At 38.9% G+C, this 220,276-nt stretch overlaps 3 protein-coding genes and 1 long non-coding RNA gene across 6 annotated transcripts; 1 reads left to right on the forward strand and 3 right to left on the reverse strand.

The window, feature by feature from the left end:
- The first annotated feature begins 557 nt into the window (after window positions 1-557).
- LOC121901499 (ecto-NOX disulfide-thiol exchanger 2-like) lies at window positions 558-195,873 on the forward strand. Of its 3 annotated transcripts, none has more exons than XM_042418301.1 (16): window positions 558-722; window positions 56,664-56,810; window positions 117,274-117,405; window positions 136,070-136,186; window positions 137,230-137,385; window positions 145,215-145,421; window positions 149,181-149,414; window positions 153,494-153,706; window positions 163,479-163,585; window positions 167,471-167,591; window positions 172,172-172,359; window positions 179,797-179,898; window positions 184,103-184,159; window positions 184,987-185,092; window positions 190,420-190,505; window positions 195,176-195,873. In XM_042418301.1, the coding sequence occupies exons 1-16, from the start codon at window positions 701-703 to the stop codon at window positions 195,305-195,307; spliced, it is 2,127 nt and encodes a 708-aa protein (XP_042274235.1). In that variant the 5' UTR covers window positions 558-700; the 3' UTR covers window positions 195,308-195,873. The 3 variants fall into 3 exon arrangements, with proteins under 3 accessions (XP_042274235.1, XP_042274236.1, XP_042274237.1); XM_042418302.1 differs by having other exon boundaries at window positions 184,987-185,138; window positions 195,176-195,262; XM_042418303.1 differs by lacking the exon at window positions 136,070-136,186.
- LOC121901501 lies at window positions 12,786-22,927 on the reverse strand. The gene is made up of 2 exons (XR_006097294.1): window positions 22,609-22,927; window positions 12,786-13,068 (listed from the first exon to the last, which is right to left on the reverse strand). It is a non-coding gene; the product is annotated as an uncharacterized LOC121901501 (long non-coding RNA).
- On the reverse strand, window positions 74,524-77,725 carry LOC121901500 (E3 ubiquitin-protein ligase TRIM21-like). Its single transcript, XM_042418304.1, has 2 exons — window positions 77,648-77,725; window positions 74,524-77,522 (listed from the first exon to the last, which is right to left on the reverse strand). Exons 1-2 carry the CDS (start codon window positions 77,654-77,656, stop codon window positions 75,885-75,887), a joined length of 1,647 nt encoding a protein of 548 aa, XP_042274238.1. The 5' UTR covers window positions 77,657-77,725; the 3' UTR covers window positions 74,524-75,884.
- A 911-nt stretch (window positions 195,874-196,784) lies between the features above and the next one.
- Window positions 196,785-215,740, reverse strand: LOC121901498 (sodium bicarbonate transporter-like protein 11). Its single transcript, XM_042418299.1, has 20 exons — window positions 215,553-215,740; window positions 210,488-210,538; window positions 209,583-209,678; window positions 208,878-208,921; window positions 208,259-208,478; window positions 208,007-208,088; window positions 207,698-207,821; window positions 207,131-207,340; window positions 205,785-205,869; window positions 205,519-205,644; window positions 205,230-205,343; window positions 204,612-204,744; window positions 204,206-204,279; window positions 203,191-203,470; window positions 200,954-201,060; window positions 200,437-200,602; window positions 200,108-200,281; window positions 199,400-199,595; window positions 198,876-199,045; window positions 196,785-197,655 (listed from the first exon to the last, which is right to left on the reverse strand). The coding sequence occupies exons 1-20, from the start codon at window positions 215,596-215,598 to the stop codon at window positions 197,589-197,591; spliced, it is 2,565 nt and encodes an 854-aa protein (XP_042274233.1). The 5' UTR covers window positions 215,599-215,740; the 3' UTR covers window positions 196,785-197,588.
- Between the last annotated feature and the right edge of the window lie 4,536 nt (window positions 215,741-220,276).

The raw sequence follows: 220,276 nt of genomic DNA on the forward strand, positions 1-220,276 counted from the left end.
GCACACCTGAAATTTTACACCCCCTATTATTTGTAACACGGGAAAACAAGGTGCACCTACCTTCAAAGTAAAAGCGCAAAATGTACCTAAAGCAAAAGACAGTATTCAGGACAGGTGTACATAGCGACACTCTTTTATGATTTTAAAAGGTCTATTCTTCTACTTTATCTTTTAAATCAAATTTGCGTTGAAATCTTAAAGTACACCGCAGTATTTGCTCATTAGTGATGTATTTTGAAAGTCTTAACCGGAAGTTCTTTTAATCTGGATGGTAGCTTGATTCTAGCATAGCGCGTGCTGAGAGACAGGTGACAAACCCTCACCGTTGCCAATATTGTTTTTCCTAGGATGGCGAAGTCATGACCCTCCCTACTCCCCTACTCTGATTGGCTTACTCCCATATTATTAGTCTAACCCTAACCAATCTCACTCCTCATGCCTAAACCTAACCAATCCAACCAACGAAGGTAACGAGTATTAGCCAATGAGAGGCAGAGTAGGGCGGGTCATGACTTCGCCGTCCTAGGAAAAACAAATTGGCTCATGACTGGCTGGCTAGCAGACACAGAGAGCGGTGGATTTTTTTTTTAATCTTACCGCAGCAAACCGGCCAAGAAACTCCTCCACTTCAAGGATTTATAACCAACTGAAAGACTTTTCCTCGGTGGGATTGTTTCGTCTCAAAAGCTGAGACAGAGCAATGTTTCTCCTGCAGTACACCGGTAGGCTGGTCTGACTGACATCCTCAGCTTTCACACGTTATACACATGATAATATTAATATGAAAATAATCTTAAAAGTGTCTCAGTTTCCAGTAAATTATAAGTTCATAAATTTGCTTAATGGCATTTTCCCCCGTTGATAATACTGTGATCGTGTAAAAGTCAATATTCATTTCTAATATGGTGATATTGTAGCTTAATTTTAACATCCACACATTTCTTGGTGTTTTAACATTCATTATTGTTGTAATGTAACATGATGGACAGTATATGAACCAGCTGTTCCCTTATAACACCTATAATAAGTTACTTTGTGTTTGCCTTAATATCTATCTATCTATCTATCTATCTATCTATCTATCTATCTATCTATCTATCTATATATACATATATATATGTGTGTGTGTGTGTATATATATATATATATATATATATATATATATATACACACACACATCTGTGGTGAAGGCTGTGTTTAAACTTGCCCTGTGAAGTTTCTATCCCTGTAAAACTTTATTATGGGATTACTTTACTGCTTTGTATAATGAAATGCATCTTGCTCATTTGACTTTCTAATGTCGTTTCTCCCTTTTTCCATCCTGTGAGCAATGGAGAACTTGGGGAAGTGTGAACTAACTGTTGAAAAATCATTTGATTTGGCTTGGATACGGATAAACAAAGTTGACCTTATCAGAGTTCCCAGACTTAAATCTGATATGTGCAGGGCAGGGGATCCCAAAGTTTCCTTTCATTGAGACCACTGACTCCCATATGATAAAAACCCATTTAAAGGGATTTCCAGTATATTCTCAGACAGTACCAACGTTTCTGTATTTTGCGCTTATGACCCTCTTGCAGTGAATGGTAGCATCAAACTATTCTTGATTTCTTTCTGGGGAGGAACTATGAGTTCATTTTGGAAACTACTGGGCTCAGCTCTTAAAGGCTTTCTGAATTAAAGTCATTGAGAGTGTTAAGTGGAGTGCCGCTGACTTTGTATTTTCCCTCCATTTATTCCCTTATTTCTCTGTGATCCTTTAACTGCAGTAAAATAAAACAGTTCACTATAGTCAATGAGCCATTGGGGGGATCATACAATCCAAGAACTTCCCACTTAAAAGGCTTACATTAGTCAGCTTTGTTTGAACACGTTGTTCACCGTTTTAGCTGCCTCCACTTTATAGTGCTGTGATTTATTTAGAACTTACTCCAGGTCTCTCACACCCAGTGTAATGATGGATAAGTGCTCATAATTGGATGATTAGTTTCCCCCAGTAACTAGCCAGCTAAGTGCTGAGCATATGCAAGCAAATCTTTTCTGAAGGAGCATCTCTGTAGACAGCTATGCAGTTTAGCCATACAGTGGACTTGTCCAAAGCCCTTATTTTTGAGGACATAGTGTAATACTGTATTTAGATAAGAAATTTTTCATTATGGCATAGAGCTGCCACAATTAGTTGATTAATTGATTAGTTGATTGGCAGAAAGTAATTTGTGGTTATTAAAAATTCCAAACATTTGCTGGTTGCAGCTCCTTGAATGTGAGCATATGAGGCTCTTTTGTGTCATACATGATAATAACCTGAATATCTTTGAATTTTGGACTGTTGATCGAACAAAACAAGAAATTTGAAGATGTCACCTTGGTCTCTAAAAAAGTGTAACGGGCATTTTATGTTATTTTCTGACATTTTATAAACAAAAAAAAAATTGACAAAACAGTCAACAGATTAATCGATAATGAAAATAATTATTTGTTGCAGCCCTATAATGACATAAGAAACTACATCAAAGCACAATGTCTAATGAAACCAGGGCTGTAGCTAACATTTCTTTTGATTATTGGTAATCATTTGGTCTATAAAAGGTCAGAAAATAGTAAAGACTGTCCATCCCAAGTTCCCAGAGCTCAAGGTGACGTCTTCAAAATTGGCAAAACAATTCCATCACAAGGTCCATTAATAGCTGTTCTGGAGCTTTCAATGGTATCACACGGTCTTCCTCAGCAGATGCAGTTTACACAGTTTTCATGGCATTGTAGATGGTGTAATTTCCATTTCCTGAACATTTCAAGGACTTTTTGTTCATCTTTTAATGTAAAAGTTGAGATTGAATGTTTACCCTTTCAAGAATTACTTTTCAATCTCAGTTCTTCAAAAACTGCTTGTTTTGACAGACAAACTTTCCAAAAAGTTTAGTTTAATATGTAAGACAAAGAAAAGCATCAAATATCTGAGAAGCTGGAACTAGTGACTGTAAAAAACAAAAATGGCTTTTTGCTTAAAAAATAGTTTACAATTATGAATTATCAAATTGTTGCCCAGTCATTGTTTAGTCAATTCATTAACTGACTAGTCATTTCAGAATTTAAAAAGCATGCTGAATAAACTGGAGCTATGTTTGTTCATCTTCAACCCTGTCATCAGCGCACACTAGGAAAAAAACATGTGGAACTATTTTAAACACATGTTTTATGTTAATGTTTCCTGACTCCTCTAACGGTGGAACAAAGACTTCCCCACTCTCAAGAACGTGATGGGTGACATCCTTGCATCCATCACTATAAGTGGAGGCTGAGTGGCCTCAGGAGCAACCATGGTTGAGTTAAGGTCTATCATTCCCTGTGACAGCCATTTACCTCCACACTGCACCGATCCCCTCTCTGATCAATGAGCAGGACATTGTTGGATTGCCTTCAGGAGGGAGGGGCTGTCAGAGAGGGTTGACAGAAATACAGAGAGATAGAGAGACAGAAAGACATAGAAAGAGAGAAACTACTGGATATCTGCTTTGTTATGAGTTCACAGTGGTCCCAGGATAATGGTGGTACAGCTAAATTAAAGCACAACCGACTGCGGAGTGAGATATTGTAGCGTATGAAGAGATTTGTCAGCTTTGGAAAAACCTTTCTTTAAATGAGGAAACGTAAGCTCAGTTTTGCTAACAATTCAGCAGTAAGTGTGCGTCTTGTAACAATGGCTATGGGGAAAAGAGGCAGCATAATGAAACGTGAAAATATGAGTCAGAGATAAAGGAAGCTCCCGTTCTGTGAGTACCGCTGGCAATATCACTGTTTGAGAATGGAGGATTCAGGAGGGTACCCTGCTGAAAGCTCTAGTAACCTGGTTATGGATCATTCAGCGGCGCCTCGAAGGCCTGCGAAGACATAGAGTCCCCTCGGCTGTTTAACTCCTGAGCTAGGTTTCTGTAGCTATGAGTTGCTCTTTACTGTGGGCCAATCTTTGAGGAGTTTTGCTAATGTTGTTGTCAAGAGCCAAGGGGTGTAGCTGAATAAATGATGCTGGTAAATTGTGTGCTTAAAGCCCTATGCCTGTTTTGTACTTCCACTGAGTTTCTTTATCATACACAAAATAAATATTTGAGTGTTTCCATGGTCGGTAATGTAATAATTTCTACGTCCACCTCATATGAATCACTGTTGATTTGGATGGCCTCAAGATATTTGTTTGTTGTCCTCCTGATATCACAGCTCTTCAAATCCACAGCAGGTGTAATAGATTTGTTCTGCCACCTGGATGGTGAAAAACTTTGAGGGGAAGACATGGCGTCCTAGTGACATAGGGGGTTAAGACGCAGCATTAACCGCAACATCTTTGGTTCAGGTGCCACCAGAGAGTCTTGCTGCACGTCATTCCCCATCTCTCTCTTTCCCTTTCTTTTTTCTTTTATTGAGTCCTCACACCTAAGAAGACTTTTTGCCGATTCTAGTGCTTTTGCTTTTCTAGGTACGTTACCCCCACCTCAACGTTTAGAGCAGAGTGTTTTCCCCTCAAGGCAGAGGGTAATTATTTAAAGCAGAATCTGAGGAATATCTCAGAACAAAATATACTTATGAGGAAAGCAGAGCCATCATCAAATTTGGTTCTTGAGGATATATTGATTGATGAATGCAGTTTGAACCCTTTTGCATCCATTCAATAACAGCGGTCTCTTTTGAGCAAGCAACCTGTCAAGGATCTTAACTGAATTCCTAAACAACTCTCCTTATCTGGTTAAGTCTTAGATTCAGAAATACCATGATAAAGAGAGATTTTTTATTTTAGTTGAGGCAGTGAGCCATGTTCATGGCTTGTTTGGCAGTAATTGAGTCTGTAATTCTCACTCTGCCCCCTTTGTATTGGAGCACCTCATGCACATCTGATGTACCAGTGTTACACCCACAAAAGCAATTGTTTCACAAATTGTTTTTTTTTTTTTCTAAACTTGTAGGGAGGTGTAAGAAATGTTCCTGTTACAGTTAGAGAGACACTTTTACATCAGAATTTGGTGCATAATGGTGCTTTTCTGCAATTACTACAACTGCAGCTGTGCTATTGAGCATTGTCATTGTGCATTCCCACCACTGGCAACTTGGTTGATAGGCTGCTCTCTCCCGACTGATTGTGGGCGGTATGAGGGGCTTTGATTGCATCTATGTAGTAGACTCATGTAGCTACAAAGTTTTGAACAAGTTCTGTGCACTGTGTCATTTTCGCTGGTTAAGTTTTGCCCTCTATGCTGCATTATGTTTAGAAGTTACTATAGATAGTGGTGCTAATGAGACTTAATTATTGGAAATTAACAGAATGCTCAATTATTTATGGAGGCAAGTTGGCGACTGCTCCCTAGTCATTGTTTTAACACCTGTACTCTTGCAGTCTTTGAAATAAAAATAACAGGGTGGCAGAAAGCTTTGAAGGGCTGTAATCAAAATCACCTCAAAAGGGGAAGGAAGGAAGCACAAACATTCTGAGTACAAAAATGTCAGCGGCTGATGACAATTTTGGGTTAGAAAGCAGAGTTTGGCCAGTTTTCTGAGCTCTTTCCAGGCATATGAAGGCAGGTAACTGCTACTATCGCAGTAGCAGTTAAGTGTCAGTATTCAGTTAATGCTAATGAATGGCTGAGGGTTTTCTATTTTGCATGTAACTAGTTGAGCAGGTGGAGGCCTTTTTTTTCACCAACACTGTCTGTCATTGGAGACTGTTAAGAATGTGATAAAAAAAGAATAATGCTTTTACATTTCACCAATTGTCCCAGAATCTCAGTGGAAATCACATGCAAATGTGGAGACAATAAAGTAAATAGAGGCAATATATTATGCTGCAACAATTTCTGTTGTGAAGTGTGATTTGACAGTCCTTTGAAGCATCAACAAATGGCACAATAGTTTTTATTTGGACAATTTGGGAATTCTTTGGCTCCCCAGATATTTAAAATGTCCTGTTTTGTAAACTGGTAAGTTATTCATCAAACGAGTAAATATGGGTTAATAATAAAAGCAATAATAAAAAGTGAAATATTCAGATGAATAGCTTGGAGAGGCTGTAAAATAAAAAAACAGTTGTTTCTATCCCAGTTAATTATATTTTACATAATTAAAGAAAATGCATGCGTGGATATGAAACCCATTCACACTGTGAATCTCAATATAATTTTATACTGCATGTTTTTCCACATTAGTGAGCAGAACAATAGAACCTCTTGTACATTGTAATATATGTAACAACAGCTTTCTTAATGTTGTTGACACAATGTCTTAGAGGTGTTGTATGGATTTCTTTTATATGGAAAGCTGTTTCTATTATTTTGTCCACTTCTTTTACATATACAGAGAATATAAATATCAATTAAACAAAATTAGAAACACCTCATGTTGTCCAATAAAGTAATACAACAAATTACAGTGGCAGAAAATACAATAAAGTTAAATCAACACCTTTGAGACACTGTCACTGACATACATCACTCATTGTACTCTTATTACCAGGAACTTTTCACCTCTTCTAAATAAATAACCAAAGCCATTATAGAAAATTTTATGAAATTACAAAGCCCAGTCTTCTCAGATTTCCTTGCAATTTTCTGCTCTTGTACTTCCAGACCTCTAAATCACTGCCAAAATCTCCAATATTACAGTGAGAGAAATTGGTCTGGTGCTGTGTTGTCCAATCAGAGCTTTAAAGGCTGGGTTATCATTTTCCTGTGCCGGAGCCAGAAAAATAAGTGCATCCAATCACATCCCTTTCTAAACAGAAATTGTCTTACATTAACATGATATCAGATTGAAAAATGCAATGTGCCAGCTGATCACACTAGATTATTTTCTTCTCACTCATTTTGACACATTTCACTCAAAACAAACACCATATTTGCCATGCATGCATGAGCATGCAAATTTATCTGCAATTTGTGAGTGACAATAGTTTTTAAAATGTGACGCTGCCACCATTATGATCTGCGTGCAAGCAGTGCTCACAGTTTGTGAAACCGACTCCTGATTATCTTCTTACAGTTTTGCTTAATTTTCCAGTGAATTAATGCCTTGTTAACTTTAGTTTTCTCTGATGCCTGTGTTTGAATATCCATTTGTGTCCTTGTTCTTGTTGGCTGGCCTTGTCTTCCTGGTGAGATATTCAGCAGATTTTTTTTTTTTTTAACAAGTACCAGGATCAGTTCAGTTGAAGAGTAGTGTAAAGGACTGTGTGGTTGAACACTGTGAGTGTCAGCAGAATCAGTTGTAGCTTGGCAGCCTCGAGGTGTTTTTGGATCAGCTCTGGTGCTCTCTGGGGCTCCACCACCTGATTGATGGAGCTGTTTGCTCCTAATCACTTCAGAGATAAAGTATCATGCAAGGAACGTTGAAATTGGAACTAAGGACTCTGCAGCAGCAGGTGCAGGAGCCACACCACAGTTTGGGCAATAACTTCAGATTGTCTCATTGCTTCACCACTCATGCTGTTTCTCCCTGTGGTTTGCTTTTATTAGGTGATAGCTGTTGGGTTAGCTTGCCAAGAATGTTCAGATGTCTGTGTTTGCCAGAAACTCCATTTGGGACAGTTTGATTGTTCAGCTTTGTGAACTTTTGGAGGTTCACAAAGCTGAACAATCAGTATTATGTGGCGACTGTCTAATTCAGTCCATTTTAGTGAAGCTTGTAACAGTTCAGTTACACAGTTTGTACAAAATTTGTAGCACTGTGTGGTAAATCATTTTGCGACTGGATTGCCCATCCAAAAATGTCGTATATGCAAATAACCCCTATTGAGTTGGAAGGGATCTGAATAAAGTAATTACAATTTTAAATTAGAAAAAATTAAAAACAGCATGGAAGGACAGCGTAGAAAAGGCTAATTGTTCACAAGTTCACAAGGAAAGGGAAAGGTGGAAATGGAAAAGTGAGAAGAAGGAACAGGAGTTGATGGAGGAAGCTAAATCAGACTGTTCACCAGGGAGTGGCACTGTGATTACACCTCAGAAGATTTTTTATTTCTGTTCTCACATATCATCTTGAGAAAGAAGCCCTCACTCCGCTACATCAATATCAGGATTCACCTCAGCCTGTCAGTATAAGCCTCTGTGTGGTAGGAGGTACGGACTGAGCCAGAGATGGATTGATAGATTCCGCCTGAATTGTGAACATAAGACAGCTGCATCCTGACTAAACACCAGGCCTCCTGTGGACTCTGCTGTTTTACAAATGTGAAAACCTGAACTAAAACGCAGGTACAGTATCCATGTAATAGTGGAGTGCGTCCACTGGACACCACCTCCTCAGTTTCAGTGCCTGCTGGGGGTGGAGGAAAACAGTTGTGTAGCAGTAAGACTGTAAGCAATATTACTGTGAATCACCTTCACTACACAGTGGCCTCTCTCAGGAGACAAAGTGATGCTGAGATTTTGCTGTGATTCTGGCATTTTTCTCTTTCCAGCAATGCCAGGATAAACAATTGGAAATAGCACAACACGGGCTATGATGGATTACTGTAGGGATGAAACACACTACATCAGAATGTGGCTGCGTCCACTGCTGCAGAGCGGAGTATATGTGGGAATATATAGAAGCTACCTTTGACTGTAAACTGTCCGTCCTTTGACTGTAAATCCAAATGAATAAAATGTATGTAATACTACTACTAATAATAATGATAATAATCATTATTTTAAAAATGAGTGATGTCCTGATGCAAAGAACTTCATGTGAAAATCTAGTCAGGATCCAACAGGTTCTAATTGGCAGTCCACACCACCACCATGTTTGGTGGCATTTCTGTTGCGTTTTAGATAAACCATAACTTTTCCTGTCACACAGAACAGGTATTCTTCCAATTCTATAAATGTCTTAATCTGCACCAACTGTGACACATTGTAGGTAACGCCTTTATGCTCATTTTTAGGGCTGCAACTAACAGTTATATTCATTATCGATTAATCTGTCGATTATTTTCTCGTTTAACTGAGTAGTTGTTAGGTCCATAAAATGTCAGAAAAATGGTGAAAAATGTTGATAACTGTTTCCCAAAGCCCAAGATGATGCCCTCAAATGTCTTCTTTTTTTCCAATCAACAGTCCACAGCCCAAAGATAATCAATTTGATATGATAGAAGACTGAAGAAACCAGAAAATATTCACATTTGAGAAGCTGGAATAAGAATTTTGACTTTGAACTTTGACTCAAAACAATTATTCATCAAAATAGTTAGCGATTAATTTCATAGTTGGCAACTAATCAATTAATCGACTAATTGTTGTAGCTCTACTTATGTTTTTTTGGGCTACATGCTTAGTGAGCATAATCTCCATTGGCAGTCATGCAAAACAGACAACTCTCCTACTTTCTATGTTGTAGATGTATGAACTGTAACTATGTTTATTGACCAAAGCTTGCAGTCTTACTTTGAGCTTTGCACTATGGGCAAATAGAGCTACATGGTGGACTGGAGAATAAAATAGTGCTTTCTCCTCGTATATTCCGCATGGAGCCTACTTGAAACCATTATCTTTTCAATTGAATTTCTGATATTAGCCTGGTAAAGACAATTTTTCTGGCCGCTGTCCTTTCAGCACCTTAGCTGTAATGGAGGTCAGAGTTGGTGGATTGGAATTGGATGGACGCTTGCAAACTTCTGACATTTCGCTTCTAAAGTGTTGTATAATACAATTACAATTCCCCATATTGGTATAGCCATATAAATGCTATCTAATTTAAATTTTTCACTCAGCTTCCGTGTGATATTGCCTATGTGAATTGCAAGAACAATGAGAAATAGAAATAGGAGGAGTAATCCTCTACATGGAGCATAATCAAATATGTGGGCTGCATTCCAACTGGTGTGTGTTGATGTCTTCTACAGTGTAGTTTTTGATACTACAATAAGGAGTCGCCAAAGTCAGAAATCCTACACATACAGGCTTTCATCTAGTGTACACTATATATCATTACATACAAAATTAAAATAAGACATGTTTTTTGATTTCATTTTATGTAGATATGGTCTAGAACATTTGTTGTGGACAGATTGTCAAACCAGGACTCATTACATACAGGCCAACAACATATGTTAGCCAAAACACTTCCAATACTCATACATTTATGATTATTAAAGGTAACTAATATTTAGTCCACACCTAAACCATACTATTTGATAGATGAAATGATGAAGTTGCTTATAACGTCCCATTTTCTGGAGACATTGATATGTTTCCCAGTAGAGACAATGGTGGAACACTGAGGTTGTGGTTCAATGGTTTGGCCCAAGAAGAAGCAGCTTCCACTGAGATTGCTTGTCTGAAAAGCAGCCATGTCTTCAACATAATAGACACAGGATGCCTTGAGGGGCGTTGATGGCAGCTTAAGCATGAGCAGGGACATGAACACTAGCATGACACAAAAATAGATTCAACAATGAAAAACAAAACCATGAGGGAGAAGGAGAGGATGCAGACTTTTGAACCAAACATATTATCAGTAGTGCTGGTAATGCTCTGTGGGTGCTGGATAAATCCTGTCCTTAGAGGCAGTCTGGCACTGAATGAAGAACATCCCTATATGCTTCAGTGAACAAGAGGAGATTTTTATTTACTTCATGAAAGTCAAATCACCATGGTAGGGATTTTTTGGTGGAATCAGAGCTACTTCAGATTAAAGGCACACTATGCAGTATTTTCCAATAAAATAATGTATAGACTCATACAAAAATAATCCCTTTAAATCATCACTTATGACCCACTAGAAGTGCGTGTGAGTGTATGTATCTACAGAGACCCTGCCCTCTGCCTGTATTTTCTTATTATTTTGCTGTGTTTGGGGCATTTCGGGGCATCGACCTTTGGGCAGTGGGTGTGTAGCTTCCAGCCAATAACGGCACAGAGGTGTGAGGTCGGGACTTATAGCATAGGAACCAGGATACATCACTGTCTCCATCTCTCTCCTCTGCTCCGTTCTGCTCTCCGTGTCATGGATGTATAAAGAGCTGCAGGTCTGTGTGTCTGTTTGACCAAGGGCGGGACTGAGCTACACACACGCAGAGCAGAGAGGCCACAGTGGACAGGATGAAGCTCTGCATTCACAAAAACTGTGGCAATGCTGCACCTTCCTGCAGGGTGGTATGGAGGTGTGGGCATGTTTATTTGTGCTATAGAATGTAATTGCTGCGAAACAATCAGAAATTTTTTTATTTCTCTGATTCATGGCTTTGTTCTCACCAGCGCTGCTCCCTCTCTTCATTCACTCTCTAGCTCTCTTGACCACCACTGCTCTCTTGCTCCCTCTAGTTCGCTCACTCATTGAGCCAGGGAAGAGGGGCCAACTCTGAATGCTGTTTGTTTACAAACAGCAACCGAAAAATCCTGTGTAGTACACCTTTAAACTTGATTTATCTTAGAAATACTGAAATACGGAGGAACTTCATGGCAGCTTGGTAATTTTCCGTTTACCTGAAAGGACGTTTATGGGAATCATATTTTGGAATTTTTGCCCTGTTTTCTGTAAACATTCTCACTCAGACAGATCCCCGCTGTGCAAACACCATCACACACACAGACGAAGCTCTATCTAATATGTAATTTTAGAGTGGTGATGAAGGATTCACTGTGTGAGCTCAAAAGAAGCCCTGTACCTGACTGTTTACCCCACTGAGCCTAGTCAGAGTCAGACGCCTGCTGTTTGGATAACTTTGTGGATTTTTGTGCATTCAGCACACCCACTGACCAAAATTTGTTTGGTTGCTTTTTTCTTTAAAGTCTTCTCAGGGAATGGATTGTGGTCAGCATTTACAAGGAAGTGATATGACATTTCAAGAGGAGAACAAAACAGCTTTCATTCAAGTTGATAATGTACAGGCTAGTTCTGTCTATGTGTGACCAGTAAAATGCACCTTGAAGTCAGCACTATGCATGATTCAGTGACTTATGCATTCTGTTTCACAACAACTAAGTTAATTGGATGTTGAAAATAATCATTTCCCTTTTTCTGTATGGTTATTTTTATTTTATATTGTTTTCTTACAGCCCTTACTTTGATTGCTCTCTGGGTAAATCTGGTCTTTGTGGTTTTTGTTTGTCAAGGAAGTTTCAGAAAAGTAAATTCACAAAATGTAGAGTTACTGGATTTTTTGTTGGGTTTTTTTTGCCAGTGTGTTTATTTGCTTATCACTGTGTCTCTGTTATGATCATTCTTGCTCTTAGATTGTGTTCTATCAAGGGTATTACATAAAAAAACACATTTTTAAGTTAGGTTTGGTGCACATATTGCAATCCCTCTAACATTCATACAGGATTTCTCCCAGGGAATTTGTTAGTGGCCTTATGTAGTCACTAGACAATGGTTTAAATATTTGCCTCATTCACTAAATACATGGCCTCTGCTATATGATGTAGTGTTTTTACTCATTTTCACTTAAGCTTATCAAACCTAATATCATATTTCATAGAATCTTAACAATGCCTTCTGATGTTGGTGGGAATGCTCTATACTAAACAATGGGAGAACCTGCACCATAATTTCTAAATTAAGTTTTGTAGGCATTTCGCAATCTATTCATCCGTAGTCATTAATACACATATAAGGGTAAATGGAGAAAATTTTGCATTTTGGGGTGATTTTGAGATATTTGTCACTTGCTAGAACTACAAAAATGAAAACACAGCTTACCTGTAACTCCTAGTTACCTGAAAGCATTTCTCTGCGTTGCTATTGTGCAATAACATTTTTAAAACATCTGCCAAAGAAAATTATGAGAGAAAGATGGAAACAACAAAGATCCAGTGAAAGACATCAGCTCCTATGGTTCCTGTCAGGGCTCATTTATTCACCTCTCATGCTTATGTGAGTCCTCGCCATGTGAATTCTCATCTACATTCACATCCCTCCTCTGCCTGTGGCTCTGCATCCAAACACCTTCCCGGTGGGGTTTGCTGTCTGCATTTCACTGCACCCCTCATTGATTTGGCCTCGTCTGTGAGCTGAGGAGACCTCCACCTGGGTCAACCCAATCTGAATCCCTCTTTATGCTGCAGGCTGCAGGTCTCAAACAGTTCAGATGCCCCCTCTGATTATTTTCTGAGCCTGAGGAAATAAAAGCAGTGTGATAAAATAAAATTATTACTTTACTGTATGTGGAGAAACTGTCAATATCTTCCTCAGTGCACTTGGCCTTTTGGCAAGACCCTTACTAGCACAGCAGGAAGTAACGGTGAAAACAGCAACATCAAAGCCCTGACATCACGTTAGCGATTTGGTACTGTTAGTAATAAGAAAAACTATGATTAAAATTACAGCGCACTGTTCTTTATATTGGACTGGGGTTTCATTAAATTAATTATAACTGGCTGAAATAGAGCTAAAAATAATCCATCCAACATTGGCCAGAGGCAGGAGGGAAGCTAATGACAATGACACACACACCGTAGGATGCTGTCCTTTTCCTCCTTTTGTCCCACCTCCCCATCCTCCTACACTCTTTCTTTTTCTCCTTTTATTTCAACACATCGAATATTTTACATCAGACCTGCCTGACCACGGCCTCCCGCAGGTGACAGATGCCCAAGGGATCTGAGTCATCATCGCTGCATTCCTGCATATCATTTCACCAGTCCTTTGATGGATGTGCTCTCCACTTTTCTGTTTCTTTTAATCTGACAATGTGTGCTAAGTGAGTAGAAAAAAGATTACAGTTTGCACAATTACAGTTCACTGTATCTGTTAAAGACTCTCCAAGCAGACCTTGGAGTCCTTGCTCCCTAAGGAGCATCACAGCTGCAGTGGACAGCTCCTACTGTGCTGCAGCTCCGGTGGAGATAATCTCCCTGTCAGCAGCCTGTCTCTCTCCCAGATGTCAACTGATGCCAACTGTTGTGTACCTTCAGTTTGCACTCCCACAGTGCTGTCAGCAAACGCTCATCTCACCATTTTCTGTGCTGCTGATTTTAGCATACTATCACATGCCAAACTTGCTGCATACATTTCTGCGCCTCAGTGTTTCAGCCATGAACGCACAAAGGTGTGAATGTGATTAGTGGCGTCTTAATGTAAGTGATGTGTGTTGCCTTTTAGTATGAATAAATTACCACGTACATTTGAGAAATTACGGGAAACGGTTGAGATTGTGGCTGAGAAGATGGGCAGCCTCCACACTTGTCTTAAAATGATACTTAACGATAGTTTCCATCTGCTGTTTTTCATATCAGAATGTCACTTTTGTTTTCATATTCTATGGATGTCTTTGATATAAAGTCAGCATTTAGGTTATCTGTCCCTAGTGCTACATGTTGTTCTTTGTGAAAACTGAATCTTTGTTGACAGATGCCAGCAGCAGCTGACTTACATCATGGCACTGAACACACCCATTACAGAGAGCAAGGTAATTGGATTCACAAATCAGCTGACAGCTTCAGGTTTATAGTGACATTGGGCTTTATGGGTAATATTTCAGGCGCTGTTGGGCAGTTTGTCAGAGGTAGTTTGTAGGTAGCGAGGAGCTGCGAGCACCAGGGGAGCACCAGCATTCATTTCTAACTTTTTGTAGAGCTTTTACTGAGCAAAAACTGCTGGTAAGCAATGAGTCACTGTGATACCACTCAGCCCCAAAGAACTAAGCCCTGCATCATTGACTGGAATGATACATGCTTTTGAAGGTAATTAAACCTTTGACTTATTGTCTAAGATGAAGACCAGGCTAAGTAATTTCTGATTGGTTTTACCAAATCCACTTAAATCAAAGTGCATTCAAAACTGCATTAATTTACTCATTTGTTTGGATCAGTTTGCAAATGTGCCACAGGATATGATGAGTCATTTGCCCTCTGCTCTTCATGCTGCAACAACAAGCTCTGGTCATTGACAAGGACTGAGCTGGGAAGATGAAAGACATCAAGAGGAATGTCATCCACAGAGTTTTTGTACTTCATAAAACCGGAGGCCATCTGAACTGAATGGAGAGGTCAGAGCATATGGCCTGGCACGGTATGGGATGACCCCTTTCTCACTTCATCTCTGTCTTGAGCTCTTTATTATGGCAGAGTGAGCAGAGTGCTGCAGAGTGCTGCCAGAGAAATACTGGTACTGCATCTCCTAGGTCACAGGAGATGAAAATGCCTAGATGTGATAAGTAGCCAAAGAGTCCAGCTGCATGTTTTTTTCAGAATTTCATCCCTGCCATTTCTCCATCTCTCTGTGCTGCTGACAGCGGTCCAAACAAGAGCCACCAAAGTGGACAGAAATGAGAATTAATTGTTTTCTGCAGGTACAGAGGGCAATACCAGCAGTCTGCTTTATTGGGTCCCTACTGAGATTCCATATGCTAGGTGAAATCTGTTCCTTTTCTCCCGATGAGTTGGCTTGAGTGTTGGTCTGAACTCTGGACTGCAGCGGTACTAAACTGAGCAGCTGACTGTGGCTTGGCTCCCAGTTTAAGAAGCATCCAATCTCAGCTATCATGCCATCCACTTGGCCTATGAAATCTACAAACATCTAAATAATTATACTGCAGAGGGATTGTTGTTGTTGGAGCAGTGTTTCCCCAAAGTTGACTGCTTTGGGGTTGTGGGAGGGAGATTGTGAAGCTTTTATTGCACTTACAGTAAATTAATGAACTTGTCTAGTTGTCAACTTGAGTAACGTTGTCTTCACTTCATCTGTCTCTCCTCTGCTTCGCTCCGTGTGTGTGTGGAGGGGCTGAGCAGAGGATAGGAGAGAACTAGCATGACCATAAATGACAGCGAAATGCAGTAGAGACTCTCACACTAAGCTGAAATGAAAGAAGTGCACATAAATTAGGTAAATAACATAAATAAAATGTTTTGTTTCTTTGGGGGGGAGGCAGGGGGTCAAGAGTTTCCCAGGCAACGACACAGAGGTTGACTCATGCCTGGGCCACACAGCCTATCTGCGTATGCGTTGTGGAACCTATTGCTTTACATTTCACTGCCCATGATAACCAGTTAGAGCAGCCACACAGTCCACGTGAGCTGTGCGTCTCAGGCACGTCAGCTAGAGATTCAGCATCTCACCTATTTTTTCCACTAATGCGTGTGATTCTCAGCAAAAATAGACAACGAAAATGATCTGTTGATAGTCATATTGACATCATACCAGCAACATTACACCTTTCACTGTAGTTTCAATGTCTATATCTGTAGAATATGTCACAACATGAAAAAGCGTTGCCACTGCGGGTCAGCCTGTGCAGTACACGCTGAGGCAGGGAGCCTCTCTGGCGAGGGACTTTCTTTGATATTAGTTCAAACCAGGATGCCTGCCTGTTGTTTTACCTGCTTCCAGATGGAGATTTGGTGTCATTATTTTCGGTATTTGTTGTCAGTTCCCCCAGTGAAAGTTAGTTTAGAGGTTTATTTGTCAGAGTGTGTGGCTTGTTTGGGGAACTTGGTGCCATTGTGGAGGGATTTTCTTCATTTGGAATGGTGACAGCAGAGGTTTAACTGGCAGAATAATAAATATAATCAATAAAATAAACCTGTCCTGTGTGAGGAGTGTATGTGGCTGACACAGAAATAGTCCAACCAGACCCCACCGTGCCTGTCAGAAAGAAAGCCGATTTCACCTTACATATTATTATTTATTTTTCACAACTGAGCACATGCTTCTTAACCTTTTTTCTGTCTAAACTAAATGTCAATGAAATTCTTAATGAAATGATATGAAACATTCTATTATTGATGGTCATTATCAAAGTCAAACTCTATGTAGAAAGATAGGGCTGGCAGTATCAGCACCGCAACAGCAGCGCTATCTTTGTGGACACCACACGTACAAGTCGTAGCAGTTCAGTAACGCACACGCGCTGCTCAGGTAGAGGTGGGCTGTGTGGTCCACCTGTCACATTTCGGAACAGCGCTGCACAGAGGCTCCCAAACACACATGATTATTGATTTCCGAATTAATGGATATTTGTTGTTAGTTTTGGCATTAAAAAATTTTTTTTTGGCGTGGCGGCCCACCAGACTTAAACAATTATAGGGGAAGCACTGTGGAGACATGTGAGCCATTGGGCCTTTTGTGCCTCAAACTGGCTTTTCTTTCAAGAACATCTTATGTTATCAAGTGACTTGGTCTGAAGCTAAATTCAGTGAAAAGGTATAATTTCAGCAGCTTCAATTCAAGATATCTGTATGCTTGAATGTAGGGAGGCCTTGAGGGCACCACTTTGTTTACTTGGTCAGCTTGCTACTGTGTTTTCCCCTTTTCAATTTCTGCCTGTCCTTGCGGTGAAGATTGGTTTGTGACACATCCAAGATAAATGGCTTATGTCCCATGGAACATATTTTATTTTGCTATGTCCAGTATATCATGCCAATAAATCAACAGTATGTGTGTAACCTCCCCCGCTGTTGCCAGCACAGCTTGGGGTGTGCCAGATTTGGTCAACAGCTGAATGATAAATTCCCTTTCTGAAGGCCACTGGAATATGTGGGTGTTGCAGGGCTGATTTATTAAAGACAAAACAGAATGTGAGTGGAGGAGTTCTGTTACTGATGGGGTCATGAATGATATCTGCTGTTGCCGCTGGCATATATGGAGGTGCTGATGTCACTGTAGGTGTGCACAGGGATCGTCTGATAGGATGGACTGTTGGAGGCGATGCAAATGCAGCAGGATACGAACGGCAACCAAATCACTCCCTCCAGAGGGATTTGCACTCCAAGCAAAAGCATTTTGCCTCTATAAACAGAGTCAAACAATCTCCTCATCCATACTAATCTCTGCATACTTATTCCTCTTTTTACAACAGTTTAACAACAGCATTGAGGCTTAAATCCCACTTCGGTAAGTAATTCAGTTCTTTATGTTAAAATCATAGCAGAATATTCATACACTTAATTGGATATAAACTTAATATATAGTACAAACATAATTGGATGAGTTGAAATCTCTGCTATGGTCGTGACACATTTTTAACTCAGTCAATAAAATATTTAAAGCTGTAGATTGTTTCGGCTCAACTTGATCATGTAATGTTGTCCCTTGCATTCACATCAAAGCACTCATTAGTGAAACTCTACTCTTATCTCTGCACGACATCTGCTACATTGGAATATCTTTAGGGCTCCCACATATACACGGCACAGCAAAATATCCATTTGTACTCCTAGTTCCATAGTATGACTACAGATGGTTGTGAATACAGTAGGCCCCCAAAAATAAAGCACATAATTAAACCACTGCATTTCCACTTTTAAATGTGTGGTTTTACGGCAAAACAATGGTGTGCATGCACTGCAAAACTGTTTTTCCCCCCACATAAAAAAGATAAATACTAATTTTTTTAGAGCATTTGAATGGTTGTGTAATGATAATTCCCTTCTGTTGAATCAATGAGCCCACTACTCTACAGTATGTGTGTAAAAGAGACAGAATGAGAACTATCAAGCCTAATTCTCAGTGGGACAAGATTGAGCCCTTCTCGCCAATTCACACACATTTTCACTCTCAACTTTATATCGCAGCTTTGGATTGAAGCCTCACATCTGTTACTCCCTATGGTACATCAGTATTCATACAGCTCCTTACATTCAATTAGCTTAGTGTTCACCACATACACAGACACACACATGCACACATCATCCTGCAGATGACCTTCAGCTTTCCATATGCCTGTGTATATAGTTTAATAGCTGAATTGGGAAGCAGACTGCTGATGTTGTGACAAATCTTTCTGTTTTCTTGCTATTCTTCTTGATAACCTGAATGGTGGCGGAAGGCGAGGAAGATGAGTAAAGTACCACATAGCAATCTGGCCTATAGCTGGCTGTGTCTGAGAACCCTTTGTGGTGTGATGGATGGATGTTTAAAGTTGGCTGCATGGATCAAGTCAATTTTTATATTGTTTTAAAGGTGGAGTCAATGATTCTGGAGAAATATTGTTGACATTTGAAATAAACAGCCAAACAAATACACTCCTTCAGTGCTCCTTCAGAAGCTCTGCCTCCCAAATTCATGGACACACATTGTCAAGGCAATGAGCAAAAGAGAAATATGGCGGAATCCAGAGTGATGTATCAGCTGTAGAGTCACTTCTCTTCCCATCACATATTATCACAAGCGGAAAAAAATGTTCATCTCATGTGAGCACAGCAGTCCATCCACATCCATGGCTCACTGTGGCCTCCCTACTTCTCATTCGACCTGCGTTCAGCGCCTCTGTCCACAGAAGCAGCCGTTTAGGGGTCAGCAGCCGGCCAAACTGCCTTCACCAGTCAGACTGACAGCAGAAATTTACTGAACCAAAATAGTTTGCATGTTTGCTCCATGGGAAGAAATTGACAGTGTTTGTATTTATTGATTCATTGATTTTATTTCCCTACCCACCATAGTGAGTGAGGGGAATCTGCCTCGTGAAACAGGCAAGCTCACAGACAGACTGGGAGCCTTGATCAATCAATGTAGATATGGTAAATAACTTCAAAACACATAAACAGTGGGATATTTGTGTGATTTAAACAGCTGCCTGCTCAGATTACGCTTCACTAAATGTGACAGAAAGAGACTCTGAGCGTAAAAAAACACAGGGGGTCTCCATGAGATGCACATCACTCATGTGTGTCTCAGATTCAGTGTGGATTGATACCTTTAATAAAATGGAAGCATATCTTTTCTGTGAGAAAATGCTTTCTATGTGAACTGGCCACGGGCTCATTCTTACCAGTTTGCCAGCCCTCCCCCACCATTCAACAGGGTACTGAAGACTTCCCCGTCCTGTGCACAAGCACAAATGCCCGCTGCAGCTAATTGGCTGGAATAGTGTTGTGTGGTCCGAGCCACTTTGTTTACATTCCCAATTACAGAGCCAGTGCACACACAGATTTTACTTATTTTTAGTGTTTTCTAAGACTTTCATGATAAGGATGGGGTGCATTAGTTGGAAATATTTCATAAGTTTGCAGACGTTTGTCCAGCTAAAGTGGCTAACATTAGCTCAAGTGTGCACCACTCGCTGTTCCCAGTAAACGTTTGTTTCAGTCCGAGGTAGGCAACCTCTGCACTCTTTACCTCTGCAACCTCTGCAACCTCATGCGTCAGTGTTTGTGTTTGCCCGCCAGAAGTTGTGTCAGAAATCGCCTTTTAGCCAGTTTTTAACCCGTTTTATGCCATATCTATTCAATACTCATTTAGATATTGGTTGTTTTAACCCTACATTTTAACTGGATAAGATTTTTAAATCATCGGACACAGATCTTAAGCGGTTTTAAGGACCTGATTTCTACTGTAAATTCAGCCATAATGGCTGTGTGTGTGGACTGCAATCATCAGTACTCACAGTTGAAGGAGGATATCCACCACCTAAAGACAGAACTTCGAAAAAAGGATCAGCTGATTGACAGCTTTATCTCCATCGCCGCCGCCCAGGCAAAGCATATCTCCCATATGCAATCTTCCAGCCTTATCGCCCCGGCAGCCCGGTCGCTCTCCTCCCCGATGTCACAGCTGATCTCGGCCTCTGCTGCCACCCTTCCTTGGCTGCCTTCGGTGCACACTGGCACAGCCCGCCCGGAGAGTCATGCAGCCGAAGCGGGTGGCCATTCCTTGGAACGTGAGCTGGTTGCGGGGGCACCGAACACTACCACCTCCGCCGCTGCATTGGAGCTGCCAGCTGATCCGGAGGTCGGCACGGGAATGGCCCCGGTTCACAGCCCCACTCCGATGCAGCATGTTACCGGGCCAACTCACACCTGCAGCCACACTTTAGATCTAGTGATTTCTAGAGGGTTGCATACTGTGGTCGATAGGATTGTTGACTTAGCTGCGTCAGACCGCTACTGCTTGTTTTTTAATGTTACCATCTCATACTTAGATAACAATGACACTAAGTGTCTTATCAAAAGACGATTTCTTGGTCCTTCCTCAGCCGCTATGTTCTCAAACCATTTGCACAGTCAGGCTGAGAATAAAAAAGAAATCACAAACTAAGGCCACCCCCTGGAAAAATGAACAAATATGCCTCCTAAAGAGGGAATTCCACCGAGCAGAGCGTGCATGGAGGAGATTCTCATAAAATCTATTTCTGCTTATAACAATGCCTTGCGCTGTGAAAGGCAGGCATATTTTTCTAAAATTATTAACGCCAATGAGAATAATCCCAGAATTTTATTTGAAACCATTGACCGTCTCCTGAAACCCACCCACTTTAACGAACATGTCCATATTCCCTCACTGTCAAAATGCGAGGAGTTTGCCTCGTTCTTTGAAAATAAGATTGTCAGCATGAGGACTAGTATTATAAATACTACCAATCAAAAATATGCCGGCGCTGCTCAAGGAAATCTTAACTTTTTTAGGAAAATTAGTGAAGGGGAACTCCGGAATATAATCTCTCAACTGAAATCCTCCACCTGCTCACTCGATGCCATCCCCACTTCCTTTTTAAAGAGGTTGTAGATGGTTTTATTCTTGATGTTCTAGATATTGTAAACTCTTCCTTAGAGTCAGGTATCTTCCCGGATCCACTAAAGACTGCTCTAGTTAGGCCTCTGCTCAAAAAACACACTCTGGATTCCTCTGTTCTGAGTAACTACAGGCCCACATCCAACCTGCCCTTTCTAGGTAAAATCCTGGAAAGGGCAGTGTTGATACAGCTAGAGGCTTTCTTACATAACAATGATAAAATTTCAGTCTGGTTTCAGAGGTAAACATAGCACCGAGACTGCTCTCACTGAAGTCATAAATGATCTTAGAATGAGCGCAGATAAAAAGAATGTTTCTGTCCTTGTTCTCCTTGATTTGACCGCTGCATTCGACACCATTGATCATGAGATACTTCTGAACAGACTCGAAAGCTGGATTGGTCTCTCAGGAACCACACTGAGCTGGTTTAACACCTACCTCAAAGACAGAAACTACTTTGTTAGTCTTGGTGACTATGTTTCCGAGAAGTGAAGCATTCTCTATGGTGTTCCTCAGGGCTCGATCCGTGGTCCGTTGTTATTTTCTCTTTACATGATTCAACTTGGCGAAATTATTCGTAACCATGGGATTCATTTTCACTGCTATGCTGACGACACCCAGCTGTATTTATCTGTAGCACCTGACAATAAGGATGCCCTACACCCTCTACTAAACTGCTTCTCCAGTATTGTGCAGTGGATGAATGGCAACTTTCTCAACTTAAATGAGGACAAAACTGAAGTCCTTATCATTGGCATGGACGCTCAAAGAGATGAAATAATAAATAGACTTGGAAATCTGGCCCTACATGTAAAACCAATAGTGAAAAACCTGGGTGTCATTCTTGATCCTGACCTCAATTTTGACAATCATATCAGCAATGTTACTAAAACAGCCTTTTATCACCTGAGAAACATTACAAGAGTCAGGCCATACCTCTCCCTGGAGGATGCAAAAAAACTGACTCATGCCCTTGTACTGTCACGGTTAGATTATTGCAACGCACTGCAAACTGGTTTGCCAAAAAAAACTATTGATAGACTGCAACTCATCCAAAACTCTGCAGCAAGAATTCTAACAAAAACCAGTAAAAGACTTCACATTACTCCTGTGTTAGCATCTTTGCACTGGCTCCCAGTAACATTGAGGATAGATTTTAAAATTCTTTTACTTGTTTTTAAAGCTCTGAATGAGCAAGCACCTTCTTACCTGTCAGATTCTCTGTCGGAGTATATTCCAAATCGCTCCCTCAGATCGCATGGTGCTCGTCCGCTAAAGGTGCCACTGACGAACAGCAAGAGGTATGGCGATGCTGCCTTCAGTTGTTATACACCGAGGATTTGGAACATGCTCCCTCCTCATATTAGACAGGCAACCTCGGTTGACAGTTTTAAGAAGCAACTCAAAACCTACTTATATGACCTTGCCTTTAATTGATTTTTTTTTACCCCTATGATTTTATCCCTTCTCTAGAATTTGTCTTTTACTCCTTTACTATGTCTTAACTGATATTTAGCCCATTTATATGTATGTGTGTGTGTATATGTATGTATGCATATATATATGCATACATAGGTATGCGTATATTTATATGTACGTGTGTGTGTGTGTGTGTGTGTGTGTGTATCTATGTGCTTGTGCATGTGTATATATCTGTATCTATGTTTTACATTTCTTTTGTAAAGCACTTTGAGCTGCATTTTATGTCATGAAAGGTACGTTATAAATAAAGCTTATTATTATTATTTGGAATGTCCTGTCTCCAAACTGAAAAGATCGTGCCAATGATAAGCTGCAATTCTTGGCTTCAAACTGGCTCCAATGCAAACCAATGAATGATGTGACACCTTGCTACGTCCATCTTTCTATACAGTCTATTGTCCAGACAATAGAAAATGGGATTAAAGAGGAAAAACATGGCTTGTTTGCATACAGTACCACCGTGATAACTACATATGTTTAAGTAACCAGATCTAAGCATATAGAATACTCAGTTCATGAACTTTAACTTATCCTTTATTACAAAGAATATTAATAAACCTAGTCTATACACAAACTTTGCATTAGAAAATGAAACCAGAAAGAGACAGAGTTCTAAAGGGAAAAACTATTGAATCACTACATAATAAGGAGGACTGCCCCCAGAGCAGTGGTGTTTAGAGACCAGCAGAACCACAATGATTCATCACATCACTGATATAATAAATGTTTGCTGAGTTTCCAGGTCATTTGCCCACTTAAGCTGTAAAAGAAGGATTCTAGCAAATAGCAAGCAGCTTCCATTGATTGTAGGTATCAGTGATGAAGGACATGTACTTATTAAAAGTGGTGAAATTACTTCATAGAATTTCCTACATTGATTGATGCAGTGTATTGCACCAGCATTACTTACTTTACTGCCCTGAGGAAAGATGACATGACTTTGAAAATCTTTTCACAGCCTCAGTGTGATGACACACTGTTGTATAAACACTGAAAGTATGCCCACTGTGCCTTAATGCTTTGGCACTGTGCCTTAAAGGCAGTGATAACCTTTCCATTTACACTTGTACACTATCTAAAGATTTCCCTCTGCAGGCCCACAGAATAACTTTTCATTTTTACAATGTTTTTGCAATATCCATCTGTATTTACAACAATCCTTTCTTGCTCTTGAACAACAGCGTGAATATTAGTAATTTGCTAGGGCAGCACAAGCAAATTAAAACAAGTAAACTAGCAAGCTAAATAGCAATCAGCCATTAGCTTTCGGGTGCCTGAGTTGACAGAATAGTTGACAGTTTCGTTGGGGGGCGGGTGAAATGTGTTCCTCATCGACTTAGCAGAGCTTCATTAGCGGCGCTAAAAACAGGTCAACACAACAACATATGGAGATATTTGGAGCTATTTGATCAGTTAGAAGTAATGCAGGGGGAATAGTGCAAGCAGAAACAGCCATAGTGAGATGTTTGATGGTAACACAGGTAAACAACTTATTTTACTTTGCTGTGCTGTGTAATGGAAAAACACTCACAGCGCGCTAGCTCAACTCGAGTCATGGCTCAGCTGGACTACCCCCAAAATGATGGAAAAATGTCATATTGTCAGTGGAGCGGAGCAGATGACCATATAAAGAAATCCAAGCCAACGTCAACTGAAAGTAGAAAAAACCATTGGAAACCGAGTGTTCAGAGCAGTCTGCAGCCAGTGCTTTCAGCTCACAGGGATTACTTCTACATACATATACCTCATTATATGACACTTTGGCCATGTTTAATATAAACATCCTACATTGTAACATTATACATATGACTCAAAATAAGGAAAAGCATAATAAGTCCCCTTTAAGTACAGTACTTAGTTTCTTTCCACCACTGCTGTAGCCAGACCATTAGCTGTTTTTGATCAGGCTATGAAGCAAAGGCTGATAAAACTTCTCTGTTTCTGAAAATGTAAAAAGAAAAATAAGTTTGAAAGTTTTGCCTGAATAGAATTTTTTTTTTATCTCCATAGGGCAGAAAGACTAAAACAAACACACTGAAAAACAGGCCTGATACACCATCAACTTATTATGGCTTAACAGTTAGCAAACACTTGCCCACTTATACATCCAGCAGGCACAGAGCAACATGTGCATCCCACTGGAATCATATTTGGGGGCTTTTGAGGAATGTAAACATTAGCATGGGCCCGGGGATGAGGGTGGGAGGATGCACCAGTATTCACTTGCTTTTTCCCTTCCTGGTTTGGTCCACCAACTGTAGTTCCCTGTCGTTTTGTGCTGGGCACGTAGTGCGCTCTTGGCCTGCCTGATTGTTTTTGCTGCAAAGTGTAGTCTCAGCAGGTTAGACGCTATGAATAACCCTTTTATGCTTTTGATTTAATTCAATATTAGTCTCAAACATTGCTCAATGCATATTTAAAGGCATGACGTTCAGTTTACACAAAATGGTCTTAATTTTATGAGTAGCTGTGGAGTATTTTAGTTGGTTATATCAGATTAGTTGATAAATTGATTAGTTGCCAACTATTAAATTAATATATATATATATATTATTTAATCTATTAATCTACTAATTATACAATTTTGATAATCAATTAATGTTTTGAGTCATTTCTCTGTAACAGTAGCCATAGTAGGGGTGGGTCAAAAAAATCAATTCACATAAGAATCTCAGTTCTTATCTCTTATGATTCTTAATTGATTCACAAATGCCAAAAATTGATTTTCTAAATTTTAGTTGATAACGTGATGTTGATGGAACTAAAAAGGTGGAACAACTGCGAGGGTAGTGCAGCACCCGGACAGTCTAAAGCACACACACGCTAGAGGTATCTTGTAGTTCATCTTTTTAAAAAGACAGTGGTTGCAAGCGTTTTTTGATTTAATGACTAAATAATTGCCTTTGGGAGACGAATGTGAAGTATATTGTGAATACTTTCTATGCCATCAATTAGGCGCTACCGTTAGCGGAACAGCAATAAGTGAGACTGGCTGACCAACACACACTGCAGCATTAAACTACGTAAACCAACTCTGATGTGAAGAAAATAACTCGATGCTCATCCTTTTTCACCACAAAAACCCTGTGCCTGCTCAACGTCAGCGATGGCTTTCCCCAGAGCTAACACTGCAGCAGAGAGGCTGCTCTCCACTGCTGAGACATGACGTTAATAACAACACAGCGGAGAACTCCGCCTCCCCCTCAGTTTGTTTTTCTCATACACACAGGAGACTGTAAGATGCTTTCAAATGAATTAATTCATTAATTAATGCAGTTAACTTTTTAAATGCTGACCATTTATCTTAATTGCCAGTTATGTTTCATATTGTATTTCAGGACACCAGTGAATGGTTTGGCACACAGTGTTCTGGATCTATCTGTCTATCTGTCTGTCTAATCTATATATATATATCTTTGGGTTGTGGACTGTTGGTTGGGACAAAACAAAACATTTGAGGACGCCACCATGGGCTTTGGGAAACAGTGATCTACATTTTTCACCATTTCTGACATTTTATGGACCAAACAACTAATTGACCAATTGAAAAAATAATCATCAGATTAATCAATAATGAAAATAAACGTAAGTTGCAATCTTATAATTGTTGTTTCCTTGATTTGTGTTGAAGTTTGCAAATATTCAAGACTAAAAGCACAGGTAGAGAAAATGTAAGGCTGTCACTGATTATAATATCTGTAACAATATTTCCTCGGCTCTGAGTGATCCACCAAGTTTATTATTTGCAACAGTCTCCAGAGATGTTATGTCTCTTAATTGATGTGGGTTTCAGGTCTGCTCTTGTTATACAGCAGGCACTCCCACCTCTAGGCTCCAGATCAGTTCACAACAACGTCTCTAGGGGGAATGCTACTTTTGTTTCACGCAGCATTGGCTTAACTTTTGTCATAATAATCTAATGTGAAAATATTATATAAAATGCAGTTATTTCACCATATTTGTAGATTTTGGACATGTTTAGAGAACAATAAAATACAGGAATAGATGACAGAAGAAGTTTTGTCATGTTGTAAGCGTCATTAGGAAAGCCTGTATAATTAAAAAGTCAGCAGACCTCCAGGCAGTTGATTTTGGCATGTGGCTCGTTGTTTTCACTCATCTAATCTCTCTGTAAGACCAGATAATTAATGGTGATGTGGCAGCTGAGTCTACAGCCATTAATGGAATGGATTCAGCTTGTTTACCCAACTTACTCCTTGGCCTGTACTTTCCTAATGAGAATGTGGGCAAGGGCAAGCCATCACCATGGTTATTAGACATTTGGGGCCGTGGCATCAGTCAGGAGCTCCTTGTAGACAATCACAAGGCTCTAGAGAGGAATAATGATCATCAACTGCATATGATGGCATGCGGGAAACATCTCTGTGGGCCAAAAGCTGGAGAGTAATTACAGAACAATTCCCTGTTAGAATTAGCTTCGATACAGTGCTTTAATTATCCAACATTGTCGCTTGCAATTAAAGGAATAGAAAAATGCAACAAAGAATAATAGTTTTGACTACACAATTAATTTTAAAATCTTTGTATTTTCCATTTACAGTGTTTGCTGTCAAAGCAAAACCCCAGGATGGCAGCAGTTTTCCTCGATATGGATTCTCATACATTCTTTATCCAGTCAAATTTATACAGCTATTCATTCAGCATATGCTTGTTGACAAGTGATGAGTTTTTTTCTAGAAATGCCATCGACCCCTCCAGTAGGACATGTAGCCTGAAGGTAAACAGACCAGTGTTGGGATGAGAAATGTGCCCAGGGCAGACTTGCTCCTGTGGGGAGCCTGCAATTCAAATCCTCCTGCAGAGCAACTGGCTGACAAAAGCCTTTGAAGAGATGAGCTGTCAGATGCCTAGACAGTCTTACATTAGCCCTGAGCACATCTGGAAGACAGGAGAATGCAGAGATATTTGAAACTAAACAAGATGAGTGGGAGAAAAGGGTCAATATCTTACTTGGGGTGTGGGTTATAAGCCACTGTAGGCACATTACAGGGGCATGACTCAGAGCATAAAAAGTAGGAGACTGTAGCCTACCTGATGTTAGGTAGATGGGCTACCTTTCTACGTGTTTAACCAAACTGGAAAATCCATGTAGAGAATGTGAATAGAAATCTGTCTCTCCCTCCTCAATGGTCACTACTAATATAGCCTAGAGGAAGGTTACTTTTCCTGTGTTTCTCCAGTGGAGTTGCTCAGTGGGCAGCATAGGAGAGATTAATTGCTCTGGGCAAATCCCAGGTGTGAATGTCTATTATTATGCTATAACTAACCATAGATGTGAACCAAAGAGTTTCTGAAAAATACTTTTCCCCTCAAGCACTGAAAAATGTCGAATACAGTAATATTACATCATTTATGTTAAAAATAAGGGCTTTTTGCATATGAGCTTGGTTTTCTTCCAATAATTCTTCTATTCACAGACAAATATGTAGCTCTTAATGCTTTTTACAAGTAGCAAAATATGTTATAAATCAATGACCCTGTATTTTAAAAGCACTATCATCCCTGATGCCATTGAACAAACTATGTCTCATTTTATACAACAGTGATGTAAATAGTTAACAAGATTTGGGAGTTTCAAGATGTGGAAAGCCACGTCTCTATAACAAGTTTTTTCTAACGCATACTTGTCAGCCTCGATTGATTTTCAATTTTACAGACTTGATTTTTGCAGCGGAAACTAAACTTGTAATCTGGCTTTGCAAATGTTTACTGTAGAGGACTGTAGAGGATTTTTCAATCTGTACTGAGAGTATTAGACTTTTGCCTCTGCAAACCCTGTTCTAACACTGTTCACTATTCAAAATTGACCCAACATCCAGAATAACTTCATAATTTTTTTACTGTTTCTACTGACTTTCTGTGTCTTGCAGATCTAAAGACTGGGTGAAATTCAGCCTAGACTGACCTGTTCCTTTCTGAAAAATCTGAATATTTTTCAGTGAAAATCTGTAAAAAAAAAAAAAAAAAACCCAAAAATGATGAGCCTTAACTTCTAAGTAATGGGCTCCCTGGGTCTGTGCAGCAGGACATTCTGGGCTGTGCCAAGTCAGGTGGCATTCAGATCTTCAGCTGACTAGCACAAATATGGAGTCAGACACTTTATCCGCTTTTATGTTGCTTTGTTGTAGTCTGTGCCTAGCAGCAAATTCTCATCAGTCCTTTCTTTAATTGGTTGAGGCATTTGCCTCTTTTTCACTCATTTTAAATGTGTTATGTTGGCGCTGGTCAGAGGACTTCACACTGCGCCGCCTCTGGCGTTGGCTTGATTTGACTGGCTCATCAACGGAGGAGTGTGGTTGGAGAGACGAAGAAGAGTCCGTAAGGCAAGTGAGCTCAAACCTGACAAGCCTCTGTGCCATCTCCTTATTTAGATAGCTTTTTGTCACTGTTAATTATCTTGCTTTCTTGCTGCAGTGCCACCGCAAAATCAAGAAGCAGGGGTTTGATGCCAATTGCTGCTCTTCTATTCCTTACGCACGACAGCCTGAAGGGCCCAAAGCCCTTTTTTTCTCCACTGTGGTTACTCAAATGAACAGTTTCACAGAAAACCAGGTCAGTGTACTAAGACTGCCTCTAAGGAGCTGAAAAAACAAGATGTTATTTTCTGTTAAGCAAACTGATCTGAAGAGTTTTACAAATTTAGACATATGAAACATCTTGCCTTGGCTTTATTAACTAACAATACAATGAACTTCATATCCCTTGTCTTTGTGGAAAGGGTTCATATAGGCTCTTGTGTGTGCCACGTGTGTTGGCAGAGCTCCTTTGCCTTTGTGTTTAGTATTTCCTTTCATTTTAATGATATTAACTACATGAAAATGAGTAGTCAAGCTGGTAAAAACCACTGGTTCATTAGCCCATGCCATGAATCATTTAGCTCCCAGCGCTGTCATTTCATTTGTTTTAAATTGTTTTTTTCTCTAACTGTCCACAAATCTGTTATGCCACCCACGTCAGATTATTGTGGCGCAATAGTAGCGTTGCAGCAAAAATACAAAAAAATACAGCCATAACACTATTCAGTTGAATAGTCCTGACACCGGATAAGCCTATTAATACACTTGATAACAGAGGACGTGGTGTTATCCTTTACAAAGGGGTGATCAGGTGGCGGAGATGTCATAGGCACAGTGGAAATGCATTCAAGATTGGTAGATTCACTCCAGACTGTGCTGCTTGTCCCTTCACATTTTTTTCACCGTCCCAATTTTGATATTTCTCTTGTACACATCTGGTTCTGTCTCATAAGGCATGTAGCATAAAGGTGGATGAAGGATGTGGTTTATAACGGTCATAAAATGGCACAGAGGGCACCAATGGAGGGCTTTCCCATGAATCACTGCTACATTAATTTGCATTGACCATAATCATAACTCCTACAGAGCCATTTCATAGCTTTGCTACAGGGAATGAGCTGGAAGGTACTTTATGTTACAGTTGAGAGGAACAATTTCCTGTTGTAGAGTACATTTCACACGTTTTTTTTTTTTTTTTTTTTTTTTTTTTTTTAAGGGTGTTGTCAATATCATTCTTTTACCAACATATCCATACAGTTATTTCAATTCCGTCTCAAATAATCATCTTGCATGATTCACATGTCCCTGGGTGATCTTTTCTGAGTGAAAAGAGGTTAAGCTGCTTAAGCTCTCTTTTTATATCAACACTCCTCTATTATTATAGTTTGGATAAGATGAGAAATGGGCCTCAAGTAATCCCGAGAATAATTAAAACTGTACAGCTTAGAATCCTTGGTTGAAGTAGTGTGTCTTTCAGGATGCCAAGAATGAGAGTTTTTTAATGACAAGTTGTATTATTAGAAAGGAACACTTCTCATCTGTATTTCAAATATTGAATACAAAGATTCTCTTTGTTTCCTTCAGGCCCAGTGGTACACATAATTTAGTAATAATTTATAACTAGAGCTGGAACAATTATTTGATTAATCAATTAGCTGGGTCAAAAGAAAATTAATCAGCAACCATTTTGATAATTGATGAATTGTTTAGGTAATTTTTTTAAGCAGAAATGCCAAAGACATGATGATACCATTTTCTTAAATGTGAGAATTAGCTGCTTTTCTTGGTCTTACGTGACAGTAAGTTGAATATGTTCAGGTTTTGGACTGTTGGGGTCAAAACAAGACATTTACTGACGCCATCTTGTGCTCTAGATATTGTGGTGGACATTTTTCACTGTTTTCTGATTATTTTTTTTTAGATCAAACGAATCATTGATTAATTGAGAAAATTACTGACAGATGAATCGATCATGAAAATTATCATTAGTTGCAGCCTCATTTATAACGGATATACAAATGTTTCCCTCATAAACATCTCAGTATTTTTCAGTGTAATGTTAATTTGACTAGATGTTTGTCTTGCCTAATATAGACTGATCAAAGAGATTCTGTAGCTCATAAACCTGCTTTAATGTTTAATTCTTTACATTAATTTCCCTGCAAACACCTTCACATTCAACTAATTTCACTCATTTGAATGACTGGCGACAATCTCTCTCCTTTGATTCCAAGAATCTAAATCCAGATACAGTGCTGTACTCTGCTAGTGTTTGTTGCAGTTTGTAGTTATAGATGTTGGCAAATATTAACCACCTGACACTTTGGGAACATGCAGTACAGAAATGAAGGCTAAAATGTCGTCTTTGGGAGAATACACACATGTGGTGCAGTTGACTGTGATTCCACCATGACCCTTTGAAGTTCCATGTGGCTTGAGGTCAAATCAACTATATGGAAGGTGGGATTGTAATGTAGACAGTGTGAAGGGTCCTCTCTGGTTCAACGCGCAGAAATAGACTAAAGCTATTTCCCAGCTGCTTGCCATGGGACAGGTGGGTTAAAGGAGGCCTTTGAGGTATTTAGAGGGCTGAACATGTCTTTGTGTCAGGAGGGTCAGTCGCTCCTAATAAAAAGTCCTTGCTAATCTCTCTGCAATGTTTCTACAAATCACTAGTACTGCACTGATGTACCTTATCCCAGTCTCACAGTATGTCAGCCTTTGAAACATTGGTAAATGTTGAACTAATGGGCTGGTTTCTCCATTACTGAATAGATTCTTATAGGGTTTTGTCCACAGCCTACAATTTTTGCAAACTATATTCTTTGGCTTAAATATATAACTTAATACCACTTGAGTGAAATAACCCAGTTTTTTAAACTCTGGATCTTAGGCTTGTTTTAACTATTTTGTTGTGTCCACAGAATCAAATTACACAGGTCTGAAAAATGTCAGACAAGCCTTGATGACAGCTATTATCATTTCAGTCACTTCAATCACAGGGTGTGAACTCTAAGATGGAATTTGGGATATTGAGGGAGCAAAATATTGGTGTTACAAGGTCCTCTGTAATGTTAGCTAAATGTGCTCTGACTGGCTTGGTTGCCTTTTTTCACAGCCATTAAATTGTAATCTATGGACAGGCTGATTATCCTTCTCCTTTACAGCAGTAATGGTGTCTGTGACCGGGCCATTTCCTGTCTTGAAAGGTTGATTCTCCTCTTGCCATCCTGAGAATGTGGCCATCAATTCAAATGCCATTTGTCTAGCTTGTGGGGAAAATTGTAATACATTTCCACAGTGAAGTTTGTTTTAATCTTTTTCTCTTGTCATCCATCTTTATCTCTGTCTGCAAAAGCAAGAAATAGTGAGAAATAGTGAAAAAAATGATTTCTTTAACTTTTTTTTAACACTCAGGCTAACATAGTGCAGTTTTGCCATACATTACCTCCAATGGTTCAAAATGACAAGAGGAGGAAAGGGGGATAGTTGAGGGGAAAATGCACTTCTCTGTGGAAGAAAAGATTGAAAACTGGTGAAGGTGAAAGGTGCTGAAAATCCAAATTCATCATCTGTTTGTTTGGGAGAGGTGTTCACTAGAGCGAAACAGGGAGCCTGAGTTGGTTTTGGGACCTCATTTATGGCCAAAAAGTAGACTGAGGCTTACTTCTGCTTGTTGTCAGAACAAACTGAGACTGACTGATGCAATGTCTTAAAGTCTGTACAGTCTGTCCCCATTACTGTAGCATCTATAGTTGTACTGACTGAGGTGTTTTTGTGCAGAGTGCTTTAAAATGTTAAAAGTGAATCATAACATCTCTGATGACAAGGTGGACAACTATTCTGCAAGGATTTAAAGCCATCTGTTTGTCCTGAAGCAGTTCTTATTCACTGTACAACATGTCATTTGGTGTTTTTCTCTTTGTTACAAAGCTACTGTACTTTAATAATGATTCAGCTTGCCTTCTGTTCTTTCTTTCATGAAATGACTCACTACGTCACCTCGTCATTTATTCTTGAAAATTCAGGACATCTGAATGAACAAATTATTGTACTTCTTGGTCACGACAAGCGGACTGAGTACTGGGTCGGGTGCAGAGTGACTGCTGAGAGTAAAGTTCAGTACTAATCATAACTGACTAATCACACTGATAAACTGATTTCATCAATTAATTTTAATTTATGGTTTAGGATGAGGTTTAAAAATGAAAATCGATTTGCACTTTAACTTGGATAATTATGGTATGGAACCGCCACCGCTTCCCTGAACTCCTGTAGTTCATAGTAACGCCTTCTTCCCCAAGAGTTTCTTCAGACACAGGTAAAATATCAACATGGCAGCATGCGCTCATAAAAGTGAGGAATTCGAATCCAAAAAAGGTACTGTCTCCGCAGTCGTGTAGTTTTGCAGCGTCCTACCTTTAGCAAACAACTGTCTGCTGTGAAGTTTGTCTGAAGTCTGTGGCAACTAAAGCACAACTAATTTATTCCAGCAACTCAAACAGAGGCATGTAGCTCAGTGGGAGAAATGTGTGGCACTGTGAGTTGCACAAGACAGCAGCAGCCCTAAAACACCTGCTAAAAAGCAGGTAACTTTAGCAGAATCATTTTCCTATTGTATCCCATATGAAAAGAAAGGGCCCCAGTGGAAAGACATTACAGATATGGTGGCGTTTCACATAGCCAAAGATATGGTGCCCATAAATACAGTTGAAAAGCCTGGGCTCATCCACATGCTGAATACAATTAACCCCAGATACGTGCTACCAAGCTGAAAGTATTTTGCTGAAGTTGCCCTGCCCCATCTATACAACAGTATCTGAAAAAATCGCAAAGCAGTTGGAGGATGTGTCATTTTACTCCACAACGACAGACCTATGGTCCAGTCGAACCATGTAGTAAACTTCCTAAGGGTCAATAATCTGGCCAAGAAATATCACTATCTTTACCATAGTACAAGTGCCCCATCAGAGAGGATCTTTAGTAGGGGTGTAATGATATGCGTATTCCTCCTGACCCGTTTGGTACAGAATGTTCGGTTCGGTACGTGACTTTCCTCAGCTCAGTATGCGCTATGACCAGCGTAATAATCCACTTCGATGTGCAGAACAATAATTCTAGGGTGCAAGTTCCACCCAGAACATTTTGACAGTGCACCACTTAGCTGTAGCATGCTCATGGGTGTATGCTAGCTAGCTTAGCCAGGGTAGTCTGGTTACCCTGGTAACCCTGTAGTGTCACTGCGGTCAGAATGACAAACAAGAGCAAGCAAGCAAAGTTTATTTATATAGCACCTTTCACAGGCACCAGTCACAAAATGCTTTGCAATCAAAGAAATAAAATACAACCAAATCAAATCAAATACATAAAACAAAGACACCAGATAAAATATACAAGGGGAACAGAATTAAGGCAAATTAAAACATGAAATATCCAAGGACCTCAAGCTTATTGGGAGACTATTCCAAAGCTTAGGGGCTACCAACTGGAAAGCACGATCTCCCGAGTCTTAAAATGTGTCCAAGGTACACTTAGAAAACCCTGGGTAGAGGACCTAAAAGCTTGGCTCATGGGTGCAGAAGGTCTGTAATATACTGTGGAGCCTGTCCATGTAGGGCTCTAAGTGAGCACCAAAATTTTAAAATTAATTCTAAAATTAACAGGAAGCCAATGCAGTGAAATTAAAACACGTGTAATATGTGACTATCTATTGGATCATGTTAAGAGCCTAGCAGGAGCATTTTGGATGGTTTCTAAGTGGTGTAAGGAAGATTTATTAAGGCAGGTAAAAAGAGAATTACAGCAGTCCAAACGTGATGAGATAAAAGCATGTATTAGCATCTCCATCTCATTTCTTCACACAACAGACCTCAGTTTGGCTATGTTTCTTATGTGAAAGAAACATGATCGAGTCAGTGTCTTAATGTGAGCTTCAGCTCCTGGATTGGTCAAAAATCACACCAATATTACATAGAGAAGACTGAGAGGATAAGCATAAGGCACCAAGGTTCTGCCTGATCGATGAGTGAAGATTATCAGGGCCAAAAATCAGGACCTCAGTTTTATCTGCATTTAACTGCAGAAAATAATTTGCCATCCAGTTCCTAATTGCATTTAAACTATTATTCAGTACAGGGAGTTTATAAAGCTTATCGGGTTAAAATGGAAAAATACAACTGGACGTCATCAGTGTACCAGTAGAAGGAGATGTTGCTAAAACTGCTGATAATCTATCCTAGAGCCAGTATGTATATGGAGAATAAAATGGGTCCCAAGACCGATCCCTGGGGGACGCCACATGACAAGGCTGAAGCGTCTGACATAAATTCACCTACAGAGACTGACAAAGATCTATCTGTGAGATAGGAGGAGAACCACTCCAATGTAGTCCCAGAAATGTGTAACAGGTGTTTTAGCCTGTGGATTAGAATGTGGTGGTACACAGTATGAAATGCTGCAATAAAACCAATAAAACCAAAAGTGAACAATCTCCGGCATCTGCAGCCATGAAAATATAGATTTTAAGGAGAGCCGTTTCAGTGGAGTACAGTTTATGGAAACCAGACTAAAATTTATCAAACACCCTGTGCAAATCCAGTATTTGAACAAATTGCTTTTCAAAAGAAAGGGAGTTTTCAAATGGGCCTGTAGTTGTCAGGGAGGGATCCAGGTTTCTTAAACAAAAGTTGAACAATAGCCTGCTTAAAGTAATTGCGGACATCTAATGGGCTCAAGGAGGATTTAATTTGTCCTAACAAGGCTGCAATATCATCTTTGGACACAAGACAGAAGGAGTCCAAGATGGATGGATTTGAGGAATCACTAGTGAGTGGACTGGACAAGGGTGAAATGTTTGCCCTAACATTTACAACCTTGTCTATGAAACATTTAAGAAAGTTATTGCAGTCACTGTTTGAGAAGATTGGCAGATTTGGGGTGCTGGGAGAGACAATATAGTTTACAGTGTCAAACAGGACTTTAGAGTTTCTCTTGCTAGAGTAAATTAGATTAGGGAAGTAAGAAGATCTCTCAGTCTTCACCAAATTGTTAAGGGTACCCATGAGTTCTCTGAGATGCAGTTTGTGTCTACAAGTGCTCAGTCTTTCTACATTTGCGCCTAAAAGTCCAGATAGTTTCATTTATCCATGGGGATGGATTTTTGGAGATCTTTCTAAGTTTCAGAGGAGCCAATTTATCCAACACCGAGGAGCAGTGAGTGTTAAATGATTGGACTAAAGTCTCCACATTTCCATCCTTTAAAACGATATTCCTGTCAAACACCATAGAAAAATTGACAACTGCAGCCTCATTTATGATACGAGTGCATCTCATATGGCAAGAAAGCTGAGACTCCGATGTAGAGCAAATGTCAAATAAAATACATTTATGGTCACTGACAGATAAGTCCTTAGAGCCAATAAATTCAATATCTATACTATGAGTAAAAACAAAGTCCAGAGTATGCCCACCCGTGGGTGTAGAGCCAGATACGCAACATTACATGTAATGTTATCAATATGAAGACTAAAATCACCAACTATTAGGACCTTGTCCAGCTTTATAATAGATGATAAAAAATATTTAAAATCTGATTTAAAAAGGAGCCGATTGGGCCTGGTCGTCGGCAAATTAAAATACAATAGATAGGATTTAGCCAACATCTGGACATTTGCAATTCAAAAGAACAATAAGGCTCGGTGCTTACCATCTGGCATGTAAACTTGTTTTTAAATACTACGGCAAGACCACCACCACCACGGCCCATCACACCTTGGTGTACTGATAAAAGAGCAATCTGCAGGACAAAGCTCGATCAAATGGGAATTATCCATATTCTGTTGCCATGTTTCAGTCAAGAACATAAAGTCCATACTTTCACTACAAAATAAGTCATTTAGGATAAATGACTTATTTCCAATAAACCATGTGTTGAGCAGAGCCATCTTGACTGGGGAAGGCAGAACAGCACTAGAGCAAGCAGAGCCACGAGGCAGCCGGTGGACACAGGACAGGAGAGACCCGTAACACTGACCGAGTGCAACACTATTATTAAAATATGCACTGTTATCTCCGTAGTGAAATAATACTGCATCTGCCATCCCTCTCCCCTCTCTGTGATGGTTGGCTTTTCACTCCACCTTTGTGTGAAGCTGTCCAGAACAATGATAAACGCATTTTATTTCTGATGTGGTCAGACAGCATGTTGTAAAAACGTAAAAACCAGTTCTGAGAGAGAAAAATGTAGTTAAAAACTATGAAAGTGTAAAAGTAGTGGTTTGGTCCCTCTGACTGATATTATTGTTATTATTATTATTATCATTATACATGGCATCATTAGATTATTAATACTGAAGCATCAGTGTGTAAGCAGCATGTCAGCCTACTGTCGTAGCTGCTGGAGGTGGAGCTAGTTTCAACTTCTTTATCAGTGCTGCCAAGTCTCACGCATTGCCTGTGAGACTCACACAATTGACACTTTTCACACACTCACACTGACAGGACACTGACAGTGCACAGACAGAGAGGACAGAGCAGCACAGCACTGCTCAGAGTAATCTCAGTCAGCATCTCCTCTGGCAGCAGCACAGCGTCTCTTCATCTCCTCTTGCACCTTGCGCACGCAGGCAGGAGAGTGAGTTACTATGGTTACGGGGACGCTCTGTATCTCTCTCACTCTGAAACTTTCTTGTGGTTTCCAATAATAAGTTTTTAGGTTGGTTGTGAGGCCATTTCATTCATCTAAATTGTTTGTACTTTTTGCAATTTTTAGACCTCAAAGATGGCCTTGTGAGTATTGAGAATAGCAAACCTCAGGTTTAACATCGTTTAATCAGGTTTGATAATCCAAATCATATTGTGATGTGTTGTAAGGCTGTTTCATTTATATAAATTGTTTTTCCTTGTTTTACCTTGCAGATGGCCTTGTAGCCTGAAACCTATCACTTTAGGCTACATAATTTTTTTATAAATATACTTTCAACTAAGAAATAGCCATTCTTTCTTCTGATAATCATTTCCTGTCCTGATCCACCCAATTATATACTGTTCTTGATGCATTCTTGGTTTTCATAGCACCCTCAATCTAATCTAGACTAGTACAAGTGGTTGTTTCTTTACTTAATCCAGTGTAGAAATGCAGGAAATATCTTTTTTTTTTTTTTTCTGGGGGAGGACCCCCAGAACCCCATGCCAAGTATGTATCTTCCCAAGTTTGCTCCCCCAGTTTAAAACATAACCAGGCACCCATGGTGAGGAGCATAGATCTTTCTTATCCTATGTTTGAAGAAAAATATGTGTAATATCTGGAGTGTGTATAAAAAAAGCTACCATACAAACACAAATTAGCAAAAAGAAAAAGTCTTATGAAAAAAGTGTTGGTGTATAAGGCCACAGAGAGGTCGAGTGGGTTAATTGACCATGAATAATGCCCATTTTATTATGAGCAAAAATAAGTACTACTAAAGTAACTCCCCCCTCTCCCCTGGACAAATTTCACTCTAAGCTAAAGTCAAAACTGGCAGCCCTGACTTTATACACAGTTAGACCATAAATCAGCATAAAACAGCTGTCAGCAGGTGTCCTGACTCGCAGGAAACAGAAAGGTTTTTTTTCCTTTTCCACTGCGGCACAACTAAACTGTGTCAGTAATAGTTTCCACTGCAGCATCTAAACTGTTTCAGTAATAGTTTTGACCAATGAGCCGTTGTTGGATGTTAACATTTTTCAAAATAAAGGACCAAAATATTATATTATTGTTATTTTCTACCTTACTTTTGTTTAGTCTGCTGTACTGACAACATACTGAACCGTGTACCTGAAATACCATCCATAGAGATATGGTTGTATGAATATTTTTCCAATATCTACTTCATATATTTTAGAAAATGGCACATCTATGCATAATTGCATATAAAATAATCAAATAGATGTTGAATGTAGGCTAATGAATTATTATGCAATGCATCATTAACATATAAAACAAAAGCCTAAATAACTGAAGTGAAATTGAAATTTTTACAAAGTTAACATGATATGATCATATCTTCAATATTTAATTCCACTAGTAGATAACTAGTAATATTAAATGATCACCCAGTTTGAGAATAAGTGTCTGACTTCATAAGGGATTTAAATTAAAAATTATTTACTTGTGATTTGATTCAAAAGTGATGAGATTTTCTTATTGGTTTAACTTTTTGAAGTCATGATCTGCTGAGTCTTTATTTAAATGTTAGGTCAAGTGGTGGTGTAAAAAATAACTGAACACTTGAATATGAAATGTCATAGCATCCCTGTTAGGTTTGCTGAACTGAAAACTCCGACTCACTGCGAATGACAAGCAGCCATCTGGCTATCCTTCTCCCCAGGCTTATTCACTAACTGCATACTGGAATGGTTTTAAAGGAGAAAGCCTCTTCTTTTGAAAGAAGGCTTTTGGCACTAAAGCCCTCCCTTGTGTCATACCTCAGGGGTTATAATTCATTCTGCTTCAGAGTCCATCATACGTAATCATTGCACTCCTGTGGAGGAAAAAAAGGACTTAAGCTCATTGTGCTTTCTGCCTGATTGAAGAGAAATGCAATGGAGGGTCCAGAGTGGGAGAAATGCTAAAGAGGAGGATTAGTACTTTGGTAAAGACAAACTCAAAACAACAATAGTGAATGTGCTGGTGGCATGCTGCAGGGTGGGCTAGTCAAGCTCACAGGAAGTGCAGGGCTGTATGACGATTTTGGAGTGGTGGCTACGGTTGAAATGGCAAGTCATGTGATCCCAGAAACACTTTTTTGCATATGCAACCATTAGAAAATAAAAAGCTGGAAAAGAATGATAATAATTTCCTTAGTTTCCCGCATATCTAAGTTACTTCTTAAATTATCACAAATTGACTCAGTACAATGGTAATTTGAATCAAGATCTTCTTTAAGATTGTCTCAATTCCTAACTTCACTTATTTGAAATGTGCTAAAGGTGATTTCTAACACAACATAATGAGAAGTAAAAGTCCCCGAAAAAGTATTTCTCTCTAACATTAAATATTCATGGCTAAATAAACAACACAGTTAAAGTTTTGAAAAAAAAACATCCTCAGTTATTATCTATTAAAGGTTTAAAACTTAAAAACAGCTTTGTCAAGGCTGCGTGAGTGTCTTTTGATCAGATTTGATTGATAGTCACCTGGTAACATAAGAAAACTTCAACTGTCAACTATCATCACAATTTCAGACAGATGTTGCTAATTCTGATTGGTGTATGGACGTACGTGACTTGATGTTTTTTTCAACTTCAGGAATGAGTCTCATCCACTTCAAAGCTGTGAAAAAAGCACAGAGAGAAACACAAATACTGAAATATGTGAAATACCCAAAACTGTTCAAACTGTGAGACTCCTTCACTCATAGCAGGAATCTGATTAAAGGGGACATAACATCCTTTTTGTGATCTTCTGTCACTGTTATAATGCTGGATGTCTGTGTGAAATGTAGTCAAAGTTCCAAGTCAAACATGAGGTGAACATATCTAAAAATGCTCCTTAAAAAAAGTCAGCCTGCCCTGAATGTTTCGTTTGCGAAGTTACATCTACTTCCCTAGCAAACTGATCAGATTGTTTGCACATGCCCACAAACGGTCGTCTCTTCTGTTCTGTTATCTTTTTTGCTAAAGTTGTGCAGTGGGTTGTTCACATTGTCCACTTGCTTGTTTGGATTGGATTCAGGCTCAAACATGTATGGATGTGTTAAACAGAAGCTGATTTGTTTAGCGTTGCTCATGTAACTTGTGTACTTTATGTGATGGATATGATAGTGGCAGTAAATGGAAGTCATTAGTGGCAAGTAATGGAAAAATGTTGAAAATAGGAAAAATGTCAGTATAAGAACATGTATTATACTTACCATTTTTGTGTTGAAAATGGCATAAATGCCATGTGGCTGATGTTACAGAAACTGATGCAACAGAAAACTGTGGACACAGCAATAGAGGGAGAATGAGAGAGAGAACAAAATGGTAAACTCAGCGGTAGTGTTACATGGATGGTTGGTAATATGAGAGACATGGACATTCTAGTATTTTGTGCTAGCTTAGCTTTATTCAATCTCTAAAGCTTCGTTTCAAAGTGGATATTTGACATCTTTTGGTGACATTTTTGCTTTATGCTGAATTGGAGACTATTGTGAATGAAGCCAGCATTTCAAACACCTTGGAGCAAACTTCAAAAGCTTTTAAACAGAAGAGATACACTGTACGATCCACAGTATAAATAGAGTTTGACTCTAATGTGTTGTGCTATGCTAAATTATTAGGACACCTGCTGTCCAGTAAAGCTTGTGTTAGCAGGGGTCTGGCAAAATAAAACTGTTGAGTGATCCAAAGCAAGCAACGATGAAGCATTATTCCAGGAGCAGTCTTTGCTCTAAGAGAGACTCCAATGAAATGGCAGTAGAAATACAGTGTAGATATTCACACATTACCTTCTACTTGACTAGCAACTCTATTTAAGTGAATATCTCAGAATTTCAGTCATATTAAAAGAGAGTAGATTTCTTTCCTTTAAGTAGATTGCTGAGAAGAAAAAATGATTTAATACATAAAGTCAAAGAACAAGAAACTTTCACAACAGATTGTAGTACTCACAGATAGGTTTTTACAACTCTATAAAGGTATAAGGGCAACAACTACTTTATCTTTTGTCGCGATGATCACTGGGTAAACAGTAGAAATACGCCATTCATTTGACAAAGTAATGGCCAATGCAGCAACTTTCCAGGTGGGGCTACCTTTTTTCTTGCAGGGCTCAAGTCTGCCTGAACGTGGCACCCCACACTTGTTGGGTCAGTCCATTATCAGGCTGATATCACATCACATAGTCTGAATTAGGCCTTACAAGTGCACACCTGCAAACCTCAGTGTGCACTGACCCCACCCTGTCAGTTTTGAGGTCCTTGGGTGCCAGTTTCATGTCATAACTCCTCTGCTCCTCTGAGCTCATTAAGCAAACCTCTTGAACACAAAAAAGCACATTGACATCAATGAAACGTCCTTTCCAACAGACTGCAAATGGCTTCACCCACTATTAAACCAACAGCTGAGCTTTTTAACAGTCATTATCATAACGGCATCTGTGTAGTGCTGACATGACATGCTGTAATAATGATACAGCACTTGTCCATATAGCCAAGGTCTCCTTGTAGCTCAGACTAATCGTTGCTATCATGGCCAGAGAGGTATGACCGTATTCTTTATTATAGGATAAAAACAGGAGAGAGGTCAGATGGGAAATTGTGTTTCATACCAAGGGCTTAGACTTTACAGGACCCCTGGGACACTAGTGCAGCGCTGGGCTCTGAGAGGGTTCAGCCTTTTGATTTTATTGCCCCTACCATGAACTGCACTTAGATTAATTAAACCAGGCTTTTTGGCCACATTCAAAGGGCAGACGTCTCACCACAGTCGCACAGTCGCACACACACACACACACACACACACACACACACACACACACACAGAATATGACATCCACTGATTTCTACATGACCTCATCTGCTGCCATATTATTTTTGAGCGTATATCCACAAGCATGTGTGCAAAATGCAGCTGAGGCTTGTGCCTTTGACAGTAGAAAACAGATTACATGGCAAACCAAAGATTTATTAGTGGAGTTTAATGGAATAGAGATGAGTGGATGGGGGATTTAAATAAATTAACCTTCAGTGGATTCCCGGAGGCCCGGGGGAGTGACAGAAGGGGGCTGAGAAGGAATTTTCTCCTTGTCACCGATGTAATGAATACTGATGACATGATTCTGGCCTGAATGCACTCTGTTCTTGTTTAACCTATAAGTAAACATGAGCCTGTGTGGATGGACAGGAGATAATGATGAAGGGCGAATAGAAGATAAATAAGATGAACTTTGATATTTTCATGATTGTATGTTAAAGGTTTAACTGAGAAAACACTAAACAGTCTCGTCTATACTTCTGTCGACATACATGCGTGCTTGCATGCTTCATTTGCTTCACAAACATGTGGCAATGTTGTGAATAGAGGACGTGGATTCATAGGGAATTCACAACAAACACTTGTCATAACAGGAACAGTATGTCCAGAGCATAAGAATGAACTAAGACATTTAAAAACCTGCATGCAGCAATGAAAATTTCAAACAGAAAATGACCTTATAAATGTAAAATGTCAACGGGGATGTGGTACCACTCCTATGAGTATCCAAAAAATATTTTTTATCTGGGTAATGCTGAAAGTTAAAATCATATGCTCTGAATAGGACACATAGTGATGTTTTGTGAAAGAAGCCTCATTTTTAAATGTCATTCTCTCAGCTGGGAATTTATTATGTTTTGCAAAGTCCTGACAGTAAAACTATGTTTCCTTTTTCTCAGCAGTCTAAAGTTTTTAACCTTCTTTAATGAGTTTATAAGAGATTTATTAGAATTCCCTTTTAGTTTTAGAGTAAGCCATTTGGCATTTATTTTCATCAGTTTTATTCAGTTTTTACATCTCTATTAAGATGTTAATTCTTTTTGCTTTCTTTTTTGGTCCAAAATGTGTTGATATTTTGGCCTTGCTTGCAGCATGGCTTGAGGGCAGTGTTGGTCAGGCCACCACTTTGGTCCAGACTGAAATATCTCAACAATAATTTGATGGATACAGATGAAATTTTCTGCAAACCTTCATGGTCCCCAGAGGATGAATTTTACCAATTTTTGTGATCACTTGCCTTTTTGTGTAGGGCCGCCATGAGGTCCACGTTTATGTTGATTTATGTGAAATGTCTCAACAACTATTGGATGAATTGCCATTGAATTTCGTACAAACATGTCCACCTCAGGATCAATTGTAATAACTTTGGCAATCCCCTGGCGTTTCATTTAGTGCCACCATCAGATAAAATTTTCAATTAGTCAAGTGCTTTGGTTTATCACATAATACCAAATGAAGAAGCATCTCAACCCCATCAAATTTATGCTGGTGCTGGTTGCCTTGGAACTGAAGGAGGATGACTGTTTGTTTCATCAACTTCTTAGTTGAGCATTGTGCTGAATCAAAGCCCAACGTTTCAGCTTACACCTTCCTTAGGGGCCAAACAGGAATAATGGGTTGAAAACCACTTTTAATATATTTTCAAACATCACAATAGACATCCTATTACATCATTCAGTAATCAAGCCATCATCTGTGTCACCCTTAGTGTTACCTGTGTTTACTTTACACATTGTAGTACCATCACAAATCAATTCAGCCAAAAGAACAAACAACAAAACAAATTCCAGTATAATTTCCAATTATAACAGTTCAACTTAGCCTGTAAGAAAAACACCTTAAATCTAGCTCTTCATTCATTCAGTGTGGTGATAGTGTGTTTAATTTATATCCAAAATGCTTCACATTTCAAAAGCAATAGATCCAGATTGCCACCTCGCTTATGCAAATGACAAAATACCTAAAAAACTAATGTCATGATGGGCTGATGGTGCATGTGGTAAACATTATACCTTCTTAGTATCATCATGTAAGCATTGTCATTGTGAGCATTTAGCTCAAAGCACAGCTGTGCCCAAGTACAGTCTCAAAGAGTCACTAACATGGCTATAGACTCTTATTCTGTATAGCGCAGAACAGCGAGGAGGCCCTATGACTAACACTGTCAATGAAAACAGCAGCCTTTTCAGCATTTCCTCAGTCTCCCTCCACTCTCCACTCATACTAAAACTGCACAGATGAGGCAGTTTTACACCAGCAATTTCATTCACATATCTTCTGCTGTCTGAATACATGGCCTGGTACCATAAAATTTGCAATTGGCCCCTTTGTACAAGAATGTTACCAAACAGTCTGCACAAAGGACAGTTTATAGAAAAGCAGACCGAGTGGTTTCACTGTTTCCTTTAAGCTTGTTTTCACAGAAAGGTGTCGATTTGATAAGTTGTCATTACTGGTATAGAAGACGACCGCCTCGCCTGTTTTTAATGTTGCATGCTAAAGTGCATGTGGCTGAGTGTGATACAGACACAACAAAGAGAGCTTGTAGGCGTGTGTTTGTGTTTATGTATGCCTGTGTGCTCTTGTGTTGCTCAGTGTGCTTGGTTTCACGCTTAAGTGTGTGTGCTTGTCACTGTGTACAAGAGCGACTGTGAGTGTATTGTCTCTCCCAGTGTCAGTGTGTGTGTGTACAACGTAGAGCTGACAGCTGGCACAGCTGAGATTCTCAGTTTTTCTGCATTCAGATCTCTGTGGAAACAGTCAAACTGAACAACAGCAGCTGGTACAGTTGCCAACAGATACCTGTCACCATGGGTTACAGTGTCACTATGGATATTCTACTCTGCATAGCCAATTCTTTCAGCTGTCATGGCAATGCAAACACTTCTCAGCATGGTACTATTTTTAGAAAACCTTAATACTTATTGGGAAAATATGTTGTTCTATGCATCAAAAATCCTTTAAATTGTGGCCTGTTGGTTTGGGACTGGAGATGTGGTTGCAGTAGTTCAGGTCTGGCTGGCTTTTGTTGCCTGTTATCCCCCAACTTAGTCTTCCCTCATTTCCTGTGACCCCTATACGGTCCTTTGTCTAATAAAGGAAAAAAGCTCCAACCAGTCAGTTTATTGAATATTAGTGTAAATATCTTTAATAAGTAATTGAAAATGGTTTACTTTGACAACTTGTGACAAAAAAATAGTTTGCCTGCAGATTTTTGGCCACTTTGGAGCAGCAAAAACAATCTGTAGACACTAAATTGACATAATATCACATTTTGTGAAGATACAGAGTGATTTAAACAATCATTTGGAGTCATGTCTCTGGCCAACAGATGAAGTCCACTATTCCCTCTCCGTTTGAGCAGCTAAATGCTTGACTATGTTCACCAGCTAATCGCTAATGTTGTCTGTCTGCCGCTGGCTGCTGTTCAGGTAGTGTACAGTGAGACTTTAGAGACGAAAAGAGCTGCATGCTACATCTTGATACAACTCTGTTGAGAGTCATGACAGTTGACCAAAATATGTTTACTATTTACTACTTTTTAGCTTTTCCATTATTCATTGTACTTGCTGTGGCTGAATAGCTGTAACTCAGTTCTCCTTGCTGTTTATGTGTGGTATGTCTACATTTACTGAATGCATGGGCCTTTCATATCTTCACTAGAGGCAGATGTTATGTGGGCAGACTGAGAAACTATTGATGAATGTTCTTTCACATGTCCTCATTGGTCCTGGCATGCAGTAAGTCACCCGCTGTGCTGAGATTGACAGCATGAAGGCTGTCCGTCTGGTTGCGTTTCTACATCTGGAGCCTAAATGTCTGATAGATTCATCAGAGGTGTTTTTTTTTTTTTTTTAGGCGTACTGGATGACATAAATTTATGAAGCAGTAAAGAAACCTTTTCTAAGAAGTCCACTTAAGCCAGGTCATTTCTGTGTTTTGAAAGGTTAAGAGCAAACCTCTAGGAATAAGTAATAGATAAAAACAAGGTGTTTGTTTACTTTTTGCCACTGTATAAATTGCCACCTTATTGTTTTTGCTGCTAAGAATACTCAGGCATGCTGTGAAAAGCCAGGTTAATATCCTTATGAGGATGTCTCTCGCACCCAGTGTGCTGAACCAGCTATTGCAAAGCCGGATCAGTGAGACACCTTGTTTATTCATCTGCCGGGGTCATCTGTCATTCAGCATAGTCTGCTAGTTTTATGACAAACTTTATTTTATAGCCAAGCATCTGCGACCTTCACTACTTCATGTGTTGTTGAACCGGACAGTCCAGGCTATAGATAGAGCAATGACTTGTTCCAGTGGTTGACTTACCTATTGGTTGCTCTTCAAGGTCTTATGACTGGGTTTCATAGGCAAACTTCCAGATATGGGAACATAGCTGCTGTTGGTAACAGGAGGCTAATTTTAGAGCTATCATCATGCACGACACAACCAGAAATGTGTCACTTGTGTGTGATCAATAGCAGCCAACCTGGAATGGATTATCAGCCTGTAGATTAATGTGAGTGGCCACATTGCACCCTGAACCCTCAGCTGTGACCGAGTGTGACTTATGGCCTTTATGACCGATATAATTTTTGTAAAAAGCACGACTGTCATTGGCTTTGTCACCCTCTGCCTGGATATCTTTGTTCAGTGGGAAGGAAGCAGCTAATTCAAGTGATGATAGAAAGGTCATAGATGGCTGAGTTTCATTTCAGCCTCTCTATGAAAAGGTTATGACCTCTCAGAGGAACGTATTGCAAATAGTAGCCTTCAGACAGTTTGATTAAAAATGACCTTAAAAGTATTAATTTATTGCTCTTTTTCTAATACAGGACAGAGATAAAAAGCATTATAGTATGTCCTTGTGGTTAGAGAGACTTATGTTCTTTTACAGAAAGAAAATATGCATGTCTGTGTCTAAAGACCATACAAATAAATCAATTATAACAACAATTTCAAAGTTGATAATTACTGAAGTGCTGAAAAAGTGTTTACCTTTAATGGCAACTCTATTATATCCATCAATTCAATTGTTAGCATGTTTGTTATGGCTTCTATTTAGGAGCAGTTTCCTTAATGGTGAGGTGTGAGGGTAGAACACAGACTGGGTAATAATAGGCAACAACATAGTGTCTGTATTTAATTTAAAAAAACAGAGGAAAACACTTTCTGTACTCTTGACTGTATGTCTAAGGCCAAGCGTTTACATTATTAACTGAAATATAAAGGCCAGATGTGAGCTATAACCTTTCAAATACAAATTACCCCTTTGAGAATAAAAGCAGCAGAGGAAAGCTTAGTTGATTTGGCTATTGAGAGGGTCTGCCCCATGCTGTGCATTATTCAAAATTTTCATTACAGGAATACTGTAAAATGAAGGTTTGAAGCTTTGAAACACATTTGTGTTGACACGTCTTTCCTCCCTGCTGATGTGTGCCTGTATGGCTAAACATATAATTAACTTTGAGCCTACATTACCCTGTATGAATGTATGTAGTGATTGAATTGGGTTTAAATGGATTGCTGGTGTATATTTATGAGGATTGGGGCTGCATAAAGGATGTTCTATTTCATATTTTCCAACACCAGTGCCGAGAAGTCTTAGTTCATGCATTAATTCAAATTCTTCCACTGTCCTTGATATTTTTCATTGTCATAAAAGTCAAATCCCCTGAACTGCATGGGAAAATAAGCACAGATGTCTGCAGGAAGTTGTGTTAAGAAAAAATCAAATTAATGATGTGTTCATATTTTATGTCTTTTAGTGGACCTTTATCTGCTTCAGATGGATGAGCACACAGTAATCTATGTGTGTTCTTTCACAGCTGCCTGACATATTGAGGCTATATTGCCTTTCACACTTCTAGATGCACACAAATTCATGTGCTAATACGTGTCTGTTTTCTGCTGATAAACATGTATATATGTTCATAACAAGATACAATGATCTATTAAAACGAATTTAAATGGTTTTGTAGAGACAAACTGTGCAGAAGTGAACGTGTAATGTGGAATTATAAATAATTTTAACATGGGGAAGGGAACAGAACCTGGTGTAACGCCATAAGAAAGTGCAACAAAAGTCCTCAGCTGAGGTCTCTGCAATTACATGGTCAGTGCTTTACACCCCTAGGCCACCAGATATATCATTATCATAATATTAACTTTTATTAATTATTTTAAATAATTACTGATCTGCTCATGTGTAAGCAGCATTTTGAAGTTGTATTTTATCAATATGGAGCCAATTTTAACTTCTTTTGGGCAGTTTATTCCAGAGCAACAATGTGAATATTTTCTGCTTTTTTAGTCTTCTATGATAGTAAACTAAATATCTTTAGGTTGTGAATGGTTGGTCAAGTCAAAACAAGACATTTTTTACCATTATAGTGGTAAAATATTGACCCACAGTGTTCTTTCAGTTTCTAACAGACCCGTCTTCACTGATATCTACAGTATAGGGAGGACGAGAGAGGAGGCTACCATACATTATACTCATTGCTATCAAGCTCTGAACGTTTATTTATTTTTTTTACACAGTCAGATATTTTGTAAAATTCCTGCATGTTTCAGGACTGACAAATAAATTAAAGGCACAGTGTATGTGTTAGAGTACATCACATGCTTAAAATGATTCTATAAATTGTGTGTTGTTGTTCGTATTCTGGCATCGACTCATCTTACTGATAAAAGGTTGTATCATATTCAGCAGACATTACCCCATGTTATCAATCGATCTGTCCATTAGCTAATGTATATCCATTACTTTTTAAGTACAAGATATTTTTAATCATCGGTGGCTCAAGTGTTTTTCCTCAGTGGTCATCTCTCTCCATAAATTTAGTGTGTCTGCTTCCTGTTAATGCGCGTCTGCTTCTGCTTGCATGATGAAAAGTAGTGCTCATAGAGCTAGGGCAGTTTTGCCAAAAAGAATGAAGGCAGGTTTGCAGCATCCAGATGTGCAAAGTTCATATGCATAAAGCATTGACGTAAGTTCTTGCTGATTATTTTTATAGCCATCAGCACTGGCTCCAGGAGTAGGGGGGCCAACAGGCCATTGTCCCCCCCACTTTACCCTCCTCCCACATTTTTAAGTCGCAAATTACTGTATCCCCTCAAATGCCATTATATTGCAACACTCATGGTAAAAAGACACAGGAGGTTTTTTTGAAACACAGAAAAGCTGTTGCATCTCATTTGGGTTCATGTTAACAGCAGTGGTGAACACAACAGCTGTGAGCTCAGTGCCAAAGCTTTTGATCCGTCCTGTAGGTCCTGTGGGTCCTGTGGGCTGCCACCGCTTCAGTTCAGGCTTGAACCAAGCCCTGCATATTTCTGCTCCTCAAAACTGGTATTTTAATATAACAGAGTGGAACTTAACGTGGAGCAACGGGGGAGGGGAGAAATACGGTGCTGCACATAACAAGATGCATACAGGCCATAGATGTGTTACCAGCAGTAAAGTTACAGTTTACAGTGAGTGGAGTGGTTTCCAGTGTTTCAGGCTTTTCTCCACATTTCAGCACAGCAATTGGTCCATAATTAAAACTGCAGAGAGCACAAAAGCCTCAAATTGTGTGGCTTTAATTAGCAGAGGTGCACACACACAGAACTCTCCACAATCACAAACCAATTTCCAAGTATTTTGCTTCTTTTACTTCTCTAGTATTTCACATCTACAACATAATCTACTGAAATGTCAAATGTCAAAATACAGCTATTTATGTAACATGTATGAAACATGTTAATGTCTGAATCTTACAATAATGTCGTTCAGGTGTCACTGAATGTATCCGGGATTTCGCAGAAACATCAGTACTGATGTTCTGTCTGTTGTCCACAGTAATCTGTGTGTCAGATTCTTTCCTTTGAGTTTATTAAATACCTGTAGCATCACACAGCAGTTGAAACAGTAAGTGTCTTTAAATTGAGTGATGTGCGCATTTATGCACGCGGCACAGCAGCAGTAACTTCATTAACACTGGATCGGTCAGGATCTGACGGTAATTAATGTTCTGTGTTCTACCCATCTACATCATTGACTGTAGAGGTCAGCTGTTACACACAGATTTCAGCTTTATATGATGGAATTGTTTGTAATAAAGCAGCCCTTATGGATGAATCCTGAGCTCTATCAGCGCTGTCAGGACATTTTTATTTCAAGTAGCCTCACTAAAAGTCCAAGATAAGCCTAAAACCCCATACCCACTTGGTTAGCCTCCAGTGTCTGACTGAATATTTCGCCCTTGCTGAAAACAGTCCAGTGTAAAACAATACAAGGAGCTGTGTTGGTGTGGGCATGTTGTTTAAAGTGCCAGTGAGACCGTGAAATACAATCCAGCAAGTCCGGTTGGAGTAACAGATTATTAGGTTTAAAGGCTGAAAAACACTGCACAACGGTTCGTAATACTCACAACTCTGGAAAGTAACACTGCAACCCTGTTTACTAGTGTGCAAAATGTGGAATGTGTCTCTGTCTGCAGACCCCCGAAAAGTATAAATGGAACCGCATGTGTGTCCACGTGTGTGTCCACAGCACCCCTGATCATCAGGCATCCTGGTATCGTGTCGGCCTAAGGTGCATTCTGTGCCGTCCCTAGTTTTCAAGCCTAGCCAAAGCAACCCTTGACTTATGTCATGTCCCTCCAAACCCATATTTGTTGTCACTCTAGGTGTGTGATAAAGGTAAATGCCAAAAATGTTGGTAATTGTCTTAAACTTCATTTTTTATATGAACTGAGATATACTTCAACTTTAGAATCACTACAGAGTGTGTATACAAATCTGTTTTCATCCAATGGCATTCATTGATTTTTGGCCACTTGGGGGCAGCGCAATGAGCTTTGAACATAACATTGACGTATTATCTCCTATGTCAGCAAACAGTGGCTCATATACACATCAAGCAGACCTGGAGCAACATTAACATTCATTTGCCATCCTGTTTGTTTGCACCTGACAAATGTAAGTCCAATACTCACTGTCCTTTTAGCTTTGTTTTGTTCATTAATAACTCCTGAGAGAAGAATCTACTCTTTAACCGCTAAATACTCCATTATGTTCACCAGTGAATTTGTCTGTCTGCCGTTTGGTGATGAATAAGTAGTGTACAGTGAGTTTTTAGAGCTTAGAAAAACTCTGCTGATGAGTGTAGAGAAAGTGTACCCAAACAGTGAAGTTGCAATGCCCTAAAACCAAAACAATTAATTCTGTAGAGTAGTAATTCTCTGTTGGTTTGGCACTGCGAGCAACCTCTTTCACATTACACATAGTGATTTGACCAATGGTTAACATATATTGATCAGAGCAGCTTTAAGTGAATTTTTGACATGCAAAAAAATAAGATGCGAATTTCCATTATTGCAGCTGGAGACCATCTGAATGCTATGTCAGAGAGCACATTCAATAAAATGGACTGGATCTCTACACAGCTGCATTAATTATTCAGCAAATGTGTTATTTTACAATTTTCAACACAAAATCTTTTCTGCCTCAAGGAGCTCAAATTTGTTTATGGGATAGTGAGGAATTTCAGTCAGGTCTAATCAGCAGTCTAATTTCATGCATCATACTATATGTGGAATAAAAAAGACAAAAAATAAAAGATGGAAACCCAGCTACTATAAATTTGTAATTGCTGATAATACTACTGCACAAATGTCTCTGTTAGGTCTGGCCGTATACCACCATAACCTCATCTTGCTCTCTTTTAGAGTGTTTGTGATTCCCTTGGAGAATATGTCTGCCCACCTCCAGTCCTAGGGCCGCTGCCATGCAGTGTAGGCAGTTCAGGTTAAGGCTTTTGGAGGAAAAAAATACACACATCCATCTGCCTGGACACAGATGGAGAGAAGAGACACAGATTGTAGCTCGGCGAAAACACGTCCACACAGTACTCCAGAAAGTGCACAAACATGCTAGAGAACAGCTAGTGGGGTAAATAAAAAAACAACAACTTTCCAGAGGTTGTTTAGAGTGGCAAGGGGATGCTGTTTGATGTCAGACACTTCAGGGTGGGAGACACATTGCTACATGTTGTTTCTGAGTCCCAGATTTTCTAGGAGCACCTCTGTGTACAAGCCTGCCCTTTCTTTGTCTTCTTTTCTCTCTTTCACAAACTCTGATCCTTTGGCCCCTCATGTTTCCTTCCTTCATGCTCCAATGTCTTGGATAAAAAGTTGACAAAGATCAGCTTGTAGACTGACAGCAGTGATATCAAATCAGCAACAGAGGATGAACTGACACTTTGCTACATCTGTCATGCAGCACCAGAGACGGTGCAAGAGAAATCCCAGACAGATGGATGTTGATGGGCTGCAGACATCTCAGGAAAGAAAGACTGATGCACTCAGTGAAAAGGTGTGCGTAGGTGTGTTTGATGTAACCCCAGACAGCAGAGAGGTGAAGGACTTTCTGGGAGAAATACTGTTGCAGGCTCAAGCATGCGTGTATACTTGAATTGGTATTCATATGTTCTGTCAGGGAGGAAGGTTTTGATAACAATTCTGTTTCACAAAAAGGGAAGCAACACAGTCAATTTGAAGAGCTGTGTTTACAGGGGGAACTGAAGGTAAACATGTTTTTGGTGTCACAGGCTCTAGATTATAGCATCACTGATCTCTGTTTATGGTTAGAGCAGAAATACCAGCAAAATTAAAGTATTTCATTGTTGTTTGATTTGTTCATTTCCTAATTATTGGTATGTTTATTCCCTAAATGTGAAGTTAAGTGGCGCAGCTGCGATGGTGTTTATGCATATCAGGTGGCATGCTGCAATTTTGCTAATCATTTGGCATGAAATTGTGCCTGTGTTTCTGCCTTCTGAGACCCCCTTTTATCTCAAATGCACAAAGTCACTTTTGTTTGTCTTTTAGAAGTTGGAGGAGGCTTATGTGTAGACATCTCCAAAATCTCACAAATACATTTTTTTTAGTTTTTAACTGTCACTTTGACATACATTTTTGATTAGAACACATTTTACATGCAAAACTAAAGGATACAATACGATTAAGGCTTCTTCTTCTAAGCAATAATTTAATACTTTAATGTATGTAAATGTTGCAAAATATGACTGAGTGCAACCTTTTTAATCACGTTAGTATGCAAAAGCTTCAGGTAGTAATGGAAATACATTTTAATGTAGTTACTTTGCTATAAATTCATGCATAAATGCAATGGCATCATTCTCTTCTTAGATGATTTTGTATATTTGCACATCAGCTCTGTCCTTACACATGAAACACCCGGTGACAGGGATTTAAATGTCTTTAAAAAATAATCTTAAAGAGGGACATAATCTGCACTTGGAAGCGAACTATGAGTGTTGTATTTTCATATTTGAGGTGTTTTAGGTTTGCGCTTTGGGACTCCTTCCTAGACAACAACCATTTTCTCTAAGGAGAGGCTGAACTGGACTCTACCCATTAAAAAACTGTCTGTTACTTTTAACGGGAACAAGAGGAGCTGATTGGCCCGTATTGAACCTTGCTCACACTTCACCTGGAATACTCCAGATTAATCTGCCCTGTGACAGATTCGGTTTGCCTTTGGTCGCCAATGTGAAAAAATGCATTGGCCCATATGTGGAAATTGCACATGCACCCAGTTTAATGAGAATAGAGTGAGTGTTACACACCTCATAACACTTCTTAGGGATTTTCATTTTGCCTTAGGTGTAAGGAAAGGCTGTCTTATTAAAACCATTAACCCTCTTTTTAAAGCTATTTAGCTCATTTAGAAAGTCTGGTGACAGATACAATGGATAGATGGAGGGATAGATAGATAACTACCTACATAAAAAAGATGCTACATACACATTGCAGAGAAGCCCACAAAAGACAAAACACAAGACAGATCGGCGAAAGACCAGACAGAGAAAGGCTCCATCAGTTCTTGTCTAATAGTGAATAGGGAAGAGACTCAGCTGAATGAAGGCAGCTATTAAAATCCCTTGTAAACACATTATAGGCCTGGTCTTGTCCAATATATAGAACCGAGACATAACAGTGATATAGAGGCTGGGCTGCATCCATAAATGCATGAAGCCAATCTCCTGTCAGCATCTGCTGGCAACTTTCTGTGCATCCTGATGTGATGTAGTTACACAGAAGAAAAGAGGAGAGAGAGAACTGACGAAAGCACAAGTAAACATTTCGTCCACACACATCAAAAGATGCCTTTTGGCCACTTGTCAGAAGACAAAAAAGCATGCTTCGTTAACATTGCACACATTTTCATCTGAGACACTTTTGATTAAAGAAAGCTTACAGAAAGAGAAGTGAAAATTAGGGATAAAAAGCTGCTGATCCTTCTAAGTATGTGAATAAAAACAACTAACGGATCAACTAAACAATAAACACTTCAAATGGTATTTTTAAAATAGGGTTATCACCTGGATTTTCATGATATCAATTTAAAAAATAACATATATATAGATTTTAGTATCAAAAGAAAGCTGAGGGATCACATCTGAATGAATCATTTAAAATAATAATTTTAACTCTTCATCATAATGCGTCCATCACATCAATCATTCATTTTTGAAATGAGAATGCAAAGACACACATATATCTAGTAATTGTCAAAATAATACCACCATTGTCACACACATGCAGCTTTGTGTGAAAGAAAAAAAAAAAACAAAACCACAAATTCCAAACGAGCATGTTTTGAGGTAAACAGGGCAATGTTGTCTGAGTTTGATACCTGAAATTGCTTCTCATCCCCCCCTGTGATCAATCAATAAAGCTGACAGGGCCTGAGAGCAGGATTCATTCGTCATTATCCAGGCCTATTGTGTTCGGTCGAAAAACAGACACTTGCAGAAACAGGGGTAAATTAAGCATTATTGTATTTTACATTAGAATGGGCCTGTTGTCTCCCAGACCCTCATCAAAGATTTACTTTTATAAGTTTCAGTACAGCAAAGAAGGACTCGCACACATAGAACAAAAAATAATGGATTTTAAATATTTCAATTATTTACATTGCAGGGCTGAGGAAAGTCCAACATGGACTGAAGTGTTTGCACTTTTGCACATTTTTCACTGTACAGTCAGAAAGTCACACCAGCTTCTCAGGATAGACGTATTTTATTTTTGGACATTGCTGGGAGGGAAATGTTAACTTTGTCCAATGACTTTTGATCAGATATCTTATGAATCCAGATGTTATCTGTCCATCTGTTTTATATGCTGTAAAATTTTTCATTTTAAAATACAATGTGGTGAAAGTTTGTTACATTTCCTACTTATTTGTGTGGACTAGACATTTAGCATAACATGAAAGAAATGTGATTTAGTATTTGTTAAGTATTACTGTATGGGCAAAGTGGGCATGTACACATAACCCTGGAGTTAAGGGGGATCCATGTCCTTAAAGATTTTTTTAATGTAGAGATATGTTTAAAATGTCAGGTGTCAACCCCAAAGTCAACAGCTTATCTCTGCTGGACCTTGTCACCGCATCTGCTGCAATATTTGTTTTATCATTTCAAGCAGTGTGATCATGACTGTTTACACTCATTGGCATCACAGTGAAAAAAGTTTGAGGGCTTTGATTTTGTTCACTGACATATAATTTCTTTATTGATTGAAGAACATTTATTACTGGTATCACACTTTCACTTGGTGATGTCCTAAGTAGGGCTTAGTTGGTTGTTGCAGCTATGAGTGCATGTGGGTTACTCAACCCTGTGCTATCATGTGCCCAAGTGGTGTGACAAGTTGACCACTCTGTTAAGTTCAGTCTAATTGCAAAATAACATTGCCTGTTTCAAGAAAATGAACAACCAATGTGTCAGAAGGTCAGATTTTGACGGGCAGTAATAGACATTAAACCTACAGTTTAATGGTTATTTGTGCTATGGAAAAACAACTTAAGTTGCACCTGTAAGATACAAAATCTGGTTTTGAACCACAGCTAGATGTACATAGCTGTGCCATCTCATCTTACATGATTTTTGTTTTTATTTGTTAGGGCTCAAAGCTCTGCCGTTTGACCCAGCAAGCAACAACAACCCTCTCCAGTTCAGCAGCTCCAACGCGCCACTGGTGACTAAGTGTCCCTCTCTGGAAAACGCTGCTGAAAATGGCAAGAAGAGGAAAAGAACCAGCCTCCCTCCAGGTACTGACATTTCTACTTCACTACTGTCATGGCACTCAGGACTAAAGGAACCTTGTCTCTCTAGTTTTTCAACAATGCTATTTTTTGTTGTGCTACACAGGCTACTCACTTTGTGTTGTTGACTGATTGAATGTAATTTAAATGCTACCAGCATCAAATAACTGCTGGTGAGAGATAAACCATAATCCTGTTATTTTGAGACAACCTGAAAGAGGTAGCCTTGTTTGGTCTTTGCTGTTTTTGATTAGTTTGCTGTAGCCTGCGGCTCGGCTTGTCTGGACAGTTTGGAGGTCTTATAGCTAAAACCAAGAAGCTGCACGGTGGAGATTTCACATCTGTCTGCCTCTCACAGGGCCGGACCTAGGCAAAAATAAAAAAATTAATTAATTACCACCAAAACTTATTAACAGTTCTACAGTAAAAGTACTGCAGGTTTATTTATTGTAAACCAGAACAAGAGCTAAGAGCTAGGAAATAAATACAAATAAACAACTTAACAACAAACAATAAAGTTGCTTTCAAGTAAAAATATGTTACACGTGTTATATAATCTAAATATAATATGCAAAATAAATAAAAAGTACAAATTCACTTTGTCTCAAGAACTATTTACATTCCACTCCCTATTATCACACTTGACTTAAAGGTCACATATTAGCTTCTACTGCTACTGGTTTACAGTACAATCCCTCTGGCCATCCTCGCTGCAAAGTCATCAATTACATCTGCATATGAAATCTGACCAGCAACCTCATGGTTAATGCTGATTAGAGTCAGATCACTGAGGTGTTCTTGAGACATGGTTGACCTTAGGTATGTTTTTATGAGTTTTAACTTTAAAATAAAACAAACATGTTTCATGGCAAGTCAGGTAAATTAATCTAAAATGAGGGAAAAGTACTTTCATTTCTTTATTTCTTGCACAATTTTTTGATAGAATCTTTCTTCTGGTGCATTCGATCAACTCATTCTGAATGGTTTTGCCCAAGCTCTTGTAATGCGCTGTTGTATTGTTTGAGTCTCAATCTTGTAGACGTGGTCTGTCATCACTGGGTCAAACTGTGCCAAAAGCTCAACCTCTTTCAAAAAGCTTCCATTTGAAGGAGAGTGGTGTCTTTCTGTGTTTCCTGTCAATGCCGTATTTCTCACTGCCAGAGACTGTACAATAGCAACCAGTTGTGTCAGAACTGCTCTCCACCGACTCTGCTCTGATTCAAAGAGGACCTGCTCTTTTTTGTCTATGGTTGTATCTTGCTTTAATTGAATTGCCAATTCTTTCCACGAGGCCACATTTTTCAGGTGTTCAGGACTGTTTTCATGGCTATACAAAACAGCAATTGCATGTTTCAAATCAGACAGTCTTTCAATTGGTAAAATAAATTAGTTTTGCAGAAAAAAGGTTGACAACAAAAATAAAAAAGACTTTTTTCTTTTTTGAATATGTCAGCCAATTTCTTTTGATCCTTTCTCCATTTACTAAGGTCCTGCTAAAGTACTGGCAACTTCTCCCATCTCTCCGTGGAAACATGGTTTTAGGAGTTACCTGATATGGTCCAGGTCTTCCCCTAACAAACTCTGTCCTCATTTTTCCTCTGAGATATGAAGGCCAGTCGGCAGCATCAGTTGGTAGTGGATCGTCTGTTTTTGCTGCATCTGGAGGACACATGAAGCACACTTTCACCTCATATTCACAATAACTTCACACATACACACACACAGACAAAATATTGTTTTAAAGAGAACATCCTTGAGCCAGCTGAGATAAATAAAACATGAGGACAATTAGGCTTATAGCTAAAAGTCTTTACCTCCATGTGGCACACACCTGAGAAGAGTGTAAGGGTGGAATCTGTGGAGTCAGTGGTGCAATCAGGATGAAAAGTGGTTCTGGGTCTATAAATATATAGAGAACACACAAGAGCAAATGTATTGATTAGATTTGACATGGCACAAGATATTGTTATTTTTACAATAAATTATTTATCATAAGGAACATATATTGTCACATTGCACTCACCTGAGGAAACCGGCACAGGCTCAGTTGGCTGTCCTAGTCATTTGATGCAGCTGGTAGTGGTCCCAGATATTTTAAAAGTGAATGTAAATGATAAATATGATATGACAATGTTAACAAATATGTGTATTATCAACAATTTGGACTAGGTGTGGGAACATTTAACCTTTTTTGTAAACAATTACATGTCTATTTTCTCCAATATGAGTAATTTTTTTAGTTTGTAGAACCATATCTGCAATTGCTTAGCAATAGTTATTGTTTTTCTTTATCCATTCCTTTTGTTAATATGTGTATGGGTGTCTATTTCAAAAAAACAGTAACGTGTACAGTTTTTTTTCGAAATGACTATAAATTCACCAGCAAGTACATGTGTCCTTGTGTACATGTTCCCAATCCTAATATGAACAGCCTGCCCTGACACTTTTTTCATTCCAACCCAGAATAAACACACATGCATGCACCTTTTGACAGGGTTGGTGTGAAGTAACGTTAACCTTTTGACAGGGTTAGTGTGAGGTAGTGTTAACCTTTTGACAGTGTTGGTATAAGGTAACGTTAACCTTTTGACAGTGTTGGCATCAGGTAACATTAATCTTTTAACAGGGTTAATGTGAGGTAAAGGTAACGTAGCTCAGCTGAGCTAATGCTAATCTTATACCACACACACTAACACACACACTAGCTAACTAGCTTTTTTTTGGGGGGGCTCAATTGAGGTGGCCACATATGTCTCCTATTGGAAGCGCTCCCCTTCTCATCATGTTGACAGTCCGGCCAATCAAAACTCACATAGCTCTCTCATGCATATTGACCAGCTGTAGCTGTGTGTGTGCACCATGTGGTAATGCCCACCCACCCAATGAGTCTAACTTTTAATCAGGGCCAGTGTGCTGTCTAATTAAAGAAGAGCTTTCTAATTAATTGCATTATGATCAGTAGAAAGAAGAGGGCCCTTAAGACAGAGAGGTGTTTCTCCATGTTCTCATCTGTCAGGGTGACTGTAATTGGTCTGGATTTTCAATCTAGAAGATATGCACATGGGATCTAAATGAACTAATATCAGTACTTGTAGGGCACAGCTAACTCACTGGTGGAGCTTCTAGTCAAATATAGACTGTGGAACTTCACACTGGCCAGCTAAGTGGCTAATTTTTCTCCTGCCAAAGACTGTTTCAAGCAATTCGATCAAAGACAATATTTGAGTCTTTTTTGTGCTATTATGGATCTAATTCCCAAAGGTAGAGATAAGGTAGTCCACCTGAAGAGAATCTGCACATGATCCATCTTTTTTTCAGTCTCACTGGCTTGTGTTCCCAATTATGGAAGGTATAAGGTTAAAGCAAAAAGGTTTATCCCCATTTAACAAAAATGTTAACCTTGAGACAGCCATTCATTCAAATCTTGAAAAAAGTGGTGGTAGGTCGGGAATGGGTTGGTTTCATTTTGGATCTGGTTCCTGGTCGGCAAAATACATTTGCAAAGAACAATGTACAAAACATTCAGGTAGCAGCCTGTTATTTTTAGCTGGCCTTGAGCATATATTTCACCTGTCAAAATAACAGGTTTCATGGGTGGCAGATTAGATGAGTTGTTGGTAATTAATGTTAATTCATTAACAGCTAAGGTGGAGGTGAAGTCCTCAGATGTCTCGTTTTGTCCACAACAGTCCACAACTCAAAGATTTTCAGTTTACTGTCAAAGACAACTAAAGAAACCAGAAAATATTCATATTTTTAGAAGCTGGAATCAGAGACTTTGGAAGTAGTTTTCTTAAAAAATAACTTAAAATGATTAATGGATTATCAAAATAGTTGGTGATTAATTAATTTGTTGGCAACTAATCAAGTAATAGAGTAATCATTGCAGCTGTATATCATATCAACATTTCAATCTGATCAGTTTCAGAGTTCTGGATCCAAACTGTCAGTATTTGGAGAAAGTAGCTCATGAAGTAGGTAGGCTATAGTAAGTAGGCTACAGCTGTTTTGAATTGAATGTGTCAGATACATTTAATTAACATTTCATATATTATGCTGCTCACCTCATTTTTCAGGTTTTAGGCACAGATTGTGAACATTAATTAGGCTGCCACTACAAAGAGTTATGTTTATGTGTTCTCAGCCAACAGAGGGTACAAAGACATCTTTGAGTTGTACTTATTTTAGCCTTTAGTTACTTGCAAAAGTTAAAAGGTGAACCTGGTAAGATTCAATAAGTGGATTTGATGAAATGCTATTGAACCCCTTCCCTATGATAGGTTGACTAGTAGGCAGCTCGATTTAGAAATATAACTTGTTTCTCCATTATGGATAGTAAAGGCCTTGTCTCTCGTCCAGTGCATGCTGGGGTAGGCTCAGCCATCTGGGATCCAGAAGCTGTTTAAAACGCATATGAATGGATAAAGATGTTTCCAATAGTGTCATATAATAAAGATCTCTGACAAAAATGAATGCATGGTCAAACCATTTGTATAACTCAAGAAATTGAGAATAAACTCCAAGACAGGTTTGCAATATCGAGGTCATCAGTCCAAGTTGCTCAAACGTTTTCCTTTTGACAGTTTTTCTCTTATTATTTGGATTTTTCAAACTTCACAATTCACTTAACTGTTAAATTATATTGTCTGTAAATTTTAATTCCCTACATCAAGGTCTAAATGCATTCACAGTGCCAGACAAATTCTGGTAGAGAAATTCTTCATCGACCTAAAAGTTGTCAAATTTAAACATGGCTACTGCAGCTAAAAACAATAGAAACAGCCAGTAAATAACACATCAGGTGTATAATTTTATTTGAAAAATGTAAAGCCCCCCCCCATGTGGCTAAAAGCTTACAGAGGACACGACCCTTGTGTGGAGCAACAGCCCTGTTGGATCCCACCAGCTATTTGCAAATCCACTGCTAAGTTGCTGCCATCATATTTTCTGCAGCAAGCTAGTTCTGTCAGTTGTTTCAGTCACCTAGATAAACGTTACATCTAATAAGAAGGCATAAACAACTAACACTAACAAATCTCTACTTAAGAAGAAGTTTCTGTGCTACAACCCATCTTTATTTAGTGGTGCACTTACTCCATTCTGTAAACTTTTAAAATTAACTAGGCCAAGCTTGAACTGAGGAACAGCTGGTGCCTGAAAAATGTTTTACAGCAAAATGATGAAAAGTTAGAAAGCGAAATATGTAGAAAAATAGTGTTGTTTGGCAGATCTGCCATGGCTGTCCTTTGTCTTTTATCATTTTTTGTAGTCAATTGTTTCTCAAATTAGAGGCAGATTTCTACCAGGTGCTGTTGTTGTCGGTTTGTCATACTGAGTTTAAAGATCAGCATCTTCTCTGTTTTCTCCCTTTATTGTTTTGTTGGTTTAAGGTTTTCTTCTTCCCATGGTCTCTCCCTCCTTTGTTCAAAAATATAAATTTGGAGGAGATAAATTTGCACCTGCTGCAACAGAGCCAGTGAAAATAACTAAAAGAAAAGGTGCAGCAGGGACATTCATAAAAGCTCAATGGTCATCATAAAAAAGAAGTCCCAGAGTTACAGTATGGTATGACTCACCACAATTTGTGTGTTGTATAAAGCAAATAGATGATCTCAGCATGGTTTCACATTTTATTTTCCTCTTTAAATACCCTTTCTTGTTATCTCTGCCAGGTGTAAGCCTGGAGGGGTTCATGCATTAGGTCGTGTGTGTGTGTCATTGTGTCTGTATATCCATACCACTGGATTTATCAGCCTAATATTATTTGTGCACATTTATGACTGTATGCTCAAGGACCTCTCATGGTTGCAGTGATAAACAATTTTTGAAAAACCTACTTTATAGCGCCATTCCTTATGAGCCTATTGTAAAGCTTAGACTTTCGTCTTTTCAGCCGTCCTCGCTATTTTACGATATGTGTTACAACATAGCAAAAGGCATTTCCAGCAATCGGCTAGGCTAAAAACAAGGCTTGCTTAGTCTGTTGCAGGCCGCGTTTTGGCCTTTGTCATGGCTCAAAAACTGAGATCCATAGAAAAGTTTGATTTCATCTTGAACTGGAGCATCTGCTGATTAATTCCATACCCGATATGTTATGATCCACTAAAGTTAGATACAAGATGAATTCATTTCCATTTCTGTTATATTCGCCACCGTCTTGACTGTACACACCTGGCGGAGATCTGCGCTCTACTGAGTGCTCTCTTCCAGTTATTTATTAACCTCTGTGTCCTCTGGAAGAATTCACTGTAGCACTGTCACTGTACTGACTTTTCTCAAAACTACAAACAGACAGAAATAAATGCACAAAAGTCTATTTTATACTTTGTGGCTTCAATGAAAAAATATCTGTGTTTGTGTGTGTGTATGCGTGCGTCTGTGTGTGTGTGTGTGTGTGTGGTCTGCTCAGATTAAAGCCTGTCAGAAAGCCTTAAGATCAAAGCCTTTGTGGAGCACAAATCTGATCTGTCACTGGAAAAGCCACAGTTCTTTCCTTCTATCTTAGAGATAGAGAGCAAAGTCTCTCATCCATTATTTTCCTTTCTGTCATTTAGTCAAATTATGAACACTTTTATAATAAAGGTTCCATTAAAGCAGTGCAAGTGCACTATCATGACGAAACACAACGTTGTCAAATATTTGATGTTGTATCCATTTTATGTAAAGCACACGTTTACCTATAATGAATTGAGCTACATACTGTAAATAAAATTGTCTTGTCTTTTCTGCAAAATGGACTTATCTGCCCTCTATGACCATCAAAATTAGGGGTGATACATGAATAAAACAAACCCAACAGCTCTTCTAATTATTTATTTGTACATTGTATGTTTGAGTTTCACCAAAATTTTAAAGGACAAACTTTCAAAGTAGAAATGTGGAAACTGTTCAGTCGACTACCAGCAATTCAACTCTCGTAACCAGAGATGATTCCTCATGAACAAACACAAACTGAGAACAAAAAACAGTGTGCAGAGTCATTTTCAGTTTGTCCTTCTTGTAGATGCGACTGTTAAATTTATTACGAGATAGCCAGACAAGCAACAGTCATGTAAATTGCGACAGGTGCACGTGTAGTGTAACTATTTAAGTCACAGTTTATGGGACTCTTGTGGTTAAAAACAGCTAATGTAGCAGCTGCCATCTACTACATCTACTTTACTTTTTTCTTTTGTGTGTATTTTTGAAAGATCAAATGTAAATATTAGACAAATTAAGAAGGCCAGATATCAATTATTATCATTTTCACAGTGATAAAAGTAATATAAAAACTATAAATAAAAACAGAACCCGCAAGACCTCCTCCTGCTGTTTCTTATTTTATATATTAAAAACAACAACAAAAAACCTTCTGTCTAGCGCCCTTTCTCATTACACTTGCTACCTGGTCAGTTACTTAAGAGTTTGTACCACGACTTTTTCGGCGTCACTGATTGTCTTCCCTCACTTGTAAGTCGCTTTTGATAAAAGTGTCTGCCAAATGACAAAATGTAAATGTAAAAATGTAAGTATTGGCATCCTTCTGTTGTTATGCTGGTATATTTTCTTATAAACGGCTTGAAGTTCTTGTTCTGCTGACACTTTCCACTTAGAAATGACAGGTTTCTTTTAAACTGGATTGAAACATTTCGGTACCAATCCTAAGACAACAGACACTTAAAGGTTCTATATGTAGAATTATGAAGCAATTTACATGCATTATTATTTTTTTATTGCCAATGAGTGAACGGGTAGTAATGTAACATAAAAAATGAAATAAAAAACTTTCTCGGTTATCTGTAACAGCCTATGGACTGATTTCTATGAGAAGGACTCAAGCCGGATTTTCTTCTAAAATCCAAAGGAAGTGACGTTTCTGTGCTCTCTCGAGTGCCTTGCCTCTCTCCCACTAACGTCAACAAACGACCGGCATAACCATACAACAAAAACAGTGCTATCTGACTAGAAACACCCTGCTCACACAGCTAAAAAAAACATTATTTCCTCAACAAAGGAGCAAAAAACACGCTTCAGGGTGATTGCTTACCCCTTTTATTTTTCCTATTGGTAGTCCAAAGGTCGTAAGAAGCACACATTTCACAACAAAACTGCAGTGCATTGCTCCCCAGACACAGCTTGCTGCTGCCCGGACACAGCCTGTTGCTCCACGACTGTAGTGTGCTGCTCACCGATAACAGCCTGTTGCTCCCCGGCCACAGCGCGTTGCTCCCCGGCCACAGCGCGTTGCTCCCCGGCCACAGCTCGTTGCTGCCTTGACAAAGCCTGTTGCTCCCTGACCACAGCTTGTTGCCGCCTGGACACAGCTTGTTGCTCCCCAGCTGCAGCACGTTGCAGCTCACTAAGTCTACTGGTATTTAGTAAACACGGTTGGTAAAAATTTTTTTGGCGGTTTTAGGGTCGGGTCAGGTTCAGGTAGTTGATGAACGCATATCTGTGTGAGTTAGGTGGTGCGGATTGGCTGTCACCGGTCAGCGGCCACAGTGCAGCTGGGATGTGGATGTTTTGCAGATACATGGTGCAAAACACAACGTTAGAAATCTTTTGTGTAATTATGAGAAGTGTAAGCGAGGAAAAAGACATCACCTGCAAAAGTCTCATGCTGTGAGCATGCGCCCGAGCACCAAGATGTTGACTGCACCTCATTTAACGGACACAGATGTCACTAAAGAGAAGGAATTTCTGATTCCTACATACAGAATTAGCAAGGCTTGCTATGGCTTAATACAGCCAAAAAACATGGCTTGAAATTGAAGCTAATGCGGAAGTCCCTTAAAGTGCAGTACCACTGATGGCCACTAGGTGCCGGCTCCAAAAAATCCCCGGCTCCGATAGACTCCCATTCAAAAAGGGTCAACTTCTCTCATTAAATACTGAGTGAATAATTTTTTCAACAAGTCATTATGGTCTCAATCACTCAAGCCCTCTAATAAGTGTGCTGGTGGTCATTTTGGAAATTATTACTCCATTAATAAAATATAGAGATGAGTAGTAGCTTTGATGCCTGCCATGTGGGCTTTACAGTATCACACAATATCACAGATCATTAAACAAAAGCAATCTAAACGCACCAGTTCAAACATAACATTCTTGCTATTATGAAAATGGAAGTTATGTGTAAATATTCTTGCGCGTTGATTTTCTGTCATCTCCGCTCCCGCTGTCTTCTCCATGGACAAAACTCCCTCTCTCGTTTACTAACTGTGGATGTTGCTATGCTGTCACTCCGATCAAGACTGGCCAATAGAGATGTGTCTTACATCTTTCAGCATAGGTCCCACCCACAAGATTCAGCGCAACAGCTAACAAAACTTTTAGATTTGCAAACGAAAGTTTTGATAGGCATTTTAATCACAAATTAATTTTACTTGCAATAAAACATTTTTTGATTGCAATGTTGATACTTTTGCTCTCAAATATATTTTTTGATTGCAGACCTATTCTATTTGATTGCATAATAAAGACACAGAAGTACCTACCACCAACCACTATGGTTGACTTAAGAAAATGACGGTAATGAGCTCAACCCTGTGGTAGGCATCACATGACCGTGGAAATGTGGTTATCGTCACAGCCCTAGGTGACGTCATGCCTTGCTACGTCCATCTTTATATACAGTCTATGGTGCAAAGTGCAGCTAATCCAGCTATGCAGTCCCTTTCAAACTGAAATGCAGCTAAAACTTAAACAGTTTCTGACATTTTTACTGCTGGACCCTGCTTTTCTCTATTTGGCTTCCATGTCTGTCTTTCTTCCATTGCAAGGTCAAAACACAGCATCAGGTCTTGGCGTGACAGTGATAAATGTCCGTGGACTTGTTCGCTACATAATGGTTCCGCAGATTAAATCAAATGTCAAGTAAAAATGTATTTGAATCGAAGATTTTTATTGTTGAATAACTAACTGAGTAAACGTTTCAGCCCTATACTGTTACATTAGCCAGATGTGCACAGCATGTAGTGCCTGTGTAGAAAGCACGTGTTTAGCACAGCAGTAGCCGGAAAGCTAATAATATATCAGTAACAACAGAATTCTACAGAGCATTGTTCCATCAGGCTAATGAGGATGGCCTAGTAATGGCAGATCAATGATTACAGATGATTAGTGTTCTCAGTGCCGGCTATGACTCCAGTGTCTATCAGTTGTTGCTGCTTGCTAACTTGAAGTCACTCCCTGAAGGACCAGCAGCTAAATGATGGAGATCTAAACAGCTGGAGCTGTGGATTTACTGGTTTACAGGGTCTGAGTCTGTCTGACTCAGGGTCGTCTCCAGTCTCAGTCAGGTCCTCCAGCTCTCTGAGGACGACTGATGGAGCACCAACTCATTAGCAGCCATGTGGATTTAGTCTCATTAAGGAACCCTAATGGATAGATTTATCTCATTACATTTGGCACTTCATTAGATACACATACTGTAGGACAAAGGCATAACACCAACAGAAACACGGACACATCCACACAGTCACACACATTTGTCTTTCTATAGTTTTGAGGACCCTCATGGATATAATGCTTTCTCTAACCCCTAATTCTAACCTTAACCATCATAATTAATTGCCTAACCCTAACTCTAACCCTAATCTAAACCAAATTCTTAAACCTCTAACAGCTCTTTGAATTTATGAGGACCATCTAGACAATGCAGAAATGTTCTCACTGTGATGGTTTTAAACTAAAATTTGCCCTCACAAAGATAGAAAGACATGACACACACACACACCACATAATGTATTTTTCACATATTGTCATTCATTAATGCAGTGTAATTACCGTGACCAATGTACTGAGAGTCTGTATTCATAATCTAATAAACTTTGACACAAGTGTATCAAACAAGAGAATGACTGGAAGGAAAACCTCATTCAGAGCCTGCAGAGACCTGAGAGGTCCCAGATGTCTTGTTACCCGAGGAAGTTTCAAGTTGTCATGTGCATTAGAGTAAAGGCATATTTTGGTATTTTTTATTATTAAACAAGACGAGGAATCTACAGCCAACGGCTCTGTGACAACTTACTTAGCACTGCTTTGAAGCTAATATGCTTACAATGACAACGCTAACATGCAGATCTAGCAGGTATACTGTTTACCATGTTCAGCATCTCAGTTTACTGTGTTAAGATTTGCTATTGAGCACTAAAAGTTTAAGACATTTAAAAGTTTAAAACAACGGCACATTTTGAAATCCGATGAAAGAATTGGAAATTTGTTTATACACCAGCCTCTTTTTGCATACAAGAGAGGAAAAAATCTTAAAGATATTGCAGTCTTTTCAGATTCACCCTGAAGTCCGTGATAATGTGAATTCTCCTCATTATTCATGTGCAATAACAATAACAATACCCGCACAAAAGAGTTCAGGCATCCCCATTCAGGACAGACCTTTAATGTAAAGGGATGTATCACATATGCCATCAGTGGGGTTATTTACATGCTGAAATGTCCATGTGGCTTGATGTATGTGGGGAAGACAAAACGACAATTGAAAATTGCGAATTCAGAACACATGCACACGTGAAGCACTTTGGATACATAAATTAAACACACTATCAAAACATGGACTGAATGAAGACCTAGACTTCAGGTGTTTCCTTACAAGCTAAGCTTAACTGTTATTATTTATCTTCTATACAATTTGTTGGAAGTTATAATGGAATTTGATTTGTTTCTTATTTTGGCTGGATTGATTTATGATTGTACTACAATGTGTAAAGCAAACAGAGGTAACAATACAGATGATGGCTTGATTACTGAATAATGTAATTATCCTACAGGATGCCTTGTGTAATGTTTGAAAATATATAAAAAGTGGTTTTCCACCCAATATTCCTGTTTGGCCCCTGATGAAGATGCAAGCTGAAACATTGAGTGTTGATTCAGCACAATGCTGTTTGAAAGTTGATTAAATGAGCAAGTCTGTGTGCGGTCCTCCTCCTTCAAGCAGTTAAGAGTTCCAAGGCTACCAGCACCAGCAGAAATTTGATGTGATTTAGGTGCTTCTTCATTTGCAATTTAGCACTAAACACAAAGTACAGCTGAGGCTGAGGGCTGTCAGGAGCTCTGCCGCTAGCATGGCTAAAAATATATATTTTTTTTCCACTTTCATTTTTTCAGTTTTTACAATAAGAAAACAGAAATGGGGAGGTCTGGGGCACAACAGTACGCAAAAAAAAGGAGAAACAATCATAGGTACGTTCCACAGAATTCAAAAAGTGTCAGGAAGATACAGAGAGATATGACTACTCAATGTCTATTTGGTAGTAACAGTCCCATTTGTTCCAGTATGCATCCCCCTTCTCTTTTTGAAGTCGAAGAGTGAAAGTCATTTTCTCCATCAGGCAGATAGAGTTGATTATACTAATGAGGGCAGCGATGGTGGGGGGATTCTTCTGAAGCCAGCATTTATTTATTGTTTTTTTACTTGCAACTCTAAATATCTTCAAGAGATATGTGTCGCTTTTACTAAGACCTTGAGGGACATGTCCGAGGTATAGCTCATTGAAAGAGAAACCAGTGTCCAGGTCCAGAATCTCTGATACTAAATTTCCCACTCCCTTCCAAAAAGGCTGAACATATTGGCATGACCAGATAATATGTGCATGGTCTGCCGAATCTGATCCACACTCCCTCCAGCAAAAGTGTCGTGTCCCACTTGATTTTGATTTTTGATAAGGGGTAATAAAGAAATGGGTCAGAGTTTACCAGCAAAAGTCTCTCCAAAGAAATGAACTTGTAGTAGTAGACTGGGTTTCCCATGCTTTAGCCCACATGTCCTCAGTTATTACCATGTTTAGTTCCTTTTCCCAGCGTTCCTTTATGTTATCTGTTGAGGATTTATTCATTGAAGTGATAGCCTTGTATAGTCTACTTACGATGCCTTTGGTGTTTTTTGAGTTGTATGCATCAATAAATACCTCAATTATTTTAGAGGGTTCCAAAGAGTCACGGCTCTGCACTTCCATTAAAAAAAAGTTACGGAACTATAAGCACCGAAAAAAATCTCCTCTGTCCAGCTCTCTATCCTTAAAATCATTAAAGTCTCTGTTTGTTACCATCCGACACAAAGAAGTTATGCCCTGCTTAGCCATCCATCTGTATCTGTGGTCCAAAGCTGCTGGGAGAAAGAGTGGATCGTATGCAGGCCAGCACAGCAGCTTCATCTCTCTGTGGAGATTGAACCTCTTAACCGCTTGTAACCACAGTTTCACTGAGAAAGCAACCCACTGATTTTGGAGCTGAAGTACTTCACTTACTCTGCTGAGGCATCCCAGTGCCAACTGTATAGGTGTGTCCATTAAAGACAACTCGATCTCTTTCCATTTAGCTTCATAAACTGGGTTACACCAACACCACAGGGGCCCCAGCTGAGCTGACAAATAGTAATCTTTAAAACAAGGCAGAGCCATGCCCCCCCTCTCCCCGAGCAGCTGTTGAATATCTAACCCTGGGCCTTTTATTATTCCAAATGAACCTAGACAGATGCCTATCCCATTCCCTAAACTGTTTCAGAGGCACTTCCATGGCTAAAAATATTTAACTGCATTTTACATTGCATTACATTTTACATTTTTCTGCAAAGCACTTTTGTCAACACCTGTTGTTTTTAAATGTGCTCCATAAATAAACCTGACTTGACTAAAAATATATCATGCAACATATCAAATATACTGTATATCTTATTTTCATGTTATCCTGTCTGCAAAAGTGCACATAGTTAAAGGGAAAATTTGCCACTTTTTATGTGATGGTAAATGTGGTCAATTGAAGCAAGAAATTCCTGACTGAGAAAGCTGAGCGCCTACATGTACCAGGATGCATTGCGCATATCCTGTCCAATCAGATACTAATGACCTTATGGACGCAGCTGACAAGTACAGTAAAATACGAGTACTTTACTGAGACTACAAAATGTGTTTCCTCATTCATACCGGTGTGCAAATATCATAACACAAACAGCACACTGGAATTGTGGATAAATGCAAACTTACTGAGAGTTGCACACACATTTTGGACTGACAAAGCATAATGAGTCGCATACGGTAAGTTACTATCTACACTCATGCCAAACTTGTTTGTATGTGTATGACAAGCAACATGGATGATATTTTAAAAATGAAATAACGTCAGGAGCCACCGTTTAATTCTGCACCTATTTTGTAGGTAAATTTGGACTTTTTTCAGTAAAAATGTAACTTAAATGACTAGTTAACAAGCAATGCATCACCAAGTATCGTTATGTTAAATTGATGTCTTTTTCAATGGTGTTACTCACTTATCTGCTGAAGAGGGCTTTGCGGTTTCATTTTGGGTATCACCCTTGGAGTAAAAGCTTCTCACGTCATACTTTTTGGTGAAGTACTGCCTGGCAAATGCTATCCCTCTCCCCGGGGACTTCCTATCTGAACAGTCGGTGCTGAAGCGCCAGGAAAGGCCTGGATGTAACTGTTAGCAGCCACTGCATTAAGTGTGAGTTAAAGTGTGATATAATATTGTCAGAAGTCTGTCTCCATTTTTTCTGACTGTCCATCCTCACTAGTCAGCGGGTCAATGGTGCAAAGCTCCCCCAGCTGCAGCATGTCTATTTCGGCAGCGTCTGTACCGTAGCTCTATCCTCCATACTCTGTTTTGTGTGACACCATAGCACTATATTAGGCCCCATAAATCCTAAAAGTACTGCAACATCTCTGCTCTGACATTATTTTGTAAAGCTAGTTGTTTTTTGTTAGATTCAGCTCTTCTGGATGAATCACGGATAAACTTAGCAGCTTAACTTTAGTTTAGCTGCAGCTGTGTTGCTCCGGTCTTTGTAGAATAAGACACTAAATCCATAAACTGTAGTGTCTGATTCTACAGGGTGATATTCAACCTTGTATCATGACACTAGTTTTCTTCCAAATATGCTGATATTTTAAAGTATTTAGTAGTATGATATTTTAGTGTCTGCTTTTCCCCTATCGCTGGCGTAACATGGTAGATGGTAGACACTACAAATAACAGTCTGAGAGTTGAAATAGCCTGTAGTCCTTTCGGGGACCAATGATGTCACTGGTTTCCGGAAGAACAACAGATTTTGAAGCTGTGCCCCTGAGACACAGACAACATTAAAAAAAAAAAACTGTTATTGTTTTTCACACTATATCCCTAATTCAGATGTATTGAGATAAGGCTGAAAATCAGCAAAGTGGTCCTTTAAGACTACAGTAATGATACTGAATGCAGCTTAATGGACACAAATTTTCAAAGGTCTGTAGGTGTCTATCTCAACCATGTGACACCAATTGTCACTATACTTAAGATTAAGTATAAAATTAGGCTACTAATGAATCAAATTAGTGCATTTAATATGTGGAAAGTCATAGATGAAGGTACCATGCACACTTTAATAGAAAGCTTTGTGTCATTGGGTTAGGATTGTCAAACACATTATGATCTTTTTATGCACATACAGATTTCATTATTCACTCTTGCACTTCTTCTCAGCAGTGTCTCTTTTCAAACAATGCATAGCAAAGATGGCCTCAGAGCCCCTGCACATCCTGCTTGAATTATCCTTTTTCTAAAAATCAGCAGTCCAGGATGGCCTTATCTCTGCTGTTCTGTTAAAAGTAAGTGAACAGAACGAACAGTTAAAAAGATGCTGGTGTTTTGAAGGAGCATGACTTCATTCATTTACTGGATCAATAGCAGTTACACATGATGTGTTGGCTTCACAATATGCACCTGCACTGGAAGCATTTAGCCACAGACATGTTCGCACAGTAGTACTGTGATTTTTTTTTTTTAATAAATAAAAAGTTTCCTGACACAAACGTTAGACTGCTTAAACAGTCTCCAGCACCTATTATAACAAGCCTGTTTCCATGACAATATTAAAATGGACCAGATTTCAATTACAGTTATTATATTTAAACCACAACTGACCATTTTGAGGCTTTTACTGCAGTTAGTTCAGCATTAGATGATGTAGCATAAAAAATTATACTGTCAGTCATGAATTGTGAAGAAAAAAGAACATTTTAAAAATACTGAAAAGGGCTAATTTGCATTGTAACAGTTTCAGTCTTCTCACAATACAACCTCAAGCCAATTAAACCTTGACAGAGCCACAGTAAGAAAAGATTGTGAGTGTAGGAAAGCTGATCTAAGCTTTTCAATATTTTGAATACTTTTAGGAAAAGACAAGTGACTGTTGCTTTTTTTATAGTTCGGTCGTCATGTAGCCTTTCAGAATTCTTGCTGTCAGACCAACTAACAATTGACTGATTGATTGAAATTGATTTATTAAGTAGTCAATAAAAAGAAAGATCGAACTCTGATGATGTTGAGCAAGCTGTCATGTTGAAGTGTCCTTGAGCTGGGTGATGAATCCCCACCATCTTTTGCATCTGGTGACATAATAAAAGGTTGATGTCAAATCAAAAGTTCCCCCGTAATACCTGTTAACCTGTTGACTATTGTAAACGATAAAACAAATCTGTTAATGCTTGCATGACAGTAACCCAAGATTTCTATTCATGCAACATCTACATATTTCCCATTGTGTAGATAACCTGTTGTCACTTGAGACATGGCATGCAATTATCTATGTAAATCATCATTAAAATCTCATTCCCCTGTTTGTGAAAGGCTGAATTAACATTGTTTTTGTTTTTCAAATTGCAATGGGGAGAAATGTAATGGATTATTTTGTGAGTGGTGGTTGCAAAATTGCAAACTGTATGTTGTGGGAGTCTCAGGCTGTCAAGAGAGTCTCTAATTTGTGTTTATATTTCGCAAAGTGACAGATGCAGTTTAATTTCATATTGGAGTAATTCAGAGTTCTTTATCTGTTGCCAGAATTTTGTATATAAGAGACTTTATCAAATGTTTGGTCCAAAATAAAGAAATCAAGTATATCACTTATTGCAATTCCTCAAATCTCTTTTTATTTTTTTCATCATTATGTTTTAGTCACATATGAAATAGTGGACATCAGATACCTTTCTGTCTATCAACATGTGTACTGTTCCATATGTACTAGGGTAGCACCTTACAATCCATTCATTATCAATTAATCTGGTGATTATTTTCACTAACCTGACACGCCAGATGGTTTGTTACACAGAACTATCTGAGAAGTCTTCCTTGGAAACCGTTTAGAAAAAGGCAGGCACTTTCAAAAAAAATACTTGGCAGGTGATTGGATGAACCATCTGTCTATCACCGTCTTACCTTGCGAGGCAGCTGGATTCATGAAGGCACACAAGAATCCTCATGGGACACTGATAGGATATAAGCACATAACTTGAAGCCAGGCAAGATGGATTCTCACATGATCTCATGATGTCATGACCTCACAAATCCAGCTGTCTTGCAAGGTATAATTATATTTTTATCATTAAAAATTTAAAAAAATGTATGAAATGTCATCTCAATTCCAAAGGTGACAGTCATAATAAGTCATAAATTAGAGGCAGATTAAAAATGCATTCATAACACTTTGTACATGAGCTGAATCACAACTCCAAATTCAAGAACTAAGCAACAATCAATCAATAATTCAAACAAAATCTGGAGCTCACTGATAATGAATCAATAAATCAATCAAAATCAAAGCTGAGTAAATTAATGGTAAATTCATTCTTCAGTCAACTTATACAAATATGTAAAACTTGGATACTCAGATCAAATGTTTCACTCAATGTTATCAATATCTAAGTTTTTCTTAAGCATGTAAAGCAGTATTCATCAGCAGTTAAAAGTATTTATCAAACATGAACAGTGTTTCCTCTAAAAAGGAGTAAAAGACTAAAAGTCAAGTAATAGAAAAGTTAAAGGCACACAATCAATAAAAAATCCCCGGACTAACAAAATGCTTGTTGGATCTATATGTGACTCTGGACTCACTGTATAAAAAACAATGTCTTAAATTTAGCTTTTCTGCCCAGCAACTGTGCAAAGTTCATACAGAGTTCAAGTTTCCTTGATGCATCTCAGCTGGGACAAAAACTTGCCCCTCCCCTCCTAAATGCGGCAGGTTCATTAATTTCCATCCTTTGCTGAGCCGAGGGACCTATTGTTACTCTCCTAACCTCCTCAGCTACTTTATGTCAAAATTAAAAAGAAGATTAAAACATACAACATCATTTGAGAGACATGACAAAATAGATACACAACTAAAAGAAACAACAACAGAGAATTAAAATGTATCCACCAGTGAACAGATAATATAATTGTCTTTGCTCAATAAACAGTTGCTTAAGTCCCCTAATCAGGCAGATTTGCTGCATTTGAACCACAGCCTGCACCTTGCAGGTTTACCTAATTTTAATTAGAGGACATGGTATTATGTGCCAGTCAGACTCCAGTATTTTGGCTGATCCATTCAATAACTACCCTTTCATCTAAATAACATTTATTTTAGGGAAACAAGTCATAGAGACCATAATTTCATATCCTGAGCCACATTAGAAAATCTGAATCTCCAGAGCTGTTTAATTTATTGTATTCGATTCTGTATGCTGTTGTTGTTGTCATTACACCAGAGTGCTGATTTATTTTCCATTGCAGGTTCAGTATTAGGGGTCACCTTGGGTAGTGCTGTCAGGTGGGTAGACAAGTATTTTGTGAATACAAAAATAGTTATTTTTACCAGCTGCAAGTACCAAGCCCATCCATCATGTGATAAATATACAGTCCTGATATATGGCACTCATAGCAGAACAAAACAGATACTATAAATAATTTGTGAATGACCCAGCTCTGGTACTGGTATGGCCATGTTGGCAGATAAAAGCAGCATTAAAGTATCAAAATTAACAGCCAGCTCATAAAGATATGTTTTTGTAATTTAAGAATGGCTGTATCAGTGTCCCCCAGAGTTATGTCTATATGCGTAGTGAGCGTCCTGATGGCAGAATAGAGAGTCTGGTGGAGATCTACAGCTGTCTGTGTGACAGGCGATACACAGTGACACACAGGATTGACACTGATGGATGGGAGAAACAGAATGACACACTGGAAACACAGATAAAAACATTTCAGCGTTCTGACATTTTGATCTCTCTACAACTCTCCCCCCCTCTTTCTTTTCAGCCATCAGTTGTTTCAGCTGTTGTATTTTACAGGCGTAATGATCAAGGGGGCTGAATTTTTGCCGCCGTCATTCGCACAGGGGCTGAAGAATGGAAAAAGCTTCTCGGTGAAGTTACATCTGGTGAAGGAGAAGATGTGAGCCCTGCTGTCCACATCATAGAAGGAAACCTGACCCTTTTCGTAATCAACAAATACTCCAACCTTTTGTGGCGTCTCCTTCACACGGAGTTTAACAGCAGGGCCTGCATTGGCAGTAAGCTCATTTCCTTTTCTCAGCCAAATAGTCCAGTATCCATTCTCGGGGCTCAGTCTTATATCCCCCTTCCTGTTGATTGACTGGTTTGCAACCCCCAAATCCCACTGAGTCTTGTCTTTAACCTGTGTCTCATAGTAAAATTTCCCTGAGGAGAAGCCCTCCTTTGCAAAAATGTTATAGACTTGATCAAACCTCCCTGGTTTGTTTGGGAGATTCCTCCTCCTGTCTCCATGCGTGACTTGTTTCCCATCCTCAGAAACGATGAGAAAGGGGTTTGCTGTGTCAGGATCCAGAGTCACATCCACGGCGTGCCTCTTTAGTTCTTTCAACTCGGGATCACACACCATCTTTATTTCTCTAGTTACTGTCTCCTCCAGGGTGATCATGGCTCCCTGCACAGTAAACTGATCACTGTCAACCATCACATCAGACCAGTCTTTAACCTGGGGCGGAGTGATGGTAAGATGTGAGATATTCTCAAGGAATTGAAAGGGATCATTGGTGAGTGAGACCTGATTAAGCTGCTCATTTTTCTCCTTTATTTGTCTAATTTCTCCCTTCAGTTCTTTAATGAAGCCTTTTGCCTTTGTTTCAGTTTTTTTCTGCTTTGTCTCAATTACCTCAGTCAGCTCAGCTTGGCTTCTCTTAATGTATTCCACCATAACTGACATCACATGCATGCTGCAAGACAGTGCCTTCTCTGCATTATTTTTGCTAGCCTCCATTGAGTGTTGAATCTCGTCAATTTTTTGCTGACGTGCCTGGATCATCTGATCCCTGCCTTTCTTTTCTATTTCCAGCTTGGTCATCCTGATTTGAGCCTCCTCCTCTAGAGTCACTATGTTATGGGTTTTATGGTCACTTTCTTTACAGCTTTCGCATAAAAACATTTCATCCACCCTGCAAAACAGCTCTAATGGCCTGTTATGGTTCTCACAAATCCTGCTCTCCAGATTCTCAACTGGATTGATCAGCTTGTGTTTCTTCAAGGCTGAAATTCTCTGATGAGGCTCCAGATGTGTTTCGCAGTAAGACATGACACACACTAAGCAGGATTTCAGGGCTGCGCTCTTTGCCCCTGTACACACACCACAGAGCACATTTCCATTTCCTGGTTGTTCAGGGTTACCAGAAAATTTCTCTTGAACCGACCTCTTGATCTGCGCCGCCATCTCTTCAATGATAATGTTAACCCGAAGCATTGGTCTGGTGTTATATTCCTCTTTACATAGTGGACACACATAGACAGTGTTATTAGTATCCCAGTAGCCTGTGATACAGTTGAGACAGAAGTTGTGCCCACAAGGAATAGTCACGGGTTGAGTGAACACATCCAGACAGATGGAACATTGGAAATTCTCCACAGCCATTAGACTTCTGGCAAGAGCCATTGTCTAGAAAAATGTGATGTGAAATAGTGAAAAGAGTTAATCCAGGTTTACTGTACAGTTGTCAGTGTATGAAATGCACTGATTTACATTCAAGACAGGATTGCAAATATGGTAAAATGCAACTTTACCTGAGGCATGTAGGTTTTTCTTTCAGATGTGTAAAGGAAAATAAAAACAAACGTCTCTCTCCGTCTTTCTAGTTTCTCTTTCGGTAGTGAGGTCAGAGTACCAGTCTCCTCCTATTTCCTTATCTAACTGGAACAAGTTAACCCTTTATTGGCTCAATTCACTGGTGACCCACGTTTAGTGTTCTTTTGTTTTTTCTTTCAGATCCACTCTAGCTGTATAAGATATGTTGTTTACTTGTTGATGTATCCACACTGCTTTAGAAATCTCTCTCATCAACAGTATTCACAATTGAAATGAAATCTCCAAGGCAACACAACATGCTAGATTGTAAATGAGTTTGTATGCATGTATGTGCGTGCATTTGCATTACATGAGAGCGCTTAGTGACAGTATCTGCACAATAAACTGTAAATACACTCGTCCTGCGCTCTCTCCTCTGAGGAAACAAGGCTTTGAACACAATAGCTTCCCAGCATCCTTGAAGGGCTTTGTCAGAGCTGAAAGAGTCTCTGTTTGTGTGGAGGTTTCAGCACGTTAGCTGCATTCATGCATGGCTGAATGTATATATTTTGCTGAATGTGGGTTCATCCGCAAAGTGCGCTTTGCTGGAAGGTATGCTGATGTTAGGATCTAAAAACCGACTGATGGTTGATAAATTGGAAAAAAAAGTGAGTTATATGTTGTACTTAATCTTCCAGTGACAGTTTCTTATGTCAGTTAAACTCCATATGTATGTGTTTAAATATGTGTGTGTGGGTGTACACTGCATGCTCAGTATATACTCATATCTCAGTATTTCAGTGCTCCATTATTTAATAATCGTGTGTTTGCTGTAGTCTTTGCTGTGTAAATGTGAATAGCTGGTGCAGCTTGAGTAGGCACTAATGAATTCAGTGACTGGCAATATCAAGACATAATGTAAAGAGAGCAAGACTTTGAAAATCCAATCATATGTAGAATTTTGAATTATGTATATAAAGTTCATGTGCTCAGAAAAAAAACAAAAAAAAAACCTCCCCAAAGTGAGATTCTCATCTGAGAATGACAGGCCACCTCTGATCACGCTCTCTAGAGCCACATCTTATTCAAGCCTCACCTCAATGCCTTGGCTACTATAAAACATTCAAACGACATTTTGATCAGATGGGGATTCCCTTTGATCCAGGTCTGTGTGGAGCTCCAAGACCCAGGCCTTTCTTCTCCTCTGCAGGATCCACTGATGGGTTCAACGCAGGATGAGAGGGAGTGAGGGATTTTCTCCTCCCATTTTTCTTTCCCTCACTCCTTCCATCTCTCAACTTGTGCTTTCTTCGCCTCCTCAACCCTGTCCTCTGACCCATGGGGCTCTGACTTGTAACTGTGCCTTTGTCCTCTCACCTTCAATACATGAATAAGAGATTAGAGGAGTTCAAACTGCTAGAGGACACAGACCTCTTCTATTAGAATTGAATGCCTCCTGCTACGTGTCTGCTCAGTTTTAAAAGAGTGTAAATATCCAGTAAAGCCTGGTCTCTGCAGCACATCCTATAGCCTAAAATATAAACTGCAACACAGCCAACAGTTCACAGGCTAAACTCTCAGATTATACAAGAAAATACATCAACAAAACAACATTATATTAATATTATAAACTTTAAAGTGTGGGGGCACTCCCTGTCCACATACTGAGGTTTTCATCTCCTCAATTAAGGGACATCTTAAAGGATAGGCTCTGATTTTTTCAAGTATATTTTAATATGACAGTCACATGCCGTATGTTCTTTGAGTGGGTTATTGATCACTGTAATCATTCCTCCACAGTGTCCATTAAGCAACAGCAACTGCTCTGTAAAAGATAGAGATAAAAATCCACAGCTCTTGTCCTGTGCACAACTGTATTCAGAAGTTCAGCCAAAGACCATTTGTACACAAAGACAAGGACATATCTGATTTGGCTAACCCTGACTGCTAGAATCTCATATTAGCCTCAGAATGTATTTTTTATGTGGAGTTTGTCCCCCATTTGTTACAGTGTAGTCACCCAACAAAGGTATCTCTTTACAACCAGTTCAGAGAGGAGGAATGATTACAACAACCGATAACTCTCTCCACATAAATATGGCAATATGGCATGTACGTTTTGTATTAAGTAAAAAAATATCTTAACATCACACAGTTGTTTTTTTCTGGTGTAATAGTCTTGCCTTGAATAGTGGAGGCTGTTAGACTCATAATAAATCCACTCATAATAAAACCATACTATTCTTAATGTAATAGAATTCCTAAGAAATATACTCAGCCATAGGAAGGTGAAAATATAACCTGTCAGATTTTGTCCATGGGGTGTATGTATGGGAGCCCTGCTGTACAGTGTTGTGAGGGAGGAAGAGGAGACTCAGTCACCTCCATCATTCTAGTTTGTTTACTACTTGGTCAGAGCAGAGGCTTGTGTTATTTCCAACCCCCAGACACAACAGTTCTGGAGGGAAGATAAATAATTAGTCATGAGATGAGTTTCTCCCTTCATCCATCAGCCTGGGGAACATGGCTGCTATAGGAGAACTGAAGCCAAATGAGAGTCCTCTCCCTCCAGTGTTTTTGTTCCCCAGACACTCAGCTTGAGATTTCCCTCCTTGATAGGATGACTTTGAAACGTTCAAAAGCTTGTGAGGACAACTCCATCTTTGTCAGGGTGTTCACAGATTAAAAGCAGTTTTTTTTTTTCCGTGGCTCTTGTTAAAAGCAGTGCTTTTAGCATTGGAAAGAGGGAGCGGAGATACTACTTTACCTTTTCATCGAAATTGCCTGGCAAAGTAGAAACACTGAACCTGAGTTGCAAGTCAATTCAGAGCAGATCTTGTTTGAGGCAATTCATGCCACTCAAATCTTCAACTGTAATATTACATCTTTTCTCCACCCAGAACATTTCTCATCTTCTTCTCAGTGTGGTGGAAGATATTTAGGCTCTGTACAGTCATATGAAAAGGAATGGATAAATGTGGGACACCAGCAGCTAAGAAGTTATTTGAGGTTCATTAAGTGACACATTGAAACCAAAATAGAAAATGAATACTGGAAAGGTCTGTCAGTATAGGAATATATTTGGTGTCTGAAGAATGTTTTTAATATGTCAAAGTCTGAGAAATCTCTTTGAGACCTGAATGTATTTTGAATTGTATCGATTCTAGTCACCTGCATTGAAGTCAAACCGGACATTTTCTCGTACCTGGAGGGGTGCCTGGAGATTTGAAAGGATCAGAAAGCTTAGCTTCAAATGTAAAGGCTGTTGAGCTATTTTATCTACACTCTTATTCATTAAGCGTGTGGTGACTGTTGGATTTACACCACCATCTGAGATGGCTCCAAACCGCCAGAGGAGTTAGTTTCTCTGATAGGCTGCTCCAACTGGTGAATTATTCATTTGTGCTATTTGCCAGAGTCGGTGTCCGTGACTGAAAATTCAACAAGGATCGAATGATTGAAGACTCAATGAGGTAGAATATTTTTGATGTTATAGAGGTCAAAAACTCCTCAGCGTTTGTTGTTTGCGGATCCTGAGTAAGCAAGAATAACAGCTTTTTGTTTCCTTCATTTTAGTGAAATTGTAGAACATTTTTGCACAAGCATAAACCCTGAAATGCAGATTTTGCAGATGTACATGATAATGTGAAGCTTTTATTCTGTGATGGTAGCGCTTGATTAAATGTTAGGTTAAGCCTTTTCCAATATATAGAAACTTAACAAACCGTAACTTGTAGCCATTACCGCAGGTTCTGCCGATGCCTACTTTCAGAGTGGATTCCTCCGCTTAAATTTTGTCACTGCTCAGGAGGTATGAAATCCAGGTTCCAGGTGCTCTCAGAAAGGTGAAACGCAACAGCTTGTTTATGACATGTCACACACTTACAGAGAGTAAATACTGCAAGAAAATATACAAGCAAAATCATGTGTGCTTTGCTGCCTTGTTATGCATTTGTAAGTGTAAACTGTGCTTGTTTGCTCAGTGTTGGGGAGTACGCTAGTTTAATTATGCTTCTCAGTAATGTTAGACTGGTGTTTTTATTTTTATTCTCTCCTTCTAACTAGTATGGCAGCACAGCAAGATGTTACATCCGTTCATTTTATTTTTTCTGGAAGATACTCAAAAATTATTGTGCTGCATCTCCACCAGATTCTTCACATTCACCTTCACCTTCTGTTAGTCTTATTCCAGAGAGAATTGAGCTGTGGGCTGGTTTGACGTTACAGAGCAGAGAGAGCGGGACTTGAAACTGCTGGTGCGTCCTTTGGGACATGTCAGCTGCCCACAAGGACACACCCGGCACTACAGCCAGGTGTCAGCAGGTTGGGAACTGATCTTATTCTCTCTCTTTGCGCCAGTCTTTCAACCTCCTACTGTGGGTGGGGCCCTTCCATTAATTTAATGATACTGACATTTATAAGTTGTTATGTGTAAACGTGAAAGTTAATTAATATCAGCCACCCATATTCCATTTTTATCTGTCCCATAACACAAACACCAAAGTGATGTCTCTGTTTCAGTGATGAATATCCAAAAGGTTCTGGTTTGTACAGAACCAAGAACCAATATCTTACAGGTTCTTAAAAGTTCTGATTATGAGAAGTTCCAGGTTACAAGTCATTGAGTTCCTGTTGTGTAAAAGACCTAATATTGAGGGGAGGGCCATACTTGGGGTCATAGAGGTATTGCTGGGGTGGTGCTGATGTCAAAGGGAAAAATGCGGAGTGGAACTAAAGTTGAATGAGGATACAATAAATAAACAAAAGAATTCTCTGCCTAGCAAGGCTGTCAAGACTCAGACAGCAAAATGACATGTCAAGTACAAGATGAACAGATTTTTGACAGGGAAGAAAAGAAAAATCGGTGATGCTCATCAAGCAAACATGTCAGACAGAACCAAAGTCAAGAAAATATAACCAGGCCTACTGTATCTTGCTCTCAAGTTCAGTGTCAGTATAGTGGGATAACCTTGTGTCTTTTCTGTCCAAAAACCATCAGTTTGTGCAGTTTAGCTTCCAGTTCAAAGTAAGGGTGAAAGTAAATCTGCAGTTCATGTTTTGATGTAACATTCAACTTATTTTGTTTTCATTGTTTTTTTAAAAAAAAAAAAGATTAATGATAACTTTAAGAATTGTGAACTACTAACTGATGCTTACTGCAAAGGTTTTATTAGGATTATATTAAAGTAATGGTCATGGCGAATTCAATTAACAAAATCTCAAGCTGAAATTTAAACTGTGTATCTTCTTCCTCCATACCTTCATTCTCTGTCATATTATTTACATTTTTACAAGCCATTTTCTGATTTCATGACACAAGGCTAAATGTTTCATTTCCAGTGTTGCAGTAAAAACTCTGTTAAGTTTGGTAGTAGGAGTTCGAGTTTATCAAACTGATCATTGGTTTTTCTTCCAACACCAGTAATCTAAATGAGCTATTATACTTTATTTTCCCCTTTTAAACCAGCACTTCACTCCTCCTTTTGTAGCACCCTACCCCTCTGAAACCTCCTCTTTCTGTCCTTCCGTCTCTTTTTTCAGTCACTCTCCAGCTTCAGCCACATTTAATGACTCTGAGCCGCAGCCTTTCCTTGGCTGTCACAGAGGGGCTTTTAACAAGGTCCTGCGCTCCTTTCACTCTTTCCTCCTCATTTTACCATGCTGCCACCACTTTCCCCTCTTCCCCTGTAATTTTGCCTTTCTCTGAGGGTAAAGTGCACAGTTGCCTGACTAAAGTAGGGGGAGAGAGATGGGAAGTGGTTTGAGCGTTTTTGCCTTTTATTTAATATGAATCCTGGACATTTCTCAGCCCCCTTTAAGGCTCTGGAAGAACATATTGCTCCAACTGGAACTGACTTAATGCACAGGCATGTGTTGAATGAGAATGTTATATTCAGTTTATTAATAGGAACCAATGAGATGCTTCTTAAATATTAAAAAAATGTTAGGATATACAGTATATTACAGAGAATATTATGAATTTGCTTTAGAGCTAAAACAATTAGATGATTAATTGTTAAGTCAATCAACGGAATATTTATCTGGAACAATTTTGATAACCAATTAATTGTTTCAATCATTTTTCAAGCAAATTTGACAAACATTTTCGACTTTCAGACACAAAAAGACATCTGAAATTATGTCAACTTGTGCTCTGGGAAATTGTAATGGATATTTTTTTCCTATTTTCTGATGTTTTATAGATAGATGGTTAATCGATTAATTGAGACAATTATTGGTAGAAAATAGGTTAGTTGCAGCCCTTCTATGCTTTATGGATGAATTGAATGCATATACTGAAGCACGTCTCAGTTAATAGCTGTGTTTGTGTGTTTGATGAATGGAGATATGATGTCCTTGGGCTTATATTTGTATTCATAACGAACAAGGAAATTAAAGCTGACTAAATCACCTCAGGCTCCCTGCATTTCAATTATAGACAGTATAAAGGAGTTATTGATCCATAGCAGAGGAGACACACAGGGAGGCAGAGAGATTTTTAAATACTCATCAGTCGTCACACTTCTATAAGGTTTAGTAAATCTCTTCTTTAATTGATTTCTAGGAGAAGGCAAAAGCTAGTGAGCTTCAGCAGACCAGTGAAACAGTTCAAAGTATTGCTGTGTTATTCTGAAATACATTCCCTTGTGTATCCCTCGGTACTGTTTCTCCAGTAATCTACAGCGTTCTACAATGTTCTCCCAGAAAGCCCCAGTGGGTTGTGGCGTTCCATCATCTTTAAGCTGCAGTAAAGGACGGGGAGGGGTGGCTGCTCAGGTTCATTCAGTGTTCCACCTGACCATGATTAATGTGAGAAAGGCCTGGTTCACACCTAACCCGTAGAGTACCCACCCCACTCCACTGCACCCCTTCCCACCACCCCCATCCCCTCTCTCGATTGGTTTAGCAGCGTGTTCAGCCAGCCATGCAGTGCTGAAGCTTCAAAGGTCAACTAGCCATCTCCCAGATGTCCTGCTAGACCCTCTAGTTCCACGGATAGATTACTGAATGGGCCTACTGGGCACATTCTCAGGGTCCCAAGGGGTCAGAGGGGTCCAGAGCCTCAGTATGAGGTGACTATTCATATTTCTTACTGTAAAGTCAGTCAAATGACTGTAAAGAGCAGAAAAATGACTACCAAGAGAAGAAAAATTACTACAGAGAGTCACAAAACAACCAAAGAGAGATGCAAGAGCATTACAAAGACAGATAAAACAACCACAATTATGCAAAACAAGATGCAAAACAACCAGAGAGAGACACAAAACTACAACAAAGACCAAAACAACTACAGAGTGATGCAAAAATGATTAAAGAGATGCAAAACAACTGTGTAAACTGCGACTCAAAACAGCTACAAAAAGTCAAAACAGCTACAGAGATATGCAAGAGGACTACAAAGATGCAAAACAAATAGAGAGGGATGCAAAATAACTACAAAGACTCAAACAACTACAGAGACTCAAAACAGAGACGCAAGAGGACTATAAAGATGGAAAACAAATACAAAGGGATGCAAAACAACTACAGACTCAAAACAGCTACAGAGATATGCAAGAAGACTACAAAGATGCAAAACAGAGGGATGCAAAAATAATTACAAAGACTCAAACAACTACAAAGACTCAAAACAGAGAAACGCAAGAGGACTACAAAGATGCAAAACAAATACAAAGGGATGCAAAAAAACTATTAAGACTCAAAACTACTACAGATACACACAAAATGACCACAAAGAGACCTAAAATGACTACAGTGAGACGCAAAATGAATACAATGTAACACAAAAATGGCCTTTAGTCTGGGGGTCTTTTGCGTGTCTTTGCCCAGGGATTCATTGTCTAATAACATATCCATGTCTAGTTCTTTCTGTCATTGTTTCTTTCTTAGTTTCTTTCCTTCTTTTTGTCTCTTTCCTTCTTTCTTCCTACTAAATATCTTCCCTCTGTGCCATCTGTCTCCCCTCAGTGTCTCCTGTAACACCACAGACGGTCTTTGTGAAAGATGGGAGAGATCACTGAGGATTTCTATCTATCTGACCCCGGTGTGCCCTTCATCTTCCGCTCACAGCTTGATCTATCACACACAAGTGCTTTTTATTGTTGTTTGGCAGCAGGCTCTTGGCCCATGGCTCTACTTGTCTCTCTCCACCCCTCTCGTTATTATTGTGAGCCTTGATCTGTTGGGAATACGCCAACATATTTGCATTTTGTCAGTACTTCTTTTTTTTAATCATCTCTAGAACCACACACAACCTAAAAGCCTGTATTCTCACTGATTTTGTAAGACAGGTAAGCTTTATGATCAGGTAAAGGTTATTCATAAAAACCTTTTTTGTCCTGAAAGCCATTATCTAAGACTCAGCTATCCTCTACCTACTCTCTTGAAATATTAATTATCAGCTCTTAAATGGCAAATTGAAAATTACAGGGTCTTACAGAGACAGCATTTGAATGTTCATGTTTTAGACATCTGGTGGATTTAAATTAAAGACACTACCTGTTTCTTGATTCCTATTTTAGCTGTGTCTGTTCTATCCTTGACCCATAAGAATGACACATACATCCACTGTGCAGAGAAAATGTAGCTAATCATCTGCTTGACAAACTGCTCTGCTAGTTAAGAATTAAATTCCTCCAAAACAAGAAATGTGGCATCTCTTCCTCTTTTTCTTGCTCTCTCTGATCTTTCTCACACAAGTGACAATTTCATATTTCTTTTCTTGTATCTATACTGAACACAACTTACACACAGTTGTTTTCATGATGATGATCATCATGAAGTTTACTAAAGTAGATTCACTAAATGAACCATACTTAAAAACTAAATCCACAAAAGGATCGCATGGATTTTGTGGCTGCTAAACCTGCACAAATAAGACAAACAGAGTATGTGTAATTCACAAAGCACTCGTAAAGTGTGAAATGCACCCCAAACTGTGCTGCCAAGCAAATAGCGTCATAGTGTGCCTGTTCCATTTGCATGTATGTAAATTAGGTCTTATTCATACATTTTGCACAAAATTGGCCTCTTTCTATGCAAAAAAAGCCTTGTTGCAAAAACAGTCTAATTCACAAAAACCAGCACTAATATTACGGTGGAGTTATTAGTGTCCTCAGATAGTTGGTGTTAACTGCACGCACACTCACTCCTCACTCACTCTATCTCTCTGTCTCTCTTCAAATCTCTCTCTCCCATCTTCAAAGCTTGTGAGGCATGAATGATATTGAATTGATATTGAATGATATCAAGGGTGAAATCTTCAGTCAGACAATGGGGGTGGATCAAGAACGGGGTGGCAGGCTTATCTTGGACTTTCAGCTACTTAAAATAAAAATGTCCTGACAGTTCTGATGGAGCTCAGGATTCATTCATAAGAGCTGCTTTAATACAAACAATTCAACCATATAAACCTGGAATCTGTGTGTCCTAATCTGTGTAGATAAACACAGAACATCAATTACCATCAGATCCTAACCGATGCCTGTGTGTGCGCACCTCTGCTAATTAAAGCACAATTTGAAGCTTTTGTGCCCTCTGCAGTTTTCATTATGGACCAATCTGTGTGCTGAAATGTAGACAAGAGCCTGAAACACTGGAAACCGCTCCACTCACTCAAACAGATGTAAAACAAGGGCAAACTGCACTCAGCTGCAAATCTTTATGGACGTGTTTGCGCTGGCATATCATTAGCGCAAAATCTTTTGTGAATAAGACTTTAAAACGGGACAGATTGTGGGTGCAAATTCTGCACATTTCACGGTGCTATTAGTGGGCTTAATCCATTCTTTGTGGATTTGGCCCTTTTGGTTTTTTCATGGAGGACTCTGGTTTGATTCTTTTAGAGATAAAACAAAGTAAACTTACTGTATTTATAATGATTATATTGATATATCGCCACATTAAATAGAGTTATGTCCTGGTCCCCAGCAATTTTTGATTAAAACCCTCAATAAAAAGCTAATGTGCGTTGTGTTGTACAGATATATATTGGTAAAGTGCACAGTAGTCTCTTTTGCTAATGTCAGGCGACTTGGCAGTGACAACAAGTCTTGTCTCTTTGAAGTGTCAGTTCATATATACAGTATTACAAGGGCCGCAGGGTATTGAAGCGTTGCAATGTTAGTATCAACACAGCAGTCACTTTGTTAGCAGCCTTTTAACATTCCCCTGCTACAGCTTATGGGTTTCCCTTCCCCGCAGGTCTTTGTATAATCAGAAGGGTTGCTCATTTAGTCTGAACTCACTACAGCAAATGATTAGACGGTTAACTCTTACAGTGAACCCATACAGTATTGACTGTGGCTTGACAAGCCATCATCCAAAAGATTCTCAGTAAATACATGCTATGTATATGTAATCTGTGTCATGACAGCAGGTATCGGTCAATATTCTGTTATTGAGGACAGCAATAATGGGCAGACACATGGATTAAGCCAGATTTTAACCCCAAATCGGTCGATCCTGACTATTAGCATTTGGCCGAATATCCACCAGACAGTAATCGAGTATAACTAAGTACGTTTACTCAAGTACTGTATTTAAGTATATGGTATTTATACTTAACTTGAGTATTTCCTTTTTATGCTACTTAGAGGGAAATATTGTACTTTTTACTCCACTTCAGAGTTGTAGTTCTTTGCTTTTTTTCAGATCAACATTTATACATAATACTATCAGTATATAAAATATGCTTTTGTTTGTTTGCTTTGTAGTTTGAGCAGTCCCACATTTTGATCTCCCTCATGGCTGTTGTCAAAAGATACATCATAAACTGTAGTCAAGTTGTTTTAATATTACTGGAGTAGTATTAGGGCTGCTTGATTATGGCAAAAATCACAATTATTTTGGTCAATATTGAGATCAGGATTATTTAACACAATTACTCACTGACTTTGGAAACATCATGAATTTATCAAACTTTAAAAAAAACTGGTCTTTAACAGCAACAGTGGATTTCCTTGAAATTCAACTGAAAAACAAATAAAAAAAGACATGTAAAAAAATGAGATAAATAAATTAATAAAAATAAATAACATATGATATATAAATATATATACACATTTAAATAAATAATATAAAAATAATAAACAAAAATAAATTGGATCAAAATAAATAAGATCAATTATGCTGTAGTGTACTGCCACAACCCACTGAAAACTCCTAATGTTTGATAATGTTAAAAGAAAAGTTAGAGCAAGCTAGAGAGTGAATGAAGAAAAGGAGCGGCGGTAGTGAGAACAAAGCCAGTGAATGAGAGAAATAAAACATTTTATGATTGTTTCGTGGCAGTGGAAGAGTAATGTCCTCCCCTCATCCTAAATTGGTCTTGAATACTAGAGCATTTCCTTGTTTTGTGAATGAAGTGGTACACAAGACAAAACAACAACATCATTGCAAAAAAGAATGCGGCATAATAATTGTTTTATCTCGATTATCTTGTTTTTATAATCATTGGAAGCCAAAATTGTAGCTGAAAATAAAATTTGATTAATCGCCCAGCTCTACATTAAATTTTGCTTTTTCTTTTGGTTTATTTTGTTGAGGCAGCAGTCATCTTATTTGAACCTTAATGAAATTATCAGCAGACAAAGGTGCTCCATGTTTAAAGGTGCTATATGCGACATTCAGCCCCACTAGATCTCACACTGGAGCACCAGCATCTCAGACCAAAACAAATGGGTACGTTTGCAAAACCTCCCCCTCTCTTCATGTTCCTCCTCCCTCCCTTCACGTTTCTCCCCCCTCCCTTTGTGTTCACAGCAATGTGTTGTGAAACACAAGGCTCTTTTATATAGAGATCCCGCATTATAGCTGTAAACAAGATCTGTCATTAAGACACCTTCTCTTTTTTACACTAAACCAAACCAAGCAGGCATAATGCCGCCCCCGTGTATGTTTTTTTATACGGCATGCCGGATTCAGAGGAGTGATGTGTAACACAACAGTTTAGTGTACATTTTAGCTGTAATATGAGAAAATCTGTGACCTGGTCGCCATGTTGAAAATAGACGAACCAAAACCAAGCACCGTCCAACTTGCAGTACGTCACCCATCACTTCACCACCAGCTGAACACAAAGAGAGTGGAGAGGCGGTCTGTGTGGACCATTAGTCTCTTTATAAATGCTGGGAGAGCCAGAAGTTTCACAGGAAGAGACATGCATACACTAACATGCATGTGTAGTCTGACCGGCTATCAAAACAAAGAACAGAGAAGCTCGGATTACAACACGGATGCCATTTCTCCACTATATTTTTACATAGCAAATAGTTGTTTGCTGCTATTTTAATGTTCTGAATCTCATATATAGCACCTTCAAGTCCAAGGTGAGCATCCACATTGTGACTGGTCAATTGATCCATTTAGTGTAAGCAGAAAAGTTCTACATTTTGGTCTTGTAGAAAGGGCGATTTGAACATGTAGTGTGTTTTAACACAATGTACAAGATTAATAAAAATATACACTGTCTGCCCATTTTAATGGGAGCTTTTAAAGCATTTTCCATCCCCCACTCTCTCCATTTACTCTGTTCTTTTAAATCTTACTCTTGTGATCTTCTTGTCCCTCATCTTCTCTCCTCTTTCCATCAATGTCTCTCCTGTTTTGACACTGCTGTGCAGCTTTCCGTCAGAGCTCCAGTCAACCATCCCAAGAGTTGAAGAAAGGTCAACCGTTAAAACAATAACAGTGACCTTGAGTCTTGACGGGTTTAATGGCTGAAGCAGCTGACCATAGCTACATATCTCATGACTGTTACTTCTGCACCAGGATTGTCCAGGTGGTGCATCACTCTGTGTTGAGTGATGATGATGGACTAGTGATATAGATGGACTGGAGCTTTCTGATGGACCATATGGAGGTTACGCCTGTTGTTTTTTTATTCATCTTGTAGAAGCTTCTGTGTGGAACATCAGGTCGGGCTGTCGAGTTTCTCCATCAAATTTAATGACACGTGATAGTCTGTGACACGCCTGTCTATGTTGATGAACACTTGTGTGTGACCATGTGTGTAGCTGTTGCCTTCAGGGACCACAAAGTACCACTCACTCTTTCTGTCCAACCTTGGTTTTTCAATGTAGCGTGCAAGAAAGACAGAAACCTTGAGCAGCTGCCCCAAATCTATCTACGTATTTTAAAGTGAACTCTGCCAATTAGCAATCCTATGCTTTTACAAAGTACACACTTATTTTATTTTCTACAGATGTTTTGTGAACTAGTTAAAGGGCAAATTCATTATTTTATGTTTTTTTTTAGGTTTTTATATCATTCTGTAGCTTCCTAGTAGTGTTCCATATGTACTCAAATTTGGGTGGAAGTACATATGTTTTAGCATCAAAATAACATTTTCCTGAGTCGTTCTAAAGAGTTTTTCCCAAGTGACCTGATGTAGGTTTCTGTATGATCATGTTGCTACATATAAACCAATATAAACCCCCCAGCCTACCTAGCCAGTAGCCACAGAGACAGACAGAGCACTCACTGTTCCTGCTGCTCAAAGTTTAAAAAATAAACTCTGAACTCTCCTCCCGCCAGTAAATGGCTCCAGATCAGGGCAGAATCTGGCATCACCATCAACCCATGTCACTGCTTTGTGCTAACGGTCGAGTGGGTGTTTTCATTTGAGCAATCTGGAAAAAAGCACAGATGTAATCGTCCTTTAATATCTAGGATTTCTGTATGAAGTGGTAGGAAAACTGAATTAGAGGGTGTTGTTTGTATGTGTGTTCGATTGGGGTGATCCAAGGTACAGAACTGCAGTTTTTTAATCCCTGCAAGCAACCAAAAAAAAAGAAGTTTAACCAAAATCCTTCGCATACACAGGGGCAAAATAAGAGATCATTATAGTCACTTTTCAGAAAATCCACTTTAACGTATTAAATCATGAGGAAACTGAACAATTTGTGCTGTTAAATGGTGGGGTGCTCCTCTCTCTTCCTCTTCCTTTCTTCCACACAAACAAATATAGACACAGCTGCTTCCTAAAAAAATATACAGTAAATAATGAGTAAATGTTGGCAATCTTTTAAATAAACAAGTATCAGAAATGTTCTGGAAAATATTCACAGCTTTTCGAGGTTTATTGAAAACATCCTGAGAGATTTGCATATTTGAAGGCAGCCTACACCTCCAGCATCCTCAGTCACAACATCTGTGGTTACTGTGACAATAGATTCAGAGCTGTCTGGATGGAGAGGCGTGGTGAGATAAGAGCTCTGGTGAGTTCACTTTAGCTTTTGACATTTTCTCAAACAGCAGTTCCCTGGCTTCTTCTAATTGGCTGATTCCTGTGCTGTACTTGGCTGCTGATGATAAAAATACTGCAGTGCTGAGCAGGAGAGTGAGATGACCGCAGCTAACCTGAATGGACGAAAATTAAAGCTTCTGAATGTCACTGTCAAAGCTTTTGAATGTTTTTCGTTTTTCTTGAAAGCATTGCAGCTCAATTTGTGAAAAGGCTACATAATACCAAAAGACTTGTTGTAGCACACCTTTACTTTTGCCCACATGTGGTCACTTAAATCCTTGGTTTCTATCTCACTATATTATGGTATATTATGGCCTTTGGCGCTCTTGGCTATTTCCCAGGGGAACCACTTCAAGTTTTTCTTTCTAGCTGCCAGCTGAAACCAATGTTTTTTCTTTGAAATGGTCACGGTATTAAACCCTTTCTTCGTCACTAACTAAAGTGGCTCAAAATTTCATGTTTAGGCTAAAGAGGATTTTTGTTGCCTTCTCGATAACACAGTTTCAGTCTTAATTATCTGTCTAACTGTAATCTCTTTTGCTACACAAAGAAACTTTGCACAAAAGCTTATTTTGTGAAATCTCATTGGTTGCAGGACATGACTGGATAATTAACTAATTGGTCTTGTGAAAGAGCTGCAATTTCTTTTATTGGTAAATGGATCGCAGCAGAGCCATTAGTTGGGAGACAGATCCATTACATGGCAACACCCTCTGCAGTCCACAGTGCCTAACTGATGGAGGTGTCTGTGAAACGTATGGATCTTATCTTTCACATGCTTTATGTGACCATGGAGAGATCCAGTTCCATGACTACTCATTGATCCCCCACCCATCATGTATTACCGTATACATAGTAGCTTCTGGTATGCCAAATCTTCTATGGGGCTCCAGTGGACTCTCATGTTGTAGTGAATCAATATCTTTGGCAGGATCTCATTTCTCTTGTCTGTTTTTCTGTCTATCCTCTCAAACTCCGGGGACCTGGAAAAACCCAGAGAAAGACAATGCATCTGTGGTGAATGGATCAAATAGACTGTAGTGTAGTGTCTGTAGTGTTTCCATGTTTCCTTGTAGTTGCTCCGTGAAACATGATGACCACCAAAGTTAAAGTAACTTTTCCCAAGGTCTTGCACACCCTTTTGACATGAATCAGCATTGTTACCTTCAGGCTTGACAGTAAAAGACTCCAGCTGATTTCACTTCTCCAAGGTACATTGCTTTTATCCACTGACAACTGATAAAAGATGATTTATATAGCTCTCACCTTTGATGAAGCAATATCACACCAAATTGATGGTAACTTTTCACGACAATTTTTTTTGACTTTGTGGGTTCCCCAACTCTAATGAGAATAACACATTTTGCTCACAGTTGAAGTTTGATGCATGGATGAGGAATTAAGAGTGTTGCTGACTCAAACCCCCAAAATGTTCAGTCAGTTGAGAGTAATTGTCCCTTAAACAATAAAATCATGATTATGTTATACATACATCATGAGCTCCATTGGAAAATACCTGTTTTACTTCACAGCTATACCTAGAGGTGGTAGATTCACTGTCTTTCTCATGGACACAACAGCAAAATTGCTGCTTGCTGACACGAGGGCTTGTACCTACAAAATTGTTTCTCCATCTGTAGAACAGTACTCTTGCTCATGAAGCCATCCTGCTGATAAGGGGTTAGGGCTACAAGAAACACAAGACTGAATCATTGCACAAAAACAAACAAAAAAAAATGCTGTTTTTACAGAAGTTTAATTGAACATGTTTGAACTTTAGTTTTCTAGCCTGTATTGGAAGTCTTAACATGTCAGCCCAGACTGTTGTTTCAGGGTACCTGCAAGTAATCTAAGAGAGAAGGTTTTCCTTTAAGCAATTACTGTCTCTTGCAAGAGCATATCAGCAACCACTGAACCAGTCGTTTCTTGCCTATTTGCATTGTTGTAACTCAGCTTTATAGCAACTGTCTGTGTATTTTCTTGTTGGCTGTTTTTTGGTGTTTGTTGTAATTTGTGTTTACTGTATTGTTTATGCTTATTCTTTATTGCCATTCATGGCTGAGCCATTACTGCAGGGAAGATGCCCTAATATCAAGCATATGTGCAAGGGAGGAAATGATGGGTAACTGCTTGAAATTCAGACAATTAGTGTGGTGACATTTGCTTCTAAAAATACTTTTATGGGTATGTGCTGTAGCAGTGGGGATTTAGAGGAAATAAGTGTGAGACTTGATTTTGAACATTCTGTGGACTGATAATAATAATAGTAATAATAATAATAATAATAATAATAATAATAATAATGGTATTTAACATTTGGACAAAATATCTAATGACCTAAAGTTATATATATTGGCATCAATGTTCAAAAACCTGTATTAGATACTCCTCCCATTATTACCCCTATGTGTTTTTGTCCTCTTTCACACTGATGACATTATACAAGTTTAAAGGTTAGCCCAAGAGGTTGCAGTGTCATGATTCCTATGAATGCTGCTTGAACTGCAAAAGGGTGCTCAAAAACCCACCCATTTCCCTGTTAAAGGACCATTAGTGTGTGTCCTTCCCATTTACAGCAAATTGCATAACAGTGCTGCAGAGTTTAAATACAAAGAGATATTTTTGTTTTATTACCAAATTCCATTATTCCACAACTTTAATTTGAAGGTTACAGCCACATTGTTGTAACCATTTTCCCGCAGTTTCAAGGGACCAGAGAATCAAATATTTCTTGGGCAGTTATTCTTGGTTTCATTACTGATACTAAATGAAAAAAGAACTTTGTGGAAGTCTAGAGTTGATTGTTTAGTGAAGGTGTTCTTTGGTGTTGAAGGCCAAAGACATGTATTGTAGCACATTTTTTCTGTGTTGAGACAGACTTTAAATTTTAGAGGCATGATTGTATACAAAGTCAATTTCCTGACAGTCACAGCCAGAGTATGAAGTGATTGAGACTCTGTCCAAACCACTTCTCTTGGCAGCTTTGCCTGCTGCAGCTGCCCAATGAGAGTGGCTGGATGTTTGCGAGAAAATGCTAGATTCCTAGCCTCCCTCACTCTAGCTGGCAGGATAAAACTATCCATGTAGTAGGGCAGGTCCTGGCTGGCTATGCGTGGTCCATATGCTTACATCTACATACGCCTACATCTCAGCCGCTGTCAAGACTATCTCCCCTACGTATTCCATATGTACAGGGACGATTCCTACGGGGACAGCTGATGTGGATACGCATCACCTGTGGTGGCCATGCACTGATTAGCAACATGTGGTTACATAAGCACCATGTGTACGTGACCTCTCCAAGCAGTCAGACGTGTGTGTATCATGACATTTGAGTTGTGCATGTTTTAGCATGTATGTTTTGACATCAGCATTGTCCGCTTACCTAGTGAGAAGGAGAGCTGGTCTATAGAACCCTCTCTGGCTGGTGGAAACGTGGCAGCTTGTGGCATCAGCTTTGCTGGTCTGCTTGCATAGCCATTGTCTCACGTGAAATCTGACCCTGTCAGAAGAAATAGTGGGCATGCTTTCCAGCTGATTGCTACACCACTGTGGCCAAGTGTGGCTCATGTGTATCAGCAGCAGCGCCATCTAACGTCCACAGTTGTGGTCCCTTGTGGAATCCGACCTTCGCGAGCAGGTGTACTTTAGCCATGGGTAATTCCAAAGGGAAAACAAAGCCAGGTAACTGGCATGCCTCCACGGTCCACTTGGGCTTCCATGTCAGCGTGTTGAATGTATGAGAGGTGAATAGCACCACTGAGTGCATACTGTACTTTTCAGCTCATAAGCATTCCCATATTTTTTGTTGTGCAGAGAAAATGGCAAGCCCAGTAGGCCACACCTGTTTGGGCTGTGGGATAAGGATGCCAATGGAGGATGGTCATGATCAATGTGTGCATTGCTTAGGGCTGAACCATGCACACATGGCCAGCCAGGACCTGGCCTCCTGCATGAATTGTTTTATCCAGCCAGCTAGAGTGAGGGAGGCTAGGAATCTGCCATTTTCTTGTAAACATCCATTCACACTCATTGGGCAGTTGCAGCAGGCGAAGCAGCCAAGAGAGGTGGTTTGGAAGGAGTCTCAATCACTTCATACCCTGGGTGTGGCTGTCAAGAAATTGACTTTGTATACAATCATGCCTCTAAAATTTAAAGTCTGTCTCAACACACAGAAAAGCCAAATCGGAGCCAAATCAGTTTAAAATGCATCTTAAAATAATCTGCAATCTGAGCTCATGCTGCACAGGGTGCAAGTAGTTTTTTTTTTCCCAATAGCAAAGCACTTTAAAATTAGTAGGTTATCACAGAGGGGTTGGAGGTGTGCAGCCTGTTGCCTGCAACTCTTCATCTAACAGCTCAGTGTAGCTGCTTCTTTTTGGTCTATTTGGACGACCATGTCTTGTTTTGTAGAAGTCTTTCTGATAAGGAGCCACTCTGTGTTTCACCCGTTAAATTCTTTTAATGTGAAGCAGCTGCAGTCGGAAATGTTGGGTTTGCATTAGCAGTAACTCAATGCAGCTCTGACATGGCGCTAGGAGAGTGAACAGTAAACACTGAGACTGATATCAATGAGATAACATTAAAAACAGCTATACTGGGTTACAGACATGCATCGTTTCCTGTAAATCCCTCATGTATAGATAATTACAGAATGTATATACATTAAAGGAATATTGCTGAAAAAATGCAGACCATAAATACTGGCTTTATTTTATGATAATTTTGATGATTATAACTTCAAAACCCATTTGTTGTCTTTGGCTATTTCTTGATTTTATTACCTTGTAAGTTGTCTACCTCCCTTTTCCCCCTCTATTCTTCCAATAAAGCACTTTGAAATAACCGGAAAAAAATGTGGTTTACCAAAGTTGGTTTGCTCACGTCAGCAATTAAGGTTTGCTAGGAAAGCCATGTTTAATTAAAGGGGACCTACTATGCTCATTTCCAGCGCTATATTTTTATTCTGGGACTCCACTAGAGTAGCTTTGCATGATTCACAGTTAAAAAAAATCCTTAATTATCTTACACCGGCTGTTTTCTGCTGTCTCTTTAAGGCCCCCCTCCCAGTGAGCCCACTCTGTTCTGATTGGTTAGCTTCCGGAAGCTGCGTCACAGCCAACTTCCTGCTGCTTCATAAACAAACCATGAAACAAACTACAGTAGTAGGATGTCATTTCTACATGTTTGAGCTGGAACCTGATCCAAAATATATGAGTGAACAACGCAAACAACACATGGAAAAACCTTAGCAACAACCTTAGCAACCAAGGCTACAGAATGGGTGGCCGATTACGGGCATGCGTGACAATCTGATGTCAGCTTATTAGCAAGGTAGAAAGAAAACACCACAAACGAAGCATTCAGGGCAGGCTGAAGCCCTTAACCTCAAGTTTTGGAACTCTGACCATGTATAACATAGATATCCAACATCATAACAGTATTTAAATAACAGAAAACCACAAAAAGCATGATAGGTCTCCTTTAAAGGTAATTTGGGGGACAGATTGCAGAGAGAGAAAATAAATGCAGCTCAACCTCTCACCGTCATTTGTTCTTGAATAAACTATTAAGTCATTCGTCTCAATGACAACTGATGCTGGGAGTCAGTGCTTAGTTACAGAGCAGTCTGACAGATAGACAGATGGACAAAGAGAGGACTATTAATGTTCACTTTGGCCTTGATCTTATGGCACCTTTTTTTCCCCTGTGGTTCAGCAGTGTGGTGGAGGTTTGGGATTGAAAGACTGGGTAAAAAATTATAATAAGCTTCGAGTTTATAGCTGAAGGCCATGCATCAATTATCCATGTACTTACTTACCAACTGAAAAAAAACTGCTTTATAGCAATAATAACGCACACTTCAGAAAGCACTAATGATGCGCTCACTGAAGTTGTGCTGAACTGGGAGGTGTACGCCACATCAACACTGCTTTGTGTATATGGTTGCGGTGTGTATGCAGTACATGTACGAAACGCATCCATCATGCACTTGCATGCATGTTTATTTGGTCCTCTTAGATACTTCCTGCTGTTTATTTTCAGACACAAGAGTGAGGGAGCCATAATTGCCAGACTTTAAAAGCACTGGCCTTTTCTGAATCAAATAACATATGGCTTTGAAGAGAGCATCTTCATGTCTTCAAAGGAAAGACTGGAAGGGAAAAAGAGAGAGAGAGAGGAGAAGAGGGAAACAAAGAGAGAGGGTATAGATAAATATCTCTGACCATACGCCTACATCTCAGTTGCTGCTCCTCTCCCCAGACACCCACTTAGAAGGAGGAGAGGACCTGTACTGGTCAATGTGGAGCTTTTTGATTAATTTAGACCATTATGTGTTGCATCAAAGTTCAGAGATATTTTAAAATGAGGTATAAGTATCTTAATTGAGTCTTTTTTTCCATTAAATAGCCCCTAAACCAGGCTGAAGAGACATTTGTAATGAGTCTCATTTTTTAAAATTTATTTAAATGAATCCATTGTTTTGACAGAGTTAATGAGTAACACAGCAAGTCATTACTCATAACTCACATATACTGTATGCCCACGACTCATTAAATCCTTTTTGTATCACTGGAGTCTTAAAAAGTTTGGGAATGCCCTTCTTTCAATTCTTATTTCTAAAAAAGGTTTAAAGATGTTGAAAATGAAAGCATTCAAAACTGAGTGAGAGAAAAATATGTCCATACTCTAACTTTCCTCTTTTTATTGAAAAATTCAGAATGTTTTTACAAGTTGGGCTTTGACCATCCTTTGTACCTGGTCTTCTGTTATGTTATGTTTTGCTCACCCAGAATCAACAGCTTATTCAGTCTTTTGTTGTTTGTTTTTCTCTCTGAAGAAACGTATGTCTGAGTGACAAGACAACAGCAGAGTATTTTCTCTGTTGCGGGTCTCTGAGGGATCATTTTGATTGACAGCTAGATTTTCTGACAGCCCTTATTCTTTTGGCTTCATCTTTATTGTGTCTGTTAAAAGTTTGTTTTGTCCCTTTCAGACTCCTTTTTTGTGCCATAAGGATTTTCTTTGTTTGCTCAAGTCCATTTTGCCTTTATGACTGACTGAATGGCTGGCTAGCTGTTGAGCAGGAGGGCTGAATGTCATTGAATGCATCAGCCAGCGCACATCACGCCACTCTGACTCACTGTATAATAGATGAGTCAGATGAATCACATGAGGGAATGTTTAAGCTGCCATCTTTAATGAACTTATAACTTCACCTGAAAAATCCACTTCACCTTGCACAGTTTGAGATTTGGAGCATATATAGTTGAACTCACACAACAACCAATCAAATGTGTTTTTTTTTTATTACTCTAAAATGTAAGTCATACTTCCTGCGGTCATTCTGGTTCTGAATATTTCACCCTGATTACAGAAACACAACAGGAACTTTTTCCAATTACTTTTTCTTGGGGAGGCCTTTCTAGTCATTGCTATAGTAATTACCTGTGTGTGCCTATCATTATTCATCCAATATATTCTCATACTGAGCTGTGACATATTTAATAGGTATTGTAAAACCAATTTTTATTGCTCTTCTGCAAGATTAGATTAGTATTTGATGTACCATACGCTTGAGAGGTGGGTTGAAGGAGTCTTTTATTGACCATAAATAAATACATTTTCACTTGTCCATCATCTCTATATCATGAAAATGAAAAGAAAACAATGACAGAACCCACGTAGAAGGTTCAATTCAAATCAAACAAAGAAACTAATTCACGTATAAAATAAGGATATCTGTGTGTGCACCTGCATATGGTTATCTGATGCAGTGATTGATGACTGTATGGAGACGATAAGGTGCTCTGTATTCAGGTGAGGTGGTGTGTAACCTGTTTGTTTCCATGGTCCCTATCACAGCTCTCATGATTTGGGTTACAGCTTTGGGTCTGTTGCTCAAAGAAACACGCTCTAACACACTTCAGCAAACATGCAATCACTGCCAGAGACAGAAACTGAGCCACCATGACTAGTCAGCAGGAACAGGTCATAATCCCAGCTCATCCAACGGGAGCTGGAGGACAGGGAGGGGAATGAGTAGCGAGCATCAGGAGCAGGAAGTGGCTGTCTTTGTTAACTGACCTGCTGTTCCTGTTCCTGCTCCTGGGTGTCATGCTTCTGTCAGCATGGATGCTGACCAGCTCCGGGACCTCGGAGCTCCTCCACTTAATTACCAAATGCCTCTGTGACCTGATAATCACGTAGAAGCCTGTGAATAGGCCGCCGTGTACAGACATCTACTTGACTGCTTCTCCTACACTTACACTCAGCAGTGATAATGAGTGTACTTAAAGGTTTTACTGGTCAGCTGCGATTCAGTCACTGAAGACGCATCTGGTTTGCAGTAGAAATACAAACCTGATTGACAGATGCACAGAATAAATTGGGCTATGGTAACAATGCATAATCTAAAAATGAAATAACCTTAATTACAAGTACTACACCTGCTCAGTGCAGCTTACAAACAGTGTGCAAAATATGAGATCCTTCCCACTGTAAATTGCACCCTGTTGTGCACAACCGATATCTTGATTGTCCAGAGGGCTAAGCACCTATCTTCACGCCTTCATCTGCATCTCTCCTTTATGACTCAGATAAATTTAATCTATAAATCAGAAAGGGTTCACATGTTTTCAACTGCATTCACCTGCTCCGCCCATTTCAAATAAAGAAACAACATGTTCAGAGTCCTGATTCCCTTGTGGTTAAGACACATCCCATAGAAACATAACTCTCTCATATTGTCATACGCCTCTTTTTTATCCTTGTGTTTCCTGTCTGTATCTCAACAGTCTCTGTCCAATAAAGGCTATAAAATATTTTACCACTCAACTGAAGAGCCCATGAAAATATTAGAAAAGCACAAGACAACAATGATTTCTTATAACCTGCAGTTATGTTAACACAACACTGGCATATAATTGCATTATTAAGTTGTTATGGCGAACACAAATTGCCTATTTACACATCCAGCAGACACAGAGCAACATTAGCAAGTTCAATATTCACTCTTCTTTAAACTTTGTTTTGGTTTCTAGCTGCTAAATGCTCCACTTTCGCTCCCCAGATACAGCAGTTAACTTTTTTCTTTGTTTGTTGCCTGGCAGGTTGTATAGAAGGTTTGGGTTTTTTTTTTTTTAGAGCTTTTTCACTGAAAACAGCTGCTTGCTGAGTGGTGAGAGTGAACCAAAACAGTGAAGTTACAAGCTGTAAATAAAATTATACACATTTCAATTTCTTTTCACACTAAGTCTGACTGCAGTCTTCTACTTTGGGGTCCCTAGTAGCTTCACTGCAGCAGCTGATGATGAAGTTTCTTTATCAAGGCCTAATTAGTGGTAGTTAAGGGAGGTGAGACTGTTAGGCTTTGTTCAGACTGCAGGCAAATCAGATTTGTTTCTCAAATCAGATCTTTAAGACAGAGTGTCCGAACTATTATTTACAAGTGATCAGATGGGATTTGTGTGTCCAGACATCACCAACCTATCTGCACGGGCTGCTGTGGTAACGACGTAGGCATCAGTAACTATGTACACTGGTGACGCTGGTGAAACCACCTCCAAGTGTGTCTTGGATTTGATTTGCTGTCAAGACTTACTAAAATCAATCTGGACAAATCTGGATATGCCAAAAAACAGATTTGGGTTGGCAGTCTGAGCAAGGCCATAGTCACTGGGTCTCTCCTCCCATATTTCCCCTGTTGGCCTGGAAATACAAGAAGAGGATTTCAGTCACAAGTCCACTTCTCTCATTTCTAGGCTCCCACTGCCCCAGACATGTTTTATGTCAAACCCAAAAAATTCTCTGCGTAGCATGTCAGCCTCCTCACTATTATACTCTCTGTATGCAGTCATGCGCTGGGCAGAGCAGTGTTGTATTGTGTATTGAGTTTACACCGACAGCTGTGCCACAGGAATCCCAGAAAACCAGAACTAAATTATTTCTAGTGATGAAAAATATAGAAAACAAAATAACCTGAAGTTAGTCCCAAAACACAGATGTTTACAGGTTCTCAAATTACTCTTTTATAAGTTTACTTCTTATTTACTCCATTTATATTAATATAAAAGACATTTGTGTCAGATGCACACTCGCAATTTAAGACAGTCGTAGGTGGTGCCTCCAGACTCCAGTTTTCCTCTCTGTACAGGTAACAGAAAAAAACTTACCGAGATGCTTCTTGTCTGAGTGGTGTTGCTCATCAAAGACAGAACAGAGAATGAATACATCAGAATTTCCTGTTCCCCTGTGTTCACATTGCCTGAAGATGTGTTTCACCTTATCTGAGCCAGTGAGCAAGTAAAGGGAAAATAAACCCTGTAAGCAGTTGTATTGTTACAAAGAAGTGTCTGTTACCATCCTCGTCTGTTTGTGTGTTTGATAATAGTGTGTTGATTCTGATGGAAATGCGTTGCAACTATTGAGTCACCATTGTCTTTCTACTAAATGTATAATGTAAGCCATATTTGTGTGTCTGTACTGACTGTTGAGAAATTTCTTCCTACTTATGTTGTGAACCATCAGCTGGCTGTAGCTGATTAAGATAAAACTCAGTGGTTTACAGGCTGACTGTCCAATATGACTGACAGAAAACAGATACAGTCTGGCCCATTGGCAGAATACATGGTTGGTAATGTGGCAGCTTTGGAGGTTGTTAAGATCAGCAGACCAATCAGTATTTTCCTGTGTTGGATTATTCATCAGTAAACATTCAGCTCTGCCAGTCGATGATGCTGCCTCAGTAATGGATGCTTTTATTAAGGCTGATTAGATTAATTGTAGAGGAGGAAGACACTCTTTCTGGCAGAACACCCTCAAGGACAGAAGAAGAAAGGATCGATCAATCGTGTTCATCTCAAACTTCATAATGCATTGCTGATTATTTGAAGTGCAAAGCTGGAGGAGATTTATATGGATATAAGAGAACCCAGGCTTTTCTCTCCCTATCGCTATCATCGCTCTCTCTCTCTCTCTCTCTGTCTTACACACACATGCATGCACTCATGCATGCACACACATACACTCACACACATCCACATCCAGGGAATCTAAGTATCTGCGCCCTAAGAAAAAGAAAAGCTCTGCTTCCAAATGCTGTTCCCTGACAATAACCTCTGATTCTTAAAAAAAGGGTTGTTTACAGCCACAAAAATGTACGCCTCAGGAAGTTTCCAACTATACACTCCAAAAAAGAGTGCTTTCTCCTCATATGCCTGCCTTTTATTAACTCACATTTAGAAAGAGACATTCATTGTAATGAAATGCATCACGGACCAGTGGTGGCATTATGTATTATTTATTTTTTCATCTGAAAAATATGGCAGATTGTTTTAGAATATACTACTGCTGTTATTTGTTGTAATATGCAAAGCTATCCAACCCTCCCTTTATCCGAATAAAGTACAGTATGAGCATTGTAGTAGATTTACAATACACATGTGCAAGTAACCAGTTTATTAGGTATACCTCTCAACGTCTATTACAGTCCAGTACAGCAACAGTGCAGAAACTTCTGTTTACATTAAGTTTGTCTTTAACTTTATCTAGAGAAAGATGTTGATTTTGGAGGTTAGTTTGTGGTCATGTATTACATTGTTTTGTGAGGTGTTTATTAATGCTGAAATTATTAGTTGATAATTTAGTTTAGTTAGGTGATTGATTGCCATCAGCTTTGATAATTAATCATTGAGTTTATTCAACAAACAAAAATGCCAAATATTCTCTGGCTCCCGCTTCTGAAATGTGATGATATGTTGTTTTCTTTCTTATATCATTTTAAATGGAAATCTTTGGTTTTGGACTATTGGTTGGAAAAAATAAGCAATCTGAAGATGTCACTTTGGGCTCTCAATAGTTGTGACATGCATTTTTGAATATTTTTGAATATTTTATAGACCTAATGTTTAGTAAAATAAAAAAAAAATTGATAAATCCAGTAATAATGAAAGCGAGCGTTAGTTGCAGTACTAATAGTCCAATTGTCAAATCTGTTCAATAATGTAGAAATACCCGTCAGATAAATTAGATTTAATTGATTTCACCTAAAACAGGTAAGTGGTGAAAACTCTGATCTGACAAGATAATTTAGCAGAATAGATAGATAATAATTCTCAGTTGCAGATATAGGGTGGTGAGCGCAGGACCAGATACCTCACGCAGACAGCATTTTGTTTTAGGTTATATTCTTCCTCTCTGTTGACATTTTATATTACAGCTGTTAAACGTATCACGCAACTTTTACTGCATGTGGTGCCACCAGGTAGAATCACTGTTTTGTCTCATGGTTGCAGTGCCACCTGGGCTCCTTACATCACACAGTCGGACTGCTCGATTATGCCCAAAATCTTTATCAAGATTATTTTGGTCAATATTGAGATCACCATTATTTAACACGATTACTTTTTGACTGCCGATTGCCAATGTTGATATATGCACATATTTTTTTCCATCTGGCTGAGGAGACTATTAAACATGCAATCATAGATTGTGCTAATGATCAAGAAAGACAATATATGAGGGAAGAACTTAGGAAGACTGGAGTTCAGGAGCTCAGCATTAAAACTTTAATGAACCTGCTGATTGGGTGCAGCAGTAGTTTTCTTTGAGTTTATTAGACAGACAAGATTAATGTGTAGGGTTTAATCTTTTGTTCTGGGGCTCGGTGCTCCGGTTGGATCCAAACAGAGAGCCAGGGTTAGGGCTAGCTGGGAGGCTAGCGGAGCGTTAGCCGCAGCATGACCGGAGGGAAGCACAGCCAGCTAGCCTCTGCTAGCCTCCCAGCTAACGTTAGCCTCAGCTGTCCGTTTGGATCTAGCCGGAGCGCAGAGCCCCGGTTTGTTATTCAGGTTAAAGTGGGAAGAAGCAGCGGGTCTGTCAGGCAGCTGAGTGAAGTGGAGCCTGCGGAGGAAACACTGGCTAGCCTCGGGTTCACTACAGGCAGATTCTCTTGCTACAGTGGGCGAGGAAATAAAACCAATAAATAAATAAGTACAAACACTGTTTATTTCTTCCTGTGGAGCCGACATGCAAACTATTTTGGTTCAGTAAATTTCAGCTGTCAGTTTGCCTGGTGAAGACAGGTTAGTCTGTGGACAGAGACGCTCAACGCCTGTCGGAGGCATTTAGAGAGGGGCGAAAGCGCACCGCTGTAAAGGAAAGGGATCTGCTAGATTTGCAACACAAGACAAAACGAGGGCATCATTTAGAAATGACAATAATAAACAATAATCGTTTTATCTCGATTATCTTGTTTTCATAATCGTTGGAAGCCAAAATCGTAATGGAAAATAAAATTCGATTAATCACACAGCCCTAACAGTCAATCAGACACAGTCACAGTACGACAATTATCTTAAAGTAACAAAAAATCCAGGCATACTTGCAACAAAGTCACTCTAGAGGATGTGGTTCAGTCACACATCTGCATTTACAAGAAGAAAGGAGATGTACAGTAGGCTGTCATATTGAGATGAGAAAGCTTCAGCTTCTTCTGATGCTACTTGTCTTTCTCATTAAGAACTGAGGTCTATAAATAGTAATAAGATAAATTGCAATTTCTTACACAACACAACTCTAATTATTTTACCCCCACTGGTTCTATTGTACTGTAAGTAACAGATCAAAGCAGCAGAGAAGAAAAGATATAAAATATTAACAATGTTGTTGTGCTTGTGTGTGTGCACCAGGGAGGAAGGCTGCATATTTGATTGACAAGGATCTACAGTATTTTGTGTACTGTAAGACTGTAAGAGCAACTTTGTGTGTGTGTGTGTGTGTGTGTGTGTGTGTGTGTGTGTGCGCGCGCATTCAAGAATATTTCCTCGGAATAAGTGTTCCTATATGCAACCATTACATTTATTGGACACTACTTTCAGATCTGGTACTATGGTCTCTTTTGATTCATTTTTATAAATACTGAGTCTATTTTAAAGATATCTGTGACATTTTATTCCCCAAAAGTTGTTTAGATTTCTCTAAATCCATCTTTCCTTACAGCCCAGATTCCTCTCTGTCCTCCGGCAGGCTGTTTCAGACGCCATTTACATAAAATCAGCGTTTCTGAGTGGCTGGAGGTGTAGCCCCCACCTTCACCCCCAGCCAATCAGAATACTACCTAATGAATAATGCAAATTCCCTTACACCACATCTTTACCTGGAGTAATGGCTGCAGCTGGAGACATAAGACAGTATATAGCGGTCTATGAACCAGAATCTGATCCTGAAGGGGAAGAACTTGCTGTTGCTCAGTTGAGATTTCAAAAGGATGTTTCAGAACTGTAAGTAAAAGTCATTTTTTCAAATGTCGCCATAGTTTGCTAGCTTAGCTTTAGCACAGATATTTTATATCCCTTGAGTTGAGTAACAGAAAGAAACAATATTTCTTCTAACTTCATCCAAAGATTGAAGATGAAAAAGTTTAAAATCCTGCGGTGTACTGTCTTGTTAAGCAGACAGTCGGCTGTAAAATGTGTAAAACACACACACGCACAGCCACTTATGGACGATAACGGAGGGAAGATTGTCTCCAAAAATTAATTTTAGCCATTCCTGACCTAAATTTCCATCCCCTGGAAGGCTATGTAAAGTTTTTAGCTGCTGAACAACCAGTAACAGCACACTTCCAGTGTCCTGCTTTGCTCGTCAAGCAAATGTTAAAGTGCATGTAAACTCTGACTACAGAAGTTGTAGCAGGGATGGGCTCAACACTGGTAGTTCTTGAGCTGCGAATCTCAAAATTTCAACTTTAAAAGACAGAGGAGATAGAATTAAGCAATTTTACAGCACAGGAGGGCCTTCACCATCACCTTAATCAATCCAAAGTTATTTTTTTTGTTTTCTACAATACTAGCCTTTTAATCTGAATTAATTTGGGGTTTAAATATGATACCAAAGTCTACTAAAATAAAATATATGACTAAAAAAAAAGAAAATTCCCAGAAGCCCTTGATAGCACGTGAGTAGTGTGTAGTTTTCGGATTTGCCAGTAGGAAGCGTACAGGCCTACAGCCTGGTGAAACTAAAACTAGGACTGAAAGGGAGAAGATTCGCCACCGTGGAAGAAATACAGGAAGAATCGCAGGAGGCTCTGGACACAGTGTCAAAAGATTACAACAGGAACTGTTTGAGAAGTGCTGGGACAAGTGTATTGCGTCTGGAGGAGAGTACTTTGAAGGAGATTAGAAAGGTACTACTAAAAGATTTATAATGACAATTTTTTTTAAACAATTCCAGGAATTTTTGTGTCCCCCCTCATAATGTTAGACAACTAAGACCATATGGTTATAAGTAGGGAAAAATTGTTAGTTGACAGTTGACAACATTTCACTGACTACCATTATGGTACACGATCCAAACTTACTCCACTTTTTTTATTCTTACATAATGCCTTTCAGCTTGTATTATATTTGCCCAAACTATAACTGTTAATGCAAAACAGTCACTTGAGACTGGACTGGTATGAGGGCAGGTCTCCCCATCTTCATTAAAGTTGTCCTCACATACTGTAGACAAACTCTCCACTTACATTTATGATAGATTGCTCTCGGTTGAGATGGTCCCAGTTTTGCCACATTGTGCTGATGTAGTTTCACTTGCCTCATTTTGCTGATGTTGTCTGTAGTTGAGGAAAGGGGGATGAATGCACAAATGCACACAAACTCAGTAAGGTCAAAAAGCCATCCACTACTAGAAGGCAGTTTTGCAATCTGTGCATTTTATTGTATCTGCTGTGTGTTTTCATGATTAAGGACGCACTTGTAAGAAAATCCTGTGAAATTTTTCTTACCATGTAAATGATTGGATTTCATCATATATATATATATCATATATGTAACTGAACTAATACTGCATGAAGTGATACTCACCACCACCACTTAATTTAAGCATGCAAATACATTCTCATGTGCACATTCTTTTCTTTTCTTTTAATATAATGAGCTTATACATAATCTAATGCAGTTGTTCTTCTCATATTCATGCCAGACAGCCAATATATTATTTAATGTAAATTCAAAGAGCTTTTCTCACTTCTGTCATCACCTTCCTGCTTTCTTTCTCTCTCCCTATCTCACTCCAACTTCTCCCTCTCTGTTTCTTTCTTCAGGATAGGCTTGCTATTGAAAGCTTGCTCATTGTGAACGAAATGGTCCATGGCTTCTCTCTCGACCGGGAGGTTTACAGCCAATAGGCCTTAAAATGGCTTCATTTCCCATCAGCCCCACCCCCCTGAGGGAGCGTTTAGCAGAGCTAAAGGCCAATCAGTAGAATCCAGGAGATCAGTAAAGCCGTGGTCTGAAATCAATCCTCAGAGTTCACGAGCTCATGACTGTGGGGCACAGGGGGAATCAACTTCCCATCGACAAATTCATTTTGACCAGACAGAGTCCCTCTAGAAACACCAAAAGTCTGTCAATATCAATTTAAAAAAATCTATGCATGACATAATAACATGCATGTAAAAAATTCTGGGGACAGAATTTATGTTAAAAGGTGTAATCTTGCATTAATTTGCCTCACTAAATCTGCAAAAATCACAAGAGAAGGATGTTAAGAGAAGCAGACAGATAAAATTTCTACATTTAGCTGTGAGCTCACAAAGCCAAAAATGTGACCAAAAAAAGAGAGAAAGGTTAGACTTGTGCTTTGCTTTGTGATCAATAAGTCATGACCAAAAAATACCAAGGCGCACTGCTTTGCAAATATTAAAAAGCCTTTAATGAATGGGCTTAGCGCCTACGCAGTCTTCTTTAGCTCATAGGTGCCAAGTTCATTTATTAAAGGCTTTTTAATATTTGCAAAGCAGTGTGCCTTGGTATTTTTTGGTCATGACTTATTGATCACAAAGCAAAGTACAAGTCTAACCTTTTGCTCTTTTTTTTGATCTCATGATATGTCCTTGGATCTAAAGAGCTCCTGTTTTTTGATACCTGCATACGTGAAGTAGCACTCCTCAGCCAATATACTGGCATTTGCTCACTCTAAAGTCAAAAATGTATTCGAGGTAAAAAAAAAAGAAAAAAAAAAGGAGTACTGTACATGAAGGCTCCCACCTGTTGCTTTAACGGTATGTTCAATAATTAATTCACCCTTCACTGGCTGCTGGCTTCCATGGTGCAAAGAGGGTGTCAGTGGATTCAAAGCATTTGGCTGTAGGGTTCAGACCAAATTGACAGGAAGTACTGTATAGTGGAGGCACTCTGGCTCTAAAATGGAAATGAAATTTCATGATCAGAGGCAGAGAAATCAAATATAATATACTGCAGGAAATTCCTCTACCACCTCAGGCAAACTACAAATTGACTTACTAGACCTCAAAAAAGTGCAAAGAAAGTCTGTATTTCTCATTCATTAGAAAAACAATGTTTACTGTATAAAGTTGATAGTAGGCTGAAATACAAATGAATTTGCTCCCACGATCAGTGATTACAAGCAATTAGACTCAGATCATGAGTTGACACTACAATTTCTGACACAGCAGGAAATGTAAGTCATAAAAAGGCACAAAGAAAATGACAAGCACTTGAGAATTTGTCTTTGCCTAATTAAATTTGCAATGTAATCTGGCACTACAGGCACAGGGATAGCACTGCATTCATCATTAGATGTGTTGGCTGGCAATTACAAAAAGAAAAAAAAAAAAAAAAAAAACCCAAACTGTATGCTCTGAACTGCTTTGCACTGTATGTCTATCCATGTTCAGTTTTTGAGAGGAACTATTGAGTATCAGGTTCTCAAAGTTTGTTTTAAAGTCATTTTAGCTTTTTTTTTAAAGACTTTTAAGACTTTCATGACTGACTCATTTACAAATACTAATCATTCAAAAAATATTCCCCAAGATCATTTTGTAGGGAATGTCAGGTAAATAAGGTTTTTACTCAATGACAGTTTGACCCTGGGGGTCTGGGATTCTTATTTCATGTCTACCCAAACCCAATATCCAACCCTGACAACAGTCCTTTCTCCACTTTAACATAGATGTTTTATTTACCACTATAACTACAAATTCCTCAATCATCAAGCAGATATTGTCAGGAAAACAAATGAAAAAGGTTGACAGCGTATTAGGGATGTGAATCTATTCCTCCTATACATACATAAATACACAGAACACAATACAAAAACGATACATACATTTGTAATTATATGATACACTACAATTCAAAGCTGAGTCAATCTGATTCATTCATTCATTTGAATGTTTTTTTAATTATAAAAGTGTGACTAAAATAAATAAGTAAATTCCCAATTTCAATTAAAAATACTTTATCAGAAGTGCTCATTAATGTTATGGTTTCTGCCACACAAACTAGTACACATGGGCAGTAATACACTCTAATATCCTGGACCTAAGGAGGATGAATTTTTCACTAAAACGTGCTGACTGGGCATTGTTTGCCTCAGTTCCTGGATCACCATCATCTGTCTGAATTTGGTTTTTTTTTCTAAAGTGTTGTATGGACACATGTGCCTTTCAAATAGGGCATGTCGACTTGCTGCCACATGGTCTGCATTCATTGAAAGTGTTATCTCTATAACTCCTGCAGAGTTTAGTTGACATGACATAATTTCAGCTCTCTTAATGACTTGCTCGGTTTCTGAGTCACAACCCAATACAGAATCAATCATTCATGAGTCAGAAATAATTGTCTGGAACAGCGTGGTGCCACATGTTGAGTTGGCCTTTGGACAAACCAAACTCAACTCAGTGGCAACCAGCTGAGACTAATCAAATGAGATTTGTCTCTCACTGATGCATTTTGACTCATTATCAGCAGCTATCAGACTTTGCTTTAACCTTGACCCTGTGATTACAATGCCCCCCTGAATTGCTAGCTGAAAAGTAAGGTGACTCTGTTAATTAGCCACACATCTTCAGTCAGTGTAGGTGGCTCTTAGAGTGAATTGGTTTTACACATTAGTGATACTGTCTATTGTTTCTGAAAGATGATGTGAGCAGGATATGAGCATGATGAAATGAAAAGCAAATATCTGACAGATCAAATAACATCAAATAGATTCAGATAAATCCTTTTATGACTCTGCTGGTGTAATATTAAAACTGTTTGGAGGATTGTAATGTTTAGATGCCTTGTTTGTTGTCCATATTTTCCTCTGTTTTATTGAACTGCACATGCGTTTGATGCAATGTGTGCAGTTTTGACCCGCTTTGTTGTTTCTGTTTATACAAAACCATGCAGGGTTTTTTCCCTAACTTCCGCTGCTGTTCTTCATCAATAGTTGAGCAATCAGCAAATACGAGAGAAAAAAACAAAAAACACATGGCAGTAGTTATGACTTTGTATGAAAAACAAACCCAAACACCAAGCAGCTGGATATATGGATCCAGTTAGTTTGGGTATGAGAAAAATGTTAAATTTTTTATGGGAAAGTCAGTGTGCATCAGCAACATCAAAATCATTGCGTTTGGGAGTATGAAATGCTTGGCCAGAGAAAATGCTGCAATGTAGGGCAAAAGGAATGATCCATGAGGTGAATCAGAATGTGATAAAATGAGGAGAACATTATATTGTCTGCCAGCATGTGAGGAAAGTTTACACACAGATACAAAGATGAGTACATTCTGCCAATCTTTGATAACAACTGCACATTTAATTGAAGAGGTACAGCATCTGATATATGTTCTGTGGCCACAACTACAACATTAATTGGCTTGTGTTGAATATTGGCATGGATGGCATCCACAGAGAGTATTAAATCACATTGAAGTAAACTCCAATTTCACTAACAAGTAAGTGTAACTTTTCAGTGTAACTGTTGTAAGCACTGATGTAGATTAGCTAAAAAGTTACAGTTTACAAGTTAGAGTAGCCTATATGTGTATTTCTGACATTAGAGCCTCAAGAGCAGAGAGGACTCAGCAGGATTTGTGCCTGATAATCCTTCACCTGCTCCTGGAGGCCGGCCCTGAGGTAGAGGGTCAGCCAAGGGATGGGGTCTTGGCAGAGGGGCAAGGCGAGGATTGGGAAGGAGTCGAGGTCAGAGCCAGGGAGCAGACCTTCTTAGCCAGGATGTTCAGCAGCTGCAAGCCCAGTGCATTCAAGATGAACAGGTATCTACCATGTCCTTCTCAAATGCCCCTCTTCCTGGCCCTCCTAGCCAGACCTCAAACCAGCTTTGATGGTGCCATTACATGCCGACTGACATAGAAAGAAAGTGTTGCAGTCAGAAACCTGAATACTGCCTTTCTTTGTTGCCACATCTGGAGCTTTACGTCCTCCAGGAGGGGGTTCTTTGGCTAGCAAGGAGGATCTGGGATGGATGTCCGGGCTGTGGAGGACCCTCCCAATCCAGGAAAGGACAACAGGCAGTTCCAGTATGCTGCTTACCAACAATTTTGTTGTCTTGCAGTGTGGAGCACTGGGGCAAGGACACAGAGTTGTGATCCCCAGCTGCTGTGTATGAGAAATTCAGACCCGGTACACCGACTCACACAACCAATAAGTTGGTTTTGTACCAAGTAGAGTGTAACTTTTGATCCCTGTTGCTCTGCCAGTGGCTCTTGATATGTTACCATGTGTTTATACTGTTACTAATAACGTTTATTGTTACTTATTTGTTGCTATTGTCTCTACAAAATAAGTCTTTTGAATCATACACCTTTTGTTACATATCTATCAATCATTTATCACATGCTATTTTGCAATATTATCATAGTTGACTGTGCACAAAAATGACATATTTGAATTGTTTTTTAGAACTTTATTACTTTCCAAAATAATGAACTATATATTTGAAATCACTATGGGGTTTACATATCACAAAAGTGCATGTCATTTAGAGCTGAAACAATTAACTGATTAGTCAATTGACAGGAAAATTAATTGATTAAGAAGAAGATAATTAATTATAATTTTGATATTCGATTAATCACATTAGTCATTTATCAAGCAAAAATGCCAAATATGTGCTGGTTATAGCTTCACAAATGCTAAGAATTACCTGTTTTTCTCAGTTCCATATTATTACAAAATGTAAACAACTTCTAAAATGCCTAATTTTTGTAACTGTATTATTACAAAGTTTATTTGATTATTTGTTGCCTGTTGGTCAGACTAAGAAAGCAATCTGACTCAATCTCACTTTGGGCATGATACAGCAGTTTTAACATTTTATAGATAAAATGATTAAAGTCCCCCTCCAGTGACTTCATGAGTTGAGTCATTCTCAAAACTCTTCATGAAACAGTTCAGTGATGAGGTCACTGGAGGAGGACTTTAATTGAAAATTGAAATAATTGACAGATTAATCAACAATGAAAATATTCATTAGTTGCAGTCCTAATGTCATAATAAATAAAATGAACAATTTCAGCTGCTGATAGCACAGTTGTTTCCTCCATCTGCTCATCTCTATTAGCAACAGCTTAGTGTAGTAGTCCTTGATCTTATGAAGGAAAATGATAATTTAGTTATTTGACAACTGATTTGTCAATTAATATGCTGATTGTTCCGTCAAACATTTGGGTCAGGGGACTGTTGTTGCCATGGTTACATGGTTGACTGTCAATAGAAAACGGGAAACAAACAGCAGTCTCCTATGTTTAAATCTGACATTTTCTTGATCTTGTCCACACCAACCTAATACCCCTGCAGACTTTGCCACTCTACAATTAGTCATAATTACTACACTCACTAGAGGGCGTAGTTTCTTTATCATAGACGTGTTGTTTATGGACGTATTTCTTTTTCTTTGGAGGACGGTCTTGTGTGTCTTGTGCAGGGGTGTGTATCAGGGAGATGGGAGAGGTGTTTGAAAGCTCCACAAAAAAAACTAGTAGGGCTGCTCTTCTTCTTCTTCCTCTTCACACATTTGTTTTAGGACATTTTACAAAGATGTCAAAAATGTGGCATGGTATGCAATTTATATGAAGCCTTTGGAGGCAAAAACTGCAGTCAAGCACTTTCTGTAACTCTGAGAAAGGTTTCTACACTTCTCCACTGGTAGTTTGGCCCACTCTTCTTGAGCAAACTGCTCCAGTTCTCTCAGGTTTAATGGGTCTCCCAACTGCAAGTTTCAGCTCTTTCCACAGATCTTCAATGGGATTCAGATCAGGACTCATAGCCAGCCACTTCAGAGCGGTCCACCGTTTTCTTCTCATCCACTCTTGGCTGCTTTTTGATGTCTGTTTGGGGTCATTATCCTGCTGGAAGACCCATGACCTGCTACTAAGACATAGCTTTCTGACACTGGGCTGTATGTTTTGCTCCAAAATGCCTTGACAGTCTTTTGATTTCATTGTGCCCTGCACAGATTCAAGGCACCCAGTGCCTGAGGCAGCAAAGCAACCCCAAAACATCACTGAGTCTCCTCCATGTTTCATGGTGTTCTTTTTCTTCTTTCGCAGGGTTGGTGTGATTTACCAAAAAGCTCCAATTTTTGGTAAATCACACCACACACCAAAATAATATTGGCAACAGTGGTCACAGGAACATCAAGCTATTTGGAGATGGTCTTGTAACCTTTACATTGACCATGCTTGGCTGTTGGCTATTTTAAAATGTCTTTGTAGAATAAGCATGAATTCAGTTATTTTCACAACTTTTTTCTTTGTTCCACTGCAAACCAAACATAGACATGCATTGATAATAAAATATCTTTTAATTTTAACACTGTTCAGGGCAAATGGTGCATTATTTTAATAAAATGCAAGGGTACTAATAATTTTGGCCACGTCTGTATGTGTCAACTGTTGATGCCTTTTAAAACTCTGCCAGCTCTGAGCAACTCATTGCTGACAAATAGTATAAACCTTGTGAAGACTGATTCATCATTTTCACCTAATGGGTAACTGATGCTTTTCTTTGCTTTGTAATTCAAAGTAGTAGCCCCCACAAATGCACCACACTACACTATGACTAACTCTGAGCTGGCATCTAATCTGATTTGTTAAAAAGATGTAAGAAAGTGGCGAGTGGGCTGTTTGCAGAACAAAGATAACAGCATCAGCGGGTGACAAATAGTAGTCAGGAAACTATTTCTGGGCACTGGCCCAATTGGGCCAGTTTCTGACTGCTTTACCAGTCCAGATCAGTAGCTTACTGCCAGCAACAAGACAGTACAGTAGATAGTATATTGTTAAATCCTGCAATAGTTTTTTATACAGAATGTGAACACCACTCCTTGTGTTGCTGCTGTGTAAACCTGCTTTAAAATGATCATGCCTGTGTTGTAAACCTTTATGTTTCACCACTCCTCTCCTCCCACTGTATTATCTCTCCCCTGAGTGTACTGCCACCCAGTCATGCAGGACAGCCAGTGGGATTGTAAGTGGTTAACAGGCCTGTGAAGCTGTTGTCAGGAACATTAACATAGCAGCACCACAACAATGAATGTATTATCAGGCTTCGCCATGGCAACACACAGACAACTTTTAATGAGTGGGTCTGCTGTTGTTGTGTTAGTGGAATTTTTAGAAGAATATTAATTAGCTGAATGAAAGGCATTGCAAAACAGACCCGTTGCTATATGACAAACACGTCAGGAGGATGGTTTCCCTTTGTCGAAACCTATTTACAAAGTGCAGCGCTAGCACGGTCCTAATCATGACGATTACGTAAACATGAATAGTCTGAAATAGTGTGAAATTCTTATGCTTTAAATCGCATAATTACACTTATGTTTAACAGTCATATATGCAGTTATGTGGAAAACATCCAGCTGTTTAGTTTATAAACATTCACCAGCATATTTGTAGAGAAACAGCACAAGAAGCTTCTTGGTGTTGGTCTGTCAGCAGGATAACACATTTCTTAGCCATGTTTGTTGGTACGGTATAGTATATGCACAAGCAAACGTGAACAGGAACTCCATACACACATATTGTGAGCACAAGTAAACCAGGCACTGGAAATAAAGCTTTTTCCTGGTCCAGTGCTGTTCGGCGGTAGTTTGTATTATCACAGTTAAACATAGTGTCATGGAAGAGTAGGGCAGGCTTGTTGCTCAGCCAGCAGCCGCTGCCACTCAGTAATTTACAGGTCTGCCAGCGAGAGCTCAACCAGCAAGAGTTGTAAGAGTATTTAGAGCTGTGAAATTAACTCCAGATCGGGAGAATGAACTGCCAGTGGATGTAAGATGTGTTCCTGTTGACTTTACTGCAGGGTTTTTCTTTTTGTTATTTTTTTCTGTGGGGATCTGAATATGTTTGCTTTGCAGTGAAAGACTTATGACTTGGCAGAGAAACATGAGCCTGAGGTTTTGTGTGGCAGCCGATATGTGAATCTGTAGTGGTAGGTAAGAGAATTTTCAGTGTTTATTCTCAGAAAAATAATATGAGGATTTGCACTTTGCTTTGAGGTAATGTTATAGATGTACTGCTTTGTGTCTTGAACTTTGGTCAGGGGCCATGTTTGTCCTCTAAGTTGGCTCTGAAGAGCTCTGAAGAGCCAACTTAGGAGTAAAAAAGTCCTTTGCTGCGTGTGAAGAATAAGACACATTAATCAAGTGGGGTAAGCACAACATTAAATGATCACATGTAAGATCATAGCAGGAATAGCCAGTCAAAGACAAGGATTTAACCTACACCTGCCCCATTGTTCATTCTTTTAAAAAATCTGTCCGGGTGTAATCATAGATTTTTAAAAAGTTTTTTTTTTTTTTAAATACTTTATGTCTTAATTAGCAATTGACAATTTAAATAATTAATCTAATACAGTATATTTATAATACATAATATATACAGCACATAGGCCTGATATAATAGGAAATTGGCTGAATTGGAGACCAAAAGAAAAACAAACTGGAGATGTAAGTACCACATTTATGCATGAGGATGAGTGATGGCAGAAAGAAAGAAAAAGTGGTGTAACATCCTATCAAATGTTCATCAAATTCAAATAATAGGCCTTAACTTCCCCATTCTGGTTTATACATATTATTATACATATACAGCTAACATATTTGTTCATTATAACCAATGATATTTTGTACAATCACTCCAGAACATGTCTCAGAAGGTGTGTGCTCACCTCTGTCTCTGTACTGCAACCAAGAGATCTCCGGAGCTCTACTAAATCCGAAAGCATAAGAAATTGAATTAATATATTAGCTTTTATTCTTAAATTTGTAAATATGAAGGATTTTTACTTTTTTCCTTGGCTCCTCGTTCCTTTTTCTTGTGACAAAACACAGGATTGAAATTAGGTTGGAAATCACAAAGCATTCATGTCAATAAGAAGATTTTGTCATAAAAGGACGCCGGAGATCTATGAGACATAAATTCTGTTTTTGACCTTGTACCCTACTTTACTCATCTAAATCAATTCACATCTTTTTGTAGTATTTAAATTGAAATAGTCAAAAGGGAATTTTAATCTCACTCCCTTATCTCTCTTTTTGTGTGTCTTTCTCCAGACAGTAACCATAACCTGACCATGGACTCTAACTCCATGATGTTCCCCATGTCAGACCCCAACGCCTGGGCAACAGCCATGAGCAACCTCGGGATGGCTCCATTAAGCATGACTGGACAGCAACTCATGCCAGGTACCACAGAAAACCTGCTACAGTACATGCTGCCGAACAGACCACAAGGTGCCACAATAATGTGTTGTGTTGTAAACTGAATATATTGATGTGGGAATTTATATCTCACAGCCCATAAGAAACCTAAATTTATTAGATTTATGTTGACACTCCAGTGTGATAGCAACATTTTCAAACTTTGTTGCTGATGTAATATAATTTTGCTTTCTGTGTGGTTAGGAGATGTCCTGTAAGTAAGATATAGCGGCCTACATGTTTAGAGGTGGGAGCAAAAGCAGCCTAAAGGTTAGAGAATATTTTTTTGGTTGTTGGCTTGAATTCACAGACTGGCTGGAAAAATCTGTGTAGGTGGACAGATGAGTAACAATGTTCCTCCCCCTCTGCTGCCCTCTAAGTACCCTTGAGCAAGTCGGTGAGCATCAGTTGTACTCATAGCGCTGGGCAGCTCCCAATGCGTCAGTGTTTGAATGTCTGGAGCCTACCCTCCTCTGCATCCACTCTCCCAGGCAGTTATAATTAAGGATGTGCTGTTAACTCATTTGCTTCCTTAAGTAAAGGTTTTAAAATGGCAAATGTGCCCTTAGGATGAGTGTGTGTATATATGTGTGTGTGTGTTTTCATACCTGTGTGGGCATGTGGGGGCTGGAAGTCATCCTTGTCTGAGTGTACAAAATCCAGCTGGAGCTCAGAGTGTTTACAGTGAATGAGGTAACCCCTTAAAGGAGTTTCCCTGCTGTTCCACTGAAGAGCTAGTAATCCTCATCCAGCCCCCGTAGTGTTGAGTAAGTTCATCATAAGCACATTCAGTTTTGGTGTAGATAAAAAAAATAAAATAAAAATTTTGGGGAAATATGCTTATTTGCCTTTTTATAGAGTTAGAAGAGAAAATTGATACCACTATCATATCCGTATGTCAAATGTAACGGTATGGCCAGCAGCTGGTTAGCTAAGCTTAGCATAAAAGCTAACAGCTAGTCTCCCTCGGTCCATAGGTAACAAAATCCAACTACAAGGAAGTCTAAAGCTCTCTACAGGACTTCCTTGTTGCCTGGCACGGTGATGACAAGACTACAGGATGTTATTGCTCCTGGCAAAGAAATAATCCCGCACATATCCATCTGGTAAACCACAAATTGTTGTTTTTACTCTTCATTTTTTGTAGGGATCAAAAAACAAGTCAATAGGGAACTTTAGAGGTGCTGCTATTCTGTTATTGTTGGACAGAGTCAGGCAAGCTGTTTCTCCTAGTTTCCTGTCTTAATGCTAAGCTAAGCTAGCTGGCTGCTGGGTAGAGCTTCATATTTAATGGACAGATATGAAAGTGGTATCAAAATTTCAACTAGTTCTCAGCAAGAAAGTGAATAAGTGCATTTCCCAAAGTGTTGAACTATTCCTTTAAAGAGACTTATTAGAGGGCTCACTGTGTATTCATAGAATAGTGTTGTGATGTATAAGTAGCGTCCTGCTTTGGTCAGGTCACATCAGGTCAGCAGCTGAAAATGTGCCAGCATGTGGTACGTGTGTGTTGGTATATCAAATGCGGCAAGTTTACAACAAAGGGGTTTAGGAGAAGATACTGTTTGTGTATGCTGATCCCTTATGTATAACCTAGCTTGCTTGAAGTCGAGATATGAAAACACATCAACATCCCTATAATCCCTCTCAGGCCTGGTTTCTTAAACTCAGGTTCACAACCTCCAACTGAGGCATGAGCAGACTTCTTTTGTTGAAGAGTGTGACTCAGCCTCTGTATGCTATGCCCTGAGAACACAAATGCCACAGTTACAGTGCAACAATACACATACATTCAACCATAAAAGAAATAATTTATACAAAAACCATAAACTTCAGTGCACAAGACAGCAGTTTATACTCCTCTCCGTAAATGCCACTGCTCACACCAAGAGGATGCAAACATAAAGGGCTCATATTGAAATAAGATTACAGTTCCTATGTTTATTAACATACTGTATGCTATTACTTATTACTTAAGCTTTTTTCATTGAGATGACTCAATTTAAGGCTGTATGCACTGTATTTTACAGGCAGTTTAAGATGAAGCACAGGCAATGCATCACATCTGAATGGGATGTTTATTGGTACAATACACTTGAAAAGTACTGAATTCTCTCTAATGAGGCATTTTTTCAGCTGTTAATTTAGAGGGGCTGTTATTGTCTGCTAGTCAGGGATAGTATTGTGACTGCTCTGCCTGTGAGAAATTATTCTTCAAATTGGCTTGTTGAATACCCTTTTAACTAATCTACATTCATTTGCAAAGTGTCACAAGGAGTGTTACGTGCATTCTGAGCCATATTTTTTAAAGGAAAATCATTAAACCGGAATAATAAGGGATTTTGAATATACTAAAAGCTCACCTCTCGGAATGACAATTCTTAAACTTTGTCAACTTTCTACTGTACTCCATATATACATGTGTCACTATACACAGAGTCAATAATGCCCACAGGACAAGAGTAGCAGAGTTCACTCCACAGTATGTATCCTCACTCCTCTGGACAATTTGGACCACAGGTTAAAGCTAAATTTATACTTTCCACGTAGCTTAGAGGGTTTACGAGGGTCCACATGATTAAATTTTTTCATCTGCCTGTGTCTGCCAGAGTTTGTGCAGACATCTTGTGTATATTCATGTGCAGCCCAGAATTTATGACTGTGCCGACAAACGTGTGAAAATGTCCTCTTGTGCAAACATTCAATATGATATAAAGGAACCGCACGCAATACGCTGTTCACCCTGCTGTCAGTGTCCTGGCAGTATATCAGGGTTTAAAGAAGGTTCAAGAACGCCCACACTGAAGGCTTTGTGCAAATTACAGTATATTATATCATTAATGATGGAGATGATCATCAATATTATAATAACTAATATTTGTGACTCTTTTTACACCGGAATTAGTATGATACTGAATTAGTTTCACACTTTAAAGGGGACTGGTGCAGTGCCTGTTCGGAACAGGCCGATCTCTCAATACCTAGAGAGAACAGTGCCCATCCCCTAAACCCCTCACATGCATCTGTAGACACTACAATTTACGGATGTTCCCCAAACGCCTCACATGCCGACCAAAAATCCTTATTTATCTTATTTTTATTTCACTTTTTTCATCATTCTTTACTAAAAATGGAAACTTCTCAAAAACATCTGTACATGTTTGAGCTTGAATATGATCTGAAACATGTAAGTGGACATCATGAACAGCCCACGGAACAACCTTAGTAACAAAAGCTACGGAACGGACAGCCATTTATGGGCATGTGCGAACAATCTGATATCATCACAAGGAGTAAATGGAGTGTTCAGAGCAGGCTGAAATCTGGGCAAGTTTTAGACCTTTGATCATGTTTAACATAGACATCCAACATCGTAAAAAATAGCAGAAAGTCAGAAAAAGCATGATATGTCCCCTGTAAGTTAATCCACTTTGACTGTGTCACTTATCTGCCAGTTATATTTTCATAAGACGTCTGTATGTGTCTCTTCTGTGAGTCTGGACTACATTTGGATCTACATAATATTGTAATATTTTTGGTGTCATATAATAGTGAAACATGTGAGGTCAAATGTGAAAAGAAAAGCTGAACTCTACCCGAGCCTCATATGAACACACCTTAAACAGTTACTGCACTCTAATATACACACGCACTGTAATCGTGCACATTACAGCAGCTCAGCACCAACAGTTGATTAGAGGTTAGCTCTTTTCTGATTCACTAACAAAAAGCTGAAGCTTTGACTTTATAATGATAAGCTAACCTGGCATTACCTGGCATCACATAATGAATTATGGATAATAGATTATGGCAGCTTCCTGCCAAAGAATCAAGTAAGGTAGATTCAGTCATCATCTTTCACCATAAGATGTTCTCATGTTGTAGTTAATGAGGGTAAAGGTTATGAAACAACTCTGTTCAAAGAGGCTTGTCACCTTGATGTTTTTTTTAACAATATGTGCCTCATGAGCTTAATTATGTAACCAATCAGAGAGCTGTGACATTGAGATATCCTTAAATAAGCACACACCGTCTCCCTCAGACAAATCAGGTTCAGCCAACACAGACTTCAACATTACTTTAAGAAAGATAGGATGAATATTTTATAACCAAGAGCTTTAAGATTAATGAAGCATTAAGGCATGAGTTCATCTGTTTATTATTTTCCAATGTCATTACAACCTCAGAGAGAGAGCACTTACTGTTAAGTATTCTGCATTGATAACATGACATTCAGCCTTAATAATTCCACTTTCCACTTATAACTTTAGGTTCAGCTCTGTAGTCTCACCCTCCATCTATGATTAGTCTTTTCTCTCTCCTTTTCTTTATTTGAGGTGCTTTTCCTCATCATCGTAGCAACATAGCATATGTTTTTCACTCGTGTGTTCACATACGTGCATACAAGTGTCTGTTAGTCCATATTGATGATGAATGCATATGCAAGTTGCTGCCCCTCACTACCATACCTTGTTTATTGAATTTCATTTATGGTATTTACTGCTCTCAGGCTCAGAACAGCCCCCGCCAGCTCTCCTTTCAAGAGTATCATAAACATTACCAACAGAGTGGGGAGCTGTCCGGCATGATGGAGATGGAGGGAAATGCTCTTGCCCACGCGTTGAGAGAGAGAGAGCGGTGTGTAGGGGGACTAGATCTGTGTGGCAAACAATGGATAAGGCCTTAGTTGTGGTAATACATCTTCATTAAAGTCATTTTGCTGAAGTAGTTTCTGAAGGGTGGCGCAGAGAGGACGGAAGGCAGGAGCAAAAAATAGAGGGGGAGGAGAGTCAGATGAAGAGGACAGCTGCGTCTCCCCTCACTGATCATCTGGAAAAGCAGCTGGTGCTTCCCTACTTTTGCCTCTTCCTTCCACCTCTCTCCTTCCCTATTTCCCCCCTCACTTTCTCCCTGCCTCGCCAGCCCAAATTACCTAACATCTTCATTAATGTCTCATTAAAGCTGAGTCAGCCACTGTAATCCACAGCCACATTAGAGTACATGCTGTTCATTTGGATTTTAGAGAGTTGAGAGCTTTCACAGGTTTAGTTTGCACTCTGTTGCACTAAAAAACAGAACATGTGATAAACTGGGCTCAGCGGCAAACTGAGTAAATATCAATTTAGATAGTTAACATAATAAAACCTACAGTATCTCACTTATAATCCTTAAAATCTAAAGTCTAGATCATGTGTCGTTTTTCAGTAGAGGGGACTTTAAATCAGTGTGGTACTATTGTCTCAGTGGAGCAGACAGACAGACACTTTGTCAGACAGGATGAAACTATTCTGTTTGAAGTACGCCTACCAGCTCATTTATTTAACTCTACTCTTACCATCTCAGTATGTCTCTCACTTTAACCATTTATGAGGAGGAAATCTCGGGTCAGTCAAAGTTGACTGCTGCAGTCAACTTGCAGCAGTCTGAGTTATGACTGTGAGTCCCCACTCCCTGTTCTGCCTGCACTTAAGCAAGCAGCTGAAAGCAGGCCTCCTAGCAGTAAACCTGACCTTTGCTGAACTTCATCCATAATCCATTGGTTCAGTAGACTCTGGCGAGAGATGTGTGGTCATATTTTCAGTCTGTTAGCTCTGAACCTTGTGAGCCACTCGGCACATACTCAACACTTGCAAAACCATGCCTGCCCCCAAAACCTCCCCCCCCCCCCAACACACACAAGGAGGAGAGCATAACTTTACACAAGTAATAAAAAATGCATAGACACGCAGTCACATGCTATGATGTGCTGTGTTTGTCACCATTTTTGCTTGAGCCTTTGAACTAATCCTGGTGGATTTACTGTTGACTCCTCATCATAGCTAAAGGAAATCTGCTGTGCTTGTATTTCCCTCTAAACCAAAGTACAGACATGTCCCTATATGCAGTTTTTTGTTTGTTTTTAAGAGAGCTGATCCAAAAGGGAGCCATGGACAGCCCCGGCCCAACAACCTGGTCTGAATAGACCCAAGGATAAATTCAACCAGACCCAAAGTGGAGACCCAACTAGAGAACACCAATTACCAATAAGGGTAGGGGAAAAAGTCCATTCTAAGATACATCCCAATGCGGACATGAATGATTCTGCCTCAATCCATGAATGTCAAAAATTGATTTTTCAAATCTTAGCTAATAACATGATGTTGACAGAACGAGAAGGCGAAACTCAACTGCAGCACCTGGACAGTCTACAGCGGGCACACGCTGGAGTTCATCTTCACAAAAGGCATTCATTTTGTTATTGTCATACAGGCAGGAGACTGTAAGATGCTTCCATATTAATTAATTCATTAATTCATAAATGCAGTTAACTTTTAAGGCTATGGCCCATTTATCTTATCTGCCAGTTATGTTTCATATTGTATTTCTGTAGACTAAGGACTAGGGATGTGCTGAGAGCCCAGTATTTGTATTTGTATCTATAGATCTCCAGTTTTTGTTTTTATTATGCTATTAAAGTGGATTAGGATATTAAAGTGTTAAAATAAGTGTTTATGAATAAACTATCTTACAAAGGAGGTCCCCACAACGGGTCTCGAGCTCCAGTCCCCCAGATCATAGACGACTGCACTGACTACTGAACTAAACAGAGTGCATCACCAATACACAGACAGACCTCTACTTATTTATACACCCATAACACAGAGACAGCACAGTGTGTAATGTGTAAAGAAGAACTTCAAAGGTGATTATTGCTTTACACTTTTCATTTATTGCCTATTTTTTTACAACTTAACTTTGTGGAAAGGAGGTCAGTAGCTCAGCTTTATCTTTGGGGAACACCCCCAACTTCGGGTGTGACGTCCAAATGAGGAAATGTGCGTCATGTAGCAGGTGGATGTGACTCCCCTCATTGAGACCTGCAGATAGAGGTATAAGCAGAGCACAGGAGAGAGACTAGAGATAGTTATGTAACCAACCTGCGTATTGGTATTTGACATGGTTTTTGTTTCCCAAAAACAAATGATTTTTAAAATATTTGTATGAAATAAATATTCATAAAAAAAACCCACTATTTGTGCTTTGCCAAATAACATATTTGTATTTGGGCAGACCCTTACTGAGGACACCAGTGAATGGTTCGGCACACGGTGTACTGGAGCAAGAGATTGGATGGAAGTATTATTTCTTTTTGTATTATCAGGTTTTATTTTATATTTGCAAAACTTTCCCAGAACCCAGGAAGGCATTTATACTGTGTGACATCCCAATGTAAAATCTGTGGGCCAAGTGAGACTATGCCAGCTGGAAAACCCCAGTGTGCATGTGCAGGGGGTCACACAACCCAGAGGCAAACCCGGAAGCTAAGAGACCTTTTTGGCTCATGTGCCTGGCGAGCAAGAGTCCAGTATCCAGGTAATACATTTATTAAGTTGTCCGACCCTAAGAGGTGTTACCAAGCTAAAAGAAGAGTCAGTAAGACGTCAGTCAAGCACAGTTTGTACACGCTTCAGAAGAGCTGTAATCAAGCAAAATATTAACACTTCTGTACGGTCTTTAAACCAAACACCTCCACTGACAAGACTTTAGAGATGCTGCTTGCTGTCTGTGAAATTATTTGCTCTTTATACCACAATGTGTCATTTTCTATTTGTACACATATACATATACACATATGACAGCTTTGGAGTTGTCTAGAAGGCATCTTTGACGGACACTGGCCAACCATTTCCTCCTGCTTTCCAGTGTTGATTCTAATCCAGGCTAAACAAGAGCTGGACCTACTTCTGTAGTGAACAGACAGATATTAAATTGATATCAATAATCTCATCTTACTGATGATAAAAAACAAAATCTTTTTTTCCCAGAATCTCACAGTATTCCTTTAAGTCCCTGTATTTCATCCTCTGTGATTTAATCAGTGCTGTCCAAACAGCTGCACCAACAGCCTGTGAAGCATTTTGTCAATTCTGCTATTGGATAAGCGCTATGCTATGAAAGTATTACCGGTATGGACAGACTGAATATAGAATTCCTTCAGCAAATGTGTCATCACTCTGTCAGCATGAAATAATGCATAATTTGATTTTATTTTGCGTTATCTGCCATCAGTGTGACAGCAGGAGGCAGCACATGATCAGCTCTATCTATCTGTCTGTCATCACATCAGTGATCTGGATTTGATAACACTCGGAGAAATATTACAACTCAACACTGTGCTCATCTTTATCGATTTGGATAACAACTTAAGGTCAAAGCAAAGCAACATATTTATCACTGGCTGGTCCACAAAGGGACAAAAACATCAATATCTAAGATGTTTTTATCTTTCTGTTCATAGTCCTGTGACATCTGCCTAAATGCAACTGATTAAACAGCTGGCTCAACTGGTGTTTATTAGCTGTTTTTTTTGTTTGTTTTTAGCTCCTCTACCTGCTCTTGATGATGATTTTACTGTAAAACTGAAACTAAATATGCCTCAGTTCTTTCTTCGTCAGTAAGACTGATTTTAAAGATCATTTTGCTTTATTTTTGAGGGGTAATATGTTTAGTTTCGACATTTTATTTTGCATACTTAATTAATATACCATGGGATTATAATTAACCCTAACCCCAACCATAAGACAGCCAGAGGTCTACACAGCCATGTTAGCTGCTCTGTGTGGCTGCACCTAGACACAGAGATGCTCTGAACTAAAAGGTAAACTTGTACTCAGTTTGAGTTGTGTTGACCATAAAGATAAGAAGTCTATTGATCTCTACATGATGGATATCTTTATGGTTGGGGTTGGTGAATAGAGGTTGTGTATAGTGGTGCAGTGTTATTATTGGGATATTGAATGGAGGTTGTTATATCACTGAGTCATACACCCACACTGTGATGACAGCAGAATACTGTGGAATAGCCAGAAGAATGGTTCTCCTCCATCTTTCCCCTCTATGTCAAATATGATTACATCCATCTCTCTTTTTCAGTGTTTCTCTACATCTCTCTCTCTCTCTCTCTCTCTCTCTCTCTCTGTGACCTTACAACCTTACAAGCTACCACTTATTATCACAGACACACAGACACTCTTATCTCTAAATCTGGCAGGATTTATTCACTCTGGCAGCTATGTCTAAGACACTTCATCTCAGGGATATAATTTAGCTTTTTTAAAGAGTTTTCAAGAGACTTTGGGACTCATAACTCACATTCTCCTCCAAAGAAAGATTAAGGCATTTTTTTCACTTTTTGTGTGGTCCTGATTACATCCTTGTATCCCTCTGTCCTCTGGTCAACCTAGCCAGCAATTTCTTGTCTGAACAGACCAAAAAGCTAGAAGTAATATCTGCTGCTAATTTCTAACTGCAGATACTACAGTAGAGACAAAGATGGAGACTGAGGAGCCACAGGAGAGAAGAAGACAAAAAGGAGGGAACCCATTTTCATAAACTGCCACTGAAACGGAAAACAGTAGCCTACTGCTGTGCTGGCTAGTGGCACTAAAGAGAGAGAACCCTCCAATGGGCACTCACCCCTTTGCTCCATCTGTTTTCAATTTCACTGTCTATAATGTGTGCTCTATCAACTGCCCAACATACTCTGACAATAGCAGCACAGAGGCATTGAATGCATCTTTCACTCCACACAGCAGCATTCATGAACACCTGTTGCCCCCCTTCCATCCCAGCACACAGTTCGACACAGACTCCAGTACACATGTTCCTAAGCCTAAAGATTTCCATAGCATCTCTGCAAGCACAGGATTTATCTGATGGGAGCTTGGCTATACAATACAGCAGCCAAAATGACAGAAATGAAATTCAATTTGAGGTGGCAAGGTGACCAAAATGGACCACAGCCATTATAAACATCTGGGCCTGAAAGTATTCACCTAAAACTTCTGTTATTCCACACTATACATCATTTGATTCCTCAGCCAGAGAAGGTCATCACAGCTGATGCCCCACATTTTCTCCACATGACTCCACATTTTCCAAAGTAGTCAGTCATGCTCACACTTCAGACACTCCAGACTTTAAACTCCAAACGTTTGATAATCCCTAGATATTATCCCCAATTCCGTTATCTTCCTCACCATCATCTTGTTACTTCTTGCAATGCATGCAATGAAGTTTTTAGCATGTGGGATAGCTAGCTTTTCCTCCACATGGCCCAACTGCTGACAAGGTGTCACACATGTCTAGTGGCAAATTTTAAAAAAATATCGTAGCCATTACAAACCAGTGAAAGGCACAATAATTTACTTTGCAACAATATCTTACTTTTCAACCCAAAGTGTTGATCATCTGACCATCCATCCAGGAAACTGCTGGGGACCTGACTTGTTTTTGATGTTTTTTTACCACCCCGTAATTGACTCTCAACTAAATAAGCATTTTTGATTGGCTGATGTCAGCTCTACTTGTTCACTACTGCAATGGTTTTATTCTGGACCAACATGACCATAACACTAATAAATCAACAATATGAACCAATAGTAGTGGCAGTAGCCCAAATAGTATATTTATGCATATGGCAATTTTTCAGTGTTTCAATCTAGTCTAGCTTTTGCCTTTTACTGAATATATATTAAAAAACAACTGATGGCAAGAAAGCAACAGCAGAAGATCACTTCACTCACAATTTCCAAACTACCCTGCCTTTCAAAGATCCTCAAATCTTTAGTCAATAACCAGCTGAAATATTATTTAACCAAATATTCTATTCTTATCGATCAGAACATAGCGCAATCACTGCTGCTGCCTTTGTCTTGCATTGTGCAGCACTTTTTGTTGACCACAAAAAGAGCTGCACTCATAAATAGACTAGATAGATAGATATTGGCAAGGACTCAAACACTTTGAGATGGTTTATCAACTACCTCTCAGACAGACAGACAGCAGTGTATAAAAGTGGATGATGTTAAATCAGAGTTTCTTCCTTACTAAGGGCATTCCCCAGGGTTCCATCTTAGGTCCGGTGTGATTCACTATCTATATTAATAACATTGCCATGTCCCTTAATACATGTAATTTACATTTTTATGCAGGTTCAGCAAACTCTATCCAGTCAGCCATTGATAATCTGCAACTCTCATTTAATACCCTACAGTATGCCCTTCTTAACCTTAAACTTGTTTTAAATGCAGATACAACAAAGTTTATGTTTTTCTCGAGAGCTATGGAAACAGACATTAATCCTCAGGTCTGCAATTTAAATGGATTAAAAAAGTTCCTCATTATAAATACTTAGTATTGATAATAAATTTACTTTTAAAACCCCCAGACAACTTAAGTCTCAAATTAGAGATGCAACTTGTTTTTTTGTTTGTTTGTTTGTTTGTTTTTTGTGTAGGAACAGATCCTGTCTTCCATTGTGTAGTAGGAAAAGGATTGTGGAAGCTTTCTCTCTGTATTGGATTATGGCGATGTTATTTATAGACATGCTCCTATCTCTAATCTTAAACATCTGGATGTGTCTGTCACTCAACTCTTAGGTGTATTACTGACAACTCACATGGCATCCATCATCGTGTCATGTATCAGAAGGTAGGCTGGCCTTCCCTGTCTGTCAGATGAGATCAACACTTTTATCTCTTCATTTATGAAGGACTACTTGAAATATTTTAAGCACAGAGTAGTCCCCTAGTTTATGCCAGGTTTCACTGCGATTGGGGTCCTGAGGGACGCAAATCTTGGGGGAGCGGGCGTTTTTAACTTTGCTGCGGGTGGGAGCAGACGTTCAAAAAATAAACTGGGGGTCCTGGGATTTAGCTAAAACTAACCAGAAGGATGGAGTCGACAAATGTCGAAAGTTGAAAAGAAGATCAAAGCAGGTCATTACAATACAAAAGTAAAGCAAGGCAAGTCTGACATTTGGATAAATTGGACAAAATAAAACAACCTCAGTAAAACAAACAACCACAACCAACAACACATGTTCTAAAATAATAAATAAAATGAATAAATACAATGTAATTTTGCCCTAGAATAGGTGTAGGCCAACTTATTGCACTAGAACAACTCTAATTATTGCACTAGTATGAATGTAATCATGCACTAGAACATAATTTGGCTATGTTATTACTGACAGGTATGCATCTCTTTATTAACACTACACAATAAAATAACGTGTTTTCCCTGCGGGACGAGAGAAGACACTAAATCAATGGAACTCTAACGTGCGGGCATGAATAGTCAGAATGTTTGTGGGTGTGGGTGGGAGTAGACATGCACATTGCGGGAGCGGGCGGGTGTGTGATGCTAGGTTTATGCTCACTGCAGTGTCTCCAGCGTGAGGGTGTGCATGCCGAAAATAACGTCATTGTGTCTTTCACATTGAGCGTGAAGGCTCTGCAAGATGTTGCGGCACTTGGTCATGCAGCTCTGAATTGTTGTAACTAGGTACGTGCTGCGCACGGACATGCAAATGTAGCTGAAGTTTATTTCCCCATTGATAGCACACATCAGCCTCACAATCACCTATATACCCCATCAAGACATCTCTCAGCATGTAAGGGATGGACAGACCATCTCCTCTTGCATTGCTTTTGTAGTTTTAATAGCCATAAACAGAAAGATTTTTCCTCAGCAACGACAAGCTCTAGGGCAGTGCGTGTAACCATGTTGGATAATGACATTCTTCGCTGTATGTACGCCCCCTGGTATTTCACAGAATACTGCAACTACAACGCGTTTGCATAAACACTTCTGTGCATGCTCGTAGCTTGTGCCAGTGTCACGGTGTCTCGCGTAAGTATAAACAAAGCTTAAAACACCTTCTAGGAGCAGGTGATAATGGTCAGAAATCCAGAGGGAGAAGGATTAAGAAAACAGTCCCACACAAGGCTCTAGCGCAAGCCCCCATGGATGTAACTATGAGGTCTGTTTCTTAAAATCACAGACTTTTGGCAGCAGGTTAAAAACCCCTTGTTGGGTGTAATTAGGAAGCTGCGTAAACTCTGTAGCTGCGTGGCGACTCAGGACATCATAATTAAAGCAGTTGCATAAATTGGGCAGAATGGCAGTGTTGATAACAGCCACAGTCACACAGTGGAGATCATTTCAGGAAACATGAGGAAAACTCCAGTTTAAAAAAACCCCCAGTCACTACAGTACATCAGTGACAGGGCAGCTCTGGCTGATGTCCGCACTGATAGAGAGTGCAGGGGGGCTGGACAGAGCTTTGTGGCACAGCTGAGCTGGCAGGCTGGAGGAAAAGACAGCCGCTATCCCTTGGAGAAAAGGGATCCAGGTAGCAAGCACTTTACAATAAATAATCCAAAAATCCACAAATCCCAGTAGAAAAGGTAGGAAGCACTTTGCATTGAATAATCCAAAATCCATAAATCCCAGTAGAAAAGATAGACAGTACTTTAGTTAATCCAAAGTCCACCAGTTCAACAGAACGTGTTCAAACGAGTGATCAAAACATGCAGACAGAAAACAGACAACTGCAGGAAGGCCACCTTAATCACATGAGGAGTGAAGTTGACAGTCAATTGTCTATTAAGCAAAGAGGAGCGGCAGCCGGTGTGTGTCAGCGTTCCCTTGTAATGCAGAGTAGCCTCTCTCCCACCGCAACACAAGTAGCAAAACAAATCTTGTACTTTTTTATTATATTCTTGGTTTCTTTTGTTTTCCTTTGCAGCCCATTCACAGGTATCCCCATTGTAATTGGTTATGCTCTATCAGTAATAGGCTGGTTTTACAGCTTTGTTTATTTTGCCTTTTAACTTGGCCTTGAATTAATTTCCACAAAACATTAAAAAGGCATTGAAAGGCTTTTAATTTGCCTCTCTGAAGGCTGCAGATAGCTTACCTCTTTATATTGTCAAGTGCTGTTCATTATTTCCCCGCTAACTTTCGGGGCAAAACATTGACCCCTTATACTAAAGTACAGGATATATAGATTCTGGTCAGGAAATCCAATGCTCGCTTGCCCTAATCCATTGTGAGGTCGAAGGCCAGAATCAGCTGGAAATGGAGTGCCTTGTTTTCAGTGCTGGTATCTGTAGATCCTGGTGCTGCAGTCACAGGACAGACTTTTTATTTACTGCAAAATGGCAATTACATTGACTTACTGTGCCTCAGGACAACAAGGGCATTTATGATAGGCTCTCCTCATAGAAATAGATGTTTCTGTTACAAGCAATAATGGCATTGATTGGCCTGTTTGGATTCTGATTGTGTTATTGGATGGCGGCCATAAGGCAGATATGTGAAGGAATTTACCCTCTCTCTCTTTTTCGCTCTGTTTCTCCCAGCCAGTCAGTCACACACACACACAAACACACACATGAACGCTACTCACACACACACCACAGGCAGTATTTTTCCACACAAACACACGAGTGGAATCCACTCAGTTCTCAGTATTTTTGAATGAACAAAACAGCTCACAGGAGGAGGAGAGTCTCCCACAGCTCTCTCCGCTGTGTTTGCTTGGCACACACCAGTTGTACATGAGCACACAAACAGACGCAAACGCACATACATTCTCATACTCTGTGATCTGATCTACTACAGCGATAAGCGAGAGACTGACTGAACTTAATGTTCCTTATGGTGAAGTCAAGGAAGATTAAATGCGAGGAAGAATGAACAGTGTAAACAGTAATGACAGAAATTGCAGTTCATAAAAGGTTGACAGCTATTGCAGGATTATTACAGAACAAATGTATTATAGTCACGTCTGTCACGATACCGGAGATTTTAAATAAAGAATTCCTGATGGTTAATACAGATTGATGGATTTTAGAGAGATATCTGGTCGAGGTAAGAAGAGAAATGGATGAAATGCAGATGGGGGACAGTTGGCAGAGTGAGAGAAAGGCCAAGTTCCAGGAGGCTTGCCTGTCTGTTCATCGGAAAATATTACCCATATTACCCAGCATGCTTCACAGCAGCTGCCCATGTCCCTCCGACCGCCACCCATCGCTGACTCTGCTGAGAGGGAACATTTACTCTGGAAATCACAGTTTGAGGAAGAAGAAGGGGAGGAGAGGTTGTGTTAGGGTGAAAAGGGGGAGTACGACATTGATAGCCAGGAGCTTATTGTAGTCAGATTCATATTTTCTAAATTTAATTTCATGTCTATGCTGCTCATATGCAGGCAGACTGAAATGCAGTTACATTCAACAAACCTCCAGGAAAGGTTTTACACTGAAAATAAAGGAGCAAGATGAGGGTGTGCTGTGCTGTATGTCTAAACGCTTTGGAACTGTAATGAAGGAACACACAGAGAGATAGATAATAAAAAGAAGCCGGAGCTGAACAGTGAGCGAGAGAAAAAGAGATCAGAGATAAACAGACAAAGAGAGACAACTAAAGATTTCACCATGTTTCTCTCTTGATCGTGATCAACTTGTCAACTTTTGTCTGAGAGCGATTGAGTAAGAGTCAAACCTCAACTGCGATGTCTGGAGGCTGTTGCATTCGACTGAGACTACTGTGTGCGTGGCAAAATCTGTATCTCTGTGTCTTCTATTATGGATTTTGATTGTGTGATTCGACAGTGTGATTGCTGATTGTTGAAAGAAGCCCTGGCTGTTCGATTCTGATGGACTTAAACCAAAACATGACATTTAGCTTGATGCTCCACAGCAGCTCTGCTTGAAATGTGTCAACAAGAAATCACTGTGTTTGATTCTATCTGCAGAAGCAAGACCAACCAATCCATCAAAATATGCCCAGAAATCCAATCTGCCTCACTACTACGCAATATTTAACTGTGTTAAAATTCATTTGGACCCAATTTTACTATTAATACTACTGAGTCTTGTTTCAGTTATGTTTGTAATTACCATCAGGAAACTTTTGCATATTTTTTATTGGATTAAGGGGTTAATTAAAATCTGTTATAAATTTTAAAACAATATGCAAATCAAAATTGAAATGCACATGGACTTAACTTGAGGTGAGTCAGCCGTGCTCCTAATCAGATTAGTTTTATTCTAAATGCAAACCTAATTTGCCCTCAGTCAATATCTAAGTTGTGAACACAACAAAAGAAATAAGCTGCATTTCTTACTGCATTTTTGCACATGTAAAGGAATATCAGCTCTGAGTTAGATAGGATTACTGTAGCAAAACAGATGAACAAAGTAACGATACAGAAATATGCAAGCACACAGGGAAACACATACACACAGAGTAACTCGGCCCTGAGCAGTCAGATCATGTCTGGTGGAGGTACTGTCTGGTCCGGGTTCAGAGTGCTATAAGCAGGTGAAGCCTGGATGTAACCCTGGAGACAACTTCCTGTCTGATCTCGATGTTTCCTTGGATCAGATAGAGCCTTATTTAATACTTTGCACAAAAAGTACAAAAAGGTAACACAGGAGCAAGCACACTGACACAAACAGGGATCACATTTTGCCACACAGCCAGAAAAAATACATAAATGATTACCTGTATGTATGATGTGTGATTTGTATTCTGTTGTACAGATTAATGTGTACGTCTACACAACAGGCTATCATGATTTGCTTTTAAATACTGCTCATACAGTATCTCAAAATTTCAGACAACTGTTCATATCCATTCAGTGTGTAACCCATATCCCCCAGAGGTATGAACTGTCAGTGATGTTGAAAAGTCATGCGTGTACAAAGTAACAATAACGTCCATGTCTATTTTCTTCCTCTCCCACTTGGTTTGAACACATTTCTGTTACAGAAGGTGCCTTTGAGTTTTGACTGAACTGAAGCTATTCTTTGACTTTCTTCCTATTGTTGTGTCTCTGTCTTTATAGATACTTCCTACGGTGTAACAGTATCAGGTGAATTATTGTCACATCCATTAGCACATATTAAGGAGCCAGACTGGAAGTAAAAAAGAGGCCATCATTATACACAGAGCAACACAGGAAAACAGCATGGTAGGCTATATAACTCTTGTCTCCAAATTACCTAACAGATTTAAATTAAAATAGAGAAGGGTAGTGGAAAAGGTGGACAAACAGACTCAGCACAGCCCAATGCGTACCGTTTCGTCCTCCTCATTCCTACCCGCTGCTCCGATGTTCTCAGCCTAAGTGCTGAATGCTGGCAAAGTTGGCTAAACTACTCTTGAAGCAGACGCTGGCACTGCTTTCTCTACTGCTGTATGCCACTTCGGCTGACAGAGCTGTCAGCAGGCTCACAGAAGAGGTGGAACTATGGTGCAAGGGGTAAACGCACGCAGAGGGCTGATGTGATCTGAATGAGAAAGGATCAACCAGACCACATCTGGAGGCTGGCTTGCATCGTGATCAGACTGCATGACCACATTCTTTAAGAAAAGAGTAACCCTATCACAAAGTTGTCCACCAGCCACACCAAACTAATTTGCACATTGAGATTGGATCACAATGTTGGCAGATTAGAGATAACTATAACGCTTATTAGTACCAGGTGTAAATGTAAAGGCCCATAGATAGGATTACATTATCCAGATAATGTATCCAGATACAGATCACATGTTCATACCATGTGTTAAATTGGGGTCTTTATCTCTGTGACTGTGTGCAAATGTTTTTACAGTATAGATGATGATCAATAATATAAAACATGAAACCTTAAATGTACGACTTTACATGCATAATGTTATAGGAGCTTATTGTCGGGCGGATGCTTTGCAGGTGCTCTGGCCTGTAGTGTCATTCATCATCATCATCATCACCATCATCATCATCATCATCATTTTATTTATTTAAAACCTCGGAAGACATATTGAGGGAGCACCCTCATTTTTAATGGCGCTAAGGTACAAACATACAATTAATGCAGACACAACTAAAATCAAATAGCAATAAAAGAAGAATACATGACTATATCAATTAAAAACAAAGTCAAATTAACAATGATAAAAAGTAAATGTGTAGGAATTGACAATGAGACAAATAAATAAAACAATAAGAACAATAAGAACAATTAAAAACATTAAAAGCAATGACAGTTACAGTCAGTAAAATTAGCAATTAAACCATGGGCCTTTACAGTGTACAGTACAGTGTATAGTAATTGGGCAGAGGACACAAATAATGTAGTATAATGTAGTAATTTTTGTAATTCTAGATGAGGAGTATTGATGAAAAAAACAGATTTGTCCCAAAGTGGTACAGGAGGTCACGGTGACCTAGGTGCTTAGACCTAAAACTGGTGACGTGGAGCTGACTTGGAAAAATTGTATTTGCATACTGTTCATTTCAGTTGCACATTTTCCAACCGTAGTTTGTTGAATTTTCCTAACTTCAAGGCAGCTGCTAGTTTCTATTAATTTCAGTACAGTAGAGTACAGTAAACATATCTTTTCTTCATGTCATAGTTGCCTTATGTTGCAGGCTAATTCTCTTGAAAGCACAGACTCATTCAAAAAGCCACTGAATTATTTGTCCTTGTGTTGATGAAACACTATTATAAAATATGAAAGGTGGTTGCTGAGCAAATTCAAACCCAGAAATAAGAAAACATGAATATTGTGAAAAGCATACATGGCTATTCAGCAGTCAGCTCTTGTTTTCCTATTGCAACAAATACAGATAAAAATACAATTAGTGACATCTGTGAACACCCCATACAGATACAGAGATACAGTTTTAATGGAAAACTGTACATCCTGGTATGCTGGAGTGATAATTGGATTGGATTTTATGGCTCTGTTTCTGTTTTGCTGCTTCCCTCCTGCATTACTTATCTCTTCCCCTCCGTGTGATCCATCTTCCTCTCCTCCACCTCACCAGAAGAAGTCATTCATCCCTCTGGCAACCTAGCAGTGTTTTCATTATCACCTGCCTCCTCTTCCTCTGTCACCTGGCTAAAGACGGATGTAGAGGTCATCAACAGGAGACAGAGAAAGCCAGGTTGAACCACCTCAGTATCACAGCTCTTCATCTTTATGGTGTTTAGTTCAGCAGCATCATGTCACTGATAACTTTTTCAGTCCCTCCCACTACACCATTACTGCATGATAGCACATCAAAATAGATTTTTTTTTTTTCTCAGTTGACTTCACACAAAAAACCCCCCTCAATGTTAGTCCTCTTGAGCGTACATTGCATCAGTGTTTTGTTGCACATTCATTTCAGTTTTGTCTCAGCCAAGTTTTCATCACTCATGGGGCTGGAGACTTGGCGTACTCATTGAATACACACACACACACATATGCACACAATGGCATCCTTTCTCTGCTGCTGTCTCCTGCAGGTGCAGTGGAGATGGCAATGTATTTCCATTTCAAAAAAAGCTGAGAATGTGTGTGTGTATGAGTATGATTGTGTGTGTGTGTTTGTGTGCGCCCAGGTGCAGTCTCAATCAGACTATAGCTGCTGTGTTTTGTTGAAATTTCTTTGTAATGTTACAGGTCGTCATTCAAAGACAAAAGAGGAAGGGAGGGGGAGACACAGAAGCTAGTGTGTGTGTGTGTGTGTGTGTGTGTGTGTGTGTGTGAAAGAGAGAGAAAGTGACAGAGAGCAACAGAGAGAGTGACTGAGAGTTTTCAAGAAAGAACGACAGACACCAGGAGAGAGAGAGAGAGAGAGAGAGAGAGAGAGAATGAGAAAAAGACAGAAACTGAGTAAAAATGATTTTAGCATTCATGATTTTCGTTAGATGATTTATTCATGAGATGCTGATATTTTCAGTTATTTATAAACCACTTGTGTGTCACCATTGTTGACAGAAGTGCGGCTCTGTCTTCAGGGACAAAGTACACGATGTAAAATGGAACATGAAACAGCAGGCATGTGCTCAAACAACGCCATGGTAAAGGTTAGGTCTGACTGAATAGCACTTAGGAAATAGACACAGATTTCTTAAATATGTGTGCACTGTGTGTCAACGCTCGCCCGGCAGCTGCTGTGTCACTTGCTATGTATTCTCATCCGTGTTTCTCTCCTGACTCCAGATTTTGACCCCAATCTCGGGCTGATGACTGGCATTTCCACCATAAATCCCATGATTCCCGGCCTGGGCCTGGTGCCCCCACCCTTCTCCCAGGACCTGCCAGTTGTCAAGGAGATCATCCACTGCAAGAGCTGCACACTGTTTCCTCCCAACCCCAGTAAGTCTCATAGTAAGTTATCACCGCTGTTGTAACACTGCTGTATAAGCATTGCAAGTGCAACACTGCAATATGACCCATCTTCAGCAAAGCCCGGTGCATGTTTTATTTATCGATGCAGTAGTGTGCGTTATCTGTGACGTATCTCTGTTCTAGTCCTCACACTTGGGCTTGTGATAGGCACCTATGCAGCAGTCGGTGAGAGTATTCCTCCCTAATGTCACCTTCAATACCTCTTAGTACCTGTATCCAGCAGAGCATAGCTGATTTGCATTCAAGTTTCATCAGGAAGGGAAGGGAGGAATTAAAGGAGGCGTGAGGGTGTATGTATGCATGCGAGCGTGCATTGTGTGATGTCTGTGAATGTATAATTGGAGAAGTGACCTCTGTGAACACATAACGCTGTGCTGCTGTCTTCAATATGCCAGGCCAAAGAGGTGATGGACTCTGTCCTCCTCGCTCAGCTCACCCTTATCGCTTTATCTGTTCTTAATCTCTCCTCACCTGCTCTCTCTACTGTACAATGTACGTATATACAGGATGTCTCTCTCTCGCTCTATCATATACTGCATCTCCTCTTCTCCCAACTCTCATTTAAGGGGTCAAATCCAGTTAATTACCTGAACACCTCTGTGTCTTCCAGCTACTAGCTGCAGTTCAAAAGGTCTCTGTCAGGCTGTCTGTTACATACGTATACATACAAACACACACTCTCTTGTGCACACACGCACACCTGGACAAACACAGGTGCTGTGTGCACCAGACCCTGTCACTCCAGATCCTAATATTGTGTTTGTGCATCAGGTTCTGAAATGAATAGGGGCAACAATATCCTTAAATATTCAAAAAAAAAAAAAGCGATGCTAAATTAAGGGTGAAGAAGCAAAAGTCTTTACCCTCATAATAAACAGTAGGCTGTTCTTTTAAGCATTTCACAGAGTTCACACTTTTTGTTCAATCTTCATTATTATTTATGGCCACTGTACGCTGTGGGCCACTATAGGTGATTCATGGTAATTGGGTTATTCTTTCCATTGTGTTCTTTCTGAATGAATAAAAAGAGAATTTGTCTTTGTATTGGAGAACCTGAACCAAGAGAAATTGTTGGCAGCACATGTTGACCATAGTAATAGAAGGTCAACTTAAGTTAAACAGCCAATATCATATAAAGCTCAGCAATAGAGGAGTTGAGAGAGTGAACGGAGAGGGGAACACTGCACCTCTCCCATAAAGTCCAGTAGTGGATTCTGGGATTGGTCCCACAGGGGCCATTGTCTCTGTGACAAGAAGTCTGGCCTCCTTTTTCTGCCTCCATAGAATTTGACACAAATGTATTATTTCATTTTTCAATACATTTTCCCTTGCAAATGATCTAAATAGGGCTGGGTGATATGACAGTATTGTGAGATGATGCTTCTATACCATTTATACTGAACTGATTTCTCTGGGGTCATTGTGGTAATGCTGCGAAGCCATTATCTGGACTGCTTTATGGGAATATGGGATTTACAGTAAATAATTCCCTTGTTTGTCAGGTATTTCATTCACTGAATTAACCAAAAATAGATATTTCCATCTAGTAATAAGGCAGAAATTATTTCTGAATAGAATTTCCAGTAACCACATCAAGATATATAAATAAAGGCTTAAAATAACATCTGGAAAATAAAACCTTTCCTAGTGAGCATGATTTGAGCTCACACTTCTCCTTCACTCTTGCATTCTGTAAATAATTAAACATGATTCAAGTATTCACTCCCTCTGGGAGGAACTTTCTCCCTGCTGTTCAAGAAAACTTGTCTGTCTGAGGTCTTTTTCAAGGCAGCCTCACATGTCAGGTTAAGAACACAGAAGTTTCAACCCAGACTGTAGTGAGCACTCCTCACTACAACCAGTGGGTGTCTGCCTTTGATACCAAGTGTGTTTGAGTTGAGTGTTCACCTGTAGTATAAAGACAGAAAAATGTATTACACGTCATAAATTAGTACATTTTTTCCTTGAACTTTTAGACATTCACACAAGCTTCACAAGTGATCAGACATGGATGAAAAACATGTACCTTATACAGAGTTCATTGTAATCCTGAGGCTGAATGAGGTGTCAGCCTGTTAACTGCTCAACGTTACAACACTAGCACTTGTCATAAACACTCATTGTATGACCTAAGGTCTTTCCCAGTGTGAGCACTATCATATTTTCATTCCTTTTTGTTTTCGAGCAGAGTTAGCCATATCCTTAAATCCTTCAGACTGCTGTTAGTAAATTCTTGCATTCAAGCCTTCACTTCACCCTCAGAGTCGGCGATTGTGCAGATGACAAAGGGCAACAGCCAAGAAGCTAAAGATAGATTAAGCAGAGATTCAGATGCAGCTCAGTGGATACGGTTAAGGTTAAGGCCACTCATACTAAAAATTTAAGCACTCATGCTACTTGTAAAGCACTTTGGATAAAAGCATCCACCCAATGGCGTGTTAAGATATAATGTGTCGCACCTATTGGGTACACCGAGCCGCTTGAACGAAGCCTCTAGCTTTAACCTTTCCTTCTATCTTATCTACAACAGTTTCTTCATGTCTTTATGTTATTTCCTGCCACAGTTACTCGCCCACCCACTTTTTCTCTCATACCACCTGTCTCTTTCTCCTCATTTCCTTTTCTTCATGCCACCTTTAAGGCAAGGTCGGAAAGTTAGTCTTCAGAGGAAGCCAATTTACTCCCAACATGAAAGAGTTGCACTTTTTTTTCTCCTCGTTTTGAAAGTTGCCTTCTACAATAGAAGAAGAGGGCGTCAAAACTGTCCTTTGAAACCAATAAGGAGACATTTCTCAGAAGCGGACAAAAAGAAAAAAGGGAAAATGCGATCTAAATAACTGTATTTCAGGGCAGAAATTTAATGGAGCAATTTATTCAAACAGATGGGAAGACATTCTCCCAGAACCAAGCAGAGCGATTGAGGAGATGTTCTTTTTTTTTCTCACTGGTAGGGTTTCCACTGTAATTGAAGCCTCTGGGGTTCGTCTAAGGGGGTCACAGCATGATAAAGCTCCTCCACAGGGGACAACGCGGGGGGTCACAATAGCAGCTGACAAGCATCTTTCTCTACATTTATTTTTAAAAAGGAGTGTCATAAGGTGTTTGTACAGGTTGCATGTGAGAGAATGAAAAAATGCGAGAAAATGAAAAATGAGGACAGAAATGTTGCTTTATAACATAGTGCGCTGTGTACAAAGTTAGAGGATGATTGTGAGTCAGTGCTCTATTTCCTCAGGTATTTGTGTCCGGCAGGCGATAGCAGTGAGTGTGTGTGTGTGACGGGGATAGAGGGCAGCAGGTTACATATGGTGGCTATCACAGGTAGCAGGACCCCCAGCTACACCACCCCGGATACAACATGCAGCTTCTTCCTCATTGACCTTTAACTTAACAGCACTGCAGCTCTCACTCTCTATCAGGCTCTTTGTCTTTCTCTCTGTTTCTCCTTCATTTTTTGACATTTATGAGTACTTTTTTGGTAGCTTTCATTATCATTTTTATTCTTTTTTCTCTTTTTAAAACTACATATAATACTATATAATATTTTGCTTGGTAATTCCTTGTTTTTTTTTTTTTTTTTTTTTTTTTTTTTTACACAGATACTCAACATTGTTAACACCCTACCACACTACAGAGAGAAACAATTATACTACAATAATGAAAAATATTTTATTTGTCATTACAGTAATACCTGGTAATATTTGTATAATAGTTTCAGAGTAAATGGCATGTATTCAATAAGCAGCTTGACCAGTAGCATCAATTTTCATTCAGATTTTTTTCTTCTGTCAACACAGACAAAGTTCAGATCTGATTCAACTTTGTCTCCCATCTTCTTTTCTTTTTCTGTCAATCCATGACTCCCATACACACAGACAAAAATCCATTTTTGTCTCTGGCCCTTTAATGCTGAAGACCTACATTTCATTCATTGCTTCAGGGAATTACTCTGTGAGTATCTTTAATGGTCATCACTTCCTCAGGCTTTCCTTTTCCTACATTTTTTCATAGATGTCAGCCTTGTCTGTCTGTAATTACCCTCAAGTAAAAGACCAAAGATGCCCTCCAGAACTCTACGTGCCTACATTTCTAAAAAGTCCCCATTATAGATTTCATCATCTCTTCAAAGCCAAACATTTGAAAAAGTCACATCACTTGTGTGTCTAGAAAAGAAATGTTGTTTTTTAAAGGCAGGCTTTTATGAAGCAAAGGTGTCAGCTAAATGTCAGATTGTTTCTTTGTTGTCCTTTTATATTGTCCTCCTTGCTCATCAGACCATCTCTGTCAGAAATTGTAATTTAATGCTGAATTGTGCAATAAGCTGCAGCATGTTTTAGCTGACTGCAAAGTAACGGCAAACTATCACCTTGGTTCTGTTCCAGAGTTGGTATGTGTGTGTCTGTGAGTGTGTGCTCTGGCTTTGGGTATGCGAGTAAAGAGAACAGCCTGTGAGTATGTGCATGTTCCAGTTTTAATGCCATCATGATCTCCAAGGTCGGGGGACGAAGGCATTTGGGCCACTTGCCAGAGCAAGCTGTGACATGAGGAGGACAAAGCAATAAAGTACCTTTGATGTGTTTTACCATAACTTTGCTACAGGCTCTCCAGCACTAAAGCTACGGGACTAGATAATAGCTCCTCTTGGGCCCATAATTTAAAAGTTCATGCCCAAACTTTTGAGTACAGAATGGAAAATATACTGTTTTTTTTTCTAATTCAGGAAATGATTGATGGAAAGCCCTATGATTTAGGCCACAGCTTTATAGCCAAGGGAAAAATGATTTTAGCCACTCAAACATGTACATGAATGAGTCCTACATTTCAGGTGTACACCAGTACTTTTCACATTTCTGATGGGTCCGCTTTGCTCTGTCAGCAAATGTCACTTTACTCTTAAGAAGGTATGTGGACACTTACCTTCTACATATGGAACATTTTAAGCTGTATTCTTGGTTCACTTTGTACAAGCCAGTGAAATAAATCATGCATGGTTTCCCTTAAGTTCTAGGTCAGTTTCTTGACACATTGTTCACTATTACAGCTGAACCAAGAAGCGTAAAAATGAACTCATATATCGGACAGTTGTGGTGACTGAAATTTTAATTGAGACATATGATACATGAATAACGACAAACTGTTAGAAACAGGACAAAAACAGACACCTTGTTCCTTGTATTACAGGGGGAGTTTCTGAGAAAGGGTACTTGTTTTGGTTCAAGGCACATGCACGAACCACTGGGTGGCGCTACACACATTCCCGCTGATGGTTTCACACTATTTCACCGATCTACAGTTGGTGGTAATGCATCAAGATACACATCACTGTGCCAGCAAAAGGCAGTGAAGAAGAAAAGTTCTAGCACGTACGCATGGTTGAAACAATTGAGAAGCAAAACATTGGCTTTGCACATATTTTATGAGGGAGAAAATGCATTCAACATGTTTGTTAAAGATACACATAAGGTGCTGTGGTAGGAAACACTGAATGCAGACATGACTTCCCTTTCTGATGTACCAGAAAATCTCTGCACTCATGTTCTGAATTGTATATGTGTTACCATGGTTACCACATCATTTTTGCATAATTATATCTCTTTGGGGATTGCTTTCTTGACAGTTCCCGGGATCAGCAGATGGATTTAATATCATTGAATTAATGCTAAAATATCAAACCTGCTATCGCAAAATCCTGTGGTTGGTCTGCTTTGCTTTTACAAATGAACTGCAGTCTAATTGACAGCTTTCACACCAGCCTACATGAACCAAACCAAACAGGCAAATGCGCAAGAGTTCATTTGAATCGCACCTGCTTAACTGTGAAAGCCCCATTAGTGAGACTGATTTATATATGGGAAAGTTATTTTCTTAAACAATCATAACTTGAAAATGCTGTTTTAATCCCAGTTTTTATTACAAAGACAGAAAATGTTGCTTCAAAACCCAAAGTGCACCTTACAGCCTTTGCATCAAGAGTTAAAACAATAAACAAACAGAAACTACATTTATTTTGCATACTGAATATACAAAATTGACTATGAACCATACTAACACTACGCTTTAGCTTCAAGCTTTATTCTACCTTTTCTGGTTTAGATAACAGTGCTAACATCAAATCCCAGGTGATTTAGCATCCATTTCATCCAGTTTTCCAGTTCCCTCTGTGCAGACTTAACCAGTCACTCCTATCAAGCATGAAAAGCCTGATCTAGCTGAGATTAGATCGGTCAACATTTATCTTTGTTCAGGCAGTGACGTACCTCATGCCACGGACCATCGACATGAGAGGATCAACCTTTTTCTGGTCAGAAGGATTAGATTTCCATGTTAGGGAAGGCGTGACACGATTATTTCTGTAAAACAGAAGGAATTAAAGCATCTTGTTCCATGTAATAGCGTATCATTCTATATTTCCATCATAGAGAAATTATTTCTTGGCTAACCTTTTAGAATGATTTTATTGGTTTAACACAGCAGCCTCATCTGCCCAAGATCACTTCATTATAACGATAAGAAAATATGTGGAACTAAATGCACTACAAATATCAAGGAGAGGCTGTTTCACCATTAGAAACAGTGGATGCCATTTCATTTGATTTCTCCCGTAATATTCTTTATAGCATCGAGTTTTCATTCCTATAATGTGGCTTAAATATAGTTATTTTCAAGCACTCGATTTCATGCATTTAATGGTCATGTTACAGTGTTTTATCATGCAAACATGCATCTAGTTGAGTAAGTGAGCAGATGTACTTATGATCACACTAAAACTTAACTTAAGATATTTTCAAGGCTTTTTAATAAATAATAATAATAAATTCAGTTTTTAGGTTAACATTGCATTACCATGGACCAGTCTTATTAGCTTAGATTGACACCTGAAGACCAGTTTTTCGGTAGGTATTTCTAATTGAGAAGGCAGGAAAACTATCCTGTTTTGCAGGATTTCTAACTTTAAATTAGCTGCAACTAAAGATTATTTTCATTATCAATTAATCTGCCAATTATTTCCTTCATTAATTGATTAATCACTTTGTCTACAAAATGTCAGAAAATAGTGAAACTGCTGTTTCCTGGAATCCAATGTCATCTCTTAAAATGTCTTATTTTGTGCAACCAACATTCTAAAACCCACCATTATGACAAAGAAAAGCTTTAAATCCTTACATTTGAGAAGCTAAAAGCAGCAAATGTTTAGTATTTTTTGTTAAAATATGACAAAAATGATTATTATTAAAATGGTTGCTGATTAATTTTCTGTCTATCAGCTAATCAACTAATCTCTGCAGCTGTACTTTAAATCAGACCTAACAAGATGCCACCTCTTTTTTCTCCCTCAGCAAGATTATGATGTTTTAATAGTTTGAAAGCAAACTAGATTACAAGCCACAACCTATAGCAGACCTTGGAAGGCAAACTGTCTACCGCATATTACTGTAAATACAGGAGAAGGAGAAAATCGTTGACTCCTTGGGACGTAACGTAAAGGAAACTAGGCCTGTTGTTGGACTGAAATTGGAAAGCGTACTGAATCCATATGCCTTTACTCACTGTAACATCTCTTATGAACACGACTTCGTATTTTTCATGTATCAGTGATGTTTCCTGATTGAGACTTGGCTCAAAACTGATGCTTGTTGCTAGAGATTGAGGACCAGTCAACCAACTATAGCATGAATATTTTAGGTGGATATCCTGTAGTACATCAGTTATGCTGTGTGAAGGACTGCTACAACAACAGATGACCTTTCAAATTAAATAATATTATCTCTATTTGTTTCTCTCTCCATGTTTGACAGACCTTCCGCCTCCAGCCATGAGGGAACGCCCTCCAGGGTGTAAGACGGTGTTTGTTGGAGGTCTGCCAGAGAATGCCACTGAACAGCTCATCATGGAGGTTTTTGGACAGTGCGGGGATATTGCTGCCATCAGGAAGAGCAAGAAGAACTTCTGCCATATTCGATTTGCTGAGGAGTTTACTGTGGACAAGGCTCTCCTCCTTTCTGGTAAAGTGTCTTTCACTCTAAAACCAGCTCTTATTTTAGACCTCATATAGAATATTTCATCCGTATTTCTTACCATTAGATAAGGAACATTTTATGTCAGGTAAACCATCTTCCACACATATTGTTTGTTTTGTTTATGCCAAATCCTCACCCCTGTTAACTGGAATCCCCAGCGAACCCACAACCTTATTTTTTGTGAATATATCGGTTTACATTGGGCATAAAGGTCAGAGAATAACGGTTTTCTTTCTTACTCACCTGGAAAATATTGAATTTGTAAAGACCACTTGTATTGTCAGTCCATGGCTATCAGTGCACCCAGCCTTTGCTCAGTGCCTCAGCACTCCTTCACCTCTGGTGGAGGAAGAATGATGAGCTGTCAACCTTTACTCTGATGGAAATGAAACAGCTGATATCTATCACTCAGCACTACAATTCTCCAGCCTCATACATTTACTCAGGATCTTTTGGCAGATGGATAAATAGATAGGGGGATGGATGGACAGATAGATGGAAAGTTGCTGCACTCCATACTGATTGTTTGGACGTGAACAACACTGGATATATGGTTGTGTTGGTCAAGAAGCCAGAAGAAGACAAAATTAAAAGACCCCTGCTGTTTCATCAGTCATGTTGTTTTTTTGTAAATATTCAAATTTATAATTTGTGCATCTTTTACCTCATGAACCTAGGGTAGTTATACATTTTAGATAGTGGTTGTGTCATAATCCTGTTATTAACCATAGGAACTCGCTGCTGCTTTGGCCTAACTGGTACAGTCAAGTCAGTTTTGTTTGTATGGACCAATACCACAAATCACAAATTTGCCTCAGGGGGCTTTACAGTCTGTGCAGCAATGCAACATCATCTATCCTTAATCACTTGATTCAGATAAGGAAAAACCCCTCCCAGAAAATGGGGAAATAAGGAAGAAACCTGAGGAAGAGCAACAAAGGAGGGATCTCTCTCCCAGGACAGCAAAATTACAGAAATACATCATGGACAAGGAGGATGACAAAATTATAGATTGATAACATATATGAAGTACCTTATCAGGAGGACGTCAAGGAACTTCCAAGTGCCGCCAAATAGATCGGACCTGAGCCACATGATCTCACCAGTTAAATGACTTTGAATATGTAACAGCTGCGGTTTTGTTTATTTCTTTTGTTCAGTCATATAATTTATCGTCCTGTCACATTTTGTTCTGCAGTCAGTACATAAATCCTCTATTGTCTACAAATTTTATAGGTCAAACTCCCTTTTTTGCAAATGTCAAGAATTCTCTATCATAAGGGGATTAATGAAGATTTGTGAACAGATATACAGGTAAAGTAGGACAATAGAGGACTTAAGGTTACAGAAAAGCACTTGTGACCAGAAAGTTACTGCTTCAATCCCCAGTCAGACTTACAAGGTTAAATCATTGCCGGTGTGCAGATCTTACTGGCAGCCATAAAGCAGTGATAAATCTGGGTGGGTAAATTTAAAGAGCGGTGCTTGCCCCCTCCCTTATTACTACCAGTGAGGAGTGACTGTGTGTAACTGTGTGAAGCTGGGTTCATACTTGATACAAGGTGTTTGTGGCCATCCTGCTGTAGAAACCTAGCTTTGATCTTTAAAATCTTTTTACCACCACAACAGTTGACATAATCATACATGATCAGGTCATATCATGCTTTAGCCATATTCCTTACAGTAATTGTTTTTACATTCCTATATTTACTTGCTTTACTACCACGCTACGCAAGTACTGGAGTTAATTTCTTTCCTTCACTACAAAGTGGTCGTCTGATTGAGCAGAATAACTGCAGTGGAAATGCTAGATGTGTGTTACTGAAAAGGAGTCGGTAACTGAGCTTAATGTTATGTTCACTCTCAACAGTCTGCACCCGCCTACACAACTTAAGAGAAAAGAGAAAATAATAATTGTCAATAATTGTTAATAATAAGGTGTTTTCAGATTAAATGCCAATCTTGTCTTCATGTTTGTGTGACAGCTTAGACTCCAGTTCTTTCTGTTATTTTACCACCACAGCCTTCTCCCTTTTCCTCTTGTCTCTATACATCCATAAATAGGAGTCATAAAGGCTTGTGATAAACACAGACTTTTTCAGTTCGTGTAGCTGTGTTCTACACATCAACTCGTGATGTGTAGAGCACAGATTGATGCATCTGTTTGCTTCACTCACATCTTTGCATATGCATTTTCTCCATCTCTAATATTTGCTTCTCTCTCAGTCTGAATACACCATTATGTTGAATAAAAAAATGCTTCACTGCTGCAAAAGGAGGCCTACAACAACATGATTGGAGTGTGTCTTTTACATTACATTACATTATCAATAGACTTATCTTGTGTTATGTTATTTTATGCAAAATATACTATATCTTAAGTAAATATTTACTTTGCTACACAAGCTACACAAGTAGTCTAACAATTTCTGTTATTTGGTAATTCAATTAGCTCTGTGCCCCTTAAGTTACAGTATCAGCTGTAATTATCAATTTTTACATGAATATTAGTCGCTCTTATAGGGTCACACTACTGTACAAATGAATTTGCTCACACTGAAATTCCTTTGACCAATGAGATGCTGCTTGAACTGCTGCTTGGGGAAGAAGAGGTCCTTCTGCTCGTCATGTGACACCAGCTTATGATTTTTTTTATTTTATCTCCTTCCAGCAGCTTCTCCTGCACAGATGCCTTAAATCTCTCTATGTGAATTGCTGGCCGTATATTCCCGCTTCACAAAGCTCATTTAAAACACCAGGCACTGCAATAATACGTTCTGCATTATTTAATGCATTATTGTGTGTGTCTGTGTGTGTGTGTGTGTGCATGTGTGTGTGTGTGTGTGTGTTATTTCATCCACCTCTTCCCTACAGTGAGACTGGAGCTATAAGTCCATATATTAGCCAGATGACAGACCTGTGTAGCTTCCCCATAGATATGACTTTCTGTACACTGCGGGCTCTTCCTCCAAACACACATACGTGTATACAGATGCACACACACACATTCACACACAGATACACATTACAGTAGCCTTGGTGCACTGAGGTCTCCCCTTATGAAATATTGAAGCAAACCAAGAGCCTTAAGCAGCATGAACAAACTCTCTGAGTTTATTTCCTGGTTTATGATTGCACACTGTAATGTAAACAGCTCAGCCTTTCACAGATCATTCAGACCAATCAATTAACAAAACAAGTATGATTACACTTTACACCCACAAACAGACAATGTACAATGCACTTTGAGTGTCAGGTGAGAGGCTTTGGGGTGATCCAGGGCTATCACTGTAATTAGTGCTCACACTCTTGTACATACAGAGGAAAAAGCTCAAGTGACTTGCTCAGTTTTTGTCTCAGTTTTGTCTACAAACCTCAGGACGCACAAAGAGAACAAAGAAGACGTAGATAAGTGTGTTCCCTCCTATCTAGAGGAAAACTAGGACAAGTTGGTCAGTTTAACCTTGTCACATACCTGTGTGTGTGTTGGGGGGTATCTTGTTCTGTCTGTGTTTATTGCTGTCTTTCTACTGTACATTTGGATCAAAGAAGCTGTTCAATATCAATATCAATAGAAATTGATATTTCACTGTGTTGTCACTCTCATTCAATCAATAGAATGTCTCTGCTCTCTTCTGTGTCCTCTGTTTTTCCTGCATCTCTACAGCCCATCAGTTTCTCTCCACTTTCCTCTTTTTCCCAATTTCTTCCTTCTTTCGTCAAACCTCTCCTTCGTCTCCCCAGGTTACCGCATCCATTTGGGCTCCAGCACAGACAAAAAAGACTCTGGTCATCTCCACGTGGACTTCGCCCAGGCCAGAGATGACTTCTATGAGTGGGAGTGTCGGCAGCGCATGCTGGCCAGAGAGGAGCGGCACCGGCGCAAGATGGAGGCAGATCGCCTCAGGCCACCCTCGCCTCCTCCCATCATCCACTATTCGGAGCATGAGTGCTGCGAGCTGGGAGACAAGATCAAAGGTTGGTAGACAAACATGAAACATGCATACATACACTTGTACCTAGAGCAGGTGATAAGGGTTGCCAACTAGACAAAAACATGAAAGAGCAAGTACTCACTACTCAACTATGATGTGAGTAGTGAGTAAAGCAAGGAAAGGCAGCAAATCCTCCTATTTGAGAAGTTGGAACCAGTAAAGATCTGCCATTTTTATTTGCCATGTAAGTCACTGGCGGTCACTTTGGTCCAGACTGAAATATCTCAACAACTATTAGATAGATAGATGGTTGCTGGTTGCTCTCACAGCCGGCTGAACATAGAGAACAATGTTATTTGTCCAGCTTGGAGGGCTCGTTTGGGTGAAAATTAGGTTGTCGCTCATTGTCTACCCTACCTTGGTAGGAAAGAGGTCGTTGTTGGTGTTTTAACAATGTTTCACTCATGAGTTATTGATCCAGGAAGTTTGAATCTGTCTATTTGCAACTTTACCGAGGTGCTGTTTGGTGCCCCCTCTGGCACTTGGTGCCCTACGTGCAGCTCATGATGCGTGTGTATGTAGCAGCGGCACTGGGATAGATTGATGTGAAATTTGTATGATGAATCCTAATGGCTTTGTTGATCTTCTGCTTCTTTCTCCAGCGTCATTATAAGTTGATATTGAATGAGTTTTGAGTGAGTACAGTCACACAGAGACACTAGCATTAGCATCTTACTGGTCTCACAGGTTTTAACAGATGACATCACATCACCCCAATCCTGGCTTCTCTCCATTGGCTACCTGTTCATTTTAGAATTGATTTTAAGATTTTACTGATTTTACTTGCTCCAAGCTACATAACAGAAATGCTGACGTATGAGCCAGCCTGCAGCCTTAGATCCTCAGGTGTTGCCCCTCTGGCTGTTCCAAAGTCAAGGTTTAAATCTAAAGGTGGCTGTGCTTTTGCCATTAGGGCCCCTCGGCTTTCGAACAACCTGCCTGAGGAGATAATGCTTGCAGAATCACACTCATTTCTACAGACTTGCTTTTATGTGACTTGCTTGTTATTACATTCTGTGTCATGCGTCTTTGCTTCTGTATGGTACTGCCTTTGCTTTGTCTGTCTAAGCACTTTGTAAACTCTGTTTTTAAAATTGCTATATAAATTATTATTATTATTATTATTATTATTATTATTATTATTATTATAGCATTGCAGTAGACTCATAGTTGCTTGATAAATAACTTAAATTATAAATTAATTATCAACATTGTTACGGATTAAAATTTTGTTGATTTACTACTACTACTAATTGATTAATCACCCATTAATCATCATTTCAGCTATAATTGAAATAACTTTAATCTTTACCGGTTGGATGAAAATATGCTCTTTAAAATATGCTGATTTTGAATGTTTCGAGAGCCTTACAGACGGTAATCTGAACACACTTGACATTTCATAAAGTGTTCTTTTAGTGTATAGAGACTTTTTCTTATGTGAGTGCCTTTCACTTCTGCTTCCGACTGGGAATTCAAAGTGACTTGATACGTGTTAATCTTTTTTTTTTTCTTGACTGCAAGAAGTTGTACAATAATTTGAAATATAAAAATGCTTTTCATGGTTTAGTATAGTTCTGATCAGTGTTCAAAGTACATATAAGGAGGAGAGTCTTATGGATTCTTAATGCAATTAAACATCTTAGGCAGTAGATTCCTTGTTGATCCCCAGTGACTTTCCTGTCCTTAACCACCGTCTCTTTACTTTTAACATCCAAGCTAGGAAGGCACTCAATCTGAAGTGTTGGTAATGTTTGGGTAGATAGACAGATAAGATATAGATAACCTTTATTTACTCAGAGCAACATACTCATTTACAAATGTGCCCTGCAATTATACAACCAAAACAAATCATATAACAAAAGTATAAAACTAACAATAAATGGAAGATAAATATCTTGCCCTTTTAATTAAAGTAGCTGCTAATTGATCACTTCACAACCACCATTCTTATCTATTTGGATAGTTTGTGGAGGAAAGGTTGATTTATTTTTTTTAACCTCACTTTCATCCATTTTTCAGTGATTTTACCAACATTAATTTGTTTGTTTAATTAGGAGAAAAACTAACTGTGGGAAACCAGTGGAAGATTTCAAATTTTTTCCTAAATGCCTTTTTTTTCTTACAGCTGCTCTCAGGGCATCTTGAGGTTGACTGTATTCACCAAATGACACTTGACAGCGAAATAGTATGCTTTTATCTGGGAAAATTGTAACAGTATGTCCTGGATATTTTTCTGCATTTTTAAAATAATGATCCCATGTGGTATTTCTCAGAATAGCTCTGATTAAAGAAAAAAACAAAGAAACAGAGAAGGCCTTAGATGCTAATCGTGTATTTATTCTGATAAACCAAGGTAATACATTGTTATATGTGAATTTATGTATGTTCAGGTAATGCCTCAGCTAAACCCATTAAATGAGAATCCGAATCTCTCTGGCCTCAGGCCATTGTCAGTGATTGAATACCACTAATATTCCTCCAGATTGTCTATTAATAATGTCACTGCAGGGGGTAATGTATGGGACCAGAGTCTGCCTGTAAACAAACAAGAACACCTCAGGGATTCATGAGATAACACCTTGATTCAATATATGTAGCTGTGATAGATCATCATTCATGCAAGCCATCTGACGGACCCCACTGTGTGTTTATGTGTGTGTCTGAATATATGAGAGTGTGTGTGTGTGTGTGTGTGTGAGAGAGAGTGACAGCGAGAAATTGAGAGCATCTGCAGGACTGGGCTTAAATAAATATAAACCTCTCCAGCTGCACGGTCTCTAAAGATGCTAAGTAATGTTTATGTGTGTGTACATGATGCATGTGCACTACTATTTGTATGTGTGTGTGTGTGTGTAAGTGTGTCTGTATGTGTGTGTGTGTGGAGGTCTGAGGGAGTTTGTTGTGAACTGATGTCTGTGTGTGGGAACATATTCCATCCTATGCTCTTCTGACTTGTAAGCACACAGCGAGACAGCAGAGGACAGGACAACCACAGCGGAATAACAACAATAGAAATCAATAAAGTCTCTTGACATCATCTGATTATTCACTAGACAAAGCGGGAGTACTGCTAAACAACTTGGGCTTTGTAAACAGTGGCTATATAACATGGTGCTCACCTTTTCTGTAGACACCAGAGACATTTGGCAAGGGTTGTTTACCGAAGATATTTATAGGAAAGACTGGAGCTGACTGATTTTACCCCAAACTGTTCTTATCTTATTCAACCTCCCGCTCTCTTATATTCAGCATATATGTATATATATGATCATTTTTATCCTCAGTCATGCTGCACATTTATTTCATTTGTTCTGTTCTTTCTATCCCAAGATGAAAATGTGTTCTTGGGAGTTCTTTTCATCTCATTATCTTCATGTCCTCATTCTTTCTTCCCCAGCACTCCTCCTGGTGACCTGCAGACAACCCCGCTTACAATTTTCTAGATGTTGCTAATGCAGCTTGTGCAAACAGTAGAATAATGCAACAACATAAATAAAACGGAACTGCAGCTTTATATAGATACAGAAATTTATATTTATATTTAACTTAAATTTGAAGCTAAAGTTGAGATGATTTTTGCCTCCTTTTAGGAAATTAGGAAAATCCAAAGCTATGACAAGCTTTGATAACATTTCCACTATGTGTACATTGTGAAACGCTCCTGTTCCTGACCATCAAAAGGATGTGGAGTAAATTTGCAGAGGCAGCTTTCCTTGCTCATGGTGACCCTAACTCTTTTCTTCTGTCCCCTCTTGGCTAGAGAAACTTTGTTGGCAGAGGCTGTTATGTTATTGTACTTCCATGGTATCGATTTTGGCCTCATTTCTCTTGTCTTCTTTCCCTCCTTTCACTCTCTATTTTCCTCCTGTTTTGGTCAAATGACTGAGAGTTTGTAAAGACAGCACTTTTTAAAACCTTTCTTATGTAGATGCCTTTTTCCTTCACACTAATTCTTCTGACAGTGAAACAGTACTGAAGGAAATTTGCTCTTTATCTTGCTATGCTCATATTGACTCTGACTCTTGCTTTCTCCACCTCTTCTCTTTTATATTTCCCAAGATGACAATAAGTTTGCAGATGCAGTGCGTGTGCTCTTGACCTGGTTGGAACGAGGTGACGTCAACCGCAGAAATGCCAACAACTTCTACTCCATGATCCAGTCCTCCAACAGCCACATCCGCCGGTTGATGAGTGAAAAGAGTCAGCATGAGAAGGAGATGGAAGAAGCCAAAGACAAGTTCAAGACCGCGATGACCGGCATACTGGTTCAATGTGAGTCTTCAAAGTTTTGTCTCAGTTTATTGCACTATAATACACGTATAATATAACTTCTTGAACATATATGATGTGCTGGTCTTTTTAAAGAGTGTTTTCATGTAACTTACATTTTAAAATGTGACACACCATAAACAGGGCAGTGCAGCCCTTATATTCACATCATACCCCCTCTCTCCACATTACTTGACATTACAGCTGCAAGAGAGCAGTTGTTTGACTGATTGATGAGTGCTAGGAGATACAGTAATTGAGTTGTGATTAAGAAAATAGCAAATACTTTATTTTCAAATCCATCAAAACACAAAAAGAATGGCAATGTACCACAAGAGGAAATACAATTATTACACCACTGTGGCTGCATAACACTAAAAGAAATACTCATAAAATACTCGTAAAAAATCACACTGAAATGACTGGTGATATACTTAACATTCATTGATTTGAGTAAGCTGAGCCATTTGAGGGCCAAATAAAAGTGTAAAGGAGGGAACTCAGGAAAAGTGTCATAAAAGCTTTGACCACAGTGTCTGACACACTGTATGTCAAGTGTACTTGACATAAATTAATTACCACATTGAATGCCTCTCTGGAGTGTAACATGTGAAAGGGGATGTATTATGCACATTTCCAGGTCTACAGTATATTTATATTCTGGGGCTCTATTGGTATATATTTGCATGATTAACAGTTTTAAAAACTCCTTATTTATCTTATATTCTTTATGCAGCCCCTTAGTTAGCAGCTTAGCATCTGCCTGAAACTGGCTGTTTTAGCTCCAGTGTCTTTAAGGCCCCTTTCCAGATGAGCCCACTCTGTTCTCTGATCAAATCTGATCCAAAATATGCGGGTGGACAATGTGAACAATACATAGAACAACCTTAGCAACAAAGGATATGGCCATTTGTAGGCATGCATGAACAATCAGACATCATCACAAAGAGAAATTAGAGGTAACTTTGCAAATGAATCGTTCAGAGCAGGCTGAAGCCTGGGCTTTTGACTTTCAGGTAGCATTTTTACAGACATTCACCTCAAGTTTCAGACTTTTGACCATGTTTAACACAGATGTCTGATATCATGAAGTCATAAAAAATAACGGAAAATTCTCAAAAAGCATGATATGTCCCCTTTAAACACCACATATATATAGTACATTCAGAGGGTACACGGTTTATATTCTCGCTAATTTTTCCTCTCTGATGTTTGATACGGTTTCGTTTTACTTTATCTCTTTTCTAACTCCAGAAAGCCTTGCTGGCTATAACACAATAACCATTTGTACACTGTATCCAGAAATGCTGCTCCTTCTGTTCTTTTCTGTTCACTTGACCCATGACGAAGTCTTGACCAAAAACCTACTAGGTTCTCGGTTGGCAAATTGTGTCTTAACATGGGAAATTGGCTGTGGCCCCTCGACGCCAGTCATGGAAACAGGATATTACCAGGGAATTTACAGGTTAAGCAGCTTGTAGGCTGTTTTGCGTGTCTCTCCTGATCATGCATACGTGCACTCAGTAAACAATTTATTTTATGTCACAGCCCCATGAGAATAGCACTCCATCATACAGAATTTATCATTCAGTTAGCGCTATACTTGGGTAACAGGTTCAATCGACCACGCCACGCTACAGTAATTCCCATGACACACTGCAGGCTGCCGTTTTATCACAGGTCACCGCTCTATACACGGCATATCAAATGCTGAAATACCCAGAGAGAAATACCATGACATAAATGCGCTCTTCACACATACACTTACCAACACACACAAGGTCTTTCTCTCTTTCTCTCTCTCTCTCTCTCTCTCTCTCTCTCTCTCTCTCTCTCTCACTCACACACATATAAACACATGCACATCATTTGATACACAATAATGATGAAAATAGATTTATTTAAAGACACATAAGATGTAGGAGCAAGTGAATTGTAAAGGCTCACTGTAAGACAGAAATAAACTTGAAACAGATTCTCTCCTCTTCGCTCCTTGTGATAACAGAGGTAAGATGGGTTATTTCTATTCAAGCACACAGGAATAAATGGACTGCAATACTATTGTTCTACTTCTACTACTGCTACCCAAGTTTGACTCCCTTTCACATTGTTACAGAAATAAAATGCATTTATCATTTATGTATCATGAATTTGTTATAGTAACCATGTTTACATGGCCTTGTTCCAGATTTAGGAATTGCTGTCGATGTTTCAGATTTGTTCAGGGATTCGTATACTGTAGATCTGGTGTTGTGCCTACTGACAACTGTTTGCCTTAGTAGGTGGGTTTAAGAGTGGCGACATCATCTTCCTACATAGCTAGCTAGTTATTTAGCTATGTCATCAAAGATAGTGTCAGAAAAATGGTGACAAGCGTGACAGAGATCAACACAGCTGGAGAGCTTGGAATAAAAACTCCTAAATCAACATATTTCTTTGATCAGTGTGAGGAATTAAGTTAAAGATCCCCTCCAGACATGTATTAAGACATAATTACCAATTTTAAAAATCCTAATAATGGCATAGACTCCTTCACCCTCATTAAAAATCCAGAATCTATGAATATGCAAATATAATTCGAGATGAGTCATCAGACATATGAAAACATTTTACAGGAAGAGAAAAAACAGGTATTTTGATATAAAAACATTCAAAAGTTATGTTTTGGACATAAATTTGGCATATAACAAGAGACAATTGTTGAAATAAGGGCAAAACAAACTATGAATGCTTAGCTGAATGGCAAAAAACAACAGTAATGAAGATCCGTCACCTGAGATTAGGCCGTCACTTTGCTGTCCTTTTGTTTGATGCATATTTATGAGGTTGCTAATATTGATACTTGTGTACGTTGTATTGGCTTTGAAAGGGCAGATTGAATTGGGTTACAACCTCCCAGGACTTTCTCTTTCTTTGCCTCTCCTACATTGTATGTCTCCATTTCTCTCCGTCAGTCTCTCTCACTCACTGTCTTTCTCACTCCGGTCTTTCTGTCTGTGATTGTCTCTCATTAAAGGCCATCCACATCCAACACAGTAATCCATACAAACACTTATTTCTATTCATGAGTTTGTCTTTCGCTCACTGTGGTTCCACCCATGCAAATGTCAACACTGGGATTGGTCTCCCACGAGGCAGTTTTACACACCACACCTGTGAACAAAAGACATCCATATTCACAAGGCTCTACTTTTGTCAGAGCCTCAGACTGCCATTCAAGGACACATTATTATATGCATTCACTTCTGTCACCCTGAATAGAATTACCCTCATTGAAAAACTCTGGATATTATCCCTGTTTTGATTTTTTTTAATTAGTCAATTTACTGAATGCCATAGCAACAAAGCATGTGATCCGGTAAAATTGCTACTACACACTGACAGTGTGAAGGTTTCACGGGATTTTCTGGTTGTGTCTGCCAGTTGAACGGGCAGTCCACACATCTTTTTGTTCGCACAGTAGACATTAACAATTTAGAGGTAAAGCATGCCCAAGAAAATAGATTGGCATGAGTGAGACAGCTAGAACGAGACAGACACACTTTGGTCAAGGTGATTCAATAGAGGATAGAGGAAAAATACCTCCTCAATTGAGAAATTTATCTCACCCCTCATGACCGATCGACGCTGCTGGTTTGAGCTCCAGCTTTATCAGAGCTGCTGAAGACGATGCTGCCTTTGTCCACCTGATGTGTGAACCAAGGGCCTGATGTGTTGCTCCCTTCTCCGCTGTGCTATCTTAACGCACCAGCACTATTTTTCCTTAAGCAGCTCGTCTTTGAAGCATGAAATTCACTTGTGTATGTATATAAATGCCTTTATTTATTGATTATTGACATGAAAGTAAAATTAAATAGAGTATTTTATTTGCTATTGTTTTTTTTCTGCATGTATATAGCTAAATTAGCTTTTCTTGTTTGTTTATGTCACTTCTCCACTGAAGTCTTTGAAGCGAAGAAAGAAGGAATGCTTCGGTTTTCCTTCTGCTTATATACGAGGGGAGACTCAAAAGTTCACGGCATTGTCATAAATCTTTCACTAGTACCTTTCTAAGTCCCTTCAAAGTACTCTCCTTGGGATACAATGTACTTGACCCAGTGTTTCTCTCATTCCTGTAGTCGTCTTTTGTCACCATGTCCAGAGTCTCCTGTGATTCTTCCTGGATTTCTTCGACAGTGGAGATTCTTCTCCCTTTCAGCTCCAATTTCAGTTTCACTAAGCTGTACGCATACGCTACCCGCTACCTAGCAGCAAATCCAATAACTACTCCCTGCTCCCATGCAATCAATGGTTTCCAGGAATTTTTGGGTCCCTGTTCAGAAAATACATGTACAAAATAAAGATAATAGTGTTGCACAAAGTAAGTATTACAGAGAGTAAAATACACCCCCAAAATATCTGTTCCTGGTATTCAATATGCTTTTAAAACACAAAAAATTGTGCAGTATGCTCTAACAGAAGTGCTTCTTGAATAGTCAAACAACACGCATCTGAAACTCCTTCACTTATGAAGCAGGAGCTGCATCCAACCGTTTCTGTAGCTTTCCAAAAGTATTGTGTGATTTATACAGTAGTGCTCTGTGTAAGGGTGGGGCTACATTGCACCCTGCAGTGCAGACTTGAGCAGATTCTGCACACCCTCCTTAAAATGTAACAATGTTATGCACCACATACATGAACATAAACAAACTTGACAGGTGAATTTTTCGACATTACATGGTTATCTGACAAGATTTCCTGCCCCAAAATCATGACAAACAAGTATTTACTAGTTGAGGAGTTCTTCAGTATACAGTATATTGGCACCCCTATTAGGTTGTTCCAGACCTGCCTCTGTTGCCTAGTGATTCCCCCACTTGATGAAGTGCTGACTGCCTATTCTGCACCTGTTTCTGTTAACTGTTCAGGGAATACGAGACCTTATGACTGTGTCCCTTTTAGCAGTGAAAATGAAAAAAAAACCTGACCAGGAGTGTAGCTACTACCATGGCCTGTGGCGTGGCCCTAACCATAGCCAGTTTCTGACATGTCTTGCTAGGCATGACTGCTTTCCATCAAAAACACAGGGGAGATCTCAAGGGTGTTCACTCTCACCAGTGGGATTGTTTCACCACTCAGTGCTTCCAGAGAGGAAGAGGAAAAAAGCCTGCTTAAAGCATCATCCCGCTATGTTGTTAGAGTTTTCCTGCCATCCTTCTGCTTTGGAAGAGAAAGTGCTCCATAGTGGGTTTGGCTTTTATGCCTCCATCTGGCTCCCACCAGTAGGATTGGGCGACAGTATAAATACATGGGGAATCTGCAATTGGTTCAATTTGTTGCAGATGGATTTTTGTTTTTTCTGCCAATGTTCAACCACTTAAAATCCTTAAATTGAATTATCTCTTCCAGCTGACAGAATGTTTTCTGGCCTCTTACAACCAACTTACAGTCACTCTAAAATAGTTTTGGCAATTCTAATTTATAACATATTCCTAAATAAATCCTCCTTGTGTTCTCTAACCATCCATGTTAATTTATTTGCTGTGGATTAGGTCCAGAATTTGTACACAGTGAAAAATATGATGTTTTGATTCATTCATTTCAACCAACCGGTTGATCTGCCTTTGGACTTTAAGTAAACCTAGGATTTATTAAATTCATATTTGGTTATATTGATTCTACTAGTATAACAACCCCCTTCTATTAACATCAAAATTTTCAGTTTGTGCATCATCATATTGACGCTGTAAACATGACGTTTTATAGATACATAGACACTGTAGTACTTCTCAAACTTGCCATCATTTGATTTCTGATCTGACCTTGTGGCCTTATCATTAATTCTACTAATGGCAGTGCTGGAATATCTTATATTTAATGTATCCTTAAAAGGATATTAAACCCTGCAGCAGTGCTGCATGAGCAGAATCCTACAACAAAAGCATAATTAACAAATGATAAAGACATTCTTACAAATACCACATAGATGGAGTGCCTACTTATACTGATAAATGCATGTGTTCACATATAAACACACAATTTGATACTTTTATTTATGTTCACACATTATAGCACATGGAACATAAATACAAGATCATACAAACTTTTGTTTTGATACATGTTTTATCTTGTTAGACCACCACACTCAAGGGTGCATGCCATGGACTGCAAATATAGATTGCAAATACTGTGCTCACATAAACTGCAGTCACAATGTTGCTCTGTCTCCCCATTTTCCATTGATCAATGAAAATAAAGTATTCTGGGAATAAATGTATCAATAATACTGATACACATTCACATACACTTGTATAGTCTAATAAAATAGCCTACAAAGTACCATGATGGCCTCCTCAGAGAAGGAAGGCAGCCAGTCAGCAAAAACTATTAAATAAAAAATGTCATGACCCAGGTCTTAGGCCACAACAAATAGGAAGACACACCAATGTAGAGGTTTTAACAAAAGAAAGTTTATTAAACCAGATTGAATGAATTAAAGAGTTAACTAAATATTTAAAGCATGGGGTGTGGATATCTGTAGTGTCAGTGGTGTAAGGTGTGCATGAGTGTACAATGTGTGTGCATGTTGTAAGGTGCAGAAAAAGAAACTAAGGCAGCATAATCAAACCAAAACGGGTGCCTGTGGGGAGGAGCAGAGGGAGAGGTTAACTGCAGCCAGAACTTTTATAACCTGGGAATACAGGGGCACTGAGGTGTTCCCAGTTACACTAATGACCCACCTGCAAAACAGAGCAGAAAGGTCAGTCATACAGCCGACCCAAGCCTAAACCACAGGGGTCATCACAAAGTTTATCTTGGCAATTTATGAATGCTGAAGTATTTATGATTCTAAATGACTGCCTGCTGGTCTAGACAGCCATCGCAGGCATCTGCTACAGGTGAGTAGATTAAAGATTGCTAACATGATGACTCAAAATGAGTTAGCTGCCAAATAGAATATCTACAAAAAGAAAATGTCTATTTTTCTTCTGTTCTCACTGCTTTGTCATTAGGCTTTCTTAAAAAAGGACTTTATAATGAAAACACTGTGTTATGTAAATGATATTATGATTATCAATATCAAAAGCTATATACAGTATGTTGAATATATTTCTGTCTAAATTATCTACAATAATGTCTTATGATGTGATATGTCTGATCTCAGTTGCATTTGTGTCCTCCCTCGTGTTTTCTCCTGTCTCTCTACTGTGAGCCACATTATGGTAAACCAGATTTGACAAAAATGCATAGTAACAAATAACAATTAATGTGGGCTGTTTGTTGTCTTTTATGACAACGCTGCCAATCAGACACTTGAATGCAAATCAAATATACACTCACCGGCCACTTTATTATGTACACCTGCTCGTTAACACAAATATCTAATCAGCCAATCATGTGGCAGCAACTCAATGCATTTAGGCATTTGGACATGGTCAAGGCAATCTGCTGAAGTTCAAACCAAGCATCAGAGTGACTGTCACTTCAAGTGACTTTGAATGTGGAATGGTTGTTGGTGCCAGATGGGCTGATCTGAGCATTTCAGAAATTGCTGATCTACTGGAATTTTCACCACAACCATCTTTAGGGTTTACAGACAATGGTCCGAAAAAGAGAAAATATCCAGTGAGCTGCAGTTCTCAGGGCAAAAATGCCTTGTCGATGGCAGAGGTGGGAGGAAAATGGCCAGACTGGTTAGAACTGATAGAAAAGGAACAGTAACTCAAATAAACACGCGTTACAACTGAGGTATGCAGAAGAGCATCTCTGAATGCACAACACGTCAAACCTTGGAACAGATGGGCTACAGCAGCAGAAGACCACACCGGGTGCCACTCCTGTCAGCTGAGAACATGAAACTGAGGCTACATTTGGCATGAGCTCACTAAAATTAGACAGAAGGTTGGGAAAACGTTGCCCGGTCTGATGAGTCTCAATTTCTGCTGCGATATTCAGATGGTAGGGTCAGAATTTGGCTTAAACAACATGAAGGCATGGATCCATCCTGCCTTGTATTAACGGTTCAGGCTGGTTGTGGTGGTGTAATGATGTGGGGGATATTATTTCTTAGCACACATTGGGCCCCTTGGTACCAGTTGGTCATCGTTTAAATGCCTCAGCCTGCCTGAGTATTGTTGCTGACCATGTCCATCCCTTTATGACCACAGTGTAACTTCTAATGGCTACTTCCAGCAGGATAACAAGCCATGTCACAAAGCTCAAATCATCTGAAACTGGTTTCTTGAACATGACAATGAGTTCACTGTACTCAAATGGCCTCCACAGTCACCAGATCTCAATGCAATAGAGCACCTTTGGGATGTTGTGGAGTGGGAAATTTGCATGGATGTGCAGTTCTTAAGGCAAAAGGGGGTCCAACCCGGTACTAGCAAGGTGTACCTAATAAAGTGGCTGGTAGGTTGGTAGATTTAAAGTAGTCTTACAGAGAGATTACATTGAGACTTTACATGCACAGCACCCAACTAAAACACACATTTTGGTTGATTTTAAATACCACTATATGCACTGTATGAAAATTTGGTTTATTCAGTACTGTAATGTCTCAGAATTACAGCCAGATTTTTTATAAACCCTATTGCTTAATTTCACACAGGGAATGTTGTCTCTTTGGCTAACAGTTTTGTCCTTTTCTTATGGAAAGATGATAAACATAATGAAATAGATTTTACTTTTCATCAGATTTTGACTCAACCTTCCCCTTGCCAGTGCCAAAAACTCGTTAAGCTTTAATACAATTTATACTGAAAGAACAACGTTGCAATTTCAATTTTATGCCACCACAGGGAATACCTCTCTATCTACTGCAAATTTGTAATTAGTAATGGAAAATGTCAAGTGTTTTCTTGATGATGGTCCCATTGGATTGCAGTACAAGATATTTAAAAATATACTGTATGTGATTTTCAATCAGTAATGCTATTCATATATTTAAAACGGTGGAATCCCAGAGTATGGTGGATAATCTGAAACATCCAATTACAATTAAAGAGGAGAGCAGCCTTTTTTTTTTTTTTTTTTTTAGCCCTTTTTATATTCCCTAAGCAAATAAGGAACTCCCATTAGCTCCAATATTAGAATCAATTTCATTAGAAAACAACCACTTCTTCAATAAGGACATATTTTTAAGATAATAAGTGCTGTATAGAAATCTGTTGGACAGAGTGTAAATTACTGGTGTGTGCAGCTTAATAGGTCAGGACAATCACAAATCTTTATATCAATAAATGGTATGAAACATATGACTACACTATAGTGAAACATGCTGGTTGCCACTCCTCTGTAAATTATGCAATATCATTGAACTTTGAAGAAACCAAAAGAATCCTGGATGCAGTTTCTTCAAAGTCAAGAATTTTTGGTCCTACATATCTGAAAGAGGACTCTTTGGTAGGCAGGAACTTGTTGTAATAACATAATTAAAAGGACATACCAAACCTGATCTAGACAGGATGAGGAAAATATATATTATGAGTATGAGATTGAAGGAATTTATGTCATGCAGTCAGTTTTTGAGATTGTAAAAATGTACTTAAGCTAGTTTCAATGGGATCCTCTGTGTCTGTCTCTGTGGCAACATCACCATACATACAATATTATAATATACTGTATGTATCGCTAAATGTCACAGGTCTGAAACATTAATGTACTATAGACAGACAGCTATTTTGTCCCCACCTGACTTCATAATTTCACTTTTCTGCTTCTTCCTACCTGTCCTCTTTCTGTCTCTTTCTCTTGCCCTTCTCTACATCTACACATCTCTTCCTCACCACAGTTGAACAGATTGTGTCTGTATTCCACGCTGCTTCAAAACAAAAGGCATGGGACCACTTCTCCAAAGCTCAGCGCAAGAACTTGGACATGTGGTGCAAACAAGCAGAGGTTGGTATCTTAATTCTCCTATAGGACTTTTTTTGGCAGTAGGCTATGTGCTCAAATTGTGAGCGTTTCTTTTTGATTTGATTTTTATTTAACTTATAAAAACTAATCAACTTTAAGTTGAAAAAATAAGTTTGAAACAAAGGTTGAGCTGAAACAATACAGGAACATTATGACAAATATTATTATCTATATCCAAAAATGAAACAAAATCCAGAGCTAAACCTCTCAGATGTGTTGGTCCGATTTACTTTTTCCAGTCTGTCTCACTCAGTTTCTAATTTTAGTAACCCCATTTACACCTAGTATGATCTATGTGAGCTGTGTCTGAATCTCTTACACTGAATCAATATTGCAATCAGAATCAGCCAGACCATGTCAGATCTCAGTATTAATTATTGATTATTAATAACAGGTGTAAATGCAAAGGCCTGTGATCAGATGTCATTATCCAGATCCTGATACAGATGGTACATTAATACAGGTGGAGACAGATAACTTTTAGATGCTCTCTTGCTGCTCTAAACTGCCTCATAATTTGCTGTTTGTGGCCATATATAGATAGAAAATTATTGCATGTTTTGTTTTAGCAGGAATATCATAATTCTTTTCAGAAACTGACAATGTTTTCCTTTTTTTTCATTATTGTTCACTGCCAGAGAAATGCCACACTAATTATGATGAAGACTTGTGTTTAATGGATTCTGTACTGTTTTCAATGGAGAGTGCAGCATTAGATGTAGATCTGGTTTGATCTGCTGAGACTCTCCTGATGCTTGAGTGCAGGAACTGTTTATTTAGATTTTAGATATTTTACACATACACACAAAGAGATTCATCAACTCACAAAAACACTGTGCATAATGTGATATATCAACACACTGAAAACACACATTATTGCAAATCAAGCTTTGTCACAGCGTGTTGCTGAAACATTTTCTCTGTTGAATGTCAATGAGGCCCTATTCTTTGTGTGAATATTCATGTACAGTATCAAAAGAGAATAGCGTTCATTCTGTTCCATCCCCTGCAGAACTATGAAAATGCTAATAACTTTCCATAAATAGATCTATGACATTAACAAGCATTCAGAACAGCTACTGGGAGCTGTCCACATTAGAATGTTGATACATTAATCACACTTTACACTTGACCCACTAATATTGATTTGCTGTTAGGCGGAGCACCATAGCTCTACACATTGTTGTTAACTCTCCAGTGTAAAGACAATAGCCTTTGCATCAGAGGTTTTAGCTCGTAGGGTTAGTGTGCGTTCAGATCTCGAGGTTTGTTACTGCTGCTGCTGTAGAGCCTCTTGTGTTCAACGTAAGTGCAAATCAGCTCCTGAATTATTCTCAGTGCCTCAGTCAGCCTGGGTGTTGTCTCCATCACTGTATCTGTAATAAGGCAAACTGCCTCACCATCTGTACACCAGACAGACCACAGCAGAAATATGTCTATAACTCTATTGTAACACGGGACACACATCTATACTTGATGTGTTTTTTAGTTTCCTAAATGAAGCAAATCAAAATCCATCAAGTCATACTTTGTTTCTGTATTTCTTCTTTTCTTTCTCAATTATTGTTAAATTGTCATTTCTTTTATGCATGCAGTTTTCTTTCAATAGAAAAAGCATACCTATTTTTGTTCTCCATATTAAACATCTATGTTGTGTTACGAAAGGGGAAAGATGATGAACAAGGTAAAAAAAAAAATCCCTGCTAAAGTTCAGCTTATTAGTCTTGCTCATTTGTAATCTATCATTTTTAAGTATTCACACTGTTTTCAATGTTGGACATACTTGTTTTAGACTAGGTATTGCTGTTTTTCAAATGGGTATTCTGGTTTTTAATTAAAAAAAACTTTTGTAAGTTTGGGGAATGGCTTTATGTGCTGAAAACCATGGAGAATCAGTCTTATCATTGTATCAGTGTACAGGCTTCTGCTGCAGAGGAAATCAGCGGCTCAGGCGACATGTCACGTCCCTTCCTGCTCTCAGTAAAGTGAAACCTGTTATGTCTCTTAAAGGACACCAGTTTTTCTTCCCCTTTGACATGGCACCAGAAATTGAAGGGGACAAATTGAAAGGTAGATGGTTGTGGAAAACAAATGTAGAGACTTAACCACTGTAAAAATTGCAGTTATTGCACACTGTGCTTTTGTGTAGTTATTCTACCCTTAAGCTTGGTTGGAAAATGTAATGTATTTTTCAGTAGTAGTAATTCTCGTATGTAAAAATCGGACATTAAAAATGTTTTCTGTAATGTTTTATTCACGACTACTTTGAAACACTCTGGGATATTATTCAAAGGGTTTTCAGTGTTAATAGCATGAAGTTAGATTCATGAAGGATTACGGTGCTCTTTGAGCTTTAGTACCTTAACATGCTCAATAGCCTATTTTAATCCCTCTGTCTTTTATCTGTTATATACTTTCACACTGCATTAACTAGAGAAGAAAGGCCTTATGCCCTCCAATTTGATAATAAAACAGGTGCACACTCGTTTTGTGTGCACACGTAGGTGTGTATATTTGTGTGTGTGTTTACCAGGCACTAATAGTAAGGTAGAAGGTGGACAGAACAAAATTATCTCGGTGCAGGTCAAGCTGTACCACACTAATAGTTTCCAGAGTGATGGTCAAAGTATTTTCACATTATTTTATCCTCCTTGGAGGGCTAAAAATGTTAAGTCTACCCAGCAGTGGAAGAAATATAGATCTTTTCCTTAAGTAAAAGTACCAATACCATAATGTTGAAATGCACAATTACAAGTAAAAGTCTTGCATTCAAAATTCCACTTAATAAAAAAAGAACAGAAGAATTATCAATAACTTTCCAGTTAAAGTATGAAGTAAAAGTACTCATTCTGCATTGTTATATATGACATCATTATAGTATTAATACTGATGCATTGATGTGTAAGCAGTATTTTACTGTAGTAGCTGTTCGAGGTGGAGTTATGTTTAACGACTTAATACACAGGTGGCTTAGATAGTTTAGCTCGGTGGTGCCCAACCTAGAGGTCGGACCTAGATAGATAAATTGGAGCGGTTGTGAGTAGTGATGTGTCAGTCACGAATGAGTTGGCTCTATGAGCTGGCTCCTTTAAATTAACAATTTAATTAATGGGAGTGGGCTCATGTCTGAGAGCCAATTTCTTTTTACTTTCCTTTTTTTTTTAAATGAATACAAGACAGAATAATAGGATGATCTTTTCATCACACTACTTGGCCATGCACTCTCCATGCACTGACTGAATGTTGTGTTGATCTCTATGTATGTGCGACCAATCGCGCGCGCGTGTGTGTGTGTGTGTGTGTGTGTGTGTGTGTGGAGGTGGGGTTAGCTCTGATGGACTATAGCTGCCTTGCTAACCCTTTTACATTATTTAAGTTTTTTATACCGAAAATCATTTAAAATGATGATATTCTGGAAATTTTACGGTTTAGGATAATTACATTGAATAATATAAGTGATATATGTGCACACATACCAATCATATGTCAAAACATTGCTAAATTTGGCTGAATTACAAAAGCCAGAAGTGGTACTAAATGAAGAGCCGTTTTGGAGCCATTTGGGAGCCATTTGGGAGCCAAAGGAGCCAGCTCTTACATCTGAGCGGAGTTAAATGATCTGGCTCACTAAAAAGAGCCCGAATTCCAATCACTAGTTGTGAGATAATTATTGGGGAAGTTCTGCTATGCAAATTTGGATTCATTTTTTGAACTTCAGTCTTTGCTTTTTTGTGAATCATCTGAGAAGTTTAGGGGTGGAACTGTGAACAACTCACAGTCGGCGGTATTGCTTTACAACCAGTAGAGTGAGTATACAGCATATCCACAGTGCAGATATTTATCTTCTGCTTTTCTTGTGTTTGTCAGGATATTAGAAACATGCACCATGAGCAGCTTATGGGCATCAGGGGAGAAGAGGAGATGGAAATGTCTGATGATGACATGGAGGACTCTTCTGCTTCCAAAAACAAAGACTCTGAGGACTCAGGTAAAGTTTTTTGGGATGACACTCAACAGTGTGCAGGTGCTGATAGAGATGAATACTGTGATCCTACCAGGCAATACTGTACCTGTCAGTAGTATTTTGGCACAAAGGAGCGTATACTCTTTACAACCAAAGTAATTCAAAGCTGTGCTAGATAAGCATATTGATTCCTCTGAGTGGCAGCAAAAATAACTTTTCAAATGTTTAATTTTTGAGTGAGACAGCATTAGTTAGCAAGCTTCTAACAGTGTAGTGCAATTTAGATAGTACTCCTAATTTTGAATTTCAAAACCTCATAAATGGCAAGCAAAAATGTGTTTCTGATAAGCTGTATATTTCGGTTTGCTGAGTTGTGACTTGAGCTATCGCAACACTGTCCACCCTTCTGCCGCTTTTTAATAGTTGTCATTAAACCCTTCATGTATTTGATTGTGCATTGAACTGCAGGACAATAGTGGCCATCAACATGCTGTACAAAAAATCCAGTGATTTTAGTGTGCTGGCATCAGCAAGTACACTTCATTTTGTTGTTTACACTGTGTAAATGACACAAACCACAATTACAATCAGTATATAGTATTCAGTTTGGACACAGTTTACTCTTCAGTAGACTGTTAAAGTGATATTTTTCAGAATAAGAAATCACTGTGATTAGAGACAGCAAAACAACTTTGGTGAATCCAACAAATGCTCACACAACAGAATGATACATTGGCCAAACACTCTATGTGTCATAATCTGTATTTCAAACTTGTAGTTTGATAAATTGCTGTTGTGGTCACAAAGGTAAATGAAGGCAAATGTTTGACACCAGCATTTGATTTTCTCTCCGGAAGAAAGTACAGGCCTCTTACAATGTGTTCTTGAAAGACATTCTGACTAATACAGTTACAGACAAAGGAGGGTCAATTAAATTGGCTTTACCAAAGATTGTATTACAACTGTTAGTCACAAAGGAGCCCCTGGAGCACATTAAACAGCACTGAATCCTAAATCACCAACACACACACACACACACACACACAGAGAGAGAGAGAGAGAGAGAGAGAGAGAGAGAGAACTGGGGTCTGCATTAACACTCAAAAGAACCTGTAATCTGATATGAGAAACAGGAAACACAATAAGAGATAAATAAGCTGTGCGGAACAGGAAATAGAACTAATCTTTTGAAATCTCTTTTCTAAAGGAAAGTTACGCCCTTTAGGCTTCATATTGGAGGATGCTTTGTTATTATTACTACCAAGAATCTCTGCACAGATAAATCTGATATACAACAACAACAAAAAAACCCTGTAGAATTAAACAGGGAATAGCATTAGTATTAGCTTTCTCCAATAAAAAATATGTCATATTGGGGTATGCTTTGTCGGATTTGATAAATGGAGCTAGATATATACACATACACAGTGTACATACAGATGCACAAGTTCAAAGATGCTGAAAAAAAGCTCAAATTATGGCTGAGGGTTTTCTTTCTCAGCACACAGATTAATGGGAGAATAAACTTGTTCTTCTTCTAGCATTTGTGTACATGCATGCGTGCAGGTACATGTGTCTGCTGTTGTTGATAACAATCCTCACTGGGGAAATAGAAAATGTGGGGGAAATTGGATATAATCTGGCCAAACTGTTGGTTTTCTTTGGGCACCAAGTTAATAATACTTGATAATCAATACTATCCTCAACCCTTACTTGCCTCACTGCATACTGCTGGAAGAAATCACAACACACACACACACACACACACACAAACTGTGCCATATTCTTATCTCAATAAGTCAGTAATTTAACAATGTTTCCACACATGGCTCAGGAAGGGGAAGAAAAATGTCCTTTTAATAAATTTCTCAACACAAAAGAACGTATATAGTATATGATGTTATGTGAGTATGGCTATTGTGTATCTGTATTCTTGATATGGTTCACGTTAATTATAGGGGAGAAAATCAACACAAGAATTTTGTTATCATCTATATCATCATATCATCATTATCTTAATATGCAGTTTATAATTGTTACCTATTGGATCCATCCTAAATGAAATAGTAGACATCTTATGAAAATTCTTTCATTAATAACAGGAAATGTGAATTATATTTTTACACCCCTCTACACACCTCTATTTAACTGTTCAATTTTATGCGATGCTGGACAGAATGAATCTCTTTTCACTTTTATTCTTAAGGAAATTGGCTTCAAAATAAAACAACCTAGGCTTCATGAAATATACATTTATCTCTTAATGAATACAAGCTATGTATCTTTGCTGATTTTGATTCACACCCTGGCAATCACATATTTGATCTGCTATTTTAGACGTGTATAAAAGACAACGCATATGAAAAGGAAAAGAGACACAAGAAGAAAAACCCAAATATCTAAAAAGGTGTTGCAAATATTAAAGCGGTGGAAGAAGCAAGCAGGAATAGTGCGGTAAGAATATTATTGATGTTATCGAGGGTCTAAGAAAGGAAAATATACTGCTACATGGAAGAACAAAAATAAGTTAAAGTTAGAATATAACTTGAAATTGAATTAGTTTATAGGCTACAGGTGCAGGGCAGGGCACCGTCATCAAAGCCATCAAACTGAAGGAAGGGAAGATAGGGAAGACTTTGTGGTCACCAAATAGATGATTTGATTCAAGCAGCAGATGGTAAGCTTAGACTTTAGCAGATGTAATAATGTTTAGGTAGCTCTTGACAAAAGCTTTATACCTGCAGTGTGAAAGCGTATCCAACAGCACACAGATGATGATGATCAGTCTGTTTGTTCCTGAGGGTCTAAGGCTTTACACATCAACACAAACTCAAGATTAATTTTACTTCCATTCAGTCAGTGAATGTACGAACACATTAAAAGATTTTAACTACAGTCATTGTGTATTGGGCTCTGAGCGCTTCCAAAACATGGTTGACCTATGTTCAACAATGTACCTAAACACCTCCTCGCCATGGTCTCGGAACATATGAAACAAACTGGTTTTGATCTGCCCGTGGAAGTATTTGCTCCTTTTTAGGCACGTAACTACAGTCATTGTGTACTGGGCTCGGAGCACTTCCAAAATGCAGGTGACCTACGCTCAACAATGTACCTGAACGCCTCCTGTGTAGTCACTCGCTGCTGATCTGCTAAACGTGCTGCTATCACTACACTTTCTGATTAGACACGGGGTAAGAGTGTCCATTCTTGATTAAAAGCTCTGTTTTCGCTGTCTACTTTTCTCTTTTTAGAGCACTTTTCTCTGACTCGTGTCATGCCTCATCTCAGATGTTCTCTCCCTGCGGGAGTCAGTCGGCAGAGCCCTGAAGCTCCGCCCTGCCCCCCCACACAGAGTGGAATGGCTCGTCGAGCACTGGTTTATTCAGAGTTTATCAATATTAAGCTATCGCATGTCCAAATTGCACCAAATTCAACACGGCAATCCCTTTGTTCCCCAGCAATGCACCCACCAACTATGGTGTCGATCCAATGAATGGTTCAAGAGATACGTGAAGGACATACACACAGACATACAGACATAATGATTCCTTCCTTTAGCAGATAGATAGGTTTAGGGTATGGGCAGCTCCAGGTTACGGGTGGTTAAGTTCATGTGGTGAAAAAACAGCTATAAACTACTGAGGGGACATTCTTATTCTTCTGACAATAAGCTTCTTAATCCTATATGACTCATATATCCTGCACACATTGTATTTGCCAAACCTTTTCCCATCATATTATATATGACACATTAGACCCATGTAACCTTGATATTTTGGGATAGATTTTAAGTCATGATTAGCATTTTTATGTCTCTCTGAGTGAACTGAATAATCTCATTTGGGGCATTTATGAATACATTATCGGTGGCATTCATATCAAAATCAGTAAATCCACTTTGTTCTGCTTTCAATTGCACTGAGGTCAGCGTGAATTCAATTTCTCCAGGAAAGTTAATAAGAAAAAAAAATAGGAAAAAGAAGAATCCTATTGAAGTCAAAAGCCTATTCAGAGATAAAAGGCACTTTTGCCATTTTTCAAAAGGGATTGTATTTCAGTGCCTGCATGGGAACATAATTCTTAAAGGCTCTCATACTCTCCATTTGCTTTAGAAATATGAAAGCAGGCGAATGATTCTTTGTCTAAAAGTCTCTAGAGGTTTCTTTACACTTTTGCTGTTATTGAGATTAAACAGAATTAACTTTGCAGCAGCTTAATGAAACATTTTATGGTATTTTTAATGCTTCCTTGTATAATAAAAATATGGATGATAATTCCATTTACAGTATAAAGTCACTGGACATGTGCGTAAAGTGAGGTAGACAAGTGCTTCAAAGAAGTTGCATCTCTTTGTGACAATAAATCTTACACTTGAAATAAATTAGGTATTTTGTTGTTGCTAGCATTTCTGAATATATGACTAGAATTTGTCATTTCTAGAATCCGTTTCTCAATCCTTAATTGGCTTTTCTGAATCTGACATATATTTGTGTTTCTTGTTGCTGCCTGAATTGATTACCTACAGGAAAATACTCTTTCTTAGGCAGTCAAATAATATCTCATTATGTGTGTTTGTTTTCATGTACTGTATGTATCTGTAGGTGTTTCCCAAGTGGAAGCCTTAAAGGAGGAGAATGACTCCCTGCGCTGCCAGCTAGATGCCTACAGGAACGAGGCGGAGCTGTTCAAACAGGAGCAAGGCAAGAACCAACCAGCCAGGAGCAAGGAGGACAACACACACTCTCAGCAGCTCAGCTTCTTACAGCGGGCTCTGCAAGGCATGCAGAAGGTAATGTGTTGTATACACATATACGTAATAGAGTTAGATTGATATTCTGCAACAATTAGGTGATTAAACGATTAGTCAATTGACAGAAAATTATTTGGCAGCTATTTTGATGTCGTTTCAATAATTTTTTACACAAAAAATGCCAAATACTAGCTGGTTTCAGCTTCTCAAATGTGATGTGGTGATTTAATGCTTTTCGTGGTCTAACATGATTGTTTACAGATTATCTGTGGGACTTGGACTATGGATCAAACAAAACAAAACATCTGGAATTTTAAAACTGGATTTTTTTTACTATTTTTTGTCATTTTATGGCCAAAACAGTGAACCAGACAGATTCATCGATAATGAAAAAAACTGTCAGTTGCAGCCCCTAGATTGATATTTTGATAATAATTATCTCATGGGAGCTGAAGTTTACCACTGACCATGGAAAGAAGTTTGGAAAAAGACACCAATAATGACAAAAACAATATCAGCTACAACTGATGTGGGTATGTTATTTTGACAATACTGCTTTCTGAAGATGGGCTGTATTCAGATAAAGGTGTGTTTTCTAAAGTATTTATTACATCACATCACATAATCTCAGTAGATGTATAATTCACTTCAAGATTAGACCACTAAACAGGTGACTTCAGTAAGTTCTTTTAACACAATTTTTATATAGCAGTATATGATAATTATGAAATTAAATGAAATAAACAAAATCAACACATTAATAACCCTGACGCTGCAAAAAATCCTCCCCAACCAACCATTTAATGCACTTGAGTAATTTCCTATGCAGCATTTCCTGCTTTGAGAATATCCCTGCTACCAGAGAAATAAAAGATCACTGCTTGACTTTTACAATATCACATAATTCCAAAAACACCCTTGCAAAAAAGTTACTTTGCATGGAAAACAAGTGAATATATCTTAGCTTCTATCATCATACTGGGAGATTATTCACTTATCAGGAAAACAAGAGCGAAACAAAAGCCTCATTCCAGTCATGCACGCAATGCTTTAATAGGCCATGAACAAAATAAATTATGTTTAACTTGGTTCCAATCAGCACAGGTGAAATCTTTATTGCTGTTAAAGCTGCCTCAATTATTTCTTATACTGTATGCAATTGTAACCTCAGAGGAAGCGGAGTGACTTTTTTAGTGTAAATCATTGCAGCTTTGGCTTATCACAGCTGATAGTAATCAGTGATTCAATCAAAGATTGGCCTGGACTATACTTCACTGATCCCGGAAATTACATATCATCTTCAATGCTATGACAATAGAAAATTACCTGAATGTAGAGAAATAAGCTGAAGCAACGATTTTCAGACAAATCAGTGTGTGATAATGTTGTCAGTGCACTGTAAAACTACAGTAGAGGTTGAAAGGCAGGCAAGAATAAATGACCCCTTGAACATTTCTGTCTAACAAATGGGAGAAACAGGCAGTATTTACTACTAAATGTGCTCTCTCTTTTAAATGATTTACAGACTATGTTATAGTCTGTAAAAAAATAAGGAAAGTAAAACTTTTAAGATTTTGATGGCCCCTAGGTGTTTTTTTTTAACTGTGTGTGTTCACTGTGTTTTTTAAAGAGCCTGGTGGGATGCTACATATCTGGCTTGGCTGCTTTCAGGTGTATTTTAAGGCTGCACAGACATTATTCTGGCTCTCCAAAAGTCTCTGGCTCCAAATGACCCCCATTCAAAAAAACTTCTCTCAACAGCTCTCTAGAAATACTGAGTCAATCATTTTTCTCAAATAGTCATTATGGTCTAAATCACCAAATTTGGGTGCTCTTATAAATGTGCTGGTGGGCATTTTGGAAATCATTGCTCTGTTAATAACATTCAAAGACTTATACAAGGCTTTGATGTCTGCCATGTAGGCAATGATTGACAACTGTTACTGACAGTTTGCTCACCCGCTGCTCTCCCCAGCTCCGGGACTCGCACTGAGTTGGACTAATGTCACAATATTTCGGTAAGTTTAATGTTACTTGATTACAATACCTGCCCTGGTAGCACAATTTAGATAAAGTAGCAAACGTTAGCCCAAGCATGCACCACTCAGTGTTCCCAGTAAGCTAGCGTACTCTTCGGTCCAAGGTAGTGGGGTGTGTTTCCAGAGCGTGAGAGGCAACACCCTGCACTTCTTATTTGGAAGGTACTGACTTTAAACAGAAAAGATGGGGCCGACCATAAGCAGCAACTCTGGGCTTTAAACTGGCTCCACTGAAAACAAATGGGTGATGTCACTACCAATGGGTGATGTTGCTACATCCATCTTTATATACAGTCCATGGGTGGAGCTCTGATGGGAACTAAACTGAGGTCACCAGACTCCACGTACCAATTAGAATGATAAATGTGTTATGGCACCAGTATACTCCGTCAGAGCAGCTTGTCGGGAAGTTGAACAGCTTCAGGAATCCTTCCCTCAACACCTTTCCAACATTGGATAAAGGGGGGCTGTGTCCGACATTTTCTGTAATTTTCCTGAACCGTAAATCCAGCATTCATCCCCACATGACACTGTGATTGGCTAGATGTGTGGAGGTGAGAAACAAATGAGGATCTGAACTTGTATCAACTGTTTCTCTAATTTTTCACATGTACAGCTGAGTCCAACTCTATGAATGCCTTCCAGGAGTAATTGTTGCATTATGGTGGTTGGCTTTTCACTCTGGCTTTGAGTATGGCCACTCAGTACAACAATAAACACGTTTGATTTCTGACAAGGTCAAACAACACGTCATACAAACGACTTCTTTTCAAGCATAATTCAAGCCTTAGTTCTCATGCCCTAACAGATGCAAAAGAACTAATAGGAGAGTCAGGGACAACCTGTGTGCCTACACAGTCCTGAGAAGGCCTTCAGGTACACTGAATCAGGTACACTGAGTGGGTGTACTGTGGGTGGACTATGATCAAGGTTGGTCGCATGCAGTCTCTAAAACTTGAGTCCCCTGTCCTTAGAAGGTGGTGTTTAATGAACAATGTTTTTTCTGAAACCCACGTTTAATTAAAATTTGCTGCATACTTAGTTTAAGTGAAGTTTAAAGCCTCATCATATTAACACTCAGCCAAGGCTTGATTGTATAGCACAACCTGCTGAGGTTAAGCTAAGGAGGACCTTGATCAGTTTCCTGATCAGAGGACAAAAGAGGCAAAGATGTTTACACTGGGATTGAAAAACCGCCACTCTCTTCCACTCCATAGGTGTATATATCTTCTTTTGATATCATTTTATACATAGCAACACTAGAGCTGCAACGATTAGTTGATTAATCAATAGATAGAAAATTAATTGCCAGTTATTTTGATAATTGATTATCTTTTTGAGTTATTTTTTAAGAAAAAATACTAACATTGTCTGGTTCCAGCTTCTTAAATGTGAATATTTCCTGGTTTCTTTAGCCCTCTATGATAATAAACTAAATATCTTTGGATAGTGGACTGTTGGTTGGGATAAAACAAAACATTTGAAGTTGCACCTTGGGCTTAGTGAAACAGTTATCTACATTTTTTACCATTTTCTGACATTTTATGGACCAAATGACTAATCGATTAATCAAGAAAATAATCGACAGATTAATCAATAATGAAAATTATTTTTAGTTTCAGCCCTAATATACACCCCGTCCTGTACAGCTTTTCTTATAGTTTTAGACTTCAGTTCACTTTCAAGCTGATTATATTCCTCTTTAAACGCAGTGTGGTGAATCTTCAGATATAACACATTAGTTAGATATACCTCCTATACTCAGCTTGTGAGAAAAACTGATCAGATTTCTCATAAATAAATCTAGTTTACATTCACACTTACACTTACACTTACATTGTGTTATCTGGTTGGTAAATGTCAGTTTATTTTCTTTGCTGTGGATTTGCAGAAAAATGTGTATTGTACCTTTTACCTTTTACTTTCGCATACTAAAAATTTACATACAGAACTGTAAATTTAAGTAACACTTCTAATCTGACTCAACATGCAGCTGCAGTCATGTGTTTGTGTGCAGGTCAGGGTGTGAATCAATTTTTTGTTGTTTTGATTGAACAATAGAAATTAGCATTTAGACAGAAATTATACTCATACAAAATGAAAAAAAAAGAAAAAAGAATAAGTCTTTGTGTCCCGAGGACCAGGATTGAGAACCAGAGCTTCAGGCCATTTTTAATAGAAAATTACCCTTAGGAACATTTAGCAATTCGCTTGAAAAAAGAAAACATTTCCTCAGGCAGCAATCCACTTTTCTGATCACCTGCTGTGTTGTCAAATAGCCCCAGCTTGCAGTTACTCTTCCTTAAGCGAAGAGATGTCACAGAAAATATTGTTTTCAAGGCTGAAGAGCTTTTCTCCACTTCTATCTAATTTGACAAAGTGCACTGTAAATACTTTTATGAAATGTGTCTCCAGCACATATATGAAAACATTGAGCTCATTCTCACAAAAAAAAAACAGTATAGGTCTAAAATTCAGGCCACCAAAAACAACTTATGGTTACGTGACTTCCTTATCAGTAGGAGATGGGTAGGGGGGGGTGACTAGATATTTAGCAAGATGGCATAAAGTTGCCTTTGCTGCAGGAGACCAGTATTTGCCTCCCACTAAATGCAAGTGTCTTTCCCCACAAATGTATTTCACTGGTGTTTACACTGCGATTATTGTTAACAGGATATTGTTTACACCACAAGTCACTGTGGCTCGATCAGGTGTCCAAACTATAATCTTTCTCTAACCCCATCCAAGTGGTTTTGGTGCCTAAACCTAACCACAGCCTTGTCACACCATAAAACATCATTATATTATAAAACGGTCCTGTGGGTCGTTCTTGTGGTCCCCATCCGTCCTCTAGAGGACCCTGAAAATACTCATATGGGTCATTTTGGAAGTCATTGGCACTAGCCTTGTTCTGTTGTTTTGGTATGTGGATGTGTTGAAACATTAGTTGACAATGTGAACACTTTGTTTTTTTCCCTTTTTCTGAAATGTAGTTGTTCTCTGATCTTGGAAAGGCTGAAGTATTATCAGCAGATAGATTTATCCTGTTTACACTTGCATGACACCACTTGAATGATCTGCAGGAGAGAATTGATGTTTACCTTGAAACTTAACCTCCAGATTGTCTTCATGTCAGCCTTGTCCTTAGTATCTCTCTAGTTTCGCCCTTTGAAGTTTACTTCTCTTTACAAAGTGACATGTACACCAAATGTATATGTACAGGTTAACTGTTGTATAATGACAAGTAGAGAAAGATATATATCCAGAACATATTGGCGTGGAGTATTTTCATGTTAAGAAAAGCATCCTTTAAGCTGCAAAATATCACCGTCAACCACATTTTTTCCCCATCTGAATGATGCTGAAAGCTCAAATGTTACCATATTTAAGATTATATATTTACCTATGAATGGTTGGCTGAGCACATCTGTTGTTTTTTCCACATACACGTTTACATCAGGGAGCTGCACAGTGCAACCACAATCTTCTGTTTATCACTGTGACAGGGGTCTCTGAGGGGCGGGGAAGCATATGTGGAGATTTGCCTCTGGTGCTTGCCAATAGTCTATTCAGCACCAAGTCTAAATTATAACAAATTGCATCAGTGCTGCAGTCACTATTTTGGTTTCAGTGTTTTGAGTCAAGCCTTTAAATTAATGTTCCGCTTTTGGGCTTGCGTCTAATAATGTGTAAAGTCGTAGCCTTGTTTGACCAGCCTTACACCACATTTCCATGTTTCTGCCCTCAAGCTTCTCTGTGGTGCATCTGTGACAAATATTTATACATTTTAAATTTAAGCTGTATCTTATCCCGGTAAAGAAAATATTAATGCAAGATATAAACACAGAATTTGATTAGATCTGTCAGACCTCTTCCAGAGGTGTTGCATTATGATATGACCTCAGCATCTCAGAGGTGGCCAGATGTAAATGCAATTTATGCAGAAGATTGTCCTTAGTGAGAAAATATCCTCCCATGAGAGGATAAGGCCTCATTTACATCTGACACTGAAGAAACAATCTTAATCTTACTATGTTATCTGGATAATAATCTCATTTAATAGGCCTCATATCAGGATATTGTTAATTATTGTTGTTACCTGCATTATGTCTCCATTGTTATGGAAAATTACATAAGCAGCTGGGTGAGCTCAACAACTTTGGTTTTTCAACTGATTTCAGCTCATAGTATGTCACAAATATGAGCTATACAGATTACATTTACACCTATCTGAAATCTAGGCAGCACAATAGAGTGAAATCATGTGGTTCAATTATATTCCAATTGCAATATGTGCTGTTGCATTAACATGCAAAATGCATTTTTTTCAATGTCAGATTTCCACTTGCTGGCTAGCAGTTTGTCTTATCAGTCTTCTTGCAGTTCAAATACAGTCCATTATTGTGAACATTCCTTATGTGTGTGTATATACACTATGTACAGTACCAGTCAAAAGTTTGGACACACTTTCTTATTCAAGGGAATGAGAAGGTATGTCCAAATCTCTGACTGGTACTGTATATATACTGTATAAATAGTTTGTTGGCTGATTAGCTAATAAAGCCGAACTGTTTGGGTTTGTTCAGGTTACCTGAACTGAATCTTCTCACTCTGATATCAGAGTTTCCTGTGACAAAAAAATCTAGATTTCGAAAGTAACTTGCCTTAATAATCCATTGCTATTTCATTTTCACCAACAGCCCAACAATATTTAAAGATATTTCTTAGTATTTTTCCTCTTAAATTAAATTAAATCTTAAATTTCCTCATTTTCTGAGCTGTGCTATGTAAAACAAATAAAATATTGTTTTGCCTTCACATTTTCAATCCTTGTAATTTGAGCACGATTTGACAGCCAGTTCCTAACTAGACCACCATCACAGTGCCAGCAATGATTACTAGATATGTGCTATTTGCCAGCTACCTATCTGCACACCTGCTTTACGAAATGCATGCCAAAAATAATATATGATGCAGACTGAACGCTGACCGTAATGCTGCATAATGTAAAAATATTAGAGTGTAATTGGCTCGTTCATTATCTAGATGACATATGCAGAAGGCATCTTTTAATACAGAGTATGAAAGAGGTTCTAGATATGCAGAGGAGCTCATTATGTGCAGGTCTGCCTTGCTGATCAGCTGAATCACTCGTAGCTCCCCGTCTCCTGACAAGCGCCCAATTTTCACCTCACTTGACACACACTGCACAGCACCACTGTAACAGATGGATTGTTCAGCATCTCATGAAAAGAAGCTGATGAGGGAGCCCTTATTTTAGATTTTTCTCAAGAGGAATTTTATCTTCTGATACAAAGGAGTTCAGGACAGAGCCTTACAGTTTCAATCCTGTATCTTTAGACTCTGAAGATTTTCACTGGTGAAACATGGCTGACATGAACTTCAATGACTAATCACTCTTCTTCTTTATGTCTAGCAACTTCTGAGAATGAGAGAAGAGTTGAAGGAGCGAGAGGCAGAGCTTGAGAGGAGTATTGAAGACAAACAGCTGCTGAAGAACCAAATCGATAACTTCAAGGTGAGACTACACAACCTGCAGGCCACACACTCACAAAAGGTTAGAAGAAAGCACACGCACACATACACACAAGTGACACTAAGTCAAGAAAAGACCTTGTGTGTGCTTAAATGGAAATACTGAATCTGAAAAGCCATTTGCCTCATTTGTGTTCTAGAAATGACTTTATAATGAGTTTCAGTGCATGACGAATATCGGGAAAATAATTCAATACACTGCCGCCTGCATTTTAGTGAAGATTTTAGTGAATTTAAAGTGGTGGCTAATGATTTGTCCCTAAATCAACCCAGCAAAGTAAATGAATGGGTGGAAGGTTGCCTAAAGGCAATAAATAATCATGATCTTTGGTATCAACCATGCCTTACACAAAGAAAATTGAAAAAGACAGGTCATTTGAAGTACCTGAGAGATCAGGTCATACTGTATAATTTAACCTTTAATTTGAGATTCAGGCTAGATAATAAAGGAACAGAAGAAAAGGTTGAAATCTAAATTGTGTGATTAGTTCCACATAATAACTTCAAATAATTATAGTTTGCACATTTAGATTTTTCTCTCAGTAAAGTTATGGAGATATAGCCTAAAACTGTTCCTTGTGTATGTGGGTAGAATACATTTGAGGGCACATAAAATCCTTGAATGAACTCCCAAATGAGATTTATTTTAGAGTACGTTGTTCTGAAGCAGGAAATGTTTGCATGTCTTGGGTGCATTCATTGCCATCATTGCCATCTCTTCCATTTAACTCTTGTGATGTTGTATGTTGGTGTTACAAGAGCACGCACACCTCTTGCTTTGTCTCTCCTGTGGTGCAGGGAATCAATTCCCCTGAAGATCCAATTCCAAAGAAAAAAAGTCAATTCTCACACACACTTATCACCTCTCCATTGATTTATTTAAAAAGTGTCACAAGGACCTTTCTCAAGACATATCAGTCATAAAGTGACATAGTGCTGAAATACAGTCCATAATTGCATCACAGTCCACAGCTGTGTTGGGGGAGTTTCCATGATCACGCACAACAGGTCACTCATTCAAGATTCCCTCAACTGTCAAAAACATAGAATCTCTATAATCCTACACATTCAAAATCCTTTTGATATTACCAACAAGCAAAACATTTTTTTAAGGTTGGTGGTACATATACAGGACATAGCCCAAATCTAAACTTCAGATTAATCCATATACAAAATATATATATACCAAAACACATTTTTGGGAGGACAGGCCCACCATTACATAAAATAAGAAATGGGACAAACTGGTTAAAGGGAGTCAGCTGTAAGTGGGAGGATTTTAAGCCAGACCAGAATTCATTTGGTCGAGTTTCTGGACCTGTTTGGTAGTTTAAATGGAAAAAATATAAAGACGTACATGTGGGTTCTCTGTTGTTCAAGGTGCCTTGAGTAAGGCAGTTAAGTGATAACTCAAGTAAAGCTGCTCAAAGACTACTACAAAGATGTAATTTCATTGCAGGTCACCTATTGAAATACAACAAAGATCTCATTCAGCGCAGGTGTACTCTTATGTTTTCATTTTTTGCCATCCAATTTTGGCTCAGCATGGCTAAAGGGAAGAGGGCTGACATGAGAATGAGCTTCAAGTTCAATCAGCTATGCAATTAGATAATGATAATACTGAAATACTACTGTCCAGTGGTGCAAGAGGACTCCGGCGGCTTGCTTTCTGCTCTCAGGTCATCTTTTTTTTATCCACAGAGCTGCTCAAGTTGGTCTGCTGTAAGCTGATAGAAGGTCACTCAACTGCAGATATTTGAACTATATCAGTTAGTCGCATTTGTATGTTCCCTACCTTCCCTACCAGACGTTGCTGTTCTTGGACCTTGAGGCAGATCTATGGGCTGGTTCTATAATACTCTATAAAGGAGCCAGGAACCTGCAGCTTGAATCCCCTTTTTACTCAGCTCGTATTGAAGATACATCTGCAGACTGACTGTGATGACCACCACGATTAGATTTAAAAAAAATCTTTTGACTGCAAGGCTTGTCTGTACAGCTTCTACCTGTTTCAGTCCAGAGGTACTACTGGATTCTTCACATTAACGCCGCACTGGTGATGAAGATGGCTGCAGATTCATCAGGAATTACACCACTGAGCAAGTTTCTTTCTAGTCTACATTTATACAGTAGAAATGCTTCTCTCAGGGACCAGGAATTTCTAGATTTGTTGGATTTGGTATTCATCACTCCCTGTTCTCAAGAGAATTATATCTCCACGCAAGCTGAGCTGTACAGTAGCAGAGATGCTTAATCATCTGGACCTCAGCAAGGATATTTGTCCTTAGGTGACGTTAAGGAGATGACAGAGCCTTCTGTCCAACTATTCTCGTACTCTCCCAGGAGACAATCCTTCAACTACAAGCTGCTTCTGTCACTGGAGAAAACACCTTTTTCCTCCCTCTGGATTTAAGCTTCTTCCACATTATTGCAATCAGCAGTTTCTTCATGTGCTGTGCACTTGTTTTCTTCCTCTGGCAACTATCTTGCACTGATATATGTGGTGCGCTTTGTGGGCCACACTACACAAAAGTTTATTGTTGTTTTGTGAACTTTGTACCTGTGCTGGACTGACCTTTGTGAGTCCTGTCAGTGGTTGTGAAGAAGAAACTGACACAAGGCCAGTTCACCAGGTAATCAGAAGTGAAAATGCAAGATTATATAAGTTGCACACAGTTTGCAACAAAGTTATAGTGCTTAAACTATAAATAATAGTATAGTGTTATGGTATTTAAACTATAAATAATTATAAATAATTTGCCATAACTGACCTCTGAGTTGTAACGTGTAAATAATGCTGTTCCATGTTGGTACACCTTGATTTTATTTGTCTGTATTCCCCTTCTTGTGTGTACAAGAAATACTGTACTGGAGATAGAAAAGAGGTAAAGAGACAGGTGTAAAGGAGAGGAGAATCGTCAAGAGGAAAAAAGGGCTCAGCTGGTGGAGTCAGCAAGAAAAAGAAACAGCATCATCTTAACTTTCCATGAGCCTGTTGTCAGTGAGAGTCTGACAGGTCACAGTATTACTCCAGCAACTCCCTCTGCTATGCCCCTAAATGTGGCTCTACAAAACCACTGAGAAGGTTAATGTGTAGGGATCTTCCTGACCTGTCGCAGCTGCAATGAACAATCAGAAATTCTTAGCATGGTCCCAACAATCAGTCTCCCATTACTAAAGAGTATTGTGGTTAAAATAAAAATGCTCAGGCAAAGCACAGTTTCCACGATTGCATTTACAGTGTACTTAAGTACTGGTAATGCAGACAATGAGTAACTGTAATAGTGGAGTAATACCACACTTAAAGGCTCCTTTAACTGACCCTCACCGATTCCTGTAGTACTGGATCTATATTAGCTCACGTCCCTCTGACCTGACCCGTCACATCATGTCATTCAGCAGGATATGCTGTCATCATGTCAAGATCATTTCCTGGAAAACGGTTCATTGGAGCAGAAAAAGTGCATAGGATACAGCAAACCAACAAAGACAAAGGACAGAAATCTTATAAATAATACAGTAAAACAATTAAAAATAGAACAGACATTAAATTAATTAGCTAAAAAATCTCAAGACTATAGGTTCTGTGCTGTATGTAATTTGCACTAAGTTACATATCAGCTCTTCACATACAATGTGACAGGATAATTCAGTCTTGCAGGCGTACTTTCACTGTGTGCATTCATGCAGGATTGTAGCTGTCAGCGCTGCATTATTTCTTAATACTATGTATCCGTTTAATAATGTAGTTACCATATCAGCCCAATAGTGTCCCAAATCCACTCTCAAGATGTCATCTTTCGTCACGCACCTGTCAGCACTGTTGTTACATTATCGCTGCCTTCAGCTATGAAGTGTGGATGCAAGTTTCATTACTCGAATCAATGACTGTCCACACAGCACCGCAGAACGGAGCAGGGGACACTTTAAATAATCAATTCTTTTGGTTGCTATTCTTAGGCCATATATTCCAGTAAACTAGTTGACTTTTCTTTATATAGTTTTGTCTCCAAAACCTGAAACTAGTCCTTGTTCATGCTGCTGCTAATGTGTTTATGTGTCAGAGTGTGTGTATGAGAGAAGGGGAGCTAGAGAGGGATGGAGTGTGAGTTTTGGTGTGTCTTATTGCATTAGTGGGTGACTTGTTTCTCATTGACGTTTCCTCTCATTTCTCTAATTGACTCTAGCTGGAGATGTTAAAGCAAGATGACAGGGGGAGCAAACAGAGTGCTAATCAAGTCAGTGTAAGTGGAAAAAAACCTCACTACTGCACAGTGAATGTTTGTCTACCCCTTACCTCCTCTTTTTCCTTACTTATTTATCCTCCTCTCCTCCCCTCTCCTCTCCTCACTCTTCCACTGACATGACATACCATTACAGGCCAGTCTTCACAGGGACTGTATTTGTCACTGAATAAATCACCCCAACATGATTGGGTTAGAAAATGAAGGAACTGTGCCATAGCATACAAAGATACATATACAATAAATATACACACACAGTGTAGACTACAACTTGAAGGCCACTACATCCTGATTACACAAAGGGAGACTCTACAGAGGAGGCCACCTAACATGCTGCTGAGAAAATAATTATCTTCAAGAAATTTCAGTCATGCAAGACACACATGATCTCTTTTCCCGCCACATACACACACCCAGATTTCATCATCTATCCACACTTCTGTGTATGAAGCTGTCAGAGGCTCACAGTAAACAACAGCTTGATCATTAGCATTGTTAGCACTCTCACTCTCTTGCTTTGTTTTGCCCCTTTGTGAGAGCTGTAGCTGCTGATTTAATTCTTCCACTCCTTCTTTTTATGTAGACTATTTTGTGTTTATTTTCTACTTTTGCGTTTGCTCAGAGTGCAAACACTTTGCATGTTAATTAATACATGTTTGCACCTTTGCATCACCAAGCAAATTAATGTAGTACGACCTCAAATATTGCTACGACTGTTACTATACACTATACTATATATTTTTCTGTTCAGATACTGTGTGGGTGTTTTTACACCATTTGTGACCTCTGTGGTTTGACACAAAAAGCTTTTGTGCATCATTCTTCAGGATGTAACAGCATCATCAGTGGTCTCATGCAGTCAAGAGAAGGAAGGTCTTCCAGAGAAGAATCAGCCCAGTCCTGTGCACTCTGAGAGGGACGCATTGCTAGTCGGTATGCTGTCTTTCTGTATATCCATGGCCTCACTACATTTGCACTGGTGAGGCCAGTGTTATTCTCTAATATATGTCATTTGTGTCGACTGTAATGTTAATGTATGTTTTTAAATATGGACCCCAGGAATACTAGCCGTGCTTTAGGGAACAGCTAATGTGGATCCTATAAACTGTACAATACAGCTTTGTTCCCCAGTGATGGAAATCTATTCTCTTCACCAAACCTTTACATATGACACTGACACTGGCAACAAAAGAGGAATCAAAGGAATAGCTGAACATTTTGGGAAATACTCATATTCACTTTCTTTCCACGAGTTCGATGAGGAGATTGACCACTTACATTTCTCTGTTAAATGTGAAGCTAGCAGCCAGTAAACTAGCATAAAAACCGGAAACAGGGTCAAACAGCTAACCATGCCCTGTCCATAGGTAACAAAATCTACCTGCCAGCACCTCTAAAGCTCACTAAAACACATTATATTTTGTTTATTTAATCCAAAAAACTGAAATATAAAAATGACAAGTTGTGGTTTTATTGGGGAGATTACATGCTGGAACAGAAATGCTATGCTAAAGGTCTCCTGGATCTTGCTTCATATTTAGCATACAGATGAGTGAGTCGTATCAATTTTCTCATCTATCACTCTGCAAGGAAGCTAATAAGCATATTTCCCCAAATGTGGAGCCATTCCTTCAAGAAATGTAATCATCAGTTTTAACTCTAAATCCCAACCTACAAGGCCTGCTCTACAGCAGTTTATGTCTTATGCTTGTCCCTGTTTTTATGCTGCTTTCCATTTTCTGCTGTGCCTTCTTTTGTTTTTAATGATACAATTAGGTCGTCCTGCCATCAAAATACTAACAGGAGTGGACAAAGTAATGGAAACACCTTCCAATATGAAGATATCCAATACCACAAGGCCAACAATCATGGCCTCAAAAACTACTAGAATTAACACCTCTCTAATAGTCTTAACAGAACTATTATAAGCTTCATAAAGGTAGTACTTATGACACAGCAATTGAATGAGATTGCATTATTTTCTAATGTGTTGCTCATTTTTTACTGTCCATCCCTTGTATAACATAACCACAACATGCACTACCAATGCTGCCTCTACTGCTGCTGGATTTTTCTGATATGCTTCAGTCGTTTTGAGGTAATAACTATACATAATTACATAAACATTAGAGCAAGAGAGGGGGAAGATATGAAAAGAGAAAGAGCCCACTTTACCCATTAGATTACATAACACAATGTGACTTTATGATAATGGGAAATATGGCCAACATCTATCCCCCATGTGTGTAATAAACTACATTATTTATAGACGTAAACAAAGCCTTGTTCTGTTTTGCTGCTTGTTTTCCGGCACGCTGCATTTTCATTGTCAAGGACATTCTCTGGCTCAAAGCATGAAAGATAAAACTTGTGTCTTGTTAGGGAGTTAAAAAGAAATGCAAATTGGGCTAGAATTGACTAAGAAATAGCAGTTCTGTGTATCTGTGCATTTGTGTCCAGTTCTGCTGTTTTTCCAGCGCACAGTGTCCACTGTCATATAGCAGAGCGACTGTGTGATTGGCTTACAGGTAGTTAGGTAATCAATGGTGCTTGTCCTCCTTTCATGCCCACTCTGGCTGTTTGCTGAGGCAGAGATGGGCCACAGTTAAAGATTCTGCCACCTTCTTATGTCAGAATCATTCCTCTTGATGTCTTGTTTGATGCTGAGCTGATGTGAGCACCGCAGGAAAAAGCGACACCCAGCTCCTTAAGGAAAATGTTTCATCAAAAAACAAAGGGATGAATCTCTTTGCCTTCTCTCCTCCACTATGGAAGCCCTGAGAGGCAAGTGAGGGATAAAAATTGTTGTGATCCTTTTTCTAAGTCTGATCTAAATTGTTTTCTCTCCTGTGTTTATGACTCAAGAGCAAATGAAAAAAGGGTTTTGCCAGGATAATCTAAGTTCCTTAATTATTTTTCATCTGTAACAGGTGGGGGAAAAAATGTTTTTTCTAAGTTGCTAAGCTCTAAGTTTTGGTAGGTGAAAATATTTTTCAGGATCATTTTTCCAAGTGTTTGTTGTTGTAATACTCATTTTGGCCACAAGAGGCTGAAATACACCCCCTACCCCATGTTCTATACAGGGTTAAAAGCAGAATGTTTTCTTCCAGATGAGTTTTAATTTCACCATGCACTCTAAACAGTGCATGGTGATAGCAAGTTATGTAACATTAATGTCATGTCTTTCTTTTGGCCAGAATTGTATTTTAATTGGTGCTAATCTGCCATCAACATTAGCTATACTGCCATTAGCCATTAGCCCACTAGCTAACATACTTGGACGTACAGTAAAAATAATCAAGTTGTGTAAATGTCTAATTATGTCCTCCAAAAATAACCATAGGTACAACTCTGACCCAATATTGAAAAGCTGGAAACTGGTCATGTCCGCATCTGATCAGGTTCAGGTACTTGACCAACAATGGAACCTTCAGGTGTGCTTGTACCCTTGAGTTGTGCACTCTGTATTTTTCCTATCGATTTTATCAAGAGAAAGAATGATTCATTTAAATGAAATGGCGCTACTCTTATCAGCAATAATCTTATATTGTACTGTATATCATGGCAAACAAAGGGAAGGGTCTAGAAGTAAAAAAACGAAAGGGAAAGGATAATCCACTTTGAGTGAGAACCATATTTATAATGTATTGAGAAAGTGAGCTAAAAGTGGGTCTTTTTAATGCACTGCACATTGTATAATCATTACTGTGTTTTGCATAAAAGTATTCATGAGGTAAGACTTACAACATGTTCTTATTTTCTCTCTGAGTACTTTCATCTGCCAACAAAATCAAGTTTAGCTCACTGCTCCAATATGCTTGGATAGCTCTGGTCATACGTTACCTACCTAACAACTTACCTATGCACAACTGATCAAACTTAAATTTCTCCTCAACAGTGAGTAGGTCTCATTCTGCCTTCTGTGAAGCAAGACAACATCATTCAGAGTCATACCACTATTACAATTATTGAGGCTGAATTAGTGCTGTGTAATCAGACAAAACAGAGTGTGGAGAGGGCAACCACAGGAGCTGTAACAGCATCAGCTGACTGCTGAGGGACACGCCTGCAGCCGGAGAGGCGGCTGCATCATGATCACTGGTGATTGTCAGGGAGACGGATAGAAAACTCCACGCTGCAACAAACTTTGCGGTGCTTTGGTGAACCTGACTTTGTTTTCTGACAGAATATTATATCGGACTTTGGCAATTCTGAATACAGAACAACAGCGAACAGCAACTGTGTTACCTGTATTTGCGGCTACATCCAGCAGCACTATGCAGCACTCGGTAAGCTCATCCACATAATTTAACTGACTCCAGCGCGCTGGTTTGTTTTATGATCCTTTGAAAACGGATGCGATTTATCTAGACTTGATGAGGAAGAATGTTTTGTAAATAAAAATAAGCCTCAGTAAAGAGATATTATGGTGCTGCTCACTAACTTTGTCTCTGCTAACTTTGTCTTCGGTACGCTGCTGGACGTGAACACACTATAAGTAGAGTCAGTAAGTCTGATTGGACGGGATGCTTGCAATGCATTTTTGTTGTTGTAGGATTCCCCCTTAAGAGCAGTATGGGGAATCTACAAACTTTTTCTTAGTTTTCTCTAGTCATAGGGCACAAAATTCAAAAATAATTGCACATTTCTACTACATAGGTGACCTAGTTTAAAGAAATCATCATATTCATGGTGGTGAATTTTTCCAATAAGTCATAAACAGAAGAGAAAACAATTTAGATCAGACTTAGGAAATGGATCACCAGAATTTTTTTTCTCACTTTCCTCTCAGGGCTTCCATACCTGCCACACAGTGAATGTAGATTAACACAGTTGCATAGTCTTTTAACTATTCTGTTCAAGAAAATCAGAATCAAAAGTATACAAGATGAGAGTTTTTATTTGTATTGTTGAGTGGCAAAAGGCCTTTTCAGGGCATGTGGTATTTTTTCAATAACAATGAAAGCGTTATTGTACTTCAGAGAACACCATTAGAGTCATGAGTTATACACTCTTAAAATAATAATTCTAGTTTATTGCAACATGAGTCTATTTTCATAGTTTTGGTCATTGCTTCCCTGACTAATAGTAAAATTTCACTCACCGCATTAACAGGGCTGGAGCAAGGATTTTAGAAATACTGAGGTCATGAGTCCAATTTAATGTTTGCCTACCCACCAAAGTGTGACATTTAATATGTATTAACTGTTGAATTATATTTTCTTTTTTAAAAAGATGCCAGACAAGGCAAGAAACATGAGTGATCTGATAATTATACAAGTTTGAAACAACCAGCACCCCCAGGTTAGCCTAACTTATTTGGAAGTGAAAACAAAGGTGAGCTGTTAAATTATTAAACTGTCCATTATAAACACCCATTACAGCTTACAGAAAGACCTTCATGTATAACTTTTGCTTGCTGTACAGGTTTGCCACAGATTTATTTATGCAATGAGGCTTTTTTACAGATATTGGGGGTGTGATTGCTTTCAGATAATCTTGCCAAACTGTTGGCTTGCTGTCTGACTGCTTGTGATCCTTGCTCTCTTGTTCTTCTTTGCAGATATTTCTTCTTATTCAATTACTTTTTTGAAGTAAAATGTTGTCAAAACTGGCTATAACAGAAAAAAAACACATTGTTCAGTGTAGAAATCCTGTCAGAGCATCATTGGCACAGAGGGGTCAGATCATTAGGGGACTCATCACGTAGTGTAAAAAGCACTTTGAGTGGTCAGAAGACTAGAAAGGCGCTATACAAGTACAGTCCATTTACCATTTACCATTTACCACTCACCACTCACTGAGCTGGCTGCTTATAGTGTTTTTGTTACTTCTGTTGGCCTTGTGGTGCTCTAAAGACAAGCAAAAGTGGAAGATTATCTCTCTCCTGTCCCTGTGAGTGAGTCAGGAGCAGATGGTTTGGTTGAGCTGGAGGAAAGTTTCAGTACCACATGGCTTTGATGAGCGACAACAGCATCAAAGCTGTCATTAAACACTCCCTCTAATCTGGAGCCACAATATACAAGAGGCTCTTAACTGTGCTGGGAATCTGAGAAAAACCACTTGATGCATGCTCGCTTGTTTTTCAGCCAGGCAAAGGGACGAACAATAATACAAACTGATTTCTGTAATATTCTGTGGTGTTTGATGTTTGACAGGTGACTGAAACTCAAAAGGCTGGAGCTTTGTGACAAGGGTTGTCTTTGAATCAGGACAGTTTAATTTACATATCTTAACATGACCTATTTGTTTACCCTCAGGGATCATTTCAACCTTCTTGTACGTCCACCCGTTTGGAGCCAGCATCGAGTACATCTGTTCCTACCTGCAGCGTTTGGACACCAAGGTAACAGGCAGACACACACACACATCCTAGACATAGTGACATAGATTAAATTTCCCTGTGGGGCTGACATATGGGCCTGCTGTATGCCAGGGTCCCGCTGTGCCATTTTAGACTCCTGGCACGCCAACAAGCCTGAAGTGCAAGCGAGAACCATTTTTTTAGTCTTTGTTTGTCTGAGCAGAGGTTGCTGAACAAATGTGTTGATTTAAAGCAGCGCTGCCTCACATTCGTACACCTGTAGTTACACACAATCACACTGGGAGTTGCCTGATTCAACCACATCCAACTAATATGGGCAGCTGAGTAACCTGCATTTGTTACTGAAGCAGGGTGTCACTCGGGTGAATCCCACTAGGTTTTTCCTACTGATGCAGGATTCAGAACTGCTCACCTTCCCTGCAGCCAAACTCTTTTTTATCTCAACCTTGTAGGCCACAGCTGCTCCTACCTTTTTAAAGGGGATATAACATGTTTTTTGTTTTTGTCATTTATACACTGTTATAATGTTGGATATTCATGTTAAACATCGATTTCCATAGCTTGAGGTGAACGTATGTGAAAATGTCACCTTCACATCAAAAGCTAGGGCTTCAGCCTGCTCTAAACGCTCCATTTGCAAAGTTACTTCTACTTCCCCATCGAACTGACATCAGATTGCCCACAAATTCCCGTCTGTTCCATAGTCTTTGTTGCTATGGTTGTTGGTGCTATGGTTGTTCTATGGGCTGTTCGTGTTGTCCACTTGCATATTTGGGATCGGATTTGGACTACGGATGTATTTGAGAAGTTGACGTTTTGAGTAAACAACAAGAAAATAAGTGAAATCCAACCACCAGAACCGCTGGAAGTCTGCCACGATGCAGCTTGCAGAAGCTGAGCAATCGGAACAGAATGGGCTCATCAGATGGAGGGCCTTAAAGAGACAGGAGCTAAAATGGCCTGTTTCAGACAGAGGCTGAACTGCATAACACCATGTCTACACAGACAGGGTAGTGTGAGCAACATGTTTAGCAGAGCAGCATCAACAGTGAGTGCTCCATTTGTCTACACTGGAGGCGTTCAGGTGCAGTGTTGAGTGTAGGTCACCCATGTTTTGTTTTGTTTTGGTTTTTTTTCTGTTGTTGTTTTTATTGACTTGTAAAGTGTACAGAGACTCTCTGGGTGATGTGCACTTTAAATAAACTGAAGTTGAAACGCCCAATACACAATCACTGTAGTTACACTTGTAAAACTGTGGAAAATAGACTTTTGAACCAATTGAAGGGTATCTTTTCTGTCAGACATGTGTGAGACAGACGACTGAAAAACACAGCTGAAACACTTTTTGTGTAGATACTGTATAAAGGGCTGGTACAAGATAAATAGGGATTTTTTTAACTGTAAAGCATGTAAAGATATTCCAGTAGAGTCCCAGAATAAAAATGTAGCTAGGGTATTATGTCCCCTTTGAGAGTGAGAACCTTTATGTACAGCATGTTTTTCTTTGCTCTGTTTGAGTCTCTCTGTTTCTATTCTGTTGCAGTGATCGCTTTCTAATTTTATCACACATCCTCGCTCACGCAACTTATTGATAAATGTATTCATGTTCTGCATCCATCTGCTGCTGCCTGCCACTGCCAGTTTAGGCTGTTAGTCAGTTTGATTTCTCTGAACGAGGCGACATGTTTGAGCTGATTTCTGGTTTATAACTGAGTTCATAAACCAGAAATCCAGCAACCTTCAATAACAAAGACAGTCAGTGTTATTCTGTTGGATCTGATAGCTCTCCTCTTTTATTTATCTATTACAAAGAAACTGATGTAATGAAATAAACACAAAATGAAATGGTCACTATCTGTAATAGAATGTAGTAGAGCAGCAAGTAACAATTATTTTATGATCAGATAATATGTCTATTATTTTTGGATTAACTAATTAATCACTTAGTCTCAGAGTGTCAGAAAATGGTGAAAAATGTCCATAATGATTTCCCTCAGCCTATGGCGACACTTCAGGATATGTTAATACAATGTTATGTAACAGAGTAAAGCAGCAAAGGCTCACATTTTAGAGGGTGGAAACAGTATATATTTGGCATTTTTGTTTGATTGCTGAGAATCTTGTTTTTGCTGCCTATGGCAAGCTGTTTTAACATTTAATAGCTAGGCTGGATATATATCCATAATTCAGTTCTTCCCAGTCGAAATAAACATTTCAGATATCCACAATGACATTCTTCCTAGCACAAATGATGTCCCTGTCGCCATTCGTGTGTATTGGGCTTTATGTGCACTAGGATATCCACAATTACATTTTTGGTATCTAGAATGAACATTCTGGATATCTGCAATAGAATTCTTACTAGGAAAAACTCCCATTTCAGATATCTAAAATCCCGTTGTTACTAGTCATAACCGAAGTCGTTATTTGCTGTCGGTGAAGAAAGAAAAAGGCTGCCAAGTGTGGCTAGATGTCACACTACGCATGTCCTAAACTCAGAGATGACTGTGACTGAGTGATGATCAGATCAAACTGTCAAACTAGGCAGTGCTGATCAAATATGAATCAAGATTCTGTTACTGATTTGCCTATTTCTCGCCTCAAATGTTTTCAGAAACATATTTTGTGTACTTTTTAACTGCAATATATAAAAATTTTTGATCAGACTGCTGTTTTGAAAACGGACGTGCCAAAACCAAGCACCGCCCAACTCGCAGTACATTACCCACTACGCTGATCTACGTCAATTGCAATTTCAGATATCTAAAACTGCAACCTAGTAAAATTTCCATTGTACATATCCAAAATGACATTTTTAACAGTCAAAATGTATTTTTGGATATTCAAAATTACATTATGGATATCTGGAATGCTTTTTCATCTTGGATATCTTAAATTAAAATTATGCATAGTTACAACTGGTTTGTAGATCTTAATCTGAAATGGGAGTTTTTCCAGTAAGAATTACATTGCATATATCAAAAATGCAATTGTGGATATCTGAAATTGAAAGCCCAATACACATAAATGACAAAAGTGATTCAAAAGCGTCATTTGTCCAGGAAGAATGACATTGTGGATATCTGAAATGTTCATCTTGACAAGGAAGATCTGAATTACAGATATCTGCAATGCATGTCCAGTTTAGCTATTGAACGCTAAAACAGCCACTTCTACTTTTTTAGGTTTTTTACGTATCTTAAATTTATTTTTGACTAGTACAGTCAAAGTTGTAGATATCTTGAAATACAATTTCTACTAGTAAGAATGTTATTGTGGATATCTTTAATTGCCATTCTGACTAGTGAGAATACAATTTTGACAATAAGAAATGCTATTATGGATATCTAAAATGTAATTACAGATAGGAGTGCGGTTCAATTAAATGTTAAAACAGCTTGCCATAGCTGCCCTTCAGTAGTTTAACTTCTCATCTTGCTGCAGTGCTGTATAAGTGTACTTCAGGGTGTGTCACCATATCAGGTGTGGTTAAAGGTGCAACACACTTCAAACTTAAAACAAGGGCAGTGAAACAATAATTTTCAGACTGATATTAAGTTACTCTTTAATCTGTTATTTTAAAATGTCCTTTTCTGTTGATCCAATGATCGATAAATGGAATCTCAGACATCTCAGAGTTTGCTGTTGCTTTGCTTCTTTTCATCGTCTTATCGCTAGACCATGAAGGGTTATTCTTGTCTGAAACAGTTAGAAATTTTTGGCTGTAGCAAAACAGAAGTCAGGGTGGGTGTGGAACATTGATTTTATTGCTTAGAAATCTAACTTTTTTATGAGGAAGATGTAGAGTTTTGTAGAGGTGCTGGTAGCTGGATTTGTTCCCTTCAGACACATCTAGGCTGTTTCCCTCAGTTTCCTTTCTTTATGCTAAGATTAGCTAAACTAATAGGCTGTTTTCTCCAGTTAATAATCTGCTGAAAGACATCAGAGTGGTATTGATTTTCTCATCTAAGTAAAGAAGAAAAAGTATTTCCCAAAATGTTGTAGAGTAAATCCCAAAATGTTGAATTATTGTATAGGTGTATGTGTGTGTTTTGTATGTGTTTGGCATGTTTTATAGGTGAGTGTGGATGTGTGTATCTGAATTTTTGTTCAGGTCTGTGTGTGTGTGTCTGTTTTTCTGTGCATCTGTTGTTTTGATAATGACTCTGCACATAAAGCAGCCCACAGAATTTTTTTCAATACCACTGGCTGGACTCCCCAACAACAAGCCCAATCCCCTCTGCTTATCTGGTGGCTCCACACACACACACAGCTCCATTGTCTGTAATGACACACCAGCCCTATCTCCATGATGGACCTTAATGCATCCTGACATCAGTGCAGGGCTGTAACAACCTAGTTATTAATGCAAGACACTGTGGGTAGTCTACAGCGGCTCGTATGGTGAAATTGTCTCTGTACTGTCACCTTAGCCTTTCAGCTTACTGATTCTCCTCAGCCCACCCGAGTAGTGTGAGCCAGGATGAATCCTGTCACGTATCTCATATTGTCTTGACGCTTGCCCTCGTCATTGGGTTTAAATGAAGGTGTGAGAGATAAATGTGAGCATAATGAAAATGAATAGCAAAGGTGCGAATAGTTGAGGTGTGAGAATGTCTTTGTTAATTTGTGTGTGAAAGTAGTTTTGTGTGGCATCTGAATGTTGCCTTTGTGTATCTGTGTGTTTTCAGATTAACTGCAGCGAAGTGGAGGCTCTTCTCTCTCGGCTGCCTTGCACCTTCAGACAGGAGCTGACCGGAGTAGGAGCCAGTCTGGAGAAACGCTGGAGCTTCTACGGCTTCCAGGGCATCAAGAGCACATAGACTCTGCTGGTGACACTTCTGGGACAATGAAGAGATGAGAGATAGACAGGAAAACGTAGGTAAACTGAGGATGCTCTAGAAATGGGGAGGAAGCCCATAACTAGACAATGGGCCTTACCCACTTAGACAACAGCATAAATTATTCACCGCAGATCTCAGATCAGAAAAGGGTGGTCTATGTAGGTGGCAGAGAGATAAATATACAGGTTTTTGTAATGGCAAATTAATTGGCAGCATCTCTATGGTGACCAAGAGGTGGATGTATCTCTATGGTGACAGACATCTCTCTCTTTCTTTTTTGTACTCATGAGATTCAACTAAAAATCCCAAATTCAGCTGCATTATGGGATCGTTTGTATTTTTATACTCGAGCCCACAGTTGGCTCATTCTGCTCACCCGGGCCTGGACTTTCAGGGCTACACAGGAAAGTCATCAGGGTCTATTTTCAACATTTAAACCCTCCGGCTTCTCTTTTTCCACCTCTTGATTTTTGTACGAGCATGTAAAATAAATTCTATTATTTCCTTCTACCTTCTGTTTTGACTATTAAAAGTGAAAACGTGGCAGATGCAGTGATCAGGTTGATTCATTTATTTCTACATCTCTCAGCGTTGGATTATGTTCCTATTTGGTGTCACATGATTGTACTGTGAGTTGTGAGACCATGAACCTAAAATGCTGCAAATGTTTTATTTGAATCTGATTGTACCAGTGCTTTTCCTATCATCATTATGAATCAATGTTCACATTGTGCCTTCCAGGTCTGGTCCATTTTACAAAGACAGACTATTTTCTCTGCATAATTTTCTTCTAAATTATTACTCTCCTCTGCTGCATTCATGATTATATTTTTTGTCATGTATCCACAGACATTAACTGCTCATTACTTTATTGTTGCAGAATGTGAAAAGGAGCTTTCTTTTGTTTGTCAAACAGCTGGGTGATTTTCTTTCCTGCAAATGTTTTCAACACGTCCAGTTTTCATGCCAGGAAAACAGTTGATACATTAATAGCAGAATAACACATTTGAACACAGCATCGCTCATGTGAAAAGAGGCAGTAAAATGCATCAGGTGGTTTATTTGCTTACAAAAAAGGGCCCCACTTACACAAAGTAACAGATGAAAGAAAATTATGACACATGACAACAACTAAGGGTGGTGACTTATGAAAGAAAAAAAACAAAATCATGATACAGTATACACTGTATATGTTTGATGATAGACATCTCGCTCATTTTTTCTGTAATGTACTGGTGAGTACACATATGTCATCAGCCAAACCTGATCTCAGATGGTGAGCTTCTACTGCCATCTATTGGTGGAATTTAACATTAATAGCTTTACAGCTGCCAGTCCTTTTGGCTCAATACAGGGGGGCTTTGTGCTGATGTTGTATGTGATGGTAAATGTCTGATGTTATGTATTTTGCTTTAGAAGTGGAATAGGTGCAGTATAATGAGAAATATTCAGTCAGTTCCTTTAAAGGGTTTTATTTGTTTTACAACAGTTTGGTTTATTCCCCACATGACCTTTATAATAACATACGTCATCATGTTACGTGTCCCCTTAAAATGCAAATATAATTTTTTCACATCTAAAAGACTGGGACATGTATCTTGAGAAATCTGGCTTCAGTGTGATTGATTAAAACTTTACCGATGTGGGAATACACTCCACTCTGCATGTTTTAACAGGGAGGAATTCCTTTCGGTCAGTTAAATGATTAATGGATTTTCTACGGTGGTAAAATTACTTACACTGAAATTTCCATACCCCAGATCACCTCACCAACGTTACACTTGAAACTCAAGGAGGACACAAACCATGCAGCTCTCTATTAGACAACATGAAGCCTAAAATGAATGATTAACATTTTTTAAATATTAGAAAAAATGTCTCTGACATTAACTAGCGCACCTGTCAGTTACGAGCTCAAGACAGATGTATGCGTATGTATGTGTGTGTGTGTGTATGTGTGTGTGTGCCAAGAAGCAAAACAGAATAAAGTAATTCATGACTATATTGCTGCATACAGTGTAGGAATGTTACATATTAAAATCAGCTACACTGATATGACAGTAAATGAGTTTTCAACAATGAGAAAGCAAGTGAGGGGTGTTAAATGGTCATTCGACCACTTCCGCCACCAGCAGAGTGCTTGCATTGAAATCTTGCAGTCCAAATGCGCTCCATTCAGTCGTTAACAATCAGTGACTTCTGAGTCTTTTTCCCTTTCACAGGAGATAATGAATCTTTTCTGAAGGTTGCTGTTCTTGTTTTACATATGCTGGGCGTCCATGATATCCAGATACTTAGCGTCGATTACTTTAGGGAGCAGACTGGTCCTGCGATAAAACACAGAGAGATAATACATGATGCAGTTAGTGTACTGTTTACCTGAAAACTGTATTTAAAGGTGAATCCCTTTAAAGAACAAAACTTTAAACAATTAGTGAACCACAAATGCAATATACAATATAATATAATGCAATATTGATAATTATGTAGTCACTATGATTTATAATTTGAGTGTAATGCAACACCTTAATAGAAACAACTATTATCATTAGCAAGTTAGTATTTTGGGGGATACAGATTTTTGGAAAAATAATTATCAAAATCAAGGCAGCAGAGTCAAACATATTGTGACTTTTAGTCTTTTGTGGGGGTCAAGTTCCAGAAATGCTGGTTCCTTCACATTAAATTCAATGCAGCTTGATATCAAAACATTTTTCTCTTCTTGACTGGTAAACAGCCATGTCTTTCAAATTCCACGGCCCCAGATTAAAAGACTTTCCATTAAAAATATCTAGTCTCCAAGCCTGACCTGAGATAACCCAGATATCAAGTTATTTTTGTTTTTTCTAACTGTAGAAAGCTCTCTCCAGAGCCACAGAAGACTTTGTCCAACTGTTTTCATGCAGAGTAGCACTCCGTTTGATTAGTAAACTGATCTTCGTGTGCAAAATCGGTGAACTGCCCCTTTAAAAATATCACAGCTTGGATCTTAACCTAAAGAAGTGTTTGCAGACACTCAAGCACTGTGTTGGTTTCCATGACACCACTCTGCTCCCTGAAAACCTTCTAGTATTCCAGCGCACACTAGGAGACTAGGATTGACACTATTTTATAAATAGATTACATTAAAACAAGAGGAGCAAACTATGCATTTCGCATGTTGCTTCATCAGATTTGCTCTGTACTTGATTGCTTTTAGGTTTGCCTATAAATAATCAGGTGCTGATTAGCGGCGAATCCAACAGGTTCACATTCGCATCTCATTTTTAAATCCAAATGCACTTCAATTCACTTCAATAATAAAAGTCAATAATAATAGGCAATAGAAACTATAATTCTACTGTACAAATTAAATATAAATATTGCATTTCCATAAGACCCATTTCTGTAAGATAATGAGATACAATAAATGTCAGAGTTCAAAATACAAAGTCAGGTTTACTGTGGTCTACCCTGCACCAGCTGGCTCCCAGGAGAGAGCCACTGCTGTGCACAGAGTATCTTCAGTTTTTGGACCATTCTGCCCCATTGGCCTGGGTCATCTTACCTGATAGGGACAAGCAGGATCATCAAGAGGGGGAAGACCATCTTCATGTAGGGCAGAGGATACATCCCAAAGGCGCACAGGATGATCAGCTGGATCATTTGCAGCGCTGTGAAGTAGTGGACCTTCCTCTGAGGCACACGGCGAATGTAGTGGGTGGGAGGATAAGAAGTCTGCACAGAGAGGTGGGAGTACAAAATGGTTAAAAGCTGCTTTAAGTGACATTTTGCCTCATAATTTGCAGAAGATTGACACAATATAGCTGTAATAGAAAAGATTTATATGTGGAAAATGCATCTATTGTACCAGTATAAATTACAAGCCCATTTTTCCTACTGATTTCCCTATTTAGTCAAATTAAATCTGGTTTGTGTTTGTGTGCTTTCTCTGCCCACTGAATTACAGTATTAAATAATATCTGGATTCCAAAGTTCAACTCAGTGGCTGCTGCCATGTGAAGTTTATTCAGGCAAACAAACCACTAGCAAACCAATCAAGCCACAGTCTCTTATGTCCTTCGCACTCACCTGTTCCTTCAGCAGCAGGGCCATACGGTCCACCATCTGGTTCCCATCAAGTGAAGTGGCTGCGATGTAGAGGAAGAGGCCGTAGAGGACGGGCTTGGGGATCCACTGCAGAGGGATGGGCAGCATGAACGCAGACAGGCCGATGAGGATGTTGGCCGCCAGTGAGGTCAGACGTGTTTCCTTTACACTGACGATACTGATGGAAACAAAGGCAGAGAAAAGCAGTGTCGGGATTTTAATACACCTTTCTTATCTGACTAGAGAACATCTTAGTTACCATGGAGCAATGTTTCCCTTTCTCGTTCTTTTTTTACAAAACCATCTTAAATCAAAGTCCACTTACTCACTTTTTCTGGAGCTTTTGGCAGTCTCACAGAGTTTACATGGTCTTCTGTCAAGCTCAATTTTTAATCCAACATGGACAAGTAGTCCTCAAGCTGCTCTGAATAATGGAAAGTTTGAAGATCTTCTGTTCTGTTCGTATTCAGTGGACCTCATAGGTTATATTTCAAATATTTTTACAAGTAGTTTTGAAATAAATGCACCAAACTTCGCCTTCACTTAATAGTTTAAATCCTTCATGTCAGTATTTTGCCTCCTATTTTAAAGGATTTAGACAAACTGGTGTTTTCAGACACACTCTGGATGTCTTTTAAAGCTTTGCTAGGTTTTGTTTTTTTTTTTTGTCCCTGTTATAACTTTACTCACGTCGTGTAGAGGTGTCCGTTCTCTACGTGCTGTTCCACTTTGGCCAGCTGACGGGCGTGTAGGGAGGAATGTGGGAAGGCAGCGTGCATCCATGGCAACCCAAGACAGGACATGAGGATGTTGATGAAGCCAGTCAGCATTAAGTCCCAGTGGAATGCTGTGCCTTTTAACAGCCTGGTACGGACGTTCACACAAGTGGTTTTTCAGTGAATAACAGGCAGAAGTACTTTTATTCTTATTCATGAGTTTCTACTGGAAACATCAGAGATGAACATATAGGTAGATTGACAAATTTCTTGGCAATTAAAACACACAAATAAGGGTCTTACTTGTGTTCTGGTACATGTGTAAGCGAAATGACGATGTTCTGGTCTATGAAGATGAGCAATGCGAGGAGAAAACCCAGCCCCACAGCACTCAGTGTGTTCATTCCTGTCAACTTGTCAAATGCAGGGTATCTGAAGATCGGGCCATTGTGGACACTGAACACAGGAACTGTCAAGAGCGTAAGATATATAGAAAACATAAAATAGAATATAGACATCTCAAAAAGTTTTTTCACATTTGTATGGTACAAAAAGTTGACATCAAATCTATGATAAAAGAAATAGTTCAATAGTGAACTTTGATGCTGGTAAGCTTTCTTTTATAAGCAACTGTGTCTGTCCTACATTGATCCAGATCCCACACTGGGTTTAAAGCCCACTGGAAGTAAAAAAATTCCTTTTTTTCCCCATACAACAGAGGATTTATGGAGAGTGAAAGGTGCTCTGTGCAAAGGTTGTGGCATCAAGTCTCAAGAGAACTCTTCTATCAGTTCTTTTTATTTGAGAGATCTGTACTCACGCTGTATGTCAAGGAAAAGGTAGGAGCCAATGAAGGAGAATATCACCACAGAGATAGGCAAAGCACAGTCTGACACCACCTCTCTGATTTTGTCATTCAGATATGGGCTGTGGGGAAAAGAAGCAGTGCATATTTCAACATGGTGTAACTGTGATGTAATACATTATGCAGGTAGTTTTACTACAGTATTTACGGTAGTTACTCTCTTAGTTTGAAAAATAATACATGTCAAGTGCTGAAAGTTTGCCACTGAGGGGAAAGAACAATGACATCCCAGGAGTCAGACATGGAAATATACAATGTCAGAGTCACATTTATCTACGTCTTGTATTACATTATTATACCTGAAGGGTGCAAATCATTGTACAAAATTTGTAATCTTGTGCCTGACTCCTAAGATGTGAATATTTCCTCTTTTTCAGATCCTTCCAGCTTCATACAAGTTACAGTAAGTACATTTATATGCAGCTACTACTGGCAGTGGTGGAAAGTAACTAATTACTCAAGTACTGTACTTAAGTACAATTTTAAGCAGCTTACTGTAGATACTGTACCATTTTATGGTACTTCATATCTAAACTGTATGGTGGAAGAAGTAATCAGATCCGTTATTTAAATAAAAGTAGTAATACCACAATGTAAAATATACTCCATTACATGTAAAAGCCATCATATCAAAACAACAGAACAGGTCTTTTTCCAATGACGGCTTGAGTGTTTTCAACATCCTCTATAGGACGGATGGGGACCAGACCACATAGGTCGAATGTACCTGCACTCCAGAATGACCCATAGGACCATAACATGCCGCCTCAAAAGCCATTACAAATCACTGTTAAAAATTAATGGTGTTTTATGGTGTGACAACACTGTGGTTAAGGTCTGATTAGGTTTAGACACAAAAAGCACTTGGTAAGAGTTCAGGAAACATCATGGTTTGGGTTAAAATGATCTCTTGAAATGTGGTTTCTACTTCCTTAAAGTTCAGACCCTGCAATCATTATAGTTTTTAAAAAAATGTTGTTTTTCTTGTGAGGACGGGATGGCAGCATTTAAATGTTTTAGGAGCTGAGTGGCTATTTTATATTATTGGGTGGTTTAATTTATAACAAAGCACCATATTCTACAAACTCATTATGAGTTTTTAAAATCTCAAAGTAACCAGTAATTATAGTTACGCACAGAATAGTACCCGTGAGCGGAAAAGCATCCTCACAAGGGAGCATTTCTGAAGAAATGAGGTCCCGCGAGCAAGGGGTAGTGACCAGTGTGAGCTCAACCCTCCATACACACTTGCAACTGCTCAATACTTGCTTGCTCATCAAGTTGACTTTTGAGACTTTGCAGATCCGGGTGGAATAGACAGTCCACTCCTTTGATTGGTCACTTTGAATACTGTCCATGACCTTTGATTGGCTGTTTGGTTTGATCACTGACAGTCGGAGACAAGCAGTTGCACTTGTTCTGGAAAATCCACGGATAAGTCATCTTTGTATTGGTCATCTAGGGCAATACAAAGGCGTAAAAACCCAAACCTTTGTCCCACCTCTTGCATGCCACAGAACCTGCGTGTCACCTGTGCTATGGCAGTGTCTACAGCTGCGTAAAATAATGACACTTTGAAGTGCTCCTCCGCATTCAATAGTCTTTCATCCTCACATAACTCATCAAAATGTCTTTTGATGCACCTTACATGTTTCTGTGGAAATAAAGGAGGAATACCCCATGACTGCAGTTGGCAGTTTCTTTAAGGCTGTGAAACTCCCCTCTGAATGAAGCAAGGATCTCAGATATTTGCTTGCCTGCAAAATATCGATGTTCTGTTTTGGAAGATTTTGTGAAACAGTGTTGACCATTTCCCGAATTTTACCCTGCATCACTGTTAAGAGGACAAATTCAAATTTAAATTTTTTTTTTTTTTTTTCATAACAGTTGATGATAACGGGCAGGGCCCTGTTGGACTGCGGGGCACCCCCACCTCACAGAGGCTGCAGGGATATACTCTACAGCCCAGGCTGTCTAACTGTTGTCCTAAATCTCCAGATTGCACCTCCCTCTCTGTAAAATGTCCTAAAGAATGAACTGTTAAATACCTACAAATTACATCAAAAATTCCCAAGAAATTAGAGTAAAATTAATGGACCTGTAAAAAAAATGTTACCTATATTTTTATATAATTAAATTAATTAATTTAAATTATTCAAATGTCATGAATGTGTTGCAATAAGTGGACATACCTCCTCTTAATAAGGTAGAGGGCATAGCCCAGCCACAAAGTCCCCAGCATGAGCAGCAGACAGAGGATGGGCCTTTCTCTTGAGCATAACACCAGAGACTCAGGCAGGAAGATTGACGTATATTCATCTGCGTGTCCCATCACTGGCCCAGTCTCATTATGATGCCCGGGCGTGTTTCCCGTCTGGTTCTTCATCTTCTCAAGAATCTCAGTAATCTCCTGGAGCACCAGCGTGCTGTTTGTGGTAGCCAGTGTGGGCCCGTGGTAGAAGTGCTGAAAAACTAGCAACGGTGGAGGAAAGAAGGAAGAAAAAATGACACTGGGGACAAGAATGAGTATTACCAGAAAAGACCCAAAATTAATTCATAAGTTATTCTTTCTCTAGGAAATGACATATTAAACATGCTTGTCAAATCTAGAAAAGATGCCTCTGGCCCATTTTTGGCCCCCAAAAATTATTAAATGGTGAATTGTTTTAACTTTTATGTCCATTTCACACTGCAGTATGAGTGCCTTCATATTCATATCGTGCCACTTTATCAATATAATTCTCTTTTACATTGTCATTCTCAGTATATTTCCAGACAGTACACTGCATCTAAGCACATTCAAGCATTCAGGTATTGCACTGCATTCAGTTTGGTGTAGTTTAGTTGCTGCGTACAACAGCCTGAGGCTCACAGAGGAAGGAAGAAAGCTCTAAAAAATCCACCATATGCTTGTCTTTCTCTTTACTTTCTTGTGATAAACTCTTGTGAAAAAGATATAAACAGAAGTGATGTGAAAGACTACACCATACTAACATGATGATACAACACACAGGGGTTCTAGTTTGATTTCATGCTTGCTTTTCCTCTAAAGACTCTATGATGGATTTGTATATTTGCCAGGTTACATTACTTATAACAAATGGTAGACAGGACGACGTTAGACATACCCCTACAGTGAGGCAAAATTGCTTTGCAGGGGAAGCATTCAAAACATGTTTAATGTAGTCTGACCTTGACTTGACTCACTTTTGACGGTGCCTTTCACTGCATCCCCGACAAATGCAATGGAGATGAACAGTGCAATGACTTCTTCTGTTGAGCTGAGAGATAATGGAAATAAAAAAGCCGTGGTGTGATAATTCATGTTATATCAAAACATGTTTTTTTCATACCAGCAAAGACATAACAGCCAATTCAAGGCGAAATGATGGTGGAAATGGAAAGAGTGTATACTAAACAAAATTGATGATTATGGCTGAAAACAGGAAGTCATAACAGATGTGTCTTTTCTTATCAGTGATCTCACCGCAGTGCATGGCCACACGGTTCAATGTTGAAATAGATTCTGTTAAATATATTGGAAGTATGAGGACTTCTCTCTGCGCTATGTAATAGTAAGAAATGTTGTCTGAAAGAGGAGTTGTGTATTCACCGTTTGAACAGTTTCATCAGCAGGCTGACATTGAATAGGCCTCCGAGGATGAGGAACAAACTGTTCCATAAACCAATGCAGGCATAGAAGGAATCAAAGTCAAGGTCATAGTCATCGCAGATGCCTCTGATCACTATAGAACATACATAAAGGCACAAAGACACAGTTATATTGAACTGTATTATGATTAATAACAATTTCACATCATCTCTCCTCTTGCACTGCTTGGCTTACACTTTCAGTGGCTTACATGCCCAGTGGAATTTTTGAAAAGTATTTAACAAGTAGAAAACATGTTGGTTTGTAAATTGTTGTTCTGAACAATGTGGCTAGGGTGCATGTCTTTTAAAGTGTTACAATCCTAGTTCCTGTTTAATGTAAAAAGTTTTCACTCACAAGCAGTGAGCAGTCACAAGCATTGCATTTGCTGATCCAAAAGGACAGAGGAAGAAAATTGTGAATCTGTTCTTTAATACATACTGTATATATATATATATATTTTTTTTTTTCTTCCTTTTTACATTTCATGTGATCCACATATGTATTCGCCTATTAGCAAAACAACAGATATGGCTACCACTCCTTTTTTATAATAAAATATCATCACTCAATACACACCGCTTATGAAGATGGCCAGTGGTGCAGTGGTCAGTGGTATGACAAGTGGTGAGCCAGCAAACAAAGAATAGATCACTCCGCCAATGCTCTGTCCAACAATGGTCTTCTGAACATCTGTCAAAAACAAAAAAAAAACTTTAAAGTGTTTGTGAAAGCTATTTGACATCTGAATCACATTATTCTTGGGTTTATTTTCAACATGCTTTGGTACACTTCCATTGAAGTAATTGTATTGTAGTATAACAGGATGTTCCAGAGAAAAACAATAACAACAGACAGAGGTCCATACCTATCTCTCCTCTGGTGCTTTCGTCGTTCAATGAGCCAAAGGCAATAGCAGGCAGTAGAATAGCGATGTAGAGGAAAATGGCAGTGGTAGTGTACTTCAGCAGACAGCGGTCCTTCCCTGTTATACCTTAAGGGATTATTCAAAGGGTTATTAAAGATATAAAAACTTAACCAACCAAAAAAGTGTAAAAAAGGGAAGAACAAATTGGCTAAATAGATACAGTATGTGCTCACTAAGAAAGCAGCATTATGAGGTAATGTTAATACCATCTGTGAAGTCTGATGGATAGAGAGGAAGTCTGCGACGGAGGTCACTGTAAACCCCTTTACCAGCCTTGAAGAAATCTTTGCACTGTTATGAAAAAGACAGAATACAGTTAGGCACACTGTAGTCAGCAGGAGAGAAAGAGTATACAGACTTTATGGAACAATATCTAGTCCCATGCTGTAACTCTAGTGTTATATGGCTAGATGGAGAGCCCTATAATGGGACTATTGAATTAACAACTCTTTTTGTCAGTGCAATGAAATTTGCATGTAATGTGCTCTTGAGCAAGTGGCCAGTCAGGATGAGCACACACATCCACAAAGTGTCCAGCAACTGTTGGAGCAGCATAGTGATTATTAAAAGTCTCCAACATTGAGATCATAGAATCAGTGTTATAGCACACGCAGCATTATTGGGTAACATATTGGATCAGGGATGTGCAATTATCATGTGCTTTAAAGGGGACATATCGTGCAAATTTCCTTTATCTTCTACTGGCCCTTTACCCAGCCCCTTAGTTCAGCCTCTTTCTGAAACAGGCCGTTTTAGCTCCTGTCTCTTTAAGGCCCCCCTTCCTGATCAGCCCACTCTCTTCTGATTGGTTAGCAAGATACTAACATAATTGGTTGCCCACTGTCTTGTTTTTGTATTTTATAATAATAAGTTAATAGCTGGTTTGGAAACAAATCGACATTTAAATGTGTTTTGAACTCAAACAGGACATCAGGTGGAACTAAATCCTGTTGTGAACTTTGGTCTTTTACAACCCAAATACATGCTTTCTCTCGAGGCAGTATTAAGGTGTTCCCTCTTCTCCAAACCCCTGCTGAGCGCACACATTTCCTCTTATTTTAAACACTGGACATAATGAAGTACTTTATCATTACATGGAGCTGCACACATTCTGCTGCCAGATCCATGGCAGACTTGGCAGCTTTTTTAGTCTGTTGCCCAGCTGCCTTTCATTCCTCCGGCCGGGCTGATAAAGTGTGGAAACAAGATAATCAGATAATCTGGCTCAACTTCTTCACTTTACTGCACCACATCTTTATATGCCTGGATGGAGCTGGAAAACATGAGGGTGGTCTCCACATGTGGAGAGACCTAAAGGTCTGTAGAGAGTATAAATCTTGGTTTTACGAGTATGCTTTGTTGAATGGGGCTGTTTCTTTTTCAAGTTTATGCTTTTTTAAATTGCCATTATTTTATACATTTTACAAAATACTAAAGCCCAGTTTGTCATGTGGCCACATTGCTATTTTTATGATATTTTGTATTGACTACAGCACAGAACCAATGAGCTGCTGTCAGAACAGTGTATGAACATTTACTCTTTTTCCCACACCTGAAGTGGTTTGCCTTTGCGTGGATCTGAGTCCTCCACTTCCTCTACAACCGGCTTCTCACTGATTATGGAGAGCTGCTGTCGCTGGTAGACCAGCTCTTGTTTGAACTCCTCCTCGGTCTTAGCGTCCAGAAGCTTCTGTCTGAAGGAAATATCGGAGAACATCGTGGCAAATGTTCTGCCGAGTTCAATGGCTGTCTTGGTGCTTTTCTGCAAAGGATGATGAGAATGTTAAAGAGAAGTTTAATAGATACAAAAATTAGTATTGTGCTACAGTGAGATTGTATGATTGTGTCTGGATTTTAGATATATTGTGCCACTAATTTGCACTTTTAACCTAAGTCTCACTAAGTAGCACACTTAATATCCTTTTTAGCCATGTTAGCAGCATTTTTGCCAAGAGAAACAGTAAGGATGAGAGTAAGGGTGACATTTGAGAAACCTCCTCAGTGGGAATAAACCCTTAAATCCAATACTATGAGGCTTCTTCCTCAGCCAAGTGAGCCACTTGTTCCAAAAAATATATAAATGAGTAATAAAAATCTGTCTGGAAGACCTGGGCCTTACCGTTCTGGGAGGGGCCAGGATGAGGATGACATAACGAGCCTCGCAGCAGTTGACTCCCCAGTTCTGTGGCCTCTCCAGACGGGCAATGCAGACATGACGTCTTTGCAGGACCCTCACATTAGAGCTGAATTGATAGAAAACTAATAAATGAATGTGCCCCTGTGTCCACATCAATCAAGAGGCATTTTATGGAGATTTCCAGGACTCTGTTAATTAGTTACTGAGCAAAATTCACCTACTGAGCTGGAACCTGAAAGAACTAGTCAAATACAGACGTCTGCACATAAATCTTATTGGAGATGAACTCACAGAATACAAAGCCAGGACTGCTGGTAACGAATGCCAGTGGAAGTAGCAGTCACACCTTGAATGGTCTCTGACAGAAGATGAACTGTGGGAGCAGAAATAACAATAAACACAAACAAATGAACAATTAAGAAAGCTTTCATGTATCTAAAGGTACAGGTTACATGCACTAAATGTACAGTTGATGTACAGGTTACATCAACTAAATCATCTTCTGGTAATGCACTTTCAATTACTCATTTAATTTTTGCTTACCGTTAAAATCCCTCCCTCCTGCATCTGTGAACAGCGAGTTCATGACCTCATCCACGTCATAGCCCCCATGGCCGTCCTCCGCCACATGACTTAACATTCTTCTCAGGACCTCGTCCAGAGTGGCAGCTTTCTCATCCAAGAGGATGCTTGCCTGAGCCAGGAAGCTGTCCAGGTCTCTGTGGGCACGCACTTCATCCTGGAAGTTCATTGGCTTCACATGCTAGTAGGAGACAAAACAGGGAAGTTTGATTGCTGGTAAAGCAAAGTTGCAGTGCAAACAGGTGAAATGTTAGGGATTCACTTTGTGATTTTCTTGCAATGCCAAACAGCAGCACTGAACCCCCATGTTTCCTTCCCTCTTAATGCTGACACCTTGAAATGTATCAGCTCTCAGGTAATTTCAGAACATCAACAATGAGCTGGATAGAAAAGTGGAGGTAAGCTTTGAAACTTACATTAGACGGAACAGTTAAAATAATGGATTGATCTTTTCTGGGCTGCAAATTCATCACTCAAACGAGTTAAAGGAAAAATAAAATGATGTAAAACAGCATGTAAAATGCTGTTTTCTGCTATCATAATTCTGAAAAAGAAGAATGACTGGAAGAGTGGATCTTACTTTTCTTGTTGTATTTAAAAGCCCAAACTCATGGCCGTCAGAATCTGTGAATAAAAGCAACATGTACATTTATAATAAATCATAATAATAAACTTTATTTATATAGCATCCTTCAAAACAGTGTTATAGAGTTCAAAGAGTTACAAAGGAAAAAAAACACAATTAAATGAAATCCAGAAATTAAAGGTAGAGAATAAAATACCCAAAATATAGTAAAATAAGATATAACAGTAAAACTAAACAGTTAATAAAACCTTTTTTAAAGTGAAGTTTTAGGAAGTGATTTAAAGGATGTCATTTGCACTGATCTCACAATATCTTTAGATGGACACATTGTAATTGCTCTCACACTCAGTCTCCAGCACCTTATCCATGCTCTACTGCTCGCTGCACATTCACTTCATATTTCTATAGTATTACTTCTCTCCAGTATTAATAGTTAATAAGGAGCACTAGCTGCCAGTTCACATCCATGAACTCTTTCTCAGTTGTCCCGACTCAGGGAATCAGAGCCGACACACTTGATTTCCTAATTGCAGTGGCAGCAAATTATTCTCAGACAATGAAAGTAATATAATGATCCTTTAAAAAAAACATCAAGTCAAATAGAACTGTATGGCTGCCCATTGTAATGAGCTGATCATTGGTGTTCATTCTTAATATAAATACCACCACACACATAACATTTAACTCATTTAAACACACCTGACACACTAATCTGGATCTGGTTGTCATACACGTGGTCCTTGTGAGTGACAGGTGAATCTTGCCCGTAATCCTCCTGTTCTCCATCCTGCAGCTCTGTGGATAAAACATAGATGATCACAGTCAAGTCTCAGTTCATAGGTGAATAACAGATTTTGTAGCTGTGCTTTGTTAAAATTGAGCAAATCACAAAAAAATAACCAGTAATAAGATGAACCAAACCAAGCCATTATGGTGAGGAAAAACTGTTCTTTGTATCAAGGTTAAGATGCTATGCTAGCCACATTAACAGTGTCTCCAGTAGGCGACAATTTATTTTGCCCTCCCACCACTCCGCCATCTGTTGACAAGCACACAGCGAGAGGGAGAGAGAGACCCATTAAAAAGTCCCCCTTAAACCAGACCTGCAGCAATATAACAATAGCAGCTCCTCGTAAATTCCTTCATTGTTATAGAAGATAAATATGGCATCTAGGTTGCAGGTTTTATGAGGGGAGAAGAAACAGCCTCAGAATTAGAGAATTAACCTTAACCCTTCATGAGCAAAGCTTTGAGCCATGATTATTCCCTTTTACCATCATTGACTCAGAGATCATCTGCCTCGTTATTTACCCATTAATTAACCTCTCAACACACCAGCGAAGGGACTGGCTGTGCTCACCAGCATGTGAAATGGGTCATCAGTGAGCAGTGAGGAGCATTGGCATTAGCATAAATAACTGTTGAAATACATTTCCATGTGAAAAACTGCTGTAATCTTCCCTCGTTCTAGATCCTGAAGGGGAAAACCTGAATAATGTTTCCTGCGTTTGCAAAGCAGATCATATCAAGTATGTGAAAGAGCAGGACCCATGCTGAGCAAAGCAATCATGGTAAATATAATATGCATAACTCCAGCTACTAACCCATCTCTTGGAAAACATATCCATTCTTGGACCTCCCGGCTGATGGAGCCTCTGTGGGGGAGAAAAGACAGACATGATATTTACGTTTTACGATGTTTTTTATTAAGTCTTTTACATTTAGTGTTTGATTATTCCTGTAGTAGTTTGTATTCACTTGCAAAGGGACCCACCAGTACTTCAAGCAGATTATGAAAAGGTTAGTCATGTGAAATAAAAACAGTTATGAGGTTCATATCAGAGTGCAGAAAATTAAAAATTTAAATATCCCCTCCAGACTTATAAAAACACCCTGCTTTGAATAATAATTTGTTTCTACTAAGGTTTTTATACCATAAAAGTTCAATTACCTCGTTCTAATCATTAAAATTACATCTACTCCTTCTCCCTCATTGAAAAATATAGAATCTATGAAAATGCAAATATATTTAATTTCAGAAGTTTAACTGAAGAAGTTCTCAGTGTTAATGCACTCGAAGTTACAAGTTTCCACATCACACTTGTGTAAGTTGTATACGGGACCACGATTGGATAGTTGTGATGTCACAAACTATGCTCATATTTACATGTGTTATGAATGTAAATATGAATGTGAAAACAGCCTTCTAGTGTCAAACTCTGCACATACATCTTTCTTCACAGTGAAGCTCAAACATCCAACTGAAGTGACAATAAGCAAAACACATTTCTGAGTGGAAATAATATATTTTTTGGCCACTTGGGGGCAGCAAACAAGTTGTGAACACAACACTGACATCACCTAATAAAAATGATACTTCTTTAAATATCAAGCAGACATTGAGCAAAATTAACATTTATTTGGTCTAAGCTAACTTTTTTTGCTGTTTGGTGCTTTTATCTGAGTCTCCTGCTGCTGCTAGAAATGACACTGATGAGAGCAGTGAGATTTAACCAAACCATAAAGACCATAAAACCAAAACAATGAGCAGAAAGACGCTAAAATGCTCTTTCTACAGCTCTGCTGTAGAGCTGAGTGCAATTGCAGAGTTGAGTGATAATTCTTGTCATTATTGTCATTATGAGCAACATCTTTCACATTAGACACAGTCATTTGACCCATTGTTAATATAAGGACATAGATTATTGCAGCTTTGATTTGGAGGGGAGATTGTGTTCTACAATTAAAAACATGTTGAGTATTTTATAGGCTGATTCCAGTATTATTAAACTCAACAGGTTATATATTTAAATTTGACTACTTTCAGGCCACTTACATTAAAAAAAAAAAAAGATTGTCCCAACCCCCACTGCATTTTGCTGTAACAGCATTTAGAACATCAAATGTACAGAAAATATAACTGAACAGTAACTGAATAAATCAAATATGAAACATCCTAAGTTAGATCTGGTCAGAATCTTCTGTGGGAGAGACTTGGCTACTATGTGACACCACAACATCTTAAATATTAACACGAGTGAACACTCTGAAATCCCTGCATCGTATACCCGCTGTTCGGTATGTTTTGATGTAGATGTTTGACACAGTTAAACTGACCAGCACATGGTGCTAAAACTGTGTGAAACTGGACTCTGCGTGGACTGACACAGTTTGACCCTGTTGCTTCTTCCCTGTGCAACAGTAGCTCTCATTTTACGACCGACAAAACCAGCTCTCTACCCTGCAGAAATATGTCTGCTTCTACAGCTGCTCTCACTGCACATGGTGCCTGATTTTGTTGATAAAAATACAATATTTTTACAAAATTTACACAGCTGGTTGGACATTAAAGACCTTTTAAAGTGAGGAGATACATTAGATGATGAAAATGGATACAGAAAGTGACATGTTGAGGAGGACAATAAAAACAACATATGCTGAGAAACTGAGAAAAAGATCCTTTCACTCTCAGTTACAACAAAAATCTGACGCCAGCTGTGTCTGATGTTTGTATAGGCAGTCATGTATCTCTGAGACGCTGCTGCAGCTGTACAGATGAGCTTTTCCTTGCCTGAGGCAGAGTTTGGCTCCAGGGGCTGCCAAGCAAGGCTATATCTCAAAGCAGATTAGACAGAACATTCCCAGGCCTCCTCCACTTCACAGGAGTCTGCACAGACACCAGGGTGCCTCACAGCTCATACAATAAGCTGTTTGTACCACAGCCGGGTGTGTTGGAGGATGATTTTGTCTGCTTGATTGAGACCTTTACAGTTTTGTCTCATAAAGATAAAGGTCAAGTTTAGTATGAATACTCTCGACTATATCTTATCAGCAGCATGATCAACAACAGCCACTCACACAACACACAACACTTTTCTTATCATTTCATAATTGTAAACCAGTATGAAGACAAATCACATTTGTGCTTCAAAAATGAAAATTGACAGGACAGTCAGTGTGGCAAATTTCATCTGTTTGTCTTCTCTACCAGTCACTGTTAAATCAGTACAGACTGCTATAGTAGACAGATTTTACAGCCTTTCTGTAGGCCTGTGGGTTATGATGGTTTCCTGTTACCAAGCGGGCTGACTTCCTCATGCTTACAGAGCAGTCAGGCAGCACTGACAGTGACAGTGAGTGGTGTAAGTCAAGCCTTGAGTTTTTCCACAAGGGGCACTGTGACTATGACATCAAAACCACTCTTCAAAATAGTCTGCTTTCTGATCCCCTGACCCCACTTGAACTATGGCAGAGGAGGCTTTGGTAAAACTTTCTTTACCTTCAGTTTCGTTTTAACAATATAGTTTTTCCTGGTGTTTTCTTGATGAACATGGTAAACATTATACCTGCTAAACATCAGCATGTTAGCATTGTCATTGTGAGCATGTCGGCATGCTGACTAAGGCTGCAACTAACTCAGCTGGAACCTGGGAATTTGGGCATTTTTTTCCTTAAGGACTGGCTCAAAATGTAATCAATTATCAAAATAGTTGACAATTTATTTTCTGTTGATCAACTAATCAATTAATTGACTTTGACAATTGTTGCAGCTCTAATGCTGAGGTTAGTTTTTTTGCTCAAAGAACTGCTGCACCTAATGAAAGCCTCATAGTGCATCCTAGTGTGTCATGTTTCCATGGTCTTTGCATGTCTGAACCACCAGTTCATCAATGGATTTCTTTCTGAATTTTTAAATCTAAAATTGGTATCTTACAGCTCTTTCATTCTAAGATACTGAAACAGTGCTCTGTTCATGTCTGTTATTTCATGTCTGTAACTGCACTTTCTCATTTGATAAACAAGGCTGACTTAAAGCCTATAAGGCATTTTTTTATTAATCACTGCCACCCTGCTATCTGTGGACAGGGGATGTCCTTGAGCATTAGGAAACAGAAGAATCCTTGTTGGGTCTCTGGAAACAAGTACAAGCAGCTACAAAGTTGAGAACTATCTTGTGCTGAACTGTGCAAGGTCAAACCATCAAGGCAGAAGGGACATGATGTTCAGAAATTTAAGTGAGCATGGCAGCTTTTCTTTTAAATATGAAGGCACTTCAGCTGTGCTTCAGTAATAAAATATTTATTTAGTACTATGTTATCAAATATATATACATATAACACTCTTATACATGCTGTTTAAGGTCAATCACCCTTTAGAAGACTGAATTTTAAACGGTTGTACTATGCACAGTGTGTACACTTTAAGTCACAATGTACACATTCATACATCGAAATAAAGCAAATAACAGGAAGAAGGAACTACAGCTCATTCCACTTCAACACCTCAAAGGTTGACGATAAAGACTACCTGATGTTTGTTTATCCAGTACAGTGGATATGGTCGCTGGACCAACAGTAATCACATGCACACAATTTATACTTTTCCTAGCCACAGCACACATTTGAGGAAGTGTTTTCACATATAGACATCAGAGAATTTAATGTGACATATGGCACTAATTTTCTGGGAGACTGAAGTGTTTCAAAGACCAAATTGTTGTTTTTGGTGAATAAAATACAACTTGTAAGAGTGAAACCTATAATTATACAGTGACAATGAATGGGGATACTGTATTTGATTTAGATGGTTGATCGACTTCAACCACAGAATGTCTTAAACAAGAGTGGAAAACCCTGAAATTTGCCAGATTACAATATGAGACATTTTTCTACTAGATAATCTTCTTAATCCTTGACCCGAGAAAATTCAAGCAGGACTTTTTAACCCATTAGTGGCACTGAACAGAAAATACAAATTATTTTCATCATTACTCAATCTGCCACTTATTTTCTGGGTCCATAGGATGTTGGAAAATTGTGAAACATGCCTAACAGTTTCCTAATGCCCAACGTTAACGTCTTCAAAAACAGGAACATATTCAGTTAACTGTTGCATAAGTGAATGAAAAGCAAATTCCCACAACTGAGAAGCTGGAACCAATGAATTTTTGGCACTTTTGTCAGAAAAGGTGACTTGATTGATTAATTATCATAATAGCTGTCAATGAATTTTATGTTGATTAATTGTTTCAGCTCTAGATTTAGAGTTAGACCTGTTATTACTGCAGTTTGCAGGTGATAAAAGATGGTAGATGATGAAAGAAATGTCATGTAGCAATACACACTAGTAACATAAAGTTACTTATAATAACGTTTAGACATTCCCACTTGATACAACAATGAAAAAGTTTGATCAAATAAGTATTTTAGAAAAAAATAATGTATTTTTGGGAACTTTTCCCTCCACAAGACAGTTAAAACATATGCGGCAGATCTGTTACTAAAATCTCCCGTGGCACACAACTACCTTTTACTGTCATATTGTAAATATTGACCCAGATCATTTGCTTTTGACTCGCTGGCTCTCTTGGCAATACAGGTATCTTGCTCATACTCAGAGGCTTTAATGACAAGAATATGAAGACATTAACAATAAAAAAAGCACCCAAAGAAGCAGTCAAACAAAAGAAAACAAAGGGGTGCCGTGAAATTACTGTTGCTCTTACGATGAATGCCTGCAAGGTACGCTGTGAACACTTTTAAAAAACTATTTTAGAAATCCCAACAGCACACACACTCACACATACTGTTCTCCACGTGTTTGGCATAAGGTGGCTCAGGTTGCACCATGAGAGACCTCCTCACCCCATTCAACCCCTGTAAAACTTACCAGCTGGCACAAAATGGAGGACCTTTTTGGCTTCCATGTTCTCCATGTTTTCAGGTGAGACGTTTTCCAAAGGTCAACCCATCATTCTCTTTGCCCTACTCCCTAACACCCTGTACTCACTGGTGGTCCCTTCTCAATATCTCTCCCACACACACACACACACATACACATACACACTCATGCTGGGGTGAAATCACCTCCTCCAGCAGCACGTGGGTTTAGGGGAGGAAGAGGGAGGGGCAGGAAGAGAAGGCATGAAGGGTGAGAGGGATGTCTGTTTCTGCTGGGTCCTTGTGCCTATGAACGGAAATATGAATAAGGAAGTACATACAGTAGGATTTGGTGTTTTTGGTATTACAGCTGTCTCTAATTCTCCTGATTTTATTTTATACATCAATATTTTAAAAAAAATGCAGTTAAGTCTGAAAAGTTTTGCACAAATCTTCACTTTACTGCTTTTGTATTTTAAGTTTTATTTTCAAACATCTTTTGAAACATAATAACCTACATTTATCATTCCGTTCAATTACAAAGCAAATGTCTTGTTTAAGGCACAACAAGTAACTTTCACGCACATAAAATTAGCAGGATGCTAATATTCATCTCTGCTGTGCTCAAATGTTTCGTTTTGGTTTTTTTCTTGTGGTCTTTTCCTTTTTCATGTCTGTCACTTTATATTTTGGACGTTGATATTTAGATGAGGTCAGGGATCTTGGTTGAAGGCTGGTTAGATATAAATATGTGTCAGTTTTGTGTTTTGTCTGTAAGTGTTCTGGGTGGGAAGGAGATTACTTTTCAGGGTGAAAAATGAGAGTGAAAAGGGGACAAAATGTGTGTAATTGCATGTTATGTATTCAAATTACTTTATATAGAAATGTATTGGAAAAAAGAGAAACTTTTCAAGGATGGAATCTGACTTTAACAATAACTTTAACACTAAACTCACTGAGATGAGTGTGTTGTGTGTCAGTGATGCAGTTTTTAGCTTTACATCTTTTACTTAAAATCTCTAGGTATTAACATTTAGATAATATCTCGAGATCAGTTTAATCTAATTAGTTTTGATCGCATAAGTTACTGTTTGTAAAACTTCTGTGTTCAGGGTTGCCAACTCTCACGCTTCTGGCGCGTGACACATGCCTTCACCTTCAGTCTCACGCTCTCACGCTGCCCAAACAGTTCCCACGCCAAAACATTGTAACAACAACAGAGATGAACAGTCCGAGTCTTTTTAGTATAAGGTGATGGTTAAATTAAGCGATTTTTTACAGTTATACGCAGGGCTGTAATGGAGACTAAACGCCGTTTTGCCACTTCTCAAATGAAACAGCGTCAACGCAGACATAACTTTACAGCTGTTAAAGGCTCAGACCTTCCTATCGCAGTTTCTGTTGTATCTTCTAGGAGCGCTCGTTTTGTTTTCCGATTGAACATTGTATCCTTACATGAGACACGGAGACAGCTGTTACTGTTAACAAGGGGTGACCAACAATCCACCGCCCATTTCTGCTACGCTGGTGTTAAAAACAAACAAACTCTCCGCGCTGAAGCCAGCAGGCAGACTGGAGCCGCTTTCATGAGACAGACTAATCAATCAGAGTTCAGAGGATCTTATAGGACACTAACTGTCATGTCCAGCATCAAATAATAATCTGTCAGACAAAAGACAACAAAGTAAGTAGCTAGAAAAACTCTTCAGCAAAAAATGGAACCAAAGTTTTTTAAATTGACATTAGTGTTTTTATCGTCCAATTTATCCATCTGTTGCTGCTTTGCCGCACTTTACAGTAATGTTAATGTAACGTTAGCTTGGTAGTTTGGATAGCTTGACTGCTGGTGTGGTGCCACTGTGTGTTTTGTCCACAGTTTCTGCAATTAACAGCATACAAGTAAAAGTTCTGCTTCATGCTCACATATTTTTAAAGGAAGGCTTTTTGTATTTTCAGAGCGATTGAAGGAATCAGGAGAGAGGAGACAGATGTGAGGACGAATTGCAGGGTGTAATAGTGTTGAAAGGAAAACAAGGAGAAAGTAAAGAACTGAGTCAAGATTGAAAGAAAAAGTTTAAGGAGGAAAGAGAAACACATAGAAGCAGCCCAGGTGTCAGCTGATAGACAGTCATGAACACATTCAAAACAGGGAAAACTGGTAAGGAAATTATACCTGTATCTAAATTAATTACTGTCCTGGTTAATATTTTTAAAGGCAAAATCTGTTATCCAAATGTAAAGACATCCCACTAACAAAAGTCAAAGAACAAGACTGAAACCTGCTATATAAATGATTGGACAGGATTACTACAGGCCTGCAACAGTCACACATACTGGATTTTCATTTTATTCATTAATGGCTGTTGAGATGTACAGAGAATTTCAACAAATATAACATAAATGCTTCTAAAAGCCTATTTTTAATTCAGATTGTATTGGCTGCATTACGTATTGTATGTTGTGGGATGACAAATTAGTAGACAGATTTACTTCATGGTTAGTGCAGCTGTCCGTCCTGCCAGTGCAGCACCCATGAAAAAAATAGTTAAATCTTAAATCCTAGACCTAAGCTCCCACTCTCACCACAACATGTAAACTGCATACTGTTTTAAACCCTTATGATTAACTGAGTCCAAATATTTGTGCGTGATTAAACGTGTGTGCGCGTGCATGTATGCCCATGGCGTCAAAATCTCACTCCAGCCAGGTAACCAAAGTTGGCAACCCTGCTATATTTTGCTTTCAGCCCATTCATCTCAGTTCCAGAAAGACACTAAAGTAGGACATTTTCAGATTGTATCCAGATAGTGGCATTATAACAACACAAATGAGGCCAAAAAAATCTATTATATTTCTTTACCCTTGCCAATGTGCTCTATGATGTAGCATCCAAACACTTAAAACAGCTCCATTACTAGTATTAGCACTAAACTGTGGAGTTCTTTGTAAAGAAACAAACAAAAAATATATGTTTACAGTCACTCTTTCTCACCAAATTGCTATCTATGTATCCTTGAGGCCTAATAAACATGTTTATAACATGTCCTTCCTCATAAAACATTTGCAGAGCCAATTTTTAGAAGAATTTGAAATCTACATCATTTAGCAAGCTAGCAGTCTTCTTCCTTGCTGTTATTGGCACATCGCTAATTTTCTTGGCATTTTACTGCCACCAACTGTTAATCAGTGGAATAGCAAGGAACCATTTGCAGGCCTGTATTGCATGTCATGTGAATGAGTGATTAAGTTAGAGATTTCTATACGGCTTCTTTTATAATGTCTTTAAAAAAAAATTTGCAAAAGAAGCATTCAGAGCAGGTTGAAGCCCTGCCTTTTGTCTTGCAAGGAGCATTTTTTCATACATTCACCTCATGTTTTGGAACATCATAACAGTATATAAATGACAGAAAATCACAAAAATCATGATATGTCCCCTTTAACAAAACAACAATCACTATCAAAACCGTCACTCCATAGCACTACAAGTGATCAACATCTCCACAGGGTACCTTTAACGATAAATATCACTTCAGTCCTTTACAAGATATACACTGAGCAGGTCACTCCTTCACTCCACCACACTTGTATGCATTTTTTTCAGTAATTAATCTTTCCCTATGATATCATGTTTAAGTATTGCACCTCATAACTCAAGCCATATTAACATACCATGTGAGGATCCTGCAACACTCTACTCAGATTTTGTCAAGAAAAGACCAATAGTCGAATAGCAGAGGACAGATTCAGTAACAGGCACAAACAAACCTGGAAAAAGTAGTAAAAACAGCCTATTTCAAGGCTGAAAATTGCCATACTGCCCCCAGCAATTAGACTATCAACTCGCTGACAAACCTGCTTCACAGGAACATTTGAAAAGATAAAATATTGCTGCAGTGATGATCATGGCTTTTAGATATGGAGGGTAATGTTAATGAAAATATGCTATTTATATAATGATTTTTTTTCAGAACATTGTAGTCTTGTGTCATTCATAATCTAATTGTACTTAGTTGTCAATTAGGTGAGATAAAAACGGCAGGTATCAGTAAAGTGAATGTGAATGAGGCATTTCTAGAATTAACTCATGTATTTGTTGGTTATGTTGTTCAACTTCTTAGTCTAGTAGCGACATGTGTAGTACAAACAGTCATTAAAGTTCTTATAAGAGTTGGTTTGACTGGATAAAGCTGAACTGATGGAGGCAATGTGACATGACTATCACTTGTTTACACAGACTCTGATGTTTTTGATTGAGTTTGACTCCAGAGGAATGCTCAGTTTAGCCTGAAGGAAAAAATACACTTATTTCTTTTGACTGGAGTGAATGTAGGAGGAATTACAATGATGCGTTTTTATCTGGCAATTTAGGAGACAAATTTCATTGCCTGACTGGAATATTAATACGAACGGCAAAACAGAGGAAAGAAATTACCTCTGCAAGAGTGAGTGACTTTTTGCAGGGAAATAATGTTGCATCCAAAACAAATAGTCTTGTATAAACTGGTGACTCTCTCTCCCCTGAATTTGCCCTGAATTCCTAATTGCATGATGTAATTACTCACATTACACCTTCTTGTTATTTTTCTAGAAGTTACAAGCCTTGTAAAACTTTACAGGCTCTTTTTAACTGATATCAAAGGCAGTTATAGGACACACCTTGGTGCTCAATGAATTTTTATTCCATACAGAGCAGCTTGAGTTTGATGGGTGGGTGGATGCAAACAAAACAAACCA

Source organism: Thunnus maccoyii, chromosome 8 (assembly GCF_910596095.1).
Source record: "Thunnus maccoyii chromosome 8, fThuMac1.1, whole genome shotgun sequence".
In the NCBI taxonomy this organism is placed as follows: Eukaryota; Metazoa; Chordata; class Actinopteri; order Scombriformes; family Scombridae; genus Thunnus; species Thunnus maccoyii.

Coding starts and splice junctions, on each gene's coding strand:
- LOC121901498 (XM_042418299.1), bottom strand. CDS start 215,598: ATGGAGAACATGGAAGCCAAAAAGGTCCTCCATTTTGTGCCAGCTG. Junction 208,089..208,258: donor AGGAGGGAGGGATTTTAACG/GTAAGCAAAAAT, acceptor CTGCTCCCACAG/TTCATCTTCTGTCAGAGACC. Junction 207,341..207,697: donor TCCTGGCCCCTCCCAGAACG/GTAAGGCCCAGG, acceptor CATCCTTTGCAG/AAAAGCACCAAGACAGCCAT.
- LOC121901499 (XM_042418301.1), top strand. CDS start 701: ATGTTTCTCCTGCAGTACACCG. Junction 137,386..145,214: donor ACTGTTTCCTCCCAACCCCA/GTAAGTCTCATA, acceptor CATGTTTGACAG/ACCTTCCGCCTCCAGCCATG. Junction 190,506..195,175: donor TGCAGCGTTTGGACACCAAG/GTAACAGGCAGA, acceptor GTGTGTTTTCAG/ATTAACTGCAGCGAAGTGGA.